At 42.8% G+C, this 267225-nt stretch overlaps 1 protein-coding gene across 1 annotated transcript; it reads right to left on the bottom strand.

Annotated features, from left to right (window-relative positions):
• Positions 1 to 3407: 3407 nt before the first annotated feature.
• DCHS2 (dachsous cadherin-related 2) lies at positions 3408 to 235483 on the bottom strand. The gene is made up of 20 exons (XM_073343187.2): positions 234035 to 235483; positions 114570 to 114761; positions 104423 to 104654; positions 77124 to 77360; positions 74353 to 75369; positions 72707 to 72894; positions 71792 to 71891; positions 61796 to 61953; positions 59562 to 60402; positions 57264 to 57503; positions 49379 to 49513; positions 48896 to 49105; positions 35410 to 36267; positions 30078 to 30188; positions 27268 to 27479; positions 21697 to 21848; positions 18086 to 18216; positions 16169 to 16455; positions 14597 to 14735; positions 3408 to 8038 (listed from the first exon to the last, which is right to left on the bottom strand). The coding sequence occupies exons 1-20, from the start codon at positions 235481 to 235483 to the stop codon at positions 5409 to 5411; spliced, it is 9519 nt and encodes a 3172-aa protein (XP_073199288.2). The 3' UTR covers positions 3408 to 5408.
• Between the last annotated feature and the right edge of the window lie 31742 nt (positions 235484 to 267225).

A 267225-nucleotide genomic window follows, 5' to 3' on the forward strand; every position in this document is an offset into this window, starting at 1 on the left:
TTAGGAAACTCCACAAGTGCATCACAGCCTCGCTTTACAACACTTTGGTTATTTCAGTCCTGGGCTTCTCCTGCTCATAAATGGAGAATCAGGTCACAGATTTCCCCAACATTCAGGTTTTGTTATATAGGTCACAAAGGACCAGGGAAGTGACCACCAAATTCATTTCACTTGTTAGACAAGCCAAAATAAAACCACAGACCTCCAGCTTTCACCAATTGTGCCATTAATTCCCTTCTGCTCCCCAGAGTATCTTGGATGGCCACAATATTCTTTCTCATTTACCAAAACAATGCCAACTCCCCCATTATACAGACATCATTCAAGTCCTGCATATGAAGGGGTTGTCTTTGCAAAGAGGTGTACCCATTATATTTGGGGATACGCTAAAGAGAGCTGGCTGTCTAATCAGAGTGGTCTCATGAACAATCTTGAATATTTTGACAGGTTTCAGAGTAACAGCCGTGTTAGTCTGTATTCGCAAAAAGAAAAGGAGGACTTGTGGCACCTTAGAGACTAACCAATTTATTAGAGCATAAGCTTTCGTGAGCTACAGCTCACTTCTTCAGATGCATATCGTGGAAACTGCAGTTTCCACGATATGCATCTGAAGAAGTGAGCTGTAGCTCACGAAAGCTTATGCTCTAATAAATTGGTTAGTCTCTAAGGTGCCACAAGTCCTCCTAATCTTGAATATGTGAAGCTAGAGTATTTAAAACTTTCTAGGGAACTTTGGACCTATCTTTTCCTTCCCTGCTAGTATAGTGGTTGGCAATAATATAAAGCTATATTTGCACACCTGTCAATAGTCTGATCCTGTGTCTCATGATTTAATGAGACTTTTGATTGAGTAAAGACTGCAGTATTTGGCTTATAATCTCTTTAAAGCATAGTATTCACACGTGTGTGTATATATATATTAACACTATTAATATATATATATATTTGTAAAGACTTACAAATGTTGATACACTCCAGGACAGTACACATATCAAAGAAAAAAAAATAACAGGTGGAAATAAAATGTAAATTACAAACATCAGCTAGGAATTAGCGGCACACTAAATGTGGGGTATAGTTTTAGCAACAAGGATACATTTTTATCTGAAATTAGATAAAAAATATCTTAGAAACAATGGCTGCTTTCAACTGAAGATATATTATGGACTAAATATATAAGCATATAGGTAGTCCATGTTTTATGGTGCTTTTTAGTATATTTTTATGACTCCTAAATGGTGGATTCCCTAAAGATATGAGGGGGGGGGGTTTGCACAGGAATTTGCTCAAATGCCAATTCAATGATTACTTCTCATATATGGAATTTTGATATCCATTTGGTACTGATTTACACCAGTGTTTTCAAGGCTGCCAACAAGCAAATACAGAATGGCAGGCACCCAAAATTCCACAAGAGACAACTGTCTTTTATTTGATAGTTTATGCAGTTTGAGCTTAATATGATTTTCCACTAACAAGTTCTGTGCCTCCTCCAAAGTGCTAGAACTGGTATGCAGATCTGCAAAGTAACAGACTGTTTGAGGAAAGTTTAATATTAAACTCATGATAAATTATAAAAATTATATTGTTTACTTAAGAAAAAAGAGTAAGGTTAAAAGAGCTGACACATGATTTATTGCAGACACTTGCCTTGCATATTCACATTATTAAGGTCAGCCACACATGAGACAGCAATACATAGGGTTAGTGTTATTCTCTGATACGGAATTAGTAAATCGATAGATAAAAAAGAAATTTTACTGGAGAACTTTAATGCAAAACAAAATATCATGGGCAAGTTAGCTCATCTGGAATACAGCATGCTTTTGACAAATAGGATGCAAGTCATATCCAATCCTTTCAAAGAGGGATTTAAAAAAAAAAAGCTGTTCTTGAAGATGCAAGGAAAACCACAAGGAAGAGCACATGGTTTGCTCACTTTTCGGGTGGACTGTGGGAAAACTGGGCGTGAACTTCCAAAACAAGGTGGTATGATCAGGCCCAAACCCCTTATTCATTATGAACCTCTTCCATGAGAAACATTTTAAAAGGAGAAAATTAAACCTGCTCAAGGCAACTTTGAAATTAGCACCCGAATAGCAATGATTGGTATCCATGTAGGATCCTTGGAGATGAATACGGGATGAACCACTGGTTAATTTAATGTCAAGACTTATTTGTCATACATATAGTTAGTCTAAATTCATATAACAGAACCTGTCTGTTTAGGATATCATCTGTAGTAGATGGGGGTTGTACTGTATCCATTCCAGATTTATCAGATATGAAGTTAAGACTATGTCACCTGATCATTTACTAGGCTGCCAAATAATTTTGATTGAATGGAACCATGCATAGCATTTTTAACGACATATGCAGCAATGAGAAGAACAATTCCTGAGGTTTCCAGCACAAAGAAGAGCAGAAATAATCCCTTGGGTGTAGCACTGAGACATGACGCACAAGGGAATCTGTAGAGATTCACAGCCAAATCAGCTGAACATTTTGGGCTATATTCACAAGAAAACTTAGATGTGGTGATGCTCAACGTCACCCCAATTCACTTTTAGGTGTCCAGAAAATCACTGGGATTCACAAAGCCTGAGGTAGGTGCCTCGGCTAGCTTTACAAGGGGAGAGATAAGTGCCTTAGAATGCAGCTCCCAGACAGGTGCTGAAGTCTGCTGCTGGGAAGCACCTCCAACTGCCTGAGATTCTCAGCTGCAACCCATCCTACACTTACTTAAAAATATATATATATATATTTATTCCACAGTGAAACAGCTTCAGTGAGAGAGACTGAGGGAGCCCCACATAAGAATATCCCCTAACTCAGTGGTTTGAGCACTCTGTGAGGTGGGAGACCCCCTCCCTCAGGAGGAGAGGGAACTTGAACAAGGGGTCTCAAATATCCCATGTGAGTACCCTACCCACTGGGCTAACGATTACCAAGGGAACTGCTCCTTCTCCTCACTCTACTTTCTACCACACTGAGCATCTTGTAGAAAATTGCTTATAGGGCCTGATGCAGTAGGCAAAGTCTAAGCAGGCTTACTGGATCGGGCCCTGCAGGCACCTTGGCTTTTCTTCTCCCAGTTTGTGCATTGTTATGGGGCTTCTTCTCAATTCAGGACTTATTTTCTACCTTCCACACGTGTAACTTGTCTACCTGTTTCTGCTGATACTATTGGCGGGCACTACCTCTACACTATACCTAACAGAGAATCTTCACAGCCTGATCTGGAATGGTTACAGGAAACAGATGTACTTTAGGTCTTCAAACTTGTCCTGGATTTTACTGATGAGTTCATTTTCTATGTGCATTCCACTTGGTCTCTTAGCTAACATAGCTAACTAGTGTATCAGCTAGTGCACACTGACTATTGTTAATTACTGAATTGCTAGTATCTATTATAGAGCTCTCGTATTACCTTTTCTGGGTGGTCACTATATGTTTTGGACATTTTTAAAGAGAACGACACTCCAGCTGTCACAAGTGATATTAGTAGGAAAAAATGGTCACCTGCATGCAGCAGTATTGTGTCCAGCACTTCATGAAAAATCAAACACAATAATGCTGTGCAAAATATTTATTCTTCCACTGATCATCTATGGATAAAGATGATTCCTACTATCATAATGTAAATAAAAATGTTCACTGCTCCTCTTCGGAGCACCAAACTCTCACTTGATCACGAGTACTGATACTGAAAACATTAATTTGGAGTTGAACAGACAGATAATTGAGCACTGTGTGCCATTAACACCTCCTGAAACTGTAGCGGTACATAACTGCACACCACAATGGGCACATTTCATTCTATTAACATGTCGTACAAATCAGAACCTAATAGGTCAGCAGACATTAGAACATTAACAGATGGGAGGTATGTTATGTGGATAATTTTTAACTGTTAGTAGTAAAAAAGTACATAAAATTATTTTTTAAAAATATTATATTTTTAGCTACACAATTATACATGTTATTAGCATGACATTACATTTTGGTTATTTTTATGTACATACATTTCCCACCAATACACAGTTCATAAATTAATACTGCCCATTTGGGTGCTAAAAAATAACTACAGTATCCAGAATAACCCAAAACTATTTAGTGTGAAAGTTCATAAATTAACTTTGAAATTTCAAAAACCAGACATGCATCCTGTAACAAGACAAAATGGAAAAAATACACTCTGCCTTCTTTGGAAAAAGGTCCAAGGAAGCTTATGTAACCCTGAGGTGGCCAATATAACGACCCCAAAAGCATTCTCAGTCATGGCCCTATGCCCATAAGCTTATAATTCCCTGTTCATATATTAATTGAGAATGACTACTTTCCTTTGCTTTCCCCTTCCTGGCACAGGCTTCTGGCTGACTCCATTTCTGATTCTTTTCTTTCTATTTCTTTTCTTGGAAACAGTTGTTGCCTGCATACTCTTTGGAACAGTATGTTGTGTACAGATAACTTAGGAGCAATGTCAGTTTATATCCAGAAAGGATCCAAACATGTGATCATGGGCAAAGCTGCTCAGAAGCCATTACACATATAATATACCCACTGATTCCAAAAGGGTAGCCACCCTTACTCTTTGTAAGGCATATTTCCCATAGTTCACCCTGTCCTGTTCCCCAAGTGCCAATTCTGAGTTAAAATTATGGTAGAAGCATATGTATGTGTGTTTTATTGATACGATACATACATACACAGAAACAGCATGGGTTGTATGTGTGTATATATACACATAAGCTGTTATATGTATGATATATATTACATACAGGGCTAGATTTTCTGCACCAGCTGAGATGTACTCAGCATAGTCCCAGTGATGAGTGGGGGAGTCACAGATGGCTTTATACAACCTTTATACAGCCCTGATCCTGAGACTGGTGACGCTACCTCAGCCACATTCCAAGTGGATTCCCCTACACAAGAGAAATCCGCAGGTAGCCAACTTTCCAGCTGCCACAAAAATAGCTTAAGGGAGGCAGAGAGGTATTAAAGGTAACCCTCACCAACAGTCAGCATTTTAAATTGAAATCCTCAGCGATAAACCATTAATCACAATGAAGAGTCATTGAAATCCTTAATGATAAACAATATAGCCTGTAATTTGGGTAAGTCAGCTATCAGACACCTGGGTATGTGATTTACATTAGATACCAGGGCTTTTAGTAGATAGAAAAAGGTAATTAAAGGGCAACTCTCACAGGTTTAGAGCGTATTTTGCAAAAAAACATGATAGTGAGAAAGTTTATGACTAAAGTATCTTATCTTTTGTAAACCATAAAAAAATAAAATGAATACTGATGATATAGCTCTGACATGCTGTTTTACTCATTAAACAATGAACAAATATGTTTTAAGCCAAATTCTCCTTTAACATTTTACCAGTGGTTAATCACCTACACCTGAACTTCTTCCTCTGTTGCATGAATTTGGCCAGTTTGGCATGTTCCTGTCAGTCCTGCATCTGACCTCACTGGAGAAGCTGTAGGAGTCTGCATGGTAAGTAGAGACAGAGAAGGAGAAAAACTGGGAGTCATGGCCGGTGAAGGGTATCTAAGATTATGGATAAGGGGAGAACAAGGGTATTTTTTAAATGCCTGCCCAGATATTATAGTTGGCAGATGTGGTGGCACTGTCCTTATGCCAGGTTGAGCTACTGATGTTATCAAGGGAGGAGGGAAAATAAAAGATTTCTTCTCCTTAGGAAAGCTATGAATTTGTAAGCTTTCATCTTTTAGTTTTGCAATATCATTAAACACAGAGGCAAGAGGCTGAAATCTGGGTTCCCAGGTAAGCAAGTAATCCCAGTTGTAACTTCCTCTAAGATCCTCATCAGAGGCTACAAGGGTTGCAAGTGATCCATACCGGGAATCCTGGCCATCAGAGATGAAGATGTATTCTCTTGTGATGTCTGTCATTATGTCTCTCTCTTTTATCCCAATTTTTTGAAGAGTTTGGGACAGAATTTTGTTATGGGCATAGTTTGGGTCACAGCCTTCTCCTCCTCCTTCATCTTTGAAGGTGTGGAAGCTCTCTGCATTTTGAGTGGCGGTGAACACATCCGTTTCTCCAGACTGACAGGATAACTGGTCAGAGTCTCTTGGAATTCCTGAGTCTGGCACGCATGAGCCTCGCTCACTTAAAGCTGAACCCAACCCCTTTCTGCATGGATGCTCATTGATCCTTTTGATTTCCTCATCTTCTGCAGTTTCCCCTTCTGCTGAGCCATGACCACTAGAATCTGAGTGCCTGCTGGGGTTACCAATATCTTCCTTTTCTCTGATGCCTACCAAACTCAACCACTCTGTTATGGAGCCCATGGGAAGTGTACTACTTTCAGTGCTCTGGAGTTTCTGGCAGTCCTTAGGAATATTATCTTCATGGGTCAAGCTCAAATCAGCTGATGAAGATGATGTTTCTCTTTTCATACAGGAGTTTATCATGTCTTTTCGTTTGTATCTCAGAATAAGTGCAATAAGGCTGATGGCAAGCAGCAGGAACACTACAAAAGAGATAGTAAGGCTAATAGACAGGATGTTTACAGATGCTATGGAATAATTCTCAGGAGAGTTGGAAATATTTACCAGAACAGTGCAGGTAGTGGATTTAGAGTCCAGTTTGGGGCTGTGAGCTCTTACTAACAATTCAAGGTTGTCATCTTTCCTTTTGGTACTGCTCTTCTTTCTGTGAAAAGTTCTAGTCAAGTAGATATTTCCATTGCTCTGATTTACCGAAAAGAATGGAGAAGGTTTTAACAGGGAGTAGTGAATAACTCCATCCAATCCAGCATCATTATCGGATGCTGCCACTTTGCCAACCAGCTGACCTGCTTCATTTTTCTCAGGGAGACCAAAAAAATATTGATCTTCGGTAAAAACAGGATCAAATTCATCTGTCCCTTCAACATCTACCTGAACTGTTAATGTGGCTATTGAATCACCTTTGTCTTTTGCCTGGGCTATAAAACAGTACTTATTCTGACTTTCATAATCAAGCATTTGTTTTGTTTGTATATCTCCTGTCAAAGAGTCTATGAAAAACATGTCATGATCTTGAGGAGATCCATGATCAGACAAACATGATGACTGGATTGAGTAAGTAAGGTGTCCATAGGGACCTGTATCAAAATCCAGTGCATAAACTGTGCACACAAAAGAAAAGGCAGGCAGATTTTCATGGACAACACAGTTCAGGCTGGGAAACAAAAACAGTGGAGCATAATCATTGTCATCTAGGACACTGACAAAAACAACAGAAAAAGCCACATTTCTTACATTGACTCCTCCATCAGAGGCTTGAATAGTCAAAGTGAATTTAATTGTTTCCTCATAATCCAGAGTTCTGATCAAATCCACAGAGCCAGTTTTCCCATCTAATCGAAAGTGCCCCTTGTCATTTCCAGAGATTATAGTGTAAGTGACCTCTGCATTGGCTCCTGCATCACAGTCATTTGCTGAAACCACAGTGATATGACTACCTATTGGGATATTTTCTCTGACATGAATGCGATATTCCAGATTGCTAAATACTGGTGGATTATCATTAACATCTAGTACAGTTATCAAAACAGTAGCACTGGAATTCAGGGGAGGTGTTCCACGGTCAGATGCAAGAATGATCACATGGTGAGAGGAAGCAGTTTCCCTATCCAGCGGACTACTCAAAACAAGGTTGCCAACCATCTTGTAAGGTGGTGTTGATTCAATGACACTTGTTTCCACATGGAATAGGTTATTAGTGTTGCTGCTTATAATAGAGTATTCAATGTATGTATTTTCATGTATCCAATCATAGTCTTTGGCTGAAAATGTGAGGATAGTCCCTCCGACTGAGGCATCTTCACTCACACTCACATTGTATAGTGCCATTGTGAACTGAGGTGCATAGTTATTTACATCCTGTATCTGTATCTCCACTGAAGTAACAGCAGTCAAAGCAGGGTCTCCATTGTCTTTGGCTTCTATAAGAAGGTGAATAACTGAACTCTTGCCCAGGTGTGGCACTGGTTTGGCAGTAAATACTGACCCTGAAAAACCAAAAACCAAAATCAAATGAAGAACACAACAAGTTAGGTACCTATATGGATTTAGGAGCTTAACTATAGATAGCCAGGTCTGAAAATCAATCTGATATAAAGGTAGTGTGTGTGTGGGTATGTGGAGCTTTTATACAGATAAAGATATAGATTACATATAAAGATAAAAGAATATTGTTAAGGTTGCAAAGTCAAGCACTGCTGTGATAACTGGGCATACAAATGCATCCTAATTGTGAGCTCAATCGTGAAAGGTAAGTGAAAGTTTAAAAAAATGTTACAATGCACTTTTAACAATAAATGCTGATTTTAAAGGCACAAAAGGGAGACAGACAGACTGAATTAATCCAAACAAAAGGCCTACTGATATAAACTCAAGGACTGTGTTGAAATTATGTCAAAGAATTCTAATAGATTGGTGAGCCATGACTTCCCTTTACAAAAGCCATATTGACTCTTCTCCAACAAATCGTGTTTGTCTATGTTTCTTATAATTCTGTTCTTTACTATAGTTTCAATCAATATGCCTGGTTCTGAAGTTAGGTTTATTGGCCTGTAATTTCTAGGATCATCTCTGGACCTTTTTATCAAAATTGGCATCACATTAGCTATTCGCCAGTTATCTGGTACATCTAGTTTAAGTGATAGGTTACATACCATAGTTAATTGTTCTGCAATTTCACATTTGAGTTCGTTTAGAACTCTTGGATGAATACCATCTGGACCTGGGGACTTAATTGTTTAATTTATCAATTTGTTCCAAAACCACCTCTATCATCACCTCAATCTGGGACAGTTCCTCAGATTTGTCACCTAAAAAGAATGGCACAGGTGTGGGGATCTTCCTCACATCCTCTGCAACAGCCTTGTCTTTCCTGAGTGTTCCTTTAGCACCCTGATCATCCAGTGGTCACACTAATTGTTTGACGGGCTTCCTGCTTCTGATGTATTTTTAAAAATGTTTGTTTGTCTTTATGTCTTTTGTTAGTTGCTCTTCAAATATTTTTTGGTCTGCCTAATTGCACTTGTAAACTTGACTTGTCAGAGTTCATGATTCTTTCTTTTTTCCTCAGTAGGATTTGACTTCCAGTTTTTAAAGGATGCCTTTTTTCCTCTAATCACCTCTTTTAACTCTGTTGTTTAGCCATGGTAGCAGTTTCTTTGGTCTTTATTATTTCTTTTATTTGGGATATATATGTAATTTGGGCCTCTATTACAGTGTGTAGTGAGGCAGAGGGCCCCCCCTTTGAGCCTGAGATTCAGGAACCACTATATTCTCCTTGGTGGGAGGAGCCAAGCCAGCCCCACCCACCACACCAGAAGCAGAGAGTCGGGACAGGAAGTGTGAGAAGTGAGCTCTTTAGCGCAGTTGGGCTGGGGTCAGTGAAGGACGCAGATGTCTCTAGCCCACTGCAGGACTCCGGACCAGACCCTGAGCTGTGCTGTGCTCTGCCCTGGAGGAGGAGACTAAGAGTGGAGAGGAGCTGCTGGGAATGCCATCTGTCACCTACCCCAAGGAGACTGAGGACCTGCCGACTACGGCGCCACACCAGTGGACTGTGGTAGGAAGTAACCCAGGGGAACCAGACATTAGTCAGGTTGTGCTGTTGCCACACGAGTCAGCATGTTTTTTGCAGGAACCCTGCTACCTTAGTGGCGGGATCCCCTGCCGCTGTTAGGGCCCTGGACTGGGATCCGGTGGAGTAGGGTAGGCCTGGGTCCCCCTACTTCCCTGTCACCAGCCCCAGCACTCGAGTGGTGGCATACTCCCTGTAGGCTGGAAGGCTTGTGACCTGTCTGTGGCTTGCCCCACCCAAAGACTGCAAGCCCCTCGACTGTGTGTGCTGTATGCCCTAGCCAGGAGGCTAGGTTACAGACTGCTTAATTGCAAGTAGTGGCTCCATAAGGCCCATCAGACCTCGGAAGAATTTTACTCTTTGAGTGGGACACTGCTGAATTTTCAATAGATACTGGTTTAATTTGAGAAATGTGTCCTGTGGTAAAAAGGCTCTCCCACCACAGAGTCCAGTACACAACCTGTAAAGGGAAGGCAAAGAACTGACTCTGGGAGATTTAGAGCCCCAGGTCTGAGAAAAGGTTGGTTGTAAAGACAATATGACTTAATAAGACCTCACACAGAACAGCCTTCAGTAGCCAATCACCCAAACAGAGGTAAACAAAAGTACCCTGATTCCTCAGATGAGCCGCTACCGCAGAGAGGCACTTTATAAAAACTCTGGGCACCATGGAGAAGCTAAATGGAAGTGCCTGATACTGGAAATAGTGTCCTGCTGCCAAGAAAAGAAGGTACTTGCGATGAGTGTGATGAATCAATATATGAAAATATGTGTCATTTGGATCAAGAATCATAAACCAATCCCGGACAAATAGCAAAGTGGATTAGGGAGGCCAAAGTCAGCATACAGAAACAAGACTTCCGAACATATTTGTTCAAGTACCTTACATCTAGTATTGGACAAAAACCCATCGTTGTTCTTCTGCACCAGAAAGTAACAGGAATAAAAGCCCTGATCCCTCAGGTATTTGGACACCGTCCTATCAGGAGCCATTTTTCTACTTCTGCAAGCAGAATAGGGTAAGGGTAAGGGAATCTGTGTGGAGGGAGGGCAGTTGTTTGAATTATATGGCATAGTCCCTTTCTACAATCTTTAGGACCCACAGATCTGATGTAATCTACCTCCATACATTGATAAAGTGGGCTAGCCGTCTCCAAAAAAAGGGGTAGATTGGACTTGAATAACTAGCTCCTGACTCTTGATAGTCCCATCAAAACTGAATCTTGCTGCTTCGCAACAAAGATTCTGACATGGAAGGAGGTTGTTTAGATTTAAATATGGATTAGAAAGGCCTCTTTCTATGCTGACTCTGGAAAACTGCAGGATGCTGGTACTGTGGGCATCTTTTACTCGATGAGATGTACGACAATGAAGAATGGGGATAGGACTCCCTCTGGTACCAGAAAGGAGTAGAGGGCCTCCTCCTAGCAGAGGGAATCAAACCCAGAAAGAGGGCTGTCAATCTCATGTCCTTTAGTTTTTCCAGTAATTTGTCTTTTCGCTCAAAAGACCCTCCCTTTCAAAAGGGAGATCCTACAGCTTAAGTCTAGTGCCTAGCGCTAGAGAGAAAGAATGAAGCAAAGCTTCCTGATGGTCACAACAGACACCAATGCTTTGCCAGCAGTGGCCAGAGTGTCACAGGAACCCTGGGGAAGTGCTTGGCTACATTTTGACCCTCCATTAAAATGGCATTTGCCAACCCTTCTTCTGTCATCAGGTAAGTCCTGTAAAAAGAATGTAATCTTCTCCCTGAAATGGAATTGGTAGAGGACCATGAGCTCCTGATAATTCGCCAGCCTAATACAAAGGAACAATGAAGAGAACACCGTTCTCACCAGGAGTCAATCTTTTCCCCCTCCTTATCAGCTTGGGTGGCTGGGGTTGTCAAGATCTTGCCCTGTTACTGACAGCAGCCACGACCAGTGAGTTACATCTCTCAGACAGGTATGAAAGTAAGAAAATCTCTCAGAGGATATTTGATACAACTTGTCAGCTTTTTTGGAGACAGGTTGACAAGAAGCAAGAGCAGACCACATGAATTTAGCCAGCTGTGGCAAATCAACCAAAATGAGTAGGGATATTCCACTCCTAGAAGTAACACCATGGACATCAAATGCTGGGTGTGAAGTCTCTTCCACTGGCACAGCAGGTAGTGTCAGAGTGAATACCATATGATTCACCAAATTGTGGAATTGTGCACTGGTGTCAGAAGACGAGGAGGCTGAAGCCACCTCCCAGTGTTCACCTATTGATAAGTCAGGTTCATAGTCTGTTTCTAAATTCTCCTGGTCAAAAAGGGGGACTCTACCTCTCTTTCTTCCTCCTCCGACAGTATTTCAGGCATCACTGTCTGTAGTGTCGATGGATCTGGAGGAGTTGGATCCAAGGAGCTCTGGACTGCCAGTTGCTTAGTAGATGAAACATTAACTTTCCATCTATGTAGAGGATAACTGAAAAAATCATGAGGTGGTCCACAATAAAGCAAAGGGCTCCAGGACGGCCAGTCTCCCCAGTAACTGGGGTTTGGCAACATGCCTAAAGGAGACAGATTAAAGGGTGGTAGAAAGCAAACCACTGGTCTCTGCATTCTTTCTCTAGCCTTCTCTGAGATAGAGTGCATCGGGGATAATGGATCCGAAGTGAGGAATGTAGATCCAGCTCTCTGTAGAGACCCTGTAGAAGTCCTATGAGGAGAAAGGCTACAGTGTTCAAGAGGAAAAACAGCCACTGCTTCTGGCCTCTTCTTCCTAACAGGAGATGAAGAAGAAGAAGAACTTGGAACTGGGAAAACATACCTCCGTTTAGAAATCTTGCACTTCACACTTGGATGAAACACATGAACTGGAGCTGAAAGGTGGACTTGGGCTGCCATGGTGACAGAGTTTCCCAAAACCAAGAATGTAGTCAGAACCAACACAGGAACCAGAGCAGGAACTGACAGCTGATTTGAAGAATTGGACAACATGGGATCGGATGATACATCTAGTTCATCTCCCTGACTACTGAAGCTGGAGGTGAAACAGGTCTCTGCATCGAAATCAAAGCACCCTTTGCAGAACTGGATGGATCTGATAGTTCTGATGCCTGGGAACTGGCATGGCTAACAGTGGCTGTCTTGCTCCTATGTCTCTTTTTCTTCAGTGCCCCAACAGCTGGAACCAAAGGTGCTGATAGCCCATGTTCTAACACATCAATCGTATCGTTTTTCTGGATCTGGAAGTGCCAGTCAGAACTGCCCTGGCCTTGCAGCCACAGGGGTTCTATGGGGATTGGATAGCTGCGAAGCACAAGGTACAATATCAGTGAGGGTGGCTGTACTGTCTCTAACCTCTCTTCCAGAACTGGGGCAGTCTAATCCCAACCATGTGACCCTTGGTTTGGAGATGGGTAACCTCAGGGGCTTGACTGAAGGAGTTGCAGGAACTAAGTCTGGCACTGACAGGGGTCGAAGTTTCTTGGAACCCTTCAGCCATTTGGAACTGCTGGGGCCCACACAGACTGTGACTGGCACCTTAGACCTTGAATCTTAGGTTTGGATGGATCCAGAGGGTCTAGCCTTGAAGGCTTTCTTGAGCAGGAGGAGCTGCAAAGGAGTCTTCCTATCCTTGCCGGTAGTGTCAATGGACCTGGAGGAGTTGGATCTTCTTGGAGAAAGGTTTGGTAGCTTGAACACCCAAAAGGCAAGTGGCCTTCTCCCAGGCACTTGAGAAACCGCTTATGGTCGTCAGATGCTAGGAAAGACAGCCGGACAGGAAGCTAAACTCTTAATACCCAGCTTTTACTGCATCTTCGATTCAGCCACACTCTGGAATGGGGAAGAAAATTCTGACTAACTACTAAAACAAGCTAACATTAACTATCTTTAAAAGAAAGAGGCCTCTGACACTGAGGAAACAGGAGAACTTCACATCCCTCCAGGCACACAGTAGGAAGGAACAGAGTGCTCTAGCCTTATATAGCTTTGCCCTCAGATCATTGGTGACACTGAGGAGAGGGACGGGGGCACATGAGAGCACTCTAGCTGATACTTCTAGAAGAAGGTTCTATGGCAATGCACTGCAGTACCGAGTGGGAATATGCAGAGCCACTTGAAGGGCAGCAAGTAATATAAGTGATTTGAATGCACTCAAATTGAATAAGTGGCCCCATGCTGTTTTTACAGTATACAGTCAGCTCTAATGGCTATCTCCAAAATCCATTTAAAATATATAGTGGCAAGAATTTTTCTGTATAAACAAATACACACAAGAGACATTAGCAGATTTAGATGCTAGTTTCTGAAGAGAATGATATTCTTCAGAGAGGCCTTTCTTGTGTTAAAAACCTTAGTTATAAATTCCATTGACAATTACTACATAACACAAGTCATGTATAGTACTAGCTGTTCCAGTCTTCAGAAACATTAGACCTGAGCACAAACACTGCACACAAGCCTCATTGTAAATATAAGTAGTACAACTGGCACTTAGAAGATATTGATTAAGCATGAACACCAAATCAGCTTAAACTTAATGCAAGAGTTACGGTAGCTTTCATTTTAAATCATGGTAGAGGAATAGTCTACAGGATGCTGAGACTAGTAGCTTTGTACCTAGCCTGAGGATAGACAAAGGACTTCAGTCTTTAGTGCTATCAGTTCTTTAGCTTTCAGCAGCACTACTTCCATCACCTTTGCTTCACATAAGTTCTGGCTGAGGTTCACAGTAGCTATGTGGATAAATCGAGTGCTATACTCCCAGATGCCATCAGTTTCTCAGCTCTCATAAGCAGTCAGTCAATCACCTTATTTCCCCTCTGCTATGGCAGAAGTACACTAAAGGAGTGTGCACTGTGACTCCTTCAGGTGCCCTTTACTTATGGATAAACAGAGGACTGCAGGCATGAAAGGCATGCAGAACTCTGATCACCAATAATAACATTTGGCAATGGAATACGAATTTTCACTTCATAATAAATTGTGTAACAAACTCACCATTTTTGTGATCAATTGAAAATCCCTCATAAGACGACAACATTTTGTAGGAAATAATTCCATTATGCTCTGAATCTCTGTCTATAGCAGAGACAGTCAGGACAGAAGTACCTACAGGAGCGAGCTCAGGCACGGTCACCTGAAGTGTAACCAAAAGTGAAATGTTTGATAAGAGTAACATAAAAGGTCTTGGACACAGCAAGTTACATTTTTGTTGATTTGATTATAGAAAACAAATACAGTTCCGAGCTTCGCGAAAGGTTTCACCTCCCGATTTCCTTAAGCTTAAAAAAGCTAATAGGGCTGAGATACTAAAACAATGCTGGCAACCAGTCCAAGATTCAGAGTGAACTATATTTTTAAAGTAAAATTATCTATTTGAGATTTCATTCTGACCATTATTTCTTCTGAAGTAGTTCAGTGAGTTAGAGAGTTTAAAATGTCTCTCACTGCAACAAAACACTAATGGAAGCAAGGCTTCTCACAATATTGCAGCTCAATTTAGTTTCCCTTCCATGGATATCTTGTTTTTAGTACATGGAATAGAGTTCTGAGGCCTATTTTGAATTATTCAGTTGACCATATATTGTCCTGGTCCCTTAAAAGATTGTTATATGCTCTAAAAATCCAAGTGCCACAGAACTTAATAATCAACAGATCACTGTTATAATTTAGTTTTTGTGAACTGCTTACTTTCTTCACAGAATATTGGAAAACAAGGAAGCATTTTCCTCTTTCATGTATTTCCATTATTTGAAGCCCACATGCACTATTTTTATTATCAAAATTTCCTTTAACCTTTTCAATCAAACTTCTAATGTTTATATGATACAGCAACTATCTCCCTCATAACTTCAGCTGTTACACATCTAGTTAAAATCACTTTAATACATGGATTATATGCATTTAAATCCATATACAGAATAAAAATGAAAACCTGAGAATAGAAGGGGTAAAAATTTCAGTGCAATGAACAGGTAATGAGATGTGCTTTTATACTTTGAGTGCAGGGGAGCTGTGTAATCTTACTGTCCAAGAAACGCATCAAAATCACAATCTTTGGGCCAGAAACTCAGTTGGTTTATATGTAGTTGATTGAACAATACTTATTTCCTTCAGTTAAAAATCTTGCATAGTGTTTAGTGTTTCCCTAAACCATTCTGCAAACATAGAAGATAAAAGGGACATAGAAAGATTTCTCTCTCTTGATCCCTATTCAAATCCAGCAGAAGACAATATTAACCAACAGTTATTACCAGTTGCTGGCTGCTTGGTGGCCTATATGAACAGAGTGTGGTGGTCTCAATCAAATTTATTATGGATATTTACACCATAAAAAAAATAGCACTAACTGGCACTCTTCTGGGCAGTCTCAACAATGAGTCTAGAGAATGAAAAAGCTTGGAAATGTAACTAGCCCCTCTAGGTCAGATTGAGGTGTACCTGAAGTGCTGTCCCTGCCGATGCTGTAGTAGTTTGGTGGATAGACAGAGATCCTCCCTCTCCTAAGAGGTCATATACATCTTTCAAGAGCATTTATACATATGGTGTCTCTATTTGCCACCTTCTTACCTGATATGAATACTGAGTAAATACTGGTGGGTTGTCATTGACATCCAAAACTTGGATGGTGAGCTCTGCTTCTGTTTGATGCACAGAATCTGACACACTAATCCACAACTCATACTGAGCAGTTTCTTCAAAATCTAATGGTTTCACCAGTGTGATCACTCCAGTGTGTTGATTAATAGCAAATTTCATTCCCGGGTTGCCATCTTCCGTAAAGCTGTAGAGAAGAGCTGGGCTTAAATCCACATCATTTGCAGAAACCTGAGTCACTACGAAACCAGGTGGGGCATCTGAAACAGTGATGTTCAAAATAAATCTAGTTAGTTGAAGTATATATAGTTAGTTGAAGTACATTTTGTAAATTTTAGTTAGTTGAAATATATTTTATAAATTTTAGATTTTACATGCATAGTATTTTTACAGTATTTTTGGCATATTTTGGCTTAGAATCTTGGTATATCTTAGAATAAGAGCAAGATATGGGCATGCTATATAAAGCAAATATCAGGAGCTACAGTAACCCTGCTTCATTCCTCAGAAGCGTGACCTTTAACTTGTATTTTATTTTAGACTTTCAGCCCTGTTGTATCCCACAAAGACTACTCCTTCAAGGGCAACTTCAGGAAAGTATATAATTTTCTACATAGAGTTTCCTATGAATTGCTCAAATAGGGGATAGTGACTTATTGAGAGGAAAGCCTGAGGCCAGGTCTACATTCAAAATTTAAGTTGACCCAGCTATGTCACTTAGGGGTGTGAAAAATCCACAACCTGAGTGACATAGTTAAGCTGACCTAACCCTGGGAGTAGACAGTGGTAGATGGATGGAAGAATTCTTTTGTCGACGCAGTTACCATCTCTTGAGGAGGTGCATTAACTACACTGACAAGAGAACCCCTCCTTTTGCTATCATGAGTGTCTACACTGAAGTGTTATAGTGGCTCAGCTGCACCACGGTAGCAGTTCAAGTGTAGATAAGCCCAGATGCAACTTTTGTCAGAATATTTGGGTAAAGCATAAGTATCCTTTTGTCTTTGTGGAATCAGGGCATGCAAATCCTAGGCTCTCCTGGATGAGGTAATGGTCAGTGGACATGAGATCTTCAGCAAAAGTTGGTACAGGACACAAGATCCTGAGGGCTCAACGGGCCCTTCCATGAGTTTGGGAAATGAGGACTAGATAGTTTAAGGCCAACATTCTCAAATTTGGTGCTAAACTTAGATATCTAAATAGAAGTGGCCTGACTTACATCCACATGAAAAAGTACAACTTTGATACACTCTGTCAACAGGAGCTGTGGATGCGCAGCATTTCTGAAAATCAGGCTACTTATTTAGGTGCTTAGATAGTGTCAGAAGTGCCCAACATGACACATACAAGTTAGAAAAGTTTGGCCTAAGTGGTCCAAGGTCACATAAGAAGTCAGATGCTGAGCTGGCATTAGAACTCAAGAACTCCAATCTCCATGCTCCATACTAGGCCATGCTGCTGAATGTTTCTAAAGAAAGGTCTCATATTATGGAAAGAAAATGTTTCCTTCAAAATAATAAAATTCCAAAGATTTTTTTCACAGCATTGGCTTTAACAGCATTTTTTTCTATTAAAAAAAATAGATAAATTTAAGACATCTGTGGAATTTGAGCCTGGAGTCCACAGAGAATATACCACAGCTGTATTTTTTTTTTTAACATTTCCAGTATTTTGGCTCCGAACTGTTCCTAAATATAATGTCCAAAGATTAAGAATCATGCCTTTGAAAGCAAAAGCAGATCATATTTGCTTCAATATTTCTGTTAATATTGCCATGATTTTTTGAGATTTCTTCCACTAAAACATTTTGTTACAAATCAAAATGAAAGGTAATATCTTGATCTGACATTCCCTTGACTCAGTAACACTTTTCTGCACCGTCACACTTACTTTCAGAGACTCCCACTTTGCCTAGTGGTTGGATTGTTGGGGTATTGTCATTAACGTCGACTACCTGTATCGTTACTATGCTTGTAGCAGAAAGGCTGGGGGTTCCTCTATCAGCAACTTGCACAACTAACCTAGTATTGAAAGGAAGTCACAGTTGTCACACGTAGCCAGAAATAATAGAATTATTCAACACTGATTTCAAACGTACAAAACGAAAATGAAAAACGATGAGATTAGCTAATATGTCTTACCTTTCTTCTTGCCATTGCCAAAATCACATTTTAATTTCCAATATACAAATGAGTGACTACAATTTTATTTTTTGAAGGTTGAAAGAACAAAGTCCAAGGGGACCTAGGTGACAAAGACATACTGAACCCAATGAAACAATGTAACAACTGCTGTAGGATTGACTAGACAGTCACCCTAAAAACTCAGGGTGAAATTCTGGCCCCATTTAAGTCAATGAAAGAATTCCTATGGACTTCAATGAGGCCAGGGTTTTCCCATCAGCATATAAAACAAGCATCTACTTTTAGGTCTTCATTAAACACCTGGACAAGGAACTGCTGTCGATTCTTCTAACATTACTTTCATTTTCCTAGACAATGTAACAAAGAAAGCAGTGATCCAATCAAACAAAAAATCATAAAAAGAAATTTGCTCCTGACATTGTTTCTCAGAATTAACTTCTATACAATCAAGATCAAATTGCTTATTATAAACAAAGATGGATAAAAAGAAAATCCCCAGAAAGGGAATTTAGGGTTGAATCTAATTCAGCTCCATGGATTGTTCTATAACTCCTTTAAAAAAAAAAGATGTGGTCAGAAGGTCAGACTAAACAAAGGTATATACACTGCAGGGGCTTAGCAATGTCAAATGTTTTATATAGTATAAACATTTAAATGGCAAGCAGCACTTTCTCTGTCTCCCTCGTTGAGTTTGAAGAGTTAAACTCTTCCGTCATCTTACAAGCACTTTCTGATGAAAGGGACAAATAAATAGTGACTTTCTTAATGTTCACCTGACAATACTGAACACCAAAGCTGTAATTCAAGCTGTGGATTCTACTGCCATCATGAACCACACATGCTGTACTCTGAATTTTCTTGCTGTTTATGACACCAGCAGAACACAAAACTTGAATTACAGACTTGTATTCAGTTGGTAACCATCTATGTAATTCCATACAGAAAGCCTAGCTGGTCGAGAATGAATATTTTCAAGGTACACATGGAAATGTTTTACTAAAAATAATAATTTTCAATGGAAAAAAAAATCTCATAAAATCATCTCAGCCCAGACATTAAAATTAAGGTTCTGTCAACACTTTTATTAAAACCCTCTATTTCAAAGGACTTAGAAATTCTAGGGGATGAAAATGTCTGATTTAGCTGAAACAAGCAACTGTTTTCAAATTTTGAGAGGAAAAAATGTAATTGGGCCATTTTGAAAAACATTTAAAAAAAAAGTCAGAAAAACATTTTTTAGAACAGTTTCTGTTGCTCTTCTGATTCCTTTTACTACAAATAAGAAACCACAGATTATTAAGAATGAAATGATATATAAACAAACATCAAACAGAATTTACATTAAAAGAATGTTATGGTTCTGATTTAAATACTAAATAAAAGCAAATTCACATTTAAGGACACAAGTAGGTATCATTACATTAACAACATGAATGCTTCATTAACTGAGAATTTCCTTTAGAAGATTCATTTCAAATACCCTTTTAAAGTATTATTTCAGCAAACTAAATCTTTCTACTATTGTAGATACATTAAAAATAATGGCGGATACTCTTGGCTCAGGAGAAAATGAAAAATAAATTAAATGAAATATTCTGGGCATTATGTTCACACAAAATCATTCCTATAGGAGACTATTGCCATAATTATACTGATATTTTTAAAAAGTCACATTCTGGTAATACAGTTGATGTCGTTTTCTAAATTCTGACTGGATAATTAAAAATCTGAGGCCCAGTAGGAAAAGAGAACTTGTATATGCATTAGCTGGTGCTAGAGCCATATGAAAAAAGTCACAATTTCAATGATACAATATACAGTAATTTAATTTCTTAGAGAACTGTAGTATATAAAACTGGTTTGCTATGCTAAACAATTGACATATCTTTACTTGCATGCTTTCTTTACCTTGTAATTCTAATTATGGCATGATTTGTAATGTAAGAGTCAAGTTCACTTGATTATGAATCTGGGAGTTGCAGGAGAAACACAACAAAACTAAGTACAAAAAGGCTTATAGATGAAAATTCTAGTACCTTCCACATGGATAGAACCCAGGTAACAATAGTCAAAGCAGAATTAAGAACAAATTCAACCTTAACTATAGCAGTCAACACATTGCTATTTCTGGGATTAGCAGTGTTCTCTTTATGTTGATACTGCTGTAACTGGGTTTATGCAGGGAAACTGGCTGTACAATTCTTGCTAATTAAGTGGAAATCAAGGAAATGTTCTTACTGCCGTAAGGGATCACTCCTATTGTCCATGTGAAAGCAAACTTCCTATTAAATGAAGTGGGAATTTGTCTGAAAAGACTTCACAATGGACTTTAATGTACTTTCATGCAGGGGTTGAACTGAAAAAAGAATGTTCATGGTAATCTTCCAAACTTCTCCCACTTGAGGTACCGAAATAAGACACTATTCTCAGTAGTTGGCATAGTTGTTCAAAGCAGGATCATGCCATGAATGATCTCTGAGCTTGGCTCACCCTGACTAGGGTCCAAATATACCCATGACCTCTGCATGGCTCCTTGGGCTTGGCTTCCCCTCAGTGTAGCACAAAGGCCTAGGTGGGCTCCTTGGGCTTGGCGGCTTCTTGACTGGGGAGAAAAAGTAAGTGGTGGTATTCTTTCCTGCATCCATCCATTCATGACACCAAAATGAACAGTCTTTCAGAGCAGACTGTGTAGACCTTCTTTATATGATGCTACCTTTTCTTTCTTACACACTTCGATGAACAGTTGGATTCTTTCCAACCATATCAGCTAGAAACTTACTCTATTTTTCTCAAAATGAAAGCTGGGATTCTAGAGAAGAAGGCAGCTGTGGGAACTGCTGGAAATGCTGTTTCATCACATCCCATTGAAATTCTACAATATTATATCACTCACTATTGAAAACGTATCTGCCATACTGTAAAAGAAACTGCCAACAATGTCTCTTAAAAATCTCTTCCTCTTTTGTATTAAAAATGGCTTCTTTTACCAAAAAAAAAAAAAGACCACAGTGCTGAAGAACAGAAAAGAGTAATTCTGAATGACCTTTCTTGACATTCAATTCCTGCCCCTGCACACATGGCCATATGTCAACGTAAACAGGGTATCTTGAAAGATCTATTGTGCTTTTGTGTCAGTGTGTGCTCTAGCTGATTTAACAAGGTTATGTTTTTACTCCAAAAACAGAGAAGTACTCTGTGATAACATTCACTATTGCTATTGAGTTTACATGGTGGGTGTTCCCAATAGACAGAGATGGGCAGCAGTATAAAACCCTAAGACAGACAGCATGAGCAATATCAATTTGAGGTAAACACAATTAGCAACAATATATATTTTATGCAGACACTGTACACAACCTGTATGATGAAATGTCTTCGTGATTCAGGATTGCATTAGTTGCTAAAATCCCCCTTGTTGAATCAATCAGGAATGTTTTGTTTTCATTACCAGATAAAATTGAATACTCAATTTCTCCATTTAGCCCACTGTCAAGGTCAGCTGCAAAAATCTGTTTGGGAAGAAGATCCATGCTTAATCTCAGATAACAAACTGCAATTTCAAAAAGCAAAGTGTTACATCACATATATCTGTTTCTGCCAGTTAGCTGCATTTTGGCCACACAGATTAAAAGGGACAATCAAATAGTTTAGGCCCCAAATTTTGTGGATTAGCCCAGGGGAAGTTACCAAGCCCACGATGAATGGAAATATTTTTACAAAATAAAAACAACTCAATTTTCTTCTATTAATACATTCTGCTGCAGAACTGAAATTTCAAACAATAAAGCAAGAGGTGGCTGAGTTGATCTGTTCTTATGTATTTGATTATTTCTATGCTGCTGCGTGGTTACTATGGGTATGTCTACACTGTGAAATTAGGTCGATTTTATAGAAGTCTATTTTTAGAAATTGATTTTATACAGTCGATTGTGTATGTCCCCACTAAGTGCATTAAGTCGGCAGAATGCGTCCTCACTACCGTGGCTAGCATCTAATCATGGAGCGGTGCACTGTGGGAAGCTATCCCACAGTTCCCGCAGTCTCCGCTGCCCATTGGAATTCTGGGTTAAGCTCCCAATGCCTGATGGGGCAAAAACATTGTCACTGGTGGTTTTGGGTACATGTCGTCAGTCTCCCTTCCCTCCCTCTGTGAAAGCAACTGCAGACAATCATTTTGAGGCCTTTTTTCCGGGGTTACCCATGCAGACACCATAGCAAGGCAAGCATGGAGCCCGCTCAGCTCACCACTGCTGTTGCGTGCATTGTAAATACCTTGTGCATTATACTGCAGTATGTGCAGAACCTGGCTAAGAGATGGCAGCACGAGGACGATTATGAGGAGGACATGGACAGAGACATTCCTGAAAGCATGGGCTGTGGCAATTGGGACATCATGGTGGCAGTGGGGTTGGATGATACAGTGGAACGCCGATTCTAGGCTCGGCAAACAAGCACAGACTGGTGGGACCGCATAGTCTTGCAGGTATGGGATGATTCCCAGTGGCTGCGAAACTTTCGCGTGCATAAGGCCACTTTCCTGGAACTCTGTGAGTTGCTTTTCCCCACCCTGAAGCGCAGGAATACCAAGATGAGAGCTGCCCTGGCAGTTGAGAAGTGAGTGGCAATAGTCTTGTGGAAGCTTGCAATGCCTGACTGCTCCCGGACCACCTTGCCAACCAGTACGTAAACCGCAAGGGACTCTTCTCAATGGTGCTGCAAGCACTGGTGGATCACAAGGAACGTTTCACCTACATCAACAAGGGATGGCTGGGAAAGGTGCATGACGTTCGCATCTTTAGGAACTCTGGGCTGTTTGAGCAGCTGCAAGAAGGGACTTACTTCCCAGACCAGAAAATTGCCGTTGGGGATGTTGAAATGCCAACAGTTATCCTTGGAGACCCAGCCTACCCCTTGCTCCCATGGCTCATGAAGCCATACACAGGCAGCCTGGACAGTAGCAAGGAGCAGTTCAACTATGGGCTGAGCAAGTGCAGAATGGTGCTAGAATGTGCCTTTGGACATCTAAAAGCTTGCTGGCACTGTTTGCTGACTAGATTAGATCTCAGTGCAACCAATATTCCCATTGTTATTACTGCTTGCTGTGTGCTCCATAATATCTGTGAGAGTAAGGGGAAGATATTTATGGCAGGGTAGGAGGTTGAGGCAAATCACCTGGCTGTCAATTTTGAACAGCCAGACACCAGGGCGATTAGAAGAGTACAGGAAGGTGCGCTGCACATCAGAGAGTCTTTGAAAACCAGTTTCATGACTGGCCAGTCTACGGTGTGACAGTTGGGTGTGTTTCTCCTTGATCCAGACCCGCCCCTTTTGTTGATTTTAATTCCCTGTAAGCCAACCACCCTCCCCCCTTCGATCACAGCTGGCAAAGAAAATAAAGTCACTATTGTTGTGAAACCATGCATTATTGTAGCCACACTACAAATCAAAACTGTTTGAATGACAGCCTTCTGTTGCTTGGGCCATCCTCTGGGGTGGAGTGGCTGGGTGCCCGGAGCCTCCCCACTCCCGTGTTCTTGGGCGTCTGGGTGAGGAGAATATGGAACTTGGGGAGGAGGGCAGGCGGTTGTATAGTGGTTGCAGTGGCGGTCTGTGCTCTTGTTGGCTTTCCTGCAGCTCCACCAGATGCCTGAGCATGTCCGTTTGCTCCCCCATTAGCCTCAGCATTGCATCCTCCCTCTTCTCATCGTGCTCACTTCATGCTTTCTTGGACTCTGCCACTGAATGCTACCATGCATTCAGCTGTGCCCAATCAGTGCAGGAGGACTGCATGAGCTTGGAAAACATGTCATCGAGAGTGCGTTTTTTTTTTGCCCTCTAATCTGTGATAACCTCAGGGATGGAGATGATAGGGGGAGTATAGAAACATTTGCATCTACAGGTGGATAAAAAGGGAGTGTAAAATTTAAGATGATACGTTTCTGAGAACAAAAGGGAGACTCTTTCACAGTGAATCAAGCAATTCACAGCAGACAGCACATGTGCTTTGGGTACAAGGTCGCATTTTGCCTTTTATATTGAGTGCCTGTCGGTATGGTGACACATCACACACAGCTGGGCAACAGAATTCAGTTTCCAGGCAGCCATGGTAAGCCAAAGGGTACTGGCTTCTATTGCCTTCATAACATGTGGAAATGGTTTCAAACTGCTGCATCCTCCTTTCCTATAGCAAGCAATGCTGGTTGGGTTTGCCATCTAAAAGGAGGGGCTGCGGTTTTCGGGTGGATGTGCAGCACATAGCTTCCCCCCACCCCTCCGCATGGCTATTTGGGATGATCCCTTCACCCCTCCCCCCACTGCGTGGCTATGGTATGATTCCTTTTAGCCAAGCGCAAACAGCCCAGCATGAACAGTGTCCTTTTACTGTTCCCTTACAAAAGTTCCCCTATTTCAACCAGGTGATCATGAATTATATCACTCTCCTGAGGCTAACACAGAAAGATAAAGACTGAATGTTGCTTGAATGCGACCAAAACCCAGGACCATTCGCTGCCAAGCTTTGTGCTGCAATGATTCCAGACTACTTGCTACTGGCTTGGTGTGGTTAAAGTGTCCTACCTTGGAGGACCAAATAAGGCAGCCTTCCCCAGAAACCTTCTAAAAGTCTCTCAGAGTACCTCCAGGAGAGCTTCATGGAGATGTCCCTAGAGGATTCTCGCTCCATCCCCAGACATGTTAACAGACTGTTCCAGTAGCTGTACTGGCCGCGAATGCATCCCGAGTCTTCGGGGAAAATCGAACATTAAACACTATTGCTTTTAAACCCTGTAGTGTAGTTACAAATGTGCACTCACCAGAGGTGCCTTCTCCACCGTCAGGGTCGGGGATCCTGCCTTGGGAAGGTATTGACTCCAGGGTGATGAAAAGGTCCTGGCTGCCAGGGAGAATGGATTCACCACTTGCCTGCTGCACATTCTCCTCCTCCTCCTCATCCACAAAATCCTCCTCCCTGTTGCGTGAGACTCCCCCCTTGAAGGTGTCCATGGACAGTGGTGGGGTAGTGGTAGGGTCTCCCCCTAGAATGCCATGCAGCTGATCATAGAAGCGGCATGTATGGGGCTCTGACCCGGAGCGACCATTTGCCTCCTTTGTCTTTTGGTAGGCTTGCCTGAGCTCCTTCACTTTCACGTGGCACTGCTGTGTGTCCCTGTTGAAACCTCTGTCCATCACGCCCTGTGCGATTTTGGCATATATATTAGCATTTCTTCTTTTTGATCAGAGTTCTGCCTGCACAGATTCTTCTCCCCATACAGCAATCAGATCCAGTGTCTCCCGTTCGCTCCATGCTGGAGCTCATTTGCGATTCTGGGAAGACTGCATGGTCACCTGTGCTGCTGAGCTCGCCACGCTGACCAAATAGGAAATTAAATCCAAAAGTTCCTGGGGCTTTTTGTGTGTACCTGGCTGGTGCATCGGAGTTGAAAGTGCTGTCCAGAACGGTCACATTGGAGCACTCTTGGATAGCTCCCGGAGGCCAATAACGTCGATTTGTGTCAACACTACCCCAAATTCGACCTAGCAAGGTCGATTTTAGAGCTACTCCCCTTGCCGGGGAGGAGTACAGAAGTCGATTTTAAGAGCTCTTTAGGTCGACGGAACGGGGTTGCTTGTGTAGACGCATTCATTATAAAATCGACCGAACGCGGCTAAATCAACCTAACCCTGTAGTGTAGACCAGGGCTATTAGTAGATTGTCAGTCTCTGTTACGTGTGTGTACAGTCACTAGCACAATAGGGTCCTGATCCCTGGTCAGGAGACCCTAAGCGCTATTACAAATAAATGAAATAATAATTATTAATGCTTAAGGCATCTTTCTATAGGCTATTATGAATTATTGTTTAAATCTAAAAGAATAAAGAATAGTGGAAAAGGAGCAGAAATAGAATATAAAACTAGCTGAATAACCAATGTTCGGCACCAGGAAAAGATACCAGTCCAGGATTCTCAAGATAGAGAACATTTCCCCAGCCTCCTTGAAGAGTCCTCACTGGTTCTTTTTCCTACTGTTAAGCACGAGACACACTTTACAGGATCCAGATTATTCCAGACACATTTGATTGCTTTGTCATTTTTTTTCCATTAGCAGACATATGTTTCTCTAAACAAATGTATGCTCATCCAACTCCCTAGTGGCTTCACATTCAGGGCAGTTGTTGCATTCCATTTATTTATTCTCAGAGGAGGAACATCTTCAGGTCCTAACATGACCTTCATTCTGACGTACCTTGCAATGGGAAAAATGGGAGGGGAAGCGTGGAGAAAACTGTTCTCCTTTCTACTCCAAATAATGCCCCTCTTCTGCTCCAACATAGATATAGCGCATGAACAGCTGGAAACAAACTGGAACAGCTGGAAACACTTTTGAAGAATGTTCAGAGGAAGGAGCATTTTCACACATACAATAAGATGAGTTACTCTTTCAGCAGCAGATTTAAAATCAGATGCTTAGATCTGACAAAAGGATTTTACTCCTGACTGGAGCTGAATGGATTAATTTTAAAGTGACAAACTCTAGAGACACTGCTGGGAGCAAGAATCTATCTATGCTGAAATATGAACTAGCCTTGAACAATCATTCTCTGACTACCATTCATGAGCAAGAATTGCTTTTTGTTAGAAGCAGAGGAAGACAACAAGAAAGTTGAATTTAGTTTCTATTTCTACAATCAGTCAGAAGCTAAAGGATATTGGCCTAATTTGATAAAAACTGAACTGAACGGTGAGCTCTAATGCATCCAAAATAATTATAAATTTTAGGTTTCCAGGCAAGGCAGCAGCAACATTAAAGAAGGCATATGCATCTTGAACAGGGGGAAGCCCAATGAATACACTGCTGGACTGTGGCCTTAGTTTGGCTATTCTTAATTTTAACTGCAGAAATAGGTTTGTAAATATGTATTCCCTGTTACCTGCATGACATATGTATTGTAGATTTGGCCTTCCCACACCGATGTTTTGTAAGAGCTTTGCTCAAATTTAGGTGCATTATCGTTCACATCTTGCACCCAAACTGTCACTCCACAGTGTGCTGAATTCAAGCCATTTTCAGCCAAAACAACGAGATGCACTTTACTCTTGACTTCATGGTCAAGAAACTTTGGCTCTTTCACTGTGAGTTCACCTGTTTTATTTTCCAAAAAGAATTTAAAGGAGGACAGGTTATATACATATTTAGGAAAAATAAACTGTTAAAAGTGAGGACACATACTGTGCAATAAAGAAAACAATAACTGTTCAATATATCCAATAAAAGAATACAAAGGAAAATATATGTATAACTAAAGGAAGAAACTACAACACAAATGTAGATCTAAAATGTTATTGCCAAGATTTTCAAACAAGGGTGATTAAGGTTAGTCTTCTAAATAATTAGGCTAAGTGAGTGCCATTTCATTCCAGGGTGGTTACTCCAAAATAAAAACATTTCAGAAGGCAATCTAGGTGGAAAACTATTGGATTTTTTTGGTGGCTACAATCCCCTAATTTACCTGGGTTCTGCCACTGGTTCTATATTTCTTATTACAAAAGCATATTTTAATAATGTCTTATAAAAAGTTGCCAAATGTTTATTTAATATATATTAAATAAGACAGTTGTATGTTAATAACTCATGATTAAAAACAAGCTTAAGGTTTAACTAAGCTGTAGATACGTGTCTTGTAAATAGTTAGTCAGAAGGAAGTAAGTTTTTAACAGTCAACTGATAGTCATTTAATACACAGCAAAGGTCTTATTAAATCTCTGGCATACCACGGAGGGAAAAATTTCCGGCGACTGTGCTTGTGGTGCACACACACCTACAATGGAATGGATGTGCACAACATGTCTTGAAGAACAACAGTTACGGAAATGTTAGTAATCGTTTTATTTCAAGGCCTGTCAGGATCTTTTGCAGCTTGTGGCTGCTTCCCTGGGCATTATGGCCGAGTTCCTGCAGGAGAATACCCACAAGTTGTTTGCTCTGGTGCACTCTGGTGCTGTACGCACATAGCGCCAGTATATAGGGCCAAGCCCTCAGTTCCTTCTTACCTTCACTCAAAGAAGAGCCTTAGATACTGAAGGAGAAGAGGAGCCAGGCCGTGCCAAATTGTCCTGGGATTAAGAATATTCAGTTAACTGCACCAAGGCTGGCTCCTGCTCCTGAACAGGTGGAGCTGGAAGAGGCAGCATGATAGGTAGCTGACGGTGCCGAAGTGGAGGGCAGTGAGAGCCACCACAGTAACATTGGCAATGCTGAATGCAACAGGGCCAAGGATCTTCCTGGTGCTAAGAAGGTCCTTTGCATCAAGCCTGGCACCGGACCTGCTTCCACAGATTATGGAAAGGGAACATCAGGGTACAGTGCTGATGGACACAAAGGTTCAGCAGCTTGACCAGCCAACAGGGCTATAAATGATGTAATCCTGGCAAAGTCCTGGACCAAGGGAAAGATTGAGCTGGACAGGCAGGGGTGATCCATAGCTGCCTGGTATGCTGCCAGCATGCAAACAGCCGATGCCGACATCACCCTCATTGGTACTGGACTCAAAGGATGTCCTGGGGCCAGAATCGGGACTCTAACCAACCTGTGCCCTACCATGGAACAGTTAGAGGCACCTGCGCCAGCCCATGCATCAGCACTAGCATCTCCTGAAGGAGGCAGAGGACTCCGCACAAGACCTGGAGTGGTCTTGCTTGGTCTTATGGGACCTTTTCCCCAGTGCACTTGATGAGGAACAGCTCCTCCCCCTCTTCAAAGAGGCAGCTCCAGAGCATGAAACAGCAACACTCTCAGAACCTGAGAGTGATCGCCAATCTGATGAGGGCCTCGGTGCTGAAGCAGGCCACATGGCTTGGTTGAGCATGTGCTGCTTCAGGAGAAGGTCCTAGCCACCAGAGTCTGTTTTGTGAACAATCTACAAACTGCACACCGCTATTTGAGATGGGTCTTACACTGCAAAGCAAACACTGCAACTGGGGATTGTTGCTGGGATTGCTCCCCCACATGACGGACAATGGTGAGAGCATCACAGGGGAATATTTAATTAAATGCAACTAACACTAAATCTAACTAACCCTTAGGGTACTACTAAACATATACAACTAGAAAAAGTCATTAAGAAATAGTGAAAAATTGCGAGATTAAGAGCCCCAACTCCAGCAATGGAAGGTAACAAGGAACTGAGGGGGGCTGGGGTGGCACCACCTCATACAGGCAGGGGAGGGGCTCTAGCCATGAGGTGCGAGCACCACCCCTCTACAGGTACTGCTAGCAAAATTCTCTGGCTCTGGTGCGGTGGGTACACACACCCCTAAGTGAAATACACAGCTGCATATACTTGAAGAACAGAAGAGTTTTAAAGAGGAATACTCTTGGGCATGATTTTCCTCTCACAAGAATTTTACAAGTGTGTAACTCCACTGATGTCAATGACATTACTAATGATTTACCCTATGATAAGAGGAGAATCAGGCCATGTATTCTAGATTAACTGTAGACAAAAGGCATGTGTATATCTATGACATATAAAAATGGTTCTTATGGCAACAGATGTTTGTTACACTTAACTGCCTATCACCCACTTCTACTAGTTTTTGATTTAAACTAACATCATTAATGAAAATGTTTTGGTATAAAAGCAATCCCAACATGGAAACACTTTGTACATAATTTAATGTTTATTCAGATATCAAAAGCCTTAAACATGCCTTTAAAACAAATTTAAATAAATTAATTTACCTGTGATGGGGTGTATCGAGAAAATATCTTCATTGTCACTGAATAGCCTGTATTTTATGCCTTTTCCCAGTAAATTATCATCATAAGCTTCTACAGTCAAAAGTGAGGTTCCTACAGAAGCATCAATAGTTTTTAATAGAGTCAACTTTGCAAGATCTTATCTTATCTTTATTACTTATAGATTTACTGTGATTAATAACAATGCATGCAAAGGTGCCCATCTGCCACTCTGGGTGCTTTTAACATTATTTAAAATAGCACACAACAAAAACAAAACCAGCAACAACCACTCAACAAAACTCCACCCACATCACAACTTAATAGACAGGAACTTCCCCACCAACCTCCATTGCCCCATCAACAAACACTCTTGTTGAGCCCCAACATCTGCTGCTCCCTTGGCAAAATGATGGATTTTGCAGCATGCTCTGCTCAGCATGGTCAACAATCCTTGATCCTTGCTCTCTGCACACCTCCACTGGCTTGATGGCTAGACCTTCTTATTTCAGAGACACTATTTATGGAACTCCCTCCCTGAGGCTGTCTACAGGAATCTATCTCTGGCTGTATTCAAGGCTTGGTGTAGGTCCTTCCTACACAAGTTTCTCCATCTTTGGTCATTTTACCCTCATCCTTTCACAAATTCTTTGGGGCAGGAGCGGACGAAGAGGGGCTTTTATGAGGGTATTAAGCATGACTGATATCTCTGAGCAACTGGGAAGGCATTATTTAATTTTCGTTTACTTATGTACAGTAGCCCAGAGTTTTGTAATGGTGGACACTTTAATTCTAAATGAATACATCAATCAATCTTAAGTAGACACAATCTGAATACAACTCACAATAGCTTTTAGTGCCGTAACAGGGTGCATAGAGATATGCAATATGGTGTTAGCATCAAGGAAAATAAGGGCATTTTATTGTTCATGAAGAATCTTAAATTCAACGAAAACAGTACTGATCTGACACAGCACAGAAAAGGCATGAAATAAAAATGCTGTTTGCAATAGGAGCAGAAAATACATATGAAATTGAATGTATTATCCTGCTCAGAAGCATCACGCTCAACATAAACTGAGACAAAGTTCAAAAAACATTATCAAGATTTCCAAATGGTTGTTCTTCTCAAGCCAGTTATGAAGCCATTTAGCACACGACAATTGATTTTAACCAACTGTCATGGAATCAGACTACTGTGTAACTTGACCTCTTCCAAATGGCATTATAATCTTACATTATTTTACTACATTACAGGAGGCATGCTGTTAATATAAAATGTCCTAGATTTTGGGCGGGACTGTGCCATCACAGTAGTATAATTTACCTTTAACTACAAAAATCACACGCTTAGTACTTGTTACTGTTTTTTTTTTAAACACAGGAAATGTTATGTTAACTGGTTAGTCATTTGCTCTTAAGCATGGCAACATAAACCAGAAACACTTGTGGGGGAAATATGTCCATTGTGGCTTCTGAACTTTTTACATTACTTAGGACACTTGTAGGACCAATCACAAAAGAAAACACATATATGATTTGTATGTGTGTAAGGCTAAAGGTGAGAATGAGAAATGCATTGTTTCTAGAAATTAAACATAGGCCCCTTTTTGGATCACAGGGACAGCTAGTCCCACGTTCACAACTGTACAATTTTTATTCAATCCAGCAGCCAACATTTACCATTGTTCACAGCATCCAGTGTCTGAAGGACACGTCCCTACGTCCTGTGTTCACAACATCCTCTGCCTGATTTTTGAAAGGAGCAAGAGAAAAAAATGCCAAAAAAAAAAAATGGCTGCATCAGTATTACCATTTGATACATTGTTTTTCCGGGTATAACAACTGGGTCAATCAAATCCCTGCTCTGGGTCTACCAATTTCCAGCCCAGACGCCTTTTTTTAATGCTGTTAAAACTGTCGATACCTTTTTTGGTAGAGGGCAAAGAAGTGGCATTTCTGTGGTTTCTGATGCTTTTTGGCCACACTGTGATAGTAATATGGCTTGCATTTAAACAACAAAATGTTACAGTTTCCGTACAGTTCATTTTCACTTTGGATAGTGTCTTTTGGTATCTTAAATTGATGAGGCCAAATCTTGAAGTCCCGAATGAGGTAAAACTAGATGTACAGCAAAAAGCAGTCTCTGTCTCAAAGAGCTACAATTCTAAACTTACTTGACTCTGTCCATTGTGCATAGGTACTGCCTCAAATAAGGGACACAATATCCAACTGCGTCTGAAACTTCCAAACCAGTCAAGCATAACAGGGCAAGGCAAGGCAGTGGCCAGTGCCTTAACTTAGAATTTCCCTGCTTTGTCTGTTAAATCAGAAGCATCTTAACATTATGTTAAATTACCTCAACCTGCACTAAACAACCAAGTACCTGAAATGCACAGTTTGTATAGTATGTGTGCTTTTTCTAAAGAACAGGAGTCAAAACAGACATAAAAACCCTGGGTCATATTCTGGCTTGAGACACACATGCACAACTCAGAACTGATCTACTGCTACAGTCCAAGTCACTGGGAGACCTGTGTTTATCCATGAAACAATAACATATACCCATATTGTTTTCTTTCCTTTCTCCTCTCTTTTGTAATCTGGACATTGGAACCAGGGATGCCACTTTTTCCTCTAAATTTGTCTGACTTTTGCCTTTGTGTTTGAGGATAGATTTCTTGGGTGGATAATAAAGAAAAGGCTCATGGAGCACAGAGAATAAAAGAGGGGTAAATAAATGTCCAGCCCAGGTACCTTATATGTATTCAAAAATAAATAAAAGAATCCTGCAGACCTAGCAGCTGTGACTGTTTTATTGGGGAATCTGACACCCAGAGGGCTCTATACAAACTATAATTCAACTGGAGGCAGACATGGTGAACAATGAAAAGGTTTTTTGCACTTTACGGAGTGCATTGACTTGATTATTTATTAATTGACTTCTAAAAGTGCCTGTTGCGATACAGTGTATAAAATATTTAATATGATGCAAAACTAAACTAGGGGAATAATATGAAGGTCACCAAACTTGGGTCCAAACATTTTAGTTGAAGAAATCCTGAGGTTCTTACCTAAGTAAGAGTTTGTCTGGATAACTACTGAGTAAAAATTGAGCAAGGATATCAGGCTTCACTGTTGATATTGCTTTGATTCTTGTCTAACTACAGTGAAGTTTTGCCACTGCGTGGTTGAAAATGGAACTAAAACGTATGAGATAAAATGTTATTTGTTAATCCTGATTACATTAATATTGAATTTTATAATGTAAATACTTCCATGGGACTGGGTGGGAGAGTAAGTATTATTCATATGGAGTAAGGGTTTTAGAATCAGAACTGTAGCTAGCATACCAAATCCTTCAGAGGGTTTAATTATAGTCATAACTTTTTCTGACAAAGAAAATTAAATTAGTATGTTTTTGTATTTATTGAAATCACATAAAATAATTCGAAGAGAAACAGAACTATTACTTGATAGGAGCATCTCATAAAAGAATACATAAAAGAACTTGCTCTTCCGTACCCTATAGTTTTCTTACTATACACAGTAAGCTTTCAGGCTGAAATCTTCTGATTTACCCTGAAGCTTCTTTAAACTTCCTTTAATCAAAATAATATAAATTTACTGCTATTTATGTTTGCAATACATTTAGTGGGAGACCATCTGACTATGGTATTCTCTTACCACAATTCCTTGGGGGATTTCCATAATTTGAGGCTGGGTTGCCTAACCTGTCCCATTACTATATCTGTAATTAGGCACATGCAGAATCACAAAAGCTTATCCATTACTGAAAGGATATTTTGATTTTCTTTCTTTAAATGTATACAGGTTAAACAAACAATGCAGTACCAACAATAATACAAAAAACTGAGATCCCCACAAGGCACTCTTCCACAACCGTAAGGAAAAACCTGACTAACTGGGCTCCTGCAACACACCCTGAAGGTCATCAGGCCTTGACAGCCACTGAAGAAAAGTGCTATGTAAGAGCTATTATTAATTAATTAATTTATTTATTACTGGGCCAAAGCAGCAGCAAAATCAAGAGTCCAGGACCCTCCACTGAGAACGTCTTGCCCTCACTACCCCATAATGTATAATTCTAGGGACCATCAGTTAAAATGTCACAGCTGAATTCACAACTGTTTGGTTAAAGCATGGAAGAAGAGGTGGGGCCAGATAAAAACAAACAAGCAAAACCAAAAAATCCTAGACTCCAGGAAATGAGAATCGTATCTTCCAGCTGCTGTGATGACACAGGGGACAGCCCCCGCCCCTTGGGGACAGGGATAGTATTAATTCTTGTCCTGTGCTCTGCAGGAACACGTCCAGTGGAACGTCTTATGGGCTACTCTGATCAGTTTACAGCAGCTCCCAGCAGGTCAAAACTGTGACTTCGCTGCACTAACCCAAACTTTTCCCCCAGCGACTTTATTCCACTACAGCCTGAAAGCACCAATGGTGGCAGAGACTGCAGTGAATCTGGCTTTTATCTATAGGGGTCATTTAACAATGTGGGCTTTTATCTACTGCTTGTCCCTTGTAGACATCTACCAATTTCACAATGTCTTGTTAAGTAAGAATGTATTTCAGCCTCTGTGCATTCCCCGCCTACTTCTACACATTCTTTTAGCAAGTTGAAACTGTGAGGAAAGTGTTGGAAAATCTCTGAATGCAGTTACAATACACTAGGGATTTCGCTAAAGCCAAAAATCATACATCGCAACATACATGTGGAAGTAGTTCTCATCTTATCTGAGCTTTCACTGCATTTATTTAAGTGAACTATTAGTGACATATTATGTAATCAGTCTCGTTTGGGTACACACGCACACACACACACACATCTGCACAAGCACACACAGAGACAGATACATTTTGCCTTTATTCCAAGGAGATGCATGTTGGCAAGGAAAACCGCAGAGGATAAAAATTGTGCATGCATCATTACAGCCACTTTGCAGATACAGAGCAGAGATGCTCAAGGGTTTTCCATGGTGAGGGAGGAACATGCAGTGCAGAATCCCTTTCTTCTCTTTCAAAAAGGAGAATCCTGCCTAACATGAGTGGCACTCTGTTGTATGTGTGCAGGGACCAGAAACCCGACTACGCCTCTGAGACAGCACATCATGCTCCCCTTTGGTCCAGGGTGCACTGGGCAGGGAGAAGGTTTTTTTCCTTAACGTACTGTTTGCATATAGTCCAATTCCAGTTTTACCCTGATGCTGCATGTTATTGAAAAAGGCTCCCTACACACTTCTTTCTCTGTAGTGCCCAACAGGTTAGGACTTTGGTCTCTGACAGCCACGAGTTAGAGTCTGATACCCACCTGCTTCACTGTTTTCAGGCACAGTTACTGCATAAAAACTATGGCTGAATGACATCACCTCCTCTTGTTCCCTTGTGGAAATGGCCAATAGAGCTGTGGCTGTCCTAGCTGGGACACCCTGATCTGAAGCCAATACCAGCAGGTGGGAACTGAAACCATCAGAAGGCAATGGCTCTTGAAGATAAATCTCTCCTGTATTGATGTCAATACGGAACATAGTTCCAGGTACTCCAAAATTAAAAACCACTGCACCATTTGGCCCCAGATCCACATCTGCAGCTCTCACAGTGGCTATTGTCTGATTCACAGAAGTTTCAGGAGGCACATAAACTTTGAAAGGGTTCTGTAGAAAAACGGGACTATTGTCATTGGCATCATCAATGTGCACCATAATGTTAACTGTAGTGCTTCTTGGGCCTTGGATGCTACAGTCACTTGCCACTGCTCTAAATGCATACTGAGATTTAGTCTCCCGGTCTAGTGCTTTTGTAGTAACTATAGCGCCAGTTGTACTGTTAACAGTAAATGCTCCAAGGGTGTCATCAATCAGTGAATACATGACCTCACCATTCAGGCCACCATCTTCATCTGAAGCAAAGAGCTCAAGAACTACTGATCCTTCCTTAAGGTCTTCTGTCACAGAGGTCTGATAGTTCTTCTTTGCAAATACAGGGCTGTTGTCATTTTCATCCAGGACTGTAATCTGTAGCTGTGTTGTTGAGCTTCTTGGTGGGCTGCCCAGGTCATGACATGCAATAATGAGGGTAAAGTTGCTGGCATCCTCCCTGTCTAAACTACGAGTGGCCAAGAGTTCTCCTGAAGTATCATTTAGAGTGAAGTATTCTCCAATATTTCCACCTTTAAAATACGATAAAAATAAAACGATCACAAACAATTCCAATTTGAAAAAACCCTTTGCTAGTACCATTATGTTAATTGTAATAACATGATCCTATTGCTAGTACAGCTGGTGCACTCATGTGCCTTTGGCATATTTTCCTCCTTTTATAAAAATTAAAACCTGCACTTCATTTAAATCAGTGGGTGGCAGTGACAGTAAATCCAGAATGTCATATCCTTTTACAGAACAGCTATTTTGCCAGATGCATGTCTTTTTTCCCCAAATCAACACACCTTATAAAATCTAGCGCAACTATACTGCTGCACAAAGTGAACTCTTCCCAACCTTGGCTACAAATTCCAGAAACCCATAAAGCATTGCTGACAACAAATATGGTTATTTGCCCCTTGCTTTCATCTACAAACCTGTCTCTTAGAAGTGAGCAATAATGAGGTCTTTTCCACTTTTTTCATTTTGAAAGCTACTATTAAATATCTGGAGCAATGGATTTTAGAAAGAATTATAATGTTTTTTGTTAAAAGTGACCGGAATAAGTATATTTCAATAGATCAAGATAATTTTCAAATTAAAAGCATAAAAATCAGATGACTCTATAGCCCTTTCTACATAGTGGGAGTAAAGCAGGGCTAATCAGCAGTTATCAGTGTTGCCATCAATTTATTTTTGTAATACTGCAGAGGGCTCCAAATCAAAGTAAACAGTGTCTTGCCATTTTTGGGGTGAGGGTAGTGCAGGAAGGTTTTAAATAGTTGGGCAGAGACTGTGTTGGAGTTTCTTGGCATGGTGCACTTGGGGATGGTTTGGCAACTTGGAAGACCGGTTGGAGGATTTTATTATTGGTGGATGAAAGAAACTTTCATCACCTGGAAGGTGGACTTGGTATCTATCCACACCTATTTTTAAAGTGAAAAGAGGATTGGGTTGGGGGCCCTTATTTGATATGCGGAGGCTGAAGAGAGAATCATAAAAAGGTTGAAAAGATATTTGTTTAGTTTTAGATTAACTGTTACTTACAGTCACTGTGGTTCTTTGAGATGTGATGCAGACATCACACTGAGGTTTGTGTGCACCCAGAGCGTTGGAGCCAGAGAAGTTTGCCTAGCAGTACCCATAAAGGGGTGGCGTTCATGCCTTGTGGCCATAGCCTCTCCCACGGCTATATGAGGAGGTGCCGCCCTGACCTCACTCAATTCCTTCACACCTAACGCCAAGAGACTAGTCTCCGATGCAGAGGGGATGGATCATGGAATACACATTAGCGTCACATCTCAAAGAACCACAATTAACATGCCCTTTTTTCTTCTTTGAGTATATGCAGTCATGTATACCACTTAGGTGAGTCACAAACAGAATCCACAGGAGGTGGGGTTCTGAGTCTACTTAAACACGGACTGCAGGAATGCCTTCCCAAAGTCTGCATCTGCTTTGGATGCCATGATAATGGCATAACGGTTCATATTGTACATATTGACAACCCCATGGCAGCCCTGCAATTATACAATGTTGAGACATCACTGAAGAATGCTATTGAAGTAGCTTGCACTCTCATAGAATAAACTCACACCCAGAGAGGGGGCGTAGCTGAAGCTGTGTCATATACAGTTTTGATGCAAGAAGTTATCCACTTAGAAAGTGTCTGTGAGGAGACTGCCTGCCCCTTCATACGGTCTGCATACGACACAAACCGATGAGATATAGTCCTGTCCAAATAAAAGGCCGGACATTGTCTGATGTCCAATGTGTGAAGACACTGCTCCTCCGGAGATGAATTCGGCTTAGGAAAAACCTCAGGCAAATATATCACCTGGTTTAAATGAAATTGAGAGACCACTTTAGCCTCAAATTTTGGGTGTGGCCACATCACCGCTTTGTCTTTGGAGAACTGTGTCTTTGGAGAACTGTGTGTAACCAAGCTCTGCCATAAAAGCCTGAAACTCACTCTCCTTGCAGATGTTATTGGCCGAGGAATGCACATTTTTGAGGAGAGGGACAAGATCCCAGAGGCTTGAACAGAGGTCCACTAAGACCATGTTATGGTTCCACCGGTGGATGGAGACAAAGAATTCACTTCAAGAATCTCACCACCATGGCACTCGAAAACACCGATCTTCCACAAACGATGGATAAACGGCTGAGATCTCCACTAGATGCACCCTCAAAGAGCTAAGCACAATGCCTAATGACTGAACTTGCAGTTCATCTTTTACAGCATGGGCTGTACTCCATGGGCCAATGACCACACTGAAAGACACTTCCATTTTCCAGAAAAGAACATCCTGGTAGAGGGTTATCTACTATTGATCAGGACCTGTTGACAGAGTCCAAACATTGCTCTTCCTCCTTGTTCAACCAGGAAGCAGTCAAGCTGTAAGATGCAAAGAGCTGAGCATGGGATAGGAAGTGCGACCAAGATTCTGTGTGAGCAGGTTGGGATGGAGAGAAAGGATATGGGAGACTGAACTGACAGTGCAAGAAGGTCAGAAAACCAGCACTGCCTTGGCCATGCCGGGGCAACGAGGATGGTGTTGGCCCAATCCACATTCAGCTTAAGGATGAATGATTGGGATCAGAGGAAAAAAGTGTACAGGAGAGCTGACTGCCAGTTGAGGTGAAAGGAATTGATCAGAGAGCTTGGACTGAGAACCTCTCAAGAGCAGGACAGATGACATTTCATGTTTTCCCTTATAGAGAACAGGTCAATCGTCAGGATGCCCCACGTTAAAAAGATGACTCGCAGGACACTTGGCTTCAGATACCACTTGTGATTAAGAGAAAAATTCCTGCTGAGATCGTCTGCAAGATCAGTCTGGACCTCGGGCAAGTGATCAGCTATTGGAATGATACAGTCTTCAGTGCACAACTGCCACAGCCTGATCGCCTCTTGGCAGAGCACCCTTGTGTGTGCTCCCCCTTGACTGTTCACATAATACATTGTGGTGATACTGTCTGTAAGCATGTGAAATACTGAACCCTTGACGCAGCCTAGGAAAACAAGATAGGCACTGTAGATGGCCCCAAACTCCAGGACATTGATATGCAGGGAAGCTTCCTGCTCTGACCACAGAGCCTGAAGCTTCCTGCTCTGACCACAGAGCCTGAACTTTCAGTGACCCCAGATGTAGAGCCCTGCCAATCTGCGGATATACATTTTAGATCCACAGATATCTGCATCCATGGACGATTTTTGCAGATCAGACGTGGATACAAATGTTATATCAGTGCAGTACTCTACCCAGATGTGCTCCCCAACTTATCAAGGAGGTGTCGGTGACAATAGTGCTGGTTGGTAAGGGCCAGGCGAAGGGAATGCCAGGCGAAGGGATTGACATACATTCCCGTGAACTGTCCACCTCTGCAAGGAGTCCAGGATCAAAGGCGGGAGGCGGACCAACCTGTCCAGGGGATGAGGGGTTCGATAGTAAACAGTTTTGAGGCACATTTGAAGAGGAAAAAGGTGCAACCTTGAAAACTGAACCATCTGTGCGTATACAGACATGTGGCCTAAGAACTGTGAACCGTTGTGGAAGATTGAGACTGCAGACTGAGAGAGAATTGTCTGGAAACAGTTACTTGACAAAAATGCTCTTGGACTCATGCAGTCTATTAGGGCCCCAATAAACTCAATTTTCTGAGTTGCAACCGGTGTTGACTTTTTGGTGTTTTGGATGATACCCAGATGGTCAAGTAAGCATGGTGTTATCCATACATGAGCAAGAACTTGTTCTCTGGACCTGCCCCTTAGTAGCTTGTCATCCAGATATGGGAAGACATGGATTCCCTTCTTCCTGAGGTATGCCGTCACCACGACCATACATTTGGTAACAACTTGGGGGAGGGGGAGGGAGGGAGATCAGAAGACAGACTAAAAGGAACTGTGTACTGAAAATGGCAACTTGCCATGACGAACCAGAGAAGTCTTCTGTGGCTCAGTAGAATTGCCACATATAAGTAAGAGTCCTGAAGGTCAAGAGCAGCAAACCAGTCATTCTGAGTGAATGTGGGGAGGACAGCTGATAGGGTGACCATATGGAACCTCTTGTATCTGATATATTTGTTAAGGTAGAGGAGTTCAAGATTAGGCCTTAAATCTCTCTTGGATTTGGGTACCAGGAATAGATGCCTTGACACCAGTGTTTTGGAGGAAATTCCTCCAGTACTCCCAAGGCCAATAAAGAGTGGATCAGCTTGATGAGCAGTATCTCATGAGGGGGACCTCGAAAAGGGACAGGAAGGGATGGTGAGGAGGAGGAGTGGAGAGAATCTAATTGGCAAAGACCAAACTGACAGTGCTTAGGACAGTTGTAATCGATCCCCAAACATCATGAAAGTGAGCTAGCCTTTCGCTAAAAGGAGATGGGGGTAAAGGAAGTGATGACCAGACTGTTGTTCTGGATCAAGGAGTCAAAATGGGCACTTGGGGTGGGTGTCAGGGGATAGCGTTTTGACTGGCCGAACCCTGGACCTGATTGTCTTCTCCTCTGGGATCTATGCCCCTTTCTGGGGCAATCCCACTGTCTCAGGGGAGGAAAAGGCTGCCCAAAAGGTGTGTTGCAGGTGGTATTGTTGCTGCTTTTGGCCACCAAAGAAGTCTCTGAACTAGTGGTGTGTACAACCCCAAGGACCATAGGGTGGCCTTAGAATCCTTGAAGAAAGAGAGGGTTCCATCCATGTTGTGAGAAAATAACACCCTGCCACTGAAGGGCAAATCCTCTGCATGTTGGGTCTACAGTCAGGATGCCCTTCTTATGGTCACCAGAGAGGCCACAAGTCTGGCCAAAGCATCTGCTAAGTCCAGCATGGACTGCAATAACGTCTTGGCCACTCACCAGCTTTCGATGATAAACACCCAAACTTTCTCTCTACAAATTTCAGGCAGCTGGTCCACAAACTTAGACATAGCTGTCCAATTTATAAAGCTGTACCTGGACAATGATGCCTGCTGGTTTGTCATCTGCATTTGCAGGGAGGAGGAAATGTAAATCTTCCTGTCCATCCTTTTCAAGTCCTTGTCCTTAGGAGAGGATTTAAACCTGTCCTGCCAGACTCTATCATGCACTGCAGTTATGTCTAGGAAATATGGGGCCAGGTGGGAGTAAAAACCCTCAAATCCCTACACTGGGACAAAATAGCATTTCTCCATGTGCTTTGCAGTGGGCGGTATGGAAGCACGTGTGCTTCAAAGAAGGCTTTAGGATCCTATCGTTGACAGGAAGGGCTATCTCCCAGGAGCAGAAGGCTGCAGGATAGCCAATAACTCTGCCTGAATGCCCAGGGAAGCAGCTACATGCTGTAAAAGGTCTGGAGAGTCCTTGAAATCTTCAGGTATTGGAGAGGAAGAGCCAGACACTGCTGAATCATCTGGGGATGAAGAAGAGTTGGTTAACTGTGCCAATGCTAAAAAAAAGGAGAACTTGTGGCACCTTAGAGACTAACAAATTTATTTGAGCATAAGCATTCGTGAGCTACAGCTCACTTCATCGGATGCATCCGAAGAAATGAGCTGTAGCTCACGAACGCTTATGCTCAAATAAAGTTGTTAGTCTCTAAGGTGCCAGAAGTACTCCTTTTCTTTTTGCGGCTACAGAATAACATGGCTGCTACTCTGAAAAATGCCAATGCTGGCTCCCATTCCTGGATTGGTGGAGCTGGAAGGAGTAGCTCCATGAGCTCTGCACGGGTAAGGCTCACTAGTGCCTGATCCTGCTGTGGGTCCACAGTTGCCACCACCTGCATCTGCCATCTGCCTGGCGATCTCTCCTTAGAGTGAGCTGAGAAGTGTGACCTCTCCAACCAAGGAGCGTCCCACGGATTCCACAGAGGACACTAGGCATAAGGATAAGGTATTGATGGACAGCAGGCACTGGGCCAAGGGCCCCTGTCCCAACGTGAGACAGGTGCCAATCCTCATGCTCATAGTGCTCCATAAAGGGTCCCCGATATGGGTCAGGTGATAGAAAGCAGGAGGAGGAAGATCGCGACCTCAACGCCGAGGAGCCTCAAGTTTCTGGGGATAAAGGTGGAGCCATATCTGAGGAAGTGATTAACTGGTTTGACTCATCTATCATCCTAAACAAGGCAGGGACCAGTACAGATGATGGAAGCCATACTGCTGGCACCAAGTATGCTGCTACTGGAAGTGTTATTGACCCTGAAGTCAGCGGCAGTACTGAAGTAGCTGATGGTGCTGAAATGGAGGGCTGTGAAAGCCACCATGGTAACATCTGTCATGCCAAATGCAACCGTGCCAAGAAGTTTTCCAATGCCAAGGAGGTCCCTTGCTTGAGCCCAGTACTGGCCCTGGTTCCATAGACTGTGGAAGGGGAACATCGGTGTGCGGTGCCAATTAGCCCAAGGGTTCAGTGACCCATCCAGCCAACAGGGATGTAAAGGATGTAGCTATGGCAAAGTCCCGGATGAAAGGAGAGGTTGGGATGGTAAGGCAGAGGTGGTCCATATCTGCCTGGTATACTGACAGCATGCAAACAGTTGATGCCTTGTTGATATTGGACTCAACAGATGCCCCAGGGTCAAAAGTGTAGTTCCTGGTACGGTGTCCCTGACCTCCCTACATGCTACTCTGGGGAGTGGTTAGAGACATTCCACATCCTGGCACTTACCCTTGCTGGTCCACGCTCTTCCTGGGGGGAGCAGAAGAGTCCCCAGGAGAACTGGAGTGGACTTGATTAGTCTTATGCAACCTTTTCCTCTGCGCTCTCCATAAGGATCTGCTCCTTCATTCAGAGAAGTGCTGGCTCCAGAGCACAAAATGCCAACAATCTCAGAACCCGAGAGTTACCTCTAATCCAATGAGAGCCTTGGTGACTGTTAGGGGGCTTATTCCTTCACCCACTTAATAAGCCCCCTAACATCTTGGTGCCGGTGACTCGGATGCATCGCATTGGATAGGTGAGTGGCAGCCTGTAAGTCCCCCTCCCCAACAGTCCGCGCAGCTGCTTGGAGGGGGTATCGCGAACTCTCGTGATGGTAGTTGCGGGTTCTGGCAAGCCAGGGTAAAGGATTTTTTGGATAAATGGATAAGGGAGGACCAGGGCCCATACCAGGTACAGGGGTCAACCTGGGATAAGATTAAAAAGGAAATGGAGGAAGTGTTAGGGGACCCAGAGGTATGGGGGGTGGCTGAGGAGCCCACCCTCCTTGGTATATGGGTAGGGGAAGAAGGTCCCTGCCCATGGGGACTGAATGCCTCCCAGGGAAAAGAGGCACTTCAGTCTGCTTGAGAGGTTTGAAGTAAGGGCAGCATTATGGGAAGCTGCCAGTAATCTTTCAAGTTTGGTGCTGCTTCAGCAAGGGCTGCTGAAGGGTTGTAAATTAGTTAGGGGTAGTGAAAGATGATTTGGCACAAAAGGGTTTAAGGTCAAAAGCAGAGTTAACAGACTACCTTTAGAGACTGGATCTGAGACTTGGTCCTGGGGGAGTGGAGAAAAAAAAAAGTTTCAAAGTGCAACCTGCCTTTCCACACTCTTTTGTTTTTCTGAAGTTTTAATGGAGGATACTTTGGATACTTATGTGAGATGTCAAGAAAGAAGTTTTTGTTTAATGATAAAACCCAGTTATATACATGTAACTGTATGTGCAACTCTGTGCAGTCACATTGGATGGAAACTTGGTAATTAAATTATCCAAGGGAGTCAGGTAGAGTGGCTACTACCACCACTATGCTTCTGTCCACAGAAGCCTTTACAGCTATTCTGAGGGAACATGGGCCCTTTTCCCACAGAAATGGTCTATAAAGGACTGCTGCAGGCAGCAGGCAGAGAGAGAATCAGATCAAAATTATTTGACTTTTGGGTAATATAATCAAAATCACTAAAGGATGGAAGGGGTTTCTATTGGAACTTAACTTGGCTGCCCCTGGTTGTGTCTAGTTGTACAAGATGGAAGTGTAATTGGGGTACAGTTGTGTAAAAGAGTAATCACAGTGCAAGAAATGTTAGGCAAAAGAGAATTTTGTGTGTGTGCATGGGAAAAAGAAAAGGAAAAGGGGAGGAATGATGGGAACACTGAGCCTTGGGATGGCTCTGGGGGATTAGATTGTTGCTTTGGTGGGTGTGCATGAAAACTCTGTAGGCATGGGGGAGGCAGTTATACCTTGTGTAAAATTAATTTGGCTAATATGATGTTATGGAGGTTAAACTATATGGAAGGAATTTGCATTTTCCCAGGACGTGTGGGGTGTATATTGGAGAAGGGTAAAAGAAATGCAAATAAAAATGGTACTTCATTAAAATCCTAATAGGGCTCCAAAAGGAGCCACAATAGGTTGTGCTTTCTTTTTCAGATCTGTGTGTTTTGGAGCAGGAGATGAAAGTGGAAAGTAATCAGAACTCTAGTGGAAGTGGAATGTTTCCCCTTTAAGACACTCTCTAAACTGCTAACAGCTTTGGATCCAAAAGCAAGCTAGTAAGCCTCTGTGTGTAAATGCAAATTACCTAGCTGATGGGCACAAAGGAGCTGCAAATAAAGAATACATCTGGTCAGCAAACAAGCAACTAGAAGACTCAGATTATGGCCCTCCAGGAAAGGGAGGTGAAAAAAAACCAAAACAAGTCAAGCCTGAAAATAAGGGGGACATGTTAACCTTAAGGGGGTGGGTGGGTGGGTGTGTGGGTGTGTGTGTGTGTACAGTGCTAAAATCTGAAGCTGTGTCTCAGCTATTACCTGGGAATAAACTTAAAGCTTGGTACAGCAGAGAAACTATTGCAAACTTGGTCTGTGTACAAGAGGGGAAACTGAGGTACACCATCTCATGAATTTCATAAATGACCAGTGAGTGAGGTAGCCTGACTATAGAACAAAATAAGGACAGCCTGGAGGTAATTCTTCTGTTTTTCCTGCAATTAGAAAGGACATTTGTAAAAGAAAGTGTTATTATTATTAAGCAATAATCTGTCCCCACCAGGGGGGTGGAAATTGTTTCTTTTGTTTTTCAGACACTCTACAAGCAAGCCGGCGCCAGCGGAAGAATAACCCACAATACCATGGATCTGTGTTTTGTGTTTGTCTGTGGTGTTTGTCTTGTTGCTAGCATTGTTGTGTTTTAATGAACAGAAAAATCTCATGATGTGGGTGGGGGATAGCTTCAAAAGGCTGACCTTTGGGGGGAGATGTGTATGGGAATACAAAATGCTCAACTAGGAGGCCAGCACCTGTGTAATAGCTACCATGGTACCTGGAAATGGAACTGTAACTAAGGTGGCCCCCACAAGCCCTATGGAAATAATGAGAAGGGGAGGAGCTCACTGGGAATCAATGGAGGGGTGTGTAAAATAGTGTAAATCAACAGAAGATGTTTGGATGTGCCCCTCTCCTATGACTATAGAGGGGCAGGATCAATGGCCTATGCAAGGAGTGGACAATTGGGTGTACTGTGTATAAGGTGTTTTGCTGGGAATGTACATATTACTGGGGGCACAATTACACCAGCCCATAACCAAACTACACCCATCTACATGCTGCTATATGGACTTTGGTGCACAAATGGATCTGTGAATCTTATTGCTGTGAAGAAGCCAGGGCTTACTGCCTGATTCCATACCAAGTGGTCAAGCTGGTTTGGACAATATCCCATTTCTCTGTGAACATTCAATGGACTTGTGATATGGACAAAAGCATACAAAACTTGAAGGAGCAGCTTGTTGCAACTGCCAGCAACTGGACACAAGATCGTGACCCCGTCGAAGGAGGAGAGGAAGTGTTCTGGGGGTGTCTTGGATGTTGGACCATACTGCAGTGGTCAGGACTCGGTGTTGCTGTGGATTTTGTATTGTTAACTGTACTTGTGTTACGTTGCATAGGGAGATAACCTATTAGGAATGTAATAAGCCCTCCAAACCCTGCAGTGTATTAGACAACCCGGACCCAACCTTCTCAGGCCCACTCTAATGGGAAGTCTGGAACACTAATTGGAATAGGTGTGGTATGCCCGTATGAGAGAAGGTGCAGGGCACAATACTACACAAGGGGCAGTGGGACAAATGGAATAGTGACACCTTCCACCTTGACGCCTGGCCCTATCAGGAAATGTGTCGCCATATGTCCTATGCTTTTCCAGGGATACCTGGGCAGGAGGATCCCAAAAGAAAAAGAAAAAAAAGGGGTGGAGTGTTAGGATATAGATATTCAGGCCTGTCTGTAAAGGCCTATACTCTAAGAATTTAGGTGTACTCTTATCACTTGGTTAGTGATAGAGGTATAAAAGAAAGAATCAAAACCACTGTCTGCCAGTGTAAGGGCCTTCTCTTACTGTGACAGTTTGTGGCCCTGTGCTTAGGCTAAGGCCTTTGGCTAAGCAGCAGAGGCAGCCATAAGCTGGGAAGCGAACGGTCACATCCTCACATTCCAAACTAGTCACATTGAAATAAGGTGCTATTGGGCTGTTAGGCACTATCAGGACAGGATTGTATTCCTATCACCTCCAGAGAAAGGGAAGTGCCTAGAAAATGTAAAAGGAAACTTAGTTTGATAGCATCCTGTCTGGCAAGAACTCACTTATCAATAGCTGGGATGTGAAATCCTCACTTCTGTATTGTTTTGTCATTATAGTTCCCACTTTGCTGTTGTTTGTCTGTATAATCTCTGTCTGGTTCTGTGATTGTTCCTGTCTGCTGTATAATTTTGCTGGGTGTAAACTAATTGAGGTGGTGGGATATAATTGGTTACATAATCATGTTACAATATGTTAGGATTGGTTAGTTAAATTTCAGGAAAATGATTGGTTAAGGTATAGCTAAGCAGAACTCAAGTTTTACTATATAATCTGTAGTCAATGAGGAAGTGACGGGGTGGGGGTGGGGGTGGGCATGTGGGTGTGTGAGATGGGAACAGGGAATGGGGGTAAGAAAATTGGAATCATGTTTTGCTAAAGGGGGAGATGGGAACAGGGAATGGGGGTAAGAAAATTGGAATCATAGAAGGTTAGGGTTGGAAGGGACCTCAGGAGGTCATCCAGTCCAACCCCCTGCTTGAAGCAGGACCAATCCCCAATTTTTGCCCCAGATCCCTAAATGGCCCCCTCAAGGATTGAACTCACAACCCTGGGTTTAGCAGGCCAATGCTCAAACCACTGAGCTATCCCTCCCCCCATGTTTTGCTAAAGGGGGAAATGGGAACAGGGAATGGGAGTAAGGAAGTTGGAATCATGTTTGGCTAAGGGCAGGAATGGGAACAGGGACACAGGTGTAAGGCTCTGTGGTGTCAGAGCTGGGAAGGAGGATACTAAGGAAGGAAACTGGAATCATGCTTGCTGGAAGTTCACCCCAATAAACATCGAATTGTTTGCACCTTTGGACTTCGGGTATTGTTGCTCTCTGTTCATGCGAGAAGGACCAGGGAAGTAAGTGGGTGAAGGAATAAGCCCCCTAACAGTGACAAAGCAGGCCACATGGCTTGTTTGGATAGGTGCTGCTTCAGGTGAAGGTCCCGATCCACCTGAGTCTATTTCATGAACAATCTACAGATCAAACACCACTCCTTGACTTGGGCCTCACCCAAGCATAGCAAACACCTGGCGTGGGGTATCGTTATTGGGATCATTCCCCCACATGACGGACAATGTTTAAACCCCGGTGATGGCATCACAGGGGTATTTAACTAAATACAACTAACACTAAATCCAACACTAGGGGTACTAACTATATACAACTAGAACAAGACACTAAAATAGTGAAAGGTTGTGAGGTTAAGACCAAAAAGAGCTCTAACTCCAGCCACGGACTGTAAGAAGAAATTGATCGGGGTTGGAGAGGCGCCACCTCAGATAGATAGGGGAGGGACTAAGACCACAAGGCAAGAGCACTGCCCTTCTCTAGTCACTGCTAGTCAAGTGACTGGAGAAGACCACAAGGCACTGGGCATGCACACACCTAAGTGGGATACACAGCTGCATCTACTTGAAGAAGAATCTAGCATTTCCCAAATGTGGGACATGCATAAGGGGTATAACATTAAGATTGGCAGGTTTTTAAATGATCCATGGAGGGGATGACATAGGGTGCAATTGGTTTCATTTTCCTGAAGGTGAGCTCAGTTTTCAAAACTGTTGATCTAGTTCATTCCCTGCCAGTGCAGGATTTTTTCTTGCTGTATATTCTTATATTGCTTTATCCAGTCTAGTTTTAAATGTCCCAAACATTTGAGCTTTCATCTCTTCCCTTATGTCACTATCCTCACCAGAAAGAGCTTTTGCAACATTATACATTTCATCCCATATGTAATACCCTGGAAAAATGTCTCCTTCTTCTTGGTGATTGTATCCTTCATGCACTTACAGATACTTACCATACCCTCTCTTCATCAGCAAGCTATATTTAGGTCTTTTATTCTTTCTTCCTATTTTCACTCCTCCAGATTATTTTTGTTCCTCTCTTCTGTACACTCCCAAATCTGATCGCTAGGCTGAGAGGTTGGGTTGGAAGTGTGTGCCGATGGAGGAGGTGGAAGGTTTTTTTCAGTTTAAAGGGAGTCTTAGGACTCCCCATTGCACTAGCTGAGATCTATCTGGACTGGCTGAAATCAGAACTATTTTAAAACCTGAAACTCCTGTTTAACTATTTTCTGACAACTTTTTTTGGTATTACTAATATATGGAATAAAGACCATACTTACCAATTATTTGATATCGTAAAGTTCCATTATTGCCAGCATCTATATCTACAGCCAGTGTAGTGTGCACTATTGTAGGCTCTTGATTCTCCAGAATCTGAATCTCAGGGACAGGAAGGAGAAATGTAGGAGTATTGTCATTTTCATCCAGTACTTTGCAGATAACTGTTGCTGTGCTGGATAAAGAAGGGGTTCCACTGTCTCGAACGAGGACTGAGATTAACACACAGAAAGCAAGCTTATATTAGTGATGTTAGTGTAATGATGAATCTTCATCAGTAGTATCAAAATATTAGAGTCCATGTATAGAGTTCTGCTATACAGAAAATCAGAGTGCATGTGCTAATACAGCTGCTTTCTGTTCCTGAACATCTTGCTACACCTATCAGAAAAAGTCACATGAAATTGAGAAAAGTTGACACTGATAAGTGAACCCACACTCTCCACATCCCATTTTACAGTACATCAAACATCTCATACTGTTACCTTTTATACTGAGAATCTCTTGGGCCTCCCTGTCAAGTGAGGCAGTTGTCATCACCTGTCCAGTATCTGAGTTTATCTGGAAAATCTCAAACCCATTTCCTGGTAAAATTTCATACTGAAGCAGGGAATTTATTCCTTAAAAACAGAAAGGAAAATCCAGTAAAATATGCTGCTTTATGATACTTTTTTTCTGTGATCTTTAGTCTGCGGAAAGTGTTATGGATGAAATTAATGGAATAGCATTGTTTTTGCAGGAAACTTATACAAAATAAGCTGGGCACTTCACAGAATCAACTGCAAAACATGGTCCCTGCCCTGATGAACCTATAATCTAGTTTTAGGTGTGACATGATCAGCGTAGGTAATGTAGTTGAGAAGGATTGGAGTTAAGGACAAAGAAGGACAAGAGCAACAAGATCATACAGTAACTGAGTCTTGGCATATGCACATTTTAGCAGCTCAATAAAGTGTTTGTTTTTAAAATTATTAGTGATTCACTTCTCATGTGCATCTCAGAAGCAGTGTGCCTAGAGGAACCTGTTCAGGAACCCATGATGACTTCAAGAGACTGGAATCAGTATCTTTACTTCAGTTGATCTTGCCAGGGAGAAATCTCCAAGATGAAATATTTGGTTTTGAAAAGCCTTCTAGAATTCCCAAAAATGACCGTTTAAGACTTTTCCCTCCAATATAAGTTTCTACAAGTATGAACTCCGTACTATATTCCTAATTAGTCCTTCGAACACCTTGATTGCTATTTAACGAGCTCATTATAACTTTGTCTTGTGTAATTCCTGATTATACATGCAGACATATCACTTGGTGTATAGTATGGGATCACTACCATGTCTGGGTGTCTCTGGGGCAGCGGTGGGCAAACTTTTTGGTTCGAGGGCCACATCGGGGAATAGAAATTGTATGATGGGCCATGAATGCTCACAGAATTGGGGCTGGGATGCAGGAGGGGGTGCGGGCTCTGGGGTGGGGCTGGGGATGAGGAGTTTGGGGTGTAGAAGGGTGCTCTGGGCTGGTTCGAAGGGGTTCAGGGCTGGGGCGCGGGAAGGGGTGCAGGTTCCAGCTGGGGGTGCAGGCTCTGGGATGGGGCTAGGGATGAGAGGTTTGGGCTTCAGGAAGGTGCTCCGGGCTGAAATTGAGGGGTTTGGAGAGCAGGGGGGAATCAGGGCTGGGGCAGGGGGATGGGTGAGGCTCAGGGGGTGCAGGCTCCGAGTGTTGCTTACCTCAAGCAGCTCCCGGAAGAGTGGCATGTCCCTTCTCCGGCTCCTATGCAGAGGCACGGCCAGGCCACTCTGCACACTGACCCATCTGCAGACACTGCCCCGGCAGCTCCCATTGGAGCACATAGGAGCCAAAGTGGGGCCATGCTGCGGCTTCTGGAAAACACGTGGTGTGGCCCCCAACCCAGCGCTCCAGCCAGAGCGGGGCTGAGCTGCGTGGTCCGGCTCGCAGGCCGGCTTAAAACAGCTCGTGGGCCAGATCCAGCCCATGGGCTGTAGTTTGCCCACTCCTGCTCTGGAGAATAAGGAGATTAGCAAAGGTAGACTTGTTTTAATTTTTCTTTTCAAAGCTGCCTGCCTCCTGTGTAGATGGATAAATCTGCTTCCACATTCTTATCCATTATGGATTCAAAACAATTTCTCCCATTTTTGTTGTGGTTTCAATGCTCTCCCAAGGAAAGTATAACATTTCCATTGTTGGTTATAGAGTAAGATCATTCACACTATTAACTTTAATGAGATTAATCCTATATTATACACCAAGGGCAACTTGTATTCATCTTGTACTATTGTGCAAGTATATTTCCAGCTTTTTCACAAGTTCCATTTGATCATTTTTCTGTGTTTTTTTTTTTTTTAACTAACAACAGGCTATTAGTAGTTTAGGTACAGTTAATGCACCTGGAAAGAGTTGGAGTTCTTAGCGAATTCTGAAGCTATTTAGGCTCAGACACTGTGGACTTGATTCTGTTCTCACATACACCAGCGGAAATCAGGATAAACTCCATTAGAGTTGGAGTTGTATCCATGTAAACTCAGTGTGAGGAGAAAAAAAGGCCTGCCAGCCAAGGCCTTGTTTTTCTTTTAACTGGCATTGGTGAAACAGATTCACACACCTTAATGAAGCTGTTGTCATTTGATTAAGGGACTAACTACTGTAAATGGACTTGCTTCTTATTAATTCAAAGGGATGACATGTTTATTCAAAATACAAGTAAAGTTGTGTAGGAGAAAGAGGATACATTAAATATGCTCTTACATCTTTCTAGATCAGAGAAAAACATGTAATGGAAAAGACAACCCTGGAGTAACCTCATGCAAAATTGAAGGTCAACAACCTACTGCAGCCCTTCCCCATGCAAAGTCTATCTTACCTAAATATAAAAGCATCAGGGCAGCTCTAGCTTGGAAAATGGCTACATTAGCTGATACAAGTCATCTGTATGTAGCAATCATTATCTACATCTGAAAGGACAAACACCGTAAACAGAGAAAGAAGATAACTACTGAATTAGGGGTAGAGATGACATGAACTTGTGATAAAACCCTGTGTCTTTTTGCAACTAAAGGCCTTGAATAAGATCTTCATGGACAGATTCTTCACAACGGTCATTATTTGTAGCCAATGCTACACAGACACATAGCTACCATAACAGTCAGCTAACCACATAAATGCACTATTAGAAATAAAATTTCCAACCTTTAAAATAAAAACCACAAGCTTCTATCCTTTGAGCTACAGGACATTCTTGATCAATTGCCAGTGTGGGAATGCTTATAATATCCTCCCTTCAAGCCTCCAGCCACTGGACCACAAGTCCATTAGAGGATGATAAACACTTAAGCATGTCTGACACTCTATCCAGGAGAGGGAAGTGGTGATCATACATTCAGTGCATTACAATATCACACACCTGGCAGAACAAGTGACATATTTAGACTTAACCCACCTCTGGAGGTATGTTATTGACAGCTCTTGCTAAGGAAACTTAAGTGTTTCCATTCCAACCTCCCTTTTCCAGTTGATTATAACTTTCTGAAACATTCCCTTTTTTAAAAGAACTTTTTTCTGCCCAAGTGGAATTATTTTTCTGGAAGTTTGAGTGGAACTTTGCTCCAAGTACCGGTAAAAAAGGCTTGGAGTCCAACAAACCCACAATGAGGAAACACTTTTCCACCATTCAGAATCTCTCATCTGAAGAGTTTGTACTTCACGAGCCAGAGAAAAGTCAGGAGGATGGACAGCCAGGCTCCCCCATGCTCCCACTTACTCTAACTCTTGGCTACACAGTATCCTCTCCGTGGCAGAGCTCAGAAGCTCTACAGGAGGTGGGAAGTCTCTGTAGCTGCTCTCCTGTAGAGTTCCTAAGCTGAAAAATGCTACTGCATCTTACAACTAATATGAAATGAATGAAGCAGGACTACACACTTACTCATTCCATAAATCCCATATTCCTCGCTGTTACTCTTGACCACACACTCTGCTTTAGAACCCATATTGAGAAAAACAAAGCCAAGGTTACCATCCAAAACAATGTTTTCAGCAAGCTGGTTACATCAAAGAGGGATGCAGATCCATCCACACTGCGATCAACAGCACTGGCACTTTGCTACTCCTCTGCTGAATATGCCTGTGCATCAAAACCCAAATACAAAGAGGCTGGTCCCTGTATTTAACACCACCTGCCACTACATTACAGTATGTCTTAAGCCTACCCATGTCAACAGCCTCTATATCCTCGCAGGTATTGCTCCCCCAATATACGCGGGAAAGTTGCTAGCAGAGTGCACAAAGCAATGCACAGATCCAAGACATCTTCTATATGATTTAACACTGATGCTTAGTTGCCTAAAGACATGACAAAATTTTCTTGACACCATTAACCCTTTAACATTATCACCCGAACAGGCAAGGATTCAATAATGGCAAACAAGAGTAGATAATGCCCCTGTAGCCTGTGTGCTCTGGCCCCCACCAGTCGAACACCTACTACTCAGTGAAGATCAGCTCTGGACTATAAGGTTTTGTCTTAATCGACACCACACTGTAGTTTGCCTTAATCGACACCACACTGTAGTTTGCCTTGTAGTTAGCTACATCGCTAACCCCAATACCTGTGACTACAACAGAGAACCTCAAATATGAAGTTTCTCCTGCAATGCCAGCTGCTCGAGTGTGCATGCTCTTCCAGTGATCCGGCAGAGTGCAATGATCAGGCAATCACATATGCATAGATGTGGTGGGAAGCAGTATGAGAACACGGCAAGAAGATTACTACACACTCTCTGGAAACAGGGACTTCTGAACTGGACTCCTCTCAGGACAAGACACTGCTTTCCAGCTTTAGTACTGAGTTCCTATACTTGAATCAACTCTTTCTGCACATCAAAAGCTGAAAAAAAAATCTCACCCAGGTTTATGGTATTAAGATCACTATTAATACTCTGATTTTGTTTTCATGATACTCATATTTGGAATTGCAGACAATGGTGAGCAGGAGCTTAAAGGCAGAACTTATTAGATACACACAGAGCTGGTTCAAAGCCCAAGATTTTTGCTATAAAGGGGGTTCCTCAACTCAAGTATCTTACCTAGTTGAAACATTCTGCAGTTATCTTTGCTCTCATGTCTGAGAGCTTAGATTTGTGGGTTGTTTGCAGTGCACACTCCTACTGGACCTGCAGGAAGCATGTGTCTCCAGACAATTTTTGGGATGCAGCTTGAGGAACTCACAGGAAGCACGCTCAGGAGAAACTGCTCAAAATTTAGGACAAGACAGCTCCCTGGGTGCAATGGCCCAGAAGAAGGAGACAACGAAGTTACAGTTCCTGTGGGGTAGGTGGAGATTCCACAGGAGCACAGGCCCTCATACAATGCAAGAGGTCCTCCTTCTGAGAGAAAAGGGGGCAGTCTGGGGTGCCAGTAGAAATGTACTGGCTGCTTTCCTAATGGTTAAAGGACTCTTCCTGTGGTACACTCGTGGGAGTTGGTGGAGCAGGATGTCCAATGGATGTCAAAATGCGTGAAAGTGGCCTCAGCCACTAATGCAGTCTTTCATAACCGATACTTCAAAGTGGTGGTCAAACACAAACTAATTTACAGCTGCATGCTTTCCCTCTTCAATAGGGAGAGAATCTACAAAGTGGGAGAACTAGTGAGGAAGAGAAGACTGGAAGGTGCATTTGGCAGTAAACAGGACTCCTCGATGTGGCCAGTCAAGGAACACACCAGACAAAAAAAGAATCAGTGAAAGGAGGAAAGTAAGCCCTATCTCTAGGGCAAACAAGTAACTTTGTGGATGTGAAATGTAGCTGTGTCCACCGATGTATTTTAAAAAGCAAGGTGACAGCCCATATGCAAAAAATAATTGTGGCATTATTCTCAAATATATAAAAAAGAAAACAACATTTATTTCAACATGCTGTATGCTTATTTAACTACTTTGTATGTTTCCCTACTTTTGGTTGTGGGTTTGAATAGGACTGCAATATACACATAACACTGGGCCAAATTTTGATAATGTGAGAAAAAGCCCCAACAGAAGGACTATGATTACTGGAAAATGTGTTCAAAAATAACAGAACTGAAGGAAGGAACCTTCAGCCACAACATACTGCTCCAGCCCAGTGCTTCTATGCAGACAGCCTGCTGCTGGATACTGTTCTATGCCACCCCTTATGCTTGGAGTGTCCTTCCTATCTCATTTTCCCAAGCCTCCGCTACCACCTCCTCATTCTAAATGCTCCCACAATTTTCATTTCTGCACTTCCCACAAGAAAGGAGTAAAAAATAATTACAGGGATTAGGTGGGGGTGGAATTCAAGCAAATTTCCCATGCTTCTCTGCATCCCTCTTTTAGACCGTAAACTTTTCACATCAGGTATTGCCTTCACTTCTATATTGAGTACAGTGCTGAACATGCTGTTGGTGATTAACAAAACATAAATAAAAATAATACTTTGGGGCATGTGGTAAGGGGGTGGGCACAGATACTGTTCAGCTGTTATGCTGGCTTTGGGCCATGTAGATTCACACCATGCATGGACCCATAGGGTTACCTGCCTTCAGTGGTCTCCTAGGTACAGCTTTTGCACAACAGTGCACATATGTGGCACACACGGGGATGAAGAGTCCCTCCTACATGGTATCTCCACTGGTCTGTCCCCCTCAGACCTGCCTTTCACAATGATTGTGAGCACAGTAGTAGAACTATAAATCTTGCTGAGTGCAGAGGACGGTTTTGTTAATCAGCTCTTTAACAATTTTTTTTTCGTAGCACAGCACTATACTATACTGCAAAACGTATGTGGAGGAAGAAAGCATGTGGTACAGAGGAATTGAGTATAAGAGGAACCCCTCTTCCTCATCCATTTTGTATGTCTCTGAAAAAAAACATTAGTGTTATTAACTTTAAAAAATACACCAAGTCTTCATGTCCTCAATTTTTCATCGTGTTACAAATCTGCAGCTGGCTTCTAGGTCAAGATTCCTTTTCTGTGCTATTACAACAAAAATCTTGGATGACAGTGCCCCTTTCTGGCCAGAAGAAATTCATGCACATTTGCTGGTTCTATTTCAATAAAAGTATCTTTACCTAGTAAAATAACTTTTAAACACTAGAAATATTCTGCTTTGAAGGAACAGAAGTTGCAAATATTGACTTTAATTTAGTTTACATTTATTTTAGTATTTCAAGTTTTGGGGGAAAAAATCACTGACTGCCGTCCACATCAGGTTCCCATACAATTCTAGATCTACGACTTTTAAGTAATGGTTTCCCAAAATTTAGGCCTGATTCTGCTCTGCTCTCACTGATATCAACTGAAGTTTTGTCATTCACTTCAAAGGCATGAGAATCAAGTCCTTTGTAATAATATTCTTTCTTTAAGCACAGAGGATGAAATTCTGGCCTACTGAAGTTAATAGGGAGTTTTGCCATTGATTGCAATGGAACCAGGATTTCACTCTGAAAATACACCCACAGCTCACCTAATGTAAACTTTTTTATATAGGGTGCTAGAGCAAAAGGCCCCTTGCTGGGGAAATTTGACATTTGGGAAGTATGTTTTAAAGGGAGAGTGCTACATAGCTTGAGGCAACATTTAGTTTTTCTACCTTTTGTTTAAATAAATGTTCTCCTTAGCCTAGTATTAGTAGATATAATATGAAGTCTTTTAAATATAATTTTTTTATAAATTTAAACATTCCCCTTTAGTGTCTGCAACCCAAACACTGCAGCATTACGCTAGGGCATGAAAGCCAAAAATTGAACCTGACCAGACAAGTTTCAGCACCAAATCTAAGAACACAATCCTCCAATGTGATCTGTACAGATGGACCTCTGGACAGAACCACTAGACTTCACTGGGGCTCCACTCATGTGGATCAGAATGCCTAAGTGAAATGCAAAGACTAAACAGCATAAAGGATGACAAGATAAATTATATTTTAAATAGTCTTTCTGTTTTAATTATTTAATGTGTTATTATTGAGTAATTTCTTTTTTTAGATTTTTATCTCGCAACATCCCTTTACTCAGCAATGGTAGTCTTCTATACTTTTTCTTTGCTGATTATTTATACTTTGGAATTTGGAAATGAGGAACAACCTACTGTATACAGTTTTGGTATTTGGTCCTGAATATTCAAAACTGGATTCTGATTTCAGCAAAAACTCTAAGCAAAACAAGAAAGACTACTTCTATTTTTCTCACTTTCCCTGGCTTGCTTGAATTTTCCATGGAGAAGAGTGAAACCTTTCTGGGGAGTCCATCTTCATTCATAGGTTTAGAAATATGGAGCCAAGATGCGGTAATTAACATTAACATTATTTCCAGCATGAAAGTAATGGCTAAAATGACTGAAATTACCTGAATCTCTGTCTACAGCTTCCACCTTAATGACAAACTCTCCAGGATCTTGGTTTTCAGAGACTGCAGCTTCATACAATTGCTTTTGAAATACTGGCCTCTCATCATTTACATCAAGAATGTTTACAGTCAGCATCTGGGTTGCAGAGAGTGCTGGTGTGCCATCATCAAGAGCCATGATAGTCAAATGGTAGTATTCTTGACTTTTGTGGTCCAAAGGAAAGACGGTGGTTAGCAACCCTGTTATAAGGAAAAGAAAGTTCAAAAGGGCATTGTTTCCTTACAACACTCCCCTCTTAGTACAGTAAGTTACACTATCACAATAGTCAGTCACTATTCGTTTAACCTCTGCAGTCCCAGAGAAGCTCAAGTAGTGCAAATATTTATATAATCTCTTAATGTGCAATTCGCTCTGAAAATGTAAAACTTTGTAAATGTGGCATTGATTTTCATATCAAATGTGTTCACTTTACAAATAAGATGTTTTTTCTATCTACTCTAAAACACTGTGATATCACAGCACCCTCTTGACAGCCCTGCAAACTCAGCCTTGGGCTCCATATGTGAGTCAGGCTGTTTTTTCCTTGTATCATCACCACATGATAAAGATTCTACTAGACAAATTACGCCTTCAGTGACATACATGTAACCCCACTGCTTTCTTAATTCTGTGCTAAAGACTTTAACACAGGGGTTCTCAATCTTTTTCTTTCTGAGATCCCTCCATGCTGTAAAAACTCTACCGCCTACCTGTGCCACAACAATTGTTTTTCTGTATATAAAAGCCAGGGCTGATGTTACAGGGCAGCAAGCATGGCAATAGCCCAGGGCCACAGGAAGCAATGTTGCTCAGGCTTTGGCTTCAGCCCCAGGTGGTGGGCTTGGTGCCTTCGGCTGCAGTCCCGTGTGGTGGGATTTCGGCTTTCTGCCGTGAATCTAATGCTACCCATACTTGGCAGACCCCCTGAAACCTGCTCACGGCCCCCCAGGGGACCCCTGGTTGAGAACCACTGCATTAGCACATTTCATTCATGTCTACACAATGATAAAAAGCCAGCGGCTAGCCTGGGTCAGCTCATTCGGGCTTATGGGGCTCAGGCTCCATGGCTGAAAAAAATCACAGTGTAGACATTCAGGCTTGGGCTGAAACTCAAGTTCTGGGACCCTCCACCCTTGCAGGGTCCCAGAGCTCAGGCTCCAGCCCAAGCCCAGATGTCTACACAGTGATTTTTAGCCCCGCAGCCCAAACCCCACAAGCCCGAGTCAGCTGACCCAGGCCAGTCCAGCGATACTGCGGGTCTTTTATTCCTGTGTAGAAGTACTCTATCAGGCTTCCAATGGAGTTGCACTGGCGTAACTGATTGGAACTAAGGGTTTGTCCTCACAAATAATTAGTTTGCAGTCAGATGGTGGGGAAATCTTCCTCACACTAGCCTGCTACACTCTCACTGTCCACGTGCACCCTGCTGATGTACATTAACAGTTCATTAATTTGCTTTGATCTATTTGTTTCCAAAGAACTAAATCAAAGCATTTTAGTGAGCTGTTCATGCACGTCGGCAAAGTCACACAATTAGACCACGGCAGGCTAGGTAGAGTCATACCTCAGCTTGCCACAAACTAAAGTTTGTGTAGACAAGCCCTTTCTAATGTGATGTTTATTTTACACTTGAGAGGGTTCTTTTTCATCATTTTAAAAAATATTTGTGTGTCCATGGTAGTAAAAGAGCAGTGTGAGAGAAACTTTTTTCTTGTTCCAGAAATTTGTCCCAAATCTATGGGAGTCCCACAAACAGTTAACATACATGGGCCTGCAATCACAGAGAAGATTGGCAATGAGACTATAAACCAAAAATAAGTGGTAACAACTATATCCTGAAAAAGATGTACAACTGCACACCCCTTATAAAAAGGGAAAAAATGGATTAATGTTTGAAATGGATGTGGCATTAGTGTTACAGATCTTGTGCGGGAGACAGAGCATTCCTGGGGGAAAAAAGTGTGAGAGTGGGGAATGAACTCCAACAGAAATTAAGGATCATTATATCATCATCTTCCTCTGTAAGTACAAGGTGTCCTTCTTTTACCTTGCATTCTCTAATATAAAGCTGTTTGTGTGTGTGTGTAAAACACATCTAAAAAAAACCCACTCCAATGCACACACTTCTTCCCTTAGCTTGAGGTTGAAAAAACAAAACTGTGACAGATGTTAGTAACACTGGTTAATACACTCCTGGAAGGTGGGCAGATAGTATGGTGATGAGCATAGCATAAGAATCTATATAGAATATACAGTACCTGTGGTTTTATCTAACAGAAATGCTTCGTTTTCATTGCCTGAAAGAATGTGATATGTAACTTGTCCATTCCTTCCTTCATCTGGATCCTCTGCAATTACATGATGCACCAGAGAGCCTACCTCTGCGTTCTCCATGACATAGGAAAGAGAGGAAGAAACAAAACTGGGACTGTTGTCATTAATGTCTAAAATGACAATTTTTGCTGTCAGGGAACCAAGTCTGCGCTCTGTCAAGTTTATTGCCTGATCTGATGCAGACACTGTCAGCACAACAGAGTGAGTGACCTCTCTGTCTAACGGAATTGCTGTGATCAAGGTGCCATATGAAGGGTGGATGAGAAAGGGATTTTCACCAGAGTCACTCGTTTCTATGGAATATTGTACTCTGCTGTTCAGAAAACTGCCATCTCCGTCTTTTGCATTGAATGTGTACACCAGAGTGCCAACAGGTACATTCTCCTCTATGCCAATCACTATGAAGTTATCCTGGAAATAAGGGGAGTGGTCATTTTGATCTTCTACATCAATACCGAGGAAAATAGTGTAGTTCTGTGGAGGATTCTTATTATAATCCTTCATGACAACTCTCAGAAGGAAGTGAGAAGTTGTTTCATAGTCAAGTTCCTTGAAAAGAAACAGATCCCCTGTCGAACTATCTATTTCAAAATGATCATCACCCTCTTCTTCAGATACACTAAAATGCAGTTTTCTGTTGGTTTGCAGATAATGACCAGGCAACTTCACCGAGCTCAATATTTGTGCAGGCTTAAAATTCTCAGGTATGACAAAGTGCCTGATATCTTGAGAAAAGACAGATCTCCCTTTAGAAAATGGGATTACCTGAAACAAAAGCACAAAGACAGCAATATTTTTTCCATTGCTACTATTGGGATTTTTTGCAATATTGTTTTTCTTTACTAATTAAGAGGCTATAGTCATTTGTAGCTTGTTCATGCATAATTCCCATTAACAGACATCAAGGACAGAACAGACCCCACAATTGTATACTTGTAACACAGGGAAAAGCTTTAATCCCCCTTCCTCCCCTGAAATTTAACAAAAGTTAAAAATCAACCTTAGAAAATCCTCCAACAAGTCACTACCTAGATTCATCCTTCCAAGCACCTTGGCACTCAAGGTTGGAGCAGAGTAGGGAACAAGAGGTAATCTCCCCTCCCTGAATCTTACGAGCTCCACAAAGAGGCTCCATCCCCACTGCTCTCTTCCCGCAGCAGAGCTCCTCAATAGAGCTGAGATGGGAACATTTTTCAAAGTCTCAAATTCTAATGGGATGGCAAAACTGTTTCTCACCCAGCTTTACTCTTGAGCTGCCTTCCCTCCTGTGGCAGGGATGTGGTGTTGCCCAGAAATCACCATCCGCAATTTAGTTTGCCAAATACGAATAGCAATTGATTTTGTTGAGGATTAGTTAAATTGTCCAAGAATTTCCTTTACCACAGATCATTGAAATGATCTCAGAATGGGAGAAACTCTTCAATAGTTGAGCTGCATCAGTCTCATGATTGAGAAACGTTTAGCATATTCCAAAAATTAACCTTCCTACTGGTGATATACGAACAATATTCTGGGTGACATTCAACCTATAATTAAGGGATTATAGAAGACCCCCGACAAAGCAGATCTACCGTGGTTCTGATGGACAGAGGGTAGGTGGCTACAGAGAGGGCACGAAAGTAAATTTAACACTCCCCACGCATGGCAGAGCTGGTCTCTCTGACAGCTCCATATCAGCCAGCATGAAGGGTGCGGGCAGGCAGAGAAGAGACATGGTAATAGTGGGGAAATTGCATGTATTTTAAGTATTTTGTCTTCAGAATTACTCTGTTTTCAGTCTCTCTGTATTGGCTTTTCACTTTGTCTACTCTCTGCTCCATTTGTAATTTTTTTATTGGATATTTTCCCTCTCTTCTCTTATGTTCTCTTATAATCTCTTCCTAAAAGGACATGAACATTGTAAATTGCATGTCAAACTTCTGAACTCGTAATAATGCAATGGTTTCAAAATTAGGCAAAATGCGTTCACCCTCTAATTTCCTGGTTCAGTAGAACAATAGCTAGACTACAGAGAATTCTGATGAGAAGATGTGCTCTTTATATCAAAATATATACATTTTACTTTCAACATCTTCATCCTTTGGGTTTCTAAAAGGTTTAAAAAAATAAACTGAAAATACAGTACCAGTTTTCCAATCCATGCTAAACAAACAGGTACCTGAATGTTAACAACTGCATGTCCTTGAAGAGGAGGCATTCCTTGGTCACTTGCAGTGACCAGTATTCTGTAGTTAGGTCTCCAATTATATGAAAGAGCTTCAGTTGTTCTTAACTCACCACTGTTGGCATCAATCTGAAAGTGACCAAAACTATCTTCTACAGCAAAAAAAGAAATTAATTACTGTTAATATAAATGTTGAAGATACAATATTACTTCCCCAAAGACACACCTTCCATGATCACATATTACTATGCTTTGTAATTAACAATACAGAGTATGTCCCTGAGGTAAGAGAATCTGCAAGTCCCATTTACTTCTATGGGAGTTGTGGGGGCTCCACACCTCTGAGGAGCAAGATCATAATTAGGATGATCTGCTGTGAGCTCAATGACACAATGCCAATTCATGGGGATTACAAGGTATAAGGCACCCGCTTATTTCCATGACCAGACTACCTACATTACTGGATTGTGCACAAGGGGGATATCAGCTCCCATAGGACTGCTACTAACACAAGAGAGAAAGTGGACAGGGAGTGGATAGGCATAAGCAGAGAGTGGGTGGACTTAGCAGCTGAACTGTCCTGGAGGGGGAAGTAAACTGAGACAGATATAGGGCTGACTTACTTCCCACATAAAACAAGGAGGAAGCAGGAACAGAATTGTGACTCTCAAAGTCTGATCTTCGCCTAGGGTAGTGTAAATAGCCTTGTATTTGCTTTGAATAGGAACAATACACTTTGCATGTACTCTAAGGGAGTTAAAATCCTATGCATATTTGCCCTAGAACAAAATAGGATAATAAGAAACTACCCTTTTATAGTTTATACAAAGAGCGGCCACACTGCCAATAACCAGTACATTCTCATTTAAATTATCACTAGTAACCACTTCACATTAGTATTTATTCTAGACTAGCAAGAAAATGCTAACTAACAAGAGTATTGCTACACCATGCTATTTATGCCTTCTCTATCACACTTGAAATAATGAAATTCCTAGAACGAAATAGCAGATTTCCTCCCCAATTTTACTAGAATGTGCAAAAAAAATTTTAAAATTCTAATTCATTTGTTATAAAAAATTCCCCCTTAAAATATTGTGTATAGAGTATTTTTAATAAGGTGAACTTGTGTGTCAAATATAACTGCATAGCATAATAGCTGCTGTCACCCAGCCAGCAGACAAAGGATGTGGTTTAATTAGGCTGCAACTTTATTCACTTAAAATATCTGGGAATACCTAAAAATACATTGCACAGTGCAGGTCATCATCATTTCCTTAAAAATGTCCACATAACCCCCAACCTGGGCCCAGCCATCCCATTGCTGGGACACTGCTATCTTCCCCTCACATGAGGGTTAAGGGGGTTATAAAAGGAGGGGGTTCAGCTCCCTGCTGTATCTGAAACAGAAGGCCCAACCCACTTCCTCAGCTCCATTAAAGGATACTTTCCTTTAAATCCTTTTCCAATCCATTTAATCCAATAACCATATCCCTTCCATAATGAGTATCTGCATTGGAAATCTGGCACAAGTTTTAGGCACTAAGTTGCAACATTATAGCCTAGACCCCCGTCCCACTTCACTGGGTCCCAAACCCACTGTGGGGAAGGCAAACCCCACCCCACATCCCTCCTCAGCCAACCTGGCAGTGAGGGAAAAATTCCTTCCCAGCCCACAAGGAAAAAGGGGTGACTAGCATAGTGCCCACAGCACATCATGAAGGAACCCAGGCCTTTTTCAGATTTCATGGGTGGGAGGGTGGATGCTGCCAACCTAACCCAGGTGAAAGAGGGTTTCAGGGGGGCTGCATGGAGTATAAATAAGCCCCCCTCATTCAGTCAGCTGGAAGGGCAGTGCCTCCCCTGACCTGGGCCCGCCACCTCTTGCTCCTACCTGCTCCAGCCCAGTATACCCCTTCCCCCTCTGCTACCAGTTGCACAGGGAGCCTTTAAAGTGGTAACAGCCCCTTTTCTTCTGGCCAAGGACCCATGTCATACAGCATATTCTAATAAGCTACTGTGGTAAAAACAAATCAAAGACAGATGTAGTACACAAAATATCCATAAAAAGCTAAATTTCCATAGAGAACCCGAGCGGTTGTTCCCCAAATCTGCATATGCAAATTAGAGAGATGCACACACAAATGGCCATTTATGCATTCAATTACCTTACCCCAACTGTGTCCACAAAATATTTGGTTCTGGATACTTTGAATATGCAATTTAAGAGACTAACGTGAAAACATGGCTTTGATTGTCAATCTGTAGGAGATTTTTCCATTGTGTTTCAAGGTTATTTTAGAGTGAATATACATTTCTAATGCCTCAATTAACCCCCTTTTGGTTTGATTCTTGCTTTTTATTGTGCAGTATACCTGGGAAATTACCAGCCAAAGAGACACAAAGTGAACAAGCAAATATATTTAATGGAACAATATTGTATTCTGCACTTTTCCCCTGGATTTTCAGAAAATTAATGCTGCTTTACAACTGTTTTCATATATTACCCTTGGTAAGGCTTGGGTTTAAGGCCTTAATAGCATGTGTCACAGCATACACAGCTACCCTCCATTATTCCAACATTTTGTGTCAGAAAATTCCAGTAGAAGAGAAAGTTGAAGGAGACAGAAAAAATAGGACTAAAAAACCAAACTATAAGCATATGTTTATAACGTGCTAGAAATTATGCATTTTAAAATAATTGACAATGAAAATTAAAGAGAATTGAAACTAATAATAAATAGATGTGCATGAATACAATATCCTTCATGTTCTGACAAAACGAAGCTTACATTAACAAAACAAAGAACACCCCCAAGTAAAGTAGTTACAGCATGAGTGAGCTCCTACAAGTACTCTCACTGACGTCAATGGTAGTCGAGGGTGCTCAGCAGCTCTCAGAATCAGATTTGTTTTTCTCTTTCAAGTAATGCTGTACAGATGGTGTGCAGCTATGGTGTGAAGTACAATCTAAGATTGGTGTCAGTCAGTAAAACTACAGGAGGAGTGAACCTTGCTTACTTGATAAGAGAAAGAAAAATAAGCAACCAGTCAAAAGCAAGGTTTTTGAATAAAGCAGAGTAAAACTAGAACTGGTTGGAAAAACTTAAGATGGAGCCATTTTCCATCAGAGAATGCAATTCCACTGAAAACAAAATGCTGCATGAAATTCTTTAGGAAAAAATAGTTTAGAAAAACCCTCACTTTGAAATGATTTTTTGTTTAGAATTTTTTATTTAGTATTATATTATGTATTGTAATATAATAAAAAGTCAAAATCTAAACAAAATGGTTCATTTTTGTACATAAAAATGTTGTGATTGATCCAAAACAAATTTGGGAGCAATTTTCTTTCAGAGAATTTTGAAATTTTCAAGTTTTACTTAGATGTGGAATGAAGCCAAATTTTGAAATCTCAAAATCCTTTCAAAACAGAACTATCATCCACTGCACACAATTCTAAGTCAAACCTTTTCAATTTTATGAAGGTGGTTTCCAATTAGCTGAATTTAAAAAAAATATTCTTTATTGATTTAACAAATTATAAAATCAGGATAATAAAAGACAAACATACACATCTAGACCATACTTTAAAACTTCACACTTTTGATTTACTTAACATAGTTTTGGTATTGTTTCAGGATTCCATAAATATGAGGCAGAATAAGAAAACATCAAGGAGATGTTATCTAAACCAGAGATTTTAAGGGTTACCTCTGTACAAAAACAAATATATACAATGTAAATATATATGCACAACACACATAATGCAAACAATTAAATTTACAACATACATGAAGTAATTGTCATGGTCATTTATCTAATGTTAATATGCAACACTGCACTAATTCTATGTGTGACATTTCATAGAGATATATAAAATTCAGAACACCCAATTTAAACAGAAGTAATATTAATCCAATTTAACAGTGCGGTTTTTATAGCCACAACTGCATTAAAAGCGGCTGTGGAGGTGCACTGTCTCAGCTGCAGTTGCCAATCAAATGCTGTCTATGGAGTACTCCGTCTTGTAAAATGCCTGCCTTTGTGCAGGGAGAATGTGCTCAGCAAATAATATACTCTTGCAGCATACAATGCCCCCAGCATTAGCTCTAAAGTTGAAGGGGAAGAAGAGGGCCTGCTTTCCCAGCCACGCCCCCTTTTGGGGGCAAAGTGCCTCAGGTCACACTAGCCTACCTCTCTCATGAATGCTTGAGGAACAAAAACACCAGTGTTCTGGATACCGTTGAAGTGGGTGCATGAGAGAAAGGAAAAAATTCCCCTGTGCTCTCTATTACCCTGATGCATCAATGTAATCGGGACTTGAAAAAACGTACCCAACACCCGCTAGCCTGAGAAATAAGCCTACTCGCCAAGAACCAAAAATAGCTGAGCAGCCACACCCCTCGTAACCAACACCCCCCCCTTCAGTTAAAAGGAATACAATCATATCACATTTAGATACGTGGCCCTTCTACACAGGGAAATTGATCAGAATAGCTATTGAGGAATAAACAATTGTGGAGAATTATAATTCAGAATCAAGTGATTTTTATTCTGGAATACAGTGTCCACACTGGGAGTTATTCCAGAATTGCTATTCCGACTGTTAGTTAATGCTCTTGAGTGCACACTCCCTGCATTTGCCTGAGTTGGTGCTCCACAGGCAGTATGCATCTGGCAACTGCAGCTGAGTCAATGCATCTCAATGTGCTCTGTTAATAAAGGGGAGGGGAGAACAAGGGAAACAGAGGGGGGAAATAAAGAAACCGAGGAAAGAGGAAGAAGTGGGGAAAGAAGAAAACCCTAGCCACCTAGGGTGGTTGGGTCCCTACTCGCCCAGTGCTCCCCTCCTGGTTAGTTCCCTGCTGGTGCCCTGGTATTCTATTCCACTGTGCTTCCCTCCCCTCTGCTGCCCAATCCACTCGCTGTTCTGCTCGCTCTCGCATTTATCTGCTATTCTCCAATGCTCACGAAGCTCCTTAGCTCTTTTCCACACAAAGCAGCACATACTGCAAATCTAGATAAAGAGGAGGTAGAACTGTAAGGTATTGAGGAATCCGACCATGAAACTGTAACAGAACTGTTCCTCCAGCCATTAGAACATAGGCATTCAGGGTGCTGCGTAATTCATTTAGATGTCTCAACTGGTTTTCAAGCCCTGAATCCCAAAGCTGTCACAATCTGTTTCTGAAAACCTATCATTAGCGACTAATCACAGGAGGACACTAGATCTTTCTCAAATATAAGTGACCTCAATATGCAAATGCTATTATCTTAATTATTTTCCTATGTGATTTCTAGAGGAACTGTATTCTATATAAAGCCCCATTTAAGTTTCCACTTATTTTGAAACCTGATCATTGGAGAGGGTAAGTAATTCAAGAACTTTTGCCAACTTCAATTCATTCTGGTGAGGGAAGGCAAGGGTCTTGTCTTCACTGGGTGAGAGGGAGTCACTGGCAAGGCCCTCCAATAGTATGGATACCACAGGGAACATGAAGTTTGTGAATTCCATCTCTACTAAGGTCTGGGCTCCTCCTTCCCTTAGAGAGCAAGCTTTTGACTTGTCTCTGGCAGACAGCTGTGACCTTTGTCACCCTGCATGTCCCTGGCATGTAAACTCCTACAGTTGTGGTAACCGCATATCTATCCTAAATCTCACAATATGACAACACTCCTAAATTTCATATCTTGGATGTTTTTATGGAATTGTTGTGAATGGAACTGCTTTAGGCAAAGAGTTGTAAAAGGCTGTATTTTTCCAGTGCTACTGGGTGGTCTTAAAGATGACAGGCATATTTTATGAAGCAAAAGACAGGTGCACTTTATGAAATGTAAAGACAGGTGCACTTTTCGGAAATGCTACTGTATAATTAACAAGAGTAAACTAAGTCCAGATAGATCTATTTTCAGTTACTGATGCCATAAAGATGGAGGTTTTCAAGGCTATGACTGTGCCGATTATCAGTCATTCTATGAGTGATGACATAGGAGCAGAACTGTGATTGGATGATCCTGCACATCTGTAGATTTTAGCATTTGAGGGTGTTTTGTTTTGATTTATTTTTTGTTTTAAAGTGAAACATTTACTTTCAAAAGCTAACAGTTGTGTCTTTTGAGTAAACTACAATGATCCCTTAAAGGTTTTCCTCCCTTAAATAAAGGTGCCATTTATGATTAACTTCTTTACACAAGTTAATCTGTTTTTAGCTGGGAATTTCCTTAAGGATCTTAAGAACACTAAACATTACTCAGTGACTAGCATCCCTGTAGACCTTGAAAGCTGCACTGTGGACATTGATATTCATAACTCTTGATCCTGGGACAGTCCCTTAATTGTTGAAAAGAACATTGGGATCTGCATGCAGATCCCAAACTGATTCCTGTTTTTTACAGTAGTCTTCTAGTAATTAATATAGACTATATTTCTTTATTATGTTTTAGTACTGGATTATCTTCTGAACAATATCTCAAAACTAAATTCTTGATTTCTTATTTTTTAAATATTAAGCCACATTCCACTGTGAAATAAAAGATCTAGACATGAAATGCCATTAGCCAGGAAATACAAATGTATTATCGGAGAAGGTCAGATGCCTCTAGATTTGATCACTGACAAAATATCTAATTTCACAGTTGAAGAGGGGTCTGGATTTTTTTGAAAAAAGAAAAGGAGTACTTGTGGCACCTTAGAGACTAACCAATGTGCATAATTAAGGTGGGCCATTTCTAGCACAAATCCAGGTTTTCTCACATCCCCCCCACCGAAAACCTGGATTTGTGCTGGAAATGGCCCACCTTAATTATGCACATTGTAGGGAGAATGGTCACTTTGGATGAGCTATTACCAGCAGGATAGTGAGTTTGTGTGTGTGGTTTTTGGGAGGGGGGTGAGGGGGTGAGAGAACCTGGATTTGTGCAGGAAATGGCCCAACTTTATTATCATGCACATTGTGTAAAGAGTTGTCACTTTGGATGGGCTATCACCAGCAGGAGAGTGAATTTGTGTGGGGGGGTGGAGGGTGAGAAAACCTGGATTTGTGCTGGAAATGGCCCACCTGATGATCACTTTAGATAAGCTATTAGCAGCAGGACAGTGGATTGGGAGGAGGTATTTTTTCATATTCTCTGTGTATAAATAAAGTCTGCTGCAGTTTCCATGGCATGCATCCGATGAAGTGAGCTGTAGCTCACGAAAGCTCATGCTCAAATAAATTGGTTAGTCTCTAAGGTGCCACAAGTCCTCCTTTTCTTTTTGCGAATACAGACTAACACGGCTGTTACTCTGAAACCGGATTTTTTTTAGTTTACTTTATTTGACCAAATAAGGTTTTTAATCAGAGTATAACATATTTAACCTTTTGACATTTGTAGCAGTAACATACCAAAAACAGTTAAATTTTGGGGTAGTAACCATTTTAATAATTTGCATTCCTACTGAGTTCTCTCCAAAGCTTCGCTGTGTAGCCAATGGGGGAAACCTTTGTGACACTGAAGGGAAGGTGGAACTACGCAGAGAGACAGCCGTCTCTACAGACTAGCCTTTAATTTGTCAGACTTGGTCCACAGGGTTGGGAGGCCCTGACTGCCACCTGCTCTGCAGCCCTCTAACTCTCAAATCGCACTAGAGGGGACAATTTTTTGACAACTCTATAGTTCAACACAGAGGAGTTTTCAGTCCCTTTTGGTCCTCTCCTCAGGAGGTGGCGATCTGGATCTATATTTTTAGGAGTATACCTGGGTTCTTAGCACCTTGTAATTTTTGCATAATAGAAAAAAATTGTATTATTTCAGAGAAACAGATGCAATAAAAACCAACCTTCAGATTAATAAAAACTGTTGATTCTTATTACACAAATACATTACAACGGAAATATTTTCAATCCAGCTGTAAAAATTTAATTTTAAAAAGTGTCTGTTGGTGGGAGAGAGCAGATTTAACATCTGGGCCCTTATGGAGGTTATGGTGTTTTCCTCCTACAATTGCAAGTATAGTCCATGAAAATACCGGGGAATATAGCTCATAATAACAAGTAACCTCTGCCTTGCCATGAAGGTATTACTTCCTCCCTTTCTCCTTAAGAGTGAGATGTAATTTAGTTTTATGATACTTTAGTTTTGGTTCTTTACTCTGAAGTGACAAATAAGACTGACAAGTCTAAACTGACTGAGGCATGGGTCTGAGCTCTAGCTAAGCAAAGATGACAGATGAGAAACTGTAGAACTCAGATGGAAACATCAGAGCCGTTTTCTTGCATAGCCTGTATTCAATCAAATGTTTGTCTTATGTGTCAATTATTACAGATTTAAAATATTAAGCATGAAAGACATTGACTCCTTAAATCCTGTGAAACAAAGCAGGGTATAAAAAATAACGTTACGGAATTCTGATGTGAACGCCTTACTGACAGTTTTTCAGAAATAAAGTTTTATTCTTAACAGGTTTTGCAGTCTTGAACAAATAATGTGGTATAGCCAAGGGAACTGCCATGTTTTTCTCATTGTTTAGATGGTCTCTTCTTATTTTATGTATGACACAGACAGACAAGAACACATCTTTATCTCTGATTAGCACTAATGGATCCATCTTTCTCCTGTTGAAGTGTAGGAGATCTTTGTCATCGATTTCACTGGAATCAGAATCAGGTCCTAAGGCCTATTCCATCTCCTATGTGTAGGAGTTCTGGGGGATTTTTATGTTGCCAAACAATATCAGACACACATATTGCCAAACAAAGGGTAAAAACTGAGCTAAAAAACACAAGCCTCATCGTTTGCTCAGATTATCTTTTGATAATAAATCCATGGTACACCCACATCTTGAATACTGCATGCAGACGTGGTCACCCCATCTCCAAAAAGATATACTGGAATTGGAAAAGGTTCAGAAAAGGGCAAAAAAAATTATTAGAGAGTACGGAACGGCTTCCGTATGAGGAGGGATTAATAAGACTGGGACTTTTCAGTTTGGAAAAGAGACCATTAAGGGGGGATATGATTGAGGTCTACAAAATCATGACTGGTATGGAGAAAGTAAATAAGGACGTATTATTTACTCCTTCTCATAACACAAGAACTAGGGGTCATCAAATGAAATTAATAGGCAACAGGTTTAAAACAAACAAAAGGAACTATTTTTTCACACAATGCACAGTTGGTCTGTGGAACTCTTTGCCAGAGGATGTTGTAAAGACCAAGTCTATAACAGAGTTCAAAAAAGAACTAGGTAAGTTCATAGAGGATAGGTCCATCAATGGCTATTCATCAGGATGGGCAGGGATGGTGTCCCTAGCCTCTGATTGCCAGGAGCTGAGAATGGGTGACAGGGGATGGATCATTTGATGATACCTGTTCTATTAATTTCCTTTGGGGCACCTGGCATTGACCGTTGTAGGAAGACAGGCTACTGGGCTAGACGGACCTTTGGTCTGATCCAGTATGGCTGCTCTTATGTTCTTATGATGCCTGTTTCAGGCTGTCATGAACTGTTCCTATAGCAGGAAGATTTTCAGTTGGTCATGGGAAAGAGGAGATCATTTTTCCATTGAGATGTTGAAGAGTTGCTCATAATGACAAACTCTGTACTGTATGTGCTGTTGGATGATTATGGTCCTACTCTTGGGAAAGCTGCAGTTTTTAACTGAAGATTCTGTGACTTGTCATAGGAGCAAGTAAACCCCTGTGAAGAGGCAGAGGATGATGGGAAGGAAGCTAGCTGCTCATGCCTCCGCGATCATTTTGGTATGACCTATTTGTCATATGGTACCCTGATTATTACTTATACAGAGGGCTCTGCTATGGCAGCGTAAAAGGAGCTCAAAAGTGGTTGTAAACATAGTCTCACTTCAAGGCCCCTTTTCACTGCCAGAGTTATCTAATTGAGCCTCAGTGTAAACAGGAACCAGACTCTGTATGTGTAGCGGCTCCCTTAGACCCATCATTATTTTAATACACTTTCTATTGGGCACAATAATTATAAATTCTTACCTGACAATATTGAATATAACACTACACCATTGTTTCCAAAATCAAGGTCCTTTGCAAACACAGTGGTGACAAGTGTACCTTCTGGCTGTCCTTCCAAAACCTGCCATCAAACAATGTGTTTACAAGAGCACTTTACATATTATAAAGGACATTAATGCGTCATAATTGAATTCATACACCACAAAACAGTTAACTTCAGTACTTATATAGTAGGAGCACTTTCCATTCTAGAAATGGCTACAGTCAGTGAAAATAAGCTACATTTCAGAGATACTGCTAAATTAATACATTTCTAGCAAATCTCCAATGAAGTTCATTTGTCCGCATGTCTCTTCTCTACAGAAATTATTAATATCTCTTGTTTCTGAGAGCATAAGTAAAACATGAGATGCAAAATTTAAAGAAAATACCAGTACAATCTTCAGCTCCTAATGGTCCTGAAACAGTTCAAGTCCAACTGTTCATACATTCACATTGCCCATATGATACATGAAGCCAAATCTTGAATGCCTTACCCAATTTTTGCCCTATGATATTTAATACCATAATAAAAAGCAACTAATACATTAGAAGTAATTTTCTTTAAAAAGTTGTTTATTTGATACTGACCCTAAAATGTCAGGCTGTTAATTGAATCTGAATACGCTGTTCGTTTAGGTCATGCTAGGGGAAACAGGCAATGTAACTTTCACATGGAATAAAAGACATGTCTTACAGAGAGAATACACTTGATTTAATAATGTCCATGTAGCACTCAGAGCACATGTATTTCACAACACTGTGGTGTGTGAACTGAGCTTTGGAAGGAAGTCTCATTTACAATTCAAGCTTTTTGCCACAAGATGGTGCTCAAAACAAATCCTGCACTCCTATGATTGACCAGATTAGAAAATCACTGAAACAGTTACTACAAACCTTGAAGGTTACTTCTTTTCCAGATGGAATCTGAGGGAAGTAAGGCTGATTATCATTGAGGTCAGCAACTAAGATATATGCAGTTGTTGTGGCATTACGCCGGGGAGCACCGTGGTCAGTCACTAGTACGATCAATCGATGGTGAGTTTGCTGCTCGTGGTCTAATGCAACCCAGTTTATAATTTCACCTGTTGGACCAAAAAACAAAACAAAAAAATTTTAAAAAAGGGGGAAAAGGCACTGAATTAGTGTATTCATTGTATTAGTGAAATCTTAATAGACTGTATAAAATTAATAGAAATATGCAGAGTTTAAACCAACTGCTTGCGTCATTTGATATACCTACTACAGTATAGAGAATATTATCCCAGTTTACTAAACTTCATTCCACAAAAACACCTAGTTAATCAAAGTTTACTTATATACCCCAGGGTCATACTACACTCTTCACTGTACTCTGGATCCCAGAAACTCGCACAATGAAACAATATTAGCCAACTGTGCAGGCTGGCTATTTTAAAGGAGAAATCTGACCCTCTCTTATTGTATCCCAGATTGGAGAACCTGAAGTGCAGACTTTAACTGCTGACCTTATCTTCACTGTGCTTCAGAGTTAGGAAACTCAACACAGAGTCTCTCTCATGATCAGCAAACCTAATCTTCACCGTACTCTGAGGCTGGAGATTCCAGGGGTCAAATTTAATACAAGCTTCCGGACAGCTGCTCAAGTGCACTCACATTTATCTGAGGATTTTGAGTGTCCCTATTTTTCAGACAGATGAACTTATATTATACATTTTAAGACCTTCTCTGTTACTTGTCTCCCTCTCTTTGTTTACCTTTGAACTTTCATAAACTTATTATACAAGACTTTACTTTGAAACAGTAGTTTTATTTTGAGATGTCACATTTCCAAAGTATCTAGAAGGGCCCTTTGACCCCTGGTTATACACCATTTTACGTGGTGGAATCTCACATTGCAGATGTGTCTTGCAACAGCAATCTCTTGCTAGTCAGCATATTCACAGTACCTGTGTTTCTTAAAGGCTTCCCTTCTGCATGACTCTCAGTATTTTATTCTACACTACGAAAACATACTGGAGATAATGGTTATCACTGAGAACATTTTGGGATTCATTTTACAGTGCATAACTTTTCTGAGACAATTTTCTTTTTGCAACACTACTGATATCTTCAATTCACAGTTTTAACATATACTATTCAAGATTTTCACAAATGTGCTCCCTTTAAAATGTCACTATTCCTTTCATTCTTGTTTCTCGCTGATCATTTCTTTTCAACCTTACTTGACCACTAGACAATTAGGAATTTTTCATATGATTTATTGAAGCTATTATTTAATACTCCCAAATTTTCTAAGGTCAAACACAGACTTATGAATGAGTAAGCAAAGAAAAGCTATGACTGAGTTGAGAGTGAAAAAACAAACCCTCTAGGTTATCCTATTCTTCATTGATTATTCCATCCCAACTTTTTGAGGCTCTGAATTATGCGTATTAATTATGCGTACGCCCACCCAAGAGAGACATGACAGTTCCTGGACTTCACACATTACATTAATTCCTTTAGAGGAAGACTTCTTTCTAAAAGAAATAACGGGGAGATTACAACTCATAACATGCTACCTGTGTTGGAATTAATCTTGAAAAACTTTCCATCTGACAAGAGGAAATAGGAAAGCTGTCCATTTCTTCCTGAGTCTCTGTCAACTGCTGTGATGGTACCAACCACACCTCGGGGAACTGGACTTTCCTCAATTTCAAAAAAATAAAGATCACGCATGAACATCGGGGAATTGTCATTTTCATCCAGGACATTAACAATTACTGATGTACTCGCATTTTGCCCTGAGCTGTCCTCTGGGCTGCTGACAAAGGCTCTAAAATTGTACATCTGTGTAAATTCATAGTTCAGATACTTCCGGAGGTAAATCCAGCCAGTGACAGGGTCAATTCCAAATGCAGCAGAATCTGTGCTAGGCTCCAGGGAGTACACCATCTGTGAGGCAGTGTGCTGTGGAACTTGTGTGTGGGCTTGTACTTGTAGAATTTTGGCATCCAGTGAAGAAGTCTCACTGACTTCCACTTGATACACCAAGTTTTCAAAAGTCAAGGTGGTGCCCATCTTTTGCTCTTCAACAATCACTGTCAGTATTATCAGAGAACTCAGTGGAGGAGTTCCGTAATCTTCAGCAGTTATGTGCAGAGCATATTCATGCTGCTTATCTGTGAACAGAGTCCTGGTGAGATATACCACCCCAAGGCTTGGATCAATGGTAAATGCATTTGACTGCCTGTTTGCAATAGTATATTTGATTACCCCATTTAGCCCACTGTCTTTATCTTCTGCATGAGCAATGTACAGAGCTGTGCCAGGTACTGTACTATGAGATATAGTTATCTTATCAAATTCTGTAAGAAATACTGGAGGATTGTCATTGACATCAATCACAGATATATTGACCTGGGTGCTACTGTAGACAGCAGAGCTGCCCAACTGCGACTGGACAGTAAGCACAATGAGAGACTGAGTTTCATGGTCCAGCTGCTTTTTGGTGAGAATGATTCCAAACTGAGGGTCAATAGAGAATCTTCCATAAGGATCACCGGAGGAAATTTTGTAAGAGATCACTTCTAAAGTATCTACAAGTGGGAACAAAAACAACCGATGTAAAAAAAATAAGCAACTGATAATATGAGTGTTTAATACAATACACTAAAGAACATCTGTGAAGAATATGCTGCAATGTTGTTAGAATCAGCTGAAAAAATGAAATCCCCTTTACAGATGTTTTTCTTTCCTGAGCTCTTTATGTTTTCTTGCTCATGTCCCTGGAGCCCTTCAATAAAATGAATACTATACAGGCTGCATTTGACTGCATCTATTTTGTCCATTTATGAGATGTTTGATTTTCAACTCCCTGGTATGATAAACCTTTATAGAGAAAATGTCATTGCTCTCTCATTTTCTTCTCGTTATATAAAATATAGTGAAACCCTCCAATAATTATGCCATTTTTAACAGAACAATTTCACTATAAGCTGAAATTCACTACAGCAAGAACTGAGATACATGGCAATACATTAAAAGAATTGTATTTCATTGAGTTTTTCTCTAAATGTACTTTTACTACGTCCAAGATCATTAAATATTCCACTACAGCTTAATATTCTTTCCCATCCTTTTCCACAGGACCACAGAACATTAGCAGAGCCACTCCCTGGGCACTACTTTAGCCCTGGCAGGACACCTGCAGCCAATACACTGTCCTTCCATGGGGGAGAAAGGCGGTGGATTGATGTACTCACAAATCTATCCAAAGCCCTTGCCCCTGCTTCCTTATATGTAGAACTCCATCACCAACATGGTATTTGGATTCCTTTTGCGAGATTCCCAAATCCTGCCTCCACAATGATCTGCAGAAGAGCCACACCAGAGCTGCCCAGTTAGGGTCTTCTGCAGCTATAAAGAATGTAGCAGGATTTGAGCCTTTTCCTCTAAGAAAATAAAGAATAAAATAGATTTAGAAAAACATTATAAGATCACCAGGATTTCGCCATTTGATTTGGGAAAACAGTTTTTGAGGCAACAAGTTGTCTAGATTCCCTCAAAGAGTTGCACCTTACTATTGCTCTAATACCGGGATTTGTTAACTTTTTCAGTGTGGACCAATTAGGGTGGAAGCAGTACCCCATGTGACCTACCAGCTCACCACAGACCACCAAGAAGTGCTCCATGGACCACAGTTTGGGAATCTATGTTCTAAAGGCATACAAAGGGGATCCAATTGTAAACTTAAGCATACTTCTTGTATATAGTATTGTAATGGTGAACTGTTCTTTTTACAGCCTGGTTATTCCTGTTGTGGAGAGAAGCCTGGCAGGCAGGTGCAGAGAATCATCTGACCCAGTTGGCCAGCATCAGGTGACTGGGTCTGATGATTACCAGGCAGGAATATAAATGTGGGTCTCAATTCTCAGAGGGAACCTCCAGGAGAGAGTTGGGAAAACACTCCTGTAACTGCAGTGGATGACTACGAGGGGGTGAGACGCTCCGCAAATTCACCTATGCTGGGTGGAGGCTCTGACTACTAAGATGCCAAAGGGTCCCACAGATTATGTTAGAAACAGGACTATTATTTTGCGTTCTCACTCGACATTTCCTTTTTTGCGTGTTGGACAATACAGAGATCACTGAGGCAAGGACTATGAACTGATCTCGGTGCGGCTGATTTTTTCCACAGCTGGGTGATTGAGTCCACCAGCCTACTAGTATGTTTGACACATTTTAAAAAATGATGAGCTAAAAGAGAGAGATCTTTTTCATATGTTTCTGTACCAGTTACAATTAGAACGTGTTGTAATCTGTCTGAATGCAATCTAAGAGGGCAACTTACTTAAAGGCTCTCTGGCTTTTACAGTTCCAACAGGGCTGCCTTCAGGGATATCTTCAGGAACAGAAAAGGTATACCGTGACCTCTCAAATATAGCTGGTGCCAAAGTGGTCTGGAGGATGTTTACTGTGACGGATGCATTAACAACAGAGGTAAGGCCACCTCCATCCCGTGCAGAAACAGTCAAGAACATCATGGTATGATCCAAATGACTGAGAGTTGATATCAAGTAAATAATTCCTGAAAATACAGAAAAAATTAATAATGAAGACACTGAGTTCATGGAATCCTACACCAAGTTTTAGTAAAACATAAAACATTCTCAGAGTGCACCCCAAAAGTGGGAGAAGGGTGGAACTTAAATATGGCAGGAAGCAGACTGTTACATATTCCCTTATTGTGATTTCATAAATAGCAATGTAGATGCATTTGAAGTAACCATGCCAAATTCTGCTTTCAGTTACACTGGCATAAATCCAGAACAACTTCAGTGATTTCAGTGGAGTAACTCTGAACTTACAGCAGTATCAAGGAGACCAGAGTTTGACCAATAACAATACTAACAACTCTGGAAGTGAATTAGGGAAAAAATAACTTTATTAATGGTAAGAGATTAATTCCACTTCACTATCAGGAAAGTTCATTCCACTTCAGAATGGCAACAATGACAGTCTATTCACAAAACTTCCCAAACAAATACAAGTTAAAGCCACAAAACACAAGTCTGTGGGACCTGTGGTGGACATCATGACAGCAATCACTTACTGGCTGATCATAGCTTAAGGGAAGGGCATCCTTAACTAGCAATTTATGAGATCTGTTGAACTGGCAAAATGTTACCAATTTACTCTTTTGCTTAAAGCAAAAGAAATAACTGCTATAATTTCTGCCTCTTTGAAAGGGTAATGCAGTGCCTTGTCCATAGCAGCTGTCTTTGGGAGCAGCATTCCTCAAAACAAATTCATTTTCAGCATTTAACTCAGATGAATGGGATCAATATCTCTAAATGTATTTTATTCTGACTGCTTGAATAATTACATGTATCATGTTTTTGTTAATTCTCATATAGTCTACATATAACTACAGAAACAACCTTGAACTTTAGCAGCACTTCCAATGTAAAAGGCAGTAGCATGGGCATAGAGTCTTCTTTTGGGGTCCATGCTCCCGCCTTACACAGTCAAAACTCCTCTTGATTTTAAAGGGAGCTTTCATGAGTCAAGAGTTCAGAATCTCAGTAATAATGGTTATATTTAAATATGACTCTCTCGAAGATGTTCATATAGGACTAGAGTGATTCTCCAAAATCAATACTTGTAATTCTTCCGTAAGATTTAATATTGGCCACTTGTCCTTTTCAAGAACAGTCAGGATTTCTGAATTAAGAAGCAACAACAAAAATAAACGGATTAACCCTTACAGTGCACAGAGGCCTGTAGTGTACATGAAGTGAATGGAAATACCAAAAGATCCAGGGAAGTGCACTCTACAGTACAGTATGATAGAGCAAGAAAGTGCATCAGGACATGTTTGCTGCATCATAAATTGCATACAGGTACATTGTGAGGCACAAGACCAAACATCAAGTGGCTTTGACCATCTGAGACATGGAATAATGGCACAGTAATTATGTTTTAGAATGCTTTAGCGCTGTTGATATGGATAGCTGGTTTTAATATTTAAAATGTTTTAAATGCATATATCGTGTGGTATATATCATATTCTGTACATATTCTGCCTTAATTATTGGTTTTAGTGGTATTCAATATAACTGATGAAACTCAGAAAAAGTCACAAGTCTATTTCAGTTCAACTCTGATTCTCATTTACATCTAAGCCCCTTTAAGACCCCTTTATTCTGCTGGAGCAATACAGTGTAAATGAGATTCAGCCCCTTTTTAGTCAAGCAACAGAGTTCCTCCAAAGTCATCTGAGAATTTGTTTTCACACATAACTGAATGAAGGATGGGAGATATCAAATGCACATGGTATCCTGCTTTGACGCTAGCTGTTTAAATGATAGTTGGCCAATTTTAGTTATTTTGGAACATTTTAGAGTTTCTTCCCTTATCCCCTTTTTGGGGGCATTCTACTTTACTTCAATATCTTCCTTATTTTTCTTCTGTCACAGTTAATTTAAAAGTCTACATTAGGAGCAAGAGATGATCACAGGCAAGGGGGAAACCTATAAACCTAGCACATATCAATATCCAGATTATGCTGTTTAAAGATGTCTGCCTACAATGAACGCACATCAACAGAACCAAAACCAAATTCCTATCTTTAGTCGATGTATAATACATTATTTGATAAACGACTTGGTTAAAAATTATTTTCCTCCCATTTAACTCTCTTTCTCTTCGCCTTCCTCTTGTCTCTTTTGTCCTCCTCCTTCTTCTTTGTGTTTTTAATCTCTTTCTTCCTTTTCCACCAACATGACCATTATATTTACAGCTGTGGAGAAGGCAGTCTCACTTCAGCTACATAGACACTGATTTGGTAGCACTCACTCCAGTTTCTATATGAAGCTGCACTTTGATTTTTCTCTCTTCCCCATCACTCTGTCATTTTGAGATTCTAAGGAGGAAGCAAAAGTGTTCTGTTTATTCATGAGACTATGTGTCCTCCTTTTTCCTCTCATGTTTTGAGAATGACTGATCAATGGGTAGAAGGAAACCCATTTCTGCCTGTCTGTCCTTAAATAAGTACAATTTTGAACAAGAAAATTGATAGTCAAATTTAAGATTTTTTAGGACATTGTTCATTGAGATTAAATATGAGGCCTTGTCTACACTACAAAATTAGGTTGAATTTACAGAAGTCGGTTTTGTAAAGAGCGTTTTTATACTGTCGATTGTGTGTGTCCCCACACAAATGCTCTAAGTGCATGTAGTCGGTGGAGTGTGTCCACAGTACTGAGACAACCGTCGACTTCCGGAGCGTTGCACTGTGGGTAGCTATCCCACAGTTCCCGCAGTCTCCACCACCCATTTGAATTCTGGGTAGAAATTCCAGTACCTGATGGGGCTAGAACATTGTCACGGGTGGTTCTGGGTACTCATCAGGCCCCCCTTTCCTCCCTCCCTCCGTGAAAGCAAGGGCAGACAATCGTTTTGTGCCTTTTTTCTTGAGTTACTTGTGCAGACGCCATACCACGGTAAGCATGGAGCCCGCTCAGCATACCCGTCACCGTATGTCTCCTGGGTGCTGGCAGACGTGGTACTGCATTGCTTTTGGCAGCAGACACTGCAGTATGACTGCTAGCTGTCGTCGACATAGTCCAGGGTGCTCTTTTAACCGACCTCGATGAGGTCGGGGCGCCTGGGCAAACATGGGAGTGACTCAGCCAGGTCATTTCCCTTTTAAGTTTCGTCACAAAGTTCCATGGAAGTGCCCTTACGCATCTGAACTTTGTGACTTGCTTTCCCCTGCCCTGAAGTGCAAGAATACCAAGATGAGAGCAGCCCTCACAGTTCACAAGTGAGTGGCAATAGCCCTGTGGAAGCTTGTAATGCCAGACAGCTACCGGTCAAGTTGGTAATAATTAGGAGTGGGCAAATCTACTGTGGGGGTTGCTGTGATGCAAGTAGCCAACGCAATCACTGAGCTGCTGCTATCAAAGGTACTGACTCTGAGAAATGCGCAGATCATAGTGGATAGCTTTGCTGCAATGGGATTCCCTAACTGTGGTGGGGCTACAAACAGAACTTGTTGAATGCCAGCCTTCTGTTGCTTGGGCTCTCCACTGGGGTGGAGTGGTTGGGTGCCCGGAGCCTCCCACACCGCGTTCTTGGGCGTCTGGGTGAGGAGGCTATGGAACTTGGGGAGGAGGGAGCACGGTTAAGCAGGGCCTGCAGCGGCAGTCTGTGATCCTGCTGCCATTCATGAACCTCCACCAGACGCCGGAGCATGTCCATTTGATCCCACAGTATCCCCAGCATTTCCTCATGCCTCCTCTGATCTTCCTGCCGCCACCTCTCCTCACATTCATCGGCTACTGTCCTGTACTCTGCTATTGTGTCCCTCTACACAGCTCTGTCAGTGCTGGACAACTGCATGAGCTCAGAGAACATTTCATCGCGTGTGCGTTTTTTTCGCCGCCTTATCTGAAATAGCCTCTGGGACAGAGGAGGGAGGCTTGAAACATTTGCAGTTGCTGGAGGAAAAAAGGGAGTGAAGTATTTAAAAAGATACATTTGACAGAACAATGGCTATACTCTTTCACAGTGAACAACACTATTCACATTGCATAGCACATGTGATTTTGGTACAAGGTCGCATTTTGCATCTTATATTGAGTGCCTGCGGCTTTGGTGTTAGAGATCACACACTCAGGGCCAGGCAACAGAACTCGGCTTGCAGGCAGCCATGGTAAGCCATAGTCTTTTGGCTTCTGCAACCTTCATAACAGCAGCCCCCTCCTTTCCCATATCAAGCAAAGCCCGTTGAGTTGGCCATTTACTGCTGCAGTTTTCCTGTTAATGTGCAGCAGCAGAAACCAAACTAACCCCCTCCCCCCATCCAATTCTCTGGGATGATCGCTTTTCCCCTCCCCCCACCACCTGGCTGGTATCAGGGAAGATCCCTGCCAGCCAAATGCAAACAGCTCAGAGCTAATGGCCGCCCCTCCCACTGCATGGCTAATTGCGGGGAGGTTTTATTTTCAGCCACAGGCAAACAGCCCAGTAGGAATGGCCACCTCTGAATGTCCCCTTAATCAAATTCCCCTATTTCAACCAGGTTACCATGAACGATATCACTCTCTTGAGAATAACACATATAAAGAACGGATGTTGCTTGAATGCCAGCAAACACCGGGACCATGCACTGCCAGGCTTTGTCATGCAATGATACCAGATTACTTGCTACTAGCATGGCATGGTAAAGTGTCCTACCATGGAGGACGGAATAAGGCTGCTCTCCCCAGAAACCTTCTGCAAAGGCTTTTAGAGTACCTCCAGGAGAGCTTCAGGGAGATGTCCCTGGAGGATTTCCGCTCCATCCCCAGACACGTTAAAAGACTTTTCCAGTAGCAATACTGGCCACGAATGCATCCCAAGTCCTCAGGGCTACTTAATCATTATAAAAGCAAGCATTTTTTAATATGTATTATATTTAAAAAGGTACACTCACCAGAGGTCCCTTCTCTGGCTTCGTTGGGTTGGGAGGGTATTTCAGTCAGGGTGATAAAAAGATCCTGGCTGCCGGGGAGAACAGTGTGCTGTGTGCTCTCCCCAAGCTTGTCCTCCTCGTCATCTTCCCCATCTGCAAAATCCTCAGCCATGGCGGAGAGTATCCCATCCTCGGAGTCCACGGACAGGGGTGGGGTAGTGGCGGCGGCCCCCCTTAGAACTGCATGCAGCTCAGTGTAGAAGCGGCATGTCTGGGGCTCTGTCCCGGAGCGTCTGTTTGAGTCTTTGATTTTCTGGTACGCTTGTCTGAGCTCCTTAAGTTTTGCCCGGCACTGTATTGTGTCCCTGATGTAGCCTCTGTCCCTCATGGCCTCTGAGATTTTTTGAAATGTTTTGGCATTTCGCCTTTTGGAATGTAGTTCTGATAGCACGGATTCCTCTCCCCATACAGCGATCAGATCCAGTACCTCCCATTTAGTCCATGCTGGAGTTGTTTTTCAATTCTGGAACTGCATGGTCACCTGTACTGATGAGCTCTGCATGGTCACCTGTGCTGATGAGCTCGCCTAGCCAAACAGAAAATGAGATTCAAAAGTTCCCGAGCTTTTTCCTGTACACCTGGCCAGTGCATCCGAGTTCAGAGTGCTGTCCAGAGTGGTGCACTGTGGGATAGCTCCCGGAGACCAATACCTTCAAATTGCATCCTCACTAACCCTAATTCGAAATGGTGATGTCAATTTCAGCGCTAATCCCCTCGTTGGAGAGGAGTACAGAAATCGGTTTTGAGAGCCCTTTATGTCGAAAAAATGGCTTAATTGTGTGGACGGGTGCAGGATTAATTCGGATTTAACACTGCTAAAGCCGACAAACTCGTAGTGTAGCCCAGGCCTGAGTTTATTAAGGAAAGTCTGTTAAAATGCCAGAGTAGTAGTAATTGTATAAAGTTTCTCAAATGACTCAACCAATGTAGCAGAGTAAATATGGAGAGAGTTCTATATATGAATAGACTTCTACTAGGAAGATGCCCCAACGCCCTTTATGGAAACCAGTGGAGGCAAGACCACCTCTGGCAATTCAGTAAAACATATTTTTTTAAGCTAAGCACTGTCTTAATCATTTTCTGACTCACAAGACAGATCTATTAGGAATGATATCAGGAGGTCAAGATTGACACTGTCTCAATCTGGTGGTGCTCTTCATCAAATAGAGTGGAAATTATATTAAAGTCACACCACTTTAGGAGGATTAAATATAACATATTTGCTTGAAAAGGAACATCAAACTGAATCACTAATTTGGAACAATGATTTCTTAAGTAGAAGGATGGAAAATACCTAAAATTGCTATAAATATTCAAATTTACATTTCGTCAACTTTCCAGTTATACTGTTAGTACATTATAATAACAAACTGTCTCTTGACATAATTAAAATATATTCTAAAGAGTGCTCAAAATTAAGGAAGAATGTTTTCTACTAGTAACAGAAGACACTTATTCCAGTGTGACAAACCACAGCACAATTCAGCAAAGATACAGATGGATTCAGAATCTATTGTTGCTCAGTTTCTAACCCATTACCAGATGCCATTTCTAAGAAGCAGCCGCCTTCTCTGTTGACTTCTTTTTTGCCTTCTGACCATGACTGTATTTTACAATTAGTGAGACAGCTCAGCAAAATGTTATTTCAGGGACATAAAACGTTTGGCATTTCCTGAAGTAATTTGAGCAACTGTAGCTTGAAAGAAAAGGTCTTTATCTTTTTGTTTCGAGAGGGTAAATGTATAAACATGGATTTTAAATTTTTCGAACATTGTCACTGTCAGCTCACATGGAATGATCAAGTGTATATATTTTACAATTTTGACCAACTCACTACTGGGTATTTTTGTGTGGAATAAGCCAATGAATAGTTAAAAAGTCACTTTCATTTTTTAAGATACAGTTAGATGTAAGTGAAGAGTGAAAAGGTTCTGGAGAAAGTGTTAAATTTTGAAATGTCTGCTCTTTAAGGAATAAATTGTGACTTTAGGACATCCCTGAGCAAAGAGTGGTACGTAAGTTGCTCTACTCCAGGAACAATGAAAGGATTTTGTGAGAGAAATGCCTCAGAATCAGAATGTCTCTTCTGCTGATCTGTACCAGCAGCGAAGTATAGCACACCTCATGCCAACTCAACTGTACTGGCCAGAAGACAGAGGAGATGATGTCCAGGTTCTGCCCATTCCCTAGTCTCCTCCTCTCCCTCACCTGCTCCTGGGGAAGGAGACGTAAATGGGTATAACAGTGTTCACTACTTCTATTCACCTAGACCACAGGTCTGGGTAGCACATACAAGGATGCTTCAAGGCAGGTGGCGAATTCTTTATCTCCTAAAGTCTTCAACTCAAGACTGGATGCCTTTTTGGAAGATATGCTTTAATCATGATGAAGTTTTATGGCTTGTGTCATACAGGCAGTCAGACTAGATGATCTGATAAATCTGTTAATGAACGTAAGGACAGCTCTTACTCTAGCCCTAGGTTTGGTTATATAAGTTTTTCTCTTTCTCTCTGCCCTTATAAAATTGAATACTAGCTCTGAGGTTAGACAGCTATAGTAATGAACTCACACTTATTTAATTATGGGTGTGTCATACATCACAGGAGCTGTGCTAAGCCCCAGCTTTTAAACAGTCCCTTGTTTAAATCCCTTCAGTGTGCCAGGCCCCTAAGGGGTTTCACTCCTCCTTTAGGGTTGGCCAATTGGCCACTTTTCCAGGATTGAGCCTCTGGGCTCCAGCACTCGTTTTACACACTGTGAGATCTGGCCCGTGAGTCCAGTGGAGATGGAGCTCCAATTCAGTAACTTTTTGCCATCTTCAGAGTTTGATGCATCTCTGCAAGTAGTTGTAATGATATCAGGCAGCCTTTTTGAAACAGAGTAGGGTTTATTACTCAACTGGAAGCATAGAAAAGCAAAGATTAAGACATAGTTCATACTGGCCAACCCAGGACACCCTTGATGGAACCATCTTGGCTTCTTTCTCTGTCCCTCTGTCCTTCAGTCTCAGATGAGCTCCTGTCTTTCTCCAAAGGCCAGCTCTTACCCTAGCCTCCTGGCATCTCTCAGTCCATTGTCCTCCTCCTGCAGACACATGCTGAAGTCATATATTCTGCCTGCCAGAGTTTCCCGTTGTTAGATGTCAGCTGTTCAGTCCTTGGGTTTCTTGTCGTCTTTTGGGATTCTCCACTGATATGGGTGGGTTTTAGCCAGTCCTTTAACGATCCATTCATATCAACCCGTCAGTTATGTGACACAAATATCTTGTGTCTCAGGCTCTGCCCCAAGAGCAGCTTTTTAACCCTTTTCTGCTTTGTCACGGGGTGGAACGCTGTTCTATATTTTTCCACTCTCTCCTTTTCTGTCATTAAGAAAATACAGCAGCTTATTACTACTACTACAGGCATTTGTTGTTTGGAACTCATGGCTTCAGTTGTAAAAAAAAAAATTTTTTTAAAGGGAACACATTTTGTTGCTATTTTACAGAATATATCCTTCCACTATGAAAAACAGTTCCAAGAAGAAAGGCTTATGATGGAAAGCGAATGGAGTAGTGGTTAGACAACTATTCTGGAGGAAATGTTTTATTGCAGCAGAAGTTCCCAGCAGGGACCACACAGATAAAAGTGTGGTTCTACTTTGAGACATTATTATGTAGAAATGGCACCTTCTTACTTACAGATTGGCTCCCAGTGTGTATGGAAAGTCCTATCTTCTGCTTCTAATAAAATTTACTACCTTTTACTCCTGTTAGCTCAGCAGAGTTAACACAGGTACAGGTCAGTGAGCTGGATTCTATTCTGGCTCACAAGTGATCAAAATATCACAAGTTCCAGTTGCAGGGCTATATTCTGACCCAATTTATGCCTATACAAACCTATTCGCTTTAAAGGGTTTGCACAACTGTAATTGAAGACAGAAATCCAGACTGTAAAAAAAAATAGTTACTGAAGTGAGCTGTAGCTCACGAAAGCTTATGCTCAAATAAATTGGTTAGTCTCTAAGGTGCCACAAGTACTCCTTTTCTTTTTGCGAATACAGACTAACACGGCTGCTACTCTGAAACATTTCTCGTAACTGTTGTTCTTCGAGATGTGTTGTTCACGTCCATTCCACATTAGGTGTGCGCGCGCTGCGTGCACGAGCACCGGAAACTTTTTTCCTTGGCGGCTCCTGTCAGGCTGGCGGGCCTCCCAAGTGGAGCCACTGCGCCGTGCATATATACCCGTGCCAGCCTGACCCCCTCCAGTTCCTTCTTGCCGGCAACTCCGACAGAGGGATAGGAGGGTGGGTGGTGGAATGGACGTGAACAACACATCTCAAAGAACAACAGTTACGAGAAAGTAAGTAACCATTTTTTCTTTGTGTGTTTGTTCACGTCCATTCCACATTAGGTGAATTACAAGCTTGCCTCTGGAGGAGGGTAGGAGTCACGGAACAACTGCTCGGAGGACCGCTCTGCCAACTGCTCCCCTTGGTGCACAAGGTCCTGCTCAAGGACCTTTCTGCGTGGGTCCGAGCGTGGACTTGGGGACGTTGACCAGGAGCCCCAGTTTGCGGAACAATCTCAGGGCTACCTCCACGTGGCCCCGCACCTCCGCCTCGGATCGGCCCGCCAGGAGCCAGTCATCGAGGTACGGGTACACCCGGATTCTCTGCCTCCGTAAGAAGGCCGCCACCACCGCCATGCACTTCATGAACACCCTTGGGGCCGTGGCTAGTCCGAAAGGGAAAACCACAAACTGGTAATGTTCTTGGCCCACGGTGAAGCGTAGGAACCATCCATGTGCTGGGAAGATGGCGATATGAAAGTACGCGTCCTTCATGTCGAGGGCAACGTACCAGTCCCCTGGATCCAGGGAAGGGATGATGGTGCCCAGAGACCATGCGGAACTGGGCCTTGACCAGGAACTTGTAGAGCCTGTGCAGGTCTAGGATTGGGCAAAGGACCCCTTTGGCCTTGGGGATGAGGAAGTACCGGGAGTAGAACCCTTTTCCCCTTAGGCCGTGAGGCACCGCCTCTACTGCCCCCGCCTCTAGCAGCGAGTGGACTTACTCCTCTAGGAGATGCTCGTGAAAGGGGTCCCTGAAGAGAGATGGGGAAGGGGGGGAGGGAGGCGAACTGCAGCGAGTACCCGCTCCGCACTGTGCGTAATACCCAACGGTCTGATGTAATGGTGGACCATGCACGGGGGAAACAGGACAGGCAGTTCAGGAAACAAAGGGACGGATCTGGTGACTGGTCTGGTACGCTGTCCTCAAGCGCACCTTCAAAAGCCTGGCTTAGTGCCCGGCTGAGGTTTCTGCTGGCCTTGGTTCTGGCCTGTTATCCCTGCCTCGCCTACAGTATGGCTCATGCCTATGGCGAGGCTGCTACTGGCGTTGAGGGGGAGGCTGAGGCTTAAAGGGCTTCCTCTGGGTCGCCGGGGTGTGCATACCCAGTGACTTGAGCGTAGCTTGTGAGTCCTTGAGACTATGCAACCTCGCGTCTGTCTGGTCCCCGAAGAGTCCGGACCCTTCAAAGGGGAAGTCCTGGAGTGTATTCTGGACCTCGGGGAGCAAGCCTGACTCCTGGAGCCATGCCGAGCGCCTCATGAGCACCCCTGATGCGACTGTTCTAGCCACCGCATCTGCTGAATCCAGGGAGGCCTGGAGAGAGGTCTTGGCTACTGCCTTGCCCTTGTCCACCAGGGTTGTGAACTCCTGTTGTGAACCTTGCGGGAGGCTGTCCTTAAACTTCCCCACCACTGCCCAGGAGTTGAAATTGTGCCTCTTGAGGTTGGTCTGTTGGTTAGCAATCCTCAACTGAAGGCCCCCAGATGAGTACACCTTTCTACCAAAAAGGTCCAGGCGTTTCGCCTCCTTGGCCTTAGAGGCTGGGGCCTGCTGACCATGGTGCTCCCTTTCGTTCACAGTCGAAACCACTAGGGAGCATGGATTCGGGTGGCAGAACAGGAACTCATAGCCCTTAGATGGGGCAAAGTATTTACGCTCTACTCCTTTAGCCGTTGGAGCGCTGGAGGCTGGGGTCTGCCATATAGTCTTATAGTTAGAGTGGATGGCCTTAATGAGCGGGACCGCTATTCTGGATGGACCTTCGGGGCTCAAAATGTCCACCATGGGGTCCTCCTGCTCAACCATCTCCTCGGCCTGCAACCCCAAATTTTGGGCAACTCTGTGCAGTAGTTCCTGGTGGGCTCTATGGTCTATTGGCGGAGGGCTGGACACCTCTGTACCCACCACCGCCTCATCGGGGGAAGACAAGGAGGTTAGCTGCTGCTCCACCCCCTCTGGTTGGTCCTCCTGCTCCCCATCTCCCATGGTAGGGGCCTCTGGCTCAGACCGGGATGGGAGCCCATGGGCCGGCACCGGGCTCGGAGCCAGACTCTCTGGTCTCCAGCACTGTCTGGCGTCGGTGCGGAGACCGGGACCGCTGCACTGAGTAACTTGCCCTGGACGGGGCCCCTTGGAACTCCTGATAGGCCCAGGAGGTCCAGAAAGGCCAATGGCCTGACGGCCCCCATTGAGGTTGCCAGCTCCCTTGAGGGTCCCTGCTTTCCGGGCCCCAGTGCGGGTAGCTATAGCGGCTGGAGCCGGCGCCGCACTGTGACGACACCAATCGCGAAGGCCATGGCCGTGCCAACGATCGGCACCGGCGGGAGAAGGAGCGGCTCCTGGCTGAGCGGGACCGGGAGTGGTACCGGTATCCCCGGGACCGGGACCAGTACCAGCTTTCCCTGGACCGGGACCGTCTGCGGGAGACCTCTGGTGAGGGAAGTCTCAACTCCTCCTGGTGCCGGTCTCTGGGCGGTGCCGGAGAGCGGCGTGCCCTTCTTGGTGCTTCTTCGCGTCGACCCACAGCCGGTGCCACAACCTCCTTCTAGGCCACTGGCAAGTGCGAGTCCGCGGAGTCGGAGTTCGACTGGGACCAACTCCGGGAGCGGTGCCGGGACGGTGTCTTCGAGAGGCACACCATTGCCGGTATACCCCTCGACGGCACCCGAGGCATGGGCGCCGGAGGGTTCTCCCTATATGGGAGGCGGCTCACCGCCGACAGCTCAATGAGGTCCTTTGCAGCCTCAAAGGTGCCAGGCGTAGAGGGCTGATCCGCACTGAGCTCACTTAGCTCTGGGCTCGGTGGGGCTTGTGCTACCGGGACCGCCTGTGTCAGCACCAGTACCGCGGCCTTCCCACTCTTGTCAGCGCTCGGGGCCTTGGGAGGCGGCAGCCTCCTGTGCGGGGAACAACCAGGCCTTCCTTTAGGCTGTGCCTGGGGCCGCAACGGGGAGGACGATTGGTGCCGGGGCCTAGCCTGGCGCTCCGGGACCAACAGTTTACAGTGCTTAGCCAGTGCCAGGTCTCTCAACGGCTCCGGGGCACTACGCACTGAGGAAGCCTGAGCCGGCGTCGGGCGCTCCGGGCCCGGCAGCTGCAATGCGGCCTCCATCAACAGTTGCTTTAGGCGAAAGTCTCTTTCTTTCCTTGTCCTTGGCTTAAAAGCCTTGCAAATCCTACACCTTTCAGTTTGATGTCCATCCCCCACGCAACGTAGACATGAGTCGTGGGGGTCACTAACTGGTATAGGTTTGCAGCACGTGGCACAAGCCTTGAAGCCGTGGGCCTGTGGCATGCCCCGCGGCCCAGCCTCCAGGCACCTAATGACTTAAGTGTCCACAATCTGTATGTAAACTAACTGATAACAGCTACTCTAAAGGCTAAGGGACTGCTCTTCTACGAGAGAGAGAGGTTGTTCCAACGCCACCATGGATGGTAAGAAGGAACTGGAGGGGGTCGGGCCGGCAGGGGTATATATGCACGGCACAGTGGCGACACTTCGGGGGGCCGCCGGCCCGACAGGAGCCGCTAAGGGAAAAAGTTTCCGACGCTCGTGCACGCAGCGTGTGCACACCTAACGTGGAATGGACGTGAACAAGCACTCAAAGAAGAACTATTGTTAGTGACAATACACACAGTCCAGAAAGAAAACCACTTGACTGTCATATCCTAGATGGAATCTGGAGGGCTGGCAGCTAGAGGGGTCATATTTCTACATATAAATGTCAAAGAATTGAGAGAGGAACAAAATAAATATGGATCTTCATGATACCATTTGTATAGAATGACTTTTCAGCAAATGAGCACACATTAATGGGGAACGTTACAGAGCCTCGTTTGGGCTAGCTTGTGCCTTGTAGGCACAGCTCTGTTTCGGGGACAGTAAAGAGTGCTGATGGTATTTTTCCTCATAGTTCCCTGTGCCTGGGGAGAGTCCAGAGTGCTTTATCTATTTAAGAGATGCAACATGACTGTGAAGGTTGGTAGTGAGGGAGGGCAAAATCATGACCCTACCTACTCTCTGTCCCTCTAAATCCTTCTTCTCTCTACCGAAGGGAACTAATTAGCAAGAAGTCCCTGTGCTTTCCTCAGTGCTGGCATTACAATTCTATCAGGTCTTTACGAAGGCCACATAAGTTAGGGTGACGCTTCTTACTTCCTCCCCCACAATGTGAACCCACATAAGGGATAGTAGAATCTAGCCCTTGGGGACAGGCCAATCTTGTGACAATTACATACCATTCATTTTGGGCCTGATACTTCTGTTCTTACTCCTGTTGAGCAACACCTTACTCCACAGGTAATCTCACTGGTTTCAGTGGAATTACTGTGGAGTAAAGCACTATTCAACAGGAGAAAAGATGGGAGAATAGAGGCCTACATAATTATGCTCTTTAAGGTATTCTTTGGGTCTTATTCCTCACCATGATTTTGTGTTCCATTCCTTTTGGACACCAAATCTGCCATCAGAATGCTATGGAGGTAGATTTCCAAAGCAGGCCACCAGCCAAGAGCACATTCTGTCTGCCAAAAATACACTGATTTGTTAATGAATTTCTATATATTTCTCCTGCTGACTGCTTTGGACAGTCATCCTAATTCTCCATGGGCTCATATTAAAAATCTCAGACAACAAAGATGTATTAAAGTCAGCCAAGAGTAAGGGCAGTGTGGTCCAGGGAGCACCCTTGCTCCAGGAGAAAGTATTTTGCTACAGCCCTTTTCAACATAAAGCATTGACTCCCTCTGCTGGCTGATGCACTGGGAGGGAATAAGGAACCCAAGCCATAGCTTTGCCCACTTGCTCATGGGGTGGGGGATGTTAGGTGTGCAACCCCTGCTCTCCACCTTTCCCATCCCCACCAGAGCCACAATCTGGGCAAGGCTAGTACAGCTGCACAGGACACCAAGAGGGCCTCTCTCACCCGCATGGCTATGTAGCCTGAGACATTTGGCCATTGTCTACAGCTGCAAGCTGCCATATTTTTGGAATTAGCAACCTCTTTCTCTTGAAAAATGAATGTCCTTTTAAAAAAACAAACTAGCAAAAAAAGAAGAAATACTATAGTATCAATGCTCCTACAAAATCTTGGTCTCTGCCCAACAACTATTACCATTTATGCTGTCAGCTATTGGTAGCTAAGTATTTGTTTGTCACTAGTCATCCACTGAAAAAGCAAAGACAGAAATTGAGCTCCTCTAACTGAACCCACATATTTTATTGTGCTTATAAGTATACTTAATTATTCAATTAGCTTGCTTTTTTCCCCTCTTTGCTCACAAAACTAAAAAGTAAGTTTAGAATAAGAAAATAACCATGAGAAGAGTAAGACCAATGACTATTTAGTAGCAATCTTTCACATGAAATTGACTGCCATGGTGGCTTTAACCCAGGCAGTATTTCTGCAGAGAATTCTTGGACTGATCTATTGACAAGAACAGACACCCAACTCAGACAGTAGGCAGATGGCAAAAATGGTATGTATAGTTCATTACCCAAATTCACCTTCAAATCTGGCAGCTGAACCCATTACTTGATACGATGTAGGTCAATGCTCATTTCCAATGACCTATTCAGAGTATGTTTTAACCTATCAGCACTGAGGCTTAAGTACAGCTTTTGCTCTTACATGTGACAGACCAGTTACTATGGTAGCGAAATTAGATAGTAAAAATGTGCAGAACAAGCAAACAGGAGGAGATTCCTTGAGAGAAGACAGCATGTAGAAGATGGGATCCTGTGTCTAACATCAAGAGCATAGTTGCAAAGGTGGAAGAGGAGGATGGCCCTTTACCTCACTTCGAGTTCATCTGACGCATTGCCTATTTTTTTTCTTCTATAATCTTTGAAAATCAAATTTAGGTTCCAGATTTATCATTTCTTCTGTATTCAAAACACATCTGTTTTATTGAAGCTATTTTCTTGATAGCAACCATAACAACACATTCCAAAATACAGTTTATAAATAACTAGTTTAGTAAATAAAAGCTTTCTTGGGGGAATTTACAATTTTGTTTACATTCTATTTGCTATAACAGACACAGCTCTAGCTTCAGAGAATTAGGTTTATAAAGCTTGGCACTGAGGCCCTTTGCCCATTGGTAGGACTATTTCATCACAAGTTTGAAAGATCTGTGTGGTCTGCTGCTCCTTCCTACATCTACACCCCTATATGGAGAAAGCTTCCTATAGCCCCTTTTGCCTGGATTCTTGTGCTAGAATTACATTTACTTTCTATCAAAAGAGCAAATACACATATGGAAAATATCTAGATGTATAAAGTTGTAGGTTTTGCCACAATAGGTGCTTAATTTATGGAAATCTGTATCAAAATGTATTTTGCTATGATAATCATTCAAAATTACAAAATATGAAACCAGGGATAGAGAATATGTCATTCAGATCTGACTAGTCTGGCATTCTGCATCCAAAAGGGGCCAGTACTTGGACACCTAAAAAAGGAGGTAATACCCATCTACAATACTCATAGCCTGGCCAGCAGGCAGATTATTCCTTCAAACATGACATTATTATTTTAGCTTCCAGAGTTACAAATATTAGTGAGCCAGATATTATTAGTCAATACACAATACATTAACATTATGGTGGTACAAAGTACTCCAGTGTGTAAGCCTTTCAAGCAAGGCAAGAGTGGGGGCAATACTGTACCATTCAGGCACAAATTTGTATTACGAGTGATATGGAGCTGTACCTCCTGCCTCCTAGAACAACCCTGCTGCTATACTTATGGGGATGCACTAGATGGAGAGGGAGTTTGGTCTCTGCCTACTTTCTGACCCATTTAGGGAGCCATATGCCTCTGGGGCAAGCATTTCCTGCACTTCTTTGAGCACTGGGATTTGGCTGAGCTTTTATTAGGCTATGTGGGGCCAGGGAAGGATGCCTCCTTGTATCTTTCCTATCCCCAGTTCATCTGGACAATGGCCAGTCACAATCTGGTGCCAGAGGACTGGAACTTTAAAACATCTGGCTGTATATCTGTATATCTTCAGTTAGCTTTCTGAATTTAGGTTTTGAGCCTATTGTGAGGCATGTGTGTGTTATAAGACATCCCTGAACTAGAACCTGATTAAGCCACAAGTGAGGTAAGTCATTTCTGTGCTAGGCTCCAGCCAATCCACAAGCCAGGATCTGGTCTGCTGTCTCTCAGAGAAGGTGTATAAGCCTCACCAAAGAAACAGCAGCTCACTCTGCCCAATGTCACTTCACAGCTTGCCACTCTTCCCTGCCTGAGGGGTGACAGACTCCACAGGCCTTAGCCTGCTCCACCCCTGCTCCAACTGCAACCTTGCTCCCAATCCTGCTCCAGCCTTGCCCTTGCTCCTGGCTGGCTCTCAACCCCACCATTGCTTTGTTCTGAACCTGCTTTTGACTCCTGACTCTGACCACTGACACCAGTTCCTGGCTTGGCTGCCACTGCACCGACCAATAGGCATGACTGCCACTGCTCCATCCATTAGGCCTGACCCTCCATGTCTCACTTCCTGACACCTATTCATTAAACACTCTCTGAATTCCACCAAAATTTTCTCTTCCACAAACTTGTACAAGTACTTAAAAGTGATGAAAACTAAACACTAGCATTTAAATGTAACTATTTCAGGAAGTATTGAAATTCCCTCACACAACATGTTCATACTTCATAACATCATAATCATTTAGCAGAGATTTTCAATTGCTGGTTCAAACTCTGAATTTGCATGTTTACTTTACAGTGGCAGTTGTTTATTTTGGAGACTGCAAAGCCACCAGGAAAAGTTGCTAATTTGTCTCATTAAAGTCACCAGGCCAAATTAATCGGATTTTAGACAAAATTGTGTAATCTGATCTCAGTTGGGTCTTCCAGGGAGAACTCCTGCCTTGGGGGTCAAAATCATCTTACTCTATAAACCTGGGAAATCTGGTACTTCTATACTTCTCTCTCTCTCTCATAAACACACACACACACACAGGGTGGGCGGCATTCAAAAATCAAAAGATAGACCAAAAACCACAATATATATAATTATTTTAATCTTATGATTTGGGGGCATCTAACTCATGATTTCTGAATTTTTGGCTTGGCAATACTGAGGATATATGGACTGCTTAAGAGTACTTTCCTTCCTATGGACGATATAGCTCCATAAAACTGTCCTTTGTCATGGTGCCTACAAAAAACAACTTGACAAGACTTAAGCAGCTGGAATGCTGAAACGGCTGCTTATCATGCTGACCAGTATCGCCTCAGGCTTATCTAATCCTCCCTGTCTGTCAGTGTCCATTAGATGTCTCTTGCTGTATAATTAGACTGTAAGTTCTTTGAGGCAGGGACTGTCTTTGTATTATGTGTATGCTAGTAACTAGCACAATGAGGCACTGATTGTGATTTGGGCTCCTAGGTGCTACAGCAATACAAATAAATAAATTAATTAATAATATGTAACTGATTATTACTGTTTTCTCCATACTGCACCTTTACATTTCTAAAGAAGTCTGACTCTGCCAGCAAGAACAGCTGCCATTTTGGGAGGCAAAGCAATGCAAAATGTTGCAGAAGAGACACAATATGCAGTCTCATGGAGATATACTTTTGATCCCCTTAATCTGACATAGAAGTAGTTCAGGCTGTTCTCTGTGTATGGAAAAAATTAGACAACAACACTTCTAAACAAGGCTTGAACAGGCAACCAAAAACTCAAAGCACATGACAATGGAGTGTGCTGGAATCCAGGCTAACGATGAATTGCAAATCTCCCTGAGAGACACACTGCGCTCATACGTAGTTCCATGGCAAGGAAACCATCATATGTGTTTTCAAAGACAACAGCAGAGCCTTTTGAGATAACCTATATGGCTCCTGGACTGCCAAAGCATTTCACCTGCTCAGCAAGACATTAGAATTCCAACAGCGCTTTCTGACTATTTAACTTACTGAATTTCTCCAAGAGCATCTCTGTTTAATCAACAATCTTTTCAGTAAAAGAGTTTTGTGAGCTGGCAGGCTCACGGATGTTAAAACAGCTCTCAGCACTCAACCTGACAAAAACTTCACTGCCATGGTAACCAAAGACGATATTTTGTTCAAGGTACTCTACAAAGAGATGGATCTTTTTTAGGCACAGAGACAGACACTGGCAGAAGGGCTTCTTTACTCTTCCCCTTCATTGAGGGCACTACACATGTCATCCTGAGCCTCAGACTGATCTGCTCTGCTGCCTACTATGCTAATCTGTAACAGTATAGTGGAAGAATTTTCCAAAGTCTACTACTTATTCTTTGGTGTGACTTGGTGCTTTCAGTCACAATGGGTTAGTGCTCCCTCCTTTCCCAGAGCTGACAGACACACCTGGGGAGCCCTCGCTTCTGAAAGGTGCCAGTCAGCCATTCACATAATGGTAAAAACTGGAAAACACTCTTCAGGGCTCTCTGGGTCTATAAAATTGGCTCTGGAGCACAATAGTTAATGTGAAATTTGGATCTATCTCCGCACCCGTTGATTAGGAAGATTAATCCAATATTAGCAGACTGGAAGAGAGAAGAAAGCAAAACTTGCTGGTTGTTTATATAGTAGTTGGATTATGTTCTAGTTGCCTGTATATTATCTATGGGAGAAGCATGTTGAGTGATGGTATTTTACTGCTTGTTAAGTGCACATATTTTTTATGTTTTTTGTACAAGCAGTTTTTGATCTACTTTTTCCTCTTTTTGCTGCTGTCAAGCCATGTAAGCAGCTTCTTGTAGACCAAACAGCAGTGGCAGTGGAATGGGGTGGGCGTGTGCCCTTTCTGTCATCTGGTAAAATCTTGTAATTCATAGATGTGACATATTTTGTAAAACAGTTTGCAGTGTGTTGCAACACACTGCATTACAAATGCCCACATCACCCTACCATCAGAATACAGGGTCTTTAGCACATGGCTTTAGTAATTTTTCTCCCCATATTTGGTTGATTCTATTGCATTTTACTGATCTTGAATGCAAACAGAACCATGTACAACGAGGGCTGGCACGGTGTATATTTTTTTCATGCTGTTTTGCCAACCCAATCTGTTCCTGTGGCCTAATCCTGGGTCCTTACTGTTCCCAGTCTTAGTCTTCTCCATAGCTGAGACTACCAATCAAATTCAGTTGTATTAAATTCTGTTGTGATGGAGATAAATATCCACTAATGACTAGGAGAAGTCATTCTTCCGCTGTGACCTAACACAGACTTAGGTCTTCGGAGGTGAAAGCTTATCATGCTAACCCATTGTCAGACACAGTCCCATGATTTTCAGTGTTCTACATATGCTACCAATTACTTATGCAAAATAGGGGAAAGAGGCATTGAAGGGGTTGTACTAAAAAATGTGGCCTTAGAACGTTCCAAAATAAATCATTCCTAATTTTAAATCTGTCTTTACTCAAGCGAACCCCTTCATGTGTGTAGCAATTTTATTTTATTGCATACCATATAAAAATGCCAGGAGTAGTTTAAAAATTAAGCGGACTAATCTTTCCTATAATAAATTATAGTATGAAAACATCATTAGCAGTCATAAAAAGCTTTATTCTTTTTAAAAGAAGTACACACCCCAGTTTTTCTTTGATGTAGTCTACAATCTGGTACGTATTAAACACTATGTAATAATTAAGGTTATGTGAAAATTAGAATGTATGTCCCGCAGCAACATCTGATATTCCAACATTTGTTTTCATTCTGAATTTGGATGAAAAGTCGAGATAAAAAATTTTTTACCAAAAATTTTTTTATCAAAAATTTTCAATTAAAAATGTCAAAATATTTCACTTCAACATTATTGATTGAAACAAAACTTTTTGACACTCTCCAATTGAAACATTTTATTCTGGTGTGTGGAACCAAATCTAAATGTTTCATTCTGAGTCAGTTTGACATTAAACTGTATTGCCTAAGGAGCGGCAGTAATTCATGGAAGTTGTAGTTCAAATGTTTCATGCCTTTATTCTTTCTTATGAACTAGCTCCTTGGCTGGACTACATCTCCCATGATGCACCACAGCAATGTTACTCACATGATTCATCATGTGGCTCAGTTAAACCGGATACCACAGTGCACCATTAGAGAGGTGGTCAAAACCAAGGACCGCAAATCATAGAAGAGAATGCGGGAGTGAAATACCTGAACTACAACACCTATGGACTTAGGCAGATGCAGTATATGTCACACTGACCCAAAATAAGCTACTTCAAAAATTTCACATGAAAAATGCCAATTTTGCAGAAAGTGCATTTCACATTGAAAAGTCATTTTGCTGAAAAATTCCCAACCAGCACTAGTAATACTACTTGATTGCTGTTTTTAACATATATCTTCTCTGAATGGATTAGGTAGAAGAAATAAGTCCTTCGAATTAAAGGGCCAAAGCCCACTGAAATCAGACTCCCAAGGACCAGTGAAAGCAGTTCTGATAAAACTTAATGGTCCAGAAAATGAAAATTAGCTCAGGTTGAGAATACAACACTCTAAAAAAGAATAAATAAATTGCTGACTGCATGCTTTAACTCAACTTTCATAATCCAGGTCATGTATGTAGTGTAGCTGTAGCCATGTCGGTGCCAGGATATTCGAGAGAAAAGAGGAGTGAGGTAATATCTTTTATTGGACCCAGTTCTGTTGGTGAGGGAGACAAGCTTGTCTCCCTCACCAACAGATATTGGTCCAATAAAATATATTACTTCATCCACCTTGTCTCTCTATGATTCAGATCAGACATTTCATAGTAGACAATGAAGGTGTGTGCTCAAGAACAAGGAGAGAGCACTTATGTGAGGTCAGACCAAGTTCTGCAATTCAACATGATGATGTCACACTGGGCCAAAGTAATTTTCAAAACATATTTCGCAGACTTGAGATAGTCTCCTGAAATCAGGGCTATCTTGAAAAAACTGAGGTGATAATCCTAGGGCTTTCTACAGCTCTCAGGTAGGATATTTACAAGACTAAAGGATGAACTCTATGCTCTTGGGTGAAAAATAAAAATCAACCAAAGAAGAAACAATGTGTGTGTTCCATCAGCTATCCCAGAAATAATGCAGCTGTTGTGATAAAAAGATGATAAATTGAGGAGTCAATGTCAGTTTTTTTGATTTACTGCTGCCTAGGTTGACTGTCATGATGCCAGTTGCATCTTAAGGCCCACAACTTCTAATTTCTTGTTCAACCATGCCTATAAATATTCTATACCTCCGTGATGCTGACAGCCTGGCTCAGGGCAACGCCATAGGTCAATTCACTTGTGTGTGAATATCAAAGGAGTTAAATGTATTTGTAGATATTCAGGCCAAGTCACTTGTGTTAGTAGAGATCAAAGGAGATGTTAATTGTATTGTTTTCACCTATTTATATCTTGTTGTTTACTATTACATTATATTTACATTGCATATACCCCAGAAATTATGTTTACATTATGTATGCCCCTATAATTAGATAATCCTAGATTAAAGTACGTGTTAGAATGAGAATGAGTTCAGGTGTTCAACTCATGGAAACTAGAAAAATACCCCATAGTTTGTGATTACAAACATTTGTGTTTATGTATAACCCTGTAACTAAATTACTCAAAGAAATCTTGTGAAATGCTAATAAAGGATTTAAGGACTGTAACAGGAAATGCTAATTTCAACGCAGGGGGTCACGGAGTGAGTAAAAACATTTCTTACATTGTTATCTGTAAGAAGAAGATATAAAATGGATTTCAAGGAATGATCCTTTATCTCTGGACTGTTCGGATTCTAACATGGTGGAATAACTGAACAGAAGACCCAGAGTTATTCTGGGTAGGACTGAAAAGACTTTTGGGAAACTGGCAGATTACTACATCTCTGCTATCATTTTGGATTTACAAACTTTGATTCACCTGTTAATGTATTTTACCTGCTTTAACCTCTCAATACCTCTCATTTCTTTTTCTTAGTTAATAAACCTATAGTTAGAGTTTACTATAGAATTTGGTGCCATCATTGCGTTTGGTGTAAGATCAGGAATACCAATTGATCTGGGGTAAGTGACTAGTCTCTTGGGACTGGGAGCAATCTGATGTGGTGTGATTTTTGGTTTGTGTGACCATTATCACTAAGTCCAGTTTGTCTGCATGGCAAGATGGAGAGCCTAAGGGGACTGTCTGGACTTCATGATAAAGCTGGTATAGTTATCCAGGAATGCACATTTGTTACTGCCTTGATTAAATCTAATTGGAGAACCTCTGTGCTGTTTTCTGACAGGCTGACCTGAGATTGGCACTCACAGCAGTGAGTCACTCCAGACAGCATGACAACTTCAGGTAAAGTATTGTTAACCATTAATGGGGAAAACAGATAAATATAGCTTAAACAACATACTAGCCTGCATAGCTCTTCAGTATGCTCTGCTCCAGGCAATTAACCAATGCTGTTCACAGAGCAGATAGCATAGATCAGAGGTTCTCAAACTGTGGTCCGAGCTCCAGTCAGGTGGTCCGCAGATAGTTCCCTCTAAGGTGCGTACAGGAGAATGAAGGGCCACCCACCTAATTAGCCAGCCACCTAATTAGGCGTGGCTCCACTACTTAGGTGCCTTGTCCCTGGAGAAGACGCATATGTAAGGTGAGGTGAGAAGAGGGGGTGGGGGATTTGGATCATGCAGAGCTGCGGTGGCCAGAGAAAGAGGCGACTTTCTCCAGCTCCGGGGCTGCGGCTGCTGGGGCGAGACCCCACTCCTTCCCAGACTCAGCTCAGGGGCTGCCGCGGTGGGGAGATATGGAGAGACCCCCCTCCTTCCCAGCCCCAGCTTGGGGGCTGCTGCAGTGGGGGAGAAAGGGCACATCCATCGCATTAGAAAGGGAAGACTACTGATATTAAAATATGAGTTGTGTGCTTTTATTTGTAAAACAAAAAAGTTGTTTATTATTGTTTTTTTTATATAGCGCTTTTATCCAAAGCGCTTCACAATAGGTACAAATAACATTTGGGAAGATGATTAAGTAGTCCGCAAAAAAAAAAGTTTGAGAACCATTGGCATATATAACATGGATCATGCAGGTACCCAAGAAAGTAAAACATAAAAGTGAACCAAGGTGGATTTTGCGCCACCAATAGAAATAAATGGTAATAAAACAGGCATAGAGCATAGAACTAGGAACCAATCACACACCAAAATGGTTTTCTAGCTACATGCAATCTTCAAATTATTTACTTTTGGAACAATCCACCTTCAGCCAAATGAAAAATGGCTAATCCTAATATCTACATACAGAAAAGTACAATAAATGTAATTTACAAGTTTCTAAAAGAATATTCTAAATGATGGAGAATCTAAAAAATAAAAAAGCACATAAATGCCACTAATCCTGTCTTTTAAAATTCCACTAATCCTTGTACTGGAATATGTATCTGTGTCCGTCCGTTCAATGAAAAGCTCTTTTTTCCATTGTACTGATCTAAAAGAGTCACACAATGAACCTGAACCAGAGCCCACTGAAATAAATGGCAGTTTTCCCATTGACTTCAATAGGTTTTGGATCAGGCCCAACCTCAATATCTAGATGTCAAAAGTGGTTGTTTATTTTTAAATGTCCTGTTGCTGACCAACTGCTATGACCAACAGATCATGAAGATTTCTTACTGTGAACACAGTTCGCTTGCTGTGCAAAACTTACAGTTTTGGTAATACAGTCATATAATTTCCTTGGCAAAGCCATAGTTGGCAGGAAGTGATATTCAACAAGCAGGTTTTTGTTGTTGGGTTTTTTTTTGTTGTTGTTAATTCCCTTATCCATTTCTTTTTTTATTCAGAAAATGGAAAGAAAATTTTATTTTTTTTGGTGAGTGCTATAAATCCTGAATACAGCAATTTGCGACTGCCCCTGAGCTGAGCTACAACAATACACAAAAACATACATTCTGGACACCGTAAAATAAAAATCTCACTTGGCCTGGAGAATAGCTTCATCTGGTACATGAGTTTTGTTATACTACTATCATTCTCAGCTAGTAAAAAATGTGTTTTTTGTAATGTCTTTTCCTAAAACTGAAAATACCATTGTCTGTCCCATGTACATATCAAAGGAAGCCAAACTACTTAAGGACTAACAAAATAAGTCAAAAAGACTCAATTAACTAACTATCTTGCCTGAGCCCTGAACACATTTCCAACAATTACAGTTATCGCTTAGAAATTAAGAAATTGAATTGTAAAATAAATCCACATGCAGCTTCTAACTCCAACCTCCATGACCATACCCATACCACATTGTCATCTCCCTAATCCCTTCTTTGCAAGTGGAAAAAAGCAAAAGAGATGGGACTTGCCATGGCACAAATTCACAATATTGTATAACGTACAATCCACAGATGGTGGTTTCAAGGGAAAGTCCACAGCGAAGGCTTCAAAAATGACCTCCTTGGAGTATGTTTTCAAATAGCTCATGAGAGAGGAGAGATTATAGAAGTTTGCAGCCCACCTGTTCTCACAATACAATTTCTATTTCTGATAGTCTCTATACATCATCTTCTCCCCATGAAACTGGGCCAATGCAATCCACATGACAGCTGGAGTAAGTCTCCTTACAATCTCTTGAGAGAACAGCAGCAGGGACACGTGGTGTTCTCAGTGAATCCCCCCAATATCAGAAGCAGAGAAGAGATTCTTACAGAAAGGGAAAATCCTAAATGGCAACTGGTCATCTTCCTGCCTCTCAGAAAATGAGGAAGAGGAGGAACTCAGTCTCTGTGCTGTCACAGAACAAGCCATAAAATTTGCTTCCAATTCTTAATACTGATCAACTTCCATAGCTACTTAACCCAGGGAGATTGCAGAACTTCTGGGGAGTAGTCTAACAGTTACAAGGGCTATTGTCACTTAGATATCACCAACAGTTTAGAAACAATTTCAGCTCACCATTAATTAACTATACACACTGCTGCAGCTAGACATGAAAAAAAGGAAAAAGGGTACCCTTTACCAAAAAGGATACATTAGCATTAATATTAATAGGTTAAAATAAAACACAGCCAGATCTCAGGAATTACCCATGAGATCTGATTATATGCAATCAGAATCCAAGTGCTATAAGGTTGGGAATAGTGTCTTCAACCCAAATGGTTTTTCATTTATAAGTGCCAGCAATAATGACCTCAGGTTATTTCATTATTAATTTGATCTCTGTTTGATAAAATACCATGATAGTTCCACAAGATACTGATGTCTCAAGTGTTCCTCATGATTAAAGATGACATTTACCTTATACAAATCACCCAAACTGGAAAAATGAGGATAAAGGGCCACAATTCAAGGGAGAAGAACCCTTTAAAGAAAGGCATACTGTAAAGCCAGTTCTTCTTGAGTAACCTACCGGGGCTCTCTCTGACAAGCCACTGATGCAGTTTTGAAACAATCGGTTAAATGATTGTGGAGATCCAGTTCCCTGATTATTGATTGACCTATATATTTTTTGGCATCAGTAATGCCCTAGAGGGACTGATTTGACAGGCAGTTAAGGTCCACGGTAAAAGTAAATTATGAAATAGCCAAGATAAGCGGGCCAACTTCCTAAGAAGATTAGTTTCTTCTGTTCATCAGAATATTTTAGGTGTTAGGTCACAGGATGCAAATAGGCATCATTTTGAGAGAACAGAGTATTTCCTTATGATGATTTCCATGCCAAACAGCTAATACACACACACACACACACAGCAAAATTATTAAAACATATGAAATAATCCCCTATGTCAAAGTTAATTAATCTTAAATGGCAGACTATCAGGAAATAATACTGTCTATCAGGCTATATTCCTGGTAGTGTATGTATACTAGATTTTTAAGTTGAACTGTAGTCTGGTTTAGTTTCCAAATATTAAAAGCCAAATATTGAACATCTGGTATATTTTAGGCATTGGTTATGCCCCTGGTATTTAATTCAATAGGCACCGAATTTCCCAGGATTACAAAAAAACCATCAGGGTCTGCTTTTTTGGCAGTGGTAAAAGAGCGACTTCTGTGACGGCAAGGTGCATTAAAGACTCTTAGAAGTAGTTCATCCTGACTTGCTTTGACCCTATCAAGAATGCCTTCTTGCCTTGGCTTACACTCCTAGTGTGACTCAGGGCCCAGGTATGGGATCCAGACCTCTCTCTCAAGCCAGAAGTCAGAATTGGGGAGAAGGTCAGGTCAGGAAGTAAGGAGCACGAAAGGATACTCATGAAGCTGACAGTGGAGTCAAGCAGAGAGGTAGAACTAGAAGTGAGAGAGACTGGTGGGTAGCATGAGACTGCCGGGTAGCATGAGACTGCCAGCATGCTGAGAAATTTGTTGTGGCACACTCTGGAAGGTTATAAGGAAGGGTCTTATTTGATAGAAGTCCTGGAGGGAGCAAACGTCTAGAAGAAGAGGTTCCTTGTTGGTGAGGAGGGAGAGAGACTAACTGTCCCTCAAGAAAAAGCACTTAGGATAAGTCTTTAGTGTTCTAAGCATTAACATACTGTATAAAGTAATTATTAGTGCACAACTAATGCATGGCCAAAATGCTCTAGTTTCCAATTTAAAATGCTAGAGAAATGACATCAGCTACTTCTCATTCCACTTTCTGTGACATACATTCTAGAGCTCTATTTATTCCAGTAGATGCAAAGGTCATTTAACATTTGCTCACAAAAAACAAAGAAAGTATCTTGCACATATGCCACAGGATGTAAGTTTTGATTTTATGACTTGATTTTAAACAAAGAAACCAAGTTTCAAAGAAAAAGTGTGACATGGTGTGTCTTATAATTTCTGTGTCACACACACATACTGTACCTGAAGAAGTATCCACTGTGAAAAGGGAAGAAAACTCTCCTGGAACAAACTCATATGTCACAACTCCATATATCCCCGAATCTCTGTCTGTGGCAACGACATTGATGATCTCTGTTCCTGGGTGCGTATGACTACTGATGCTTGTCACATAGCTGGCTGGGTCGAAAATAGGTTGATTATCGTTAATGTCCTCTATCTCAATACGAACAAAAGCTTGGGCACTTAGCCCACCCTGTTGAATAAACCAGAACAAAGTAAAAATCAAGGTCAGTTACAGTTAAACAAATACATGCCTCAATGCATTGCTAGAATATAAAACAATCTACAATTAAACTGAACAAAAACATTTGTTAAAAGTAACTATTTAAAGGCACCTATAAAAGCCAGAAAATTGAGTTTAGGGAGTTAATAGTATCTTTAATGCAGCTCCACTGTGCTAGCTACTGCACTACACAAAGGGATCTGTTCTCCCATGAAGGAACATGAGGTTTAAGTATAGAACTCTTGTTAACTCTAACAAGAATTATCCATGTAAATCCCTTGTACGTCTTGGCACATAGGATTTCACAGTCATCACCTATTACACTTTCTGTGGCTTCACAGATAAAGGTCAGGCCCTTTTTCTTCAAGAACAAATGCCTCTAGCACTTGAACAAAAAGAGAATCTCCACTAGTTGTATTAGCGTTAGGGCCCATTTCCTCTACAGACTAGCTTCTAAAGGGAAACACACTTTCAGGCAGTGCTGACAATCCATCCAGCACACACACACACACATACCCCCTTGGGTACTCAGAGGCACAATGGGATCAAATTCTGCAGGAGCAACCTCTGTATTCCATTCCCTAACTTCCCTGGCAACATTAATTTAGTCTACTGACATGAAATACTATCCATTCCCATTTCCCACACAAATACACACAACTATGGCTCATAATTTTACATCAGTGAATATTTTCAAATAATAGACAACTACTTTTGAGCATAGTTTTTTTGCTAGGCTTGCCCGGAAGCCTGACTCCACATCCTGGACCTTGGCCCTCCTTTTGTCCCTGTGCATCTGGCAGTGGAGGGGGTGGTGAGCTTTGCAGCTGTCGTCACTAACTCATCTCCCCAGCTCCTCAAGACTGGGCTGCTCTGCTATTCTCCACTTGGCTTACACTTCTGCCTCTCACACACCCTGGCTAGAATCCAAACTCTTGCACTGGCTCCATGGAACAATACAGGGAGCATATACTGCTTATTAACTCGACCTTGTGGGGAAGGCTGAAGAGAAAGCAGCAGCTGCAGGCCAGTCTGAGCAAGGCAGAACTACAGAAAAATGGCAATATGGTAAATTCCATAGCAAAAAAATTGAATTTTGTGCCATTTTGGAAAAAAATGAATTCTGTAGCTGCAGAATCATGGAGGCCATAGAGCCGTGACTGAGATGCACAGTCATTCACCTCTCAGCACTTTTGTTTTAGATTTCCTATAGATGTAGGAAAGCACTACTGTATCAGTTTAGCTTTGGTTCACATTTTCAAGGTTCTCTCTACAGCCATAATGGCTAAAACATCATTTTAACAAAGCTGAGATTCTGTAGCACAGTTCTGTAGCAAGAAGTCAATTGTGTGGCAGTGGAATAATGGGATATACAGATTTCTGCACATGCCCTTGACAGTACATTACAACACGGATGGAAGAAGACAATCTATGGATACAGAGTTTGATTTTCAAAGAGTTATGCACAAAAAATGTGTACATGTAAGTTGAGTAAGTAATTATAGAGACTGCACACACAAAAATTGGATACTGGCATGAACAAAGGGCAAGCTATGTTTAGCAATTCTGAATTTATGCATGATGCCACAGGAACCATGGGTGCAACTTAGACGTATATTTCTGCATGCACCACTGTGTGCCTCGTTTATTGAGAAAAATTTTTTGGCCTTCACAAAACTGTCCAGAGTGCAGTCCAGTCACTCAGGCAGAGTTCTGCACTTGGGATTTGCACTACAGTGCAGTAGCAAGCTCAAAAAAACTGCATTCGATCTTTGGTCTGTTGACTCTATAGACTTGTACTGAATTCCTGAGATACAATAAATAAATCCATCAACGTCTGTAAATTTTCTCACTGAGGCTTTCATTTTTCCATATTTTTTCACAGTCATGTTGTCTCTATAGCCTGGCACTGACAATGTCATGACACTGTTGTGAGGAACCTTAGTTTAAATGTATGAGGAAAATTAAGTAAAGTAATGAAAAATTACTTATTTGCAGTATTCTTACAATAAATTGAATCCTGAACCCACAAACAAAGTTAAAGGAGTTTAGTCCACAGGTGGAGATTAGGTTGAAAATGGAATCCTTATCCCCCACCCATTTGGTGCTGTCGGGTTTTCTTTTTGGGGGCGGGGGGAGGAGAAGGAAGGAAAAATATGGGAAAGGGGGCAAAGGTGGGAGGAGTTTAAAAACAGCAAAGTATTATGGGGATTAATTTTAAACCACTTGACCCAATCTGTGTTCTTGACTGCTAAGGAAAAATGCAGACATTTCACTCTCCAACCTAAGTAGTTCATTTTAAGGAGTTAGACTGTAAAATCTTTTTTAGGGGAAGGTCCATTCTGAAATATTTTTAGAAGGGTGGGTCATGAGATAGGGGCATGTAACGGCTGGTCTACCTCATTCCTCTCTGTCCTTGTGCTAACCACTGTTGTTGAAGAGCCAGTGCCTCCTTTTCCTGACCCTGAAGCATATCCATTAGACACAAGTGAAGAGAGGCTCTACTATTGTCATCACCCAGTATAATGGATGACATGCAACCCTTCTTGTTTTGATGCAGTAGAATTTCTTTAAGGTTACCCTGGCAGTGGTAATTTTTGAGAAAGACCCCTAGTGACTGGGAACAAACGGCTGCTATTTCTAACCACATGAATATGCTCCTTTATCTGTTCAGAGACAAGCATGACAGTTGATTATCCAGGAAATGAAGACTGATTTAAGCATGCCCATTGTTGAAAGAAAATTACATTTGTTAAAACATATTTCAAGCAACAGTAGAACACTGTTGTTCATTTTGCCTTTGTATTCTAGAAATATTGCTCACATAACTTCATGTCTCTCAAATGCTTAAATAACCTTTTAACTACAGTTGTGCTGATTGATGGAATGGCAATAAAGTTGGGTACAAGTCACATTGTTGTGATTCTGAAATTTTGTTACTTGTGGAACAAACAATGAACATGATATACTGCTACAGAGCTGAAATGACCATAACTGGAGACTTTCTTTTCCCTAGCAACATCCAATCTGTGTAAAAACATGGAGCTAACTATAAACCTCTCGAACCATTTTTCAAATATAAATAATACTACTTTCTTGACAGAAGAGATTCTACTGCTTAACAAATACCTATGATGTTATGTAGAACAGCTGCATTTTTGTTGTTTACATTGTAAGACTGCATAAGAATCTGACAGGATTTCAATTATAGCCCCCAACGTGCTGGGATATAAGATTCCACTAAAATGTTGTTCCAGACTGAAAGGTTATATATAGGTTCTCAAGACTTGAACACAGATTTTATTTTCTTTGAAATATGTTTATGCAGTTTTTAAGTTGTAATGCTGTAGTAGGGCAAGGAAGGAATAGAATTAGCCACTAATTTCAAAAGCTTTAACTTCAATGGGAATTTTGCCCGAGAAAGGAGTGCCGAACTGGGCACTTTGCGTATTACAATAACTGCTTTAACTAAAAAAAAAAAGAGAAGAATATTGGTAGCAGTTACATGTATCTGCTAAAACACAAGAAAGAGACAACAAGCTTAAGTCTCTCTCTATACACAACACATAGTAGGAAAGCCATTTCGAGTTTCAGCAGTATCATCACACATTCATCAGAATACATCTAAATACCAAGAAGCATTGGGAAAGTTTTAAATGTTGAACTGATCCAACTAGTTTTGGTGTTGATTAAAAACTGACCACTCAACACATAGCCAATATTATTTGAAGGGCTTTCATAGACATTTCCATTATGTAATAGCATTTTATTAGCTAAATGACTCCTTTTTAATAACACATCTAAGTATCATATATAATCACCCAGTTTAGATCCATTTTAGTTTATCAGGTAAATGACATATGTTTTATAATGTTTACCAATATCTTATGAATTTGATAATTTTGAGGTTTAATCCTCTACTCCTTTCTGAGATAAAGCTCCCATTGCAATCCTCATTTCAGGAATGGCAATTTGGCCTGAGCAAACAGTGGCGGGATAAGCCACAGATTATTAAAAATTATCTGATTTAAGAATTGTCAAGGGTACATATTTATCCCACAGTATGTCAAAGGTGCTACCAGGTAACAATATACCTTGCAAGCCATTTTATGCAATGAAGCAAACAACACATATTTCTAAAATTCCTGAATAAATGGATAGAATCAACATTGTTCTTTATAATGTTATATATCGAGTGTTCCCTGACAATAAGGTCAGAGCATGCACCATATATGATGCTCATTCTCTTTCTTCCTTAAGATTTACATTTGTAAAAACTGTCAATTGCATTTACTTCTAATTTTCAAAAGATTGTGCTTAATAGCAAAGAATTTACAATTTTATCTGCATAAATAAGAAAACAGACCATTCTGAGTGGACTAGAGGGGTAATCATCTCTGAGCATACAACTCAATTTTCATCATAATCAGTTATGTAACTACACCTTCATATTCAGCAGATGTGCTTGCATGTGTAATTAGAAGTGATTTCTTTAAAAGCATCGTGGTTAAAATGCTTTGTCCTTGACTCCCTGCAAATGCAATTTCTGCAGAATAGATTTGTATGGACCACTGTTTCTTTGGATGAAGTAGAACACCAAACTGTTGGACATCATGTAAATAACGCAAGCGAGCACACAAAAGGATGGGACTATGTATCTTGATTAGCAACAAGGCTTGATCAGAGTGTAACTGTACAACACTAAAAACATATACACACTTTTTAAAAACTCGATATTGTTTCATACATGCAGCTGAGTTTATTTTAATGCCTCATTGTATAACCATACGTATTGCTAGGTGTACCACCGTGGGTATAAACAAACCTCCATCCAATCCAGGGAAAACAAAACACAGAATTTCTTATTGCATTGCATTCTTATTGTAAATGATAAACAAAGGAAACAAGAACATTAAAATGTATCAGGCCTTATTCTCATATCTTTAAAAAGCAGAAAAAGGGCATACAATTTTATTCCCCTTTCTTGGTTACCTTTAAGACTATGTTAGACCTTTCATTAAAATTCCTGTTTTTCATATTCTCTTTCTGAAAAACTCACCATTGAGATTGACATTTTCCATGCCTGGTCTCAACCTACAGCTGAAAAATTTTGGAAGGTTTCCTGAGGGAAATGCCTTCACCTGTTTTTGTGTTATTTGAGAATGAAAATCATTATATTCTTGCAGCAGTTCAAGATGTTTTTAGTTCACTAGTAACTCAAACACACCTAAAAAAATGGAGGTTTGCAGGTGGAAAGAGAATTATAACTTTAACATTGCATTTTAAGCACAGAAAAAACAGGAAATCCACTAAATTAAGGCTCTCCTAATATCATTAACTTGTCCATATTACACAAATGTATTACTTCTAATCACTTGTTTCACTATTTAGAGCCAAACTGTGGCTGAGCATTGTGCAGGTTCATGTGAGAGGAGGGTTGATGTGCTTTTCTCCCTCTTTCTGCTTCCCTCCCACTCAGGACCAGCCACAATCACAAGTCTGTGGTCTCTGGAGGATACATGCTGCTTTTTTAACTAGCACCCAGAGGCAAAAGCAACCACAAAAGGAAAAGGGAGGAGGCAGCGCCACCACCAGCCACAAATGGGCTGGCTAGAGAGGGGAAAATGTGCTGCATGCTTAAGTGGTAGCACGGCATCTGCTATCCACAAAAACTCCAGGAGACATAGTTTCTCATTAAAGCACAATACCTCCTGGAGCTTTCCTCGGAAGTTGTGGCTATATACCACAGCTGTATTTAGAGTTATGGTTTACTGGTACAGTCTGACTCTAAATATATACCTAAGGATATACAGTATCTGATGTATGAGAGAACTTATGTTACTGCACACACAGCTCTCAATCTGCAAAGGTCCGTTACGGAGGATCATGTGTGACAAAGACCCCAAAATGAACAACACAAAAATTATTCATGCAGGTGCTATGGGATTCGTTCCTTTCTATAACCTTACTTACAACAGTTCTGATGTAAGTAATTTTCGATAATAAAAGTGTGGAGGGGAATACCAAACATGTAGATAACTTAGGGACTACAATGAGAGGCGTCTCTCAAAATGAGGTACGTGTCACATGTATGGCTTAACTTTTGTACTGAAACTTTTAAATATGTAAGTTCAGTGATTTAGCAAACTAGAAGGGGGGATTGTGTGTAACGTTTGTTGGATTTCTTTGCTGTTTTTCAACTTACAGTAATACTGCACCCAATCTTGCCCTCACTGATATCAGTGAGAGTTCTGTCACTAGCGTTCATGACAGAAGGATTAGGTTTCATAAGTAGAGCTGGCTTAATAACTCATTTTTCAGTTCATTAGCAGTTCTGAATTTATTTATTTTTTAAATCAGTTCAGGTCGAACCGAAAAAGTTTTCAAAATATTCAGCAAATCAAAATAATCTGCAAAATTTGGTTTTGGGTCAAACTAAATGCTTCATTTGACCCAAAATGAAACATTTCATTTCAATTTCAGGTATTTTCCACCTTTTGTTTAATAAAAGGAAATGAAGAGCTAGATTCCCTTTTACCTAATGTTTGGGATACTTCTGGATGTGAGAGACCCAGCTTCAATCCCCATTCTGGAGCAGGAGTTGAACCAAAGTCTTCCCCTCTCTCAGGTGTGCTCTAACCACCAGGCTATATGGCACCAGGATTGAGGAGTGGGGGCTCTTTCACTTTCTATAAATAATTATTCACTGGCACAGGAACTTGGACTGTGGTGTCCCTCCTCTCAGGTGAGTGCCCCAACTACTGCGCTACAGGGCCATTCTCACACTCTCTCTCTCTATGAAAAAGAGGAACAGCTTCAATCGGAGATGTTGAGAGTGACTCATCCCAAAATAGCCAATAGTGTGGTGCTTAGGGAATTCACTTGGGAGGAGGGGAAGACCTGGGTTCAAATCCCTGTTTCAATACAGACAAGGATTTAGGTCTCCCAGATGAGAGCCCTAACCACCATGGGTCCAGATGATGAAGATGTCATCAATATAGCGCAAGCAGAGTAGGGACATTAGGGGACGAGAGCTGAGGAAGCGTTGTTCTAAGTCAGCCATAAAAATGTTGGCGTACTGTGGGGCCATGCGGGTACCCATAGCAGTGCCGCTGATTTGAAGGTATACATTGTCCCCAAATGTAAAATAGTTATGGGTAAGGACAAAGTCACAAAGTTCAACCACCAGGTTTGCTGTGACATTATCGGGGATACTGTTCCTGACGGCTTGTAGTCCATCTTTGTGTGGAATGTTGGTGTAGAGGGCTTCTACATCCATAGTGGCCAGGATGGTGTTTTCAGGAAGATCACCAATGGATTGCTGTTAACTGCTGGAAATGACCCACCTTGATTATCACTACAAAAGGTTTTCTCCCCCCCGCTCTCCTGCTGGTAATAGCTCATCTTAAGTGATCACTCTCCTTACAGTGTGTATGATAACACCCATTTTTTCATGTTCTGTGTGTGTATAAATCTCTTCGCTGTATTTTCCACTGAATGCATCCAATGAAGTGAGCTGTAGCTCACAAAAGCTTATGCTCAAATAAATTGGTTAGCCTCTAAGGTGCTACTTTTTACACTTGTCTCCCTGTGGTCATTTCTGAGCAGTTCTTTTTCTCCCATTGCTGCTTCTAAAAAGGCAAATATAAAAAAAGGCAGCCAGGCTCAGAAATCAAGTCATAGAGAAGAAACAAACAGGGTGAAAGAAACTGATATTTCTACTGCACCATTTCATTTGTAAAATAAGCAGTGTACCACCTGGAAAATTCACTCTCCTCCTCCTCTTCATTGTCTATTTAACCTTCTCAGTTTCTTTCTTCCTTCCTTCCTTCCCTCCCTTTGTCACTACCAATGACCCTTCGCTCTTCTCCCAACTTTTTCCATTTATTTCTCTCTTCTTTTGCCAAATCCCTCTTCCACAGCTAACTCCACAGCTAACATCTATCACTCATGCGCCTGCCCAAGCATTGAAAATAAACACTAAGGCTACGTTTTCACTCGGGGGGGTGGGGGGGAGGAAAGGGGAGTTTGTTCTTAACTCAGGTTGTTAACTCAGGTTAAAATTGCAGTGAAGACACAGCAGCTTGGCTTTTAATTCACGTTAGCAGCTGCAGTTCAATTCCAGGCTCCCCTGAACACTTTAAGGGTATGTCTACTCTGCAGCTGGGAGGTGTGATTCACTGAGCAGGCAGACAGACTCATTAGCTCAGCTCAAGCAATGTGGATGTTGTGGCACAGGCAGCAGCTTGGACTAGCCATCGAAGCTCAGACCTAGTCAGCTGGGCAGGCTTGGACTCAGGCACCTAAGCTGACCTGAGCCACTATCAGTGCTGCAGTGTCCACACTTCTATGTTTAGCATGCTAGCTTGAGCTGAGCTAGCATAAATCTGTCTACCTGAGCTGGGAATCACACCTCCAAGCTGCAGTGTAGACATACCCTAAATCAAGCTGCTAATCTGGGTTACCTCAGTTGCCATATCTTCATTGCTATTTTAGCTGACGTTAATTAATACAGTTTAGCAATCATGAGTTAAGCACATACCCCCTCCCCTTTTATTTATTTTTTTTTTTTTGCAATGAAAACATACTCTAAGGGGCCAAGAGGAGGTGCATGCTACAGTAACTCAGCAGTGGACATGGAAGGTGACTCAGTACCAGCTCTGATATATACTAAAGCACATTTGAAAAGTGAACATGGATATTAGGTGCCAACTTGAGGAACTTAGGATCTGATTTTTAAAAGCACTGAGCTCCCACAATTAAAAGTCAAGTCAAGAACCTCTGAAAAATCAGATTTCCCTGAAAGAAGATAAATCACAGACTGATCCAAAAATGAAAGAGTCTATAGTTTTGGCGTGCCTACAGATTTCTCATGATTCTGATTTAAACTTTATCACTGGGGCATTAATCTGATCAGAATACACATATAACATTTCCATCCGAGCCTCTTTTACTATATTTTTATTTGAAAAAATCATAGAGTTTTGGCAAAACCCAAATCTTCTGAGCCAAATGAAAGGGAAATGTGTGAAACTCTTGAGACTACCAATGCTCTCATCCAGATCAAGTATCCATTATTAATATATCTAATCTTGATACTGCATACACATATATGTATTTTCATATCTATTCAGCAGCACTATTTTTACCCATCTGAAGCAAGATAAAATATGATTTACACATAGACTTTAATAACTTTCTATTATTCTCTGATTTAGTTCAAGAATGTTTTTATTTCCTTAGGGGTAATACTTTATTTCCAATTAAAATTTCTGCAACTTCCAAATTCATGGCCAACCAGCATCTTGACAGATGAAAGGAAACATGAAGAGTCAGTCCATAAATGGTGCTTGACAGCAGTGTGGGAGAAGAGCCTAGTGTGAGAATGGCAGACCTTTCCACAGTTGCTACAGGTCCACTCGCCAGATGGTGGTTGGAACACGCACTGCTTCCTGGCTCACCTGTGGGCCTCAGTCTGGACTATCTGATGGCTCTCAGCGATGACTGCACCAGCCTTGACCCAGCTTCTCCAGACTAAGCAGTTGTGGGTTGTGTCTTCAAGTTGTCAGTGGGAATGCTGAATTTCTTGAGACCTTGCTTGGCCTTGTTGCTGTATTGGAACTTTGGCCTTCCTCTGCATCATGGGCAGTTCTTGAGTTGGCCACAGAGCACAGCCTTCAACAGATATTCTTGAGGCATATGTTCCATATATCCCAGCCAACAAAGCCTGCAAGCATCCAGCGTAGTCTACAGAGACTGCAGGCTGGTCCTCTCAACTTCCATATAAACATATTAAAAACTTCCCTCCCTTGTTAAAACTTTATATTTGTGCTCAAAATACAAAACATGCTCACAAGTCAAGTAATATTCCAGGGTGAAACTTACCCCATCTGTCGCTTTCACTAAGAGATCGTAAGTGGCTGGATCCCTTTCCCTGTCAATGTCTTGACACACACAGATGTGTCCTGTATGTGGATCTATCCGGAATGCTTTAGATTTTTCATAGTTATGGAATCCATCATAAAGTAAATAGTCGATATGACCAAACTGGCCTGCATCCGCATCTGTTGCCTTGGCCTGCAGGGAAGCAATAAAAACAAAATTAAACTAGATGAACTATTATTACATAATAATATTTCAAATATTATGGATATTTGATGCCAAAGTCTTTATTATTGTTTTTTAAAAGTGTATTTATTTAATATATTGGCTCTAATACTTAAGGTATCCCAATGCACTTTTCAAAACAATGAGTTAGATCATGGTAGTGCAGGTATTGCATAGGTAAATAAAAGATCTATTACACCTTATTTTGACAAGTAAAAAGGATGTGTTCTTCAAAAAGGATGTGTCAACTCAATCAAGTGGCTTACTACAATTGAAAAGCCTATTCAAGACATCAGCTACCATCTGTGAAGCAACATTAGCTTGCCGTGTCTTAACCTCAGAGGCTAAACCAAGGCTAACCAATATGACTTTAAAAGTGTTAGCCTGTGTCTTGAAGAAATTCTTCAATTGTGTTAAGCTAACTCAATTGAACTAACATGATTAAAATACCCATAAAGACAGGGCCTTAAAGCCAACAAGAGTTCAGCTGTAGAACTGTATTACTGAGAAAGGGAATGCTGGCCAGAACATTATCTACTGTGCCTTCTGTTTAACATCTCATTTGAAGGATGGCCTAGCTAACAATACAGGAGTACAAGGAGTAGGTTTCAGAGTAACAGCCATGTTAGTCTGTATCTGCAAAAAGAAAAGGAGTAAAATTTGTTAGTCTCTAAGGTGTTACAAGTACACCTTTTCTTTTTAAGGAGTAGGTTTTAATCCATGATCTCCTAGTTTAAAGGCAAGAGTCCTACTAACTGAACTAAACTTGTCTATCTGCACCTGCATGATAAAAAGACATCCACTGGCAAAGTCACTGGAAAAATTCTTGCCGCAGGCTAAATTCCCTCACTGGTGCTGTCTTGCAGATGGTTAGGAATGCTGAGCAGAAGATAACTAGAATTTCATTTCACACTACAGTAAGTAGATCTTACCAGGACAGCAACACTTTGCCTTCATCACTTAAAACCACTCTGCTGTAAATCTGAAACCAAATTCTGTAGATTAATATCTCACAGAAATGTTTCCTTCAGAGCTATACCCTTCTGGAACCAAGAAGTAAATAGTTTTCCCTGAGATGAAGCTTGTGAGGTTTTGGAGATAGTTTTGCATAGAGGTGCAAATTCTGCCTACATCATTCATACATCATCATCAGTCTTAAAATCCATGGGTGAAATTTACTCGTGTCCAGATGGCCATCCCAAACCTAAGTGATGCATAGGCTTTGTACTAGCCTCTGGAGAGGAGTTAATTTAATCCTACATGAACAAGGCAAGCAGGATTTGGCCCGGAGCTATACACCTCACAAAAAAAGGTTTTATCTCCTTTATCTTGGAATTCAACTCTGTATTTATTTTCAGGAGAGGAGCTGGATGCCAGGCACATACCAACATCTCAAATATATTAAAATATTTGCAGCTCTCTTAAATTAGAAAGATTATGTAAATTTCTGTTCAAATGAAAGACTTAGGCAGCTAGATATATTACTGACTCAAGGCAGAGGCCCAACTTTACCATGTGTTTTCTTCAACAGAATGTACATCTTTAATTTCTCTCCAATAGATTTCAATATTTGTATTAACAATATCAACCAGCCTGTACATTAATATCATTGTTATTACTTACCACTTAACACACTGCTGACAAAATACAACGTATCACCTAAACTGTTTCAAGCTGATCAGGGTGTTATTATGGACAATGCCCCAAGCAGAAATACAGAGCTCTGCCACCTTATTGTTGGCAATGTCCTTTCTTCCCTCCCACCCCCCATTATCACTACAGCAGCCCAAGCATAAACTTTATCTTGGAGTAATCAGATTACACTATCACAAATGGAATTCAGAATTTCATTAATCTGAATGTGTACTTGTGATAAGGTATCTGCCCCAAACTGGGCAGTAAGGGGTTAATAGAGCCCTAGGGAGGCTGTGTGAAAAGCAGCCAATTGGAGAGGGACTGTGAAAAGCTGTAAATCTTTTTTTACGTATAAAAAGAGCCTCAGGGCAGAGCAGGGTCAGTAGCTTCCTGGAGCCTGAGGAGGGAAGTCTGTGTCTGGAGTAGGGTGCAACCCTGTAGCGCCTTGGACAGGGCAGTGCAGACAGAAACCCGGGGAGAAGAGAAGGAGCTCTAGACGGGCTGCTGAGACTGAGGAGGGTGCTGTGATTGCGGGGAAGTGGCCTAAGGAAAGGCAGCAATAGTAGATGCAGAGGGATGCAGCAGGAGGTTGCAATCTACAGGGTCCCTGGGCTGGGACCTGGAGTAGTGGGCGGACCGGGTCCCTTACACTCGCCCCTGGGGAACTGGCAGGGCAATTCACGGCAGTCGCCAGTTGGGAAGTGGCTGGACTAGGAGCTAAACTCCCCTGGAAGGGGGAAACATGGACAGTGACGTGGCTGGAGGGCTGAGCCACGAAGAGGACACTACGGTTCCTGGTGCTGCAGGAGGGGTTGCAGGCGGACTTTAGAGAAGGAGTGACAAGGTGCAGATGGAGGTGTTGGTCCTGAGCTAATCCCCAGAACAACCAGGAGGAGGTGCCAGTATGGCGTTGGGTGACGCACACCGTGACAGTACTTGATGTAATCAGACCTTGGGAAAATGCTGTACTATTGTGATTTGTTACCCATTTTAGTACATTTTGTTGCATATGTCACTAAATTATCTATCCCAGTTTCTCTAATTAGGATTATACTCTTAATGAGGAGTTAAAGCCTACAGTAAATTAGGAACATGTTATACTACAAAACTTTATAAAGGTTAATAAAGAGAAACTTAAAAATTTTCACACATGAGGAAATTTCAGGGGGAAAAAGTATCAGAATGTACTTGGCTAATATTTTTGCATTTCCTCTGCTGCTATTGATATCTGTGTCAGTAATAAGCATTCTGTCAGCTACGTGTTGCTTTCTGTGCAATCCTGCAGTGGTGTCAGAACAGTGAGGTTATGGCATAACTGTTTATTCTCTACGGTTGAACTGTCTATGGCTTTGGAAATTACTGAAATGCCAAAAAATCTAGTATTAGAACTCCACTACACGTCAAGCAAAAAAGTGTGATGAGCTGCACAGAAGAGGTAGCATGTTTCCAGTATGGGAGTAACTCTGGTGAGGTTAAGCCTCTGAGCATGCCCAATTTGAACAAGATGATTCCAGAAGTCTGAAAAGAAGCAGCCTGATTTGTGTGCTTGTGCAGTTGATGTAACATACCTTCACTACAACCAACTCGATTTTAGAATATTTTACTGAACATTACACGCTATGAGATAGAAAACATTGGTTTTTTAACATCATGTATTCAGTAATTAGCAATGTGGCAAGAAAAATATGAAATTCATGTACTTTTCAAATGTTTTTAAGTTTTCAAACATATCTGAATATGCCCGATATTCAAGTTCTTCTTTTAACATAAAAAGGAAGACACTACTTTGTAATGAACGTTAACCATACAATGCTGATAAATTTAGCCCATACAATTTAGTCTGAAGCATAAATGTTTCTCCATTAGCATTATGTCAAAAACTATGAGCCTATTGCTGTGTTGATGCTTGGTTGAACACTAAAAGGTGGCAAACTCTGATTCTTGAGACAACTGGTGGATGTATTAAATATTTTTTTTTTATAAATAGAAAAGTCAGGTTCATTACATCTTCATTTTTATTGCCTTAATCTCTCTAGTTAGTTATACATTTCTTAGCATCTCGTTGGGTTATTTTATAACTTATGTAAAATTAAATGAAAACTTTTCACACTGGAGAAAAAGGATTTATAACAAAAGAAATGTATGGTAATGGAACCATTTTGTGTGTTGGATTTTGCGATTATTAGAGGTGTTTTAAAGAAAGATTTCTCCTTCAGTTCTGTTTTTCTTTCTGTTTAGTTCTTTAACTAAGCTAAACCCTGCATTTATGATATCCGATCTTTTTGTTATTTGTGCTACAGTAATACCTAGAGGTGCCAGCTAAAGTTGGGGTTCCATTATAAACTTGTCCAAGGTTACACAGAATATCTAGAAATAAGCTTGAAATTGAACACAGATCTCCCAAGTCTCAAGTCAGTGTTTTAAGCACAAGCCTATCTTCTCCTTCCAAAGAATAATTTGGTTTGAGAATGGTGAATTGGGATTGAATTTAGGTGAAATGGGAGGAAAACCTGATTTTTTAAGGTTACTGAGACCTCTCTTTTCTCTGCTACTATGAGTGCCTGTGCGTTCATGCACATGCATGTACATGTGTGTTTACATGTATAGAAAAAGCAAAGGAAAGAGATCTGCTTTTAGGTGAATTGTTTATTTACACGACTACCCATTATCACGTGGCTCATAATTAGCAGTCCTTACTCCTCTGCTATCTGTAGTCTCACACACTGTAATCTTTATCCTTTAAAATCATTAGTACCCAAAGGAGCTTAGACATATGTGAGGCTGAAAAGGAAAGAACTGGAGGAAGTAGAGTGCAAATAAAAATGGTGAAAAACAGATTAGGCCAGTCACTTCCATCAAAATCCGAAATGTCAGAAGACTTAAAAAGGAGTATATGTTAATTCATAAAGTTTCCACTTTTTTACTCTCTGGATTTTTTCAGGTTGATCTCTTAACCCTTTGAAAGATCACTGGGATGTTCAATATTTGCTCTATTTTAGAGGAGGGACCTCTTACCATTTAGATTTGCACTAAATATTCTGATGCACCATAATGGTGCATCAGAATAATTTGCCACCATTTCTGTAAATCAGCTGGTGACAGTAATGAACACCAACATACTGGAGTGTCTGATACTGATTTTAGAAAATTCATTCACAAAGATTTGTCAGCGATCATGTGGTTATAGAACAATTCATGCTCCTTTCATTTCCTTGTAGTTTGCATTCCACAGCTGTAGTACAGGACACAGTTCAATTCCTGACCAAGGACCAAAGCCTCATTCCATTTAAGTTAAAGGCAAAACTCCCACTGACCTCAATAGAACAAGGATTTGGCACTAAAAATGATTTACAGCTGTGCATTACACAGGTCTGGAATAGGGATGTAAATATCATTTTAAAAAGTACCCGTTTAAACTATTAAAATTATATCGGTTAACCATTTAATTGTTAACATGACGGGGGTCAGGGTCTGGGGTTGGGGTCCGGGGCTACTGCCCAGCCCCACACAGTGCGGGGGTCGGGGTCCGGAGCTGCTGCCAATCTGTTTTAAATGTTAAATACAATATATTAACAGTAAGACCAAAACTTATTGGTTAACTGTTTAATAGTTTACATCCCTAGTCTGGAACATTTGATATTTTACCTACCATTTAATTTGATATTTCTATTAATTTTTAAATCAGAGTTGGATGCTATTATAGTATTTCTCTGTTATCACCACCACACTAACTAGTTTTGGCTATGTTTAAAACCAAACAAAAAATATTCTTTTTGTGCCTGCAATCTACTGCTGGTGACTACATTAAGATGTAGCTCTATCTGGCTGTGTCTGCAGATAGTTAAAGTTCTAAATGCTATAATGTATGCCCACAATTGACTGTGGAAGATTAATTACAGGTGCAAAATTAGAGGATATTGTTAGAAGGTTAGCCCATTACAGTCAGCAACTTGTTTTCCTTCCTGCACATTATGCAGTCCTTAGATTTTTAAGGTACATGCAAAGGAATAATGAATGCGGTATTTAAATAAAAATGCTTTAAAACACAGCAATACAAATCTGAGGGCCTAATCATGTTCGACCTTGGTCATTTGAGTGCCTCTGATTTCAATAACAGCAGTTGCATGGGTAAGACGATATGACTTTTACCCCTCAAGTTCCTCAGTATCCACTCAATTTCCCCTTTCTCTTTCCCTTTCTGACTCAGGTCCTATGTTACAGCCAGCACAGTTTTATACAAGTCCCTTTTCTGTGTCCAACACCATTCTAGAATTTGCCAAAGGGACTGCTGCTCCTTAGCATGAGGCACCCTTACTCTGAAGAGAAAGGGGAAGAAAAATTTAAAAATTGGCAATAAAGAAGAATACAAACTACCTGGCAAACACAGATGAGGTTGAATGGAACCATTCTATGGAAATTCTTGAAGTGTGGGAGAGAGATTTTGTACTACTGCTAGAGGCAGGAAGCTAATGAGGACAGGCTAACATTCACATTTTGAGATACAGATGAGGAGAGACAAGGCATTACACATTTTGGAAATATAAACACATTATAGTAGTGATCCAAAACACTACAGCTTACAAGAGTGGTGCGGTGCTGCCATTATTGTAGATTATAGTAATTTAAGAGTTGGGATGCAGAGAAACAGCAAGAAAGTGAATGACAGCAGTCAAAACAAGAGGAAATGAAGGCAGCAGAAAGAATTTTCACAGTGGATTGATCAAGAGTGTTGAATGTTCACAGTATTACAGAAGGGATAATGCTGAAAAGACTTATAGTCCTCAGATGTGGGAGGCAAATGAGTTTGTTGTTGTATCACCCATCTCTGCTCTGAGAGGTAGGCTGAATGCGATATTGGATTCCAGAAGAAAGGAGATGATAATTACGTTGAAAGCATTCTTCTTATTACTTAACTGGATATGTTTTGGATATGCTGAATTAAAAGAATGCATGAGATTAAGAAGTATAAACTTGAGAATCAGGAACTAGATGACAACAAGCATTTCCTATAAAAAAATTTACAGTGCAACAAAAATTACGGAACTGAAAAGATGCCTGCTAAACTTCTCCATTCAATCATGCTGCTTTTATAGTCTTCTCTCCCCTTCTGTGTTTGCAAGCTCTTCAGAAGAAAATAATTTTCTTACCTGTCTATAAAATGCTTTACACACTGTTGACAGTACAAATAAAATAAATAAAAATATAAGCAGAAAAGGCCCAATGAATTAAAGGAATGTAAACTCTGGAAAAATCAATTACCAATATGAACTCACCGTTTGAATATTGAAAGGAGGAAGTCAAAGAGAGCTATAGAGGACCTAGGTTGGAGTCTTACAGGGTGGGCAGGCAAGGGAGAAAACACTATAATGAAAGCCTAGCTGTAACAGGGCGGTGGGCCTTGGGGCACATGCACACATCCCAGTATGCTTGTTATAGTCCTTGGGCCCTTTAAAACAGGGAACTGACGTTTCAGGTCACATGCTTGCTCCTGGTCATGTGCGCTACAGGTAACAGCTTATAAGGTTTCCTGCCTTATATCAGCCAAAGAGATATAACTAGGATGCAGGATCAGAGAAGGAACTGGGACGGGGCTTACTGGATTGGTCACATAGCTTCAGGGAGAAAGGGCCACCTGGGGAAGGCATTGAAGAACTGTAAGGTCAATAAGGACTGTGAAGTCTGGAGACTAGACAATACCCCCAGGAGCTGTGACACTGCTTTTTCTAAATATTATGCTAAGAAAGAAAAGACTGCATTTGAGAGAACAGCTGATATGAGAGAGTCCAGGTGGCAGGTCCTCAGTTGGTACCAATTAATATAGCTTCATTCAGCTTACCAGATCTATGAGAATTTACACCAGCTGTGGATCTGCATCTCTATTTTCAAGATGTGAACAGCATCAGTTTTGAAGAAGTTATCCTCTAACAATGAGTAGTTTAGTTTGCTCTGACAGAGTGCCAGGGTATGAATTTAAGAATAGCCAAAGTTACAGGGAATTAAATCAACCCTCAGATGTGCAATGTTTTCAACCATAACAAATGTAATTTGAGAGAAATGTCCCTTATAGAATGGTTATTTTTCAAAATGACACTAGTCCAAACTCTTATTTTCGTAGCCACAATATCTATTTTGAAAAGCAGAGTAAATACTTGAACTTGCGGAAAAGGAGTCATACATGAATATTTATTCATGAGCTAATAGTGTGTATGCAGAAACCCAGCAGAGGAGACATTCTCCATAAACTGGTGTGAACCTATTAAGATAGAGTGAAATTCACTCCTTTGTAGAGGACCAGCATTAGGGTCATACACTACTTGAGCTCTGGAAACAGGGCTTAAGTGGGACTTAAGTGGTGCACAGCCCTTGCACAAGCCTTTTAGCAGTAAGGATTTTCACTCCATGGTCTTACAAGTGATTTTATGACTTTTAGAGCACAGAATTAAAAATGGACACTTTGTACAAATAGTCCAGCAGGCTGTTTAGCCAAATGACTTACTGAATAGTCACTGCTTATCTTAAGCAAACAGGAATCAAGAAAAAGAGTTGAGTCAATTTTTTCATGGTATAAGAATTTCCCCCAAACAATATTTTGGGTCAAATTCAGCCACAGTACAACACCACTGAATTCAGAATTGACTTTCATGGCCCTCAAAGCTTGCTGCCATTGTCCTGCACTCTCCATTCTGAGGACCTAAACATCTCAAAGATATCACAGCTTTCTGGAGGTGTTTTAATGTATGTTTCTAGTTGTTTTTCAGAGTGATATCTTAAAGAGGCTAACCAATTGTTAGTAGTGAAAGTTTATCATTCTGATTTTTCCTAAAGATAACTTTTAATTGTTGTTGTTTATATTTCCTTGGAGCCCCTGTCATGTGCCATGATCTCATTGTGTTAAGTGTTGTACAAACACAGAACAAAAAGATGGCCACTGCCCCAAACAGCTTGTAATTTATGTATAAAACAAGAGACAGTAGATGGATACAGAAAGACAGGGGAGTACAAGGAAACAATCAGAACATCAGTCAGCATGATAGGAAGTGGCATAATACATTGTCCTTCCCAACAACACCTAAGGGCCAGTTTTTAGGATTGTGAAACCCAATGCCAAAGATCCTTTAATTTTGGAGCATAGCAAACCAGCCTGTGGCTGTGGGATGGCACCAGACAAGTTAGGGTCACTACAAGATCCTCTGAGCTGCTGCCTGAGTTAGAGTGCTCCTCTACTGACAGGGCCGGCTCCAGGCACCGGCTTTCCAAGCAGGTGCTTGGGGTGGCAATCAGAATGGGGCCGCAGTCCTTGTCCCGCGGCGGCAATTCGGCAGCAGCTCTGCCGCTCTTCCGGGGGTGGCAGCAATTCAGTGGCAGCTCCGCTGCTGTTGCGGCGGCGGCAATTCAGTGACGACTGCTTGGGGCGGCCAAATTGGTAGAGCCACCCCTGTCTACTGAGCACCCATGAGTCCTCTGGCCACAAAGGAAGAACAGGGCAGCTGAACAGCATGAGACGCATGTACGCTACTGGTGGAGTGGGACTGAGAAAGGTACCTGTTCTCAAGAGTCACCTCTGTGCATTCACACTTGTGAGTCTGTCATACCCTGACCACAAACAGACAAACTCTAATAGTCATCATCATTGGGGCAGCATGAGCACCCCATAATGACAGAAGCATTCCATATCTGAGAATATACAAAGGAATGCAGCTCCCAATACTGTGGATTGATTAAAATCAAAGCAATTAAAATCACCGATTTTAATCATGAGTTAAATCAACAAGCAGGAAACCTTGATTTAAATCATCCATTTTAACTGGGTTTTGCATTTGTGCTTTTCAGGTTATTTTCCTAAAGAAAGGTTAATTCTTATTGGCTGATAAGCGCTAAAACATGTTTATTTGCAAATAAATATAGCCTTTGCACTAAATTTGGAGCTTCTTTTTTTTTTGTGCTAACCAGGAAGATATCTATACACATTTATTTAAGCAATTATATAGCTTAACTTACAGTATACTCCCAACTGCCCAAAAAACAAGGGGGACACTGGTTTTATTCAGATGATCAGGAGTTCAGATCATCGAAAGGGGTGGAGCCATTCAGCAGTGGGGCAGTTCCCCTGTGGCTGGGAGCTCATTGTCATACTCCTCCTCACAGTCCTAGCTGGGGGTCTCTGCTCTGCCACCCCACTCCTCACTCCCTTGACAGCAGGATTGGAGAGGGCTCCCTCTGCTGCTGCAGGGCCGGTGATACTGCACAAGGTGCAGGGAAGGCTGCGGTCCTGGCAGGGCAGAGCAAAGTCCTGGCCAGGTGTTGTGCTCTGCCCTGGCAGGACCGCAGCCTCCCCCCTGCCCCCGCACCGTGTGCCTGCAGGGATTGGGTGTCACCAGTCCTGCAGCAGCGCAGCTCTGCTGTCACAGCCCCACTCACTCACTCTCATGACAGCGGGAATGCCCTGGGCTCCCCTGAACTGCCACAGGAGCCATTCAGCAGCAGGGTGGCCTCCCCCACAGCTGGGGGCTCCTCCTCCTCCGCACAGTCCTGGTTGTGGGGGGACAGGGGAGTGTGTCTGCTCTATTATCCAAACCTCTATGCTATCTGAATCCTTTCCTTTCCCTCAGCATGAGAACCATGCTGCAGAGAGCATGCATCTCATGGCGGAGGACTAGGAAGGGATTCAGATAATGCAGATTTCAGTGTAACAGCCGTGTTAGTCTGTATTCACAAAAAAAAAAGGAGTACTTGTGGCACCTTAGAGACTAACCAATTTATTTGAGCATAAGCTTTCATGAGCTACAGCTCACTTCATCGGATGCATACTGTGGAAAGTGTAGAAGATCTTATTATATACACACAAAGCATGAAAAAATACCTCCTCCCACCCCACTCTCCTGCTGGTAATAGCTTATCTAAAGTGACCACTCTCCTTACAATGTATATGATAATCAAGGTGGGCCATTTCCAACACAAATCCAGGTTTTCTCACCCCCCCCCCCCCACACACACACAAACTCACTCTCCTGCTGGTAATAGATTATCTAAAGTGACCACTCTCCTTACATTGTGTATGATAATCAAGGTGGGCCATTTCCAGCACAAATCCAGGGTTTAACAAGAACGTCTGGGGGGGGGGGTAGGAAAAAACAAGGGGAAATAGGCTACCTTGCATAATGACTAAGCCACTCCCAGTCTCTATTCAAGCCTAAGTTAACTGTATCCAATTTGCAAATGAATTCCAATTCAGCAGTTTCTCGCTGGAGTCTGGATTTGAAGTTTTTTTGTTGTAAAATAGCGACTTTCATGTCTGTAATTGCGTGACCAGAGAGATTGAAATGTTCTCCGACTGGTTTCTGAATGAAATAAATTGGTTAGTCTCTAAGGTGCCACAAGTACTCCTTTTCTTTTTGCGAATACAGACTAACACGGCTGTTACTCTGAAACCTGTCATTATGCAAGGCACTGCATTTAGCCGTATGGAGTGGAAATCTATCAACTGCATGAAAAAACTGGTACAGATACAGACGGACATCACCTTCCTTTCCAAATGCAAACAGATGGACATCGTACCAAAAGGACTGAAGGTAAAAAATCCATTACAATCTACATACCACACAGACTATGCTGACAGCTTGTGCCACACACTCTCTAAGAAACTGCGGAATCACCTGATCAACATCCTCTACAGCAAACAGGGAAAGATTAAGAATGAGCTCTCAAAAATGGATACTCTCATAAAAAAACAACCTTCCACACAAACTTCCTCGTGGCTGGACTTTACTAAAACTAGACAAGCCATTTACAACACACACTTTGCTTCTCTACAAAAGAAAAGGGACACTAAACTTTCTAAACTACTACATGCCACAAGGGGCTACAGCAATGGTTCCCTCAATCCACCAAGCAATATTGTTAACCTATCCAACTATACTCTCAGCCCAGCAGAAGCAGCTGTCCTATCTCGGGGCCGCTCCTTCTGCCCCTCCACCCCCACGAACATGATACAGTTCTGTGGTGACCTGGAATCCTATTTTTGACGTCTCTGACTCAAGGAATATTTCCAACATACCTCTGAACAACATACTAATCCACAGAGACCTCCCTACCAACACTACAAAAAGAAGGATTCTAGGTGGACTCCTCCTGAAGGTCGAAACAGCAGACTGGACTTCTACATAGAGTGCTTCCGCCGATGTGCACGGGCTGAAATTGTGGAAAAGCAGTATCACTTGCCCCATAACCTCAGCCGTGCGGAACAAAATGCCATCCATAGCCTCAGAAATAACTCTGACATCATAATAAAAAAGGCTGACAAAGGAGGTGCTGTTGTCATCATGAATAGGTTGGAATATGAACAAGAGGCTGCTCGGCAGCTCTCCAACACCACTTTCTACAAGCCATTACCCTCTGATCCCACTGAGAGTTACCAAAAGCAACTACAGCATTTGCTAAAGAAACTCCCTGAAAAAGCACAAGATCAAATCCGCACAGACACCCCCTGGAACCCCGACCTGGGATATTCTATCTACTATCCAAGATCCATAAACCTGAAAATCCTGGGTGCCCCATCATCTCAGGCATTGGCACCCTGACAGCAGGATTGTCTGGCTATGTAGACTCCCTCCTCAGGCCCTATGCTACCAGCACTCCCAGCTACCTTCGAGACACCACTGACTTCCTGAGGAAACTACAATCTGTCGGTGATCTTCCTGATAACACCATCCTGGCCACTATGGATGTAGAAGCCCTCTACACCAACATTCCACACAAAGATGGACTACAAGCCGTCAAGAACACTATCCCCGATAATGTCACGGCTAACCTGGTGGCTGAACTTTGTGACTTTGTCCTTACCCATAACTATTTTACATTTGGGGACAATGTATACCTTCAGATCAGCGGCACTGCTATGGGTACCCGCATGGCCCCACAGTATGCCAACATTTTTATGGCTGATTTAGAACAACGCTTCCTCAGTTCTTGTCCCCTAACGCCCCTACTCTACTTGCGCTATATTGATGACATCTTCATCATCTGGACCCATGGAAAAGAAGCCCTTGAGGAATTCCACCATGATTTCAACAATTTCAATCCCCCCATCAACCTCAGCCTGGTCCAGTCCACACAAGAGATCCACTTCCTGGACACTACAGTGCTAATAAACGATGGTCACATAAACACCACCCTATACCGGAAACCTACTGACTGCTATTCCTACCTACATGCCTCCAGCTTTCACCCTGACCACACCACACGATCCATCGTCTACAGCCAAGCTCTGCAATACAACCGCATTTGCTCCAACCCCTCAGACAGAGACAGACACCTACAAGATCTCTATCAAGCATTCTTACAACTACAATACCCACCTGCGGAAGTGAAGAAACAGATTGATAGAGCCAGAAGAGTTCCCAGAAGTCACCTACTACAGGACAGGCCTAACAAAGAAAATAACAGAATGCCACTAGCCGTCACCTTCAGCACCAACTAAAACCCCTCCAACGCATTATTAAGGATCTACAACCTATCCTGAAGGATGACCCAACACTCTCACAAATCTTGGGAGACAGGCCAGTCCTTGCTTACAGACAGCCCTCACAACCTGAAGCAAATACTCACCAGCAACCACATACCACACAACAGAACCACTAACCCAGGAACCTATCCTTGCAACAAAGCCCGTTGCCAACTGTGCCCACATATTTATTCAGGGGATACCATCACAGGGCCTAATAACATCAGCCACACTATCAGAGGCTCGTTCACCTGCACATCCACCAATGTGATATATGCCATCATGTGCCAGCAATGCCCCTCTGCCATGTACATTGGTCAAACTGGACAGTCTCTGCGTAAAAGAGTAAATGGACACAAATCAGATGTCAAGAATTATAACATTCATAAACCAGTCGGAGAACACTTCAATCTCGCTGGTCACGCGATTACAGACATGAAAGTTGCTATATTACAACAAAAAAACTTCAAATCCAGACTCCAGCGAGAAACTGCTGAATTGGAATTCATTTGCAAATTGGATACAATTAACTTAGGCTTGAATAGAGACTGGGAGTGGCTTAGTCATTATGCAAGGTAGCCTATTTCCCCTTGTTTTTTCCTACCCCCCCCCCCAAGACGTTCTTGTTAAACCCTGTATCTGTGCTGGAAATGGCCCACCTTGATTATCATACACAATGTAAGGAGAGTGGTCACTTTAGATAAGCTATTACCAGCAGGAGAGTGGGGTGGGAGGAGGTATTTTTTCATGCTTCGTGTGTATATAATAAGATCTTCTAAACTTTCCACACTATGCATCTGATGAAGTGAGCTGTAGCTCACGAAAGCTTGTGCTCAAATAAATTGGTTAGTCTCTAAGGTGCCACTAATACTCCTTTTCTTTTTTAGATAATGCAGAGGTTCTGCTAAACAGGAGTTTACTTTACTCAGATTTTTAATTTTTCCTTTTTTACATTAGAAAATGGTGAGTGATACATTTCTTATCTACTAGATTTTTTTTTAACTTGGATAGATTCATTTTATTTGGATGGAAATTCAAATTCAATTAAAAATGTACAAAACAGTAATTAAAACTACCTTAAATACGCTGCATACAAAAGAAAAAAAATTATCAAGACACGTTTAATACATACGTTAGTTTCAAATATAACAAAAGCATTATCTGTAGTTAGCAAATTGAAGTGATTGTTTCTGGTCATTGTCCTTCAAGATTTTAGAACTAGTAGGTCTCATCCTCTCACATCTAGTTTTTATTCAGAGAGTAGAAGAGGAAAACAAGCTTTCCCGCTTTTTCAACTCCCAACTTGTTTCTTAACTTTGAATGAACAAGTCATTGAATTGAACTAGTTGATTAAACTGAATTGAAGAAAATATTCTCTCTGCCCCTGAAGAAAAGGCTACTGCTGTCAAAAGCTGGGTTAGAGCCTCAACAGACCAGTTCAGTGATTTGACTTTCTTGAAATCTTGGCAGCAAACATGTGCTATTCAATACTATTATTTTTGCATTTAATTTAAATTATTTTTATTAAGGTTGTCAATTAATCGCAGTTAACTCATGTGATTAACTCAAAAAAATTAATCACAATTAACTGTGGTTTTAATTGCATTGTTAAACGATAAAATACCAATTGAAATTTATTAAATATTTTTGGATGTGTTTTACTAAACATCCAAAGTTTTGCATTGTTTTGTTTTTGAATGCAGCTATGTAACAAAACAAAAAAAAATCGACATTTGTAAATCGCACTTTCACAATAAAGAGTTTGCACTACAGTACTTGTATGAGGTGAACTGAAAAATACTGTTTCTTTTGTTTATCAGTTTTACAGTGAAAACATTTGTAATAAAAAATAAATATTAAGTGAGCACCATATACTTTGTATTCTGTGTTATAAATGAAATCAGTATATTTGAAAATGTAGAAAACATCCAAAAATATTTAAATAAATAGTATTCTATTATTAACAGTGCGATTAATCACATGATTAATCAAGATTAATTTTTAATGGTGTGATTAATCATGATTTTTTTAATCGCTTCACCGTTAAAAGCACTAGGGACCTCTCTCTGTTGGGTCTGCTTAGCATCACTCTTAGCCCGTTTTCCTTCCTTAGTTCTCTTGTTTATCTTTCTACACAAGAAAAGAAGATTTTAAAATTACTGACTTTGCCTCAGACCTCCCTGAGGCAGCATGTTCACTGATAATTGACACCAAGCTCAAGAGTGGGTTCAAGAAACACATTACTTTTCCAGCTTTCTAACCAGAAATGTTCACTGCTTGGTTGTGTAGTAGAGGCTCACACTCCCTTGCAATGCTCTGTCTGTTGACAGTTCATGCCCAAAACACACTGAGACTGACAGCTAAGGCTTTAGGGATACTTGATCAATGAGGCCTTTAAGGCACAAGCCCTGGCTTCAGATGTTCAGGCCAATGACTCAGGTTCTCAACAATCCACCTTGGCACCAAAGCTGTATTTATGGAATGGGTGAAAATTTGTACCCCATCCTCAGCTTTGGCATCACCTAAGAAAGCCGCCCTGGTGCCAGTCATAGCAAGTCAGAGGTTCAGGAAGCACAAACTATACCCATTCTTTAATACGAGTCACCATTAACACTGCATGCTCTGGCACCAAAGAACAAATAATTTCTGAGCCTTAATCCTGACAAAACACAATCTCTCTGGCTTTAGACAAGTCACTTAATGCTTCTGACTTTGTTTCTCCATAATAATATTTATATACCTGGCAGAGGTGTCATGACAATTAGGCAATAATTGTTAAGTGCTATGTAAGTGCTAAAATTCACCAGAATGTTCACCAAACCCTCTGGCAACTATTAGCCCCCTGATTCCCTACTAATTTACAGAATTTTAATCTGGAAAAACTTTAAAAAACAATACATCATGTCTTTAGGTTTTCCTATGGTGCTCATCACTATAGTATCTAAATCTTTCACAAATATTCATGAATTTAGCCTTAACAGACTTTTACATAAGGACAAATGGACCTTCACTGTGCAAGATTTTTGTACAGCATCTTGCACAGTGAAGTTCTAACCAAGACTGGGTTCCATAGGCACTAATGCAATACAAATAATGAATAAATGATAACATCAACACCAAGTTTTTATCAAAGTTGGAAAAGCCTATAGCTCTGATTCTGAACTGTGCATCACAGTGCAGGAGGCTAGGGGTGGGGGAAGATTTCTTAACATGACTTTAGCACCTCTGAAATTCTGGGCATGGCCCCTGGCATAACTCAGAAATCCCATAGTCTGCTCTAAGAAACTTTAGAGTAACAAACCACTGTCACTGGTATTTATTTATTCAGGGCAAAATCCTGTTCACTTTTCTCACACATCTATTGCAGCCAGGACTATCATAATAGTAAGACAAGCATGATTTATCCCAAAAAACAAACTGAAAAAACATTTTAATTGAATAGTAAAATTTGTCTCTCAACACACACAATATCTGGTATTCTTACTGTATTGCATAAGGCAGACTGTTGTGAAGAAATATAAAGGGATTTAGGGCCAGATTTTTAAGCCTATTTAGGCACCTAAAAGTGCTTAGGCACATATCTGCATATTTGGCATAGGTGCCAAAAACTTTACAAATCTAGCCCCTAGTGCCTTTCTCGTATGAAGTATGTTTAACGTCCTTATTTTTGAGATCACATTAGCAAAAATATTTTCTAATTTGTCACTGACTGACTTGGCTCAATTCTTATAAACATGGCCCATGCGTCTTTCAATCATTTCAATAAGGTTAATAATCACAAGTGAGAAAAAGAATCAAGTTACCGTCCTAACAAAAGCATGTGTGTTGTGCAGTCTGTAAAGTTTACAGTCATCATTATATTTAGAAGTAAGGAGCATTGTAAAATAAAAACTGTCTGGTTAAGCCCTTTGGCTATGTTTTAAATTTTCCATTCAAGCAGGCAATCTCACAGCTCATTTAATGTATCCAAATGGCTTTAAAAAAAAACAAAAAAAACCCTCTCACATTTTGCTAAACGCAGACAAAACAATTGGCAGTTGGTCTATATATCCCCTAATGATTGATGCATAAATCAGGCTCAATTCAAATAAAAAAAGAGAGATTTCACCCACCCTTTTATTCTAAGCCCCTTTTTCAAATATATATTCATTTTGCTTCCCATTTTTCTACCATCCCACTGCACACACGAATTTTAACTATATTTGCTCTAACTCAGGCTATGGCAGCTGTGCCTCTGTACTGCTTCAGCGTAGACCATCTCAGTAGTTAACCCACCTCCCCAAGAAGTGACAGCTAGGTTGACAGAAGAATTCTTCCATTGACCTAATACTGTCTACATCAAGCTTAGGTCAGCTTAAATACATCTCCTAGGGATGTGGATTTTTCACACCCTTGAGCACTGTAGTTGGGTCAACCTAACTTTTTAGCATATTCAAAAATTCCTTTATGGTTGGTGCCTGGAGAATCCACTTGGAAATGGAGAGTGAGAGATGGGAACTTCACGGGGCTAGAAACAGAAGAATGATATGTTTGTAATCCTCCTCCTAAAGGAGTTACATGTAATTCCACAATAATACATACACATTTGTATTTTTAATACAAAGGATACCAAAGGTATTTAAACCTTACTGAATTAGGGTTACTTAATTCAGTAAAGGTTATCTTAATTCCATAAGGTTTATCCAGGATATGCAGGACATTAGAGAGACAAGGTGAGTGAGGTACTATCTTTTATTTGACCAGCTGCTCTTGGTGAGAGAGACAAGCTTTCAAGCTTACACAGAGCTCTTCTTCACGTCTGGGAAAGTAACTCAAAGTTGAACAGATTGGTTAGCATATGCAGATAACATATTTCAAGGGACCATTCATGGTGTCAGTCTGTCATACCATACTCAATAAGCAGAGTAGCAGAATACTTTGAAGGGTAGGAGCAGCTCTCAAATCCTTCTCTCCACAAAGAAAGGAAAAAGCACAGGCACTCTGAAGAGTCCAACAAGAAGCTGCACAATGCTTTGTAATTAGTGTCACTTCTGACTGACTGGAATGAAGACATGAGTTTAACACAAAGGAATAAATGTTTCCTGAGAACTAGGTTTACATTCATTCAAAAATGAATGTGAGTTTGCTTGAAATTAGGCTTATGCTCATTCAACAATAGGCTCAGATTAGTTCTAAAGGTTCACAAACTAGGGCCTCTTCAGTCAAACATGGTGAGAGTTTCAGGTGAGTTTTACATAGCTCAGGGTTTTGTTGTGAACATCTCTTCCTTGGCTCCAAGGATGCCAACTGTGCAGACAGACCGAGGGAAGTTTAGTTTGGAGGGTCCTCTAGGTTCCGACAGGAAAGCAAAATACCCTATATGGTGAAAAAAATTAGAGGCAGAACGCTATTGTCACAACCTGCTTTGAGGTAGATCACTGTGCCCTGACTTTTAAGACGATTTATGCCTGCATAACTTAGCCCAAGTTGCTGTTCAGTATGCAGATTCCCTCACCTGCATGTGCAAGTGACAATGCACAAAGTGCATGTTCCGGCTGGGTATGCAAAAGCTGAGGCCACACTGAAAATTCAGACCCCGTATCTCTAATATTAAAACACTATATCACACATGCTACTGTTCTTAGATGAGCCAGTCCCTATTTTCTCATTATATTTCTCTTGAAATGATGGATGAGACCATTTGTGGCATGTTATTTGTTATGGCTATTAACAGACTAGATATTCTTATGTAATAGCCAAAAGAATGTCAGTAGTTCTGTTACTTTTGTGTGTTAAAATCACAGCCCTTTAATTTTCATTGTTATATAAGGTTACCCTATTTTCTGGAGAAATTAAAGAATGTGCATAGGGTCAGAATGGGAAAGTGCTGAATAATGAAATTCTGCTCTCAATTACTTTCACCTCTCATACACATTTTTGGTACCTCTCCACACTGCTCATTAATCTCAGCTGTTTTCTTTGGTGCTTTTCACTATATGACCGAAACATAACCTGAGTTTTCCCCTTAACGTGACATTCCATACCTAACCTAGATCCCATCCATCCCAGTGACTCCTACTACAGACTGGTAACTCCTCCTCAGCTGGCTGATTGTGCAGCAGACGCATAGCAACAGTCTTGCATTAAAATTATAAAGCAAACAATTTCTTATAGGGACATGGCTCCTGTTAAACTTCACAGATGGGAATCACAGAGGCTAAAATTTCACAACAAAACAATTACAATTCAGCCACATGAGACAAAGGGGAGCAGACAGCACACCAGAAGGGATAGGATAGCTGGGCTGTAATGCACACACTTTCCACTTTGTATCGTTGACTTTCAGATCTGTTGTAAATACATTTTGATATATTTTTGGCAAGGTCTTGTTCCAACGTACGGTACCAGGTCCTGGTTTTCCACAGTTTTCCCTACTCTGATACATGCATAGGGTGTCAATTTTTTCAAATTGACCCATTTCTTTCAAAGGTGCGTAAAAAGAAAATCATAGGAACTGACAACTTATGTTGTCAACATGACAAGTTGACAGCATAAATTGACAACATCAAATTTAATTTTAAATAGGTTTATTTAAATGATCCAGTCATGAGCTGAGGTGTAGGTCACTCCTTCCTACCTCTCTCTGCAGTCAGATGCTAGAATGGATGCAGACAAATAGGGATGCTTCTTGGTTGACATAGCACAGGATCTCAGGATGGAATCTCGGCTTACTGGGGCATTCACAGAGAGGGACTGACTGGACGACTGAGGTCTACCTACATCCTGTCTTTCGGTGTCTGCAGGGGCTTATAAGGAGCGTTCCAGGAGGAACAATTTAAGATGCTCTCTAGTTTTTTGAGTTTGCTTACAGAGGGAGCAACATATGGAACATAGCTCAGGAACATGTCTTTCTCCGAAATAAGAGAGGCACCTGAAGTGCCTATCAGTTAAGTGGCATTTAAGCTTCACATGAGGTGTGGATTTTGCTCCTGTTGGGATTTTTTAACAGCTAGCAAGAAGACTAACAACTAACTAATTAACTATACTAATAACTAACACACACTTCGGGGGTTCCATTTTCTACCATTAGCAGTAAGAAGGAACTGAGGAACGCTGTCCTTGAGAGGGTGGTATAGGGGACACAAGGACATCTAGGGCACAGGTGTAGTCCCAATACACACTGCTAGCCAAAATAATCTGATCTTGCATAAACGGTGCACGTGTGCACCCAGAAAGGAATTCATGCAGACAATCACTCAAAGAACAATGAATTTTCTATCCCAAATTCATAGCAACTTTTGATGGGAAATTATATATTTTTTCTGGGATTACTTGATACTATACAATACATTGTCCATGGCAGCGATCAAGGTCACATCTACACTAAGGAATTTTACCAAGCACGGACAGGGTTCCACCAGCTTCCAGGATTTTTACCACCACGCCAATTAAACATGCTTTGTAGTCATAGCCTACAACCCAGAAGATACTAATAATAACTGAAATACGACTCACTACAGATAGTAACCTCATTCCTTTGAGGACATTTCCTTTCTTCTTCTGACGAAGACCTCACTCGGTGTATTTGACACCACAATGTTCTTTCAAGCAGTGCATCCTTGCTATATATTACCAGCAAGTCTGCATAAAGGCTTTGTAATGCATCAGTTAGAAGTTATTATACAGTATTAGAGCAACAAGAAGCTAAAACATTATTTTTTCAGGAGTATCTCTAATTTTTGCTTTGGTATTTTCTCCTCAAAATGGTGGATGCTGACACATAATTGGTTTCCTGTACAACTTGACTGATTGTAAGTGCTGATTAATTTTAAACCTATAGAGCAAGTTTTACAATTGGAATTTTTCTTCTTTTCTTTGTTTATGACTTTATTTGACCTTATAGAAATGGTGTGAAAAAGCTGTGGAAACTATTAATAGAAGACGGTTACTTACCTTCTTGTAACTGCTGTTCTACAAGATGTGTTGTTCACGTCCACTCCAACTAGGTGTGCATGCGCAGTATGCACGGTCATCAGAAACTTTTTTCCTTAGCAGCTCCCCTTGGGTCTGCCAGGGACTCCCCTGGAATGGAGCCCTCATGGTGCTCAATATATGACCCTGCCAATCCGACCCCCTTTCGGTTCCTTCTTGCCGGCTACTCCAACAGAGGGGAAGGAGGGTGGGTATTGGAATGGACGTGAAAACACATCTTGAAGAACAACAATTACAAAAAGATGAGTAACTGTCTTTTCTTTTTCGAGTGATTGTTCACATCAATTCCCATTAAATGACTCCGAAGCTCCCCCTTGGGGGTGAGGTCGGAGTTAAGGAATCATTGACTAGAGCACTGCTCTACTGAGAGTTGAATCGTCTCTAGCGTGCTGTGTGATGGTATAGTGGGTGGCAAACATACGCACTGGGGACCAGGTAGCCACTCTGCAGATCTCTTGGATGGGCACCTGGTCCAGAAAAGCGGTGGAAGAGGCCTGACCCCTTGTCGAGTGGACCGTTATAGCTGGGGCTGGACCCTGGCGACGTCATAGCAGGCACAGATACAGTCCGTAATCCAGGAAGAGATGTGCTATGAGGAGACCGGAAGTCCAGCTGGTTTGTAGACTTCCTGAAAGGCTTTGTGTGCTCAGTGTAGAACGCTAATGCCCTCCGCACATCTAATGAGTGGAACTTCTGCTCCTGTGCGTTGGCATGCAGCTTGGGATAGCAAACGGGTAGAAAAATGTCCTGGCTGAGGTGGAATTGAGATACCACCTTGGGGAGAAAAGCTGGGTGCGGCCTCAGTTGTATCTTGTCCTTGTGGAAGACTGGGGGGGTCGGGGAGAAGTCGGAGGTGAATGCTTTTAGTTCCGATACCCTCCTGGCCGATGTGATTGCAACCAGAAGGCTACCTTCCACAAGAGATACAGAAGATAACATGTAGCAAGTGGTTTGAATGGGGCTCCAATAAGCCTAGCTACGACCAGACTGAGGGTATAAGAATTCCAGGCCCTTAAGGAAACGGCCCACCATAGGACTGGCGAAGACTGAACGCCCCAACTCTCCATGGTGGAAAGCTAAGATGGCTGCAACGTACACCTTGATAGACGATCCAGCCAGGCCTTGCCGCTTCAGGTGTAGGAGGTAGTCCAGGTTGAATGGTATAGATATCTGGAGTGGAGACACTCGACTGAGATTACACCAACACGAAAACTGTTTCCATTTGGACAGGTAGGTGGCTCTGGTGGAAGGTTTCCTGCTACCACGCAGAACCTCCCTCACCAATTCCATGCACTGGAGCTCCCTTGCATTTAACAATGAAGCTTCCAGGCCATGAGGTGCAGGGACTGGAGGTCTGGGTGAAGCAGGTGGCTGTGGTCCTGCGTAATCAGATGGGGAAGCAGCGACAGCGCAGTGGGGGTGCTGACTGACAGCTCCAGAAGTGTAGTGTACCAGTGTTGGCACGGCAACACCAGAGCAAGCAGAATTACCTCTGTCTTGTCCCTGCGGATCTTGAGGAGAACCTTGTGGACGACTGGTATGGGAGGGAAGGCATACAGTAGGTGGTTCCCCTATTGCACCATGAACACATCCAAGATTGATTCCGGGCTGTGTGCTTGGAAGGAGCAAAATGTTGGACGCTTCCTGTTGCTCCATGTGGCGAATAGGTCTACCTGGGAAAACCCCCACCTTTAGAAGATGGAATGGATGACGTCTGTCCAGATAGACCATTCGTGACTGACGAACGACCTGCTGAGGTGGTCTGCAAGCTCGTTGTGTGCTCCCAGGAGATAGGACGCCTCCAGGTGAATGGAGTGGGCTACACAAAACTCCCAGAGGCGGAGAGCCTCCTGACAGAAAGGGGAGGAGTGGGTTCTACCCTGCTTGTTGATGTAGAACATGGCAGTGGTGTATTCAGTCATCACTGCCACACAGTGACCTTGCAATACTGTCTGGAAGGTCTGGCAGGTTAATTTTATCAGTTTGATGTGGAGCAGGATCTCGGACTGCGACCACATGCCTTGAGTCTGTAAGTGTCCTAGGTGTGCCCCCCAACCGAGGTCTGACGCATCCATTACTAAGGTCATGGACAGTTGAGGGGTTGTGAATGGGACTCCATGGGTTGTGAGTGGGGCTGCCTGTTTGTTTGTTTCAGGGGAGCCTGGCTGTTTAAAAATAGCCAGAGCTTCGCGAACCAGCTGAGCGGCGGTGAACCAGCTGAGCAGCGGGGGACAGCAGAGCAGCACACAGCAGGAGTTAGCCTGGGATTGGTGAGTATCCGAGTGCGTGTTTGCTGGGAGGGCAGTGTGAGAGCCTGAGCGAGTGTCTGATTGGCTGGTAGCCTGCAGGGGGCAGGCAGTGGGGCTGTCTGTCTGTTTGTTTCAGGGGAGCCTGGCTGTTTAAAAATAGCCAGAGCTTCGCGAACCAGCTGAGCGGCGGCGAACCAGCAGAGCAGCGGGGGACAGCAGAGCAGCACACAGCAGGAGTTAGCCTTGGAGTTCGCCTGGAGTGAGCCCAGTGAGGCTTACATCTTGCCAACTTCTCTGAGGGAGCTCATAGTAAGAAGGTGGTATGGAAGGGAGGGGTTCAGCTATTGTGACCTGCACTGGATGTGCCATGTTTGTCTTTCTTCCACAGGACAGAAGTGACTTTGTGTGGACAAAGTGCAAGCTGGTCTCCATACTGGAAGAGAAGATTGAAGGTCTGGAGCAACAGATAACGACCCTGCGTTGCATACGAGAAACGGAGGATTTTCTGGACAAAAGTCAGGATATGCTTCTACGGGCACAAAGCTCTAAAGATTTAGAGCAGGTTGCACAGCGGAGCCAAGAGGCCAGTGAAGAAGCTTGGCAACATGTGACCTCCAGAAGACGAAGGGGGAATGTCCGGGTTCCAGCAACGGGGACACAGGTAACTAACCGCTTTCATGTTCTCTCCACTGGTACCGTTGCGGAGAGTGGACCAGATGATACGTCTGGGGGGAGAAAGCAGAAGGAGACTCCGCTGGTTGGAAGGCATGAGATGCGCTGTCCTGAGATGGGGGGTTCCACGACCACCATTCCCAAGAGAAGGAGGCGGGTGGTGGTGGTTGGGGACTCTCTCCTCCGGGGGACTGAGTCATCTATCTGCCGCCCTGACCGGGAAAACCGAGAAGTCTGCTGCTTGCCGGGGGCTAAGATTTGCGATGTGACGGAGAGACTGCCGAGACTCATCAAGCCCTCTGATCGCTACCCCTTCCTGCTTCTCCACATGGGCACCAATGATACTGCCAAGAATGACCTTGAGCGGATCACTGCAGACTACGTGGCTCTGGGAAGAAGGATAAAGGAGTTTGAGGCGCAGGTGGTGTTCTCGTCCATCCTCTCGGTGGAAGGAAAAGGCCTGGGTAGGGACCGCCGAATAGTGGAAGTCAACGAATGGCTACGCAGGTGGTGTTGGAGAGAAGGCTTTGGATTCTTTGACCATGGAATGGTGTTCCATGAAGGAGGAGTGCTGGGCAGAGACGGGCTCCATCTTACGAAGAGAGGGAAGAGCATCTTTGCGAGCAGGCTAGCTAAGCTAGTGAGGAGGGCTTTAAACTAGGTTCACCGGGGGAAGGAGACCAAAGCCCTGAGGTAAGTGGGAAAGCGGGATACCGGGACGAAGCACAGGCAGGAATGTCTGCGAGGGGAGGGCTCCTGCCTCATACTGAGAATGAGGGGCAATCAGCAGATTATCTCAAGTGCTTATATACGAATGCACAAAGCCTTGGAAACAAGCAGGGAGAACTGGAGGTCCTGGTGATGTCAAGGAATTATGACGTGATTGGAATAACAGAGACTTGGTGGGATAACTCACATGACTGGAGTACTGTCATGGATGGTTATAAACTGTTCAGGAAGGACAGGCAGGGCAGAAAAGGCGGGGGAGTAGCACTGTATGTAAGGGAGCAGTATGACTGCTCAGAGCTCCGGTACGATACTGCAGAAAAACCTGAGTGTCTCTGGATTAAGTTTAGAAGTGTGAGCAACAGGAGTGATGTAGTGGTGGGAGTCTGCTATAGACCACCGGACCAGGGGGATGAGGTGGATGAGGCTTTCTTCCGGCAGCTCACAGAAGCTACTAGATCGCATGCCCTGGTTCTCATGGGTGACTTTAATTTTCCTGATAACTGCTGGGAGAGCAGTACAGCGGTGCATAGACAATCCAGGAAGTTTTTGGAAAGCGTAGGGGACAATTTCCTGGTGCAAGTGCTAGAGGAGCCAACTAGAGGGGGAGCTTTTCTTGACCTGCTGCTCACAAACCGGGAAGAATTAGTAGGGGAAGCAAAAGTGGATGGGAATCTGGGAGGCACTGTCCATGAGTTGGTTGAGTTCAGGATCCTGACACAGGGAAGAAAGGTAAGCAGCAGGATACAGACCCTGGACTTCAGGAAAGCAGACTTCGACTCCCTCAGGGAACGGATGGGTAGGATCCCCTGGGGGACTAACATGAAGGGGAAAGGAGTCCAGGAGAGCTGGCTGTATTTCAAGGTATCCCTGTTGAGGTTACAGGGACAAACCATCCCGATGTGTCGAAAGAATAGTAAATATGGCAGGCGACCAGCTTGGCTTAACGGTGAAATCCTAGCAGATCTTAAGCATAAAAAAGAAGCTTACAAGAAGTGGAAGGTTGGACATATGACCAGGGAAGAGTATAAAAATATTGCTCGGGCATGTAGGAATGAAATTAGGAGGGCCAAATGGCACCTGGAGCTGCAGCTAGCGAGAGATGTTAAGAGTAACAAGAAGGGTTTCTTCAGGTATGTTGGCAACAAGAAGAAAGCCAAGGAAAGTGTGGGCCCCTTAATGAATGAGGGAGGCAACCTAGTGACGGAGGATGTGGAAAAAGCTAATGTACTCAATGATTTTTTTGCCTCTGTCTTCACGAACAAGGTCAGCTCCCAGACTGCTGTGCTGGGCATCACAACATGGGGAAGAGATGGCCAGCCCTCTGTGGAGAAAGAGGTGGTTAGGGACTATTTAGAAAAACTGGACGTGCACAAGTCCATGGGGCCAGATGAGTTGCATCCGAGAGTGCTAAAGGAACTGCCGGCTGTGATTGCAGAGCCATTGGCCATTATCTTTGAAAACTCGTGGCGAACGGGGGAAGTCCCGGATGACTGGAAAAAGGCTAATCTAGTGCCAATCTTTAAAAAAGGGAAGAAGGAGGATCCTGGGAACTACAGGCCAGTCAGCCTCACTTCAGTCCCCGGAAAAATCATGGAGCAGGTCCTCAAAGAATCAATCCTGAAGCACTTACATGAGAGGAAAGTGATCAGGAACAGTCAGCATGGATTCACCAAGGGAAGGTCATGCCTGACTAATCTAATCGCCTTCTATGATGAGATTACTGGTTCTGTGGATGAAGGGAAAGCAGTGGATGTATTGTATCTTGACTTTAGCAAAGCTTTTGACACGGTCTCCCACAGTATTCTTGTCAGCAAGTTAAGGAAGTACGGGCTGGATGAATGCACTATAAGGTGGGTAGAAAGCTGGCTCAATTGTCGGGCTCAACGGGTAGTGATCAATGGCTCCATGTCTAGTTGGCAGCCGGTATCAAGTGGAGTGCCCCAAGGGTCGGTCCTGGGGCCGGTTTTATTCAATATCTTCATAAATGATCTGGAGGATGGTGTGGATTGCACTCTCAGCAAATTTGCGGATGATACTAAACTGGGAGGAGTGGTAGATACGCTGGAGGGGAGGGATAGGATACAGAAGGACCTAGACCAATTGGAAGATTGGGCCAAAAGAAATCTGATGAGGTTCAATAAGGATAAGTGCAGGGTCCTGCACTTAGGACGGAAGAACCCAATGCACAGCTACAGACTAGGGACCGAATGGCTAGGCAGCAGTTCTGCAGAAAAGGACCTAGGGGTGACAGTGGACGAGAAGCTGGATATGAGTCAGCAGTGTGCCCTTGTTGCCAAGAAGGCCAATGGCATTTTGGGATGTATAAGTAGGGGCATAGCGAGCAGATCGAGGGACGTGATCGTTCCCCTCTATTCGACATTGGTGAGGCCTCATCTGGAGTACTGTGTCCAGTTTTGGGCCCCACACTACAAGAAGGATGTGGATAAATTGGAGAGAGTCCAGCGAAGGGCAACAAAAATGATTAGGGGACTGGAACACATGAGTTATGAGGAGAGGCTGAGGGAGCTGGGATTGTTTAGCCTGCAGAAGAGAAGAATGAGGGGGGATTTGATAGCTGTTTTCAACTACCTGAAAGGGGGTTCCAAAGAGGATGGCTCTAGACTGTTCTCAATGGTAGCAGATGACAGAACGAGGAGTAATGGTCTCAAGTTGCAGTGGGGGAGGTTTAGATTGGATATTAGGAAAAACTTTTTCACTAAGAGGGTGGTGAAACACTGGAATGCGTTACCTAGGGAGGTGGTAGAATCTCCTTCCTTAGAGGTTTTTAAGGTCAGGCTTGACAAAGCCCTGGCTGGGATGATTTAACTGGGAATTGGTCCTGCTTTGAGCAGGGGGTTGGACTAGATGACCTTCTGGGGTCCCTTCCAACCCTGATATTCTATGATTCTATGATTCTATGATCCTAGAGCATCTAGGACTCGTGGCGGTACTGTTACTACCGAGTCTAGACTGTCCCAACCCGGGTGATAAGCCGTAGCGAGCCACGCCTGGAATGATCTGAGTCTCATCCTGGCATGCTGCACCACATAGGTCCATGCCACCATGCGTCCCAAGAGGCTGAGGCATGTCCTTGCGGTGGTGGTGGGGTATTGTCTGAACGTCTGAATGACATACGACTGTGTTTGGAATCTGGGTTGTGGCAGGATGGCTTTTGCCTGAACCTAGTCAAGCACTGCCCTAATGAATGCTATTCGTTGGGTGGTTGACAGAGTTGATTTCTCTACATTGAGGAGGAGACCCAGCCTCTGGAAGGTCTCTCTGACTAACCGGACATGGGATTCCACCTGCTCCCTGGAACACCCTCACAGGAGCTAATTATCTACGTAGGGGTACACTTACACCTGTCTCTTTTGGAGAAAGGCTGCAACTGACCGACGACAGCCCATGGGGGCTGTTGATAACCTGAATGGGAGCACCATGAACTGCTAATGTAAGCGGTTGACAACAAACCTCAGGAAGCGTCTGTGGGGCGGCCAGATGGCTATGTGGAAGTATGCGTCTTTCATGTCGAGGGCAGTGTACCAGTCCCCCAGATCCAGAGAAGGGATAATTGTGCTCAGGGAGACCATGCGGAACTTCAACTTTACCATGAACTGGTTGAGTCCTCGCAGGTCTAAGATGGGTCTGAGACCCCCCTTTGCTTTGGGGATTAGGAAATAATGGGAATAGAATCCGTTGACCCGTAGCTCCTGAGGAACCTCCTCCACTGCCCCTATGGCGAGGAGCGCCTGCACCTCCTGGATAAGGAGTTGCTTGTGAGAGGGGTCCCTGAAGAGGGACAGGGAAGTGGGGTGGAAGGGAGGGGAAGAGCAGAATTGGAGAGAATATCTCACTTCTAACGTGCGAAGAAGCCAGCAGTCCGATGTTAAATGGGACCATGCATGGTAAAAGTGGAATAAATGGTTCAAAAAATGGGGGGGGGGGAAGGAGGAGGATCCATAGCAGTGGCTGGTATGCCATCCTCGGGCATCCCTTCAAAACCCTTGCTTGGGTCCCGATGATGGCTTGGTCGGGCCCTGCCTTTGGCTGAGGGAGGGTTCGAAGCCTATGCCTGGAATTCCTGCCCCTTCGACAGTAAGTATCCTGCCTAGGGAGAAGTAGGTATTGCCTCCGCTGTTGCACTGGCTAAGGCTTAAAGGGCTTTCTCTGGGTAGCAGGTGTGCGCATCCCCAGAGATTTCATGGCTGCTTTGGAGTCCTTAAGGCTGTGAAGCCTTGAATCAGTCTGGTCAGAAAACAGCCCTGCACCCTCAAAGAGAAGGTCCTGCACGGTCTGCTGAACCTCCAGGGGAAGCCGGGACGCTTGGAGCCACACTGTTCTTCTCATGACCACCCACATCAATTATTCTAAGATGTGCCACAGAGTCAGCCAAGTCAAGTGAGGCCTGCAGGGATGTCCTGGCAACTGCCTTCCCCTCCTCGACCACAGCTGAGAGCTCAGCCTTTGAGTCAGCAGGAAGTAACTCATATTTTAACATGGAGTCCCATGAGTTAAAATAATACCTGCTGAGTGAGGATAGCTTGCTGGTTAGCTATCCTCAGCTGAAAACCCCCTGCAGCATAAATTTTCCTGCCAAAGAGGTCCATCTATTTGGCCTCTTTGGCCTTAGGAGCCAGTTCTTGTTGTCCTGGACGCTTCTTCTCATTCACCGCAGAGACCACCAGGGAGCATGGGTGTGGGTGAGAGAACAAAAATTCATAGCCCTTAGAGGGAACAAAGTTTTTTCTTTCCACACCTCTGGCGGTCGTAGAATGGAGGCTGGAGTCTGCCACAAAGCACTAAAATTGTTACCAATAGTCTTAATTACTGGCAACGCCACTGTGGAAAGGTCCTTCAGTGTGAGGATGTCCACCACCAGGTCCTCTGGCTCAATGACCTCCACCTCCTGTAGGCCCATATTACAGGTGATGCAGTGGAGTAGGACCTGGTGGGCCCTATGGTCGATGGGCGGAGGACCTGAAGTTGAGGCCCCTGCCACCACCTCATCAGGCGAAGATGAAGAAGAGGCCAGCGGAGGCACAGAGTCAACATGGCCCACCATGTGCTCAGATTGGTTCTGGGCTGTGTTGGTGCCAAGTGGCTCAGTGTGGTCCGATGGGACCTTGGATGAGGGTGGATCTGGAGCTGATTCCGATATGCCCTCTGTAGTATGCGGAGGCGGTCTGGATAGAGCTGCCTCTGTGGTACGAGGGGTGGTTCTGTCCACTGGTGACTGTGCCCGGTGATGCCCCGACGTAACAGACCTAAAAACCATGGAAGGGGGTACCTTGGGCCCAATGGTAAGCCCAAGGGGTCCAGAAGGGCCATTGTGCAGTGGGTGGCCATTGAGGTTGCCAGGACAAAGGAGCGTGTCTCCTGTGCTTGTCCAACCTGTGCCCACCACGCCATGAGTAGTAGGAGCTGTCCTCAGAGTCCCTGTGCTGGCGGCCAGTACCAAGAGGAGGAAGTCGGGAGTTCAGTGCCGCGATGACCACGTAGACGAATGGTGTCAGATTTCCCACAACATAGACCGGTGCCACAGGACCAGTGCCGGGGAGTGGCTCCTATATTCCGGTGCTGTATCACAGTGCCGGGCGATAGAGGGTGGTGCCACGGGTGAAGTAGACTGGGAACGGTGCCACGAATGGTGCTGGTCTGGGAAGGAACAGGGCCTCATCAGTGCTAGTTTGCCTCTAGATGGCACCTGTCTAGGCAGTGCCGGGGGCTTGTCTCTAACAGCAGGGGGCTGAAGCAGAGTACTTTCTATGAGGTTCCTTGCTGTCTCAAAGGTATCTGGGGTGGAGGGGGCTTCCAACTCTTCCACTAAGTCGAGCCCCACCGGATAGTTACTGCGTGCCGGACTCAACAGTTCCGACTGGGTCACTGGAGTCGAAGGCATGGGTTCTTGTTGTTTGGAAGTTAAGTCCTTCCTCTGGGGCAGCAAGGTCTCCCCTGATGGTCTCACTCTCTGAGGAGAATGCCTTCTGTCGGCCTTCTTATGGCGCTTAAGGGGCATCAGGGATGTTGACTGCTGCCGGGGCACCACACCGTGCTGTGGTGCCAGCGATCTTCGGTACAGAGGGTCTCTAGCACCAGAGTCCTTCCTCAGTACCGGTTCTCGGACTGACGCCGGGGTGCTGCGCACCAAGCTCGAGCCCAGGACTAGGCGGTCAGGTGCCGCAGGACGGATTGCGGCTTCCATTAGTAGTTGTTTCAGATGGAAGTTGTGTTCCTTCCTAGTCCTAGTCTTGAAAGCCTTGCAGATCTTGCAACGCTCGGACTGGTGCATCTCCCCAAGACACCTCAAGCACAAGTGGTGAGGGTCACTGTTTGGTATAGGCTTCTTGCATAGACCACAAGATTTAAATCCTTGGGCAAGCCCAAGGTGGCGTGAGGGGTATGAGCCACTCACTGACTATACTACTAACAATAACTAACACAAGAAAATAAAGAAATATTTCAAAAAAGAAAACTAAGAATGGCTAAGGGAAGACTTTCAGGAAAGCAAGCTAACACAGTTCCAACATCACCATGGACAGTAAGAAGGAACTGAAGGGGGGTCAGGTCAGCAGGGTCATATATTGATCGCCATGAGGGCGCCACTCCAGGCCGACCCGACGGGAGCTGCTAAGAGAAAAAGTTTCCGAAGACCATGCATGTGGCATGTGCCCAACTAATTGGAATCCACATTAACAATCACTCAAAGAAGAACCAGGATTTCTAAATTTAGGGTATTGCTTATATTTTTGGACGCCCACTCTATCTATGCACTAGAAGTGTATGGCTTCTTCATAAATTCCCCACTAGATTAAAATATTTTGTCAAAAGGATTAAATATGTATAATTTGGCTTTATAATATATAAAGTCAGGTGGATATGGGGTTAGGGTGAAAGAGTATAAACATGAGATGAGTACACAAATAATGGAAGAATGTAAGTAAGAGATAGATATTATTTAAGGTGGTAAGAGCAGCCACAATTAAGAGCAGTGAGATGAACCCAAGATGAAAAAATTAAACCTAACACAAACAAACACGTTCTTACATCTGTTCAATCGTTCACTAGTCTCCAAAGGAGCCCCACTGCTTCACATTTCCACCTAAGCATCACTAAACTCTAGAAATTAGATGATATGGAACAACTCTGCAGTGGCAGACGGATGGACTAAGTCACCCATCAGATCTTTCCATCTCTAATTTCAATTATTCTAAGATTATTGTTGAAGAGAAAGTCTAGATGGAGTCAAAGAGCTGGGTGAGAGGAGGAGTGAGATTAGAAAAGACGACAAGAAATAGAAATGAATGAAATGAAATGCAATGAAAAAGGAAGGGCACTAAAAACTGCAGAAAGACATAGGAAAGATGAAAAGCTAGGTGGGAAAAAGAGGGGAAACAGATTTTAATTAAAATCTGATTTATATTAAAAGATGTTAAGAGAAAACTCTTTAACTGAATTTAATGGCAGAATAAATTATGTGGGAGTTGACATTTTCTGATGGGAACACACAGCCCATGCCTGCTCTAGCACACAAAGAATGTGATTTATCTGATCATTTTGTACCATTCTATTTCATCGCAATTAGGGAACTCTGCACACTGCAGAAGCCCACTCTTGTGCTTTGAAGACTCAGATTTTGTGACTGGGAAAAGTAATATAATCTCCATTCCATCACCATGCTACTTAAGACTCAGAATTCTGTCACTTGAGCTCCTTCCACTTCTGTATCCTAATACTCCAATAGCCTTGTCTGCGTAAATATTCTGCACCATCACGTGACACATGCTGTATCTACAAGAGCACAGGTGCGGTGATATAAAACAAGTATATTTTAAGTGAATGAAAAGAGATTTTAAGTGTATTGGGAAATATTGAACATGATAATCATGTCTGTGGCAGCCAAAGCTCACAGATAATATGTCCATAGACCTTAATACTTCATTTTTGGTGGACCTATTTTTATTATAACAAGCACACCAACATAAATATTCTGGGATGGATTAGTTTTTTTTAAATCAGTAAATGTCAATATACATTGATTTCAACATACACACACAAGTCAATGAAAAAATATTTCCATTGACAATAATCAAAATTTACAGAAAAACAAAGTAAGAAAAATCATGTTTGAAAATTTAAGAGTTTGATTTAAGGCTATGTACTTTGTATATTTTCATATATGATGCTGACACTTTGTATTAATGGTAATAAAGCTTTCTTTTTGAATCTCCATGTCTACTGTCATTAAATAACTATTATCTGGTTGTCCTCCATTGTCTGACACCCAATTTCTCACAACTGAGAAAATATAAAGAGATAAAAAAATTAAAATCTTGAAAATAAGCATCTATATTATCGATCAAAATTATAAGAAAATAAAAACCAAATTCTGCCAAGCCTAAAAATAAATAGCAGCATGCATCACAGAAAGCAGATTACTGATCACTGTAGCTTGGCAGCTGCTCAGATAAATAGGATCACCAAATACTAAGGCACCGTTGCCAAACAGTGAATTACAGGAATTATCTGTGGCGCTGTACAGTAACACTCAATGAGATTTACCAGCAAGGTAAAGAGATTTACTGACAAAAACATCCAAAAGTTGTTGTGTCAAAGAGCAACAAATACTTTTTCCAAGGTTACCGTACCCATCCCTCAAAAATCACTTCAGAGAGAATGTTTGGAAACAATAATGTTTGTACTTGTGTTCCCCTTAAGTAACTTTATGGATTTGTTTCCCAATGTTTCTGAGGCTTGCACACAGTAACCTGTGTTCTTTATTCCCGTAACTAGGGCTGTCAAGAGATTAAAAAATTAATTGAGATTAATTGCACTGTTAAACAATAATGGAATACCATTTATTTAAATATTTTTGGATGTTTTCTACATTTTCAAATATATTGATTTCAATTGCAACGCAGAATACAGAGTTTACAGGCATCACTTCATATTTATTTTTATAACCAATATTTGCACTGTAAAAATGATAAAAGTATTTTTCAATTCACCTAGTACAAGTACTATAGTGCAATCTCTTGATCATGAAAGTTGAACTTAAAACTATGTAGAAAACTTAATGTAGAATTATGTACAAAAAAAAACTGCATTCAAACATATAACAATGTACAACTTTAGAGCCCACAAGTCCACTCAGCCCTACTTCAGCCAATCGCTCAGACAAACAAGTTTGGTTACATTTGCAGGAGATAATGCTGCCCGCTTCTTGTTTACAATGTCACCTGAAAGTGAGACCAGGAGTTCGCATGGCACTGTTGTAACCAGTGCCCTAAGATGCCAGATGCGCTAAAGATTCATATGTCCCTTCATGCTTCAACCACCATTACAGAGGACATGCACCCGTGCTGATGATGGGATCTGCTTGATAATAATCCAAAGCAGAGCGGACCGATGCACGTTCATTTTCATCATCTGAATCAGATGCCACCAGCACAGGGTTGATTTTTTTTTTTTTTTGGTGGTTTGGGCTCTGTAGTTTCCGTATCTATTAAGACTTCTGAAAGCATGCTCCACACCTCATCCCTCTCAGATTTTGGATGGCACTTCAGAATCTTAAACCTTGGGTCGAGTGCTATAGCTATTTTTAGAAATCTCACACTGGTACCTTCTTTGCATTTTGTCAAATCTGTAGTGACAGTGTTCGTAAATCAAACAGCAAGTGCTGGGTCATCATATGAGACTGCTATAACATGAAATATATGGCAGGAAGTGGGTAAAGCAGAGCAGGGGACATACAATTCTCCCCCAAGGAGTTCAGTCACAAATTTAATTAACACGCTATTTTTTTAATGAACATCATCAGCATGGAAGCATGTCCTCTGAAATGGTCTGAAGCATGAAGGGGCATACGAATGTTTAGCATATCTAGCACGTAAATACCTTGCAACGCCAGTTACCAAAGTGCCATGCAAATGCCTGTTCTCACTTTCAGGTGACACTGTAAATAAGAAGTAGGCAGCAGTATCTCCCATAAATGTAAACAAACTTGTTTGTCTTAGCGATTGGCTGAACAAGCAGTAGGACTGAGAGGACTTGTAGGCTCTAAAGTTTTACATTGTTTTCTGTTTGAGTGCAGTTATGTAACAAAAAAAAATATTTGTAAGTTACACTTTCATGACAGAGATTGCAGTATAGTACATGTATGAGGTGAACTGAAAAATACTATTTCTTTTGTTTATTATTTTTACAGTGAAAATATTTGTAATAAAAATAATATAAAGTGAGCATTGTACACTTTGTATTCTTTTTGTAATAGAAATCAATATATTTGAAAATATAGAAAAACATCCAAAAATATGTAATAAATTTCAATTGGTACTCTATTGTTTAATAGTGCGATTCATCGTGGTTAATTTTTTTAATCGCAGGTAATTTTTTTGAGTTAATCGCATGAGCCCATTAACAGCCCAACTAATTTCTTATGAAAAATGGTAAGAATGTTTGACCGAGTACGGTAGTTATGATATTCTTGTGTCACCAATTATTTCAATCACAGTTACATACAATAATAGAAGTATTGTGGTCTGACTGTTTGCACTATATTTGACTTAAAAGAGAGAAAGAATAAAACAACTTTTTTTTCCTAAATTTTCACAACTGGTTTCTCTTCTGGAAAAGTCCTATAGAATGTAATAGAAAATTATGGATCCTTTAGGTTTTTTCATCAACCCTGTATAATTTAATAGACAATTATATCCTGTTATTCTACAGAATGATTCAAAACCCTAGTGTAAGGATCACATTCTGTATCAAATTCTATGGGTTTTTACAATAATTTCTATTGATTTCATCCCATTTAATTCTAAAGGACTTTTAGATGAGGGCTGCTAGGATCACCTACCTTCAAAGACAGCAGGGCTCACAAGGAGGAAAGGAGAAAGACGTGGGTGTCACTTGTGCTCTGCTCTTCTCTCTAGCTATACCAGCATCAGATCATCTGACATGCTTCCTCATCTATTCTGATTAACACTGCTTCCTTTTCTGCTACATGAGGTCTTTCTTTTCCACAGGATTATGCATTCTAGCTAGTTCTCCCAAGTGATTCAGTATGTAACATTGGACAAGTCACTACACTCATCTGTGCCTTGCTACCTCATCTATACAATGGGCATACTTCCCTAATTCACATGAGTGTTGCAAGAATTAATGAGTGTTTGGTAAGAGCCCTAGCATCATGGTATGAAAGGCACTATTTTTGATCTTGCAAGGTGCTGAATTGAGCTGGTCAAAAAATGAAAAGCTATTTATTTGTCTGTGAAATTTTGAAATTTCAAAGTTGTTTTTATGTCAAAGTGTTCTGCTCTTGAATGAAGAGCAGTTAGCTCAAGGTGAACCCAAGTAAGACCAAAGATATGCTGGCTGGAAAGAGGAAACACTTTGAAGAACTCGCCAATATGTTGTCTTCACCTTCCATTAAAGGCTGACAGGCCCAGTTCATTAAAGTAGTGTGAAGCCTTGGGGTCCTGTTTGACTCTTCCTTGAGCTTGGATGATGCAATAGCATCCAGTTCCTAGAAATGTCTTCTTTCATCTCCAGCATGCTAGGAAGCCTTATCCCTTCCTCCTGGACCTGACCACAAAGATACCTGTTTTTAAACACAGGCTCTAAAAACATCAACACAGGGAGCAGATCTGATATGAGGTACAAGTTCTGCTGAGAGCACTACAAAATATAAATTGTGTAATTTCATAACAGAAACAGAAAAGGGAAATTAGGAATAAAGAAGAAATTCGGCAAAACTAAAATATTTTGGGCAAAGTAAATGGGGTTAGGGTGATCCTGATCCATTGGAAGGCAGAGCAGAGACTGACCTCAGCACTGAAGCTGGCCTCAACAGCAGCAACAGACCCGCTAGACAGAGCACTGGACCCTAGGCATTCTAAAGCCAGACGAGCCTGGAGTCTCAACTATCTTGCCATCTGGCTTCAGGAGTAAAGGTGGAGCAGACCTCACACTGGGTGATGGAGTATGATTGACCTGAAACCGAACGTGTGCATCAGATTTCTGTATAATGCCCTGGTAAGAGGTGCATTCCTCTTGAAGTGTTTCTGTTCTTAAGGCCCAGCATAGTCCCAGTGAAGGAACCTGGAGGCTCCCAAGCCCAGGAAAAAAGGGGGAAAAAACAGGTACTAACTACATACGCTATTCTAAACTACATTAAAAGAATTATTTATAAGAAAAATGCTAGAGAAGGATCTAGTCAAAAGAGACACGACAAGTCCCATTTTCTCTCTGCATTGGTGGTGAAGGAACTGAAGTGGATTGGGGGTGGGCTCCCTTATACAGAGTAAGAGGTTGGCATCACCATTGCGTGAGAATGCTCATGCATTCCGCAACAGACACGGTTTTTGAAGGCAGTTCCACAGCTTGACACAAGGGGAATACAGACAGACCCACAAAGATGTTCAAGTTAGCATTTTTTTTTAAATGTATGGCCATAACAATACATTTAGGACTATACAATATACAGGAGAATGAAGGAGGCAAAAAGAGCAGGCTAAAACCAAAAAGGGGATAGAAAGGAAAGAAAACATTTCAATTGGCTGAAGGAAACATGAAACCGGACAGAAGAGTAATACAGTGAGAAAGAGTCTGAATCGCCCAAAGCTGAGGGAGAGGACAAGAAAGAAATAACAATCCATTATCAAAGTGGCATAAAATGGCACCACAGAGAGAAAAAGAAGAAAAACAACATGACAACCTAGGCTTAGAAGATGGTAGTCATCACAACACTGGTGTGAATTTCCACTATCCTGCAGCGTGTGGGATTCAGTCTTTTAATAATCTGATCATGACACCAAGCACACACATTTGCAAAATCTATATCATAGTCAATTCTCAAGGTACTCAGTGTTCACTAATATCAAATGCAAGCCTGAGAGAATGATTTGAGCTGAATACATCTGTGCTCAAATACAATTTGAACCTAAGCCCACTGCCACCACCTGTTCAAAGCCTGGAAATTTTCTAGACAAAAGAAAAATCCATTCTCTAAGCCAGCATGAAGAGAAAACTCTATTTCACAGCATTCTTTTCAGACATGCCTTTCTACCATTCTATCTGAAGTTCCATCTGATCTTTAACAGTAACTTAATTTGGTTTGGTGACGAGGCATAACTATGATATTAAAACTCATTATTTTCCCTCTCTTTATACACATTCGATGCCTCTTTTAAACCTAGTAGAAGTTCAATCCCCAGTATCCTGAAAAATTCCCCAGCAAAATTTACAAGAAATAAATGGCTTTTTAAGATCCTTCATTTACTATAATAAATGAACATAAAATGTACTTTGCACCATAATAAGAAACATGAGGCATATGCTATGGTAGCACATTTAACTTCCTTTAGTAGCTTTCCCCCTTAGCGAAGAACTCCACAGTTTTATAGTATGCTAGAAACAGCCAGGGAACTTAGCGCACAGTGATAATGAGCTTTAACAATGCAATCACTTTCTATATTTCAGGGAAAAGCAATGCAGATTCAATGCCTTTCTCAAGGATTATCCTGCACATAATATAGAAAATATCATCAGGCCCTAACAATAATGGCAATGATAAAATGTGAAGTCAGTAGTGTGCATTCATCCGGTATCTGTGACTGAAGTCTATAATTAGGGCCCTACCAAATTCACCTCCATTTTGGTCAATTTCAGTGTCATAGGATTTTTAAAATCATACATTTTTCATGATTTCAGCTATTTAAATCTGTCATGGTGTTATAATTGTAGGGGTCCTGACCCAAAAGGAGTTGGGGTGGGGAGAGGGAGTCGCAAAGTTATTGTATGGGGGGGGTGGGAGTGGGGGTTGCGGTACTGCTACCCTTACTTCTGTGCTGCTCCTCCTGACAGCGGCTCTGCCTTCAGAGCTGGGCAGCTGGAAAGCAGCAGCTGCTGGCCAGGATCCCAACTCTGAAGGCAGAGCTGCTGCAAGCAGCAGAGCAGAAGGAAGGATGGCATGGTCTGGTATTGGCAACCTTAATTCTGTGCTGCTGCCTGCAGAGCTGGGACCTCAGTCAGCAGCCACTACTTACCAGCCACTCAGCTCTGAAGACAACAGTGCAGAAGTAAGGATGGCATGGTATGGTATTGCCACCCTTACTTCTGTGTCGCTGCTGGCGGAACACTGCCTTCAGAGTTGAGCACCCGGGCAACCGCCGCTGCTCTCCATCCACCCAGCTCTGAAGGCAGTGCAGAAGTAAGGGTGGCAATACCACAATCCCCCTAAAATAATCTTGCAACCCCCCTTTAACCCCCTTTTGCGTCAGGAGTCCCAATTTGAGAAAACCTGTTCTCCCCCGTGAAATCTGTATAGTATAGGGTAAAACACACAAAAGACCAGATTTCATGGAGGGAGACCAGATTTCATGGTCTGTGATGCGTTTTTCATGGCTGGGAATTTGGTAGGGCCCTATCTATAATGCTAACAAACCTCTTATCTCAAAGCTGTAAAAACTAAATTACTACTAAATACTGGAAATAGATCTGTTGAATAAAAGGGGGTAAGGAGAAAATTCTGGAAGCCTACATAGCTAGTCTGTTATGTTTACAGCATACATGCACAAGATTGATAAAAACAAAGTACTCTTGCTGGAAGGTTGCAACATAACACTATTTTCTAAGAATCTGGAACAACACCACACAAGAACCTCAAAACAGAAAGAGACAAAGCAGGCTGTTCCCTAAAACAGAGAGAGGCATAATTCACCCCACCTTCTTCTAGACTGGCTCTCTGCTGACTGACCAAGTGACTGGATTCCCCGTGCAGGCTTCCCTACAGAGCTGTCTAGCCTGCAAGCAGAACCCGAGCTCCCTCCCCCGCTTCCGCACACACACACTCTTAAAGTGATAGCTTGCAATTCTAACACAGTCCTCAATACATCACAGAGTCCACACCCATCATGTGCACTGGAACACAGCGCCACAGGAGCTCTCTGTGCTCCAGCATGGTCATGGGTTTTGGAGTCAGGGGTGAAGCCACTGAAAAGTCAACTACATACTGTCACAGGCCAATTCCCTTGCTTATGCAGGTACCTTCATGCTGGCACTACTACATCCATGATGCTTCAATAAGAGACAGAGAATAGTTCTACGGCCACTCCATAGCCTGTGTGGCAGAGTCTCATCCCCTCAAAACCCGCATATCTCCCCAGTGCACAGTCCATTTACTAGTGCTGTGCCCTGGGGGGAGGAGTTGGGTCAAACTGAAGGTCCAATGTAATTAAATACTGCTACATCTTTTGATGCAAGCAGTCAGTCAGTATATGGGATGCTGTAGGGGTTGTTTCTGTTAGGAAAAGAAACTAATGGAGTCAGGCAGTTATTTGATGCAATCCTGTTTATTTCACAAAATATATACAAAAACCTTCTTCCCTGAACACAACAGAAATCAAACGGGAGGCAGTCTCTTTGATAACAGTTCAATGCCTTTTTCCAGCCAGCACTCTGTCCCAAAAGCTTTCTCTTTAGGTTCTCTTTCAGGACCATACTCCTAGTGCTTTTCTGGATGTTTCCTTGGCTTTCTGCCTCTCTCTTCCGCTTTCTGGCTATTTCTCTCACACTCACACACACACACACACCCTGCAATCAAATCAATCCCTTCTGCCTTGGCATTTAGTTTAGTCTTTGGCTGGTGATATTTGTTATCAGTCCCCAGGCTGGTGTTTTCCGTCCTTTTGGCTATCACTAACAAAGGGACATTTAATTGTTCTCTCCTTTAGCTTGAATTGAAAGTGGCCAGTACATACAACAGCTTCAAAAACAAGCTTCCTCAGCCTCCAGCATAACATTAAATTTTGAGGCCCTTTTCTAGATTATGTAGGTGTGTTCAGCCTAAAATACAGCACTACATCAAGCACATTATAGCTACTTAAATTAAGAAAAAATATTCGTAAAAATAATAAAAACAGCAGCATCTTCACAAAGACAATTTGGTCAATTTTATTTTAGGCGTTTAATAAAAACTAGAAATGCTACACCCAAACTACCCTTATTTCTTCTTGTACAGTAGTCTCAGGGCTAAGGACTATTTCTACAAGGTCTGTCTAAGATGTTAGTAAGGTATTTCAGAGGCAGTTGCATTAGACTTAGATTTTCTTCCCTGCTCCTCTTAAATACACATCCCTCTCTGAATAGACGTTAGCCCTGTATAGTCAACCAGAAAAGAAAAAAAAACCAAAACATCAAAGTAGTTGGTATGAAAACAGGTTTCAACAATTTTGGTTCCCCCTGTGGTGGTTTTTTTTCTTTAACTTTTGCTTCCTGACTCACAGACAAACCCTTCCCCAACAAACTCCACAGAAACATTGATTAACTGTTCCTAAACCACTGACGCTTCCTGTAAATAACAAAAACTGGACTATTTGCAGAGAGATATTTTACATTTTTGAAGTATCTTATTAAACACAGCTTTTGTGCTAATTTTACAAATCACACCTTAATAAAAGCACTAAAATACTGCACAGAGTAATAATGCTTCCAGCACTAGAGGAATAGACTGTGGCCAAATGCAGTCAAGCCTGAATGATATCAAAGTGTAACTCATTCCCCAAAGGATATAATTACTTATACAATATATTATATGTTGCTTCCAATTTGGGGGCACATCATCCTCATTCATTAAAAATAATTAAATATACTTTGATATCTGAGGGTTTTATTCACAAAAGATTCACAGAAGCAATATTTTTATTTTCTTACCAAATAAGTCTCTGGTTTGTCTCCTTAATTAGGCACGTAAATTTAGGACAGACAAATTATGTCATCACTATGTGCTGGACTATGTCAGATACAATAGTGATGAACATGACTGCAGAACCTAAACAGAAAAGAATAGAGGAATTCCAATAGGCTTTATAAGCTTTATCTTCACAACACATATGTGAGGTAGACCATTTTGCAGAAAAGCGAATTGAGGCTCAAAAAGATTACGTTATTTGTCCAAGGTCACAGAAAGAGTAGCCTAATAAATTATTCAGTCCAGAATCTAGCCAGAGACAACTTTTAATAAAAAGGCAGATATAAAGTGACAGTGTGATAGTGTCACAGGTGAAAAGCCTCACCCACATCTCAACCTGTCAAAGCTCAATGTTGCAGGAAAAAAAAATGATGACTGTGAGGAATTTTAAAAAGCTGTGGAATTTATTTCTTTAGAGTAAATAACTCTCTCTATAAGCTCAGTTCACTGGTTCTTTATTTCTAAGGTAAATAATTTCCAACAATAAAAGTGAAGGGGATACCAATTTTGGGTGGAACACAGGTAACCTGTGGACTAAAATGAGTGATGTTTCTTGAAATGAAGTACAGTTGAGAGGTATACAGAGGTTCAATACCATGTATTTTAGACATGCAAAACTCCCATTGAAATCAATGTAGGACTAGGCCCATAAAGAATAATACATTGTGTGAGTGATTTTACCGACTACATTCAATGCATAAGTCAAGATGGACTCAGCTGAAAGGTCAACTCAGAAGTCAAAGAGCCAAACTCTGCCCTCAGTTTCAAGCATGCTACCCAATCACTTCAATTAGCATGGTCTACAAGACATCAAAGGTGGGTAACAATGTCTAAGAGATAACTGACGCAGTTTAAGGACCAAAATCTGTCCTTGTTCATATGTGCCATTCCCACTGACACTAAAGAAAACTATAGTTTTATAGAAAAAAATGTACACAACACTTTTTTGAACTGACAAGGTCTAATAGTATTGATCCTATACCAAGATATTATTTGATTTTATCCATATACCACTTTGGTCATATTTAGAAACGACCTCCTTCTGAAATGGTGTACAGCTTTTTGGGGGAGTGATTAATTTGGGAAGGTAACCCAGCTCTGCTGGATGTTAGATGGTTTTCAATGACAGTTTTGAATCTTGAGCTAGTGGAACTGAGAAAAGAACCCTGAGTCTTTTGAATGAAATCTAACTAACTATTAGTTTAACGTCAAACCAATGTTCTGTGTCGAAACAGCATTTCATTACAGCATTTTAAAAATCATGAATAGCACTAAATCCCGCTGATCACATGAAAGAAGGTTCATCATGTGGACTCTGTCTCCATACAAAGCTCTAGCAGCTGTCTCACATTAACATGCTTAAATACATAAATAAAGTTAAAATATAGATGTAAAGTTACAAATGTTGAATTAATTTTAAGCTAGTGTATACTTGATATAAGCCCTTTTTTACAGTTAGCATCAGAAACCCGTAAGTCCCAGCTACCGTTGAGGTCTTGGTCCTTATTTACTTTGGATGGGCAATATATAAGTATATATACTTTCCCTCTTTCTCAGGACTTAATTCTTGAGTAAAAATAGCTATTAATTATTTTATGTCTATGGAGTTAAGCTGTTCTCAATTACACAGTTCTTGTCACACTTTAAAGATCACCTGGCAGTCATTTTTTGTATGACCAGGCTACATCATGTGAACAACGGTATCTAAATCTTTTAATGTAAACAAATTTAATGAGGCTTTATTAATTTTTATGGGAAACTTCTCAAGCAGATATTTTCTTAAAGAAAATTTGGTTCCCATAGAAGATGCCAATTGGACAGCACTGAAAAAATTAAAGCCCTGTCTTTGTCCTTTGCACAAGTTCCTGCTAACGTTCCTCAAAACTGAACATAAAGAGAACACTTTTAGGGTTGAGAGAATAATTCAGTATTAATGCCCTTTGATCCTTTGTTCTCTTGAATACCAACAAAGATGGCTTTTTAAACAGTGGATTCTGTGATGTACACATATATACACACACACACCAGTATCTGGCCCAGGACCTCCAGTTCACCTCAGAAGGGATATGAAGGAGCAGATGGTGGTAACATTCAGTGGAGATGAGTTTCACAACTCAATAAACATCACAGAATACATAGATGGATGAAAAGAGAAAGACCTAGTTTTTAATAATTTTTAAACTGTGTTGTGTTTCCTATTCAAATCATTTGAGGGGGATTCTTTCCCCACACTCCCCAAGTATGCCATATTTAAACCTTCACTTAATACGATCAATCCCTCCATCTGCTGTCCATTATTTAACCTATTTCCCAAGAAAGCTAATTGAGAATCTTGACAAGAGTTGCCTCCAAGTCCACACAGGAACAGTCATTATCCTGGATTCCTCCCAATCAGGAATCTTGTTGTCCTATTGTGCTTCTTTAAAAACATGGAAGGAGTTAGTGGGATTTTATTGAGATGGCATCAAATGTTCTTTTCAGACTATACCCAGAGAATCATGATAAACATCTTCTCCTCTACTTCCACATCCATCATCAGTGGAGTATCACTGGGATCCATTCTCTCCACTCACATTGATCAAGACCTATACAAAGCCATTGGGAAAAGTTGTGAAACAGCATGGACTGAAATGTCAGTGATATTTAGATGACATCCAGCTCTGCAACAGATACAAACAGCAGTTTCCCAGTTATCCAACGGTCTGGTTAAGATCAGCAACTTAATTTAGGTCAACTGGCTGAACCCTGTCAATACTGAAATTACGTTGGTGGGAAGACTGGAGTTTTTCAAAGAAATTGACACCTTTCTAACATCACCCTCCATTAAGAATATCTACTCTTAAATTGTAAGACAGCCGCCAGCTTTGAGGTTCACCTGGATTCCTCACTACTTCTGAATACTCAAACAGCCATAGCCACATAAAAATACCCTTTCCCATCTACAGCTAGCAAGGACACAGTATCCCTTCTCTTGCAGACAGATTTAGTCATGTTGATCCAAAGATATGTGGATCTTTCAGCCTCGACTGTTGTAACTGATTGTACCTAGGTGTGAAACTACCAACCTTTAATAAACTCCAGTTGGTTCAGAACATAGCAGCCCAATAGCTCTGCCAGGCAATTCACTCCAAGTGCACCACCCCAATGTCCAATCTCTTCTCTGGCTCTCCACTGAACAGATCAAATTCTAGATTTCAGTCCTTGTCTTGAAAGCCCCCTTTTGGAATGGCCCAATTACTTAAGGAACTGCTTCCCTGGAACACTGGAACTGTCAACCACAAGTTGTGTGTACAAGAGACAGTGCTTTTTCAATGCCTGGCCCAGAAACCTGGAGTTTATCCCCCAAAGAGGTCAGGATAGAATCACAGAAATGCAGGGCTGGAAGGGGCTTTGATAAGTATCAAGTCCAGCTCCGCATGCTGAGACAGGACCAAGTAAACCTAGACCATCCCTCAGAGGCATTTGTCTAATCTGTTCTTAAAAACCTCCAATAATGGGGATTCCACAACTTCCTTGTAAGTCAATTCCAGAACTTAACTACCCTTACAGTTAGAAAGGTCTTCCCCAATATCTAACCGAAATCTCCCTTTCTACAGATTAAGCCCATTACTACTTGTCCTACATCCAGTGGAAATGGAGAACAACTGATCGCTGTCCTCTTCAGCCCTTAACAAATTTGAAGGCTATTGTCAGCTCCACCTCAATCATCTTTTCTCAAGACTAAACATAGAATCATAGAATCATAGAATATCAGGGTTGGAAGGGACCTCAGGAGGTCATCTAGTCCAACCCCCTGCTCAAAGCAGGACCAATCCCCAATTTTTGACCCAAATGGCCCCCTCAAGGATTGAACCCACAACCCTGGGTTTAGCAGGCCAATGCTCAAACCACTGAGCTATCCCTCATGCCCAGTTTTTTTAACCTTTCTTCATACGTCAGGTTTTCTAAACCTTTTATCATTTTTGTTGCTCTCCTTTAGACACTCTCCAATTAGCCCACATCTTTCCTAAGTGCGGTACTCAGAACTAGACACCGTACTCCAGCTGAAGCCTCACCAGGGAAGAGTAGAGCGGGACAATTAACTCCCATGTCTTACATTCAACATTCTGTTAATACACCCCAGAATATTAGCCTGTTCACAATTGTATTACACTGTTGACTCACATTTAATTTGTGATCCACTATAGCCCTCAGATCCTATTCAGCAACACTGCCACTTAGACAGTTATTCCCCATTTTGTGGTTGTGCATTTGCTTTTTCCTTCCTAGATTTAGTATTTTGCACTTCTCTTTATTGAATTTCAACTTGATTTCAGACCAATTCTCTAATTTATCAAAGTTGTTCTGAATGCTAATCCTGTCCTCTAAGGCAGTGGTCTCCAAAGTGGGGTGTGCGCACACCAGGGGGTGCGCCAGAGGATCCCAGGAGGTGTACGGCAGGCACTCTGCCGTTTATTTTTTTTGGCGGCAGCTCTGCACACCTGCAGCAGGTCTTCCCCTCCGGGTGGCACGCCTGCGGCAGGTCTTCCCCCTCCTTTCTTCAGTAGCACCGTGGGGGTGCGTGATCCAAAAAACTTTGGAGACCGCTGCTCTAAGGTGCCTGAAACACTTCTCAACATAGATGATCACAAACCTCAGTGTTATCAAAACAAAATGCAGAAATTTACTTCCCTGAGCTTCTCTTCTCATAACAGCAGCAAAAAAACAAATGAAAATCCAACAACATACACTCACAAATCTCCAGTCCCTCCTGACAACAGAGGGGAGAGAGAGAAACATATCCGTGTGCGCACTTAGACAATCAGAAACCATGATAAGCAGCACTGTGTAAGAACCTTATCTGAGAGAGAGAGAGTATGCGCAAGACCCTTCTCTTTAAATATGTTAAGCCCCTAAAGGTGATTACAGGACTTTCTTTTTACAATTGTCAGTTGAGATTTTGGCGCATAATATCAATCCTAAAAAAATAAGAAAACACCAAGATGACAGATTTGTGGAAGCATTTGAGATCAGGACTGAACTTGGTCCCTTGCTATATGCTCTACAAGCACTAATACAGTCAACTCCCTCTAGCAGGCAGTTTCAGCAGCAATGACATGCTCTGGAGGGAGCCATGATTTGTGGTCCAGAGAGAGACAGAGACAAAAAATCACTGCAATTTAGCACCAAAGGGTAGGGTGGGGGGGAAGTGGGGTATTTCTGAGGGGAAGGACAGAAGCTGATGAATTATGTGGAAAAATTCCCATACTTAAACTACACAGGACCATCACTCATGTCACTCACGCAATCCCATAGACTTAACAGAACAACACAAGTGTAACTGCAGGCAGAATTTGGTCTACACTATTTTGAAGTATCTTATGTTATCTTGTGTTTTCAGATTATTACTTTAATACACAGGAAAGCAATAAATGTATCTTTTCAAAGTAGTGATTTCTACTAGCCAAACAAAAAATTCAAACCAAACCTCACAAACATTTATCATAGAAATGTATTCTTATTTTCCATCTGCTTAAGGAAAACAGAGATTCTCTTCCTAAATAACCACATAAAAAACTGGCACATTGACTAGTTCTGTAAATTAGAGTTAATATGCTCTTCTCTAATAATTAATGTTGCACAGTAGTGTCTCATTTTACTCTTTAATAGCTTCTTTGTGTATGTCATCTGGTAGTACCAGGCATACAACACAATGGTCTGAACAAGAAAGTGGCACCAAAGCTCTCTGCCTGTCATATTACATAAACACTTGTTAATCCAGAGAAAAAAACAGATCAGTAACACTAGCCCAAGAAATTGCCAACACTGACTGCTTTTGTCCAAAAAGATAATGCATGCAGAATTCCATCATTACTGTAATGGCATATGCCATTTTTCTAATGTCAGAGGAACAAAAAATACTCTTTATTGCTTCTTGTTTCGAATTCTGCGGTTTTTTAAAAAAATCCACATTCACTTTTGTGATGTAGATTTCGTATCAAAACTGCTTGTGAAAACAGCTCTTTTACAATAATGGCAGTTTCAATTTCTGTAAAGGTTGACAGGTTTCAGAGTAACAGCCGTGTTAGTCTGAATTCGCAAAAAGAAAAGGAGGTGAAGTAAGCTGTAGCTCACGAAAGCTTATGCTCAAATAAATTGGTTAGTCTCTAAGGTGCCACAAGTACTCCTTTTCTTTTTGTAAAGGTTGAATTGAGCACCAACAGCCATGTAATGAGTCATCATGCAGGTAAAGTGCAGAAAAAGATATCCAGACTAGTAAAGAGATCAAGATCTTTTTGTCATGAGATCAAGTATCTTGATATCTAAGGCCAATGAACGAAAGCCCCAAAGAGGCATGTGAAACTTCTTAGGAGAAACTGAAAAGCAGCTGTTTTATTTCTCATTCTCCTTCAAGCCCTGATTTCACAGTGCAGACTCAGTATCCTGTTTTACAATGAAAGTGGGTGGTTGGTTTCTTTTTTCACTACAGAACCTGACCTGTTTGTTTTGAAGCTCATGAAATGAAGGTAGTTGAACACACACAGCTGCTGAGGTCCGGAAGACAGCAAATTTAATGTTGTAATAAAATGCTGCCCTTGCTTGTTCTAAAGGTATAAACCGTGTGACTTGAAAATTTATGTTTGGGTGACTGCTGAGTAATTGCTCTGTGAGATACCCAGTCAGCCTGCACAGCTGGGTCTGAATGTTTCCAGCAGTACAGATACCTGGAAAATTTGACAGCTACTGTGAGATAAAATAAATCTCCTCAAAATGTTTTTCAAGTCCTGATAAGAAACAGCTTCCAGGTTCCACACTTTGTTTCTCACATTATTGGGATTTGGTTTCAGACAGTGAGGGAGATTACCTTTGTGTGCATATATATCTGAGGACATACTGCAAACAGTTCAAAAGATTTGTTCAAAATAATTTGTTCAAAAATAAGTTAAGTATCTTCATAAAAATCACAGCTATAGCTATGAAGACTCCTCAACAAAAAAATTAAAAGTCGAAACCCTTAAGAAATGGCATTTACACTAGGATGCATTAAACTAACTAGAACACAATTAAAAGGGGTCACAATCTTTATACTTCAGCATATTAACCGATCATTTGCTGGGATTTGGAAGAAACTTTTCCCCAACATATACTATTGCTCAACTAAGTGCATTAGGGGGTACCTTCCTCAAAAGCATCTGACACTGGCCACTGTCAGAGACAGAATACTGGACCCATGGGCAGTGAGTTCTATAGGCCCGTGGTGCCCGGGCACCACAAATACTCCTTTCCCAGGGGCCTGGCTCCAGCAAAGTTTCCCCCGGCCCCACCTGCCACCCCCAGGCGATTTAAAACAGACCGGGGGCTCCCGCCGCCACCCAGCAGCGCAGCGGGGCTGAGCAGCTTCCTGCGTGCTCGTTCCATGTGGCTGCCGGCAGGTCCTTGCAGCCCGTGTGAGGGGGTTGTGCCGCTGCACGCTGCCCCCGCCCCCACCTCCAACGCCCCTGGGGCCAATGGGAAGCTGCAGGGGTGGTGTCTGGAGACAGCAGCGTGAGGAGACCCCCCCAGCCTGCCCCGCCTAGGTGCCGCTGCCGGAGGGGGTGCCTCAGGTGAGCATCGAACCCCCCCCCCGGCATCCACTTTGAGAGCCTGCACCCCTCACCCCCTCCTGCACCTTGCACCCCCCTAACTCCCTCTTGCACTCCCACCCCTCCCCTGCACCTACTTTTGTCCCCAAATTCCCTCCCAGAGCCTGCACCCCCACCCCCTCCTGCACCCCCGCCCCCTGCCCAGAGCCTGCACCCAGCACCCAAACTTGTTCCCAGAGCCTGCACTCCAGACCCCCTCCCACACCCAAACTCCCTCCCAGAGCCCGACCTCTCACTCCTTCTGCACCCAAATTCCCTTCCAGAGCCTGCACCTTGCACCTCTCCTGCACCCCAATCCCCTGCCCCAGCCCAGAGCCTGCACTCCAAACCCCTGCCCTAGCCAAGAGCTTGTACCCAAACTCCATCCCAGAGCCTGCACCCCAGACCTCGTCCCCCACCAAACTCCGTCCCAGAGCCCGACCCCTCACACCCCCTGCACCCAAACTCCCTCTCAAAGCCTGCATCCCCACTCCCTCGTGCTCCCCAATCGCCTGAACCCCAGACTCCCTCCCCCACCCAAACTCCCTCCCAGAGCCTTAGGCAGGTGTGTGTGGGGAGTTGGGGGGGGGTTTCTGGGTGTTCTGGGCACCACCAAAATTTCTACAAACCTGCAACCCCTGACTGGATCCGATGGACTGTTCCAGTAAGACAGTTACTATAAAAACTTCTGATTTGATCATTTTGTATACATTTCTGTCTCAATCAGTTTGCTTTTCAATGTTATGGACGCCTAAATTGGCCTTTCTGCCCATCTAACTGCTGCAATGTAAACTACACAGGGCAGACCAGCAACTGGTAGAGTGCAACTCCCAGGTTCTTATTTGAATCAGTGCCACACTGAGTGATTCTATCCAATTAAGATAACCAACTGTTTCAACAGAAGTAAAGGCACAAATATCTACAATGCAGAACAGAAGTAAAAATACTTCTCAAATTTCGCATAGTAAGCAGAATGCTCTGCATTTTATTCTTATTTTTAAATGCACTCACTTGTCAACTGTAATTTTTCAGACACGCACTGTATTCAGTACTACTTTTCAGGAGACATTGGTGGAATGCTACAATCAGACTATTCTTGTTAGTTTGTGAACGAAGACCTGAAGAAGAGCACTGTGTAGTTCAAAAGTTTCTCTCTTTCAGCAACAGAACTTGGTCTACTAAAACGTATTACCTCACCCACTTGTCTTTCTAATATCCTGGGACCTACACTGCTACAGCAACACTGCAAACATTTCCTCAATGGGCAGTTTAATAAATGACTGGTCACTTACTACACAGCAATATTTAATTAGGAAATTCTTCAGAGCTTCCCAACTCAAGTCAAGTCAAGAGGAGAGGCTGATACAGGAATGAAAAGAGGTTCTCGCTTTCCAAAAAAGAAAGTGGGAAGTAGTAGAAACAAAGAATGAAGAAAAATTGAAAGGGAAGGTCCAGAATTAAAGAAACACTGCTATATTCTAGCAACTTCATAAAAGCTTATTTTATTTAAACAAAACAATAAATCTATTAGCTTCTATATGTCCTTTTTGTCATGTATAAAGTAGAAATGAGCCCAACCATAACCACATATTTTAATTTCCTTCCATTTGTAGCTCAGATCTAGATCCAAGAGGTGTAACTTATTTATATCTGTAGTGCAAGTTCATTTGTGTATTAATGGAAGATACCGCCTTTATAATCAACCTACTTCTCCCTGAATTTGCTAATAAGTTTACAATAATTATTTATTTTCTATATTACAATAGCACCTAGAAACCCCCACTGGAACTGGGACACCTCTGTGCTTTGCAATATGCAAATAAGGGTAAAATATAGTCCAGGGTGGCCAAACTGCGGCTCTTTTACAGTTAAAGTGTGACTCACAGAGTCCCCATGCCCTCTCCATTTTCTGCCTATCAGACTGTGCAGGAGTGGGAGCTCAGGGCTTCTGCCCTGCAGTGGGATTGAGAGGCTAGGGGCTTCTGCCAAAGATGACTAGTGTCTGCTGAGACTAGAGGGGCATAATTTAAAGGTTCGCCCCTCCCCAACAGCTTGAGTCGTGCCCCTCCAGGCATGCCGCCCCTTCTATCCTCAGCGGTCCCTCCCTGCAGCTCCTACGTGTTAGCTCTGCATGGAGAGTTGCAAACAGCTGGGAGCTGCATGGCGGGGCTGCTGCTTTAACTCCTCAGAAGAGGCAGCAGCTAAAGCAGCAGCTATCCCTGAAGCTCCCAGATGTTTTCTACTACCTCTCCCCATGGGCCACAGCTGCCAGCTTGCTAGCTCCAGCAGTTGCTGTGCAGGGGGGCCTGGTGGCATGACCCCACACACACATCGCCACTGAAGCTCTTAGCCCCACCACCACGCAGTTGGGCTGAGGCCCTTAGCCCCAGCAGGCACACCCCGACTCTTGAACTTCTGAAGATTGTTATATGCGGCTTGGAGGGTCAGTAAGTTTGGCCACCCCGATATAGTCCTTCCTTTGAAGGCCTTACAGTCTAAAGCCTGAGTCTACCATCCTTATGTTGATTAGTACCCAACACGGATTCACAGAGTCTGGTCTATGCCACAGCCTGTAACCAGTCCCTAGGGAGGTATCTCTTTAGTGTACAGGACGACAAAGATCCGCAGTTCCACAGGGACAGCCCCATGTCCTTCACAACTCCAAAAGTGGGCCTCTGGGCACCAGCAATCCCTCCCTCTGTCTGAGGCCCCCTGCGAGTCCCATCAAACCAGACTTCCGTGGAAGGCTTGTTTTCTATCCCTCAGCATACAATGATCAGTCAGTATTTGCAGCAACACCTGGCAGTCTTTTCGAAATAATGTAACAATTTATTAGTCGCCTGGCGCACAGAATCTGGAAGTCTTTAGGTTAGCACTGGGCAACAAAGGTTGAGAAAGTTCAGAGATGCTGATGCCTGGGAGTCCTTGAGCCGTGCTGCTGTAGGAACCATCTTTGCTTTCTCTGTCTATCCCTGTCCCTTAGAGAATCATTTTTCTTTCTTTGTCCATCAGTAAATTCTGATCAATATTGAGGGAAATATTTTTTCATTGGATTATGTGTGTTTGGTGAAATAGACATTTACCAATACAAATCTGATCCTTCCAAGCCTCTCTATATAGGTTCTTATACTGCCCTTATTACCACAGTATCTGAGTTCCTTCCACTAGTGCATTAAGCAAATTGACTAACATTTGTCACAGGTGGTTCATTCTCTTTCTCATTCTCTCCACAGAGGAAGAATTGTACACAGCATCCCAGGTCTAAGTCCTATATCTCTATGAGCTCAGCTCTTAACAAAGCCACCTGCCACCTTTCCCCTTTGTTCTCCAGCTCAGTGCCTTTGCTCTATTTCCCTACAGAGAGGTGGGGGAAATCTCCTTCGCTTGGCTGGTGGCTGCTAAGTGTGAATGAGAGTGAATTTGTGTGGGGGGGTGGAGGGTGAGAAAACCTGGATTTGTGCTGGAAATCACTTTAGATAAGCTATTACCAGCAGGACAGTGGGGTGGGAATAGGTATTGTTTCATATTCTCTGTGTATATATAAAGCCTGCTGCAGTTTCCACGATATGCATCTGAGGAAGTGAGCTGTAGCTCACGAAAGCTTATGCTCTAATAAATTGGTTAGTCTCTAAGGTGCCACAAGTCCTCCTTTTCTTTTTGCGAATACAGACTAACACGGCTGTTACTCTGAAATCAGCCACTGGAGTTTTCCATTCACATGCTGTCAGGGTTCCCTCCTCACTCTGAACTCTAGGGTACAGACGTGGGGACCCGCATGAAAGACCCCCCTAAGCTTATTTCTACCAGCTTAGGTTAAAAACTCCCCATGGCACAAATTCTCCCTTGTACCTTGGATTAGGTAACGCTGCCACCACCAAGTGATTTAGACAAACTCAGGGAAAGGACCATGTGGAGTTCCTATCCCCTCTTAATATCCCCCCAAGCCCTCACACCCCCTTTCCTGGGGAGGCTTGAGAATAAACAAGATGAGCACAGACCAACCTTGGGATTTTTTAGGACACTAAAAAAAAAATACCCAATCAGATTCTAAAAGAAACAGAACTTTATTATAAAGAAAAAAAAGGTAAAAGAAGCACCTCTGTAAAATTAGAATGGAAGATAATCTTACAGGGTGATCAGATTCAAAAACACAGAGGATTTCCCTCTGGGCCAAACTTTAAAGTTACAAAAAGAAAACCAGGAATACACCTTCCTCTCAGCACAGAGAAAATCACAAGCCAAAACAAAAATAAGCTAATACATTCCCTTGCTAGTACTTACTAATTCTAATGGAGTTGGATTTCTAGCTTCCTTGATCTGTGTCTGGCAAGCACACAGAACAGACAGACCAAACCTTCCCCCCCAGATTTGAAAGTATCTTGTCCCCTTCTTGGTCCTTTTGGTCAGGTGCCAGCCAGGTGACCTGAGCTTCTTAACACTTTACAGGTAAAAGGATTTTGTGCCTCTGGCCAGAAGGGATTTTATAGTACTGTATATAGGAAGGTTGTTATCTGTCCCTTTATATTTATGACACATGCATAGACTTTATTCAGTTTGTTAATGACTCTAGTCTCCAGCCAGGCAGCTATATTAGGCAAAGACCCGCCCCTTCTTTTTACACATGCTGCATAGTAGTGCAAATCCCAGAGGAAAACTGAGGCGTGTACAGGAATCAAATATATTACCAATGTTCCCACATTTGTCGCAGCACCTTATTCCCCAAGTGATGCCACTGAGGGCAGGTCTACACTTAAAACACTGAATTGGTGTATCTGCACCGCTGTAGCGATTTAATTCAGATGTTCTATGTCGAAAGGAGAGAGCTCACCTGTTGGCATAGTTAACCTACCTCCGCAAGAGGTGGTAGCTATGTCGGTGGGAGAAGATCTCCCAACGACATAGCGCTGTCTATACCGGTGCTTAGATCGGTATAACTATGTCACTCACAGGTGTGAATTATTCACACCCCTGAACGATGTAGTTATATCAAAATAATTTCTATAGTGTAGACCTGTCCTCAGTTTAATAAGACTACTTGGAGAAAAACGTTCTCGCCAGTTAGAGTAAGGGTACTAGAATATGGCTCTCGTCTAACCTACATCTAAGCTTGGCGGGATTCTATTTTTATTTTTTATAATTTTGATGGATAATATCAATGTTTATTCTTAAGCATTTTTTTCTATTTTTATCCATTTTAATTTTCACAGTTGTTCAAAATTCTGAGTCTTTAGCATTTTTTCAACATTTACAGTTGTGGGAAATTAAGAGGGAGGGTCAGACTACAGTTATTTAATGACAGTAGACAGATTCAAAAAGATAAAGCTTTTTAACCCCTAAAACACAAATCATCAACATCACATGTCAAAATATACACAGTAAATATCTTTAAATCGATGTCCTAATAAGTCCTTGAGAATCATTTTTCTTTCTTTGTCCATCAGTAAATTCTATCAATATTGAGGGAAATATTTTTTCATTGGATTATGTGTGTTTGGTGAAATAGACATTTACCAATACAAATCTGATCCTTCCAAGCCTCTCTACATAGGTTCTTATACTGCCCTTATTACCACAGTATCTGAGTTCATTCCACTAGTGCATTAAGCAAAGTGACTAACATTTGTCACAGGTGGTTCATTCTCTTTCTCATTCTCTCCACAGAGGAAGAATTGTGTACACAGCATAGCATTTTGTTTTAGTAGAATTTTTATCTATATGTATGGGCACATGGCTATGTGTTTATGTTAGAGAAGGCAAGACTGAAGCAGCGCACGTTGTGCTTGGAACAGCAGGTAGTAAGGTTAATGGTGGTCCTTAGTTACTGTGATAGTGCATCTCCACCCCACCCCAAAATTGCTGTCTCTTGCCCAGATGAGCTTTGTCCTTATGCCAGAAAGTTCTATTGTGGCTGAGGAGAGGAGTTCATCCCAGATCTTCAGGCAATCTTTTAGCTCCTAATCTGAAGTCAAGACATAACAAGGGGGTTTAACAAACAAAGAGAGAGACAGAAGGAAAAGAAAAAGTGTCACAGTGATAAGATCCCATGGGTAGGAAATTATCACAAAGGGCCAATTCCCGCATATCTCACCCATCCAAAACTTCCAATAAAGTCAATGGACATTTTTGGTGTACAAGGTAGATAGCTGATGAGAAAGAATATCATTTTTCATATGAGTATTTTAACATATTTTCACGAGTATTTTAGCAATCAGCAACGACAGGACAGGAACTACAGGAAAAGTATGAAAGTTAAATGGAATAAAGCTTGCCAATATGTGCCGATGTTTCTTCAAGGAACAGGTTAAAACAGTAAATTTAACCTACACCACTCTCTTGTCTGAGACTTAGAACAAGAGAAAGATTGTGCTTGAATACTTTTGGGGCAGTGTTACAAAAAACCCAAAAGGCTTTGTGTGACTTAATTAGAAAAGGAAAAACCCTGCAACAAACCAAAAAAACATCACATCAGGATTAATATTCTGCATTTATCATGATGACATATTTTAAGTGTTCCTGACTGGTAAGCATGAAACTGCAAAAGCTGCTGACAAAAAAACATAAAAGCTTTTTCAAGCACCTAGCAAAGCCAGCTACATTATTAAAAGCACTTTTCATTTGAGCAAATTCTTTAGAAGCAAAGAAAGTAAGTCACCAGTTTGGTTTTTAGTTTATACTATTAAATATTCTAACCTAGAAATGTTGAGCTAATGAATATTAAAATCCAAAATTTTAACAGGGACAATAAAAGAAACTCCATATATATGAAATTTTTCAATACCTTTGGAAATGTTATTCTATTAAACCACTGCTTGTTCCAGTCTTCACAGTTCATATATCTATTGGAGTATTGTACCTATAGCTTACAGTATGAAGAGTTTCATGTGAAACAGAAAAAGAGTGACAGTATATGCTATTGTCAGGTTTCCGAGTAGCAGCCGTGTATACTGCTATGGGTACCCGCATGGCCCCACAGTGTGCCAACATTTTTATGGCTGACTTAGAACAACGCTTCCTCAGCTCTCGTTCCCTAATGCCCCTACTCTACTTGCGCTAGATTGATGGCATCTTCATCATCTGGACCCATGGAAAAGAAGCCCTTGAGGAATTCCACCATGATTTCAACAATTTCCATCCCACCATCAACCTCAGCCTGGACCAGTCCACACAAGAGATCCACTTCCTGGACACTACGGTGCTAATAAGCGATGGTCACATAAACACCACCCTATACCGGAAACCTACTGACCGCTATGCTTACCTACATGACTCCAGCTTTCATCCAGACCACACCACTCGATCCATTGTCTACAGCCAAGCTCTGCAATACAACCGCATTTGCTCCAACCCCTCAGACAGAGACAAACACCTACAAGATCTCTATCAAGCATTCTTACAACTGCAGTACCTACCTGCTGAAGTGAAGAAACAGATTGACAAAGCCAGAAGAGTACTGCAGTAGGTAACTTCTGGGGACAGGCCCAACAAAGAAAACAACAGAACGCCACTAGCCATCACCTTCAGCCCCCAACTAAAAGCTCTCCAACGCATCATCAAGGATCTACAACCTATCCTGAAGGATGACCCAACACTCTCACAAATCTTGGGAGACAGGCCAGTCCTTGCTTACAGACAACCCCCCAACCTGAAGCAAATACTCACCAGCAACCACACACCACACAACAGAACCACTAACCCAGGAACCTATCCTTGCAACACAGCCCGTTGCCAACTGTGTCCACATATCTATTCAGGGGACACCATCATAGGGCCTAATCACATCAGCCACACTATCAGAGGCTCGTTCACCTGCACATCTACCAGTGTGATATATGCCATCATATGCCAGCAATGCCCCTCTGCCATGTACATTGGCCAAACTGGACAGTCTCTACGTAAAAGAATAAATGGACACAAATCAGACATCAAGAATTATAACATTAAAAAACCAGTCGGAGAACCCTTCAATCTCTTTGGTCACTCAATTACAGACCTAAAAGTGGCAATTCCTCAACAAAAAAACTTCAAAAACAGACTCCAATGAGAGACTGCTGAATTGGAAGTAATTTTCAAACTGGATACAATTAACTTAGGCTTGAATAAAGACTGGGAGTGGATGGGTCATTACACGAAGTAAAACTATTTTCCCATGTTTATACCCCCCCCACACACACACACACTGTTCCTCACACGATCTTGTCAACTGCTGGAAATGGCCCACCTTGATTATCACTACAAAAGGTTTCCCACCCACCCCGCTCCACTGTCGGCAATAGCTCACCTTACCTGATCACTCTCGTTACAGTGTGTATGGTAAACCCATTGTTTCATGTTCTCTGTGTATATAAATCTCCCCACTGTATTTTCCACAGCATGCATCCGATGAAGTGACCTGTAGCTCACGAAAGCTTATACTCAAATAAATTTGTTAGACTCTAAGGTGCCACAAGTACTCCTTTTCTATATGCTATTGCATGAGTCATTTCTGAAAGAGACAGAATGCCTTTTTCTACATCATGCAGTTCAGGAAGAAATCATCAAGACAAATTCAAGGAATTTCAGTTCCTTGATTTGTAAATTGGAAGTCAACCAATCTCATATTGAACAAATGGAAATAGTGTGCACCTTTGTAAAATGAAATATTACGGAGAGTGTGAAAGAAGGGGAAATGAACTCCTGTAATCTGAGCACAGAATTGGAAGCTAGGAACTCCTGAATTGTAATCTCAGCACTAACGGAGGAGAGTGATCACTTTAGATAAGCTATTACCAGCAGGACAGTGGGGTGGGAGGAGGTATTGTTTCATGGTCTCTGTGTATATAATGTCTTCTGCAGTTTCCACAGTATGCATCCGATGAAGTGAGCTGTAGCTCACGAAAGCTTATGCTCAAATAAATTGGTTAGTCTCTAAGGTGCCACAAGAGCTCCTTTTCTTTTTGTGAATACAGACTAACACGACTGTTACTCTGAAACCAGCACTAACAGTGACCTCCCACACCTGCCCCATTTATGGCTTTAGGCACTTTGCTTAATGATGCTAGCGTGCATATGAGTATGCCTACATAAGAGTATTAGTGGGAGTATGCATGTATATAAATGTGTTTGAATGTGAGAGCATCAGTTTAGTTCTTTAAGTAATAATAAAATGATATTATTTAAATAAGTATGTGGTACTTTCCATTTTCAAAGTGCCTCACAAACATTAACGGATAGCTCCCTAATAGATGTGTTGTGGCAAAGTATTATTTTTAATACTTCCAAGTAGGGCTGTCAAGCGATTAAAAAAATAATTGCAATTAAAAAAATTAATCACAATTAATCACGTGATTAAAAAATTTAATCACAATTAATCATGTTGTTAAACAATAATGGAATACCATTTATTTAAATATTTTTGGATGTTTTCTACATTTTCAAATATATTGATTTCAATTACAACACAGAATACTTAGTGCTCAGTTTATATTTATTTTTTATTACAAATATTTGCGCTGTAAAAAACAGAAGAAATAATATTTTTCAATTCATCTCAGACAAGTACTGTAGTGCAATCTCTTTATCGTGAAAGTTGAACTTACAAAAGTAGAATTATGTACAAAAAATAACTGCACTGAAAAATAAAACAATGTAAAACTTCAGAGTCTACAAGTCCACTCAGTCCTACTTCAGCCAATCGCTCAGACAACCAACTTTGTAAACAAGAAGCGGGCCTCATTATCTCCTGTAAATTGTAACCCATGTCACCTAAAAGTGAGAGCCGGTGTTCGCGTGGCGCTGTTGCAGCCAGCGTTGCAAGATATTTACGTGCCAGGTGCGCTAAAGATTCATATGTAGCGCCGTCCTGAGGCATACGCAGCATACACAGCTATGTAGGGTACCCGAAAATTTGGGGCACCCTGGATCTTAGGGCATGTCTTCACTAGCAGCACTTCACTTTAACGTGGCTGTGTAGTTGCAGCACCAGCTCTCCCAGCGCTATAAAAAAACACCTCCACAAGGGGAATAGCTAACAGCGCTGGGAGCACAGCTCCCAGCGCTGGTGCACTGTTTACACTGGCACTTTACAGCACTGAAACTAGCAGCATGCAGGGGGGTGTTTTTTCACACCCCGAGTGAGAAAGTTGCAGCACTGTAAAGTGCCACTGTAGACAAGCCCTTAGTGTCCACCCTCCCGCCTCTTCCTATCCCTGTTCTGACCCTTCCTGCAGGCTCCCACAGCTAGCTGCTGCAGCCTGGTGAGTTTTCCTCTGGAGGCGATCTAGTACTTAAAAGTGAAAAGGCCTTCCAGCCTGCCAGACCTATTAGCACAACATTGAAACTGTTTAAGAGCCAGTCAAGTGGTAATGAAGCCATTTAACAGGCATTTGCCAACCCCCAGGTATATACTGTCAGTTTCTGAATTTACTGACAAAACCAGTTGTACATTACTGTAATATTTACTCAGAACATGTTAGTCTACAGGACTTCAGTTTAAAATTCGCTTTAAAATATTTCATTAGTGTGTTGCTGAAGATTATAAAATCACACCTCTAAAAAAATCCTTGCATAGATTTTTAGATGCACAATCTGAGCATCTTTAGTCTTAAATGCTTGGATCTTCAGACAAAGTTTTTTAAATAAATCCTTCAAAAGACCCACCCCTTTTTAAAATATACATGCGTGCCCAGGCTGCCGTCGGGCATAGGGGCACCAGTTTAATAATACTGCATAGGACCCCGTAAATCCTAAGGACAGAACCCTGTTCATATGTCCCTTCATCTTCAACCACCATTTCATAGGACATGAGTCCATGCTGATGACAGGTTCTGCTCAATAACGATCCAAAACATGTTCATTTTCATCATCTGAGTCACATGCCACCAGCAGAAGGTTGATTTTCTTTTTTGGTGGTTCGGGTTCTATAGTTTCCACATCTGTGTTGCTCTTTTAAGACTTCTGAAAGCATGCTCCACACCTCATCACTCTCAGATTTTGGAAGGCACTTCTGATTCTTAAACCTTGGGTCGAGTTCTGTAGTTATTTTTAGAAATCTCACACTGGTATCTTCTCTGCATTTTGTCATATCTGCTGTGAAATGAACATGTGCTGGGTCATCATCCAAGAATGCTATGACATGAAATATATGGCAGAATGCGGGTAAACCAGAGCCAAAGACATACAGTTCTCCCTCAAGGAGTTCAGTCACAAATTTAATTAACACATTATTATTTTCGACGGGGGCCTGCCTCTCAACGGGACCCTGGGGAACATGTTCCCTGGGAAGGACCACCATCGTAGGGAGGCGATCACCAGTTTGGGCACAGGGAGGACCTTGTCTATCCTGTGTCTGGCCTGGGAGAACACCAAGGCCAACCAGAGCTGGAGAAGCCTCATCCTGACGAATCACATATGTGCACGCCAACATGTGACCCAAGAGCTAGAGACACGCTCTGGATGTTGTCACTTGAAACCTTGTGACTGTGTCGATGAGCCCTTTCAGGGTCTCGAACCTGTCCGGTGGGAGGGAGGCTCTGGCCGACGTGGCGTCCAGGACTGCCCCGATAAACTCTATGCATTGTACCAGGACTAATGTGGACTTGGTGTCGTTTACCAACAGACCCAGAGTGGCGCACGTGGACAGAAGGAGCGCCACGTGGTCCCGCACCTGCAACTGGGAGCTGCCTTTGACCAGCCAGCCGTCCAGATAGAGGAAGATCTGAACCCCACGGCGCCTGAGATAGGCTGCCACCACAGACATACACTTTGTAAATACCCTGGGGGGGCAGTGGACAGACCAAATGGGAAGACCGTAAATTGGTAGTGTTCCAACCGTGAAACGGAGGAAGTGTCCGTGCCCTTCGAATATATGGATGTGGAAGTATGCGTCCTGCAGATCGAGGACGGCGTACCAGTCCCTGGGATCCAGGGAGGGAATGATGGAGGCCAGGGAGACCATGTGGAACTTGAGCTTCACCATGTACTGGTTCAGGCCTTGCAGGTCCAGGATGGGCCTGAGCCCCCCTTTAGCCTTCGGGATAAGAAAAGAGCGGGAAATTGCACTTGAACTCTGCTGGCACCACTTCCACTGCTCCTAGGCCGTGGAGTTGCCCACCTCCTGCTCGAGCAGAGCCTCGTGAGAGGCATCCCGCAGGAGGGACGCGGGCATAGGGTGGTTGGGCGGGGTAGAGGTAAACTAGAGGGTGTAGCCCTGAGATATGGTGCTGAGGAACCATCGGTCCGAAGTCAGCCGCAACCACTCTGGGAGAAAAGCACACATCCAGTTAGAGAAGGGAAGCTTTATTGTGGGTGGATCCCTGATGAGAACTGGTAGGTCGCCCACGGGCATCCCATCAAAACTGCCATTTCCCTGCTTGTTTGCCCTTGGAGGACCCAAGCTGGGGGGGGCAGACCGAGACTGTCTCTGTGGGCGTTTCTTATAGTCCCATGACTTTTTATAAGGGGACTCATATTTAGAGTGGGTGGCGTGGGTGGGAGCCTGCTGCAGCTTAAACTTAGGTCTAGACAGAGCCAGAACATAGTGCGGGAGTCTTTCAGGACATGCAGTTTTATGTCCATCAGTTCTGCAAACTGAGCCTTGTTGTCAAATGGGAGGTCCTGCAAGGAGTTCTGCGCCTCACTGGACAGCCCAGACAGCAGGAGCCAGGACACTCTTCTCATGGACACCGCGGAGGCCATGGACCGCACAGCCGTGTCCACTGCATCCGACGCTGCCTGCAGAATTGCCCTCGCAGCTGCTGTACCCTCCTCCACCAGAGCTTTGAACTCCTTCCTGTCACGCTCCTGGAGGGAGTCCTCGAACTTGGGCAGAGAGCCCCATAGATTGAACTCATACCGGCCCAGGAGAGCCTGATGGTTTGTCACCTGTAACTGGAAGCTTGAGGACAAACAAATTTTTCTCCCAAATGAATCCAGCCTCCTTTAATCTTTATTTTTCGGAGTAGGGGGTGGTTGGCCCTGCCGTTCCCTATGGTTGACCAACTCAGTCACCAGGGAGTTAGGAGCAGGGTGGGTGTATAGGTATTCATGTCCTTTGGCGGGCACAAAATACTTGCGTTCCGCTCTCTCAGAAATGGGGGTCAACGAGGCTGGGGTGTGCCACAATGCATTTGAAATTTTCACCACCTTTTCGTGGAGTGAAGGCCATCCTGCCCAGTACCGAGCCGGACAAGACATTAAAAAGAGAGTCCAAGGGCTCCTCCACCTTCTCTGCCTGAAGGTTGAGGTTTGATACCACCCTTTTCAATAGCTCCTGGTGGGCTTTAGAGTCCTCCTGTGGGACAGAGGGAAGGGGGGCCATAATCGCCTCATCAGGGGAGGGTGAGGAGGCAGGCACAGTACTTTGTGTGTCTACTGGCACCGGAGGATCCACCACCTGGTCGCTCTCCAGGCACGGTGCCGAAGATGCACGTCCCACCGACTCCTTCCTCGGAGGCTGGGAGAGGGAGGCCGATGGCTGTTCCGAGACTCCCACCACTAAGCAAGCCCCCACCGGGGGCTGCGTTGGGGGCCACGGTGCCCACTGGTACCACTGTCCCGGCACCACTGCACCTGCTGTGGCACCAGTGGAGCAGCCTGTTCTATTGATGGACAACTACAAAGGGAGGCCGGGCTGACGTAGGACCTGCCGCTGTCCCTGGACTGGGAGGAGTGGAGGCAATGGGAGCTGTGCCGACCACGAGACCGCGACCCCGACGTGGAGGAATGGTACCGCTGGTAGCAGGTGCTCTGCAATCGGCTTCAGCGGGCAGATCCATGCCGGCGATGCACCGGTGATCGATGCCTGGGGCTGCGGGAGCGGTGCTGTGGTGGGGTCCTGGAGCGAGATGACGAATGAGAACGGCATTGACATCCGTGTCACGACTGGCTACAATAGCCCCTCTCAGATAAGGACCCTCAATGGCGTCTGCCTCGGTCCCGTCGGTGTCTGCTCCTCGAGGCGGAGCAGTGCCTGGAGTCTCTGTCAGACAGAACCCAGCCAGACAACCTGGTGGGGGCTTGACGAGGACCTACATGGACTACGCATGGGATGGTAGCTGAGCGGCGAACAGCATCAGGACCATTCCCTCAACTGTGATCGGTACTCAGTCAGGGGCAACACCGGAGATCCCAGCGGTTGCTTGCCTCTGGACCGCGGGGCCAACATTGGGGTGCTCTTGGTACCAGCATGGACATAATGTCCCGGGCACTTGCAGGGCCTCTGGCATGGAAGGCATCCGGACATCCGAGGAAGCCTGCTCTGAATGGGCCGGGCTACTCTGTTCGACCTGAGTCAGAGGCATAGAGGCCAATGGGGACCGAGGACTGCCCAACATGGGTCTAGCCTCTCCCCAAGTCTTGCTCCGGTGCCACAGTGGAGAAGACCTCTTTTTAGCCTTCTTGGCATGCCCCGCGGATGGGGAGCGGTGCCGACTGGTAGATGGCGCCAGGGGGCCACCGTGCACCAACACTGCGGTACCCGGTGTCGACTCGGAGCAGCGCACTGGAATCGGGGTCAATGCTGACTCCATAAGGATGGCCCGGAGCCTAATGTCTCTCTCTCTCGGTCCAAGGCTTGAACGACTTGCAGATCTTGCAGTGATCACTGAAATGAGTTTCACCCAAACAGCATAAACAATCCGCGTGCAGATCACTCACTGGCATAGGTCGCCTACAAGTGTCGCATGACTTAAAACCTGAGGCGCGGGGCATGCCCCAGCCTGTGCACACTAACTACTAACTACAGGTACCATACACTGAACTAACAAGAGTTCTGGGGACAAGCTGCAGCAAAGCTGGAGCACAGCCGATCTGAAGCACCTTCACTGGCGGTAAGAAGGAACTGAAAATGGGGGGAGCGCGCCTCTCTCCCCTTATACCACGCCATGGAGGCGCCACTCCAGGGGTCACTTGGGGCGCTCCCCTACAGGTACTGCCAGGGAAAAAACTTCCAACACCGGTGCACATGGGGAGCACACACACCTATTGCGGAATACATGAGCAATCACTCGAAGAAGAATGTACATACATACCCAGTACTCCTCCTATAAAGACATAATAGGGCACATAGCTTTGTGATTAATTAGGCATTCAATATGCCTCCAGTTGTCATTCATGTCATCCAACATTTAATTTCAATATATAGTTTTAAGCTTCTGGACATCACTGTTTCATAACTCTCCACTTTTCTATTATATTATACATACTAAAATAGAGAAAGAAAGGAACGATATATGAAATGGAGATGAGTGATATAATACCCCTAGTGGAAAATGAAGGAATGAGGTATACTAATTCAGAACAGGTGAAACTTCTAGGGAACAGGAATGAATACAGTCTTATTCTCTTGTGCAAAAATGAACAGTGTTATAGTGTTAACTTACTAAGTGTTACATCCCAGTACAGTAAGCAGGACTTAGGCTGTACCCTTTAAGATTGTTAACATCTGGACAAGGCAATTAGATCCTTAAGTGACTAGTTATCATTCCAAAGCGAGTGCCTGGAAAGATTTACCATAATGTACAGGGAGGGGAAAGTGTTCCTGGAGATTTTCACATATTTACTCCATTTCCACAACTTCAGTGCTTGTCTCTTCCTCAGGTCAGCAGCTGATAGTCACTGTCGTGCATTTAACGTTGAACTAATTCAATGCAAGAGAAGCAAGTCAGGCTGCTTCCAGTACTAAAGATGCTGAGAAGGGAATGAAGCCAGTAGAAGTAAAGGGCATGGAAAAAACAAAAGAAATGCCAAATATTACAATACTCTATTCTTTCTGAAGCACAACCAAACTTTTTTCTTCTCTTTTGTGGTCCTCCTCCTGAACTGCAAATTTTACATTTTGGCTTTGGTATCATAAGCTTATTGGGGGATGTCCCAGTATTCCATAAAGTGTCTTTCACATATATGCACTGAGGTTAATGCCTGGTCTTAGCTAGCATGGGGGAGAGGAGAAAGAGGCACATTTCTGGCTGCATCTCCAACACAAGAGGCATCTTTCCTTTCAGGGGAGGAGTTTGCATATGAATTATTGCCTTCTTGCCTGTGACGCCGATGGTATCCCACACATCAGTTAGCTTCAAAACTACACACATTTTCTGATCCACGCACTATGCCTCCTTTGGGATGTGATGTGCACCATGGAACTTTAACCAGGAAACTTTAACCTGTACACTATGAAGGGAAATAGCCTGGTTAGGGTTACAGTACAGAAGAAGAAAGGCTCCTTATGCCATACAAACCCTGCACACACACAAAAAGTTGGTATCTGATTAGCCAAGACCAGTAGTTTCAACCTGTGGGCCATTTGTGGCCCAATCAGCACACAGCTGCGGCCCGTGTGACATCCTCAGGCCCATACAGATAGTACATATACTGTGTGGATGCAGCCCACATAACACAGAGAGCTACCTATGTGGCCTGCAATGATAAACAGGTTGAGAACCATGGGCCTACACTAACCTCTTTCTATCCTTAAGACCTACTGTACTTCGACACAACTAACCAGGCACACAATTTTCTATAGGACAAAGGACCTACTCCTGATCTACCACTGATGTTTATCAGAAATGACTCCACTAAAATCACTGGAGCAATACCAGTGTAAAACTCATGTAAATAAGATCAGAATCAGGGCCCAAAAGACGTTTCCAAATAGTTTTTGGTAATAAAACAAAATCTGTGTTTTAACCAGGCCGGTGCTAATTGTAGCATAACAAACTGGTAACACGGGGATGGAATCTGACAGTACTGCCTTTTCCCACCCAGAAAAATTAAAATTAAATTTAAAATTAGATCAAGGAGAACACCTTCCTCTTCTCATATAATGTTTGGATGTGAAGTAAAAGGGATATTTTCTTGGATTATAGGTATTATAATAGTTATTTTCCCCACATACATTGGTTGTTCTTAATGAAACTCTTTTCATTTTTAGGTCTTTACAGTTCAATTCTGACCTTTCAGGATTGGGTAAAGATTGCATAAGATCGTACTCTACTATAAATTGCGCCCATGCATTCCCACTTACTTCAATGTGGTGTCACCTGTGAAACAGAGAACAAAGTGTGACCCAAAGTTTGAAAGAGAAAGAGTCTCTTTGGCAGGGCAGCAGAGTTCGCACTTTAGCCATTTGCTAATGCTTAGCTTTCTGGTCTGTCAGATCCATGTGTTCAGACCTGGGTGTGGGAAGGGAAATCAGAGCTGGGTGTACTTCTGGAAAACGTGGTCAGAATTTAATCTGCACTTGTGCCCATGTACAAATCTTTACTTATGTGTGTCACTCTCTATACAATATGTGCCTAATTCTGGCTACCCAGTCCAGAGTGGGCTTCCTCTTCTGTTCTGTATATGTTCTTATATCACGCTCATCACCACAGCATTTGAGTGCCTTCCAGTAGCACAGTAAGCAAGGTGACTAACATCTGTCACATAACATGTTGTTTATTCTCTCAATCTCGCCCCAGAAGAAGAAGAGAGTTTGCTATGGAATGTTTTGTTTTGATAGGGAGCTGTTTTTTCATTGTTGTTGTCACTTGGGGTTTTTTAAATGTTGCTATGTATTGTTAGAAAAGGCAAGGTTTAACAAATAAATGCACCTTGCAATTACAGTGGAAGGTTCTGAAGTTTGAGATCGTTCCTGTGGGAGTTCATTCCACAGTCTAGGACCAGACCTCAAGAAGTTCTGTCTCCCATACAGATGTGTTTTACCATTATTGCAGAAAGTTTCATTTCACCAGAGGAGTGGAGTTGTAGATCAATGTCTTCATCTCAGAGTTTTAAGCGCTCTTATAGATACCCTGTGTCCAAGTACTGAGCACCCTGAAGATAAGGACGGAGATCTTGAACCTGACTAGATATTCTATGAGAAGCCAGTGTAGGGACAAAAGGACAGGTTTGATGTGTTTGTGGTAGCCCATATTGCTGAGAAGATGTGCTATAGCATTCTGTACTAGTTGGAGTTTCCTAAGGGTTGGATACTTCACATGCAGATGTGTCACACTGCCGATAGTCCATCTGAGAAGTGACAAAGGCATGAATAACTGAGGATAGGTTATCATCCACCAGGATGGGATGGAGTCTCCTAGCCAAACAAAGATGGCAGAAAATATTACTGTACTTATGGATGCTCCTATAGTGTCAGCAAGGTATCCAGAATACTCCTAAATTACAGACAGAATTGACCAAGTGCAGGTGTATGCCTTGAGACCGTATCATGGCTGCAAACTCTTCAAAGCGCTTCCCTCGGCCCACCAGCATAACTTCTGTCTTGCTCAGGTTCAGCCTCAATAAGCCGTTCTTCATCCATGAACTCAACTTGTCTAAGTGCTGCACCGTCTTGGTGGTAGCGGTGTATCACTTTTTTTTTCTTGATCTGCTAAATTAGTATATAGTTACACTGACTAAAATTATATAGGGATTTTTTAAAAAGCATATTGGCTGAAATAGTAGGGTCAAACCAATCTATCCAAATAACCACCAAACATATATGCCATCCTTTATGAAAAATGTCCAAGAGAATTTAATTGGGATGAAACCAGTAGCCTTCAAATTTAAAAGAGTTCTACAGAAATTACTCAAAAAGCCCAGCAGTTTTAACAGAGAATGATGTCCTCAATATTTTTTTATAGAATTCTATAGCAGGGACATTCTTCTGTATTACAATTCCATGGGATGGTACAGCAAGATTATAGTTTTCAAGTACATTCTATACGATTTTTCTATAAGTGTTATTTCTCATCCTGGGCCTGATTCAAAACCTACTGAAACCAATGGAGGTCTTTCCATTGACTTCAAAAATCTTTGGCTCAGACACAATATGCTGAAATATTATAAGGAAAACACCAGAGACAACCAATGCAATTTCTCTGTCAATATTTTTGATTACATCTGTAGTAGAAGCTCGCAGTCTGTCGTGTATGCTTCTCACTCAGGTGAAAAGCCAGGGCTGAATAGCTGGAGCATGACATTGACAGAGTTTTACAGTCAGGCAGTTTGAAGCCAGCAGGAATCAACAGATCATCTAGTCTGACCTTCTGTATACAAAGGCCACCAACACCATCCAGCATACCAGTGAGAAAAGACAGTTACCTTTTCTGTAACCGGTGTGTTGCTCATATCTATTCCACAATAGGCATGCGTGCTCACCATGTTCACCGGTGCCGGAAGTTTTTCCCCTAGCAGTACTCCTAGGGGGTAGCACCCCCGAGCAACCCGTGGAGCAGCGCCTGTCTGGCACAGTATAAGGAGGACTGCACTCCCCACACCCTCAGTTCCCTCTTGCCAGACAACTCCGAGAGAGGAGAAGGAGAGCGGGATGTGGAATAGACATGAGCAACACATCTCGAAGAACACCAATTACTTCTTCTTTGAGTGATTGCTCATGTGTATTCCACAACAGGTGATTCCAAGCTATATCTGTTGGAGGTGGGTAGGAGTTCACAAGTTCTCAGGATGGAGGACTGCCCTGTCAAACCTGGCATCATCCCTGGCCTGGAAGATGATCGCATAGTGCAAGGTGAACGTGTGAACCGAATACCACGTGGCGGCCCTACAAATGTCCTGGATGGGGACATGGGCCACGAAGGCAGCCAACGAGGCCTGCGCCTGAGTCGAGTGTGCCCTCACAATGGGCGGCAGGGGAACCCCCGCCAGCTTATAACAGGAATGGATGCACGAAGTGATCCACTTAGAAAGCCGCTGAGTGGAAATCGGCTGACCCTTCGCATGCCCAGCCAAGGCGATGAACAGTTGCAAAGACTTTCTGAATGGCTTGGTCCGCTCGAGGTAGAAAGCCAGAGTTCGCCTCACGTTGAGCATGTGGAGACAGCATTCCTCACTCGTCGCGTGAGGCTTGGGGCAGAGGACTGGCAGAAAAATGTCCTGACCCTTGTGGTAGGTGGAGACCACCTTCGGGAAGAACACGGGGTGTGGGCGGAGCTGGACCTTGTCCTTATGAAAAACCGTATATGGCGGTTCGGAGGTTAGGGCCCAGAGCTCTGAGACCCGCCTGGCCGATGTGATAGCTACCAGAAAGGCCGCTTTCCAGGAGAGGTGAGACCAGGAACACGTGGCCAGTGGTTCAAACGGGGACCCCATGAGACCAGCCAGCACCAGGTTTAGGTCCCACTGTGGAACCAGGGGCATGGAATATAGGTAGAGACGGTCCAAATCCCTAAGGAACCAGCCGGTCATAGCATGGGGAAACACCGTGTGCCCTTGCACTGGGGGATGAAAGGCCGATATGGCCGCCAAGTGTACCCTGACTGATGAGGGCGCCAGTCCTGGGGCCCTCAGGTGGAGGAGGTAATCAAGGATAAGCTGGATTGGGGCAGCCGTCAGGGAAACACCCTGGCCTACCGCCCACCTCGAAAACCAGGACCACTTCGCCACATAGGAGCGGCAAGTGGAGGGACGTCTACTTTCGAGGAGGACGTGCTGAACCTGTTCCGAGCATGTCCTTTCCTCACCACGTAGCCACTGAGCAGCCACGCTGTGAGGTGAAGCGCTGCTAGGTTGGGATGGAGGAGGCGGCCCTGGTCCTGAGAGAGCAGGTCCGGCTGGAGCGGCAACTGCCATGGCAGAGCTACCGCCAGCCCTGAGAGGGTCCCGTACCAGTGCTGTCTGTGCCACACCAGGGCAATGAGGAGGACCCTGGATTTGTCAGTCTTCATTTTCTCCAAGGCCCTGCTGATCAGAGGGAACAGGGGAATGGCATAGAGGAGCTGGCCTGACCACGACAGGGTAAAGGCATCAGAGATAGCTCCCCTCCTCAGACCGCCCTGGAGCAGAACCGGGGGCTTCATCAGTTCTACCGGGTCACAAATAGGTCCACCTGGGGAGTACCCCACCTTCGGAAGAGCTAGTGAGACACTTCCAGGTGAAGAGACCACTTGTGCTGAGAGGAAAAATCCCTGCTCAAGCAATCCGCCCACACATTCCGGGCGCCCAGCAGGTGGAAGGCTTCTAGGTAGATGTCGTGGGCTATACAGAAGTTCCACAGACTGAGAGCTTCGTGGCAGTGGATCGGGCCCCGCCTTGCCTGTTGATATAGAACATCGAGGCTGTTTTGTCCGTGAGGACCCTGACTACCTTGCCCTCCAGGTGCTAGTGGAAGGTCGCACCGCCCTTAGTTCCTTGATGTGTATATGAAGGGGTAGGTCTTGTAGAGACCACAGGCCTTGGGTCTGAAAGTTCCCCACATGGGCCCCCCAACCCAGGTCCGACGCGTTGGACACCAGCTCCAACGACAGGGCGCTGTCCCTGAACGGGACCCCTTGGAGCATGTAGTTTGGGGTGGACCACCACCACAGAGAGGTGATCACTGAGTGCAGCACGGTGAGGACTTTGTCCATTCTGTCCATGGCCTGGGAGAACTGCGAGGCCAGCCAGAGCTGGAGGGGCCTCATTCTGAGTCTGGCGTGACGGACCACATATGTGCATGCAGACATATGACCCAGCAGTTGCAGGTAAGCCCTGGCTGTCGTCACTGGGAACCTTGTGACCGAGTCGATGAGCCCTTTCAGGGTCTACAAATCTGTCTGGTGGGAGAGAGGCCCTGGCCAATGTTACATCCAGTAGCGCCCCGATAAACTCTATGCATTGGACCGGGACCAACGTGGACTCTGTGTTGTTTATCAACAGGCCCAGGGCAGTACATGTAGATAGGAGGAGCGCCACATCTGCGACCGGGGGGTGCCTTTGACTAGCCAGTCGTCCCGATATGGGAATATTTGGACCCTGGCATCTGAGATAGGCCACTACCACCGCCATACACTTTGTGAAGACCCCAGAGGCAGTGGACAGACCAAATGGGAGGACCGTGAATTGGTAGTGACTCTGTCCCACCATGAAACAGAGGAAGCGTCTGTGCCCCTCGAATATGCGGATGTAGAAGTATGCGTCCTGTAGATCGAGGGCAGCGTACCAGTCCCCGGGATCCAGGGAGGGGATGATAGAGGCCAGGGAAACCATGTGGAACTTGAGTTTCACCATGTAGTGGTTCAGGCCTCACAGGTCCATGATGGGCCTGAGTCCCCCTTTGGCCTTCAGGATAAGGAAATACTGGGAGTAATACCCCTTGCCCAGGAACTCCTTGGGCACCACCTCTATAGCTCCTAGGTCCAAGAGCTGCCCCACCTCCTGCTTGAGTAGAGAGTCGTGACAGGGGTCCCCCAGGAGGGACAGGGGCGGAGGGCAGTTGGGTGGGGAGGAGGTAAACTGAAGGGTGTAATCTCGGGAGATGGTATTGAGGACCCATCGGTGCAAGGTGAGCCATGACCATTCCAGGAGGAAAGCATACAACCAATTGGAGAAAGGGAACAGATCCCTTCTGAGAACTGGCAGGGTACCCCTGAACGTCCCATCAAAAACGCCTTTTGCCAGCCTGCTTGACCTTAGAAGACCCAGGCTGGGGGGCAGGCCGGGATTGCCATTGGGGGCACTTTCTATAGTCCTGCTGCTTTTTGTGGGCAGCCTCATACTTCAGGAGGGTGGCCTGGGCGGGAGCCTGCTGCGGCTTGAACTTGGGTTTTTCCGGATGAAGGACATAGAGGCCCAAGGTCTGGAGAGTCGTGCAGGAGTCATTCATGCCATGCAGCCTTGTGTCTGTTTCCTCAGCAAACAGAGCCTTCCCATCGAAAGGGAGACCCTGCACTGACGACTGTGCTTCGCTGGAGAGCCCAGAGAGCTGAAATCATGACACTCGTCTCATGGACACCACTGAGGCCATGGACCGTGCGGCTATGTCCCCTTCATCCGAAGCGGCCTACAGGGATGCCCTTACGGCCACTGCCCCTTCCTCCATGAGCGCCTTAAACTCCTTCTTATCACGCTCCTGGAGGAAGTCCTCAAACTTGGGGAGGGATTCCCAGAGGTTAAACTCATAGCGATCCAGGAGAGCCAGATGGTTTGCTACTCGTAACTGAAAGCTTGACAACGAATAAACTTTTCTCCCAAAAGTATCCAGCCTCCGAGAGTCTTTGTTCTTGGGGGTCGGGGCTGGTTGCCCTGCCGCTCCCTGTGGTTGACTGACTTGACCAACAAGGAGTTGGGCGCTGGGTGGGTATAGATACTCGTGTCCCTTCGTGGGTACAAAGTATTTGCGCGCTGCCTTTTTAGAGATGGGAGCCAACTAGGCTAGAGTTTGCCACAGGGCATTCAAAATTCTTGCCACCCCTTTATGGAGCGGCAAGGCCACCCTGCCTGGTGCTGAAGGGGAGAGCACATTGAAGAGGAAATCTGAGGGCTCTTCCATCTCCTCAGCCTGGAGGTGGAGGCTTGCTGCCACCCTTTTTAGGAGGTCTTGGTGGGCCCGGTAGCCCTCCTGCGGGATCGAGGGGGGCAGGGCCGCAATCAGCTCCTCTAGACAGGGAGAGGCCGGTGCAGTGCTTTGGGTGTCATCTGGCACCAGAGGATCCACCACCTGGTCAGACTCCGGGCACGGTACTGAGGAAACAGCTCCCACCGACCTTTTTTCTGGCAATCTAAAGATGGATGCCGCCGGTGCTTCCGAGGCCTCGGCCACCGAGCAAGCCCCCACTGGGGACTGCACCGGAGTCCACGGTGCCCATTGGTACCACTGGGCCAGCCACGACACTTGGTGCCATTGTGCTTGCTGAGGCACCGATGGAGCCGGCTGTTCGGGCTGGCTAGCTTGGCTTGTAGACGGGTGGCTGTGAGGGGAGGCCGGGCTGGTGTATGATCCGCTGCTGCCTCTGGACCGGGAGTATCAGCGGTGCTGGGATCTATGTCGGCCAAAGGACCATAATCTTGATGCGGAAGAGCAGCACTGACGGTAGTAGCTGCTCCGCAAACGACTTCGACGGGCAGACCCGCGTCGGCGAGATGCCAGCGAGCGACGCCCAGGGCTACGGTGCCTTGGCGGAGACTTGGAATGGGAGTCCAAGCAGGAACAGCGTCGACGATCTTGCTGCAACTGACTGCGGTATCTCCTGTGGGCGACGTCTGCCACGGTCCCGATATTCGCTTTGCAAAGATGAGCAGTGCCAGAAGTCCCGGTCGGAGGGCACCCATCCGGACAGTCTGGCCGGCGTCGAGGGCGACCCACATGGACTGAGCCCTGAATGGTTGCTGGGCGGTGAGCAGTGTCAGGAACGTTCCCTCGACCGAGACCAATACCGGGCCTGTGGCGACTGCAGTGATCCCAGCGGTGGCTTGCCTCTGGAGCATGGGGCCAACATCAGCGGAGCTCCGGGCACCGGCATGGACATGACATCCCTGGGTGCCTGGAGGGCTTCGGGCGTAGATGGCATCTGGACATCCGAAGAGGCCTGCTCCGAAGAGGCCGGACTACCCCGCTCAACATGAGTCAGAGGCCGAGGACCCGATGGGGATCGAGGACTACCCGACATGAGCCTAGCCTCTGTCCCCGACTTCCCTCGGTGCAGCTACAAAGAGGGAATCTTTCCGGTCCTCTTGACGTGCCCCATGGACTGGGAGCGGTACTGACTGGATGCTGGGTACCGGTTCGGAGCGGTGTGCTGGGGTCGGGGCCAGCGCCAACTCCATCAGGATGGCCCAGAGCCTAATGTCGCTTTCTTTTTTAGTCTGGGGCTTGAAAGACTTGCAGATATTGCACCTTTTGCTGATATGGGTTTCTCCCAAGCAAAGCAGACAATCCGCCTGCGGGTCGCTCCTTGACATAGAACGCCTACAAGAGCCGCACGATTTAAAGCCTGGGGCGCGGGGCATGCCCTGGCCTGGGCTCAATGACTAACTAAACTAACTGAATTAGCTAACTACAGGTACTACTGAACAAACGAAGAGTTCTGGGGACGAGCTGCAGCAAAGCTGGAGCTAAGCAGTTCCGACGCACCTTCACTGGTGGCAAGAAGGAACTGAGGGTGGGGGGAGTGCAGCCCTCCTTATACCGCGCCAGGCAGGCGCCATTCCAGGGGTTGCGGGGAGCGCTCCCTCCTAGGGGTACTGCTAGGGGAAAACCTTCCAGCACCGGTGCACATTGTGAGCACACACACCGATTGTGGAATACACATGAGCAATCTCTCGAAGAAGTAACCCCAATGCCATAAACTGCTGTACCTCACGTTGTGCATGAACAAATGTTACTCTGCTATGTTTTCTCAGACATGTTGTTCTGAATGTTAAATATAAAAGTGTGTGTCTGTATGTGTATTCATGTATCTTAGGCGGAGCTGGTATAGCTGACTGGTAGCACACTAGATGGGGAGGGCTCTGAGTTACTACAAAGAATTCTTTCCCAGGTATCTGCCTAGCAGGTCTGGCCCACATGCTCAGGGTCTAACTGATCACCATATTTGGAGTCAAGAAGGAATTTTTCCTGGGTCAGATTGGCAAAGACCCTGGGGGGGGGGGGTTCGCCTTCCTCTGCAGCTTGGGTCTCTTGCAGGTTTAAATTAGTGTAAATGGTGAATCCTCTGTAACTTGAAGTCTTTAAAGCATGATTTGAGGACTTCAGTAACTTAGCCAGAGGTTAGGGGTCTATTTCAGGAGTGGATGAGGTTCTGGGACCTGCCACATACAGAAAGTCAGACTAGATGATCACGATGGTCCCTTCTGACCTTAAATTCTATGAGTCTGTGTGTCTGCCTCAGGTTGCACTTTATTTTATTTTTAATGGTTTCTAAAATGGCTCAGTTATTTCTGAGAACAAGTTTAGAAGCAAATAATGTATGTCCAGGTTAAAAAAAAAAAATCTTACAAACAAATGTTTTCTTGATAAGCTCTCGTGCCTCCATGCTTTGGGGAAAAAGCTTGAAATTTGGCACGGAGGCCACCAGGGTGTCAGGGATGTGTCTTTTGCCATTCCTGTGAAAATCCACCCAAATCTCATTAATTTATAAACCCTCCAAAAATCGCAACTTGCATATGCTCAGTAAAGATTTAATAAAATTTGGCAGTAATATTCTCCAAAAATTCTGTCTGTACTGGGGACGCTGGAGCTTGTTGGAAGCCAGGTCTGCAAGGACTTATCAGGACTTTCCTTGAAATTGTTGCTCTTGGCAGTCAAGGCACTGTGACACCAGACAAGAAAGGAGAGCCTAGAGACCATTTCTCTGGCAGAGGCTGCCCTAGGCATAGGCAAGCTAGGCACCTGCCTAGTGCAGCAGATTTTGAGACCTCTCCCGATTCCTTCCATAGATGATGGCAGTGGTGGGGTATTAGGCTGGCAGGGCTGCTCAAGGGAGGGGGCAGTCACCAGTTAGGGCTCCAAGGAGCAGGAAGCGGCCCGCTGCCAGTCTGCTAGGGAAGCGTTCCCACCCTTCCCCTGCTGCTCCTCACCCCCCAGCCTGGCTAAGGTTATGGTCAAAGCCCAGGCACTAAGCAGCTTGGGACTGCACCTGGAGGCACTATAAGCACTGTCGGGGCTTCAGCCTCAAACAGAGTAATCCACCTGGCTTCATATCAGCCCCCAATTTTCAGCTTCTGCTCCACGGTCAGCCCTGGCAGGCCCTACGGTCAAAGCAGCCCCTGCTTTCTGCCCCAGCTGCTGCCACTCTTGGCTAGCAATGCAGCAGCCCTGTGCTCCAAAAAAGCTGAACAGCAAGGAGCTAATCCAGAAAGGTGGGGAGGCATATGGGGTTGCAGGCTAGGGTCCCTGACCCCAGGGGAGAAAGGGTTAAGTCAGCATTGGCAGAGCTGCAGGGGGCAGATGGAGAGCATGTCCCTGATGCTAATTTCTCAGGAAATGGGGGGGGGGCAACACTGAAGTTTTGCCTAAGGTGGCAGATTGTCTTGAGAATCCCCTGCTCTCAATGCCCACCCTCCTTTGCTGGTGTGTAGAAGAGAGAGGAATGGGTGGTGGGGAGGACTAGGCATCAGGCTGTGGGTGGTGGACAGGAGCAGGGGTGAGGGGCAAGAGCCTGCGCTGTGTGATAAGAGCTCACTGCTGCTACCAGTTACTTCATTAATTCAAGAAGCAGGAGTTTGCACTGTGGAGCTAAAGTTCTGAACCCTGCTCACGACCCAATTTAGAGTCAATATGATTCCACCTGACTGAACTTCTGTTTTGTCAGTTTGTTTTCTTAAAAATTAGGAAATTACATTAATAAGCCTACATTAAAAAAAATTAACCTTGCAAAGTCAAGCACTCAAAACTTAGGAAATTCCTATATTCAATTTATATTTGTAGTTTATGAAATTGTTTTTGGATTGCTTATTAAACAAAGATTATCCATATTACCAATGTCCCATATGTAGATAACAGAAATATTAATTTGTTTGAAGACATGAACTCCTCCAATAAATGATACATGTTTACATGATTTCCCTGAGGACTAGATTGTTGTACAATATTTAAATCTGAGTTAGCTAAAAGACTAGTAAAATCCCATCCACAATAGGCTCACAGCTCCAAAATGATTACCCATTTCAGAAGGCCCACGTGCAATATTCGAGCAAACATGGGGAATAAATTATACTCATGAAAATTTGTTCCTGAAGTTCCAACAGTATCCAGATAATTAGTGCATAAAACCACACTTCCCATTTTTAGTTAAATCCTATTTTTGTTATCTTTGAGGGAAGAAGCAGTTCTCATATCTGAATTAACTCACATTTCTATACTCTATTTTTTGATGAAAAGCACATATATATCTAAGGGTAGAAGAGTGTCCTAAGTGTATTTTGACTTCAGTGCAGCTATGCTGATTTATAGCTTAGGATCTGGCATCAGGACATGATGTGTTCTTAAATTTGTCCTGCCACACAACAGCAGACAAAAGTGTAATAAACTAGCCTAGTGCTGAGAGATTATATCTTACTCTTATGGCTATCCCCTCTCCCCACCAGCAAAAACAGCCTATTACTCCTCACAGCTTAAGAAGTTCACCCTGAGCTCAAGTAGTAGAAGCATGTTTTTGGCACTGAAGTTCCTACATTCAATCCCTTTTACCAACCACAGCGTCTGTGCCGCTGTTTGTTACAAAATGGCACCGGAGCCTTGTGGACCCCATACTCTCTGGATAAGCTTGCTTAATTCAGCAAATATGTAGCCCTAGTTAACGTGATCATGATTCTCCCTAATAAGTGGCAACTAAGCAGTCTGCTACTATCTCAGAGCGGAGAGAGAATTTTCCTTTAGCTCAAGTTTTAGAGGCCTATGTTTCTGATGCTGAGTGCATGTGGCCTCAACTCATTACATAATCAAATCCTTTACTCTATAACATATGTTTTCCAGCTAGTGGTTTCCTCCATTTTGCCTGTGTTACATTACTCACATAAGGAAAAAAACTGAATCTTTTTTTCTGAAAGCTTATCGCCTGCTGTTTTTTGGCAGCTTGTAAGATTCTATTTTAAACCCCCTATTCTGAAACAATCATTCAGCTTGAACATTGAGGTTTTTCCTTTATTTTTTCCTTGCAGTATTTTATAGGGAATCACAACATATAGTGGTTGTGAATTCATGTCAAATTACTTAAATTTGAAGGATCTACTTTTCGAAGAAGGATAGCAGCCATCACCTTCCACTGGCTTTTGCAGTCCCACATATGGACATAACTCCTACTTTGTTATTAAGGCCTTCCAAATATTATCATAACACATTTCCTTCACTAACACTGATGACAATGGGGTTAAGCGTAAAAGAGAAACCAACCTGGAACAAGCTGTGTTTGCTACCCTCTCAAGCTACTTTTTTGAGGCATCTATTTTCCACTCTATATTATCCATTCTTGTTCTCATTTTTCCAATTTGGCATTCATACCAGATAAGGTTGATTGGTACTTACTGACTTTGACATGATGCCTCTTCTAGTTTTTGTCTGTATTTTCAGGCCTGGCCAGAGATGTCATCAGAGAACTAGATGATACTCTTGCCTGATGCTGGTGTCTCCTTTGCAGTTGTCTACCACTGCCTGCCTTCTCTATTCTTGTATGTTTCAATTATTTCTGATTTACAAGACTTCTGCACAGGAGTAGAGAATTCCTGTAAATGTCACTCCCTATCCAGCAGACAAAAATAGAGTAGACTGAACTGTAATAGATACATAGATACCTAAGAGTTCATAATCATTATACTGTGCACAGTAGCATTCGATTTTCACAGGTAGAATTCAGATACTTCTCCAAAATCACAGTTCCCTATCACTTCTCTCTCACATAAAAGTCGTATAGAATCTAATAAGGATGAAACCAATAGGAGTCTAAAGAAATTATTCTAAAATCCTGGAGGATTTAAAGAGTGTTTTTCTATAGCATTTTTAAACTAAGGTATGGAATTTAACAGAGAATTATATCCCCATGTGGAGTTCTAGAGGTTGATTTAAGATTACTAAAACATATGTATGTTACCATTCTCTTATTAAATTCTCTAGGACGCCTTCCATATGAGACACAAAAGAAGTCTCTTAGGGAAAGAGTAATATTTGGGTTCATGACACACAGTTAAGGATTTCTGATTCCATCTAGTACAGCAAACGGGTAACGTTCATACCCGTTAACCAGGACGTTATATAAAACATAGAGATGGCTTCACATGCATGCCTGTGAATCAAAAGAAAGAGACTGGTGGTAGATCTCTAAGCTAAAAAGATAAGATTTTAATAATGGTGGAATCTTTGTACTAAAAGTCACTGGTAGGCTTTTTGTTTCCTTTTGTTTTTTTTCCCAGCACCAATTTTTCTAATTTTTCTTTCTCCTCCTCCAGCAACATTTTTAAACGTTTTTAACAGCTGCATGAACTTCAATAAATTATAGACTGCAAGGCCGCTATACCAATGATCCTCAGTTTCTGGCCATACTGCCACACACCGCTCTTGAAGGCACTTCATGATATCATTAAGGCTGCAATTAGCCTCAAGCATAACCCCACTTCCATGAGCACAAAAATCACACTAACCCATGGCTCGGACTCAGGGTCCCAGGACCCTATGGAGATGGAGGGTCTGAGCCTGAGGGTATGTCTACACTGCAATATAAGCCCAGGGTCAGTAGAACTCGAGTGAGCAGACCTGAGTTTGTTAAACTAGGGTTTGAGCATGTACACTCATTTGTAATCCCAGGTTAGGAATTGTTGAACCCTGGGCCCCAACCTAGCACACCAACGTCTACACTACACTCTGCAAGCCCTTGTCAAACCACCCATATCCCAGACTTAGAATCATAGAATATTAGGGTTGCAAGAGACCTTAGGAGGTCATCTAGTCCAATCCCCTGCTCAAAGCAGGACCGACACCAACTAAATCATCCCAGCCAGGGCTTTGTCAAGCCGGGCCTTAAAAACCTCTAAGGACGGAGATTCCACCGTCTCCCTAGGTAACCCATTCCAGTGCTTCACCACCCTCCTAGAGAAACAGTGTTTCCTAATATCCAACCTGTACCTTCCCCACTGCAACTTGAGACCATTGCTCTTTGTTCTGTCATCTGCCACCACTGAGAACAGCCAAGCTCCATCCTCTTTGGAACCCCCCTTCAGGTAGTTGAAGGCTGCTATCAAATCCCCCCTCACTCTTCTGTTCTGCAGACTAAATAACCCCAGTTCCCTCAGCCTCTCTTCGTAAGTCATATACCCCAGCCCCTTAATAATTTTCATAGCCCTCCGCTGGACTCTCTCCAATTTGTCCACATCCCTTCTGTAGTGGGGGGACCAAAACTGGACACAATACTCCAGCTGTGGCCTCACCAGTGCCTAATAGAGGAGAATAATCACTTCCCTTGATCTGCTGGCAATGCTCCTAATAATACAGCCCAATATGCCATGGGTCTTCTTGGAAACGAGGGCACACTGCTGACTCATATCCAACTTCTCGTCCGCTATAGTCCCCAGCTCCTTTTCTGCAGAACTGCTGCTTAGCCAGCCTGTAGCAGTACATGGGATTCTTCCTTCCTAAATGCAAGACTCTGCACTTACCCTTGTTTTGTCTTTTGGCCCAATCCTCCAATTTGTCTAGGTCACTCTGGACCCTATCTCTACCCTCATCTGCAAACTTGCTGAGGTTGCAATTAATCCCATCATCCAAAAAATTGATAAAGATGTTGAACAAGACCAATCCCTGGGGCACTCCGCTTGATAGTGGTTGCAAACTAGACATCAAGCCATTGATCACTACCCATTGAGCCCAACAATCTAGCCAGCTTTCTACCCACCTTATAGCCCATTCATCCAATCCATACTTTTTTAACTTGCTGGCAAGAATACTGTGGGAGACCGTATCAAAATCTTTGATAAAGTCAAGATATATCACATCCACCGCTTTCCCCATATCCACAGAGCCAGTTATCTCATCATAGAAGGCAATCAGGTTGGTCAGCTATGACTTGCCCTTGGTGAATCCATGTTGACTGTTCCTGATCACCTTCCTCTCCTCCAAGTGCTTCAAAATAGATTCTTTGAGGACCTGCTCCATGATTTTGCCAGGGTCTGAAGTGAAGCTGACCGGTCTGTAATACCCCTGGGTTCTCCTTATTCCCTTTTTCAAATATGGGTACTATATTTGCCTTTTTCCAATCGTCCGGGACCTCCCCCGATCGCCACAAATTTTCAAAGATAATGGCCAGTGGCTCTGCAATCACATCAGCCAACTCCCTCAGCACCCTTGGATGCATTAGATCTGGACCCATGGACTTGTACATGTCCAGCTTTTCTAAATAGTCCTTAACCTGTTCTTTCATCATGGAGGGCAGCTCACCTCCTTCCCATACTGTGTTGCCCAGTGCAGCAGTCTGGGAGCTGACCTTGTCTGTGAAGACCGAGGCAAAAAAAAGCATTGAGTACTCCAGCTTTTTCCACATCATCTGTCACTATGTTGCCTCCCCATTCAGTAAGGGTCCCACACTTTCCCTGACCTTCTTGTTACTAACATACCTGCAAAAACCTTTCTTGTTACCCTTCACATCCGTTGCTAGCTGCAACTCCAGTTGTGCCTTGGCCTTCCTGATTATACCCCTGCATGCTCTAGCAATATTTTTATACTGCTCCCTAGTCATCTGTTCAAATTTCCACTTCGGTGAGCTTAAATTCTAAAAGGAAGCTTACAAGAAGATTCCACTGGTAAGCCAAAGTGGTCGCCTGCCATATTTGCTATTCTTTCTGCACTTCAGGACTTCTTAGCACCCTCCCAAAATGTAACTGCTCTAGCCCTTTATTCGTGGTGCAATGTGGGAAAACTTGACTGTCCACCAAACTTGACTGCCCAGAGAACAAAGAAAGTTAGCCCATGCGACAGTGGTATGCTTTTGATGTGCTCGTAGAGCACAAGTCCAGTGGGGTTCCATCTACACTGAAAAGCAATAGGGCTTGAACCCTAGGTCCTAGCTTGATTCAGACTTGGATCTTCCACTCCCCCGCCCCCATGGGATCCTAGGACTCTGGGTCCATGCTATGGGTTAGTGACATTTGTGTGCAGAGTGAAGGCGGGGGGGTTAGGCTTGAGCCTGAGTTCAAACCTTTGGCATACACGGCAGTGTAGACACAACCTGAGTCAAGCTGGGAACCAGGGTTCGAGCCCTATTGCTCCACAGTGTAGACACAGCCCCACTGGACTCATGCTCTGAGTCCCCCAAAAGCACCCCACAATCCCACGATCTGACTTTCTTTCTCCTCTGTACAGTCAAAGAGGGTGCACGGTCAAATTTTCCCACACTGCATCATACAGAAAGGACTAAGGCAGCCACATTTTGGGAGAGTGCTAGGAAATCTGGCATATGGGTGATCAAACTCAGGCCACCATAATGAGGAGCTCCATGCTGGGACCCAGGGTTCAACAATTCCTAACCTGGGGTTACAAATGGGTGTAGGCACTCAAGCCCTAAAATAACAAACACAGGGTCTGCTAACTCACGTTCTACTAACCTGGGCTTACAGTGAAGTGCAGACATACCCTTAACTGTTTAAAGTTTGATCAAAATGCCTCTTTTTCGAGGCAGACAGCCACCCTTCCTTGCAGGCTGGATCAAAATCAATGAAATAAAAATTGGATTTTTTTCATAAAATTCTTTTTGAGGAAAAAACCCATCCAAAGATAGTTTTAATTAAGATACATTCTAGCTCAAAGATATCTCATCATGGAATAGGGATTATAAATTCTAATTCCATACTATGAGACTATATATTCATGTAACATTTAAGAAAAGTTTTGTAAATGAGTTCCAATAGTTCTTGGATTAGGGACCCAATCTTATGGGGTTCCAAGGGCTTCTGTATAGATTATGTAGGTTAATCTTTCTATCTACCCAATGGGATTCAGTGCTCAGTCTAGAAGATACCAACAGAGATGCTTAGTTTTTCAGTTCTCAAATTGTGGATTTGTGTCCCCAGAGATAACATGCTTGTTAACAGCAAAAATGTTTTAAAATAAATAAATAAACATAGAGAGGTGAGAAATAACAGACCTCAACCCTATTGTCCCTTTGCAAATCTGTGTAAGCAGAGTCAATCCCTTACCTCTCTCTAAAAGTGCAAAGTTTCAAAAAGTTCAATAAATAGAAGATTGTTGGGGGTGGAATAGATCTGGACAAGGAGAAGAAGTCTGGAGATAAATGTAAGAAGGGAGGAACAGGCAGTAGAAACAAAAGTGAAACTGTTTGAGCAGCATATTCCAGAAGTCTTGAGGTCTTTCTGAGTGTAGGTCTTTCTGAGAGGGGGTGGAAGATCCTTCAGTGATTTGAGATCTACCATACAATTCTCTCACTAGAAGGGGAAACCTATAATGACAGCAAGCCCTAAAAGAGACCCAGTTTGGGAATATTTTAATGAAGTTTCTCTACGTGTGTGTAAGACATGCATGCATTCAAAAATGCAAACAGCGCAACAAAGAAATGCAAGGCCTGGTTGCCCAAATGAAACAACATCATGAGAAGTGTTCCTTCTCAGGAGGAAGATGCGTTGAAGACGATGAAAGGAAAATGTCTGAACCTGCATGACCTTCAGGTTAGTAAACTTTTTTATTTTATACTTCTTTCTTAAGGACTGCCTGTCTTCCTTCTGGACTATTCTTGAATTCTCATGTTTAAGCAAAAAATATAGTTGTTACTCTATGGTACTATCATTTTAGATGCAGTTGTGATGAAAAATAAATAGCTGAAATAGGCAGATCTTCCTTTTACAATGTCACCTTTAAAGTAGTACTGAGTGTCAGTGAATGCATGAGTAATACTATATGATCAGTATAGTAATAATAATTAAATAACTGCATTGACTTGTTTTGTTTAAGAGAATCCATCCTCAACATACAAGATTCTGAAGACCATCCACCTTCAAGATCATCATCATTTTCTATAGTTTCAGAGTTATCTGTCAATATAGTATTTCAGTCACATCATGTATGTCACACAGTCACAGTATATCACCTGTATCAAAAAGAAAAAAATAATCTCCATCATCCAGAAACAACCATAGATAAGTTTGTGATAAGAACCAGCAGATTACAAAAAGAGATAATTGATTTAAAAAGGCACAGTTTGTTTATGCAACAAACTCTCCTTTCTGTATGATTGAGAACCCACACTTCATGAATATGGTTCAGTTATTAAGACCAGGATACAGTCCACCCAACAGAGCAAATGTCGCAGACAAACTGCTAGATAAAGTGTCCGAAAGAGAAATTGACCAGTGTGCAAAATGTCTAGGGGGTAAAATTGTTAACCTGAGTCTTAATGGGTGGAGCAATGTTCACAATGATCCTGTAGTATCAGCTTGTGTGATAACAGAAGAAGGGAATGTCTTCCTTACAGAAACAATTGATACATCAGGAAATGCACACTCAGTAGAATACTTACAAGAAGTGGCAGTAAAAGCTGTAACAAAATGAAAAAAATTCAAATGTCTAGTACACAGCTTGGTCACAGACAATGCTGCGAATGTATCCAAGATGAGAAGAAATTTAGAAGACAGTGAAGAGTCCCAAGCTAACATATGGCTGCAGTGCTCGTTTGATGCACCGTCTAGCCAAAGACTTCAGTGTTCCAGAAATAAAGGCTAAAGTTGTTGAAATTGCAAAATACTTCCGTAACAACCATTTTGCAGCAGCTGCTCTGAAAAAAGTGGGAGGAACCAAGCTAACTCCCCCACAAGATGTGCGATGGAACTCAGTAGTGGACTGTTTTGAGCATTAGATCAAGAACTGGCCTAATCTGACGACAGTTTGTGAACAAAATTGTGAAAAAATAAATGGCACTGCCACAGCCAAAGTTCTCAACACTGGGCTTAAGAGAAATGTTGAACACATGCTGAGTGTCCTGAAGCCTATTTCTGTAGCCTTGAACAAAATGCAGGAAAATAGCTGTTCTATTGCTGACACTGTTGAAATCTGGAAGGAACTGAGTGAGATCTTAAAAAGAGAAATATGCAATGACGGGTAAATTACAAGCATTAAAAAAACAAATGGGACAAGCACTATCTCTAGCTCATTTTCTTGCAAATAGTCTCAGTACTCAGTACCAGGGTCAAACTGCTGAAGAAGAGGAGTTGGCTATGACATGGACATCCAGCAATCATCCCTCTATAATGCCAACTATAATAAGCTTCAGAGCTAAGGGTGAAGCATTCAAGACATATATGTTTGCTGATGATGGTTCAAAGAAAGTCACATCACTGAACTGGTGGAAGTCACTTAAACACTTGGATTCAGAGACTGTTGAAGTGATAATCTCACTTTTAAGAGCAGTGGCTTCTTCTGCCAGTACAGAAAGAATATTTTCTTCCTTTGGATTAATTCATTCCAAATTGAGAAATCGTTTGGGACCTGAAAAAGCAGGAAAGCTTGTTTTTCTTTTCCAGATTATGAACAAACAGGAAAATGAAGGTGAAGATGATTCAGTTAGCTGCAGAAGCCAGTATTTTAAGTTTCTCATGTTGACCTGGCTGACATAGTCAATTTAATTTTTGGTTTTTTAAAAAACAATTTTAATTAACCTGCTGAATTGGAGATAGTTCACCTCCCAATGACTTCAAAAATATCTGCTTCAATCACCTTTGGTAAATGAAATAACCAATCATCCACTTTCTGATGTAGCTGTAAAACTAATTTAAAAAGTCTTCAAAATAAATCACTAAAAATATATAGTGTACACCTTCTAAAAATGAAAACTACATCTAGCTCTGAGTTGTGGAGAATATGTTTTAAGGTTATAACAAGAATGCACTTTAATGTAGAAATTCATGATTAAATCGAGTCTTCCTAACTAGTGATTTAAATCAAATTCACCCTGCTTCCTTGCTTCCCAAAAATCTGGTGGATGATGAGAGATTGTGTCAAATTATGTCACAGAGGTCCTCATGGGATACTGTATGATACAATTTGCACCTGTCAACCACAGCAGTTATTTCTAACTTCCTTCCACTTTTGAGAAACATACTGATTATTAATGTATGGCCATAGGCATAAAACATGGCGTGCATTATGAGGAGTTAAAAATATAATATTGCATCTATTCAAGATCTCAAAACAACAAATGGCATATTTTGACTGGCTGTCAATAAGATCAGACCTACATAAATAATCTCTCAGTACATGCAAAGACTCTTCTCTTTTTCAGTGTTAGGATTCCAGTAAGGCATTCCAATGAAAGAATTTCTGAGGTTGTTGTGTTACTTGCACAATCCCAGATATTCAATACCTGTCACGTCGTAACTAGTCAGCAAAGCCTCTGGGTCAGAAAAAAATTATTAGACTACAAAAAGGAAATGACAAAAACTTCAAAGACATATTTTTTTCAAATTAAAAAGTGCTGAGTCTTTTCAATTGCTGAATTTGAAATGTCTTGATTTTTCCTTCAAATGGAGTTTTAAAAAAATAATACCACTCAGAGTCAAAGCTTTACATTTTAATTACAAAAGCAAATGCAAAATATTTTCTTTTTTTAAATTAAAAGAATGCACAAAGCAATCTAGCAGCAGCATAAAATAATTATTACACTACCATGCTAAATTGACAGGTTTCAGAGTAGCAGCCGTGTTAGTCCGTATCCGCAAAAAGAACAGGAGTACTTGCGGCACCTTAGAGACTAACAAATTTATTAGAGCATAAGCTTTTGTGGGCTACAGCCCACTTCATCGGCTGCATAGAATGCAACATATAGTAAGAAGATAGCTATAGACACGCAGAGAAGTTGGAAGTTTCCATACAAACTGTAAGAGGCTAATTAGTTCAACCTGTCTGGCCACCCAGTAAAAGATTTAAGGGTGGCAATTTTGCAACAGAAAAGCTTCAGAAACAGACTCCAATGAGAAACTGCTGAGCTTGAATTAATATGCAAACTAGATACCATTAACTTCGGTTTGAATAGAGACTGGGAGTGGCTGGGTCATTACACATATTGAATCTATTTCCCTAAGCCCTGGTCTACACTAGGAGTTGAGGTCGAATTTAGCAGCGTTAAATCGATTTAACCCTGCACCCGTCCACACGATGAAGCCCTTTTTTTCGACTTAAAGGACTCTTAAAATCAATTTCCTTACTCCACCCCCGACAAGGGGATTAGCGCTTAAATCGGCCTTGCCGGGTCAAATTTGGGGTACTGTGGACGCAATTAGATGGTATTGGCCTCCGGGAGCTAGCCCAGAGTGCTCTATTGTGACTGCTCTGGACAGCACTCTCAACTCAGATGCACTGGCCAGGTAGACAGGAAAAGGCCCACAAACTTTTGAATTTCAATTTCCTGTTTGCATGGTCACCTGCAGCTTGCCACGCTGGCCAGAGCTCATCAGCAGAGGTGACCATGATGGAGTCCCAGAATTGCAAAAGAGCTCCAGCATGGACCAAACGGAAGGTACGGGATCTGATCGCTGTATGGGGAGAGGAATCCGTTCCAGTTTTCGAAATGCCAAAACGTTTGTCAAAATCTCCCAGGGCATGAAGGACAGAGGCCATAACAGGGACCCGAAGCAATGCTGCATGAAACTTAAGGAGCTGAGGCAAGCCTACCCAGAAAACCAGAGAGGCAAACGGCCACTCCGGGTCAGAGCCCCAAACATGCCGCTTCTATGATGAGCTGCATGCCATTTTAGGGGGTTCAGCCACCACTATCCCAGCCGTGTTGTTTGACTCCTTCAGTGGAGATGGAGGCAACACAGAAGCAGGTTTTGGGGACGAGGAAGATGATCATGATGAAGTTGTAGATAGCTCACAGCAAGCAAGCAGAGAAACCAGTTTTCCCAACAGCCAGGAACTGTTTCTCACCCTGGACCTGGAGCCAGTCCCCCACAAACCCACCCAAGGCTGCCTCCTGGACCTGCCAGGCGGAGAAGGGATCTCTGGTGAGTGTACCTTTTAAAATACTATACATAGTTTAAAAGCAAGCATGTTTAATGACTAATTTGCCCTGGCATTTACGGCTCTCCTGGATGTACTCCCAAAGCCTTTGCAAAAGGTTTCTGGGGAGGGCAGCCTTATTCCGTCCACCATGGTAGGACACTATACCACTCCAGGCCAGTAGCACGTACTCGGGAATCACTGTAGAACAAAGCATTGCAGTGTATGTTTGCTGGCATTCAAATAACATCCGTACTTTATCTCTCTGTGTTATCCTCAGGAGAGTAATATCATTCATGGTCACCTGGTTGAAATAGGGCGCTTTTCTTAAGGGGACATTCAGAGGTGCCTGTTCCTGCTGGGCTGTTTGCCTATGGCTGAAAAGAAATGTTCCCCGCTGTTAGCTATGGGGAGGGGTGAGGGGCTAGCCATGTGGTGGGGGGGAGGCAAAATGTGACCTTGGAATGAAAGCACATGTGCTGTGTATGTAATGTTAACAGCAAGGTTTACCGTGAAAGAGTGTATCCATTGTTCTAGCAAATGTGTCTTTTTAAATACCACTGTCTTCTTTTTTTCCCTCCACCAGCTGCATGTGTTTCAAGGATCACAGGATCTTCTCCTTCCCAGAGGCTAGTGAAGATTAGAAGGCGAAAAAAAAACGCACTTGTGATGAAATGTTCTCTGAGCTCATGCTGTCCTCCCACACTGACAGAGTACAGACGAATGCGTGGAGGCAGACAATGTCCCCAGAGTGCAGGAATGCACAAAATCACCGGGAGCAGAGGTGGCAGGCTGAAGAGAGTGCTGAAGCTGAAAGGTGGCGGCAGCGTGATGAGAGGAGGCAGGATTCAATGCTGAGGCTGCTGGAGGATCAAACTAATATGCTCCAGTGTATGGTTGAGCTGCAGCAAAGGCAGCTGGAGCACAGACTGCCGCTACAGCCCCTGTGTAACCAACCACCCTCCTCCCCAAGTTCCATAGACTCCTCACCCAGACGCCCAAGAACGCGGTGGGGGGGCCTCTGGCCTCCCAGCTACTCCACCACAGAGGATTGCCCAAGCAACAGAAGGCTGGCATTCAATAAGTTTTAAAGTTTTATAAACTTTTAAAGTGCTGTGTGGCCTTGTCCTTCCCTCCTCCACCACCCCTCCTGGGCTACCTTGCTAGTTATCCCCCTATTTGTGTGATGGATTAATAAAGAATGCATGAATGTGAAGCAACAATGACTTTATTGCCTCTGCAAGTGGTGATCGAAGGGAGGAGGGGAAGGTAGTTAGCTTACAGGGAAGTAGAGTGAACAAAGGGGCGGGGGGGTTTCATCAAGGAGAAACAAACAGAACTTTCACACCGTAGCCTGGCCAGTCATGAAACTGGTTTTCAAAGCTTCTCTGATGCACACCGCGCCCTCCTATGCTCTTCTAACCGCCCTGGTGTCTGGCCGTGCGTAACCAGCAGCCAGGCGATTTGCCTCAACCTCCCACCCCGTCATAAACGTCTGCCCCTTACTCTCACAGATATTGTGGAGCGCACAGCAAGCAGTAATAACAGTGGGAATATTGGTTTTACTGAGGTCTAAACGAGTCAGTAAACTGCGCCAGCGCACTTTTAAATGTCCAAATGCACAGTCTACCACCATTCTGCACTTCCTCAGCCTTAGTTAACAGCTCCTGTGTTGCGGTTCAGTGATGAGACAGAACACAGCTTTATGCAAGCAAACAGGCTGGTCAGCGGAGATGGGCTGTTCTGCCCCCCCTGCCTTCCACCTTCTCCTTTTATTATATTTCTCCCCCTAAGCATTACACACTGCTACACAAAGGAATGTATGACGTTGATTCATATGCTTAGTTACCATCCTCTATCTACTACAATCCTGGTTCTCAGGCCTTGAGCCCAGGCTAAAAAAACCTCCCACAGTTGCTGTCCAAACAATCAAGTTCTCAGGGTTCATATCTAGCCCTTGTCCTTGGATAGAGCAATGTGTGCATTGCTCCTAGGAGACAGTCAGGGTGTGCCCCGCCTGCTTCCAGGTGGAATAGCTAGACATTAACCCTTCACTCCTGACTACTGTCCAGGCTGCCTGTATACGGCTTCATGAGCCAGGGCATTAAGGGGTAGGCTGGGTCCCCAAGGACAACTATAGGCATTTCAGCATCCCCAATCGTTATTTTCTGGTCTGGGAAAAAAGTCCCTTCTTGCAGCTTTTGAAACAGACCAGAGTTCCTGAAGATGCGAGCGTCATGTACCTTTCCCGGCCATCCCATGTTGATGTTGGTGAAACATCCCTTGTGATCCACCAGTGCTTGCAGCACTATTGAAAAGTACCCCTTGCCGTTTATGTACTCGCCAGCTTGGTGCTCCGGTGCCAAGATAGGGATATGGGTTCCATCTATGGCCCCACCACAGTTAGGGAATCCCATTGCAGCAAAGCCATCCACTATCACCTGCACATTTCCCAGGGTCACTACCCTTGATATCAGCAGATCTTTGATTGCATTGGCTACTTGCATCACAGCAGCCCCAACAGTAGATTTGCCCACTCCAAATTGATTCCCAACTGACCGGTAGCTGTCTGGCGTTGCAAGCTTCTACAGGGCTATTGCCACTCGCTTCTCAACTGTGAGGGCTGCTCTCATCTTGGTATTCTTGCGCCTCTGGGCAGGGGAAATCAAGTCACAAAGTTCCATGAAAGTGCCCTTACACATGCGAAAGTTTCGCAGCCACTGGGAATCGTCCCAGACCTGCAACAGTATGCGGTCCCACCAGTCTGTGCTTGTTTCCCGAGCCCAGAATCAGCGTTCCACAGCATGAACCTGCCCCATTAGCACCATGATGCCCACATTGCCAGGGCCCACGATTTGAGAGAAGTCTGTGTCCATGTCCTCATCACTCACGTCACTGCGCTGATGTCGCCTACTCACCCGGTATCGCTTTGCCAGCTTCTGGTGCTGCATATACTGCTGGATAATGCGCGTGATGTTTAATGTGCTCCTAACTGCCAAAGTGATCTGAGCGGCTCCATGCTTGCCGTGCTATGGCGTCTGCACAGAAAAAAGGCGCGGAACGATTGTCTGCCTTTGCCCTGATGTAGGGAGGGGCGACTGACAACATGGCTTACAGGGTTGGCTTACAGGGAATTAAAATCAACAAAGGGGGTGGCTTTGCGAGAAATTGAATGGCCCCCTCAAGGATTGAACTCAAAACCTCAAGGACAGAACTCAAAACTGGGTTTAGCAGGCCATTGATTTCATAGCGGGAGGGAGGGAGGAGAAAATGAATACAAAACAAATCTGATCTATTTCTTGTTTTGAGCCACTTCATCTATCTTTATACATCTTGCTGGCAGCAGACTGTGCAGTACGACCGCTAGCCGCCATCATCATCATCTCCTGGGTGCTTGACAGAAGACGGTGCAGTATGACGCTAGCCATCATCTTCTGCTAGCTGGAGGTTAAAAGACAGTGCACTGCCGGTAGGACTCAATCGCCATGAGATGAAACAAGGGAAATGACCTGGCTGAGTCACTCCCATGTTTGCCCAGGTGCCCGGTTAAAAGAGCACCCAGGACTACATCGACGACGGCTACCAGTCATACTGCCCTGTCTGCTGCCAAAAGGCAATAAACTGCTGCTGTGTAGCAATGCAGTACCACGTCTGCCAGCACCCAGGAGACATACGGTGACGGTCAGCTGAGCGGGCTCCACACTTGCCGTGGTATGGCGTCTGCACAGGTAACTCAAGAAAAAAGGCGCAAAACGATTGTCTTCCCTTGCTTTCACGGAGGGAGGGAGGGAACGGGGGCCTGACGATATGTACCCAGAACCACGCGCGACAATGTTTTAGCCCCATCAGGCACTGGGATTTCTACCCAGAATTCAAATGTGTGGCGGAGACTGCGGGAACTGTGGGATAGCCACCCACAGTGCAACGCTCCAGAAGTCGACGGTTGCCTCAGTACTGTGGACACACTCCGCCGACTACATGCACTTAGAGCATTTGTGTGGGGACACACACAATCAACTGTATAAAAACGCTTTCTACAAAACCGACTTCTATAAATTCGACCTAATTTCGTAGTGTAGACATACCCTTAGTTAAGTATCCTCACACCTTATTGTCAACTGTCTAAATGAGCCACCTTGATTATCACTACAAAAGCTTTTTCTCCTGCTGACAATAGCTCATCTTAACTAATTAGCCTCTCACAGTTTGTATGGCAACTTCCAACTTATCTGTGTGTATGTATGAGTATATATATGTATCTTCTTACTGTATGTTCCATTCTATGCATCCGATGAAGTGGGCTGTAGCCCATGAAAGCTTATGCTCTAATAAATTTGTTAGTCTCTAAGCTGCCACAAGTACTCCTGTTCTTTTTACCATGCTAAAGACATCAAAGACAACTTGAACAAACAACAAATATTACTATAGCAGGAAGTGGAGTTCTGCTTTAATGGTAACAAAAGAGAACAAACAAAAACACTGACCAAATACATTTTTGCATAAAGATTTTGTTTTTTTCAAGCTAGCAGGAAAATTTTCCTCTAAACTGTTTTAAGAATTCTTTCAATGTAAAACCAAGATTAATGAACATTCACCAAAGTAGTTACTTTAGTATGATTTGGTTTTCAGATTCAATTTTTAGGGATACAATTATTCGAATACTGCTAATGATGGAACCAGCATGCTATTTTTACGTTTGAAATTAATAAGAAAACATTTCCACACTTTGGAAAAGTAGGGTCACAGTTGCATCATATTTTTATTGGCCCTTTTGTTCCCTGTAGTGTTATGAATCCCTCCCCTCTCTTTCTCTCTCTCACACACACACAAAGTAGATCTGAGTGTGGTATTTTCAGAACAGCCTTTGAGACTTGGAGCACAAGTCCCATTCACCTTCAGTGGGTTATAAAATTGCTGTGTGAATGAGCTAATCTCAGACCCTGGGCTCTAGCCTGAGCATTTACATGGCAATTTTATAGCCCCCCAGTTATCTCAGTGAAGGTGAACGGACTCTATTCAATGGCAATGTGACTCTTCAGCTCTGCAAAGCTGAGGTAAGTCATTTAAAAATTGGTCACATGATAAAAATGTATTGTTCTACTGCAGCCTTAAAAAGTTTTCATGGAAATCTACTATCCAGACACACAATCTACTCTCACTCCTTAACTGTGATGACTGATGAAAATGAAAAAATCTAGTGGATATTTTATTCATCCCTTAAAAAAAGTTACTTGCCTAGATTGGGCAGATTTTTTTCACGGCTTTGCTTCTTCTTAGGCACGCAGCACACATTAGAAGACAATAGTCTATGGGCTTGCCTTGACTAATGGGGTAACTAGACCTAAATTATGCGACTCCAGCTACATGAATAACGTAGCTGGAGTCAACATAGCTTAGGTCAATTTACCCCGGTGTCTTCACTGCGCTGTGTCGATGGGAGACGCTCTCTGGTCAACTTACCTTACTCTTCTCGAGCTGGAGTATCGGAGAGCACTCTGCCATTGCTTTAGTGGGTCTTCATTAGACCCGCTAAACTGACACCCACTGCATCAATTGCAGCGGCGTCGATCTCCCCGGTCGCAAAAACAAGCCCTATATCTGAGTTCATCAAGTCCAGTATATAGACACCCTTGTAAAGGCTGGTCAACGTATCAGCCAGCCCACTCATGTCTCTGGATGGGGACAGGAATCAAAAGTTTCTCCTACAACATCCCACTAGGGAGAAGAGTTGGACAGTTTCCCAGTGTCTTCTATGCAAGAGGAGCCAACTAGACATCCAATTAGTTTTACAAGGAAGAGGAGCCAGCAAGCAGCCCTTGTATCTTCCAGTCAAACTAGACATTTCACTTACTGATGTACCTAAGACCTTACAGATACCAGAACATTAAAAAAAAACAAATCTGAAAGTATATAAAAAACATATAGTAACTGTTTCTAGGGCACACAGAGAATTCAGAGACATTTTTTTTTACAACGCTCCCTCCCCCCCCCACCCCTGCTCCATTTGTGCACATTGTCCCTCAGAATTCAGGCATCACACAAGTGTCTCAGAAATATTTCCTTCTTTGGGCAATATTTTACTTCTACTGTACTCACTCAGTCATTATTTGTATAACAAATGTAGGCAACATTTATTAACCTACCTCTTTTTTCTTGTCTTATTAATTGTTTTTCACCAATCTCATTATATGAAATAGCATGAGTTATTGCCCTGAATATATCACACAGAGAAAACAGACATTGGGAAGAAACAAACCAGGTTACACATCAGGAACAATTCTGACACAGATGTCAACAGGAAGCTACTTTGGCATACTTAGCTACATAACTGAGTGCATGTCTAAACAAGCAGCTAGGGAGCAGCAAGCCGGGGTGTAAATCTCCAGCATTCCAGCGTGCTGCACTCTAACTGTCTGAAAGTTCCCTAGAGCACACTGACAGATAGTGTGTGGCACAATGGAGCACTGTATATTCACACCCAAGCTTGCTGCTGACTAATGGCTCATTTAGACAAGCCCTAAGATGAGACGTTGTCATTCCTTTCTGTGCACCTCTAAAAGCTAGAGTTCCTTCCTTCTATAGGGACAGCTGCGATTTCAGGTTACTGGTCAAATGCAGGATGTTACAGAGTCACAATATTCTCTCTCTGTCTCTCTCCCCCTCCCAGTGCCCCTTCCTCCCCATATGGAGACTTTGTTCTTTATTGCTGTCTTCCTTAATCTGAAATAAATTATCCAGACTGAGAAATGCATGTTTGGTTTTTATGTATAGGAAAAACTTAACACCATTCATCTCCATTCATCATGGCTCAGCGAAACAACTCCAGAGCCAGCATCACCAGATGACTTCTCATCCTCCACCCCCCAAAAAGAACTGAATCATATAATAAAAAAATTGGATGAAGAGTTTCTCATGACAACATTAAAACCAGGACAAATTTCATTTTAGATCCCAGCTAATAAGAGATAGTAACTCAAGAAAAATGAGAATAAGGCCAAGTTTCACATATTTATGCAAGGGCTAAATTTAGCTCATAAATAAGCAAAGAAAAAGTCAGGAATTCAAGGGATTCAGTTAAGTACCATCCCAGCTGTAACCCTAATTAAAGGTTTTCCATCTTTCATTCTCTGGATCTCTTTACAAGAGAGAAAGCTTACAATGAACCACTGGCGATCTGCAGGCCATTGATCGAGAATCAGTGAGTTAGAGGCAACTCCGAGCTACATGTGTACATATTTAGGTATATATACATCAGGTCAGTTCTGTACGCAGGAAAATATTTAAATTTAATTTACTTTTCGCATTTACTAATTTTCCTTCAGTAACATGTAGCAGCACCTACTTATTATCCTAAATAGGATATTTGAAAAACTTTAAAATTAGCCTGTACCTACAGAAAGTGGTCACACCTGCTCATCACCAACCTAACCCCTTTTCTTTCTGCCAACATCCTGCCAATTCTCTACCACAGAAGTCACCATTACAGTTAGCAGCCACTGCACTCTAGTTAGCTTTCTCAGCAGCAAAGGACTGAATGGGCATGCATATATCTTGCCCCTACAAGTGATCCCTCCAGCTCCAGCCTAGAGATATGGTTGAGAATAAAACAAAGTTTGGTCTATGACTACTCATGTTTCATCTATTCAGCGGAATGAGTTCTATATGGACTGAATCCAGCATAGCTTCACCCACATTTAATTTACATATTTTTAAATTACAAATATTTTTGTAAACACAAATGTTGAACTGAAGTTTCTTCCACTTCTCTCTGATCACAAGTGGAAGCTGTTGCCTCTTTGGCAGTTTCTGAAAGGCACAGAGGATAACCCAGTGCTCTGTCCCATGCTCCCTTTCCATTCAAACGTTTTTTAAATCCATGGCTACAGCAAACTATTATGGGAACATAATAGCTGTTCTGCTTGTCAAAGTAAAAAGAAGAGTAGTGTGAGGGTCTCAATGAAGTTATTCTTAGTTACACTGGTGTAACTGGAATAATCTATCCTGTACAAACTTGAAGTGTTTTAGGAGACTTCAAGTATGGGAAAGAGGAAGTTACTCACCTTGCAATAACTGAGGTTCTTCGAGATGTGTCCCCCATGGGTGCTCCACTCTAGGTGACGGTGCATCCTGGCGCCGTTGATTGGAGATCTTCAGTAGCAGTGCCTGGTTGGGACGCACATGCTCAGCTGCTGTCTCGCAGTGTTGTTAGGGTCTGCCTAAGCACGCACGTCCCGCACCTCCCTCAGTTCCTTCTCTACCGTAGAGTTGTCTGATTAGTACTCCAAAGTAGAGGGGAGGAGGGTGGGTAGTGGAGCACCCACACGGGGCACAACTCGAAGAACCTCAGTTACTGCAAGGTGAGTAACTTTCTCTTCTTCTTCGAGTGCTGTCCCTGGGGCTGCTCCACTCTAGGTGAATGTGAAGCAGTACCCACTATGGTTGGTGGGATTTTGGAGTTGTGTGAGGGACAACGGTAGACAGTACCTTATGGCGACTATGGTGTCTGCCATGGTATCCCATGTGATAGCATAATGTTTGGCAAATGTGTGGTCAGATGTCCATGTGACCGCCTTGCATATGTCTGTAACAGGCACATTGTGGAGGAAAGGCACTGGATGTTGACATTGCTCTAGTAAAATGAGTCCTAACACCCTCCTGTGGTTGAACATTCTGGGTCTGATAGCAGGCTCCGATACAGGCCGAGATCCACTTGGAGAGTCTTTGCTTGGAGATAGCATCACCCTTTGATCTCTTGGTAGTAGAAACAAATAGCCTGGGGAATTCACAAAATGGTTTAGTTCTGTCAAGACAGACTGCAAGAGCCCGTCAGACGTTGAGGGTATGTAACGCAGCTTCCTGTGGAGTCATGTGAGGCTTGGGATGGAATACAGGTAAGTGTATTGACTGGTTAAGGTGGAAGGTAGACACAACCTTGGGGAGGAATTCGGGGCAGGTTCGTACAGTAACCTTGTTTTTAGAGAAAATGGGGTAGGGAGGGTAGGCCATCAGGGTGCTTATTTCACCAACCCTTCTTGTTGACATTATGGCAACCAAGAAAGCCACTTTCATGGACATGTGGAGCAGGGATGAGGTGGCCAGGGGCTCGAAACAGGGTTTCGTAAGAGCACGGAGAATTAGGTTGAGACTCCAGGAGGCTACAGGTGAATGAATCTCAGGGTAGAGATTTTGCAGACCCGTGAAGAAGCGTTTCATGACGGGCTGGGCGAAAAGTGAATAGCCGTCCAGAGTATCATGGAAGGTGGTAAGGGCCGCGAGGTGTACTCTGATAGAACTGAATGAAAGCTTGTCCTGTTTTAGTTCGAAAAGATAGTCTAAGATGTCAGGGAGGGTTGCAGTCTGGGGTATTAGGCATCTGTGGAAGCACCAGATGGAGAAGCGTGTCCACTTTTGCAGGTAAGTCTTAGGAGTGGAGTCCCTTCTACTGTGCAGGAGGATGTGTTGGATCTGTTCTGAGCAGGCTAATTCGTGGGATTGAAACCATGAAGAAACTGCACCATCAGATGGAGTTTCCAGAGCTGTGGATGAAGAAGCCGACCTGTGTAACAGTAGAATCGGTGGAAAAGCGTACATGAGGGAGTTGTTCCAAGGAATGAGGAACACATCCCCTAAAGATACGTTTGCGCTCCCGCTCTGGAGCAAAATAGATGGCATTTGCGGTTTTGAGGAGTGGCAAACAGGTCTATTGACAGAGTGCCCCAGTGGGAGGAGAGATGTCGGAGTATTGTGAGATATAATTCTCATTCGTGTTCCTCAGAGAAATGTCTGCTGAGTGTGTCGGAGGTAGTGTTGTGACATGCGGGCAGGTAGGAAGTGGTGAGTTTTACGTGATGTTGTATGCACCAATTCCATAGTTTAATGGCTACTATGCATAGGGAATGAGATTGTACTCCTCCGTGCCTGACAGCTCTGAGTTCTAGGAGATTGATGTGCAGACACGTCTCTGATAGGGACCAGCGGCACTGTGCCTTGTGGTCGCCTAAGTGTGCTCTGCAATCTATCTGGGAAGTGTCCGTGATCAGCATGAGTACTGGGGAGTGTGGATGGAAGGGAACACCCATGCATAGGTTCTCTGGTTTTGTCCACCAATGCAGGGAGGCCAATATGTTTGGTGGCAGAGTCAGTGTTATGCAGAAACTGTGTCTGCTGGATTTGGAGTTGGAGTTGAGCCAACCCTGAAGGCATCTCATGTGCAGTGTGGCGTATTTGGCCACAAAGGTGATGGCTGCCATATGACCAAGAAGCTAAAGGTAGGTCCTTGCCTGTATTCTGGGGCGAACAGAGATCGTGCCTATGAGATGCGTAATATTGAGGAATCGCAGGAAGCATCTGTGTGCTGGATGAATGGATATACGGAAATAGGCGTCTTGTAGGGCGAGGGCTGTGAACTAGTCCCCTTGTTCCAGCACGTGTATTACTGTGCCCAATGTGACCATCTTGAATTTTTGTACACGTACGAACTTGTTCAGTCAGCATAGGTCCAATATAGGTCTCTACTCCCTGCCTTTCTTTTGGGTTAGAAAGTAGTGGAAGTAGAATCGTTTTCCCCGATGTTGCTTCGGTACATGTTCGACTGCACCTAGGTGGACAAGATGAGCCACCTCCAAGCAGAGAAGATGCTCATGAGAGGGGTCCCTGAAGAGAGACGGGGAAGGGGAAAAGGGTGGGCAGGGAAGATAGGAAAGGGATGGAGTAACCTGACTGAGCTATTTCCAGGACCCAGCGGTCCTGCATGATCTGTTGCCAGACATGGTGGAAAGCCTGGAGGTGGCAGCCAAATGGGCAAATAGGTGGAGGAGTCAAGGGGTGGTCACACAGACCCCTGACCAGCACTTCAAAATTGTTGTTTGTTACCCGATGGCAGGAAGTAGTTGGTTGCGCCTGGTTTCGCCTGAGCATAGGAGGTCTGTTGCAGTTCGACCCCAGTCCAAACCATATGACACTGGGAGAGTGATATTGTTGTGCGCTGGGCCTCTGATAAGGTTGATACCATGGTCTCCTGGGGATGAATGGGTATATGCCCAATGTGTGCAAAGTGGCTCTAGAGTCTTTCATAGTGTGAAGGACTTCATCCTTGGAGTTTTGGGGGGTTTTTTTGGTTTGTTTTTTTGGAAAAGAGTTTATCTTTGTCAAAGGGGAGATCCTCCACTTTGGACTGCAAATCTTTGGGGATACCAGATGCCGAGAGCCAGGAAGCAGTGGCAGTGGTGTGGGCTGCTGGATCAGCCATGTCCGTGGACACTTATAGTGCCATCCTAGACACCAACTGACCTTCGACGAGGACTAACTTGAAGTCCGCTCTCCTGTCCTCCAGTAATGAGAGGCAAATCAAAGAGCTTATTGTAGTTGTCATGGTCATAGCTTGCAAGAAGGGCGGAATAATTTGCAATTCTAAATTGTAGAGCAGAAGAGGTATAAACCTTGCAGTCCAGGAGGTCAAGGCGTTTGGGGTCCTTGTCCTGTGGAGTGGGCCAGCAGTGTGGCTGCTTTGTTCTCTGCGTCGCTGCATCCACAACAGAATTAGGTTGTGGGTGGGGAAATAAGAAATCAACTTCCCTCGTGGGCACATACTATTTATGTTCAGTTTTCTTGCATGTTGGTGGAATAGAGGCAGAGGTCTGCCGGAGAGTATCAGCTGGTTCTAGAAGAGCTTCGTTTATGGGTAGTGCTATCTTTGAGGGTGCAGAGAGTTGGAGGATTTTGAGAAGTCTATGTTGTGTCTCCTGGACTTCCTCCAAAGGGATATCCTGGCTGAGTGCCATTCTCTTGAAAAGTTCCTGGAATTGCTTAAAGTCGTCCACGTTTTGTGGAGATGGAGGCATGAGGGCATCTTCTGCGGCTGATGGCGAGGCAGGAGCCGGTAAAACCGTGAAAGGTTCATAGCCCACTTCTTCCGGAGAGGGTTCAGGAGCTCTAGATGTTGATAGAGCAGGGGATATAGGCGTAGGACGAGCTTGCTGTCCGGTAGAAGGGGCACAAGGAGGAGCAGTGGCAGGAGCTGACCACGGGTACCACTGAGGCCAGGGCACAGGGTAGGAAAAGTTGGGTCCCAGCCACTGGGGGACAAATTAGGGAAACTGAGGCTGATTCTTATGATGCGCCATGTCTTGGGGTATGTATGGCTCTGGTAGAGGTGAAGACTCAGGCAGGGAGAACTCTGCCTGCTGCTGTGTGCCGTTCTCACTATCAGTGAAAGTATCCAGGTCAAGTGGTGAGAGCTGCTGTTCAAACAGTGAGTGCTCGGTGTCTAGGAGCGGAGTCATGCTCAGGGGCCAAAGAGATATCCTGCTGATGCAGGAATTGTTGCTGCGCCCTAGGCTGGTGTGCTGCAGAGTGTGAAGTGTGAGCGGCAGTTGGAGTGATTTTAGTTTCACTTTTGCAGAAGCCTAGAGCCATTTGTGAGAGCCCTGCAGGAGGTCTAAATCTGCTCCGGCAGGCAGGCAGCCTCGGTGCCGACATTCTTATCGGCACCAGGGTGGAGCGCGTTGTCGGCACTGGGTCCATTGTCGGTGCCGGAGGGACCGGTGCCGACGACAGCTTCCCACTGCGGGAAGTCGGGTCCCTGCTTTTGAGCCCCGTGTGAGTGGCTTGCAAAGTGCGGGGGCGATCAGAGTTGCCTGCTGTCCGCACTGACAGCACCAAGGGTAAAGACCCTGCGGGAGATCCTTTACCCTCTTGAGTGTCTCTGAGAGGAGACATTAGGGCTTCCTGCCTCTTCATGTGAGAAGGTGAAGCCGGGCTCCCGGTCGGTTCTGCCTTGGCAGGGGAGCATGAGGAAGAGGGTTTACTGCCCTTCTCCGTAAGCAGCTGCAGAGCTTTTTGCCTCTTCACGTGAGAGGGTGAAGCCATGCTCCCAAATGGTTCGGACCTGGCCGGGAAGCATGAGAGAGAGGGTTTGCCATTGCCCTCTCCAGAGGCAGCTGCAGGGATTTCTGCATGAGAAGCATTTTCAGCCGTGTCCCTGTCACAACAAGCCCTGGTTTTGAGGCTCGTGCAGTGGACACACTTGGCAGGGACATGTGTCTCGTTGAGGCACTTCACACAACGTGAGTGTCCATCGGACCTTGGCAGAAAGTCCTGACAGGAAGCACATTTCTTGCACTCTGAAGCCCCTGGCATTATTGTGCTAGAAATGCCAGGGGAGAGTGTCTCAGTGGGAGACAGACTTGAAGAGAAAAGGTTTTTTGTTTTTTTAAACTAAGTAACTATTCTAAAGGAAGGGAAACAACTGGAATGTTACTAACTATTTCTATGTTCTTTGTAATCATTTCCTTCAGAAACCAGGGAAGAGGATCAGCACTGGCCCGAGTCCCGTCTTCAGCCGAGGACACTTGAGAAGGAACAGCGGGGGTGTGGGTCGCGCGCACTTAGGCAGACCCTAACGACGCTGCGAGACAGCAGTGAGCGCATGCCTCCCAACCAGGCATTGCTACCGAAGATCTCTGATCAACAGCGCCAGGACACACCGTCACCTAGAGTGGAGCATCCACAGGGACAGCACTCGAAGAAGAAACAAGAATATAAAATCAAATTCTATTCAGCTTCTTGATGGTCAAGAACAAAAACTGATTCAGTCCATGAAATAGTCAAGACTGGAGCCATCCTGTCAAAACTGGGTAGCCTGGTAAAACTGAGTAAGTGACAACTTGGCATATAAGGGCCACCACTGTTCTTGGTCCTATCCAAGCAGTCCTTTAGTTTTAAATCTTAGTCCCATGTCCAGCAATAAGTGTTTTTCAGATAAAAATATTTTCTATTTTTATTATAGCGCCTAGGAAACCCAATCACAGATCAGGACCCCAGTATGCAAGATACTGTACAGAGAGCTACAAAGACAGTCCATGTCCCAGAGAGCTTATTTTCCTCCACTTGTTAGCAACTTAATTTTGGTTGAAAATTCTTTAGGGGACCGAAGTTAGAAGTTTCAGAAGCCCTTACATGAAGCCCATCTTCCTGTCAAGATAGCATATCAACCTCACAAGAACATTAGATATTAAATTAATTTAGGACCAAACTCAAGCTTAGGCACATGGATGTCCAATTTAGAAAAATCTGTCAACGAAAAAAAAAATCTGTAAGACTCTATGGGGTAAATTTTCAAACATGTATGAAGCTCAGTCCTATATCTCCCACTACCAAGATTTATGTTACTATTGCTCTAAAGTCCTTACTCAAACTATAGTAGGCACTAAGAAAAACTGAATTTCAGTCATGTGCCATGTGATATGAAAATTGTAGTTACTCTTCAGAATTTTATTAGAGTTTAAAAGCAAAAAAGACACAAAAACTAAAGTATAACAGCTCCAAACAGTTTCTCTGAGTGGTAATGTACATCCAGTACTTTGGACGTTACCCTAAACCATATGTGTTTGTTTATATTAGTAAAAAAAAAATAAAGCATATACAAGTTGTTTGTTTCAAGTGTGTTTAGTCAGTTTAAAAACTGCCCTTCCTGTCACCCCTTTCCAAGTACCAGATGTAGGTACAGTCAGTGGAAGTGGAGCAGACACAAGCATGACAATCTAATTCTCTGCACAGGAGAGTCTCACAAGGTCAATGCAGGAGACATATTTCAGGGCTGAATTTGGTAGGTTTCCTTGTTCTATGGAACGAGCACTTTTATTATTAACATACTATTAAAAGTTTCATACTTAAAATAACACAAACTTCAAAGTGCAGACATTAATTCCAAGTACATAGGCCTAAGACTGTCCTGATCTTTACCTATTGGCTTGGTTCATACACAACAGAAATCTTAAGAGCTAGTGAACTCTGGTATAGGCATAAAAATGTTTTTGTGTGGGGAAGCTGACAGGAAGAATGGAAAAGAGAGACTCTAAAGATGCATGCCTGTTGCCGTATTTTTAACTAGAGAATTATCAAAAAACTGTTTCTAAACAAAAATGCATTTTAAAACTCATGGGCTTGATTCAGTCCTGGCTTACCCCAGCATATGGCACAGTTGGAGGGGAAGAAAGAGTTGCAACTTTTGTATCTTCCCATAAAATCCTGCACCATTAATTCTATACGATTCTCAGCAACTGAAGTCACAGAGCAGGGCAAGGCTTTGGGTTGTAGGGTGGAATTCACCCCTCTACAGAAGTATAAGGCCTTTGCACTTCTTAAAATCTGACTTAAGTGAGATTTAAGTGTTATCAGGCCTTCTACTGGTTTCACAGAGGTGAATTTCATATATTTTAGCACATAATTCCTACACCCGAAGCATTCACCTCCCCATAATCCTTGTCAAGTAATTGCCAATGGCCGCAGAACAGAGATTCTACACCCACACATGACTGGCCAGAAAAGGGGTCTAATAAATGCTGATTTTATACAGTTAATATGTGCCTGTGATCATATTAAATGCAGACAAGAGCTGAATTTGGCTGTGTGTGTGTTAGGCAGGATAAAATTTAGTTTGGGTTTTTCTTTTCCTGTACATACTATGTATTTTTATCAGCACAATTCAAAACAGAAACATACAAAGTGCCTGCACATCTCATTGGGAAATGCTAAATGCTTCTGGGCATGTTTTCCAATAAGAAGTAGAATCTTTGTAATTCCACATTCTCCACAGAAGTGTGTAACCACCTAGGGCCCACTACAACAGAAGAACTTCTGGCTGCAGAGGTACCTTTATGGAAGAGTCCTACAGAAATTAAAAAGGAAGAAATCAATAGGGTTTTATAGAAGTTACTCTGAAAACCAAGAACATTTTCTAGAAAACTATCTTCTCTATAGACTATTGAACTGGATAGCAAAGATATAATTTTCTATTACCTTCTACATAATGGTTTTAAAAAACCTCATAGGAAGATAAGCTTTTTCTATTAAGTTCTACAGGACTTTTCCACAAGGGCGGAAAATGTTGTTGAGTGTCCAGGTATGAAGTCCCCTACTGTGCATTTCATACCATGGTGACAGAGGCACAGCAGAAGCTCAGGTTTGGGAGAATCACTCCAAGCACCAACCCAGCATAAGAGGGACTGCACAGAAAACTGTTATGTCCCTCAGTAAGCATTGGAAAAACCATCAATGTCATTTCAGGAGAACTGCACCAGTCACCATAACAGATGTTAAAGAGTCAGAGTGGTACCTTAAAGTTCCTGTACCCTCTGCTCTACAATATTATGTGGTTAGCCCCTTCTCTCTCTCCAGTAGCTGCCATCTCTCTTGCTCCCAAACTCAGAGGGCAGTATGGGAGCAATGTACCTAACAGCACACAGATTAAACGAGATCAGACCACATGTCCTGGCCACTGGCAAGTCGCAGCACTTATTTATGTTCAAGTGCCATATGCCACTGTACATACATGAAATACTTTTTTTAGCTACCAACATGGAATACTCTATCCCGCTCACAGCTACTGCACTCCACTATGTTTTGCATAAAGCATGTTTTGTGAGCTGCTATCTGTACCTGTTTATTGCTGATACCTACAGCAGAAGCTGGCTATTCTCGCAAACAGTCCAGACCCCTCCTCCTACTGACTTTGCAGCTGCTTCTAGTACCTCTCTTTCATAATGAATGCAGAGTAGGAGTTATCCCAAATATGCTGTGCAGTTGACGCACTGCACAGCAGATTTCTCCTGGCTTTCCACAAGCATACTGAATTGAGCTCTCCGAAACTTGTGAATAGGTTCTAAATCAAGCTCATAAATTGTAAACGACAAACGTAGACACTGTAAACCATTGATATCTTTCCAGCATGATTTGTTGTTCAAGAATGAATTGTTTCTACAGCAGCTTAGAAAATAAAGACTCATTCTGGGACATCTCAGTCAGTACATAGTAAGCTAGTTTGTGATTTTTTATCTAAAATTTTCCAGCCCTTATTTTCCCCTGTGCATCAATTTGAGCTTGAATAGGGACTCGGAGTGGCTGGCTCACTACAAAATCAATTTTCCCTCTCTTAGTATTGACACCTCCTCCTCAATTTTTGGGAGTGGATCACATCCACCCTGACTGAATTGGCCTTGTCAACACTGGTTCTCCACTTGTAAGGTAACTCCCTTCGCTTCATGTGTCGGTATATTTATGTCTGCATCTGTAATTTTCACTCCATGCATCTGAAGAAGTGGGTTTTTTACCTACGAAAGCTTATGCCCAAATAAATTGGTTAGTCTTTAAGGTGCCACCGGACTCCTCGTTGTTTTCCTGCATTTTTAACATTGAATCAGAGCTTTATTTAGTCACCAAAAGTGCTTTCATGCATGTCAAATGTTTGAGACTGGTTCTGAAATGATTACAATAAGGAACACAAATTATGTTAGGTTTCAGAGTAGCAGCCATGTTAGTCTGTATTCACAAAAAGAAAAGGAGTACTTGTGGCATCTTAGAGACTAACAAATTTATTTGAGCATAAGCTTTCGTGAGCTACAGCTCACTTCATCGGACAAATTATGTTGTGTTTCAAGGCAATTAAAGTCTTCATTATTAACCGAATTCCTTTTCTGTCCTTAAAAAAACCTTCAAAAGAAGTCACTTAAATATTACTCTAATTAAAAGAATATACAGAAAGTAAATTCACTCCAAAATTAAAAGAGGTATTGAAGAAAAGGTACTACCATAAAATATTTTTTCTTGTAATACAGAACCAGTTACAGTACAACAGGTAGTAAGATCCTGCATGGATTTTGAGAGACCTTGCATGTCTGTCCATTAAGCTCTGCACATAGAGCAGCCATAAAATATCACTGTCCGCTAAAGCCACATATTTTATGGATTACAAGAAGGTATGTGCAGTCAGGAAAGTGATGTTATTGCCATAGAGCTATTATCCTTTATAGGGACTCCACTGACTTTGATTTCTGGAGAGCTGAAGAATACCCAGCATGAATTTAGAAATCCAGAATATGAATTATACAAATTGCTATAAACTAACAATTAAACTAAATACAGTGTTCAAATAAATACCAACAGTGCAAACTGGATGAACAAATAAATAATATTTAGTTATAATTATATATTGACCAATAACTTCTGTACTGTCTAGTTTTCAAGGAAGTGGAGTTGTCTGTTTTGTGGTTTCCCCTCCCCCATTTCCAATCAAGTTTTAGAGTATAAAAAATTACAACCACATTAAACAGACCACCAGCCAGCAAAGGCTACTTAACTCTAGACAACTTTTTGAAAATTTAGAAAGCGAGAAGTGGGACTGGATAGTTCTAGAGACTGGTAGTAAGATGTAAAAGCCTTTTATTTTTCTGGGGCCAGGGGAGAAGTTTGTCTCAATGCTGGCCCAGGTTGACAGCAACCTGTCAGCTTTTGATCGCTGTTTGAGACTTATGTGAAATAAGTTTGCAGTTCAATTCTTAGCAATAACACTTTGCATCAACTGGACAGGTCTTAATACATTAAAGAACTAACCTCTCATCTCCCCAGCTCAGTGCTGAGGGACACAGACGAAAAAAATATATACTGCTGAAGCCTGTACTGTTCTGTGCAGTGGCTAAAGGGAGGATTTCAGTCACTAAACCCAGCAATCTGACATCTTCCAGAAGCACTAAATACCCTTTTTTGAAAAAGCAAAACATGTAAGGGAAACAAATCCAGAATATTAAAATACAAGTTTTAAAAAAAATCTTCCCTTTCCATTAGTGGCTGTTGGAAATATGTACATTTTATGTAAGAATGAGCATCTCTATTACTTTGTCTTCTATTTATGTTTAATACATAAAACATGAACAAATCCGAAGTCCTGCAGATGCTCCTTGGTTTTGAACATATTTATATTGTATTTCAAACACATTTTCTGAAAATCCAGAGGCCTTTCCCTATTCAGTACATTAAAAATGGATATTTTCTATAATATGCTATTGCAGCTTTATATGAAATCCTTTCTTGCTGAGATGTGCATTCCACAGCCAAAAAAGTACAATCGCATTTCAGAGATTTTGTTATTCCATATGCCTCGGTTCTGAAGAAATAAAATTAACTTAGAAGCTCTAAACAGTGAGCTACTATAATTCTCTTATGGACCTTAAAAGTGCAAACTGTTCTAACAGCAAAATGCTTAGGGATTTAGATAATATGACAGATAAAGCACATGATCTTTAGCTTCTGGACTTTCAGAGAGACTAACATTTTGTTCTAAAAACAATATGTATATTTTCTTTATTCAATCCTTAGAAGAAAATGATCTATAGCATAGAACTACTGTGTATGATCGACAGTTTTGTCACAATGTGTGTTCTCTTCAAGCTATTGTTAGATATAATTGGTTATATCTTTCATATAAGAATATATGCAGTTCTTTTTATGCTGCATGTTTTTTGCAATATACAGCTACACTATAAACTACAATCTGATCCTTCAATGGGAACAAATTCAGGCACTGTGGCCAAGTTAAAGTATTTAGGCACTGCTGTCAATGGGATTTTGGCTCATGAGTGCCTAAATCCCTTTTGAAAATGAAACTCAGGTTCCAAATTAGTTAGGCCTTGGAACACTAAAAGCAGCAACACCTATACATTTAAAAATCTGGGCCTGTATGTCGAACAGCCACACAGTGGCTATACTGTACAACACAATATACTAAAGTAGGTACATTAATTAACTATTTTATGTTGAACTTCATCAAGTTAGTAGAGATCCTGGGCTTTGTTGCAGTCATCAGCACACTCTATCCCTGAACAGCATGATGGGGAGAATTACCCCCAATATATGAGAATCCTTTGGTGGTACAGGCTGAACCTCTCAAATCAGGCACTCCATGGTCCAGCAACATCTGTGGTCTGGCATAGGCATCGACTCCATGGGTGCTCCGGGGCTGGAGCACCCACGGGGAAAAATTAGTGGGTGCGGAGCATCCACCGGCATCAAGTTGCCCCCCTTGGCTCCTCTCCCCCTGCGCACAGGCGGCCCTGCACTTACCAACTCCTCCTCCTCCCTCCCAGCGCTTCTGGAGAGCCACGAACAGCAGATTTGCGGCGTTCAAACTCCGGGAGAGAGGGGGAAGACCCGGAGCCGACGGCTGGGACCCTGGGCGGGGGTTGCTGCAGCAGCCCCTGCATCCCTACTTCCCACGGGTCTGGTGGCAGCGGGGCCCCAGGCAGGGGGCCACGCTGGGTGCAAAGCCCAGGGTTGCTGCAGCACCCCCTGCATCCCTACTTCCCATGCCTGCGGAGGCCCACTGGCACTCTGCATTGACCTCCCGTGGTTCGGCAAATTCTCTGGTTCGGCACCAGTCAGGTCCTGAGGGTGCCAGACTAGAGAGGTTCAATCTGTGCAGGGTTGAGGTTGTGCTTCCTAGGCCACACCCACCTTACGAGCAACACCAACATAGGAAGCACAGCCCAGGGAAAAGGGGGTATGACTGGGTTATCCATACCCCAGCAAGCTCTGGCTGCCAATTGTTCCATTGAGGTCAACGGCATCTGGTACAAATTAGAGCTGCCTCCAGCTTCTAACTTACACCAAGGAAACAGGCTGGCACAGAGCCACCCTAGCATTATAGAAAGTGCAAAGGTGGTACATAGCATTCCTTTGTTGCACTGTGCACTCAGCTACAGTCCAGGATCTGGGCCTTAATCACCTACACTATAAACTACTATATTATGAAAGCACACATACAGCACCAATACCGTTTCACCTTACTCACACAAAACTCTCATTTAAGTCAATGGACATTTTGCATGAGTAAGGAAAGAAAGATTTAGCAAGCAGAATCTCCCATACTAAAAAATGCATATGCTGTGTTAGATATTTGAAAATATCACTGCATATAGGAAACACACTTCTGAAATACAAACTTAATATATATTGAATTTTTAGTATTTTAATTGCCAAAATCTTATTTCATATTTAATTTGAATGTGTGAAGATGATACACTAGATAATGAAACACATACTACTTACCAAGAAGACAGACTGTACAGTGTATACAAAGAATTCTCTCTTCCACTCAGATATCGAGAACATTTCAATATATCTTGTAAAATCAGCAAGAGTGCTTGTGCTCTTGTACAGGGCATAGTTTAGAATACAATATACAATACAAAACATTATATAATACACCTTTCCACCATATACTTTCTTGCTTACTCTAAATCATACATCTATGACATATACTGAAACCTATACACTGCATAATAAAAACAGTATTCTACTGTTATACACCACCCAGCATCCAGGCAAACAATCAGTTTACCTTATACTACACCACACTGATGGAAGGGGACATTTGGGCAAAGGTAATGGGGAAACACTACCTTTAAAAAACAAAAAGGTCTCATGGGATTTTAATGTCTATTTAGAGCAGACAAGACTTTACTTTTTAAAATCTCACTAAAAAGATCTTCATGCAATGTGATGTTAGCAGATCAGGTGCAAGCTCGTGCCAGAGCCCCAGGCCAATTCACTTGTATTTTATTATAGATCAAACTGATTGTTCAATATAGAAGTGTATTTGGTGTTTAAACTTAATGAAAATGAGTCAGATGTTACTTACATTGTTCTCAGCTATCTGTATCCCATTATAACATTGTAGCAAACACTTATATTGTGTATACCCTTGTAACTAAATAGCCCATCAAATGACAAAGAAGCCTTGTGGAATGCAAATGAAGAACTTTTAACAGAAAAGTGCTAATTTCAAAGCAAGTGGTCATTGTGTCTGATGATCAGAGATTAAAGACTCAAAATGTATTCCTCACTCTCCATCATCAAAGAAAAAGCCATTGTGGTTAGCCACCATGTCAGCTTGTTTTCTATGAGAAGATGTGATAAGTATGGATTCAAGGAAAGACCCTTGATCTCTGGACTGTTTGGACTCTTACAGGGAAGTGTACCAGATGCAAAGCAGAGATCCCCAGAGACAATCTGGGTACCCTAAAAAGACTTTTGGAACACTGGCAGTTTATTACATCACTGCCACTATTTGCAATTACAAACTGTGACTCACTATGCATATATTTTACCAGCTTTAACCTCTCAATAATTCTCACTTCCTTTTCTCAGGTAATAAACAGTTAGTTAGTTTACCACAAAATTGGCTACCAGTATTGTCTTTGGTGTAAGACCTACAGTACCAATTGATCTGGGGTATGTGACTGGCCTCTTGCAACTGGAAGCAACCTAAATGTGATTTGGTTTTTGGTGTAAGCAACCAGGTTGTCTATGTGGCAAGATAAACTGGAGTGTCTAAGGGGACTGTCTATGACTCTATGGTAAGACTGGTATAGTGATCCAAGAGTTCACATTTGTCACTGGCTTGGTGAAATCTAATTATAGAACACAATGTTACTTTGGGGTGTCTACCCTGACATAAGCACTTTGAGTCATGAGCTATTCCAGACATTGTGGCACACAATAAAATGCATAGTGACCAACTTCAGAAGGATGATAAGTCAATTCAACCTATCAACCCCCAGAAAACTAGGTATTTCAAACCTGACTCTTTGACTACTACACCATTCAAAGCCACTGCTGTTACTGCATCAATAAATAATAAAAACAACATTTACACGGACCTTTACATATTCAGAGCACTTACTAATATTAATTATTAATCCTAAAACACATTTTTAAATAATACATTTTAATATTACAACTAAAACACTTATATAGCACTGTAAACATTCATAGAACATAAAATATAACACTGTCTCTGCCTTGAAGAGCTTACCATGACAAATTTATGTCAGGATTTGATTTAGTAACCTTGCTACGGGTTGAAACATTTCGCTTTGCAAAATCCCATCAGGAAAAGGTTTTGCATCAAAGGAAGTTACCAGGTACATTTTAGGATACAAAATATATTATATTCTTAATGCACCAGAAAATGAATCCTAGTGTCAGGTATGCAGAAAAGTACTTAAACAGAATTAATTAAATGAAAATTTACAGGTCAAGTTTCAGCCTGTTGTGTATGAAAGAGACAAATGTTATATTCCCCACACACGCAGTCAGCGAAGACTAGAAACAATGACAGATCCTTGACTATAGTGGCATGTCAGTTAATACTGTTTTCTGACACATACCACACTAAAACTCCATAAGCAGCAGTACAGTTCCTCACAATATTGAAAAGCATTCAGAAGCATTCAAAAAAGCTTCAAAATAAAGTTAAGAGACTGATTTAAACCTACATTAGCAAGGAAATTTAAAGGTAAGACTTCCACTCATTCCTCAATGCACTACATTACGATCAGCAGAACAGCTCAGAAGAGAGCTAGTTTGTCAACACCCACAATACTGAGGCTCACAGAACTGTAGTAGAATACTTTGCAAATTACCCATTTATGTTAACATTGAATGCTTATGGTATGATTCTGTAGCATGTATCATTCAGTCTAAATCTATTCAGCACAAATCATTACAGGGCAACCCATAGCCTAAGTAACCAAGCTGGCGCTGGAGTGAAATATGGGCACAGACAGGGAGGAATCCTCACCACCACTCAGAGATCTGCAGGCTCTTCTCTGAGAGCCTCTTTGGCCCATGGGGAGGGGAATTGTGAGGAACTATATAGAGGCAGATCCTCTGGCTTCATCCCATCCCCAGCCTCCCCCTGTGCACTGACACACAGGAATTGCCAGAGTGGAGATTCATGCTGTGCAGGAAGTGCACCCTCCCATGCTCCCTCCACCATTATATATTATGATAGAAAAAGAGGCCGGTGCAATAGGCAATAGAGCTATGGATGCTGTGCTATTACCACCTCTGACCCACTTTACCCTTATCACCCTTACCCTTCGAGCTGGACAGGAAACAGTTTTTCTGGCCCACAAATAGGAAAATTTTTCAAACTCTGAGAGCTATCTTGAATCAAGATGAAAATTCAAAATTTCAAAAATATACACACACTGAGCTGTTTGTTTTCAGTCAATCAGACCATTTGGTTTTAATAATTTTGAAATGTTTTGTTTGGATTTCAGCTTTTTAAAAATCTTTTTCAGTCTAATTAATTTAAATGTTGAAACAAAAAGTCATTTTGAACTGGAAAACTTTGACTTTGAAACATTTTTCCCCTCAGCATCTTTTACAAGTTGGGGAATTTGTCAAACTCAGCCCAGTTTCAGGCAGGGTGGATCTGATTTAAATCAAATTGATTTAAATCATGATTTAAATCACTAGTCAGGAAGACTCGATTTAATCATGGATTTCTACATAAAAGTGCATTCTTGTTGGTTGTTATAACCATAAAACATATTCTTCACAACTCAGAGATAGATGTAGGTTTCATTTTTAGAAGGTACACACTATACATTTTTAAAGAGATTTATTTTGAAAACTTTTCAGATTAGTTTTACAGCTGTATCAGAAAATGAATGATTGTTGGTTATTTCATTTACCAAAGGTAACTGAAGCAGATAATTATGAAGTCATTGGGAGGTGAACTATCTCCAATTCAACAGGTTAATCATTAATATTTGGAGAATTTGCTTGCCATGCTGTATTAGGAGGAGAACATCACCAGACAGACATTTGAATTGTTTTATTTAACTAAAACAACAACATTATGTATTCTGGATTTTTTTCCTTCAACAGCAAACATATAACATTTTAACAAAACAAGCATGTGAATTTTTGAATTTAGTTAATCATTTAAGTTTTTTAAAATCAGGTTTGTTTTTGTTAAAATTGTTTTTAACTAAAATAATTATATGAAATTTTTTTTATAATAACAAAAATTAAATCAATGTCAACTAGGTCAACATGAGAAACTTAAAATACTGGCTTCTGCAGCTAACTGAATCATCTTCACCTTCATTTTCCTGTTTGTTCATAATCTGGAAAAGAAAAACAAGCTTTCCTGCTTTTTCAGGTCCCAAACGATTTCTCAATTTGGAATGAATTAGTCCAAAGTAAGAAAATATTATTTCAACATTGGCAGAAGAAGCTACTGCTGTTAACAGTGAGATTATCACTTCAACAGTCTCTGAATCCACTTAAGTGCCTTCCACTTGTTCACTGGTGTGACTTTCTCTAAAGCATCACAAGAAAACATATTTCTTGAATGGTTCTTATTCACAAACTGGGTCTCTTTTACGGCCTGCTGCCATTATAGGTTTTCCCTTCTAGTAAGGGAATGGTATGGTAGATCTCAAATCAATGAAGGCTACACTCAGAAAGACCTCAAGACTTCTGGAATATGTTGCTCAAAACAGTGTCACTTTTAGTTCTACTGCCTGTCCCTCCCTGCTCACCTTTATCTCCAGACTTCTTCTCTTTGTCCAGATCTATTCTGCCCCCAACAATGTTCTATTCACTGACCTCTTTGAAAGTCTGCACTTTTAGAGAAAGGGATTGACTCTGTGTACACAAATTTTCAGAGGGACAATAGGGTTGAGGTCTGTTATTTCTCACCTCTCTATGTTTATTTATTTATTTATTTTAAAACATTTTTGCTGCTACACAAGCATGTTACCTCTGGAGACACAAATCCACAGTTTGAGAACTGCAAAACTAAGAATCTCTGATGGTATCTTCGAGACTGAGCCCTGAGTCCCATTGGGTAGATAGAAAGATTAACCTAAATAATCTATACAGAAGCCCCTGGAACCCCATAAGATTGGGTCCCTAATCCATGAACTTTTGGAACTTATTTACAAAACTTTTCTTAAACATTACATGAATATATGGTCTCATACTATAGAATTAGAATTTATAATCCCTATTCCATGATGAGATATCTTTGAACTATAATGTATCTTAAAAAAGCATTTTATCAAAAAAATCCGATTTACATTAAAAACCAATTTATTTATTTATTTTTTTAAAATCATTGATTTTTATCCATCCTGGTTTCAGATCAACAATTGCCATTTGACAAAAGCATTTAGTCAACCTATTACTGACCAGTTCCACAGATAACGCCCTTGCAGCTTGGAAGATACCAATGCCAGGATCATTTCCTAGTATCTGGCTCTATTCCTTCACTGTATGCCAAGAGGTTGGCAGCAGCACACTTCTATGCTAATTCATTTTCACATGCTGGGTGAGGAGTGGTACCACTTGTGTTGTGGGCCACATATTTGTCAGGCCGAGTAGGAGAAGGTACAGGGGCATTACCTAGTCTCCAGTACATAAAAAGAGTTTATTCCAACTTCTCAGTTCCTCCCCCTGGACTCATGTGAAAAGGGAAGGTCTATAAAAATCTCTGCTGGAGACACACAAGCGGAAGAGTGTTTTGGGGGAAAATGCAGGTCTTTTCACCCAGGCACTAAGGGCTCAATTGATGGCAAGGCTGAGTGGAGCACTGTTTTGGGATGGTTGGTATTTTGCCTGCTTGTTTGTTTTTAATATAACACTTTTTGCTTGTGTTATCTAATTTCATTTACAGAGTTTCTCTCCTACTGAGCTCATCTTGTTGTCTGTTGCTTTTGTTTCTGCTTCGTCATCTCACCAGTAAACAGTGAGTTTAAGATAAGTGTACTTATAACCCATAGTGGCTTGCGTGTAATATGCATGACAATTTAAAAAACCCACAAAATTTATAACTAACAAATTTACTCTGTGCATTTCAATGCATACTTTTCCCCTCTACTTCACAACATCCAATAACCCATTCATTTCTGTTTTGTTCCCCCTCCCCTCCCCCCACACACTCTTTTAAGGATTTTTCCTGTTTGTTTAGATTTCAGGTGGTGATTCTAAATTATTTCAACCTAGTTGTTTTCTCAGTGATGCAGTCATTATGCTGTCAGCTTTTTTGAATTAATAACTTATATCAGCTGCTGCATATAAATTCAGTTTATTTTCCAGAAAATACTTTGTCTCTCACTGAGCAGCAGGGATATTGTAAGGACAGATCAGATTGATCTTTGTGTTTATGCAGTTAATAGCTGACTTGCATCTCTCTAACCTACCTGAGTGCTTGCTGAACACCACCACATTGTGTCAGAAGCCATAACTAACCAAGAGATGGAGTAACTGTTTCTACTAAATTAGCTGGATTTGCAAGAAAATCTGCCTGAATAAAATGAATCAGTATAAACAAAGTTTTAAATTTTTCTCATTGCTGCTGAGATTGCACTTAAAGCACAGTTAATGGCATTTTCCCATGGTGGTAGGCACTGGAGCACTGAAAGCCTACGTTGTTTCTAGATGAGAGGGGCAGGTTCATTCAAGCTATGGATATTTGTAAAGCAAGTGAAATTAATCAAATGCAGATTTAGGTGCAGAGTGATCCAGTACCAGCCACACAACTAGTCTCTGAGACATCATTTCGAACAGGAAAAAAATTGAAATGAAGGAAACCCAAACAGCAATCAAAACAGGAGTAAAATTTCTTGTCAGGCAAAAATTCTTGACCACATCTTGTCATTTGGAATACAGATGAAAAAAAATGACCAGCATTTACTGACTGACTAGATTTATAGCAGGGTAGTAGAGTAGAGCAACTACTGGCAAGACCTAGAACATAGCTCTTTGTTACAGTCATCAGTTTAGTGGGGAGAAAGTAAGAGGTTTCTATATTTTACCCACCTGGGTTGAAAAATCTAATCACCGCAGAGCGGGAAGACTTCCCTGATGAGCAAAGGGGATTAAACCATTCATTTCTGCAGAATTTAAATTTTTATTTAAAAATGGTTTTTAGGTCCTACAGTTGTGAACCAAAGGTAAAACAATGCAGAGCTGCATTCCTTATTATGCAGATAGCTTCAGTCCATTTCTGCTGCTAATAAGTTGGCCAAGCAGCAGCAAAGTGAAATTAACAAAATTCTTCACTTATCAAGGTTCTATTCAGCAGCAATGACACAATCAATAATGATGTCAGTTTCATGCAGGTTCTTGGTAAAGTTATGAGCAGTAACAAGTCAGATATTGGGCTTATAGGCCCCAAGAAAATGGCTAGGAGAGGGGTGGAAAAATAGAGACTTTTCCGCTCCCCACTATTAATTGCAGCTGGAAATCTCTGGGAGAGCAGTTACTACAAAACAGCCCCATCGTCCTTAAGACAGCCAGGAGGCTCTGGAGGGTGGGAAAGAGAGCATAAAAAAGCTTTTTCACACAGTCAATTGTCCAAGCCATTAGCTTGAAGCTTCACAATTGATTAGACCAGTGTTTCACAAACTTGGGACGCTGCTTGTTCAGGGAAAGCCCCTGGCGGGCCAGGCCGGTTTGTTTACTTGCTGTGTCCGCATGTTCGGCCAATCGCGGCTCCCACTGTCCTCAGTTTGCTGTGCCCGGTCAATGGGGGCTGCAGGAAACGGCAGCCAGTACGTCGCTCGGCCCACGCCACTTCCCGTGGCCCCCATTGGCCAGGCACAGCAAACCACAGCCAGTGGGAGCCCGCAATCGGACGAACATGCGGACACGGCAGGTAAACAAACGGGCCCGGCCCGTCAGAGGCTTTCCCTGAACAAACGACGTCCCAAGTTTGGGAAACACTGGATTAGACATAGGCAAAGTGATGAGAAAAATTTAGCCCTCAACTAGAATCCAGGGTCAACACCCATGTGAAAATCCCAGCACCCTCCTCATTCCTAGCAGCTGGAAATGTCTGGACTTAACTGCAGCATTCCCGCGGAACCTTGCTGTTGGGCCCCACCTTATCTTTTGTGTGTACCTCTGGCTAATAGATTTAGTCCTATACCTATGATAGGCACATGGCAATTTTTTCAAGCTCTACTCATAGTTACAACAGTGCAGTGACAGTCAACATATACGGTACATTTGACGTTTGAATGACCCGCTGGAAAACCCTCATTCTCCACTAGTACATTTAAACCTTTTTAAAAAAAATAAGTATGTATATTACATTTCTTTTAGTCTCCGCACCTCCTTGAGGATGGTAATATATACATGACTAAATACATGTCAGGAATAATCAGTTCCTACTGTAGATTGAGGCCACATCAATTTAAAAAAACAACTTTCCTTCAGCACCATGGACTGCTGGCTGCAATCCTCCTCGCTATTGCTACCACTTGGCAACCCTAATGAGGCTGAAGTATCTGACTAGCAGCAGATAAACTCCTCAAATGGTTTTGCCAGCTTTTCTATTTGCTTCCCAAAGCATGAAGCCAGCAGGAAACATCTCATGTGACCTGTAACCAGGAGGGAGTTTGAGTGGAAGAAGTTTTTGGTTTTAAAGGTTACCATCTTCAATAAAGAGCTTATTGCAGCACACTTGAATGCTAAAATGAGCTAACCGTTTAAAACACAAACTGCATTTTAAATGCTAATTTTATAAGCCAAGACTCCCAAATACCAATTGTGATGTGGATATTTTGAAAACAACAGCCTTGCAAAATTCTACTCAACCACACTTGTAGAGGAGTAGTTGTTTGACGGGAAAGTAAAACATCTTTTTTTAAAAAAAAAAATAGCATTAATCATCATGGTAATAGGTCAGTGAACTGACCTTGTTCATTGGCAAGTAAACTTTCATGATCATATTGCAAAGCTAACTATTCCTTTTTCCTTCATTTCAGTTCCCTCATGTCATCCTGTCTGGCTCCTTTCCTGCAGCAAAGCTTCAGAATCCATCATTCAGTAATAACTACCATTAGAACCAGCTCATAGGGACTCTGTGTTTATTATCTAGCCCTAGTGTCAAAGAGTTTTTACATGCCAAGAGATACAAATTAAATCTTTTTAAGAACACTTCACAAAACCCAATGCAATAAATACACCATTTAGCTAAGCTCTATTGGGGCAAGTGCTTATCATTGAATGGAGGCTCAAAATGGTGTAGGTGATGTTGTAAAATGATGTATTTGGTGGCACCAAACCAGAGCAGAAGCCAGATAGCATAACTATGGAGGAGCTGAAATGAAGAGCACCAGAGGATAAGTCAAGTCAGTTTTGTGTTGAATGCCAACCAATTGCCCTTGCTATTCAGAGCATTCACCATCTATAAAACAAAATGCACTAATTGCAGTGCTTACCACACTGTGGCCACTACTGAAGACAAATAATACATTCCTTTAATTTTTTGCAAAGGTTGTAGTTCATATTAAAATGAATACAATTAAAGCTATAAAGATCAGATACAAAATACTTCATCACTTTGCTGACAGAAAGCACACATGGGAAAATCTATCACTCATGTGATCCATATGCTACAACTAGGATTTAATTGGAAGCACATCTCCATGGTAAAGAGACCAAACACTAGGAAAAACCCCACAAGGCTTTGGAGCAAAAGGATTCCACTAGCAGAAATATGGTGTGAATAAACCCTGGTTGCAACACATGAAGCCAAGGAAAGTATACTTACTGTGAGCTTTCCTTCCTGTTTTCTTTACCTGCTATGGCTCCAGTTAGGGTCAAGATCACTATCAGCAGTTTATTCTGTATTTTTTGAGAATTTGATTGTTTGTTGTTTGTTTTTTAGTTGCATCCAATGGGCTAGATCCTATAGATACTTACAGATATGAGTTATTTTACTCATGTGAGCAGCCCTACTGAAACCATGAGAGGAGTTATTCACCTGTATAAGTGTTTGCAGGTTCAGGCCTTAATGTTGGAACGTATTTTACTGCATTCGTGTTGAAAAGCTAGCCAACTCTATGTTACACCATCCTCCATAAAACTAGCTCACCAAGACCACCCAAGCAGTCAATCCTGAGGAGGGCAACTAATAATACGATGATAATTTTAATTTCTAAAGCAACCAGTATGAAGTGCCTGCATACTGTACAAAATAAACACTTAAGATTGGTGCAAAAATAGCTCATTCCCCCATTTTCAGTTTGTTCATCTTGTACCAACAGAACCACAACTACGCAAACATCTTGAAGCCATGACTCTGTCAAAAAATAATTCTGTTCTATGATACCATATATAGCAAATGGTAATGCAAAGCCTGGAGGATACTATGGAAGAGAAAGAACAATATGTATTCCCCGGGTCTGTGGAATGTTTAGAAAAACAGTCTGGGACCAGAAAGACTTTTCCCCCAGAGAAACCACAAGGAGCACAAAAAACGATTGTTCTTCTGAGGACCAAAGTTTGCCTCACTCACATGGAATGGTTACAGGATTCTGCCCACATGGCAAAACCCAGAGCCTCCTGTACAACCTCAAGAGATCCTTGTGCCTTTCTTTGGCTCCACAGAAGACCAACGTCAATAGAATTGTGCTGCCTTGGATCTCTGCAGCTAGTCCATTCCTCCAGAAATCCCTTTTCATGAAAGAAAAAGCAGACGCATAGTGAAGTTAATATTGACTGTCAGGGTTAATTCTGCTATGGAATCCATGCATGGTTGAGGATAACGGACACTCCAGAAACACATGGCGAGGCATACCTTCCCAACTCTACAGCATATCTTCAATGGTACTTGGCAAAAGGGGTGTATCATGCTGAAGATGCCCCTTTTCTATGTTTTCTGCATCCTAATCTATAGGAGTTTTCCAGAGAGGCCCAGGAAGGAAGGATTTTGTGTGTGAATTTCCTTGGTTTACCCCAAGTCACCAACATAACCTACCAGTTTTTAAAATGTGACAGTGTTTGCAAAAAGGAAACTATTTCTTTGGCTTCCTTCTTACAACGAATTAATGAGAAAAGCGGGAAGAAAACTGTTATGCCTTACAATCAGTGTGTGTGCAATGTTTTGAAACCAGAAGCCCGTGGAGGGGGATGTTGCGATTTGGGCGTGACAACAGTTAAGCTGACAGTATAGGAGTTCAAGGAGTACTTGTGGCACCTTAGAGACGAACAAATTTATTTAAGCATAAGCTTCCATGGGCTAAAGCCCACTTCATCAGATGCATGCAAATACTCTCTGGCAACCGTGCCTAGGGGACACAACAGGTGCGGTTTTCTACATCAGCCATAGTGTGAGCCCGATGCAGACCCTGCCAAGGCGGCTTGCTGCCCCCATGCCTCCCCCCACAGGGATGCTCCCTGTCCCTACATAGGGAGAGGGCTGCTACAGGCCCCTGAGCACAGCCAGTACCAACGAACCCAGGTGTCTCCGGAGAAGATACTTAAGCTGCCCCGAGACTCCCCGCCTGCGCCGGCCCCAGCAGGGCTGCCCTGGCGGGCCGCTGCCCCCGCCCCCCAGCCCGGTTACCTGCAGCAGGCAGTGCCCGGGCCCCGCGTGCTCGGCCAGGCTGGCGTTGTAGACCTGCTGCTCGAAGACGGGCTCGTTGTCGTTGGCGTCCTCCACCAGGACGCTCACCAGGCAGGAGGCGGAGAGCGGCGGCTCCCCCAGGTCCCGCGCCACCACCCGCAGCTCCAGCGCCGCCTCCCGCTCGCGGTCCAGGCCGCGCCGGGTGCTGATCACGCCGCTCAGCGGGTCGATGTGGAAGAGCTCGGGGCCCGCGGCGCCCGCCGCCGCCTCCAGGGCGTAGCGCACCTGGGCGTTGGGGGAGCCGGGCTCGTCGGCGTCCGAGGCGCTGAGCCGCAGCACGGTGGTGCCGGGGGAGGCGGCCTCGGAGACGGCGGCGCGGTAGCGGGGCTGCGGGAAGGCGGGCGGCTGGTCGTTGATGTCGGCGATGCGGAGCAGCAGCGTCTCGCGGGCGGAGAGCGGCGGGGAGCCGGCGTCGGTGGCCGCCAGGCGCAGCTCGTACAGGTCCCGCCTCTCGCGGTCCAGGGGCCCCTCCACGCAGAGGAAATAGAGGCCGGCGGCGCCGCCGGGCCGCAGGGCGAAGGTGCCGTCCCCGCCCTGCAGGGTGAGGCCGATCTCGTCCCCGGCCTCGTCGGGGTCGGAGACGGAGACGCGGGCCACGTAGTCCCCCGGCCGCGCGGCCTCGGAGAGCCGGGCGCCGCCGCCCTCGGTCAGGTAGAGCACGTGGATGGCCGGGCTGTTGTCGTTCACGTCCAGCACGGCGATGGAGACCAGCGCGCTGCCCACCTCGGGCTCGGCGCCGCCGTCGCGCGCCTGCACGATGACGCGGTGCAGGGCGCGGGCCTCGCGGTCCAGCGGGCGGTTGACGCGCAGCAGCCCGGTCCGCTCCTCCACGGCGAAGTAGGCGGCGGGGTCGCTCTGGCGGCGGTTGATGAGGTAGCGCACCTGGCCGTTGGCGCCCAGGTCCGGGTCGGTGGCCCGCAGGCGGCAGACGGCGGTGCCCGGCGCCGCGTCCTCCCGCACGCGGGCCCGGTACTCGCGCTGGCTGAAGGCGGGCGCGTTGTCGTTCTCGTCCAGCACCCGGATCTCCACCCGCAGGCGGCCGCTCAGCCGCGGGCTGCCCCCGTCCCAGGCCTCGATCACCAGCCGGTGCGAGTCCGCCCGCTCCCGGTCCAGCCGCCGCAGCAGCACCAGGTCCAGCGGCTCCGGGGGGGAGCCGTAGCGCAGCTGGAAGAGCGGCGCCGCCGCCGCCTCCGCCGCCGCCTCCTGCCCTTCGGCCAGCAGCGTGTAGCCCTGGGTGCCGAAGCTGCCGGCGTCGGGGTCCCGGGCGCCCGGGAGGCGGAAGGCGGTGCCGGGCGGGCTCAGCTCGGAGACGTTGAGCCGCAGCGAGTCCCGCGGGAAGCGGGGCGGATGGTCGTTCACGTCGGTGACCGCGATCTCCACCTGCACCATCTCCCCGCGCAGCGTGGCCGCCACGAAGCTGTAGCGCGCCCGCCGCTCCCGGTCCAGCCGCCGCGCCGTGCGGATGATGCCGGTGTCCGGCTGCACGTGGAAATCCGCCAGCAGCGCCGACTCGCCGCTCCCCTCCGACAGGAAGAAGCCGCCGGGCTGCCCGTCGCCCGGGGGCAGCCCGGCCCGGATGTCCCCGACCAGCGTGTCCGCCGGGAGCCCCTCATCCACCGCCAGGCTCAGGTTGTACAGCTGGGCCGAGCAGCCCCGCGCCGCGCACAGCCACAGGGGCGCGAGCAGCGCCAGCAGCCCGGCCCCAGGCGCCCCTGGGCCCCCGCGTCTCCTGCTCCCCCGGGGGAGCGGCCGCTCCCGCTGCCTCTGGCACCTGCTGCTCGCCCTCGGGGGCAGCGGCCGCTGCCCCATCTCCGCTGCTCCCCCCCGTTTCAGACGCGAGCGCCCCTGGTCCGGGTCTCCCCGCAGCGGGAGGATCCGAGCGGCGGGTGCTCCTCAGCCACCTCCTCACAGCCCAGTGCAATGACACGGGGATCGCTTCCAATTCAGCATCGGGAGCGGTTTGTTTGCAGTCGTACGGCTCAGCCAGGGGCCCCTCGCCGCGCACGCACCGCCACAGCCTGTGCGCTCCTCCACGAGCGCTGCTGCTGCCGGATGCCTCCTCTTCTCGCTCGCCTCCTTTATTTCTTTCGCATCCGCGCCTCGCTCCGCTTTCCCCCCGCCGGAGTCAGGTGCATTATTCCTGTTGCCAGAGCAATAGGAAATCCTCTAAGCCACACGCACGCACACACACCTGCCAAAGTTGGTGCGGGGAATAACAAGTGTGTGAGAGAGAGGCGGGAGGGGACAGCTTCCTTGCTGCTGCCGCAGTTGAGACGCCTGCTACCCATAACGTCTCAGGAGTAGCAGAGCTGCAAACACACCCCCTCCCATGTGACTCGGCTCTCAGACAAGGGCAGACTCCGCTCCTATGGATAGCTGGAGCAAGCACTGCAGCAGGGAGTTGTCCCCTTCTTTCCTCTCTGGCTGGGAGGCGAGATTCTGGGAAGGACAGCACAACAGCGTGATCCTGCTAACCTGAATCTAGCGTTAGAAGAGACATGCAGGCCCTCGATCAAGTGATCCATGCAAAGTAGTGATTTGGAATCGGAGGGAGAAATACGGTTTTATGCACGTTTATCTTGAATAACCTTATAGATCAGACACAAAAATAATCACTGACAATGCAATTGGATAGAGGGACAATCTGTGCCAAAACAAGAACTGCTTAGCTTGTGGGGTTAATAGAAGAACTGCTTAGCTTGTGGGGATAAAATGAGCAAGTACACACAGGGATGTGAAACCACATTAATTCTGTCTGTACAACTATTTAAATAAAGTGATGGAAAACAAGCTTCTTGCAGAGCCGCCAGGCCAGGACACAGGCGGAAGGGGTTGACTTTGGGCTCTCATTTTCATCGAAGTCACAACAGTGCCTGCATTTGAAAATGATGATTTAGGGGGAAAGATAGACTGGAGGTTCTTAAAATACAGAAAATTGACAATCTGGGAGAAGTTCCTGTCTCCTGCCTTAATGATTTCAATGCAATGAAGTTTGCTCACAGATTGTAACACTCCAGACTGTGCAGATTGATAATGAGCTAGCATTTTTATAGAGCCTTTCAGCCAAGTGAAACCCAAAGCACTTCACAAATTTTATTAAATAATTGTACAAAGCCATTAGCTGGATAAAATTGCAGGTATAGTCCCTGTAGTTAGGATCTCAGCCTTCTTTTCAGTGATTCATGTAAACAATATTGCACTAATTTATTTATTAAATTCCTAGAAGGGGAAGCCACACAAAGGTCTGAGATAAATGTGGTGTAATAATGTATTTACCACAAAAACAGTGCAAACCACATGAGGAGAAAATATATTCCCGAGGTAGGCGGTTATGGTGACACCTTAAGAGCCCAGGGGCTAGGCACCTTAGAAGGATGATATATTTCCTCGGCTTTCTACTCATACAAATAAATCACTACATTTTTGTGAATCCTGCAGTGATCAGCCCTGCTATTGTGTATTGCTAAATTGTGTAATATTTTGTCATGCTTCAATGATCTAAAACAAACTTGAACCTGGAGATGGCTTTTATAAAGATTGATTTTTGGTGGGTGCTGGAGGAACAGCTTTTAAATGAAAGCAGTGAATAAAGCACACTACTACTTTTAGATGCAGAAATATGCTTCATCAGAAGAGAGAATTTAAATTATGCAAAAATCTGCAAGAATAAACAGTTTTATTACATTCAGCGAGTTTTTGTTCTCTTTATTATTCTGGTCCAAATTTTCCATAAAGTGAATGCTAGCTCTTTATCCCACCATTATTAGCTCAGTAAATAGTGAAAAGCACGGCAGGGAAGCATTTACCAGAAATAACTTCGAAGTTAAGTGAAACTTAATATCCAGTATAGCCTTTTTTTTTTTTCTGTCACATTATCTTTTGCCACAACTTCTAAAACCCTGCTGCTCTTGGCAGTAGCTATTCTGGTTTTAATGTCACAAAATAATTGTCAAAATTGATTATTGCTAAAATAGTTTCTCATTTTCCTGGTTAAAATGAATCACATTAGTCCCCAGAAAGTTCTGCATCTTTTTTCAGATGTTGGAGAGGTGGTTTATTCTGAAACACTGTGGGACTTGGGATTTTATAGCTGTGAGGTCTAGACTAAGCATAGGTTTAGTAGCCAGGAACTCCTGAATTCTAATCCTATATCTAATAAATTTGAGCAAGTGCTCTAAACTCTCTCTGGGTGGAACCTTGGCTCTATTCAAGTCACTGGCAAAACTTCCCTTGATTTCAGTGGGGCCAGAATTTCACCTTTTGTCTGTTTCCCCATTTTTCATGTGTCTACCTAACTGGGCATCTCATGAGGATTAATTTGTTAATGTTTCTATGGTGACACTGAGAGCATACAGCACCCTATCTATGCTAAGAACTGTGGCATCTATCATTCTGTGAAAGCTAAGGACAATATTTCAACATTTCCAGGTGTCTTGCTCTTCTTACTAGTCCTTCTTTGTACTGAATCTCACCATTTCTGGCATTCAGAAAAGGCAAATTTGGCATGGATAAACAAGAACAGGGTGAGTAAAAGAAGGTGGCAGGAGCACATATTATAGATAGGTCAGGTGGTATGAAAGAATACAGTTTTTGTGTTTGCTAGGCCCTTAGGAGAATGGCTTCTTTGCTACTTGCCTCTTTTTCAAGCATGGTAAGAACTACAAATATTTTACCCCTTTCCTAAGCACCACTCCTGGGATGGCAATACTCTTTAGAATGGCTAGTGCTGCTATAACGTCATTTAAAATAGCAGCTTCAGGGGAGAAGTATTTTTTCCCCAGTGTTGTTACAGTTCCACATATCCAGATGTGGTAGGTATTTCATTTCTGACATTTCTTTCTCTCTCTCTGTGTACTATCAATAAATTAGATAGATAGATATAGGAGGGGGAAATTAACTAATGGGGGAAGAATAGAATATTTGAGAATTTACTCCTACCTTTATTCCATATTTTTGTAACATGGCTTGCTGTCATTTGTAGAGAGAAGGTGGGGCAGAGTAAAAGCTAGATCTATTCATCTTGCTGGATGAAGCAAAACGCATTGATTATATATATAATTCCAGACATGGAAGCAAGAAGGAAACATTCAGAGCCTTGCCAGTTCCACTAATATTCATTGAGAAAACACATGGATCCTTCCCAAGTCACAGATGTTCAGTACGAAAATGCCTGGATCCTATTGAATCACAGCACATTCAGGGGAAAAAAGCCATGTCCTATTCAGTCCATGCAGTTACTAAGGAAACATATGAATCATGTTCAAGCAAGGCAGTTATTGAGGAACTAAACAAAACCTGCTGTTTTCAAGCACAAGTCACTGCCTAAATGGGAATAGTCTGTATTCAGATATAATCAGTGTGGAAATTCCTGAATGCCCAGCAATTTGGTGAGGAAACACATTGAATGACTATGTTTGGCTGGATTATATCTGGATCCATTAAGCTCTATCTAATTTCTCCCCAACTTCTGTGGATCTGTCAGTATTGATGCATGCATGAGTGTCCATGGAGTTTGCAGGGAGCTGGGTGTTTCCTCACTATTTGTATCCAGTAAACTAGTAAATTTTTCTGTTGCCGCATTGTTTCCATAATTATTGCATCCTAATTACAGTAGAAATGTTCCATCTACATGCTGTGTGTGTGTTCCCCCCTGGAGTTCTTCTCCCCTGCCTTTGGCAGTCCCCATTCCCTCATCCTTGCCTTCCTCCACCTCTTCTTCTCTGATGCTTTCCATCCCCTCTCAGTTTTTCTTACTCCTTCTCTGCTTTTTTCCATATCCATGTCTTTTTTCCACATCTTTTTCTCCTCCATACCACAAGTAAAATCTTAAGCAAACTTACATGCTATATTTAACCACCTCTTTTGATTACTCACTGTAGAGTGACAAGAACTACATGAAGAACAGGAATAGCACAGATTAAAGACACAGGTATGTTTTCACTGTAAAAAAAGTGTGTGTTCTTAGCTCCTGCATTAAAATATCAATGAAGACATAGCAACATGGCATTTCAATTGGGTTAGCAACTCAAGTTCAACCCGAGACTCCTATAAAGGCTTAAACTCGAGCTGCTAACTTAAGTTAGAAGCAGAGTTGCTGTCACTGCTATTTTAATCTGATTTAGCTAAATTAGTTAATAGAGATAAGAACACATGTTTTTTGCAGTGAAGAAGTGCCATAGTGGCAGCAAAGGAGTATTATATCAGCCTCACTTCCTAGATTAGTATGACACAAGTAGTTTGGAGACCACTGTTACAATAGATGCAAGGCATTCTTAATAGGTTTTGAAAGTTTTGACTTTAGTATTTTCATCACTGAGGTATGGGGGGATCTTTAATACATACACAACAAAGTGTTATTCCCTGCCTAACCTGCTTTTCCCTTGTGGCCATAGTCACTATGGAAATTCAGCCTGGTAGGTGTGATGAATGGAGGATGCCTCAGATATGTAGATCCTCAGCTGTTTGGTTACTTATAGGTCTCTTATAGGACCCACAAAGATGTTGTGGCAACCAATAAAAGTTGTTACAGTTACTATGTTATTAGTAGCTTACTTTCCAAACTGAGTTAGGGATACAATAAAACCTAACTGTAATGGTTCTGCTGGTAGCCATCATTCATCTCTGTTGTTCGCAAATTGCTTTGCACAACTCATTTATTTCTGAAGCTGATGTTTGGTCCTCCCTAATCCATGGGGATTTCATTGTAAGAATCAGATTGGAAGTAATTTCTTTGATTTTGTTTATTTTCAAAGGCAGGATTTTACACCTTTGAGTGCTATGTGGCTGCAGGTAAAATGTGAGTAGACGTCACTTTGTTCTCAGAAGAGAGAGATTTTCCTTGTAGGCATGTGTCTGATTTGGAAAGTTCACTGTTTTATAAGTCTGGATGTGGTGATCATTCAGGGTCAGATACTGATAACCTTACTCATATAGAGTAAGGCTATTGGAATCCAACTCTCAGTCAAAGTAGAGTTGCCCAAAGAATACTTACATGTTATTTTTTTCATTAGTCTTATTTTCCCCTCCCTTCTCTCCTTTGCTCCTCCTTTGTTGGCCCTTTTGCTCTGCTACAAGCAGGAGTGGCACTGGTCATTTTGCCCGCCCAGGGGAAACTATTTTTGTTTCCTTCCTCTGCCTCCATCAGCCTTGGGGCACGGGAAAGACTGGCCAATCAGGGGAGAGCAATATAAAAAACTAAGTGGTGCAGCAGGATGTCACCCTTTGGGAGACCGTTCTGCTCACATGCATCTAGAATCAGTTGTGGCTAGAAGGTTATCTTTCCCTCCTTCATGTCTTTTCTGTCAAACTTGTTCCATGCTCTTTTTGCCTCGCACCTTTTCCCACTATTATCTGAACTACCATTTTCACCTCACCCACTTAACGATGTTTCTCCTAGCGTCTCCTCAGAACTCTTCTTGAATAACTAAAGGAAGGAGCATAGAGGGTCACGCATGCTCTCTATCCCAGCCATCGTTAGACAGAATACACAGCTCAAGTATTTGAATCTAGGTTCATAATTTTGCACAATATGTTATTTACTCTCCCAAGAAGATCAGGACGTTTATTCCTGATGCATAAACACATTATCTCATTTCTTTTGGTAAAATATGCTTCTGGAAAACTAAGGTAAAATGAAATATGAAAATAAATGTTAAAGGGATTCAGTGGCTTTCAGATATATTTAGGGCCAAATTCTGATAACCTTACTTAACTGGATATTTCCTTACCCTACAAATGGTCCCATTTAAGTCAGTACTGAGTGGGATCATTCATGGAGTAAGATTTTTACTCATGTTGAGTAGTACATAATAATTGACACTAGATAATGGTATGCCCTTTTCAACTTTAACTCTAGCTTTCACTACTATAACACTCTAATATGTACAGTATGAAAGTGAGCGACTGTGCCATGTTCAAACCACGGACATTTAATTCTTAAATTCCTTTTATCATTTACAATGAAAAGGAAAAGCTCTGACAGACAATTGAGAAGATTTTCCTATTCTCTCTCCTGGCCTATTATACTGATTAAATTAATGATGGTTTAAAACAATCCCTTTAAGATTTTTCTGAAAAGAGTTCACTGTTTTTATATATTGTGTTTATTTTGTCATCAGACAATAACGACAAAAGAAGTTTAGGCTGCATGTTTTCTGCTTTACACAAAGTTCTCTTGTGCCACCTACCTACTGTTGATGGAATCAAAGTACAGGGGCTCTGATGAAGTTGGATTTGGAAATCAGAAAGTCTATTAAGAAATTAGTTCTCCTGAATTAGTCCTAGTAGCACAACCTCACTCATCCTCGTCTCCATTAAAACAGTTCATTTGTGACTAGAAAGGCTGTTACCTTGACTAAATAAGGGATTGTTCAAGTTGTTTTGATTCATCCCTTACTAGATATGTCAGAATTGGTCCAATCCGATTCACTCGTCCAAACAGTGCCCATGCAGAGCTCTGTTGTATTTTATTTGTATACATGCATGAGAGAGGGAAGAGGGAAGAAGGTACAGGACAAGAAATAAACTAGGGCGAAATTCTACCATTGGAACTGTATGCAACTCCTGTTGACTTCCAAAGGAATTCTATATATTACCAATGACCGAATTTGGCCCAAAAGGTAATAAGCTTTCTTCATCCTTATGCTTTCTCTCAACTCAGTTGAGTGACTTCAGGACCAGAGAGGTCAGTACACATCTATAGGAGGGTAGATCCTGAAGTACATTGGTACGCTTTAAAAAATTCAGTTTTAGGTGTAGTTGTCGTGAAGCTACAAAAAGCAAAATTTTAGTGAGAGTAAACATGATAACAAATTGGTCCTTCCCTATTTGAATGTAGAGCTGGCTAAAGTCAGGAGTTTTGGTTTGGGAGAAATTTTGGTCCTTCCCAATTTGCTTTCATTCCAGTTCAGAAGGAAAGCAAAATTACTGAAATTTCATCAAACTGGAGATCCCTGAAAATTTCATTATGGAAACACCAAAATATGGTCTTGAAACAAAATATGTGAAATTGACCTTCAGTTGCTGTCCGGTCGGGATCATGCCAGAGCCTCAGGCTCTAGGGACTGCTAGGCTCCCCATTTAAGCCAGAACTCTTGGATTCAAGGTTCCCTGCAAGAGCGCTGGGATACCAGAACCGCTAAGGTCCTCAACTCCAGGGCAGCCTTGCCATGTGGACTGCTCTGGCCTGGGGACCCTAGTGCTTACAGAGTCCCAGGCCAGCTGGCTGCTGGGGCTGACCTATTCCTGAGCAGGCCTGGAAGCCCTGAGAGCCCTGATTGGGGCTGGGAGCCAACCAGCCCCCAGAGAACCAGCTCCAGTGAGGGTTTCAGGGGCTAGCAGTCTATCAGCTGGAAGTCTATTAGCCCCTAGAAATAAGCTAGGGACCCCCAGGCTCTCTGCTGCAGAGCTGTCAACCTTGGAACACTGGCCGGTTTCTACTGGAAATCTGCTGGATTCAGCTAAACTTTTCACTCCAGCAAATCAGCGTTTTCTGACATAACGAAATTTCACCCGAAAATTTCCAGCCAGCTCTGTTTGAATACTTGAGTATAACCAGAAGGTATCACATGCATAATGCATGAATTTTTCTGATCATTCGTCCCTCTCACCCAAATAAATCCACACCATAAACCTAAAGGTGAGGAGATGCTTTGCTGGGGAAATAATTTCTGGAAGCAATGTGCTTGGACCAACCCCAGGCTCCTCCTACAGCCACCATTTAAAATAGCCAATACTGATTTTTGATCAATGTTGTGTGCAGTGCCATTGGTGCCAGGACATCAAAATGAAGTCAGCTGAGTTCAGACTGGAAAAAGATGCAAACAGTGAGAATAATGAACCACAGGAACAGATTACCAAGGGCTGTGATAAATTCTCTGTCACCTGGAGTCATTAAATCAAGATTACATGTCTTTCTAACAGATATGTTCAGCTTTAACCACCAATTATGGGACCTGATGCAGGAATTACTGGGTGTAATACTAAGGCTTGTGTTACATATGAAGCCAGACTAGATGATCAAAATGTTCCCATCTGGCTTAAAAAAATCTATGAAAATCCAGCTTTTGGGGGCAGCTGCCCTCATCACCAAAGAGCAGCCCACACAGTACACTTGATAGCAGCAAGTTTCCAGCTCTCACTTCATCAGTTTAAGTCCCTACTGGGAACTCAAGCTTGTGGCACTGAGAGCAGAGGGTTGACACATGAAAACATATCATTAATGTGCTGAGCCACTATGCCAGCTCCTTCCCTTGCTATTTTTAGCGAAGTAATTATTTAAAGTAGCTATAAATCAAAAGAGACTTTGCTCTTACAACTAAAATATGCAGTAATCCATATGTGAATTAAGGCCTTTGGCTATTTTTGCAAAAAGAATCAAAAGCAACCAAGTCACTTGGAGTTGCTGAGCCTGTGCACTGCTTTTTTCCAGATGAAAATTTCACAAGCCGTGTAAGCTTGGGCTGCCATGCATTAACTGACACCATCACTATTATGATTCCAAAAGGTCTACCTATTCTACTCAAATAGCCTTTGGAAGACAAAAAATAAGCAAAAACAAACTGGTTCCCTTGCTCTCCCAACCTGGAACATCCCTGATCTGTTGACTTTCAGGGCACACTACAAGGTGCATGTATTTGTGTGGGTGGCTATGGAGGGTAAGGTTTGATAGGGTTCAATCCCCCATAAATGCAAGGAGAAGGGATGTATGTGTTATATGTTTGTAGGAGGGCTAGTTATGTTGGCAGTCGGGGTAAGCTGCTATTTAGTTTGCTTTATATATAACTGGTGCAATGGGTACCTAAGAGCTTTTGGATAGTCACAGTTTTGTATTGTGAAAATCCTAATTAATTAATGGATTAAATTTGTCTGAATTTGAGCCATATGTGAACCCTGAAAGCATGAACTGATCTAAACTTATCTGGTTTTAATTTAGTCCATATGGGTAAATACCGTTATGGCATTTGCATATTTCATCTTTTCAGATATACTTCAATCTCTAACAGATCCTCTTTCAGTTTCTTCCAACTACTATTTGTTTTGTGTAGGGGTTTTTTTATAGTGCCTGTCAGTCACTGAAGTATCCGAGCAACTCACACACTTTATTGAATTTATCCTCACAACACCTTTGTGAGGCAGGGAAGGCTTATTTATCACCGTTTTACAGAAAGGGAATGGAAGTACAGAAATTACGTGACTTGTCAGTGGTCACACAGAAAGTCTGTTGCAGAGCAAGGTACTGAACCTAGATTTTTTGAGTAGACTTGGACAAAACTTGGGGATTTTGATTTGCCAGAGGTTTCAGTATTTTCAAATTTGCTTTCATTCTGATTCAGAACGAAAGCAAATTTACCCAAAACGTCTTGGTGAACCAGAGATCCCCAAATATTGTGTTTCAGAAACACTGAAATACGATGTTCCTGACAGAAAATGTAAAACTGACATTTTTTCAATTTTATGGTTGCTGTTCAGTGAATAGCAGCCACAAAACTGACAAGAAGGTCAATTTCACTTAGCTCCTCTGTTGCTGGGAGCCTGCTAGCCTCTAGAGCCAGGGCTCTTAAGGCTGCTAGACTCCTGGCTCCAGCTTGGGCTCCAGGGGCTGGCGGGTTTCCTAATCTATGGCAGCAACCGTGGGAGCCTAGGCTAGAGCCAGGAATCTCAGGGCTTTGACCATGTCACCCCTCTTTTTGTGTCCATTCGCTGGCTCCCTCTTCTCTTCCAGTAGTATCAAACATAAGCTACTTGTCTTCACTTTCAAGGCCCAGCACGACCTATCCCCTATCATTGCTTATACAGCATCAAAAAGTTGACTCCCATCTCCAGTCAGCTCCTGATGTCAGCCTTCCTCTCCCACTTGTTAAATTTTCAAGTAAGCACTTTCATTCTTTGCGCTATGCTGCCCCACACGCTTTCAAGGAGCTTCTTGTAAACATCTGCGAAACTAACTCATTATACTCCTTCAAAACCCTCCTTAAAACTGGCCCTTTGTTCTGAGGCCTACAAAAAATGTGACAACGGTTAGGCTGCTTTTTTGCTGAGACCATTGCTCATCATGCTGCCCAATGCTTTCTCATTGTTTCCTTGTACTCGGCTGTCTATATCCATCTGTTGTTTCTTGTCTTATACTTAGATGGTATGGGGAAGGAACTGTCTATTTGTTCTGTGTTTGTACAGTACCTTGCACAATGGAATTCTGGTCCATAATTGGGGCTCCTAGGCATAGGCAACATGTAAGTCTTCACTTTGGAGAGGTTACAAAGTGCCAGAAACTCCCTACAAGTTGTGGGGGTGGGAGGGCACACCAGCGCCTGGACCATGATCCCCTATCCCTGCAAGGCTTTTTCCCCACAAGGCGATGCCCTCATTCCACTGACCAGTCCCAGCCTTACACTCTGCTGTGGGGCTCCTCACTAACCCTCTCAACCCTCTGGCTCCTAACTGCCCCTCTCAGCTCCTTACTACCGCTTTCCACCCCCCAGGCTCCTTCCTTCCCCTCCCTACTACTTTTCCCTGGGAGAAACTTGATGTGGTGTGATTTTTGATTTAAGTGATCATTATCACAAAGTCTGGTCTGTCTGCATGGCAAGATAGGATGCAGAAGCTGTGGTGACTCCCTGCGACTCCATGGTAAAACTGGTATGGTGATCCAGGAGTTCACATTTGTTACTGGCTTGGTGAAATCTAATTATAGAATGTACCATCAGTTTGGAGTGTCTGCCCTGTTTTCTGACAATCTGCCCTGAGATAGGCGCTCACAATTGTGAGCCAGCCCACACAGTGTGACACTGATCATGGTAAATAATCAGCTGAACATGAGCTCCCAGCGTGATGCTCTGACCAAAAGGCCTAATGCAATCCTTGAATAGATAAACAAGGGAATATCAAGTAGGTAGGTGGGCTATATTACCATTGTATGTGCCATTGGTACAACCGCTGCTATGTCTAGTTATGATATCCACAATTCAAGAAGGATGTTGAAAAACTGGAGAGGATTCAGAGAAGAGCTATGAAAATGATGAGAGGAAAACATACTTTATGGTGAAAGACTCAAGGAGCTCAATCTAATATTCAGCTTATGAAAGAAAAGGTAAAGGGGTGACCTAATAAGCCTGTAAGGACCTGTATGGAGAACATACATTTGATAATCTATCAGACAATTGTATAACAAGAGCCAATGGCTTCCAATGACTGGAAGTTGAAGCTAGACAAATTCTGACTGGAAACAAGGCACTTTTTTTTAACCAAGAATGTAATTATCCATTGGAACAAATTGCCAAGCGTTGTGGTGGATTCCCCATCAGTGGAAATTTTTAAAATCAAGACTAGATGTTTTTTTCTAAAAGACCTGCTCTAATTGAAGCACAGCTATTGGAATTAAACCAGGAATTAATTCACGGAAGTCCTATGAAAAGTCCCTTCTCCTGGCTTTAAATCTATGCATCAGGACCCAATTCACTACTTTTCTTTTGAATTTAAATATCCAAAGCCTTATGGTACTTTTTATTAAAAAATAGGCAATTTTTCTAATTTTTCCCAAAGCAAAGTTAGCACGTCCTTAAAATCAGCCTGTAAGAGCATACATTTCTTTCTTTGGGTCTGTGTGGTCCTTGAGAGCCTGTTCCAAAGCTCATGAAGGTCAATGTAAAAGACTTTTAAGACTTCGTTGACTTCAGTGGCTCTGGATTTGACCCCAATAGATCAGGAAATAGACATTTTGTGTTTGGGGATGGGGGGGGAGACACTACCTTTTCCCGCACCAAGAGTTATTCTATTGCAAAAAAATAAACAGTAACATGCATGCTGTGCTTTACCAAGAACAGAGATGCAATATTCTTAATAGGAAGTTGTCACGAAGTGAAAGGGAAGGCAATTGTAACTGATAGCCTGCTGCCCAACTGACTGAAAGGTAAGGTTCTGGGTTTCATAAGGCAGGGAGTTGAGAGCTCCCTGTGAAAGATAGCAGCAGAGGAATACTTTTGCAGACCTGTTTGAGCTGGGACTGAATTTCTGGTAGGATTCTTGAGGGAAGCAGTTGGGGGGAAACCTTCTGGAGTTTTCCCAACCTGGGGGTACAGGCTCAAAGAGGAGCTTTGGTAACCCAGGTGACTCCAAAGGGAAAGAGAGGAAGGAGTCACTGAAAATAAATGCTGTGTTTATCTGGGGCAATTGAAACCAGACCTCAGAGAAGAGGGAGTGTGAAAGGGAAATAGACATCACAAAGGAGGGATGGTGCCCAGTGGAAGACTGAAAAGAATCATAGAATCATAGAATATCAGGGTTGGAAGGGACCTCAGGAGGTCATCTAGTCCAACCACCTGCTCAAAGCAGGACCAATCCCTAACTAAATCATCCCAGCCAGGGCTTTCTCAAGCCTAACCTTAAAAATATCTAAGGAAGGAGATTCCACTACTTCCCTAGGTAGTCCAAATAAAGAAATTTTATTTGAAGCTTCAAAATAAACAGACCTCAGAAAGAAGGGGAGAATGGGGGGTGAAGGTGACTGTGTTTGAGCATACTGTATGTTAATAAACTAGCCCCCAGGAAGGGGTGTTGTTATGGGACACAGACCTCTAAGGACATATTGGGGAGCTTTTGGGTGAAGCTTTTGCAGAAGGTGGCACTGCAAAACAGCTGTGGTCTTTTTCAGTAGTCTAAAAACGATGGATTAGACCCTGCTCAGAGCAGACCTAATAGCATACTATTATAAATGCCTGTGGCTACCCTGCCTTGTGTTCACAATGGCACAGAATTGTTACAAAATATCACTAGTTCACCAGCATAGACCTTGATTCTGCAGTCCATCCCCATATTAAAGCATTTAAGCACATGCTTAACTTCAACTTGAATTCAGTGGATTTTAAGTATATACTTACATGCTTTACCGAATTAGGGTTGAGACATGTTTTTCCTCTCTACATAGGCAAGGATAATCCATATTGTAACATGGTTTTCCTGGTACCATTTTATACCCTTTCAAAACACAGATTTCTGTAGACTTTATTGTATTTGATAACATATTTCTCGTCAAGCATCTTAACCACTGCAATCTTTGTGGCTTCTGCCATTGGCATGTAAATATCCCAGAAATCCTTTTTGGCTAGTTTTTGGTTAGGTTTTACCAAAGCTCTGAATTTATTTTTTTTGCCTGATTTGGTTTCAATAGAAATGTTGTGAATTATTTTTACCTCTTTTCTCCTCCCTTATTATGGGTTATGATAGACAGCCCAAGAGTTAGAGTTCACGCCATTGTAAGATGGTACTAAAGATTTGGGGTTTTTTTTGAAAGAGCAATATACAATAAATGTACTGCCAGTTCCATTTTATATCTTAACACACTTTGCACTTCCATCACAATTTTATTGCTAACCTTCCTGTATGAATAAAAATGGAAAACTAGTGAGTAGTTAAAAACCATAACATACTCTCAAAGAAACTGAGGAACCACCTGATCAGCATCCTGTACAGAGGACAGGAGAAGATCAAGAATGAGCTCTCAAAACTGGAGACTCTCATACAAAACCAATCTTCCACACAAACCTGCACATGGCTGGACTTTACAGAAACAAGACAAGCCATTTACAATGCACACTTCACTTCTCTACAGAGAAAAAAGGACAGTAAACTCCTACATGCCACAAGGGGCTACAGCAGTGGTACCCTCAACTCACCTAACAATATTGTTAATCTATCCAACCACACATTTAGCCTGGTGGAAGAGTCTGACCTATCTCAGGGACTCTCCTTCTGCCCCACCACCCCCACGAACATGATGCAATTCTGCAGTGATCTGGAAGCCTACTTTCATCATCTCCGACTCAAGGAATATTTTTAACACACCACTGAACAATGCACTGACTCACAGGAACCCTCCTACCAACACTACAAGAAGAAGAATTCTGCGTGGACTCCTCCTGATGGTCGAAATGACAGACTGGACTTCTACATAGAGTGCTTCCACAGATGTGCCCAGGCTGAAATTGTGAATAAACAGTATCACTTGCCCCATAACCTCAGCCGTACAGAACACAATGCCATCCACAGCCTCAGAAACAATTCTTATAATCAAAGGGGCTGAAAAAGGAGGTGCTGTAGTCATAATGAACAGGTCGGATTATGAACAGGAGGTTGCCAGGCAACTCTCCAACACCACATTTTACAGGCCACTATCCTCCAATCCCACTGAGAAGTACCAAAAGAAACTACACCAGCTGCACAAGAAACTCCCTGCTATAGCACGGGAACAAATCCACACGGACACACCCCCAGAGACCCGACCAGGGGTATTCTATCTGCTACCCAAGATCCATAAACCTGGAAACCCTGGATGCCCCATCATCTCAGGCATTGGCAGTCTTACAGCAGGATTATCTGGCTATTTGGACTCTCTCCTCAGACCCTACACTACCAGCACTCGTAGCTATCTTCAAGACACCACCGACTTCCTGAGGAAACTACAATGCATTGGTGATCTTCCTGAAAACACCATCCTGGCCACCATGGATGTAGAAGCTCTTTATACCAGTATTCCACATGAGGATGGACTGGAAGCTGTCAAGAACAGTATCCCTGATGAGGCCACGGCATGCCTGGTGACTGAGCTTTGTGACTTTATCCTCACCCACAACTATTTCAGATTTGGGGACAACTTATACCTTCAAGTCAGAGGCACTGCTATGGGTACTCGCATGGCCCTACAGTATGCCAACATTTTTATGGCTGACTTAGAACAACGCGTCCTCAGCTCTTGTCCCCTAGCACGCCTCCTCTACTTGCGCTACATTGATGACATCTTGATTATATGGACCCACGGGAAGGAGGACCTTGAAGAATTCCACCTGGATTTCAACAACTTCCACCGCACCATCAACCTCAGCTTGGACCAGTCCACACAAGAGATCTACTTCCTGGACACTACAGTGCAAATAAGTGATGGTCACATAAACACCACCCTATACCGTAAACCACTGACCTCTATACTTATCTACATGCCTCCAGCTTCCATCCAGGACACATCACACAATCCATTGTCTACAGCCAAGCCCTAAGATACAACCGAATTTGCTCCAATCCCTCAGACAGAGACAAACATCTATAAGATCTTTATCAAGCATTCTTAAAACTACAATACCCACCTGGGGAAGTGAGGAAACAGATTAACAGAGCGAGATGGGTACCCAGAAATCATCTACTACAGGACAGGCCCAACAAGGAAAATAACAGAACACCACTGGCCATCACATACAGCCCCCAACTAAAACCTCTCTAGCACATTACCAACCATCTACAACCTATCCTGGAAAATGATCCCTCACTCTCAGACCTTGGGAGGCAGGCCAGTCCTGGCTTACAGACAGCCCCCAAAACTGAAGCAAATACTCACCAACAACCACATACCACACCACAAAAACACTGACCCAGGAACCAAACCCTGTAGCAAACCTCATTGCTTACTGTGTCCCCATATCTACTCTAGCGACACGATCAGAGGACCCATCCACATCAGCCACACCATCAGAGGCTCATTCACCTGCACGTCTACTAATGTTATATATGCCATCATATGCCAGCAATGCCCTTCTGCCCTGTACATTGGCCAAATCGGATAGTCGCTACGTAAAAGAATAAATGGTCACAAATCGAACATCAGGAATGGTAATGTACAAAAGCCAGTAGGAGAACACTTCAATCTTCCTGGCCATTCTATAACAGATTTAAAAGTAGCCATACTTGAACAAAAAAACTTCAGAAACAGACTTCAAAGAGAAACCACAGAACTAAAATTCATTTGCAAATTTAACACCATTAATTTGGTCCTCAATAGGGACTGGAAGTGGCTGGCTCATTACAAAAGCAGCTTTGCCTCTCCTGGAATTGACACCTCCTCATCTATTTTTGGGAGTGGACTACATCCCCCCTGATTGAATTGGCCCTGTCAACACTGGTTCTCCACTTGTGAGGTAACTCCCTTCTCTTCATGTGTCAGTATACTAATGCCCGCATCTGTAATTTTCACTCCATGCATCCGATGAAGTAGGTTCTAGCCTACAAAAGCTTATGCCCAAATAAATCTGTTAGTCTTTAAGGTGCCACTGGACTCCTTTTTGTTCTTGTGGATACAGACTAACACAGCTACCCCCTGATACTTGAAACCATAAGTAGTGTTCTGAAACACTGCCACCTTGTGGCAGCATAGAAGGAAGTGGAAAAATAGTCTTTTCCCTTTTATTAGTTTTACCTGATCATTTCACTTCCTGCATCATTGTCGTCATCACACCTGATTTCTGATGGTTCTATTTGTAAACTCTACAACTTTTAGGTAATCTACCTTGCCACAATAGCATCTTTAAAAGAAAAAGGGCAAGTACAAAATTCATCCATATGGGTTGTTTTAGACTTCCATATGAAGATGACCATTTGACCATTTAATGGCTACAAGATGATATAATGCCCACAATAAAACCCAATGATTTTTTCCACACTTCTGTCCTTTAACACCTCTTCATGCTTACTGCTGCTTCAAGGGGGAGGATAGAAGAGGGGGATGTCAGAGAGCTGGATCCACTGGTGACTAGTTTATAATTTTCAGTTTGAGATCAGCTTGTAAATTGGATTCTGATACTAAAGAAAACAAAACACATTAAAGTGCTCTTCTGAGATTCAATCTGTTTTCCCTCTCAGGCTCAACGCTCAGTTTACACCCATACCAAATAACGTTGCCAGTATGAGCTCATAACATAGTGATCCCTTTCTCAACACTCACTTTGGCTCTTATAGTTGGAACAGTTTGCTATTTTCTCTGCAGCTCAGTCGTGTGATATTATCTCACTCTTCGTCAGGAATCAGGATGGAATTTATACTGCAAAGAAGTGAAAAAATGACAGTGGTTTCAAATTAATGTACACATTTTTGAGAAGGATTACTGAAACTACTGTCACAATGTTTATTATAACAGAGAATGAAATCCTTCAATTAACAGATTCCCTATAAGGTGCATAATTCAGGTCCATTGTCTCTTTCACTTTTCTCACTGTGTCTACTTTCACTCATTGACACAGAAAGGATTTCAGAGCATGGAACAGATTGCTGGTAATGCATGGGACACACAAAGAAATAAACCATGTACTTGAAATATTTTTTCATTTGAAGATCCCAAAGCACTTACAATGCATTAAGCCTCACAATAACCCTGTCCAATAAGTAAGTTGAGTAAACCCATTTTCTAGATGGAGAAACCAAAGCACAAAGAAGGTAAGTGACTTACCCAAGGTCATACAGTAAAGGCCTGATCCAAAGCCTGTTGAAGTCTATGAAAGGACTCCCTCTGACTTCAGGGGGCTTTGGATCAGTATCTGTGTCAACAGAAGAAATAGAATAAAACTTATGATTATCAGATCTGTTCTCAGACTGCTATATTAGGCCACATTCCTCCCTTCTGTCTTTGACTGGACTTAATTCACAACATTGGCAAAGACACTGAGAGTTTATTTTGAGAATGCAATATATAAAAGAATTTATGTGTGGGCTATCCAGGGAAAAATACATATATGTAAACACAACTAATGGTGCTTTGTGGCCAAGATTATCTTTGATGGAGATCAGAAAAATCTGTACTATCCCTACAGGTTTCAACTCCTGAGCACTAAAGCACTTATCTGAAATGCTTATTTAGTGCATCAGTTTCATGCTATTATTTTCTAGATTAATTGCCTGACAAAAGTTACAGCGGAGGTATCAGCTAGAAACTAAGGCACACTGGTGTGCTCTCCACACCACTCAGAATTACGCATCATGAGGTTACTAAAACAACAGCATGCAACCTAATCTGGTGCAATGAATAAAATAATCTCTTTATTCATTTTTAAAATAGTTATTTTCATATACCCAAATAAAACAGCACCTCACCATAACTGTATGAGCCCATAGCCATTTTAAAATATAGTTATTGTAATAGATAACTTCACAATTACCCACCCCAACCAACAATAGCCTAGCAACAGAAACTACTAGAGACAATAACCTCACCTTCTCTACTCTCACACATACAGAGACTCAAAGCACTTATTGCCTTAGTAGTTCTCCCCCTTTCCCAAAAGCCAGGGGAAATAGATGGGTTTCCTAGCATGCCCTAAAGGTCAATCCATTCTGATTATTTCAGATCAAGGGCAGGAGTAAGTTCCAACACCCAAGGACTTTCACTGAAAATGCCTTCCCAGTAGCCGCCACCCCTTATACCAAGGAGGCTTCAGCCTAAGTACAGCAATGATTGTAGTCTGGCACAGGAGTACAGGTCTCTCACCTAAGTAGGTCTTTACAGGCCAAAACCTACATCTTAAAATTATCAAGCCAAAAGGCAGCCAGGGCAGCTCATGGAATGCTGGTTTAACATGCTGGCCACTGATGCACCTGATATAGGACTCCAACCAGAATCTGTCTGGAAATCTAACCAGCCCCCTGGATTGTGAATTTGGAACAACCTAAGGCAGACACATTTTCAAAGAGCAAAGCATTATTCTCAGTTTGTCTTCTGATTACTTTCCCCAGGCAATTAGTGTCGCTTCAGCCTTATGTGGATCCAGTCTCAGTCATTTTGCTCCCATCCATGCCCCATTCTCAATCAATCTCTGGATAAGGTAATCTCCCGTGTTTGCCAGATCAGATGACCCGGAGATATAAAATGGAGTACTATTAATATACTGAAGGTTCAGTAACCCATGTCTCCTCCCAGTGACCCCATATACACATTAAACCAGAAGGGTGACAAGAAGCAGCTCTGTGGAGGTATACATTTACCATCAGAGGGCGGGTAGGGTAGTTAAATCATCAGTAGTTTTACCATTAACTTTGCTGGGGCAGGATTTCATCCTATATACATATATATACACATACATACATATATTATAAATATATATACACACACACACATAGGATGAAATCTGGCCCCAACAAAGTTAATGGCAAAACTCCAGTTGACTTCAATAGGGCCAGGATTTCACCCATCATGTTCCAAAATGTTTGGTTTCCTTGGACTTTAGGCAACACAGCACCTATCATGCTATAGCACTGATGCTACTAAATGGTCATCAGGTACTTCAGAGCATTCCTTTACACCAAAACATTTTCTTCCCTTTCAGCCCCATTAGAAAATGTTCCTTGGAACAGTTTCTTCCAAAACTAATGCAAAAGACTCATTATCTGTATTGTATAATTTGGCAAATCAAGTGATCATTTTGGCTGCTAGCACTGCTGTTAATAGTGTGTAACACCACAGTTTGGGACTTGTCCTGTGTTTTCCCACTCATATAATGTGTTGTTGTGCCCAATTGCAAACACAGTCAAATGTGGAAGAAAGAATAAACAGTAAAGTAGAAAGGTTAAGCAAAAGGAAAATATAGCAGAATTTGTTTCTTACAGTATAATATCAATATTCAAGTGTCAGGGAGATGGAGTAGGGCAGAGCATAAGTTTAGATATTTGAGGCTTCAGGTAACAGAGAATTCTCGATGTACAACACCTGAGGACATGAAATTATTTCAGATAACAGGCATCCAAATCTCCACAGGGAGTTAGCAGAAACGTTAGTACAGCCTGGGAGAGGAAGAATGGTCTTGTAATTAAAGTGCTAGTCTGGAACTCAGGAGATCTATAGCTAATTTCTACCACAGACTTCCTGTGTGAAGTTGTGCAAGTCACTCAATCTCTGTTGATCAGTTCTTCAACTATAAAATAGATACGATTTTCCCCTGCCACACAGGGGTGTTGTGAGGCTAAATTAACTAATGTTTGCAATTCCCCCCACATAGATTCATAGATTACAAAGACCAGAACAGAACACTGTGATCATCTAGTCTGACCGACTGCCTAACACATGCCATAGAACTTCCCTGAATTAATTCCTGCTTGTGCTAGAGCATCTCTTTTAGAAAAACATCCAATCTTGATTTAAAAGCCAGCGATAGAGAATCCACCACAAACTTTAGTAAGTTGTTCCAGTGGTTAATTAATTTCCAGTCTGAACTAGTCTAGCTTCAACTTCCAGCCACTGAATTGTGTTATACCTTTGTCTGCCAGTTCGACAATCCCATTATTAATTTTCTGTTCCTCATGTAGGTACAGAAGACCCTCACAATAACGCCCTTTGCAATAGTGAACCTTGGGCTATAGTGAACATGGTCCCCGGATCCCACCTCCGGCCCAGGCCACTGTGGTGGGAGGCTGAGAGCTACTCCAGCCCCGGGGCTGCAAGGAGGGGGACCTGACAGTGCCTCCAGCCCTAGGGCCACAGCAGGGGGCTAATGGGTCCTCCAGCCCCCAGGACTGTGGCAGGGCAAAGTGTGCCCCAGCGGCGGCCTCAGAAGAGCTGTGTCTCCCTACCCCAGCCCCATGTCCAGAGGAGCTTCCTGTCCTTGTCGCCGCCCCGGGGCCAGAGGAGCACTCTGTCTTGGCCACGGCCCCAGGGCTGGAGGAGCTGTTCTCCACTCCCCCACTATAACAAACCCCTGGCTATACTGAACAAATTACTTGGCTCCCCAGGGGTTCATTATAGCCAGGGTGTACCGTACTTATAAACTGTAATCGTCACCCTTTACTCATCTTTATTAAGCTGAACAGGTTGAGTGTTTTCAGTCTATCACTAAGGCATGTTTTCCAGTCCTTTAATAATTTCTCTAAATCCTCTCCAATTTTTCCATCCTTCCTGAACTGAGGACACCAGAACTGGACACCGTATTCCAGCAGCAGGTGCGCCAGTGCCAAGTATAGAGGTAATTTAACTTCCTTGCTAATGATTGATGATTGTAAATCAATATAATAAGAAATGCTGGTAATTTGTATTGTTATATAACTGTTGAGCCTCAACCCTAGTCTAGAGCAAGTGCTTGCAAGACCACATTTGTGTATTCACTATATGGCTGAAGATTTGCTGTAGCCAAACTTGATCTATAAATGCTGAGTACATACATCTGTGCTTTTGGGTGAATACATACATTGGTGATTAGTTATGAGCACCACGTATCCTGATTTGAGAAATCCTGTCCAGGGTCAAAGCTGACCTGAAAAGATTCTAGCATTAAAACTCATAAACTAACCCTTGTAAGCTAACACTAGTAAACAATTTAGTTATCCTTCCTAAATTCCATTCCAATATTGGCTACGGCACATAATAAATTGGCTAATCTAGTCTGTTAGTTTTCAGCTTTAAAATCTAACTGGCACCTTGGCAAATTCCTAAAATTGATCCCCATTCCCCTTCACAGCCCATTCCCCTTCACAGCTGCAAGACTTCTCTATTGGCCAGGCCTTTGGGAAGAGTGAGGGATGAATAGCTGGATGGATTATGTAAAGCCTTTTGCTGGGGATTTGGAAGGGCCAAGTCTGTGTTTTTATTGAGTGTGCATGTGTACCCACCCCACTGGAGAGCACATTAAAAACAAAGCTATAATCATGCTATAGTTATTTCTCAGCACTCATTTACTCCTGTACTCTGATTTTTCACTTCCTCCTGCTGAAACAGCAAAGCCCCCAAGCATACATGAAAAATACATAAAAAAATAAATTTTAAAAAGGGGATCTGTCAGACAGCTGAGGACTGTTTCTGAAAATGATAAAATCCTTTAAAACTAATTTGCCCTTCCTTTCTACCATTCCCCTTAACCTCACACCTCAGTTTCCACCCCCTCTCTACAAATCAACAGGACTTTCCTCCACCTATCATATGTCTGTTTACATTGGAAGAATCTCAGCTTCCTCCTCTAAGTTCTGAATAAAGCACAAAGTACATGAAAATCCATCACTCTTACTGGGGGGGGGAAGACCACCTTGGCTAATCTACAGGGAAGGAAGTGGGGGGAAAATGACGAGGGAAAGGAAGGTAGGTGGGAGAGAAGAGAGGAAACACCAAAGAGAAGTTTGAACTTTTTATTGAGCAATTTATCTTTCAATAATTTGACAAGCCATTCTGGAGGTTTTGAGGGTTCATTTAAAATTTTAATTTGAAGTAACAAACTCTTCAAATGAATACAGGCACTAATGGAAAACAAATGCACATCTTCAAAGTGCCAGATATTGAGAAAACATCAGTGAAGAGACTTTGACATGAAAATGAAACCTTAGGAGGGGAGTCTTCATAGTGACACACTCCTCATCCCCAGGCATGCTACAGTAACACCAGCTGGGAGCAAGGGCATATTTAGACATGACAGAAGCCTGCCACGAATGTCAAAGAGTCCATTCTGATTGCATTTAATAGCGTAAGCAGACCCATGCATGTGTAAGAAACGGCAGAAAAATAAAAAGAATAACTAAAAAGCTAGAAAAGACCAGTTTGAACTAACACTAAACCTTTACTGACAGTGGAGGAGAGTTAACATGAAAATGAGAAACTAACACATATGTATAAGAAAAGATTATAAATAAGTTTATGTAAAAAAAGGGAGGTTGAAGCTGTATTAGCTGGTGCTGGAAGTGACTATGATGATATCGTGCAGATGAGCTTCCCGATTGTAACTGATCACTACTTGCTGAATGTTTTGCCTTCATAAAGATTTGCCAGACCCATCTGCTGATTAAGTGAATCTCAAACCAACATTCTGGTGAGTCAGCCATTTTGCAGATTGTGCTAACAGCCAATATCTTAGGGACTGCAACCTAAGAGAATTGATGGTTTAAGGCATTTTTAAGGGACAATGGAGTCACTGTTAAAATACGTAGATAAATATCTGGCCCTGACATGGTGGGGGGTCCTCATAAAGAGGTGGATATCCTCACAACCCAGAATCCACTTGAAGCAGCAGCTAATCTCCTGGAAAGTAACTTTTTTGGCAACCAAAAGGTTGCCAAGAAAAGGGTAAAAAGCCACAGGTTTTTTTTCAGGATTTGAAAGTGACAGAGCTTTTATGAAACAAAATGAAGCATTGAAATTGGAATGCAGAAAATATGAAACTCAAGTTAAAGAAATGCAAGAAGGTGAGACAAGAACTTAAAGACAAGATCACTGAGCTACAGGTACAGTGTGTTTCCTTGACTGGCCATATCAATGTCCATATCAATGGCTCACACAGTGTTTACAGTTAAGGGGATTTATTCTTTAAATTAGAAGGAGCACGTGATAGATGCTGAGGTTCTGGAACTGTGCATGCTGCTTCCTGAAGTTTTTGTTTGAAGTTTTGCATGTGAGTGTATGGAAGTGTGTATCCAGGTGTGGGACAGGATTCCCCTCCCCAGTAACGCTATTCTTACCCTAGAGAAGTAATGGACTCTAGTCATGTGGTTATTGACAACCTAAGACAACAAAAAGCAACTGTCCTTAAAGGGCTGTATATGCAGTACAGCTTTGCGGTCACAGCTACAAAATGTGCTAAGCTGAAAAATGAGAATAAAAGATCGAGATAAGCTTAAAGCTGCCAGATATATTGGCTGAAAATGGTCACTCCAAGCCAAAAGGTAAAACGTTTACACCCCAAGAATGTAGTAGCTAGTGAGGCCTTGGGAAATGTCCTATTTCACAATTAAAAACTGAAGCTGAGTGGTTTAAGGAAAAGCATAGGTGAAGTTGAAAGGAGGTTTGCACAGCTTCTAAGAACACTACAGAGCTCGGAAGGGACTAGACAGTTGGGGATAGTGCAAGTGTTACAGTGTTAAAAAGTCTAAATTTTAAAGAAAAGGGGCGAGGAGAATACCTGGTAAGTTCAATAAGAAAAATGAACAACACAGCAGCTAAGACTGTCTGCCAGAAGAACACGTTTAAGTGTAGCAGCAGAGGTGCAGATATCTAAGTTGGATGAGACGCAGAAAAGAGTAAAGAAATAAAAGTGGCAGTAAAACTGAACAGTGCTAAAATATAGCATTTAACAGGCCAAAAAAATTTTAAAAAAAAGTTCTCACCTTTGAAAAATATATTCAGAGCTGAAATACAAAAGTAAAACTGCAGTTTAGAAATGTGAGCTGTTTAATTTAGAGGAAGTCCAGTGAAAAATGAAAAAATATTTTTATGGCCAAGCTTCTGACAAGGAGTATGAAGTAGGAGATCTGGCACTCGTGCAGTACGTCTAAGATAAAAAGCCCTTTCCAAAAGCCATTTGAGAGGATCCCTGTTATTTAAAGGACAAGACTAGTCTATCAGGTAAGGGATGAAAAAGGGGTGGTGAATTGATGACAGCATGCTATGCAGCTGAAACCATACAAAGGGAAGGACAGAAGTGAGTCAACTAATGTAAAAAGAGGGAACCAAGAATATTTGTTTTCTCTTTCAGACCTTGATCACCGTGGGAGGCATAATATGCACTTCATTGGGGTCTGTGACATTCGGGATACAGCAGAGGAACAAAGCGGGGGCAGTGCACAAGGGGATGACTGCCACCTTAGCCTCACGGTTCCCGGTAACCATGTGGGAATGCTTACAGTGTTCAGGTACAGACTGGACAGCAGCCAAGGTGGAGGATCCTGCAACACAGGCAACTCTCAGGAGCAGGGACAGGGAATGGGGGAGGTTGTGCGGGTGGTGTGTTTAAATGGGAAGGTAATGGCTACCCTAACCATAGCATGCAGTTAATATATGCTGGAAATGTTACAGTTACTTCAGAAAATCATCAGACTACTGTCCAGGAGTCAACCTATTGTCCTAGGAAGGTGTCGGAGACTTTGACCTTGTCTGTGAACATGATTAAGGGTTGGCAGAGTACCATTACCACTCCTGAACATACTGGAGTAACAATGCCTCCTAACACTAGAGTTGAAGCAAGACGATGAACCATGCTCAGAAATGGAAGCAGGACCTGACAATCATGAACATTAGATTATATAGAATATTATACAGTACCAAATGATACCTATAGTATTGAATTTAACAAATTACAACAGTTCTGTCATGCAAAATGTGTGTGCTTCTATATGCAAATGATAGCAAAAGTGGTGCTACATTTCAGACACTCAATGGATGGGGTGGAATTGGAGGGAAATTGGTAGCCTGAGAAGGGAAAGAGTCAGGGAGAAGAGAGATAAAAGAGATATAGGAACAATACTAGGAGTTGGGGCATTGGGAATACCAGCATGGAATACATGGATATCTCAGTATTATGGGAAGAAAATCAGAAAATGAGAGTTCAGTTACAAAATCTGCTAAAAAGTTAAACAGAATTAAGACTTGCGGGGGGGGGGGGGCTTCCAAGGGTTTTTAGGCTGCAAGGATAACAGGGAACAGCAAATAGCAATCAATGAAATAGGAAAAACAATAAATCATCCAAATGTATCAAAAGCGATTACCAGGTTGTAGCATGGCAGCTTCCTAATACAGGTGCTACAGGTAGGACTAAATGAAATTCAAGGTGGGGAAGTGCCTGGGTTCATAACAAATAAGACACTGGAACAATGGACAAAAATAAAAGTAGATTGGTGCAAGGTGAGGCATTACTCAAGAGTCTATAATGCTGAGGAAAAAAGCCTTCCTATCGCACTAGCAGTACCAGTGGCCACAGGACTAAGTGAGGCATTAAGAGCGTTAGTGGCCTGTCCATAGATACGTTGGAACCTACCAGGGCAGGTTGTATCTTAAAGGAATAGGTCACTCATCCTCAGATACTGGTAAGGATGTGTGCGGTGGGGTCTGGAAAGCGCCAGACACCTCATGTTGTTCCAAAAGGCGTGGTACCTGGTTATGTCATTGTGATCTATTGCAGAGCACATTGCTGGCATGTGGGTTCACCTTGGCTAAGGAAACCCAAAATTGCACAGTATAGCTGAGGCAATGGAGACAAGGCCAAGCCAAGGTTGCGAAGGCTGGAGAAGGTAAATATTGTGTAACTTCTTGGATTGGACACTTCAAATATGGGACATAAACATATTATTGTAGCTGGCCAATGTTCTACTTAGTTCCAAGAAAGGTTACCCGAATAGGAGACAAGGTAATTTTTTCAGTTCTCCAGAATGAGATCCACAATGTATCAACTGATTCCCCTCTGACAGATGCTGTCTGAGCTACTGGTACTGCTAAATCAACTCCTACCACTATTGCATTTAAATGTGCAGGCCTTAATGAGTAGACACCCTGATTTAAAACAGGAGAATTGAAATATTCAAAATGATATAGATACACTGCAAAATGCCCCATGGTGGGAGTTAGCATACTATATTGAGGAACACCCATGAATATGCATGATATTAACAGGCTTTGTAAATGTACAAGCCATACTAGTAATGGTGTGACTTCCATTGATTTGGAAGGTTAGGAGCTTGGGAAAGAGAAGAGATGTATATGAAAAACAGGTTTTGATGAAAACATAGAAAGGATTCTATGGCTTCACAGTGGGGAGTGTTGGGTGCGAAAGCATATTTAGGACTGATAGAAGCCTGCTGTGAATTCTAAGAGTCTTGTGCTAAGCTCCCCCAGAGCTGTTGAGCAGCTTGCAGGGTACACCAGGGACTCCTCTGCTTGAGATACTACATAACCCACCTTGTCTCTGAGGAATTCCTAAACAGAGGATTCCACAGCTAAAATGTTTCATCAAGTCAAAGCTTGTCAATATCTTCCAGTTACTCAATTCCTCCTCCTTTGAAGGTTGTACTTGCCTAAAACACCAAACATTATGGAAATTTTAAGCGGGAGGAGAAAGGGGCAATGCTTAAAAAAAGCAAACTTTACGAAGTATGGAAAAGTTTGTCACCTAAGTTACCTCAACTCTGCCACTGTATCATCCATCAGCTACAGAACAACCAAAAACCAAGAGTCAATTCTATACTCAGCCAACTTCACTGGATCAGTGACTGAAAACAGTCTAACTTTACTGAACCACCTTATTCGTGTTGACAGACTGTATGCTGCTTTAGCTTATAAAGGTAAGTGCACTGGACTTCACTTTATTGTGGCATGTAAAGTAGTTCCTGGAAAAACAACTGGCTTTTGTATCTATCAAAAGGGATCAAATTCAGGTCCATTCCCCAAAGGTGTAATGTGGAAGTACTGTTATACTGTGAGACTAAGAGCTATTATTTGGGTTATGAAACTTAAGGGCTGGACCAAAAATTAGTTCATTTATCTGATGTGCAGAGTGGCAGGGTACCATACTTACGTATCAGACATATAGGTACAAAACCAAGACCACATACTCCACATTTTCTTAATGCTACAGACAAACCGCAGCATAAATGCAGTCCTTCATGCCCCCTCCCCTCCTTTTAAACAACTGATAGACATTTACATCTTTAAGTCCAGTTTAACGAAGGTTTTCCTTTAGGAACAGGAATAAAATTTGCACTGTACTGTATGAACTTTGATCATCAGAAAGAACACTTCTGTTTAAAATTATTTGTTACATATAGTAGCTTCAATTTACTAATAATTGTCAAAATTCCTAAGAGAACAGAGATGCTGATTTAGAGTGACAAAGTAATAACTCATTTGCCAAGGTTTTCAGTCTTCTTCCTTTGTATGACTTGGGTAGGTAGCAACAACTACAAATTTATATCTAAGTTCAATAGCCAGCACATTGCTGCAGCAGTGAGCTGGTGAATGTCCTTCAGACCACCGGCAAAAGAACCAAGGGGACACTCAGATATGATGTGCTCCATCATTTCTGCCCGGTGACCACAGTCACATACAGGTGTTTGAATCACATCAGGACATCTTATGGGAAATGTGGACAAACCCTCTTTAAATGGAAAAATGAGGCAATCTGCACCCATCTTGCCGACATAAAACAGGCAGCTTGTCATTGATCCTGTTGAGACACCCTGATCTTTGATTTGAGAGTTTTGATTTGAGTGGTCAAAATGCTCCATGTGACTGTCCATTGGGCCTCAGCATTGAAAGTTGGGTGTAAGGGTCTTGATAGGGTTCCACAGAAGGTTGTGGGATTTTAATCTAGTCTTTGGTGGGTTCTACAGGTCATGGTGCAGCGGGATCCTCACTTTACATTGACATGGTTAAGAAAGTGAGATGTCTGAGCAGCTCTTCTAACTTGTGGAGGTTGGATGTGTGACAGGACCAGCAGCCAGTCAACTAGAGTCGATTTGAGTGTCCCCAACACTACGTGCATAGCATTATTGAGTAGTGTGACAGCTGTGAGACCACACTGACACACAATATTCAGCTGCAGAATATACCAAGGCAGTGTTGCCCTATTGAAGCCTGGGAAACCTGGCAACCAGCTACCACCCCATCTCTCTCCTCTCAACCACCAGCAAGCTTGTGGAACAGGTGCTGCTCCACCACCTGTCTGATATTATCAAAGGTATCCTCCCAGAGGAGCAGGCAGGATTTCATCCTAAAAGCAACCGCTGTGGCCAAGTAGCTTCACTTCCTGGTCACATTGAGGCAGGATTCCAATGTAAGTTGAAGACAGGAATCACCCTTGTTGATCTGTCCTTGGCATACAACACTGTCTGGAGACAAGGCCTCCTCCTCAAGATCTCCTGCGTCGTTCGCTGCCGGCAAATGATTCGCCTCTTGGCAGCAATGACTTGGGACCGATGCTTTAAGGACACCTTAATGGCCAGATCAGTAAACCAAGAACTCTTAACTTGGGCATCCCTCAGGGCTCTGTCCGGGTACCAATATTTTTAATATATATACTGAGGATATACCAGTGACAGAGTCAAGGAAATTTATGTATGTAGCTGCCATTGCCCTAGCTGTTCAGCATACAAGCCTCCATACCAACAGCTGCACCCTAACTCCAGATCTTAGCACTATGGCTGATTATTTCCAATGCTGGAAACATGCCCCCCCCCCAAACACACACCCCAAAAAGCCCATGGTAACAGCTTTCCTTCTGAACAATAAAATGGCTAATACCAAACCTGATGTGCAGTTCTGCAGTGAGGCAGACTCATCTTCTCCCATGCCTTCAACTACTATTTCTATGCTGGTGAGGCCTCCCTACTCTATCACTGACCTCTCTCTCTCTCTCTCTCAGTTCAGTCTGGCATCTCTCAATCCCAGACAATTCCACACAACGTCAAAGCACCGTCTCAAACTCACGCTCCTCAAAACTAAATATCACTCTTTACCTTCTATCCTTCTCTTCCACCTACCTTCTCTTTTCATTGAGAACTGCACTCTTTCCTATCTCTCATGCCCATGAAATTGAGTTCTTCTCCAGCCCAGTATCAGCTGCTTGATATATTTAAACTTCTGTTTATAATGGCACTAAATTTAACACTGTCAGCCAAGCTCAAACCCTTCTAAAATCACCACCACCAATCAGTTGGTTCATCAGCCACAATCTGAATGGACTTTTAACAACCTTGCAATGACGAACAAACCCAAAGGCTCCAAACCTTTCTTCCAACAAAACTGGTCACTGCAACAGAAAAAGTGAAGGAAACTGATGGGCTGTGGAACACATCCCTTCTCAGGAGTTTTATCCCTCCCCAAAGATGACAAGGAGAAGAGACTATGCAATAAAATGCTCACAGAAGAAACCACAAACAAAACCAAAGTATTTCATATTTGGATTTTTTGATTTTCATGGATGCAAACACATTAAGTGATCCTCCTTTTTAAAACAGTTTTATAGGAGAGTTTCTCCTACTTTGCACAAATTTAAGACCTTCTCCATTTTAACCCACTGTCTCTTTGTTCACATGATTTTTGCCATCACTATCTAATAGCAGATGAACTATTGCCTAAATTGCCAGGATTGCAGACAGACCTAGTTACGCCATGAGTGGCTTATCCACACACCTGAGAGAAATAATTCAGCTTTGCAGGGCATTACATTTAAAAACCCACTGTGGCAAGAAATGATTTGTTCTTGCCAAATCAAAGCCAAATAAAGATTCCATTGCTATAGAAGAGGTAAAGGTGAAAGCTTGTCAGCAACGTTCATAGCATCCAAGGAACCTAAAGGAGGCAATAAATTTGTCCAGAATCCATTGCAAAATAAAATGCAATATTCATGTAATAATGAATACAGTTAGAGAAATTCAAATGCTATTGAATTCCAGGTTGACTTATATTTAAGCATTACAAACAGATAAAAAAAGCAAGTATTAAATAGCTTCTGCATAGGGAAGTATTGGGAGAAAAAGTAATACCAAATGGTTGACCCTGCAGCTGCTCTATGAAACTCCCATTTAAGTCACTGACTTCAAATGGAATTTCTTGCACAGAGAGCTTGAAGAATTGGGTCCTATGTTTGGAAACCAAAGGTAGGCTGAAGCTGAGGTCTAAGTATATTTTTCTTGCCCCTATTAGATAGTACCTTTGAGAATTGAAGACTTAGCTATTCAGTGGTTGCTAGGATACTTGCCCGTTATGAGAGGAAACGTCTTCTTGATTATGTCAATATGGTATTTTTGTAGGAAAAGGCTTGCATGCTTTTCCAACATAAAAAGCCTTATTTCATGAAGGCTTGTTCTAATGTTTTTCATTTTCACATGCCTTAAACTCATTGAATGGAAATTATAATGTTGTCAGTGACCAATCTCAGAGGTGTGGGGTTTTTTTTCTTTGTTTGTTTGTTTAAAGAAAGCATAGGGAAATGTATTGTTCTATCATCATGAACATAACTGAAAAATGTGTTTGTGAAAGGAATCACAAGCTCTGAGCTTAATCCCAGAACAGGTTTAGCACAGGGAGTGGCAATGAAAACTTCTCCAGATGGTCCAAACCACTGTGCCTCAACACTGTCCTGCGGAGACCACTTCTAGACGTAAGATGGTAGGCCACATTCCATACCCACTCTCTGACCTCTCTATTGAGACTGCTAATAAAGTGCCAGCCAATTCTCATAGTGCTCATTACATAAACTGTGCATACTAGGCACTGGATTAAATCCACTAGGCCACCAGAAAGCCACCAGATCTGGGGCAAGCAAACTTTTTGGCCTGAGGGCCGCATCGGATTTCTGAAATTGTATGGATGGCTGGTTAGGGGAGGCTGGGCCTCCCCAAACAGCCAGACATGGCCCGGCCCCCGCCCCCTATCTGACCCCCCCTGCTTCTCACCCCCTGGCCTGACAGCCCCACCAGGACTCCTGCCCCATCCAACCCGCCTGTTCCCTGATGGCTCCCTGGGACCCATGCCCCATCCACCCCCTGCTCTCTGTCCCCTAACCACCCCCAGACCCTCTGCCCCAACTGCCCCATCTAACTCCCCTCTCCTTCCTGACTGCCCCCCCAGGACCCCTGCCACATCCAAC

This window comes from Lepidochelys kempii, chromosome 4 (assembly GCF_965140285.1).
Source record: "Lepidochelys kempii isolate rLepKem1 chromosome 4, rLepKem1.hap1, whole genome shotgun sequence".
NCBI classification, from domain to species: Eukaryota; Metazoa; Chordata; order Testudines; family Cheloniidae; genus Lepidochelys; species Lepidochelys kempii.

Bases quoted from the DNA above. Each gene is read 5' to 3' on its own strand.
- DCHS2 (XM_073343187.2), bottom strand. From the start codon at position 235,483: ATGGTGCAGGTGGAGATCGCGGTCACCGACGTGAACGACCATCCGCCC. The intron at 36,268-48,895 runs GTAAGTATGGTC...CGTATTTTAAAG, and splicing joins TTTACGATATCAAATAATTG to GTGGAAATATTGGAGAATAC. The intron at 8,039-14,596 runs GTGAGTTTGTTA...TTGGTTTTTCAG, and splicing joins TTCAATTGATCACAAAAATG to GGTCAGTATTTACTGCCAAA.